Source organism: Tympanuchus pallidicinctus, unplaced genomic scaffold (assembly GCF_026119805.1).
Source record: "Tympanuchus pallidicinctus isolate F22 unplaced genomic scaffold, pur_lepc_1.0 scaffold6, whole genome shotgun sequence".
In the NCBI taxonomy this organism is placed as follows: Eukaryota; Metazoa; Chordata; class Aves; order Galliformes; family Phasianidae; genus Tympanuchus; species Tympanuchus pallidicinctus.
The window spans coordinates 43,658,057-43,946,414 of record NW_026294780.1 but is presented as its reverse complement, the minus strand read 5'-3'; the positions used below and the strand labels follow the sequence as shown (position 1 = coordinate 43,946,414).

Below are 288,358 nucleotides of genomic sequence, written 5' to 3'. Positions count from 1 at the left end.
TAATAAATGAGAATTAATGAATAACTGCAGAAACGCAGCAGGTTCTCTCCCTGTTGGGCAGCTTTGTTTTCACTATTATTAATTCCAATAAGTGCTCTGACTTCACAGGAATTGCTCTTGATTCAGACTGCTATAACTACAAAAAAAAAAAACAACTGTCCTGCTCTCTGGCGTCAGCAGGATCAGATTTTTCAAACTAAGATAGGAGTTCCCATTACTGTTTTCAAACAATCTTCAACATGATGCTGTGATCAGTCAGATGAAACAGTGTATCCTTATGGTAGTGGAGAACAGCACTGCTTAATTTTTCAACACAGACCTGCAAACGATTGGTTACTCTTATTTTGAGGATTTGAGCGAATAAAAAAAATGTGTTCTAAAGTGAGCAAGTAAATCAAATAGAAAATGACAGGTATAATTATTTCATATGTTTGGAAATGAATTCAAAATCTCCAAAGTGAAGAGTTCTGTAAACAGAACAGATGTTTTAAAAAGGGAAAAAAAAAAAAACCAACAAACGAATGAATTTACTTCTCAACATAGTAGCAGCTGTGCCCTGCAATTGCCCTCTGCACATTCAGTTATTTGAATGCTACAGTCTTCTTATTGATAGTCTTCTGGTTGTGAAATTTGCATGTAATATTCTAGCATATTTTTATTTTTATATACTGAAGACAAGATTTGGGCTCAGGCTGCACAACTAAGAGTTTGTGGTAGTGTGTGCAGGCACATGAGCATCAGAAAAAAAACCACTCCTCATCTATCTACTGGATATCCAGCTTATCTGAGGATTCAGGACTAAGATCCAGAAAACCTGAATGCAATTCCTTCAGTTTCCAGCATATTGTTGGGCCAAGATACCCCAAACAGAGATAGCTCCTGAGTGTTCTGATTTCAGTTAAAACTTGTCACTTGTAACTCTTTGCCATTTTTTTGTTTCATAGATGAGAATCAATCTGCCTTGACTAAACTGCTGACAGCATGAATGTTTGTTTCAGTCCAGGGTCCTCATCTCCACAAAAGATTGCTTCTTTAATGAAATATTCATTGCATTTTTTTCAGGTTTCAGAGAGCTGTTTGCAGTTGTATTTTTAAGTATCACTTAGTAGGAGTAAGGCTTTAAAAATTAGGCACTGAACTTTCTTTAAAATGCAGCTACCCAGCAAAGCACATTAAAGCAACAACCAGAGTTCTTGGTGTACACAATAGACAGAGGTAGTAACTTTGTGGCCCTTTGAAAGTATATCTACTATAGATTAATACATTTTTATTCTCAAATCTTCAAGGTTTGCATCAAAAGAGGTGTGGCCAGCAGGAAGAGAAGGGGATTGTCCTCCTCTATTCTGCCCTTATGAGGCCTCATCTGGAGTACAGTGTAAGGGCTGGGATTCCCCAAGAGAGATGAGGAGCTGTTGGAATTAGTCCACAGAAGGACACAAAGATGATCAGAGGGATGGAGCACCTCTCCAGTGAAGAAAGGTTGAGGGAACCAGGCTTGCTCAGCTTGGAGAAGAGAAGACTCCAGGGAGACCTCATTACGACCTTTCAGTACTCAAAGGGATCTTACAAGCAGAATAGTGACTGATGGTTTATGTGGTCTAATTAGTGACAGGACAGGAGGGAATAGCTTAAAACTAAAAGAAGGGAGATATAGATCTGATGTTAGGCAGACACTCTTTACTCAGAGGGTGGCAAGGCTCTGGCACATTCTGTGTTTCGTGATTCTATGTCACCTGCAATGGAGGCAATTGAAAAAATCGGTATTTTCTCAGGGAAAAAGTCTGCTTCTCTCCATTTTTTTATACACACTGAGACCTTAAACCAGAAAGACTGAATGACACCCCGTAACCGAAGCATGCTCAGCGGTAGGGGAGCACGCTCAGGCTTCTTCTTACAGAAAGCTGTCCCAGTTGAGTTTTTGTAGCCATTAAACTCAGTAGAACTCACTCTGGGGCTGAAGTACAACAATATCAAAATACCAACATAAAATACATATTCATTTCAGTTTCATTCTTCAACAGGGATAGATAAAAAGGAGTATAGGAAGGTTCCTGATAACTCTGAAATATAAATTTTAGCACTTGCAACACAGTGGTCGATGAAGAGTGCAGCAACAGCCTCGAAGGTAAGATCTGGTCAACAATATACCGCTATTGGCATTGCACGTGTTGATCATTCTTTTTCTTTTTAAAATAAATGGAAGACAAAAACTAAAGTGGCCTGTGATGCTGTCATGTCAGTACTGTGAACAGTGGTTCCTATATGATCCATTAAAATTTGTTTTGTTTATGAGATAGAAGAAGAACCGAACAGACTTTAGGAATATTTCTTCTTGGACAGAAAATGGAATCCTGAAACCTTCTGCAAGACTATGCCCAGATCATATTGTATTTCTTGTGCAAGAAGAGGAAAAACATTTGTCAGACTTTTGATTCAGTCATTTCAGCTCCCAAAATTGCACTCAGGCTCCTTAAACTTCCAAGCTTGCAGGACACCCAGATGAGTCTGATGGATATGACAGAGTCAACTGGAGATTTTTCCAGGCGCATCTGGGACTGGTACTTAAGAACTTGACAAAAGCCAGGAGTCCTTTACCCTACCTTTTTCTGATCACCATCATTCAGCATTTTCTCCCCATCAATGAAAAACAAACCCTGGAAGGTCCTGTCAACTCTATGAACTGTGAAGAACCCTTGTAGAAAAGGACTTAGAATGCGGTGGCTCTGGGGCTGCTGCTGAGCCAGGAGCTGGAGAAGCAGCCATTCAAGAGCATCCTTAGGAGGAAGGCTCTATTTTCTGAAAAAAAGGAACTATACTTTTCAGAAACAGTGTAAGTCTATGTCAGTGATGTTTATGTGCAGTTTAGACCTTTTGTGGCTTGCTTATTACACTGAAGAGTGAAATAATGTTGTTGTTGTTGTTGTTTTAATACAGGGCTATGTCTGAGGTTTGCTTAAATAATAATACTAAATTCATATAAAACTCTTGAAGTCTTTGTGTTTCCCACTGCTTTGACACTACCCACCCACCAAGAGTACTAATTAGAGGCAAAATATAACGCAGACCAATCATTTATTTTTATAGTGCACTCATCAACACACGCTTTCTAATGTCCTTTACTCTCATTAAAATCCAATCAACTAGAAGTATTCTTTATTAAGTGGCCCATGGAATAATTTTTTTAAATTTTAGAACAAAGGGATGCGAAGGCTATTGCCTGTTTAAAATACATTCTAACAGCATACTCAGGAGAAAGAAGAGATATATGTCACCTTCTCAAGATCTCAAAGGGAGATGTAGGCATCTCGAGGGAGTTCTTATGAAAAGAGCCCCCAGATATTAGGGCTGGCATTTCATTGCCTCAATTCGTGCTACTTCTCCTGCTCTGTTTTCACTATATTTTTGCTTACAACTTTGAAAGAGGAAAGTGCAAACAAAATACTAAGACAGCAACAAGGAGAAGTATATTAAGTATATTAAAAAAAAAAAAAAGTAGTAAAAAGAAAAAAAAGAAAAGAAATGAGTATTTGTTCATATCAGGAGCAAAGACAAAATAATATTTTCAGTGAATGCTCCCATGCTCCTGTCAAAAACACTTTTTGCCACAAAAGGAAAGAAGGGTGGGAACACACACTTCAAGAAGCATGTTGAGATGTTATGTTTCCAGTACCTTCAATGTTTAGATGGTTTGCCATTTTACTAATGTTTGTAATGTATTGTAATCAGAAAGTGAGATTCTAAATCAGTAAAATAAAATACTGGTGTTATTTACATGTTATGTCATGAGAGTTAGAAATATTCTACTTCATCTACAGAAGCATCAGACTCAACAAAAAGTTTTGTCTTGCTGGAAAGACCAATCTGGGAGAGGAGAGAAGGGGAGGGGCATGGAGCAGGGAGGTGGAGAGAGTAGGGGAGGGGAGGGGAGGGGAGGGGAGGGGAGGAAGAGAAGAGAAGTGAAGAGAAGAGAAGTGAAGAGAAGAGAAGAGAAGAGAAGAGAAGAGAAGAGAAGAGAAGAGAAGAGAAGAGAAGAGAAGAGAAGAGAAGAGAAGAGAAGAGAAGAGAAGAGAAGAGAAGAGAAGAGAAGAGAAGAGAAGAGAAGAGAAGAGTTGGAAGGGACCATCAAAGATTATGGATTCCAACTACCAGACCATTTCAAGATCGACCAAAATTTGAAGCACATTATTAAGGGCATTACCCAGATGTTTCTTGAACGCTGTATGCCTATAAGAACCTGCTGTCATCTCATGATGACAAACATGGAGAGAAAAAAAGAAGTAGGCACACACTTCAATTTAAATCCTAATTTATTTTTTTTTGTCACAAATATTTGAAGGCAAGAGCCTAAAGCCAAAGAGGGAATGAGTCACTACAATAGCTTCTCATTAAACTAATGGCAAGACATATAAACAGAGGGAGATCTCTTGGCTAATGTTCTTGTCATTCACAGCACTAAGCCACAGGAAATTAAAGCAAAGAAAAGTCAAATGGCGTGCTTTGGACAGGGTATTCAATTATCCTTAAATTTGAAATGTTAACATTTGATTAAAAAAAAAAAAACAAGCACAAAAAAAAGTTATGCATTTGCACCAAGTGCCCTGTAGCTGGATAGGATAAAAGAAGTAAAAACAAATATCAAGCTCTGTTGTCAGCACTTTTGAGTGAACCTATATTGGGTAGTATCACCTCAGATGAGATTAATTTTAAATTCTGATTGTTCTCTTAATGCCAAGTCACTTACCCAGACACCTGCTTGGGTTACATAGGTGCTAAGCAGTTCTGAAAAATGTCTGCTCAGTAAAGGCCATTGCTTGCCACTCTGACACCACATAATCAACTTGCTAGGAAAAAGCATTCTGAAGGACCCCATGTTAAACCTCACTTCAGAGAATACTCCAGGAATACTCTTGATTTTCAGTAGAGAAGTGGATATGAACGATCTTCAACTGATTCAAAAAGACTTAAAGAGGCAATCAGATGTTCATCTGTAGAAAACACAGCAAAACTCTACTCCGACACAGGAGAAAGTGAAAGTAGAAAGTCACAGGGAAAGTGAAATCTTTTGGTACTGAGAAAATACTCTTGAAATTGTTTTTAAGGTTATAACCACTCAGCAACGTTAACAATAGACCTAGCGTTCAGCGGTGCTTCCCAACTAATATTTACTGAATTTTAAATTGAAAATTTTAGTTGAAATGAATGAAAAGCATGATCATTATTTTGAATCATTCTGATAATATTTCATTTTAAATAGTGATTTTCTGTTTCTAATGTTCTTGATGCAAATGTGACCATAGTACTATTAATACCAGAGAGTTTTTAAACAAAGATTGAGTCTTTTCTGGAGATGCGTAATTTCATAATATCTCTCTGCCTGATTGTTTTAAATTTCAGAGCAACTTATGTTGAAGTATCTTGTTAGAGCTTTGGTAAAAAAAAGAAAAAACTTTTTGTCTGAAAGATGCCTTAAAAATAGGTGAAGCTTCTTCAGCTCCATAGCTAATGAAAAGGAAGTATGGAAACATATTCTCCTCATTCCCTCTCTTTTTCCTAAAGACCAAGCTTTAAGATAGAAAGAAGGATAATTTAGAATTTTAAATGTATTTGTAACAGACAATAAAGAAAACCTCTTCTCTACAAAGATCCTTGGCAACAGAAAAGGAGTGGACTGCAAAGAAAACATTAATAACTGTATAGAAATGTGAGGCTGACAGAAAAGCAGCCCAGCAAATTAAAATACAGAACTACTGTATGTGGCCTTTTCATTTAATTTATCCATTAAATATTGCACAACATTTCTTTATGACAGAATATCAGAACTGTGAAATCATTTGTTCCCAGCACTGCTCAGCATGCAGCAGAAATATGAGATTTATCCTGAGTAACTCTCAGTTACAATCTCAGGTACAAGCAAGGCCATTATCCTTGCAAAGAAAAAAATAATAAAAAAAGGTATAAATAGCTGAAGGTGGTTGGATGGCCAGGTAGGGGATGCAGATGGACTGCAACCCTGGAGGTACAAATCTACTAGTTTCTGGAGAGATCTATTTCAAGAGGCACCTAAAATAAAGGATAACACAATTACTGAACACTGTCAAGCTGACATCCATTTCTTTATTAAAATGCAAGTAAACTCTTCATGTCACAGATGATGACTGCTATATAAGACGCTATTTTCAGGTCATTGCCAGATTCGAATTTTTTGGGCCAACAGTTTTCACAAGTGAGTGGTTTATTTCAAACATGTTTGTTAATACTGTTTGATATAGTTCAACTATTTCTGACATGATACAAATATAGAAAAATACGTGGCTTTTTTTTACTCATCACAAGTCCTACAGTGCTTTTTAATTAGCAGGTTTTAGTACCTCTGACAATAACAACACTATATCTACGTGAATATGATTTACAGACTGATAAGAAAAGGAGAGTAGCAAGTTGCAGAGTGAAAGAAAAAATAAAGGAAGCTGGATGAAACGTGCAGGGTAAGGAAGTGGAAAAGGAAGGAGATAGTAGAAGAAGAGATGGTGTTTGAGCATGTATGACTATAAGTAGAGTGGACAGGATTAAGGGTTGAATGGGATCTGTAATACAATAACAATATAATTCTAAAACAAGACAGTGTTTTCCTAAATCTTTGTCTTGTTTCTCTGCCATACAATAATGATGATGTGCAAAAACAAAATTAGTTCAACCTTTTGTGTTTGCATTATAGTTCAGTAGGGGAGTAGTCATTAAAGACATAGAATGTGCATCACTATATATATATGCAAGGTTACATAAGAATCATAAATCTGTTATTTTTCAAATGCAGCAGGCTTCACATCACACTATTCTTCATTTTTATAATATCACTTTTGTAGTTTGGATTGATGAAGTCTTGCAGCAAGAGTTTGGCCTTTCCTAACTCCAAGAAAGATGTCCAAATGAAGAACGAATCTGCATGGAAAAGAGTATGCTTATCAGAAATTTTAAATATAATAAAGTTTAAGTATTAGTATTACGAAGATAAAACCAATCCTAAAGGAATTTTAGCTGCATCTGGTTTAATGCAAAAGAAATTATGCTGCTATTACTTAAAGCACACAACTTGGTTCTTTTAAATACCTCTTATCCTCAAAGAAGGAGTCAGGCTAACACTGAAGATACGTGCTGCTCAAAAAACACACCTCTCTTTTATGCAATAGGGAAGAACAAAAAGACGAAGTTGTAGAAAATAAATATGACCAAAAAAATTGACCTGAAGCCCCAAATGTGATTAATCTCAAATCCATACTATTCTGAATTCTGAATCCAAACGCATACATACACACTAGCTAAGACTGAACTTTGTCAGTGAACAAGTCTAACACGTGAAAGATGCTTATTAACAACATGCAAAAATAATTGATACTATGTACTGAGTAACACTGCTGTTTAATTACAGCTTTTCTCATTCAGCACAGAAGATATTATGAAATTAATCCATAAAAATGCAAATACTAAGGCAACTCCTGAACAATAAATGTATGATCAATAATCTCAAATACAGAAAGTAACTCAGGAAAAACCACTTCTTAAATTCTGAATTGAGGCAACAATGAAAATGACAGAAACTGAGAAAAGCTTCCTTCCAGCAGTGAATTGACTTAATGGCTGACATAAGCTGAATGGAATCATGGTTTAATATGACTAAAGACAATATGTTCTTCAGCTTTAGAATTATCTACTTATGCACTGTTGTGAAAGGACAGATTTGATTTGATTGAAAAGCTGTTTTTCAACGTGGGTAATATTTGTCTAAAAAGAAAAAGTCCCTAAGATCAATGTAGTACTAATTATTACATGTGGGTTAATCATCTGTAAAAGAATTCCACATAGGATTAGCATTTAAAGTACAACAACATTTAAAATTAAAATTCTGTGGCTGTTACTTAAGGTGAATCAGCAGATTAATTGAAAAGAAAAAAAAAGCAATTAACAAAAAATATTAAGTATGTTCTTTGGTTTTTTTTTTTTGTTTTCAAATAAAAAATTGTTATTTTCTCTTATTAGTAAGTGTGAACACTTGCTTTGAAGCAATTTGCTCAAGTACCTTGTACCTAAGGTCTTGTTATTTATGAACAATATTTCCCTTGAAGTTTTGCAGGAAATGGTGGTATTGAAATACTCCAGAATTGGACTGACAAAGAAAAAAAAAAAAGTAATCCAAATTCCATAAGAGACAGATTTCATCTGCTGTTATTTGGAATTTTTACACTGACTCTTCAGTCAAAATGAGTAAATCTGCTGACTTGTATGCCTGAAATGGCTCTTGATCAAACCTTACATAATACCTCTTCGCAGATGGATATAAATAAGTACAGTTAATTAATTACATATTTGTATAGTACTGGGTAAGAAAAAAGAACTAATGTAAGCAGATCTTGTGGGCAAATGTCCAGATGTAAATCCCAACAGAGATCACAGAAAAGCCAAGAGGTTACCAGCTGAGACAGCTTATCATTCAACATTCAGATATCACCATATTTGTACACAGATATGGACTTGATGTTAGAATAGGACCAGAAGCTGTTTTCTCATCCTCTGAAAGTCCTGGAATGTTTTAACTCCTCTTCCAACTGGGACAAAAAGCAAGAATCTCAAAGAGACAAAACAACCAATTCCCCTCCGCAATGAATATAGCCTCAGAGAAACAGAAAAGCTTGTTTTTGGTGATGATGATCTTTTTCATTAAAATCTTTATTTTCACTACAGCTACACATTTCTGAAGGAAAGTGTTTCTGTAATGAAAAAGCTGAACATTTCATTTTGAAGGTACCAAAACAAGATATTAAACAAATGTCAAATCCTTTTGACTTTAGAAAAAATACTGAAAGCAATACTTTGTCATGAAAAAAGGACTAACTTTAACAAGTCAGCGTTTTCAAATGAAAGAAAAAAGGATTTTTTCTTGTAAATCCCATCCAGCTCTACACAATCTAGAAGATGTATTGCAATGAACTTGTTCTTATGTGACTGTATATATATACATATTAGGAAAGAAACCAGCCACAGGCAGATAGATAGAGGGCTGAAAATGTTTTTATTCTTGATTCTGGCTAGAATAAAACAGAGATGAACACCAGAAAATGTTCTTGATTAACTAAATTGATTACCTTTGCTATTCCTGTTTATTTATATAAATTTATTTGCAGTTACTCATTAATACATGTATTTCATCTACAGAAGATGATACTACAGCTTGAAGAACTATGAACTGAGATTAATCAACTATCTAAATACTTGGGAATATAATTTGTAAGTATAATGAGTTAATTTTTGCTCCTCACTTACACCTTATTCCCCCACTAATTAGAATGTTCAAGTGGAAATGGGAGCTGCATGTGGTCCCCTGTCCCAACAGTAGTCACCAAGTCACATCTGATTGCACAAGTGCCTTTGTTAGTGATCTCAGAGTGAGCTGACTCCGGTCTTCTGCTGTTTGATAAAATATCTTAGAGAAATACTAACCAGCTTGCTCTCATCTCTGGAGATGTTCAAGAAACGTTTAGATAGTGTACTATGGGACATGATTTACTGGGGAACTGTTGGTAACAAGTGGTCAGTTGGACTCGAGGGTCTTGGAGGTCTTTTCCAACCTTGGTAATTCTATGATTCTATGAAACCTAGGGCTAAAAAATCCACCGTTTTTCCAACATTCTGACCTTGGATGACCAAGAAGGAGGCCAAAATATTCTGCAAATAAATTTAGAGCAGACTAAATATAATGTAGATGAAGTGGTTTTACAATGATGACTTCTTCGTTAGATCTTAGCAGTCTAGTCCTACTATACATGCAGTCCTTCTATATATGCAGTTTTTAGATTTCTCAGGAAAATTGTATGTCAGTAGCCATTGCACTATGTATTTCTTTCTTTCTGCAGATGGAAATTTCTTATCGGGCTGATGCACAACACTGCAGGAAGGGCAGCGTGCTATCAGAGTTGGCAGGCTTTGGGAGCTGAGGCTGTCTTGTATGCAGACAAAAGAGAAATGTTGCACAGTGGAGCAGTTTAAAGGTAATTTTCATGTAAAGAATTATGGAAAGGAAATTTGGCTGACAACAAACGATTTGAAGGCAGAAGGGAGTACCAGTCAGACAACACAGACACGTATTATCTTTAAGGAAAGCACACCAAAAAGGAGAAGGGGACGGAGGACCAGAGGTCGCTAAGAGCAGGTGGCCCAGGCAGTGCAGTGGAAATGTCATCTTGACACTAAGCGTGTGGCAGAAGGGGTGTTTACAAGGTATTTTTAAAGTATGCCCTTCTATTTATTTTTCCTGCATGTGTGATAAAATAAGAACAAACCTTCTTTTCTACTAATGCTTTGATGTCATTTATGTTCTCATACATCAAAGCTGACATGGCTCCATAAAGAACATTTGGGTTGTGACCAGCTACAGCAGTGCGGAAACTGAAAGTGTGTCTCAAAGCAACACATGGATGGTGCTTTTAAAATCAACAATTCTTTTCTGTTGAGTTAGAATTCAGAACAGATTTCTTCTCAGTATCATTGCTATTCTTACTATCATCTTTATAACTGATGACATACAGAGGTTATCACAGGATGAAAGATGGTCCTTGCCTCAGAAAAGGTCACAATTTAAACTTAAGGCAAGAGACTATTAAGAGCACAAGATAGATGAAAAGGGAAACAAGTATTAATTAGAAAGATGGGAGGGAATATTTTATTGTTGGAGAGGACAATACTTATTTATCTATCTATCTAACTATCTGTCTGTCTGTCTGTCTGTCTATCTATCTATCTATCTATCTATTTAGCAGATACTGTGGGAAAAACTTTGGGAAGATGATTCTGAATGATGAGATAGAGCAGAATATATTTATGGGATTATATCCCCATCTCTCCCCAGGTGAGAATGAAAGAGTTTGCAGTTCAGTTAGCAGGAGATTGAAAATGGTAGAGCAATCAAAGATAGCAGAGGTCTTTGGAGAACTGAATGATGGGTGACAGGCAGAGTAGGCATTGTCTATGAAAGGCTTATAAAATAGAGATGTCACTTAAATTCAGTGAGACAGAAAAGTAGGAAGAAAAGGCATAGATAATGATGGGTAAATGGTAGTACTGAATAGAAAGGGAGGAAATGTCTTTATCAAAGCCAAAGAAAAATATATTGCAACAACTATAGCAACAGCTAATGATGACTGCAATAAAAGGAAAATCTGTGTGGATGGATTGCAAGTATGACATTTATGTAATGGTGTTCATAGCAAACTTCAGGATGTCAGAAGGTACAGTGAATCTACAGATGAAGTTGATGACTAGACTCAGGAATGAGTGCTATCCAGAAAGGAGATTAAACACTCTTGTAAATACAGATGATAGCTGGACATCAGAAAAACAAGCTGAGATCTTAGTATGTAATGACAGAGGAAGGCTGGTTAGCATGGCCTGTCTGTTCATCAGTATTTAGAACTGATGTTTGTAGATGGGATAACACTGGAACGGGCTGCCCGGGCTGCCCAGGGAGGTGGTGGAGTCTCCTTTTCTGGAGATGTTCAAGTCCCACCTGGACACCTACTGGTGTAGGGAACCTGTTTTGGCAGGGGGGTTGGACTCGATGACCTCTGGAGGTCCCTTCCAACCCCTACGATTCTTTGATTCTGTAACACAGGGAGGAAGCTTAGAGAGGGCAGGTGACCAAGGAAAGAGATATACAGGGCTCACACAGAAACCTGGAGAAGAGAGCAGGAAAATCTTTCAAAATGTGCTCTGAATGACTGCAGTAGGGACTGGAAGATGAGTGCAGGGAAGATAATCACTGAAACCAGAAGAAGGCAATGTTTTCCAAATAACATGATTGATGTTGTCAAAACAGACAACAGATTGGAGAGGATTTTCCTATAGCACAGATGCCAGGCCTCTTTGTGGGGGGGTCTGCTGAAAGATTAGGAGAGAGAGCTTATGGGAACAGTATGAAAGATGGAAGTCAACATCAAAACAAGATGCAGTCAAAATGGAAAAGGGAAATTGCTGCCAAGGGAGTAGGGCAAGGATAAGTAGGCAGAAGAAGCAAGTGAACTTGCAAGGAAAGTTTTAAGATAAGATACAAGAGGTGGGAACTTTTCTGCATAATGAAGAAACAGGACCAGGAAAGAACAAGAAGACAGGAAAAAGTGTAAGTGAAAGAATAAGAATAGTTCTGGGGAAGCAGGGAAAGTCTTGCCAGGACAGGTGAATGTTAGCATTGTTTTTGCAACTCTATTTTTTCTCAATGTATTATTTATCATGAATTTGTGAGCTGGTCAATTCAATTTTTATCTAGTTTATCCCTGCAGAGCACAAAGAGTCATACAAGTTTAAAGGGAAAAGGAATTGATGATCTTCCGACCTCTTCATTCTGATTCAAAGAGAAGAACAGCAATGGAAGAAGATTGTAAAGGATAGTGGAATCAGTACATTAACTTGCTTGTCATAACTTAAAAATTGTCTGTGATGTTGGATGGCCACAAGATTAAATCCTGTACTGGAGGAACTGAAATGTTAAAGTGACACTTTTAACAGCACATTTGATGAAAATGGTGATGTCTTCTGCAAGATGCAATGCACAGTACTATCGTTCTGCTTTTGGCTTACAAGAACAAAATTTTTGGAGAAAGTAATTGAGTGCTCTCACTCTTGAAGACCTGGTGGAAGCATAATAAAGTCAATGGCTGATTTACCATTGACTTCAATAAAAATGTATCTCCTGTAATCTAAAGTCACGTCCATGAGTAAATGGGAGATTGCTGAAACAGTCCATCTGATCCTTTTAGCTGGCTTATAGCCAGGAAATTACAGAAACTGTTGGGTATAGGAGAACAGAAATTATCAGATCTAAATGTTTGGAGGCATTTACGTGCATTATTATTTGTTGTGAAGCACTCTTCATAGACACAACTCTGGGAAAGACACATAGTAAATCACAGAATCATAGGATCAGGGCATAATACAGATTTAAAAAGAACTCTGGGAGTCTTCCAGCCTCCATCTAGAATTAGCACTGAAGCCCACAGGAATTTTCCCATCAATGTCGACAAGAACAGGACTAATGTCATCTTCTCTGAATTGCTATAATCTACCGTGTTTTTCTACCTTACATAACTTCCAAATCTTTAAAGGCTTTTTTTTGAAAAGTACCTTAGAAGGTAACCTGCTGAGCATAAGCTGTAGAAGCAAAGCTGGTCAGAAATGGGTCAGACAGGTTGAGAAAGGGCAGAGACAACAGGCCCAAGGGATGTAGCTGTAAAGAAACAGGTCAGGAAGAGAAGACTGGGGATAAATGTTTATTAATGCCCCATGTTTAATCTTCACAGTAGTTGAATCAATTTTTTTGTGTGTTTTTTTAACAGATAATACATAGTGCAACTATATGATATGTGTGATAGTATACATGTCAACTCTGCCTCCTCTAGAGAGACTGAGATTAAAGAGGTGGAAACTGTAAATGCTCCGGGATCTCAGAATAATGTTATTTTCTACAGGAATGAAGTTTTCCCATTTAGGTTTTGCTGATTATTAATTTATGAGGAAGATAGCACAACATCTCACTACAGTTTATAAGAATATATAGGGGTGGAAAGAATGTTGAAGAGCTAAGTCAGTGTAGGATTTCAAAGAAAAAACTATAATTTCCTGGTTGAACTGAAGTAAAAGAAATCCAAGCGCAAAAGGAGGGATGAGTAAAATAATGAGACAAACAGGTTGGGAGTATATTTCATTTACTAAAAGGTAGGTGCAGAAAGAAGAGATAAAAACTAGGATACGTTGAAGTAGCTTTGTAAATACAGCTGTGAGGACTTTGGAAGAGTGAAAAATAGTATCTGAAAAGACTGAAAGATAGAGGGAGTGGGAGTAGAGGTGAGTCCAGCAAAACTGCTAGATGGAAGAATAGAGCCAGACAAAGCAGGGTGCACATGCAACTGAAACAGGCAGGTAACAGTATGCATTAATTTTTAGGGGTGAGACTTCTTTTGCCAAACTCTAGAAGAGTATGAAAAACACATCCGTCTCTGCATATAAACCTACCCCTTTGACTGTAAATTTAAACCTGCCATACTGACTCTTTCCTTATGGTTAGTGGAGGGAAGCATTCCAAAGGGGAAGAGGAAGGGGAAATACTAGGTAAAGTCAACGTTTTAGACGTCTGAATTAAAGCAGATATATCCTACACTGTGGATATGAGTACGTGTTACATCTGAAATGCTCTAAGTTATCCCCTTATTTGCACTGAGGGCACAGAGATCCCTTAGGTTCAGTGACATATCTGCCTGACATGATGGATATCACTGATACTGTGTGACATCTCAAATGTCTCTAGGCGTCTTTGTGTGGGCAACTAAGCAGAGTCCTTTCTGCCTACAGATGGAGGGGGTATCTGGACCTTTAAAAAAAAAACAAACACACGTTTTGAAATTTTGTTTCTTCTTTCTACCCAGCACCTTTTCTCTTAGCTGGAAAGACATTGGGGATTTCTTCTCTCTCAGGCAGTGGTGGTTTACTTTGAAGTAGAATGATTATCAGGCTATGGAGATAACGGTCAAAACAGAAAACCATCTGGTCATTTCAGCACTGTATTCTGCTTTATATTCCGACACTTAATTGGCATTACTAGGGTATGATGTCTGTCATGTCATCCTCAGACAAGCACATTAGCTGAGTAGCTCTCTGGTAGTACTTATTCTTCTCCATTTGGTCACTAGAGGAGACTATTGGACACTTATCCTATAGATGTCTGTTTTGAGACAGAACAATTATACCCTCAGGTGGGACTCTTCTTTTCCAGCTTTAGATATCAACAGCATAGATCTATACTTCTAAATTAAACAGATTAGGCTCTCTTTGTGCTCACTGGGGAGAAATAAGGGCACAATCCATTTGACCTATTTTTGTCTTAAGCTCATTTATACAAGATAAATCGTGTCCTAGAGGTGTTTATTAAGGAAGTTTATGGTGTCAAGAAAAGGTGTAAATGTCTGTATTCTGGACATCTTAGAACACCACCCTGTCAACAAATTCACCTTGCAGGCAGATTTCAGAGATTCATTAGGTTGTTAGCAACATCAACTACACTTTCATAGCCTGGGTCATCTAAAGGGCATTGTAATCATCCATGCATCCTTTACTCTGGGCTGGATTTGGTATTAGCTGCCTTCTCAACTTCTTTCCATTTCTCAGGATCACGGAATTGTTGAAGCTGAAGGGGCTTTCTGGAGCCATCTGCTCAATCCCCTGCCCCAGCAGAGACACCCAGAGCAGGGCGCCCAGGGTCACATCCAGGAGGCTCTGGGAGATCCCCAAGGAGGAGACCCCACAGCCTCTGTGCAGCCTGTGCCAGTGCTCTGTCACTGCACAGCACAAAAGGGCTCCTGGTGTTCAGAGGGAACCTCCTGTGCTCCAGTTTGTGCCCATGGCCTCTGGTCCTCGTGCTGGTCACCACTGACAGAGCTTGGCTCTGACCTCTGGCACCCTCCCTTCAGTTATTCATGACCACAACAAACCTGCTTCAGGAGACTCTTGTTCTGTCCTTGCTTCCTTCCTTTCCCACCACTGTGCTGGAGATGACACCTTTCAGCCATCTGGACTCCAATGTTACTGCAGCTGCTACAGAGGCAGAAGGCTCCAGCATGACAGCAGCAGGGATCTTCTCTTCCTGTTTGTTTAATTTTAAATCAGTTACCATTCATGCCTGCAAAGCAAAATTAACAGCTCCATATGCCAGTGGATGCAAGCTGGAGGAAATATTGAGCACACTGAACTTCTCAGACCTAAGGCTGAAACAGAGAATTAAAGCGAGACTTGGGAGACTCCTGTCTCACAGGAGACATAGGAATTGACCTGGATGTCCTTCCTATGTCATTATTCCTTGTTTAATTGTAGGGCTCCACATATCAGATAACTAAAGTGGCCTTGTTTGAAAGAACATGTCTGGATCAGAGGAAAAGTCACTGGGAAAACCACAGGTTTTAGAGAGGGGCAAAGTAGCATTTGTCATGGAACTTGTAGGGAACATCTTATCAGCAGAGGTAAACTGAAGTAAAGTACACACTCTGAATAGTGTATCTGTATAGTTAAACTACAAAAACTCCTACTTAATTACATTAATTTTTTTCTGCTGGATATAGTGGAAAAGTGTTTTAATGGAGTCACTAACTATGAGAGAAAGAGAGAAAAAAACACAGAACTTTTTACATTTTGAGAAAAGCCAACAGCAGAAATCTTTACGTACTTCTCACTATCTGTCACCCACCATCAAGGTATCCGTGCTAACGTGGGTTACAGCTCAAATACTAGCAATGGGGGACTGCATTGCCAAGTATCCTCTGTTTTCACAGGCTACATCAAATCCACACTGTTGCAGTCTGCTATTAGTAATTATAATTGGATGATTCTAATTTGTGTTTAGGCTTCAAAGAATTTTAAGTGTAAAAAAAAAAGGAAGACTACAGGAAAGGTTGGCAGGCATAGCTCGGAAAGGACTCAGGAACCACCTGACAGGAGAGGCTTGGTGGATTTTGCAACAGGCTTCTGTGAGCTCTTGTTTGGTTGTGTTATAAGGAGAGACAAAGAAAGGGGCTTGACTGCTTTTGAAAAGATAAACATGACTTTCAGCTCTCATTTTATTACCCAAAGAACATAAAAAGAAGAGCCTGAGGGTTAATGAGGAAACAGAAGGTGAAAAGAGAGATCACTCTCCTGTCACCAAGGCAAGTATGAGGCTGAAGGAACAAACTGGAAACCATTCAAATAAGTTCTCCCCATATGCTTGTCACTTAACAACAACCTTCAATTTCAGAGTTGTTATTATTTTTTGGCTTTCAAAATCCAGGAAAGTAAAGATCTGATTTTAAGCCCATTTTAAATAAGCCTATTTGAAAGTTGATGGAGCTTTTGTGAACCTGTATGTGACCTAATAGGAAAAGTTCTGCTCTAGAAGAATGAATGGCACAATGAACAGGGTGAAGAGTACTACCCAGGCAGGTATACAAACACTTTCAAGATCTACTTTATTGTCTCCTCCTACGAGGAACTTTCCTCCTCTCTTTGGTGGAAGAATATTTGCAGACATTTCACTAAAATAATCTTGTTTTCTGCTTTCACAGCTGGTATTGACCGAGATATTACCACACGTCACCAGCCAAGGAACAAAAGAAGAACCAGCAGCATTTCTGGAAGTCGTGTAGGTGTACAAGTAATGTGGGTAGCAGACGCTGGGGTCAAACATTCTAATTGAGATGGGAAAGTTAACATGAATACCAGGGAGAGGACAGAAGTGGTTTTAAGGAGGTAGAGATCCTCTCAACCTTCACGATGTTCTTGCAAGCTTTCCAGTTTGATGGGTAACTGTCATCCCACAAGATTTAAAGGCGCATGATGCCTTGAGGCATTTGCAGGACAAGTCAAGTTCATTTTTTTCTCAGCTAGTCTGCAAGAATAGGAGATGATCCTGTGGGAACAAAGCTGCAGAGGGGATGGTAGCAAATATTAATGGGAAATGGATAAGTTCAGTTGAGACTGGAGGTCAAGAGAGCTACAGGAGATGAGCTGTAGAGAAATTCTAATGAAAAATGAGTACAGATAATTGGATACTTGGAAAGACGCAGACAAAATAAGTTTAAGACTTGTTTTCTTTTGACTGAATCATTTCTGTGAGCTGGGAACAGTGGGTGTGTAAAACATTAGGATCCTGTGGCCAGTTTATTTCTGCCTTGGAAACTCAGCAGAGAAAATTCTGACTACATCTCTATTGGTACAACTGTGTTTTCTGTGGCTGATGAACACAGAATCACAGAATCACAGAAAGGTCACGGTTGGAAGGGACCTTAAGGATCATGAATCTCCAACCCCCCTGCCACAGGCAGGGCCACCAACCTCCCCATTTCATACTAGACCAAACACATAAATAAATTAATTGTAAAGCCACAAAAATTGTGAAATACTAACTTCAAAATAGTTCCTTAATAAATTTGGAGAAAACAGTAACTTTTAAGGAATACTGTGGGAAACAAATCTTGAAAATGAACTCACACAGTATGTTAATCTCTCCTGTCTCTCCATTTAAATTTAGGTCTATCTGCTGTCATCACAAAAATTGTCTGGGAAAAGAGTCTGCTAGGGACTTATAGAAAGATTGTTCTTATCCTTGCAGTTATGTCTTCTCCAGGTTTGCTCAGCAAGGAAATCATTGCACGATGGTCTTTTGCAAAGTTGGTTTTCACTCAAAACTGTAGAAGCACTGCTGCAGCTGCAGTGTGCCCACTCCTTGGGTCTTGCATTGCTGCTTTCCTAAATGCTCACCTCTGCTCTCTGGGCTCACATACACTCTACTGGGGGAGTACTGTTTGCTTCATACCATACCTGAACTGCTGCCATCCCCCTATGGTTTCTAAGCACACATTCAGGTTCCAGCCATGGTCAAAACCACCTTCCCTCACTCCTTGCTGCTTCCTGTCCATGCCTTGAGATACCCATATCTCATCACTCTGTGGTCTGTTTCAGTGACATTCCCAAACTCAAAGCATTTTAGCATTTTCTGACAGTTTTCTCTCTTATCACTGATGCTGTCACTGCCTTGCCTCAGGGCATGTGTGGCTCCTATTCACAAATTTTGACTTGGCACCTAAGCTGCAAAATAAATTGCAGTTCTCCCTTCCCTACAGAGGAAGGGCAGTAGGTAAAGAAAGTCAGAAGCTGAGGGGAATAAGATAAAAATCGAACAACTAAAGCAAAACACACACTCCTACAAGCAACAGAACAAATTAAATCTGAGCTTACCACGGATTTTCATTTTGAGGAAAGCATTCCTGTGTGGATGCTGTTGTTCCTAATCAAAGCTGATTTCACCCATCCTGAAAGCCTCAAAAAATGCACCTTCATTTAGCTGTCTATTTCCATGAAATATGGCAAAATTCACATTACTGTGAAATATGGTGAACTTCACTTCTCTATCCCAAATGGGTTTTTCCCAAATGGAAATTAGAGGATTCCTTCAAAAAAATATTACCAGGAAAAAACAGACATATGTAGAGAATGCTATTAAGCAAGTCACCCTTTTCTAAGAAATCAAACTAAGAATAAATTGCCCTCTACTCTACTTGGATATTTTCCTTTAGGGAGTCTGGCTTATGATGTTTCAAGTTCTCTTGCCCAAAGACAATGGTATACAAAGCAGTGTCAAAATTTTTTAAGTTTGACAGCATTTTTGGATCTTTGTATGTGTCCTGTGTGTATGTATGTGTGTTCAACAGGAGGGCAGACCTCACAAGGGAAATACAATACCTTCCATACCATTACCAGAACCATATCACAGATCCGCAACCACTGCTGTCACCAACAATCTTTGCTTTGCCCGTGGAAAACACACTCCAGCTGCAAGTATGAAGTCTTGATGCTGAATTTTGCCACGCTTAGTATGGGATTAGTATGATTTATCTGGTCTTTACAATGCCCTGTATGTTTATATGTTTATGCCCATATGTTTATGCTTGTCCTGGTTTCAGCTGAGACAGAATCATTTTCCTCTGTAATGTCTGGTATGATGTTATGGCTTTACAGAGAAAACTTACATTGATAACACACCAAGATTTTTAATTGTTTCTGAACAGTGCTATACAGAGCCAAAGATGCTTCAGTTTTCCAGTTTCTTTCCTGACAGTTAGAGGCTAGGGGGGCAGAAGATTTTGGCAGGTGAAAGAATTATAGAATCATGGACTCATAGAACCATAGAATGGCTTCGGTTGGAAGGGATCTTAAGGATCATCCAGTTCTGCCATAGACAGGGCTGCAACTCATAGTATCATGCTACACATGGCCCCATCCAACCTGGCCTTAAATGCCTCTGGGGAAGAGGCATCCATCGCTTCTCTGTGCAATATGTTCCAGTTCCTCACCACCCTCTGGGTAAAGAATTTTCTCCTAACATCTAACCTAAATTTCCCCCCTTTTAGTTTAAATGCATTCTTCCTTGTCCTATTACTATCAGACCATAGAAAGTCAATGTCCCTCCTGCCTGTAAGTTCCTTTCAAGTACTGGAAGGCCTCAATGAGGTCTTTACACAGCCTTCTCTTCTTCAAGCTGAGCAAGTCTAACTCCCTCAACTTTTCTTCGTAGGAGAGGTGCTCCAGCCCTCTGATCATCTTTGTGGTCCTTCCCTGGACCCAATTCAACACCTTTCCTGTGCTGGAGGCCCTTGCTAGAGGGGGTCTCATGAAGGCAGAATAGCAGGGGGCAATCCCCTTGCTCTCCCTGATGCCACCTCTCTTTTGATGCAGCCAAGGATACTGTTGGCCTTCTGGGCTGAAGCACACACTGCTGGCTGAAATTTCACTTTTTGTTCATCAGGACACCCAAGACCTTCTCCACAGTGCTGCTTTCTGAGAGTTCTTTTCCCAGTCTGAATCTGTATGGGATTGCCCCAACCCAAGTGCAACACCTTTCACTTGACCTTGTTGAATCTCATTAGGTTTTCTTGTGTCCACTACGTGAGCCTGTGCAGGGCTGTCTGGATGGCCTCCCTCCCTTCTGTTGTGTCAGCTGCACCGCTCCGCTTGGTGTCAGCAAACTTGAGGAGGCTGAATTCAATCCCACAATGTCACTGAAGACATCTCAAGATGGATGTCTGGGGAACACCAGGGCAGAACCAGGACAGGTGACCTAACCCAGCCAATGAGATATTCCATACCACATGAAGAGAAAACTGTAATGCTGAGAGGAGTTGTCTGGGGGAACAGCCACTGCTTGGAGGCTGGCTGGAGACTGATTGGTGGGTGGTGAGCAATTTTCTTGTGCCTCACTAGTTTGGTATATTTGTACATATAATATTATATACATAATTAAATATATGTTAATAATTTTTTTTTTTTTTCTGAATATTTGCAGGAAAAGCAAAAGGTTTTGTGGTGCTTAGGTGTTTGCCAGGTTAAACCTCAAAAATGCTTCCATGTATTTTATGCTTGTAGCTTTCCTGATTTAGTTCAGAACTGAGCTATTGACACAGAAATGGAAGAAATGACATACAATCAATTTTGAGCATTGATAGTGATTTTCTTCATGAGGGAAATTACTACAATAAAGTGCCACACAACATCCTCTTTGCCAGGCTTGAACCTGTAAAGCAGTTTTCCAGGAGTGTTGGCTGGAGTATGCTTTGTTTCATAAATGTCTGGGAGTTAAAATATTATAGGTGTATTTTGGACAACTTTTTGTTCTAAGAACTGGCTGAGAATTTATTCCAAGAATTCCAAAAGTTTATTCCAGGAATAAGTGCCTCAATAAGATCCAGCACCAAGCCATTGGTTTCTCCCTTTAGAGACTGTCATTATTACACAGGATAGAGAAAACCACTAAGATGCTTATGTCTGCATTAAAGCATTGACTGTGTTTAAACAACAGGATTCTGGTTCCTGTATTCTCAGAAATTACATCTTTTGCGACTCCTCCTTTGCCTTTAAGCACACAAACAGGAGTCTCCACAGAATTTTAATAAAAGTTTGGAGTAAAGTTTACACCTATTTTGTTGTATTTCATTGAGGATCCCATTTGTTACTAGAACAGTGTGTGCAGTAGTATGCATAATCTAGACTATGGTCTTGCTGTATGTGTTGGGCTAACATGAGGCAAGAATAATTGGAGAGAGACAGTGAGAATAACTAATGAGATGTTATTAGCCCACTAGTTCATAAAATCTTGGAAACTTACTGTCAAGAGGCAAACTGAATGGGAGAAGGATAATCAGGGAAAGCGAGGAGGAAGTGAGAAGAATCCTTGAATGTTTCTTTTAATTCTTTTCTGGGAAATACACCATTCCCATGCCCATGTTAATATGTAATCCAGGAATAAATAAACCATGTGCATTAGCAATAAGTATAGAGCAATTGTTGGGCATTTGTTTCAGGGCATATCAGTAATTAGTATTTCTAGTGACAGCACTATACCAAATTGCCATTTTAAAGCATGGTTGCTAACATTAGTCAAGCACATTCACATTCATCCTCACAGGAAATCACAGTGGATACAAGTTCAGAGCAGTGGAAACAAGACTAAGTAGCTGTATAAAGCTACTGTCATTTTGTCCAACCATGAACCCATGCTGACCATGCCTACTGACCACGTCCCTCAGTGCCATATCTACATTTTTCCTTGAACACCTCCAGGGAGGTAACAGGACAGTTACTATGCCTCCTCCCTGGGCAGCCTGTTCCAGTGCATCACCATTGTTCCTGAAAAGAAATGTTTCCTAATATCCAGACAGAACCTCCCCTGGTGCAACTTAAGGCCATTCCTTTCCTCACATCCTATTGTTAGTTACGTTGGAGAAGAAGCCAGCTGGGCATACCTACCCCAATCCTGTGGTGACTGAAACAGAAGCCAACCAGCCTGAGCTGGAAAGGAAAAAGATCCAAAGGTAAAGGCAGAATAATTTTAGGGTTGACTTTAACTTACTTAAATTGAGGCAACTAACAGCGCAGTTTCAGTGCAGTTGCATAAACGCATATAAATGCCATGTTGTACAGCCTGAGGCAGCCTGCCTGCAGCCACCTGTAGGGAACATGGATGATGAGTAGCATCATGTCTCCCAAGTTTGAGCAAATGCATTTGATGCCATCCCTCCTATTCCTCCAGTCAATGAAGGCAGAAAGATTTCTCCCAAGTGTGAATAATCCCACAGCAGAATAGATGTCAAAGCTATGAGTAAGGGATATGAACACAAACATCCTGTGATATTTGAGACCTGGAGAAAGACCATATCCTAATTGGGGTGACAGATATAAGACCTGATCCTGGAGTGGCAACTGTATGCCCAGGGCTAATGTAGGAAATCTCAACTTGCAGCAGGTACATCTACAGTACTGAACTGTGCCAGCAAGGGAAGAAATGAGGTGCTATCAACATGTGCCTGTACTCTGGGTCAAAGAAGGAAACTAAAAAGTGTCTTAGTGTTTTGGATGTCTGAAGTAAGATGAGATTAATTCCTGTGCAGATATTAAAGGACAGTAATATGAATGCCAGAAACTGTACTTAGCATGCATACAATCATGGCAAGCTGCATCCTCAGCACTGCAACAACCTCTAGCCTCTGATTCTTCATTTAGCACTAGATACTGTATCTACTTTGGCCAAAGAAGGTGCCCCAACTTACTAGTTAAACTTAAGGGACAACACTCGAGCTTTTGGTTGCATTCATGTAGAGACGACATGTAAAGATGAAAGAATACAGAAGGGGAGAAATGAGCTGAAAAAGATCAAGCCATTTCACTAATGAGGCTATTCCTCTAATGGCATGAAGTATTCTGAGGACTCAACCGTCAGAATCAGAATTGGAGCTGAGGGACAGTGTGTGCCAGAGACGCTGGCAGCAAGGCAATGAAATTAGTCAGACTCATTTGGGCTTTGAAGTTGTTTCCTTCCTGTCAGAGCATCCCATTAGCCAACCTACGGGAGACAACTTCACACACAAATAAGTGATGGCAATGAGTCATATAGGTCCTCTACTACAATTCTCAGGAGTGTATGCATTCTAATTGCTATTTTTTGTAATCACTCCGTTATTATTCTGGGCTGTTATCTCACCATCACCCTGAACTAAGTAAAATGATCCCTGCTGATCTCCTTGTGAAAGGTAGTCACTGACAGTGACCTATCCAGTAAAAACATCTCTAATTCAGTAATGGAACCAATGTCCTAATATGGCACTGCCCAGACAGAACTACTCTCTATAGTGAATATAGAGCATCATGAAGAATTTGCCCATATTTACTGCCCTTACTCCCTGCTCTTGAAATGAGAGCATTAGTGCTGTCCTAAGTGCTAGTCAGGAGTGAGATCTCAGCTTTGTTGAACACAAGATTATTCTTTGTTCGTTATTGTGACCATCTACAGTTTGGAGAGAGTTGAGGGTGGAGGGCCAGTATCTCACCTGGTAGAAGAAAACACCAACAACTCACATTTCCCACATCACCAGCAGGATAAAAATGAGGAGATGGAAATAAAGGAGAGACAAGGAGGGTTAGCATAAAGAAAATGCATGTTGCCATCTGAACTTTGGTTGGTCTGGTTAGTGTGTTGGACGTCAGGAGAGTACCAGCTACTAAAGGTGAGTTCGTTCAGATGAAGCAGGGATATCCCATCCCAAGTACTTGGGGTCACCTTTGCTTCTTAGAGGCTGTCTGTCAAAGTCAAAACTAGTGCTCTAGGTGAATTTTCATCACAGCAGTGACACTCTGTCCAGAGCCAAATCATTCTGCAATGTGAAGTGGATGTAGTAATTGCATTCATTCCCATTCTGAATGTTTTTTTTATATTTCAGTATGTTCATCCCTTTAGCACTTTTTCAGAAATGGAGATGGAACTCCTGCTTTTGACACTACTTGTCTGCAGATAGTCAAAGTCCTTTGGGATAAAAATTTTGCTGAAAGCCACCATCTTCTCATTATTTCGTTATACATTGATCCTACCCAGTTATCTACAGTGCCCTGATGTATGTCATAGCACTGCATGGTATGTCTCCATGATGCCACCTATCAGAAATACTCAGTTCAGAGCTGTCACATGGAATATGCCATCTGTTTAGCGAGCTGGGCACTGAGCTATACAAGATCAAAAGAAAGGGACAAAAAACACTCAGAATGCTCTGGGAGAGGTAGCTTGAGGGAATCTGTCTTCCTCTTCATATGTATGATGCAGAAATAAATAATTATATATATATATGTATTTCATCCTCTCCAAAAAAACTGCAGGTCACTCTTTCATATCTCAAAGTATTTCAGGTGTGCCCTTTATCCATCTTTCTTTAGTATTTTGTAGTCTACTCCAAGTGGTTCATTTACTCTTCCTGTCTGCATTTTTGGGACAGATTTAATCACAGGACTGCTGTAATTCATCCCTTCAGGAACAGGGCTGGAGCAGTGATACTGAAAGCCATCCTCAGGGAGAAGTTACCTGCTATTACCAGTTGTAACCAAAGGAAGAAAAATTATATCAGAGAGGAACTGTAAAATGCAGATTTCTCAAGGCTTTTGTTATAAGACATCCCTGGGAAGTGGTCAGCATAAGAGGTAGGTGACAACATATGGGCCACTTTCTGTGGCAGCCTGCTAATGGCAGACAGCAATAAACACCAAAACCGTACTGCTGCAATGCAGGATTTACATGGTGTGTTACACGTTGCTTGCTCCCAGTGCTTCTTATACCTTATAGGAGCTTGCGATGAGGGAACTCAAAGAGGCTTTTGCATGCAGATGAAGATCATAGAATAATGAAATCATAGAATCCTTAGAGCTCTAAGGATTCTTTAAAGACCATCTGGTCCAACTCCCCTGCAAGGAACAGAGACATCTACAGCTTGATCAGGTGCTCAGAGCCCCATCCAGCCTGACTTTAAATGTCTCCAGGATACGGCATCCACCTCCCTGGGCAACCTGTGCCACTGCCTCACCACCCTTATAATTAAAAACTTTATATCAAATCTAAATCTCCTCCTCTGCTAGATTGAAACCATTTCCCCTTGTCCCGTCACAGCAGACCCTGCTAAAGAGTCTGTGCCCTTCCCTCTTACTGCCCTCCTTTTGATACTGAAAAGCTGCTCTCAGATTCCCCGAGAGCCTTCCCTTCTCCATGCTGAACAGTCCCAGCTCTCTCAGCCTGTGCACAGGAGAGATGTTCCATCCCTTGGATCATTTTGGTGGCCCTCCTCTGGATACATCCCAACACATCGATGTCTCTCTTGTACTGAGGACTTATTTGTACATGTTTTTTAGGAAAAAGCTTAGCACTGAAAATGATTACTCTTTTCTGTCAGAAATTGGCATTTAAAAATAAGTTTAAAAAAAAAAAAAGAAAAAAAGAAAAAAATTCATGACATTAATTTTCAGATGAAATTGGCTTCATAATCATTAGTTATATCATAATTGCAATTAGCAGAGCTTCTGAAAAAAATAACCTTCTGAAATTTTTCCTTATTTGTATCAAAATCTGGAATTGGTTCTATGTAAAATCTTCTTTCAGAAAGATGAAATCATAGATATTTAACTTCTTTCTCAACAAATATTACTTCTACCAGTACACAATTTTCAAAAACAACAAAAAAATGGTTATTGGAATTTTTTCTAAGCATCTTTACAAGGAGCTTTTGAATAGCAGTCTGTATGGAAAAGAGACCCTCCACTTAACAAATCAGATGCATAAACTGGCACTGAAAAATGTCAAAATGTAGTCCACCTCTGGGGGAAAAGTGGCCATATGCAGAGATACATCTGACTGTATAAAGACATCTGTTATGTAAATCGATGTTATAAAGCTAGCTCTAGACCTGTTAATGGGTAAAATAAAAATTTAGCTGAAATGACAGGTGAGAAATAATTTAAGATTACTGACTTAATTAAAGGGAAGATAATGGGCTTTCCATCTGAGGAATTTATTAAAATCTAGGATCTAGTCAAAACAAAAGTGCAAACATATCAACAAAGAGGACTTTGTAGAAATAGCTAAATAGTAGAATAGTAGAATAGCTAAACAGTGAAATAAGCACTACTGATCCATAATACAGCTTGATATACACTATGATATTTGTCTAAAGCTTTGTGGACTAGGTCATATAGACGAGGGAGGCAATTGCTACATAAAATTCTTGTTGTCTAGCTATCTATCCAGATTTTGATAGTTGTAAATCTAAAATTGTAAAACACTGATAAAATTGTAAAAAACTGATAAATTGATAAAAATATGCTGTTAGATCACAGAAACACAGCCACAGAATCATAGAACTGTAGGCGTTGGAAGGGAGCTCTGAAGACCGTCAAGTCCAACTCCCCGCTAAAGAAGGTTCCCTACAGGGGGTCACACAGGAAATCATTTAGATGGGTCTGCAGGGAAGGAGACTCCACAGGATCTCTGGGCAGCCTGTTGCAGTGCTCTGTCTCCTTCACAATAAATAATTTTTTTCTTGTTTTTGTATGGAATTTCCTCTGATCCATTTTTGTCCATTGCCCCTTGTTCTGTTGCTAGGTACCACTGAAAAAGCCTGGCCCCATGCAATTGACTCCCACCCATTAGATATTTATAAGCATTAATAATATTCCCCCTCAGTCTTCTCCATGCTGAACTGTTCCAGTTCTCCCAGCCTTTCCTGATAAGGGAGATGCTCCAGGCCCTTAATCACTTTGCAGCCTTTCACTGGTCTCTTCCTAGTAGTAGATCACTTTTTTTCTTGAGTGGAGGAGCATTCTCTGCCTGTCTCTCCAGACTGTTGAGATCTATCTGAATGGCAGCACAGATTTCTGGTGTCAGCCACTGAAACCAATTTGGTATCATCAGCAAACTTGCTAAGGGAGGGCTCTACCCCTTCATCTAGGTTGATGAAGATGCTGAATGAGACTGGATTCAGCACCAACCCCTGTGGAACATCACTGTTTACCTGGACTCTAACCAGAATCTGTGCTGCTGACTAAAACTCTCTGAGCTCTTCCAGTCAGCTAGTTCTCAATCCCAGAATCACAGAACAGCCACGGTTGGAAAGGACCTCAAATATCATGAATCTCCAATCCCCCTGCCACATGCAAGGCCACCAACCTCCCCATTTAATACTCGACCAGGCTGCCCAGGGCCCCATCCAACCTGGCCTTGAACACCTCCAGGGATGGGGCATCCACAACCTCTCTGGGCAGCCTGTTCCAGCACCTCTCCACTCTCTTTGTAAAGAACTTCCTCCTGACATCTCACCTAAATCTTCCCTCCCTCTGCTTAAAACCATTTCCCCCTGTCATCCATCTCATGGTCCACATATCTATCTCACATTCCTGTATTTACCTCTAAGGGTGTACTGGGAGACAGTGTCAAAAGCCTCGCTGAAATCAAAGTAGGCAACATCTACTGCCCTCTTTTCATTTATATCCAGGTGGTCATGACAGTACACAAAGATACCAGATTGGTCAAACACTATTTTCCCTGGCAAATCCATGTTGACTATTACTGATAACCTTATTCTCTTCTACTTGCTTGGAGATCAACTTAAGAAAAAGATTGAAGGTGAGGGAATCACAATAGAAAGCACATGCTTGCTAAACAAAATAGGCTTGTTTATGCGGCTTATTCATCCTTGCTCTTATCAGTGAGAAACACAACAGGAGGCTTAATAAGAATGGATGTTCAAAATGGAAAATTACAACAGAGACAAAAAGAATTTGAGTTTAGTGTGCTGAAAATTATTGAGCAGGTTAATTCATAACCAATAAATACTAGCATGTGCAATCAAAAGTCCTGTAGCAAAGCTGTAAGGAACTTATTAATCTGTGACTAGTGTATTAGCACTTGGAACTAACAAAGATAACACTCATATTTTCAAAAGAAAAAAATGATCCAAGTGGATATATGACATTTTTTTCTTGTTTCCAGTATATGCAAAATTTTAGAACAAATTTCGAGAGAAAGATTACCTAACTAAGCATAGATAAGAAGAAACTGTGATAAAATGCAAGCAGAATTCACAAGAAATTTCATCTGATAAACTTGGTATTTTTCTGTGATATGTTGTTCTATGAAAGAATGTGATAAATGCAAAGTACCTGGCCTTCGGCTAAGCCTCACACACATTGTAACTACCAATTATTAATGCTTAAGGCAAAAAGAGGGGAAATTATTACAATTAGTTTAAGGGAAAGATCCAGCTCTAAGGTAGGTAACAGTAGCTAACACTGATGAAGTAAGTAGACAGCAAAAGGCAGATCCTGAGTGGAATATGGCCAGGACCAGACTTTACATCAGTTGTTTGTAACACCAAATAAATAATAATTAAAAAAAAGCAACAACATCACCAACGAAACAACAATGACAACAATAAACAAAACAAAACAAAATTCCACAAACCCAATAAAAATTGTTAGTGACACAAATCTGGGCTATAATGTCAATAGAGAGGTAAGGTTAGAATATGGTATAGGAGGAATCTGATAATCTTGAGCAATGAAGCAATAAAAATCAGATTAAATTTAATAGCCTGAAGTGCCAGGTCAGGCAAACAGAGACTAGTAAGAAGATTTGCTGTTTGCTGGGGTCTGAACCGTGATTATGTGAGACAAGGAGAAAGCCCAGGCTGAAAATAATCCTTCACAGTATAGCCATGAGTCATCAACATGATTCAGATACGCAAAGGTTGATGCAATTGTGGGATATATTAGGAATGAAATTTCCAGCAGACAGTGACAGATGAGGTTTATAAATCAAAGAGGATTGTACTTGGATTATGACAGAAACCAAATCACTTATACTTTGTATTCTCTGTATGGTCACTCACTATAAATATTCATGGGAAAAAGAATCTAAACAGAAAGACTACACTGGCCAAAGAAGAAAGAAGTAAAAAATGGAGTATAGAAATTCAGGCTGCAAGTGGACAGGGTTCAAAGATTATAAGATACTAAAAATCTGTGCAAAAAATCTGTTCCTACTGCCCAAGGTAAAAAAGAAGCTAAAAAGTGCTGCCTAGTAGCATGCAAACTTTTGAGGCCCTGGATAACAAAGGCGCAGGCAATGCAATCCCCTCACAAAGAATAACAATGTCCATACCCAAGGGGTCTTGTAATGTTGGTTACTTGGGGTAGCAGGAGATCTCAAAGATCTTTTAAACTCTTCTAAATTATTGACCTTTACTCATCTCTAAGTGGGAATACCTGGAAGGAAATTTTGTCAGAATAAGATTTTCAGCATCTTCATGAAAGGTGGAGAGGATCTGGAATGTGAATCTTTCAGACTCATTGCAGATACTCTCCAATGAGCATCCTCAGGGAAGGAACATCAGCTATTCATTCAGTCTTCATCTCAGTTAGACATAATGAGATCAAGAATCACAGCTCAAATAGGCTTTGTCACATGTGAATGAGTTTTATATTTTGCTGATCATCTCACTCCAAGAAAGCCAAGCATGACCCCTTCTAGTTAAGCTTTCCAGGGAGAAGATGCCAGCACTTAAATGGGAAATACAAGAAGAGGCCAATAGAGTCCTCTCTCTAGCATACAAAGCATCCACATAAAAGAAGCACAGCACTACAGTGCATACCAGGTAAGGAATAAACATTTCTCTTTACAACCTGTTTCAGCCCACAGAAAAACTCTTTAAACCAGAGGCAGGAACAAACAGAGGTTTAGGATTATTAGAGAAGCTTGTCCTAGATCAAAAAAGGTTTATACTCCCACTGGTGCCGTGCCCCTCTTCCTAAGTTCTCAATAGAAAGTTTGACAAGAAGTTGCCATCAAATTCCCAGTAATTAATTTTATGTTTTATTTCCTGGACTCATTATTACTAATTTTACTATTGCAAGGAGTACGTTTTCAGGCTGATGAGTGACAATTCCTGTCACAAGGAGAAGATCTCTGATTAATTCTTTCTGCTCTAGATTAATTTATGTGGCAATCATTTGTGACAAAGATTAATCCTTCAGAAAATTACCATGACAATCTTTCCTCCACAGGGACAAGCCATCACACTTTTGCTGCTTTACTCTAACCTTGTTTTGTGACTTTGGGAAAGTTATTTTTTTCTCAAGAGTCATTTTACCCACCTATTAAATCTATATAAAAATCATCTGCACTGAGTATTTACTGCATATCTGAGGGAAATGGAACCTAATAAACTGTGAAATTATTGATGGGAAAGAGTTGACTGGAAAATAATATGGGACTTTCAATAAAAGAAGGTAACAGCCATAGCTTTGCAAATATTCGCGAAGAGCCAACTGGAAGGTAGAAAAAAAATTGCATGTACTTTTCTGGAAGCTTTATTTGCTTGTTTATTTTCAAGAACTGAGGGAATTTTCATAAGTTGTTTCAAAATTTTTGATGGAACTGGTATCCAAAATTTCATTAAAGGAGTTACTGAGGTGATCAAAGCTCTATTTCTAGCAAGAAAATAATAACAATAACACTGAACAAAGTTAATCTGCTTTTTTTTTTTTTTTTTCTACAGGACTGTAATGTTGAGCCTGCAAACAGCATTTTGCAAAAATATTAAGCTTAAAAATATTCCTCTTTCATTGAGACGCTTTTGGCAACCTCTCATGAACATCTTCTACACAGTGACTTTTGAAGCACGAAGTCTCTTCTCCATATGAAAAATTCATAATGTAGAGACAGGGCTATTCTTAGAAAGATAAAGACAGAGTGTGAACAGCAACTTTTCTGGGGGGAAGACAACTTTTGCTGTTGAGAGACTCCTACTTTTTCATTTGTTTTTAACAGAAGAATACAACAGAAGAAAGACGTACCATGTAGATGCAATTCCTGTTCTTGCCTAGGGGGGTACCCCACCACCTTCCAGAAGAGTCAGCTCTGCAATATGCTACATAAAATAGCAAAGCATATGATATTCTTACTGAAATAACAAACCTTCTGGTGTTGTACCTCCCAAGGGTACAAAGTTCAGAGAGGTGTTCTCTCAGGAGCTAACTTGACAGGAAAGAACGTGATTTCTCTTTTTCCTTTGCAGAAGGTGTAGAATTGTATAATCATATAGTCATAGAATCATAGAGTCACAGAATCATGGAATCATAGAATCCTTAAATGATTTGGGTTGGAAGGGACCTTTAAAGATCATCTCTGAATTATGGACTTTGGACAATCATCAACTGTATGATGTTCAATAACAGGAAAAGCCGGTCCCAAAGATCTCAGCTCTCCCACACCCCAAAGAGGGTGCAGAAGTCTCTAATCTCAACCAGCAGTAAGGTGCCTGAACACAGGTGTTGTACATGTTTCTCTGTGGACGTATATCTGAGAATATAAGATGACCTCTCTTGAAATCTTCCATTGACAAAAGAAAGGAAATTGAGAAAGAAAAGAGGAGGCTCTCCTCTGGCTTTCTAGGATTACAGGTGAATGCTCCTTCTCTACAGACTTCTCTTCTGTTAGAACTACATTCATGTAGGTTTCTACTTATGTAGGAGTATTACTCCACTGCAATATAGCATCATAAAACCAGCCAGGTACAGTAATGAGTCCTACTTGGAATAGCTACAAAATTCACTGTCTGGTTATACAATCTCTTCCTGAGTCGTACAGAACCTTCCTGTGTTATATGCTCTCATGCAGCTAATGGGCCTGCAATGAAGTCAGAAAATCACTTCTGACCATGAAGTGTGCAAATGGTACACCATTAAGAGAAAACTGCACGATTTATGTGACAGAGATGACACATATATAAGAAAATGCTTTCGACAAACCAGAAAGAAAGCAATTTATATATTTGGGCTGAAAGTTAATGAACTTGGTGCGAAGTGTGGACAAAAGAAACAACATGGTAAGAAATTAAAATCTTTCAAGAGTCATTAGGTTCAGGCATCTGTGTTTTCTAAAATTCATTTGCACTAAAATTGATTTTCTAATGTAGATCTTCATCAACCTCTGTTTGGCTGTAAATTTGATCAATGAAATATTTGAGGCAATGCTGGTGATGTAGCAAAGGAATTCTAATTAAAAACTTATTTCACACAATGTTGCCTTAATCCCAATTTTAAAAGGGCAAGCAGTACATTTCCTGCATCTAGATTTTGGGAGAATGTTAGAAGTACTTCATCATTAAAGCACCTATTTCACCATAGCACAAATATCGTTTTTATACAAGGTTTAGTACATATGGGAAGTATGCTGGACTTTGGTTCTGACCAAAACCACATTCCCAGATGAATCTTGCAACATGTATCATATCACACATTGCGCTGGGGCCCATGGCTGACAACAGGTACATATGTCAATGATTTGCTTTCTAGTGCATTTTGAACTTATTTGTCATTAATTACAGAGAGTGTAAAACTTAGGTCAAGGAACGTTTTTTGTTTTTGCTATACTTGAAGCAGCATTTCTAAGCCTGGAACACTTTAATGTGCTAAACTTGATGAAACAAAGGCTTTTAAGGCTTTTTCCTTTATAAAGAGAATCTATAAATGTATTGGGAAAGCTCAGGCTGATCTGACCTCCTTTTCTACCAATAAATCTTATAAGATCTTTAGAGACCAGAAAAGAAGTATTTGATTTAACAGTTATCTAGGAAATGGTCAGAGCAAAAGTCATGCCTTTGTCATGCCATGCAGTCTCTCTTGCAGCCTGCCTGCTTTCACGTTGCAGGTGCACAAGATGTCCTTGTGTAGCTGTCAGTGTTTGCTCAGAGAAATAACCACAGTCCTGTTAAAGTCCTGAGATACTAGACTATCTTTAAAAATCAATTAAATTTTAAAAAATCTTAATTGAAAAATCTTTATTAAATTTTTAAAAATATCAATTAAAAATCTTAAAAAATCAACAACAGTGGCTCCTAAAAATACAGAATGAAGAGCATGCTACTTAAATAGGCAGAAGTTGCACCATGCCAGTTGCACATTCCTTTTGCTACGTGTCTGAGAGTACTGCTTCCTCAACTATTCTTCTCTCTGCTACTATTTGAAGATTTTCAAAGATATATGTCAAACACAGGAGAAATAATGGTATTTGCTACCTGGTTATCAAAACTGAATGATAATTCTAGATCACATCTTTGAAGAAGTTTCACCTTGGATGACCGTATCTCCAGTAAGCAAACACAGTTCCATTGAACAAGTCCTTATAGCAGTTTTCAGGTTGACCTTGAAGCAGCATCTAACGATTTTGTCAAGTTAATGGTGACCTTCAACGGTGCTCCTGTTCCTCCTCATGATGGAATTCCACCTCTACCCCATTGGCCATGTTAATTCTCTGAGGATCTGTAAATCAAACCAAGGAAATGTTCTGGTAGATAATTTTTTATTATTTAAGATAATGAAAGATATTTAATTAAGATAAAGCTCCTTTTTTCTTTAATCTCACCTGGGTTAAAACACAGCCCTCACACTCTACTGCTACAAGTAGTAGAGCATTACTTATCCATTATTGCTCACTATATACATTAGTGAGCAAATGTCAATGTAACTGTGCCTTGAAGTTCTCTAAGTGATTAACATAATTAAGATAAATTCAGAGCAGTCTCTACCTGCAAAGAATTTATCTTTTTTCCCTTTTTTAACCCTGAGAAAGATGCACTATACATAAAAGCTGGTATATTTCCCCATTCATACTGTTTACTGTATCCTACACTTTAGAAAACCTTTAAGCTTATTTCAGACATTTGTACCATGTTACTCTACTGGCTTTGCAAGAGATAACTGTGTGAGGGATCTTATGGAAGGAAAGATGATTTTGCAGTAAAAAAAACTCTAAAGAAGTCATTTTTACCTGCACCCTCTCATGCTTTCATAGAATTTGTTCACATACTTTCCTCTGCCTAATAAACTTACAAGAACCAAGAAAATCATGCCCGAGTTTTCTTAGAAACATGGAATCAGAGAATCATAGTATGTTCCACAGTGGAAGGGACGCCCAAGGATCATCAAGTCCAACTCCTGGCTCCACACAGCACCGTCTAAAATCAAACCCTATGTCTGAGAGCACTGTTCAAATTCTCCCTGCATTCCAGCAGCTTGAGGCCATGACCACTACTATGAGGAGTCTGTTCCAGGGTCTGACCAGTCTAACCACGCTCTCTCTGAAGACACTTTTCATAATACATAGTCTTGGCCCACTTGTATGCAATATGGACAAGGGACGTCACCATCTGATGATGCCTCATCATGCCTCTTGGATTTTGGAATGTCTTCTGGATGTAGATCAAAATCTTTAGCCTCGTGATTTTTATTCATCCCTTGTAATTGTTAGCCGGAATTCTCGAGTTTTACAACCTTTATTTTCCTTGGCTGATAAGCTCCAGTCCTGTTCTTCATCTCCCTGACATCTTTATCTCAGTTTGTTCTTTTATCTCATTGGAATGAAATAAAAAGATAGGGAGCTCTGTGGCAACTAACACATGCCTTTCCTTCTAACACTTCTTTTGCTGAAATCACTGATATTTTTTTTTCATATGCTTCTATGAATGCTATATGCTTTTATTTTATTTGTATCAATCTTCATGTTTTTATTACAAATTCTTGCAGTGCTAGCAGAGTGATTCCAAACTTGCGCCATTAGAACCAGCATCCCAATACAGTCCTGCCAGGAATCCTAAATTCATATAGTGAGAACAGAGCAGAACACCACTGCTTTTTTTAATTCAAGACTTAAAAAAAAAAAAAAAAAAAAAAAAAGAAAGAAAGACAAAGAATATATGAAAAATACACAAAAGAACCTCCTGAGTTAAATCTCACATCATACTCTGATTTTAAAGTGAGGTACAGCTGTATGGGTAATTTTCTATTGATTAGCTCAGAGTGCCACTATAGTCATTTTAAACGAATACTGCATCCATATTTTCTGAATGGGACCTTACAGATCAGCACGTATAGCCTTAGCAGAGGATGGTCACTGCTGATGCATTTCTCCTGTGCTCGGTTATTCAGCCCTCTTCTGAGTGATGTGCAACAAGGAGCCTCAAACAGCTCTTCTTAATCTCTGACAAAAATGCTTTCTCCTAACAGCAGGCTCATCAGCGAACAACAAGATGTCATCGACAAAATGGGATGACAGAATGGATCTCCATAGTAACAGGTAAATGGGGCAGCATCCTAGGAAGCCACCTGAGGTTTTTTTGTACATTCTCAGAGCAGAATGCACAGAGGCTTTGTCCTTCTTGGTCCTGGGAGAGGCAGAGAACCAGCAAATGCCTCTTGTGGCTTCTTACTATGAGCCTGAAAAGGGCTGTCAGGTATTGTCACAGCAGCAGCAGCTGATCTTCTTCAAAACTGAATCCCCAACAGCACAGACTTTTAAAGGAAGTAGCAGGATATAATAATTCCCTCCAAGAGCCCTCTCCTATTCATGCTCTGCAAAGTGCACTTACTCTACCTTTCTCTTTGCATGTGAAACATATTGAGAGTTGTTGTAGTCATGGAGCTTTTCCTATTTTCCTAACCACATATTTTATTAACATCAATTATTTATAAGTTACAAACATCCCATAATTCCTTGGTAGTGATGACTATCACTAATTGTCCTATTTGTTAATTCTCTGAAGACTGTGCAACGTGAGCAGGCCAAAGCTTCAGTCCCTAATTTAGATGAGGTTAGAATTCTGCTCTTTGTGTTGCTTTAATGCATTCCTTTCTGAGCAAGGCCAAATCCCCAGCTATTATAAACTGGAGAAGATTTTTGTGCCTCCATGCCACTTTCTCCCTCCAATTACCTATCTTACTCTCTGTCTTCTTAGCTTTCTCTCAAAGCTTCTGTATCTACAAATGTTTCTTGCAATTCCCATGACAAAGCTGAGAAATACATGCATGCATTAGGAGGAAATACATCCCTGATGTGCACAATTCTTCACTCTGAGCAGCACAACCAACCTCCCAGTTGATATTCTGATCTTAGCACAAATACAAGCTTCCCACAAATGTCACTGCGAGGAGCCTGACTCATCCCTCAGGCACAAAGCCACTCTTCCACAATAAAGCCAGGATGACATTCACGACCGGCACAAATTTTCTGCTAAGTACTTTTCTTTGTGCTTTTCTGTCATACATGAAATAAAGTTGTTGCTTTGAGACTTGATCCTCCAGCACTTTGGCAGATACACATCAGGGGTAATTCATCTGAGGTCATGGCATTATATATCTCGAAAGGAGGATTTGGTCAGGCCCCTCAGCCTTTCTGACTTTAATGGAGAATGTGTATAAAATGATTAATGGCAGCCAGTGAATCTTAACATAACTCACTTTCATCATTTACAACTCTCTTACATCACATTACTTCCTCCATTTCCATGCAGATTTTAAGACAGAGAAGCCATGTGGAGAAGTGACTTTACTTTAAGCAAGAGCTTTGTACGAATAAAAGCAAATTTTCTGTTCTATATTTGCATTCAGAAGTGTTTTCTGATATACACAGTCGAAAGTTACAAGAAAAAGAAATAGATCACAATAGGAAAACAGTTGCATATGTTGCCACAGAAATTAGTGATGTAACTGCTGACACCTAACTGAGTGATGCAGTTGATGCAAAAGAAGGAAGAGACACCATCCAAAGGGAACTGGACAGGCTCAGAAAGTGGACATAAGATAACCTAATGAGGTTCCACAAGGGCAAGTGCAAGACATTGTATTAGGATCAAGGTAATCCCAGATACGAGTACAGACTGGGAGAACAACTCACTGAGAACAGCCCCGCTGAGAAGGATTTAGGGGTACTGATGGATGAAAATCTGTACGTGAGCCAGCAGTGTGCTTGCGCCCAGGAAGATCAACTACTGTTGGAGTGCATCAAAAGAGGTGTGGCAGTAGGGAGAGGAGGGGATTGTCCCCCCCTTTGTCGTCATGAGGCTCCATCTGAAGAACTGCATTCAGACCTGGAGCCCTAATAAAGGAGAAATGTGGGGCTGTGGGAGTGGGTACAGAGGAAGGCTGGAGACCATCCAGATGTCCGGAAGGCTGGAGAATCTTTCCTAAGAAGAAAGGCTGAGGAAGCTGGGCTTGTTCAGCATGGGGAAGAGAAGGCTCTGGGGATACCTCACTGCAGCCTTCCAGTACTTGAGGGAGCTTATAAGCAGGAGTGAGTACCAACTTTTTGCATTACCTAATAGTGATAGAACAAGGGGGAATGAATTACAAGAAAAGAGGAAAAATAGGTTAGAATAGGGGGAAATTCTTTATCCAGAGGGTGGTGAGGCACTGGACACAGCTGTCTAGAGAAGCTGTGGGTACTCCATCCCTGGAGGCACTCAAGGCCAGGATGGATGGGGCCCTGGGCAGCCTGAGCTGCTGGGTGGCACTGCCCACAGCAAGGAGTTGGAACTGGGTAGGCTTTAAGGTCTCTTCTGACCCAAGGCATTCTATGATTCTGATAGATGCCTAATATTCCTTATCGGTGTTTAAAACAATGATATTCTAGAGGACCAAGAAAGGAGCAAACAAACATACATGTATTGATTATGTGCTTATCTGTAAATAGAAGTCTGGTTTATTTTGTAGAAGTAAAGTTTATTTAGTTTTCTCATTAGATTCACAGCCATTTTATGACTACCAATTTTGTGACTACAATTACGGACCAGTACTTCTTCTGAAAGTTGGATTAACAGATGTCCATTCCCTCACATTTTCTCAGCTCATTTTCATATGAAAAGCAGAACTTTTAGGTATGGATTCTTTTACATCTCCTTTACTTCAATTTCCTGACAATGACAGCATTCTTATCTTATCTCTCTTTGCTCTTTCTGCTAGTTTTCAATTACTAGCTTGAAGGTATGCAATAAATCCCTGAGGGTATAGTTAGAAAGAAGGTGGAGCATAGGAGAAATAGATGTATGTTTGGGGAAAAAAAAGAAAAAAAGAAAAAAAAGAGAAAAAAAGGAAAAAAAAAGAAAAACTAGAAATGAAAATGAACTCAATGTTCAACAAAAGAGATCAGAATATCTCTCAGAGGTACTGAAGGGGCCTGCTGGGAGTTTGAAATATGGGAACAAGCTCTATTACATTGGGTCCCATAGACTGTTTGGGGAAAATCAAGGTGGATTTATGGGGAGGAGCACTTATAAACTGAGTCTGGAAACCTTATTTCAGCTATGCTTCTAGTCTGATTCTTCCCTCAAGTCCGCTTATCCAGAAGGCAATGTTTTAAGATGTGTGGACAAAATACTGAAGATCATCTGAGAACCAGGGTCTCTGAAACACTTTCTTTTTTAGAGCTGTGTCTCAACTGCTGTGGAAGTGCAACATACTAAAGTTTGCTTTTCTGGATGGCGCAGAAATGCCAACTTTCACATAATCTTGATATTGAAGTGCTGCATAATACCACATACTTGCAAGTTGAGACAGAAAATTCTTGCTATTTTTGAATTGTCTGGATGAGGAGCTACAAGATTTGGTTTAGTAGCTTGTGGTAGTGGTGGTGATTTGTGAAAGCGTGAAGCATTCCCAGTGTAACACATCAGCTTTTTAGATGTTCTGAGAGATGACTCTACCTTATCATTTTGATAAACAAATGCATGCCAAGCTTTTTTGTTGACTTTGGAAAGAAAAAAAATGCTCCTCAGAAAAGTTCTGAACCATAAAGGCTGTGCATCATGTCAAAGATTATTAGAAATATTTAGTTGGAACTCTCAGTGTTAGGAAAAGCACCACAAGTAAACAGAACAGAATAGAATCAAATAATTGTTTGAGGTGGAAGGGACCCTTTAAGGCCACTTGGTCCAACTCCCCTGCAATGAACAGGGACACTTGCAGCTACATCAGGTGCTCAGAACCCCATTCAGCCTGACCTTGGGTGTCTCCAGGAATGGGGCATCCACCACATCTCTAGGCAACCTGTTTCATACTGAATACTGAAATGATAATTTAGAATGACAATAGACTGTCACATAAATTTTGTTTCACTGTATACTGACACAAAATTATTTGATGAACACTGTCTTTTTTTAATTTGAAGGTGAAATATAGTCACTCTTTCTGAATGAGTTTGTATTACTCCAAAGAAATTCAGATTAGCTTCAAATATGTAAAATTTGAAGAAAATGCCCTCACAAGAAGTATACCCATTTTTCTCAGGCATCTCCATGGGATATTTTTTGTCAGTGCCCTTTGGAAATTTTTAGACAGAACTGGAAGAATCCCAGCTCATTCCCTTCAGCCTCAGAAAGAGTCATCTTCCTAGAACTGTCCTTCCCAGCTCAGAAAGATGGATTGGATATCTGTGATCTTATCCCAGCTTTCTTGACAGGCTGGGAAAACAGAGGGCTCCCAGGCCTTGAGTGCTGCAGATTAAGGAGAAAAATATTTCTGGGTTTAGTTCGGTCTCCAAATGGCTTCCACATGTTTCTCAACTCTTGCCTTTGCCATTCCCCAGAACTCTGTCTATCTGCATCTGCCCTCATCTGACGTTAGGGGGCTGTGAGCCTCACATCCATCAGAATCTGCTGCACCTCACTAGGACTGCTAGTTATTGCTTCTTTGGGAGCCTTGGTGTTCATTTCCTACCTGAAGCTATTATTTTATTCTCAATTAAGAAGAGGAGAACTCACACACACCAGTTGGCGAGGGACTTTGAGGGAACAAAAGCTTGGTGCTGCTTCTCAGCACCAGGAAAGTTCACCCAGAGTGTTTCACTTCCCTGTCGCCTGCACACACAGCTCAGAGTGTCTTGGGAGAGGTCAGAAACATCTTCTGGATGAGAAAACAAGAAGTTTGATGCATGGCAGTGGAAAAAGTAACATCTCCATCTGTACCGTCTCTGTTTTGTATGTAATTCAAAATGATCAGCTTTGTGCCAAAGCTGGAACAGAAAGATAAATCGGCTGCTGCTGGCCCTTGTTCCCCTCCAGGGTTTGCACAGGTGGGAAGCTGGCATCAGCTCTGTTCTGCTTGAGCCTGTGAACCGCTGAGCTTCCTCCCTCCCTTCTCTTTTTTCAGCTCCTTCTCACTCATTTTTGTTCCACCAAGGAAAAGCTTTCCTTGTCACAGCAGGAATATACTGAGTAACAATCGCCAAATATTCACCCTGTGTATGTCCTGTAGAAAACGCTGAAGATGTTGTGCTTGAAGCCCTTTGATAGCATGTAATATTAAGCCAACATTGTTTTAGGAGTTTCTGTACACACATTATCCCTCTTTGCTTCTTCGTCTCTGAGCATGATCCAGAAAGGCTCAGAAGCAGCTGAACTTGGCTTCAGCGTTTGCTATTTATCATGGGACCCCTTAGAGCATGCACAGAGAGGATTTATTACCAGTGCACGCTCCTATGTTCTGCATTGCTCTGAAAAGCAAGCATTTAGAGCTTATTTCCTCTCCTAGACAGAAGAAAATGTGGATATTCTTCTAACCTAGAACTCACCTTCAGTGTGACAGCCACACTCCACGCAGCCGTTATGCTATTTTGACAAGGGGATGTAAGTTTGTCACTGCTCAGGCAGACTGCTGTGAAAAGTGACTCCCAGCCAGGAGCACAGGAGAGCTGCACTCGAGGCTGTGGTGTGTACACAATTAATGGTGTATGGAAAGTGAGAATCACTGATAATCCATTGCTGATTTGGGTTGCTTTTTGCATTTCTAGTAACCTCAGTCATGTATTGGTTTGTCAGAAAGGTGTTCATGGCAATGGATTGTCTCACTTGCACTGATACACATTACTGTGCAATAAAATCAAAAGAGTTAAAAGCATCTGGTTGTATGCCTTAGCAAATCTCAGCTCATCCTAGTTTCTGCAAGCTGGCTGATTGATGGGCTAGGTACCACCGTTTGTGCAGCAGTTTCAAATACAGCTCCTGAAATATCAGCAATTGAATAAAAGAGACGTTTATGGAGCATTAGAGGAGTTTCAAATCTAAAACAGGAAGGAAAGTCTATAAAATTCCTTTTTCACTGTAGGCTGTCTTTGGTATTCAGTACTGAAATGGGTAAGAGATCCTCACCATATGGTCCATTCTGGCATGGACCTTTGGAAAAAGATACACTTGCAGAAAGTGAGATACACTTTCAGGGATCAGGTATCTCTAACATGAAAGTCTTCTAGAATCATTAAGTTTGGAAAGACCACTAAGATCATCTAGTCCAGACATCAGTGCATCCCCACCAAGCTCTCTAACCATGTTTGTCAGTGCACATCTGCACATTTCTTTAATTCCTCCAGGAACAGTGATTCTACCACTTCCCTGAGCAGCCTGTGCCAGTGCATAATCACTGTTTCTGGGAATAATTTTTTCCTAGTATCTTTTAAATTCATAAATACTCTTTCCTAAGAAAACAAACAAACAGACAAACAAACAAATAAAAAACAATTGTAAGCCCTATCTTATTTTGTACTGAAGATTCACAGGGAGAGCTCTCATATATAATAAATATAAATCTTTTGACTAAAGGATATTGTAAATACTAAATACATTCACAGTAAAAGAAACAATGGAGACCCATCATAATAATCATCTATCAATCTTGATTGCTCACATACCTGAAGCTCTTGCTTTTATTTCTTTTGATGCTGACGTTCCTTTTTGAGTGAGCATTATTTGGAGTGACAGGGAAGTAATATAAATTAAAAAATAATTTATTATCTTTAAAGAGTAATGGTCATTTTCATTTTGAACAAACAAATGTCAAATAGTGGATGATATAAAGGATAATAATGCATGGGCAGACAGTCAGAAGAGATAGCTGTAATTAAATTCAAGTTCAGGATGACACTGAGCCAAGAGACAAAAAACTGGATGTTTTTAGGCAAGCTGTCAGAGTCCACTTTACTATAGGATATACTGTTATCTGATGCCTTAGTCCTGACTGTGTCCCAAGCTGATTTCATAAACAGAAAACAGACACACACAAAAACAGAAAGAAAAAAAAACCAAAAACAAAACAAAACAAAAAAACAGAACAAAACAGACAAAAAAAGAGAAAACATACAGGAGGAGGGGTCATAAAGAAGTCACTCTTACCTGAGAGCTCAGGCAGTGAACAGCCCAGTGCTGTATAAGGCACATGCTGTGCTTCATGCTCAGTAGAGCAGCAACACTAGCAGAGAAGTTGTTCAGTGTCTATGGAAGTAAATGAGATATGGAGAGAAGCATGAATTGCTAGTGGGGATGAGAGCTCTTCTCAGACTTTCACAAGACAAAACTTGCTGGATTCTATGGGACATACAGGCAGCTGTTTGTCTCCTCTTTTTGGCTCAGTTTTTAACTTTAAATACTTTTAACTTGGACATAGTTTAAGACACCAAACTGTAGTTTTGATAGGCAGACATCCAAGACCCAGTGGAGAGCAAAGCTTTGATGCATTTGACCCATTTTGAAACAAATTAGTTTCTGGAACTCACTGATGACATGTGGTCTCAGCTCACTAGACTAAATATACATGTTTTTAGTACCAATTGGGATGCCCTTGCATATCTGAGTCACCTGTGACAGAGATGACACAAGACTTTCTGAAGACCCACAGACATTCAAAACAGAAGGCTAGAAGCCCAGGGCATGCCAAATGGCCTTAAAAACTCCTGAGTTTTAGGAAACTTAATTGTTACTTGGATTTCCATTGACTGTAGATAAGGAGCCAGCACCTAGCTCACAATAACAGAATCACAGCTCTGCTAAGGTTGGAGGTAGTCAAGTCCAACCATCCCGCTCAGAGATGGGTCAGCTACAGCAGATCGCTTAGGGCCATGTCCTGACAGATATCGAGTATCTTGAAAAACAAAGAGGTCACAGCCTCTTTGGGGAGACCCATGCAATGAACAATCACAATAAAAAAGATTTTTCTCATGCTTAAGTGGAATTTTCTGTGTTTTGATTTGTTCCCACTGCCACTTGTCATGTTACTGAGCACTACTAAGAAGGGACTGGATTTGTTCTCTTCATTCTTTCATACCCTCCAAGGTATTTATATAAAATTCCCCCCATCCTTCTCTTCTCTGTCCTTACTCTCTCATTAATGTCTTATGTTCAGCTTGTCCACCAGAACTGCTTCCACCAGTCCTTCTTTGCAAAGCTGCTTTCCTGTCTGTTGGCCCCCAGTGTGTACTCGTACATGCTGTAATTCCTTTCCAGGCAAAGGTTCTGGCATTTCCCTTTGTTGAACTTCATGACATTTTTGTCAGTAAACTTCTCCAGCCTGTTAGATGCCCTTTGGCTGAGTACCCATCTGGTGCATCACCTGCTCTTCCTACTTTTGTATCATCTACAAAGTTCTGAGGCTACATTCTGTCCCATCATTTAGGATCATCTATGAAGTGACATGTAGTATTGACCCCAATATTGACCCCAGTATTGACCTCAGGAGTAAACCATGAGTGGCTGACCACCAGATGGACTTTGTGCTGCTCATCAAAACCTCTGAGCCCAGCACACCAACCAGTTTTCAGTCTACCACAATACCCCATTGCCTGATGTGTATGTCATTGGTATGTCTCTAAAGCTGTTATGGGAGTTGTCAGAGAGGCCCCTAAATCTAAACAGCAGAATGGGGCCCACTTCTTCACAGGTTGTAAGGGAGTCAAGACACAGAGCTGCCTACACGCCTAGGAACCTCCATGTTGGTGTCAGTCCCACATTTGTGGTCCCTGCCACTGCACCTGAGAGCTCAAATGCCAGTGCACTGCCCTGGGCAGGCATATTCTCAGAGTACCAATTGAAATAACTTTTATAAAGCATAGTTGAAGTCAGGAGATAAAATCTGGGTTTCCAGGGTATAGAAAGCACTTAACAAAGAATGGATTACCCCTGATGGACAGTTCATTCTTCCCCCCATTTTTTTCTCAGGCATCCAGTATATATCAATTCAACTGACAGCACCCAGAATGGGATAGATGATTTGTCCAATTCAAAATGGTAAATGTTACCTTGGATAGCCCCATTACTATGGCTGTAATAGATGTCTAAATCCTATTATTAGAGCTGTAAAGGGTCATGAACTGAAAAATGCAAGTTCAGATAGGGCTTGCTCAGGCATTTGGAAGCTTTGGAGCTGGAACAAAAAAAGCAGTTGTTTACTGTATTGCCTTACTTTACAAATGAATGGTGTTTGTGGAGCTCACATGTGTGTCCAGCATTTCTTGACATTTAAGGATGCTTTGATGTAGACTTTGATTCAGGCCCATTTATAGCCACAACTTAAGTAGCATCTGTCACCCAATTGATTTAAATAAGTAATTCACAGAAAAGAAACATAAGAAAACATGTGCTCATGCTATCACAGCAGATAATTCCTATCACACAAATATCTTCTCAGTAACTGTGATATGACAAACTCACTTCCCTACTGTTGAGGAAAATCATGAATTCTTAGCTCAAGTGAAGTAAAAAATATCTTTCAGAGCACTTAGTAGGATCAAGTTTTTTAATTTCTCCTTTGTTTAGGATCTGGGACAATAGTGTTATGTGCATGAGTAAGCAGGCAATTGCAAATTGCAAATCAGATGTTCTCTTGACCTTCTTCCACTGCAATTCACTAGCTGAACTGGTTTGGGTCATTCTCTTCTTCATCTGTCTATAAATCAGCAAAGAAAACTTTTAACTAAGCAGGCAGAAACATAATTTGGGCAGAAACATAATTTTAGTATTCCCAATGGTGTTGCTAACAACTGGCAATTAAAATGGAAGCATATGCATTGCAGAAGTATTGCAACTTAATCCTTACTAAATTCTGGCTAGTATTCATTATTGTCTTGCTGGCATTTAGCAGTTGGTATTATATTATTTGGGCTGAGAAATAACATCGGAGATAAAGTAGTTTGAATTCTGTTGTTTAATAATATATAATTGCCTAGACAGGACACAGAAAAAATGCAGGCAATAATTGTGAGTTCTTTACTCTGGCACTGCAAAAGAAATGGAAACTGCCTGAACATGATAATCCAGAAAATCCTTTTAATCCCTAAATCCTACAGTACTTTTGTCCAGTAAAACACTTGTAAATTAAACATATGTCTGAAAGTTGTGTTGGATGTGTTCCTACCTGATTCCAAGAGTATTCAGCACTGAGCCCAAGAACATTTCACAATATATCCTGTTTCTTTTCACTAATGCCCGACATTTCTCACAGTCTTATGGTTCTTTTTTACTACTTTGCAGTTCGTGCTGATTTGTGTGATAGAATTGATTCAGATCGTATTAGCATTAAATCTTTCAAATGTGCCCTGAGGTAAATAATCTTATTTGCATTGCATGTTAGTAGTATAGATTCAAAACTGTTAAATAATTGCTATGAAATGGAGCCACAGAGCTGCCATATTAAGACTCTGTGTTGCATAAGAAAGAGATTTTATAGTCTGAAGCAGTACTGATGAGAGTTTCTAAACATAAGGCAGTCCTGGGGATATAACACCTTGCACACAAGAAATCCTAAGAGGGCATTTTTAACAGGAATCGTATTTGCATACTTGCCAACTGTTGCCCTTTCCCTTCGCACACTGAGCTTTAGCTGACTTGGCACATCTGTTTTTCTCTTGCTGTAGGCACTTTTTCCACCAAGGTGTCAAAGCTCATACTGCTGTGAGAAAGACTCAGTGGAAATATTTTCAAAGGTGCTGGGATTTAATAAAACATTTCTGAGAGTAACATCTGTCAGATATTGATTTAGGGAGATATTTTTTTTTCTGAATAAACAGATCAGAAGTTGCTCAACAAAATCAAGACAACTTGCTCTTCCAGTGAGACACATTCCAGGCTGAGATTTTGTGTTGCATTGCAAAGCCACGTTCACAGTACTTGCTTTTTTTGAGGAAGGACATTATCCATTTCAAGAGGGCAAAAAATGTCCATGAAATCACAGTGCTTCCTCTCCTTCAGCCCAAGGAATTCCATTAAGAGAAGAGACAGAACTCTTATGGTAAGCAGAAAGGGAATTTCAAGGCTATGAAAGTGTCTTTAGAATCTGCTTTCTTGAAAATTTTTTATATTCTTCAACACTTCCATGTAAGAAATAGCCCAGGATAGCCCAAGCAGAGTTTTAAAGAAAGTGCTGCTATAATTACATGGAAGGTGTTGCATTATGCAAATATTTCCTTTCATTTTGTTGAATTATGTACAAAGGGAAGTACACTGAATACTGGTAGAAATGTTAGAACCTGACCTAGAATTAATTCCTTTATTATTGATCATAAGCTAATACAAAGAGCTCCAGAAGTCTTTTGCATTAAAGCACTAAATAACTGTCACAACATAATCTGTTCAGTGTTTTTTTCAAATCTACATGTTATATTTTATGTATATATCCCTCACTTTGGGCTTGCAAAACCTGTGTCCTGGGGTGTAGGAAGATGAAAAACAAAACAGTAAATAAAGAGGCAATAAACTCTCCTTACTAGGAGAAGAGTATTTTTGTATATCACTGAGCTACAGCATCTCTCAGAGACAGTGGTTCTTCTCCCCTTAGAACCAAGCTAAGAATTTAACTAGGAATTGTGGTTTAACTGTTGTACTGGTGAGCACTGTTAGGTAGACAGAACTCTACCTACTGGCTCTCTTCTTACCCTAGGAGGAATGTGTGGGTGAGTTGTTCCTCCTTCATTTCTTCCCCATAATCACTTGCCAGCTCTTTTCCCTGGGACATACATGTGAGCCCTAGACATCTGTTTCAGTAGTAGAATGTACCTCATCAACACTTACAGATGAAATAATGGAAAGATTAAGAGGAGGACTGGACTTGGTGCAGAAAGATGCACCCCCAAGATTTCTAGTAATCAAGGTTGAAGGACACCAGATGACCAACTAGCATGATTTGTATCCTAAGCAAGAAGAGCCAGATCTCTTGGATCTGATTAAACATGGGCTTTGAGAAGGACATGTATCCCTGGCTGCAAAAAAATGAGGTGACAGAATTCAATGTCTTCTTTATACCGGTGGCTAAACACATTCACTCTTAGAAGCTTGTCTAATTTCTCATTTGAATTTGGCTTCACTTCCAGCCACTAGTTCTTGATATGCCTTTCTCTGCTAGATTAAAGAGCCATTCAATAACTGGTATTTACTGCTCATGAAGGTTCTTACTATAATCAAGCTGTCTTTTGATCTGCTTGATAAGATAAACAGATTGAGCTCTCGTTGTTCCCTCTCTTTTTTTCCATCTTCCAGCAGTCAAAACATATTTGTGGCTTATATCTATATCATCTGTATTTCCATATCCTTTTAAAATGTTGACATCAAATCTGTATACATTATTTCACATCAGTCCCAATAATGTCACATGCAATGAAAAGTCACTTTCCTCCTACTCCTCACTATTCTGTTTAAGCTGACAACAGTTGAATTAGCACTTTTGCCTCTGTGTTGTATCAGAGCTTATATTAGTTCATTTTCCCTATACGCCAGTGTTACTTTCAGTCAGTGTCCTCTTTCCAAAATAACGGTCTGTGCTTCTTGTTTATAAATGGATAATTTTGCTTTTACCTAGGTTTTAGCCTATGACAAATGAGATTAACCTATCTCTTTTTTTGGCAGTCTTTTTAATTCTCTTGAGAGTATTGAATATGATCAAATTTCTTGCCATGCCCTACAAGAACTATTAGAAGTAACATTGTCTGATAAAGATCCCTTATGGCAATTTTTTTAAAAATATTTTTGAAATTGCAAGTACCAAGCTAAGCCATAAACAGTTAATTGATATCATAAGGAGCTCCTTTCTAAATCACAATGTTGTGATACTAAGCCTGCCACTTTGTAGAAATCTGAATAACACCACATCTTTGCAATTATTATTGTCATCAGAACTTGTAGTCATAACAAAAAAATGAAATCAGGGTTGTGTGATAGCAGCTGGTTCCTTCAGATACATTGTCTGTCCTCTATTACACTGCTATATCTTAATTCTACATGCACTTGTTCTTAAGTCCACTGCTCTGTAACTTTGCCTATAGCAGATGTACTTCAGTGGCTCTACAATTTTCAGGTCAGCCCATTGCACTGTTGAATATTAGCAAAGTAGAAACAGTTTAATGATCTTGCACATTCCACTGAGCTTGCAAGCTTTATTAGGAAATTACACTGCTGATGAACGTAAAATACAGTCACCGTCTCTTAATTGCAAGCAGTAGACAGTTTAGAAATATTTGTCAACCATCGTCAAGTAATGGAATACAACGTATCTCATCCACACACTTCATAATTCAAACACCTAACTCTATTTCATTCCATCTTAAGCCTGGAAAATATTTTTCAGCTTCTGTGCATTTCCAGCTTTACTATTAAAATTTCTGTTTATTATGTAATCTATATCAGCACTGGGATTACTTTTGCTCCAGAAATGGTAGTTCCCTCATACTGTCCTCTAATTCAGATCAAATAGGCTTCCCCCAGTTCTGATCACTTTCTACTGATTACCTAGACTTGCTGCAGAATGCATAGTTTGCTCATGGCACACAGATCTCATGACTGGACTTGTTCTTTCGATATACTGCTGGATGATGGCACATCGGGCTCACATACTTCCTGAAGTTATCAGATGAGCATTACAGTGTGCTACTTGTGTATGCCCTGTGTAATGAGTTTTAGCAAAAGCTGGGAATTTAATCTAGTTTACCACTTTGCAATAGGGATTTTACCTAACCTGCAACACATTGCCACACAATTTTTAGCTTACACATTATACTGTGATAATCTGATTATGGGTCCCACCTGAGCTAACTTCTAAAGTGAGATTAAATTTGAAAGTACGATACTGTAATTCATGCATCCATGTGGAACTGCCTGAATATGAGCTCTACTTACATCAGAGGCAGCCCATGCATCAACATCCAATGCCATTTTGTGTGCAGTAGCTGAGACATCTCCACAGAAAAGACACAGGGATTTGGGGATACTCAATCTCCCTGCACCATCAGCTGGAGGCTGATGCTTCTCACCAGCTGTCCCAGGTGTCTATTTGTGTGACTGCATGTAGACCACCTCCATTCAGACCTTCCACCAGCAAAGACAAGAACAAGATCAAACTCACACAGCAGGAGATCTTTCCTGGATGGACTCAGATGCTTAACAGAGGGGTCTAGTTGCCCTTGTATGTTCTGTACAGCCTCCATCTATCAGTCACAAGAGGCTTCCAAAAGCCAGGCTCATAGGATTATCCTAGATACCAAGGGACCTTGAACTACTGAAGGCAACTGAGTCCATGCTGGTATTTGGCCAGGTGAGTAACTCTCCAGGTTTCACTAACTGAAAAACTCTTACACTGACTACAGCAGGATCATGGGCATCTGATTTATTGGTAGAAGCCTAAATTTTGGCATTGGACAGCTAAATTAATTTTTTTTGGTTTTGCACTGATTTTTGTCTTTCTGTTTTCTTCCTGTTGGCCTGCAGCTGATGCTATTTTCTTATATTTATTTGAAAAGCTTGTCGTCTCCTACTGAGGTAATTGCCAAGATGGGCTAGTCCTCTGAGATAGAATTTATTCTTTTTAACTCAGTAGGCTGGATTTAAAAACTTTTGTTGACAGATCTCTCAGGTCTCTTGAAACCCATCCATTTCACACTGATCATAAGCTTTTTTCCTTTGGATAAGGCTTCTCATTCCCAATATACTTTAAAACATTTCAACTACTTTCTCTTACCCCAAAGATTAAAGCTGTGGTAAGGATTTTACCATTCTACAGCTTTACTCAGTCATGCAGTAGCACTTAAGAGGTCAAGGCAAAGTCCCGTGACTTTAAAAATTCAATTCAATATTTGTACCGTGACAGTGGATATAGGTCAAAAAGATAATTTCATTAAAGTGAAGTTCGATCTTCAGTCAATAAATCCACTGATTTAATGAAGATTTCTGCCATACTGACTTTCACAATTCTTCAGTTGTCAAGCCTTTATTTTCAACTTATCTCTTATGACAACATAAAGCATTTGAGGAAGCATGAAATGTAAGTGCATTTGATCTTATACAAGACATCAATCTCAGATGATTTACCCATAACCCTTTAGAAAGTGCACTTTCTTTTTTTCTTCTTGTCCTCTTTTTTGTTTGCTGTTCACATCAGTAAGACAAGCAAAGAATTGAATTTTGCACCCGAAACTGAGATGTCCCATGCAACTGGGTCTTCTTTACTTCATGCTTTTATCTCAGTGTCTTGAAACTGTCTTTACTCTTTCACTCAGAATTTCTACCTTCTGTACAATCAAAGATCTTGTTCTAAACCCAGAGGGGTTTAGATGACCCAGAGGGACCTCGACAGGCTGGAGGGCTGGGCTTGGGTGAACCTAATGAGGTTCAACACGGCAAAGTGCAAGGTTTTGCATTTGGGCCGGAAGAACCCCAGGCACCCGTACAGGCTGGGAGGAGTGGTCCTTGAGAGCAGCTCGGCAGAGAAGGACCTCGGGGTCCTGATGGACGAGAGACTGAACATGAGGCAGCAGTGCGCTCTGGCAGCTCGAAAGGCAAATGGGATCCTGGGCTCCATCAGGAGAGGGGTGGTCAGCAGGGAGAGGGAGGTGATTGTCCCTCTCTACTCGGCTCTTGTGAGGCCCCATCTGGAGTACTGTGTCCAGGTGTGGAGCCCTCAGTACAAGAAAGACATGGAGATTTTGGAATGGGTCCAGAGGAGGGAGACTAAGATGATCAGGGGGCTGGAGCACCTCCCCTATGAGGACAGGCTGAGGGAGTTGGGCTTGTTCAGCCTGGAGAAGAGAAGGCTGCGGGGTGACCTCATTGCAGCCTATCAATACCTGAAGGGAACCTACACCCAGGAGGGGAGTAAACTCTTCAAAAGGGCTGACAACAGCAAGACTAGGGGAAATGGATCCAAGTTGAGGGAGGGAAGATTTAGGTTGGATGTTAGGGGGAAGTTCTTTACAAGGAGAGTGGTTAGGCCCTGGAACGGGCTGCCCAGGGAGGTTGTGGATGCCCCGTCCTTGGACGTGTTCAAGGCCAGGTTGGACGGGGTCCTGGGCAACCTGATCTGAATGTGTATGTTTGGTGGCCCTGCTAGGCAGGGGGGTTGGAACTACATGATCCTTGAGGTCCCTTCCAACCCGGGTGATTCTGTGATTCTGTGATTCTGTGATTCTGTGATTCTAAACACACCCACTGAATCGTATGAGTGGAGATACCAATCAGTCTGTATCTGTTTTAGGGCATTTTGTTCTTGTGTCTATCTGGCTGAGGGTAATGAACTCCTGAAAGGTCAGAATGTGAGACTTTGAATGGAGCTGTGCAGAAAATAGTTATAGTGGGAGTATGGTAAGTCCTTCCACAGGCAAAATGCATTTCTGCATTTAGGATAATAACTGCTAGTGAGGGTTGAAAGTTTTGTAATCAACTGAAACATACAGCGATACTCAGATCACGTGTAATGCAGACATACATAAAAGGCAGATTGTCAACACTCAGTTGAAATTAGAAACCTATTATCTTACTGATACATATATTTTCTTTTTAAAGAAGGTGAAACATTGACTTTTCATTTACAGGCAGATTACTTGGTCATTTACACTGATTTTGTCACATGTACATGGAAGAAATTCCACTGTAAGACAGTGTTGACTGCAAGATGGTACCATTTTGTAACTCTCTCTTCCAAACTCTGTCCTTTTGAAAATATGCTTTGGCAGTATAACTTCTGTTTTGTTCTTGAAGAAAAAAAAACAAAACCCGAAGCTATTGGTATTGTCTAACCCCAAATCTGTCAGAATCAGTGCTAGAGGTAGGCAGAGTTTACTCCATAATTTTGTGTTCAGATTTCAGTATTGTAGCTCTGATATTATACTTTAACTCCACTCCAGATCCACTGAGTAACTTTGTAGGTAAATCACAATTCTGCCCTATGTTGCTCTTTGCAACAAAGAACTCTTCTGTATGATATATGACTCTAGACTGCAGAAGCCCCTATAATGTACAAAAGAGAAAATAATTATGTTTTGTATTGATTTACAAGTATAACAACTTAATCTACAACTGTTCTCCAGATATGAGAAATATGTGAAAGGAAAAAGCCCATTACAAATAATTTTAATGTGTAGAAAGTAATCCTCTCTACTTATATGAAATAAAAACTGCTGAGGACGATTTCTAGAGAACTTCACTAACCCCAACATTCATCCAGAAGGTTGTTCTTCTGGCTCTCAGGGAGAAGTCCCTGTTTGTCTCTGGGATGCAGAATTAAGGAGTAGAAGTCATAAAATATATTTTGTGAAATCACCTTTAATCGTGCATTTCATCAGCCTTACAGATGGCTGCCTCTTACAGAGATGACCGAAATGTCACCCTTACTCTTTTACATTTTGAGGTGCCTGACTTAAAATGTTTTTCTCATTTCTTTGTATGGTGGCAACTAAAGAAACTTATATCACACCAAGAAAAAAATGATCACAATCATGACATGATTTGTTAAACAGACATTTGACAACTCATTCTTAATCTCTTTTTCACAACCTCCACAGTCATTAAAAAGTTGCTATAAAATATAGCTATCTAATCTTCCCTTCTGCATTGACAAAAATGGGGATTCTGAGGCTTCATTTGACTCCACACTTGATTTTTGCCTCAAATGGCAAATCTATTTCATAATTAGCAGCACTTCAAAAAAACCCTCACCTTTATGATTGCAAACTAGGTGCTACATTCCTCATATAAGTGGATGCTAATTAGAAGAAATTTTAACCTCCCAATTACACAAAATCAAAGTTTACAGGCTTGCAGGAGGAAACATGCCCACATGAGAAGACACTGATTAACACAAACTCTGTGCCAAGCACTTTTTAATCTTTTATTCATTATTTGCAGGACGCTGGGGAGTCTGACCTTAGAATTTTTCCTTTAATTTTCAATGGTAAAACAGACTTCTCCATATTTCCCACAGAACATTAGATTAATAATGATTTTTTTTTTCCTCATTTTTGTCACAGCATTCATTCAGGATGTTAAGAAATGAAAGAAATTCTGCTCAGTAGCACTGATATGCGTATATAGGTGATCCTTGTATTTTTTTACAGATTCAAGGTTAATAATGTGTGGCTCAAATCTAGCCAGGCTGCCTAGGGAAGGAAAGGGACCATACCTACCTGTGTTCTACATATGTTCTACATATTCTTCACCTTTACTTCTCCAGTGCTGCTGGCAATTGCTTCTCTTTAGGACATCCCTTTCTTTCCTTGTATTGTTTGCCCTTACTTCACTCTTTACATCAATCCAGACCTACTGCTGTAATGTTTCTCGGGCAACATGATGCTGTGAAAATGGGTTCACGTTGTTTCACACCTGTTGGATTCATATTATTTCACACCTCTCAGTAGATTTTACACAACAGAAAATCAGAAAATCAAAACAAAAGCTGTTTTTTCAAATGAAAATTAGATAAGTAAAGTGGTTACATTTCTTTATCTTTTTACTACTTATGCAGTTGGTTCTTTCTATTCTCTTTCAACTCCCTCCCCTCAGTTTCCTCTATTTTTATTACCTTATATTCAACATGTAAGAGGACAAATCCCTCAAATTGTTTGTCTCATTTGTGACAATGACTTTTCTGAAATAAACTTATTTTCAGCCCTCTCAGAATTCAAGCCACATTTCAAGGCCTAGCCAAAAGCCAGCAGGATGTTTATCAGAAAGTCAGCTAGATCCTGCCTTCTAAGTAAATTCCAGCAGGAAAAAATCTGAAAAGGGGAATTTCCTCAGCATCTCCATCATCCTGCTTGAAATTGTTTCCTTACAACATTTCTTTCCCAGGGATTCTGTGGACAGAGAACCTTCACTTTGCAAACTCTTGAAGGAAATACTGAAAAAAAACCCATCTCTTGCCCTATGAGGATACTGTGTGAATCGCTGTAGAGTCATAAATGATTACAAACATAAGCAGCTTGTCACAGTCCATTGCTATGTTATAATATTTTCAAGCTATTCTTAGGTATCTTTGTTCTACTGAGGCACTTTATTGTAAACCATTTCTTTTTATAATTTGTACTGCACTTCTAGCTTGTATCATGATCAGGGACACATGGTGCCAGGCTCTGACCTTAAGGAATTTACAGCATAGGTTACATATTTCAGCTGTAAATTCTGTCCTGGCACCATCAGCCACCACAAAGACATATGGCTGTGTTTTCACCAGAACTGTGCTCAGAACTTTTTTTTTTTTTTTTTTTTTTTTTTTTGGGGGGGGGGGGGATAAAACCCTTTGAACAGAGCAGGGAGATGTCACAAGCCATGCTACCATGTGAGCAAATAGCTGGTCCTGTTGAATAGAATAAAATCTCTCTACTGTGCTTTATTTTCTTTGAGTTTTTTTTCAGGGAAATCTACAGCTTGTTAGAAATTGTATAGATTTGGCTTCAAGAAAATGACCTAAAAACCTGGCTTTCCTATTGGTTTCTTGAATAGCTAAATAACATATTGAGGAAATAGGCCTGGTGTAGGTCAACACTTTGCTGAACATGAGCCAGCAAAGTGCCCAGGTGGATAGTTAAACTGGACGATTTTAGAGGTTTTCTCCAGACTTGGTGATCCTATGATTAACGATTCCTTTCCTGTAGTGATAAAAATAATGTGTGAAAACCTGCCACACTCTCTGAGGAAATCCCTAAGTTGCTGAAGACTGGGACACTCCACAATCAAGAAAGCCACCCACAACCCTGCAGATGTTCCCAGGCAAAAAGCAAAGTAGTGGTAGGCATCCCCGTCCACTGCAGGGGATGGAGTAGCTGACATTTAAGGGTCCCTTAAAATTCAAATAGATTCTATAGTTTTATTTAATTCTGTGAAATAATGGCCAGTGAGCCACTTTGTGTTATCCCTTCACTCACAGCTTACATCAATAGCAGCCCATTTCCTTCTAAAGAGCTGACCCAGGATCTAAGAATCCTCTTCCCTGGTCCATTATGGAAATGACATCTGTAAAACAATTCAGTGGTTCAAGTCTATGACATAGTTCACCTATTTGGTCTCCAGTGTGTTGTGTCTTCCTCAACACATCTGAGAGAAGAGATGAGGTCTGATCTTTGCCAAAGAATAAAAAAATCTTTCAGTTATTTTGGGAATCTGCTATGCCTCTGAAATACGAGATTGATAAGGGAAGTTTTGAGTACAGAGCCTAAGCTGAAAAAGCCAAGCATAGTAGTCCTTTTCCTTTTGATCAAATGGGGAAGTACCACAGTACTTATGAAGTGAACATCTACTTTGCATTGTAATTAACAATGCCAGTAATTAACTCACTGGCTAATATGCTATAAGCTTAGCTGCAGCTAATGAATGCAAGATGAAACTTGTCCCTGATAAATTATTTGTTGATGTTTGATATACTTCTTCATGACATCAAATCTGAACTATTTTGCACACATGAATCTGTATTAAAATTCTACAAAAACGAAATATTACACGCACAGATATTTCGTCTTTTCATAAGCTCTGAAATCTTCTCACTGAAAAGTGAGTTTTTATGTCATATCTTTCAGTGAATATTATAGATCCTCTTTTCCTACTCCAGTTGAAAATATTGAGTGGCTTTGAAAATACAGAAAGGCAAGTCAGTCACTTCAAACAATACAGAATTTGTCTCCTGTTATTAAACAGTATAAATAGGTAGCAGAATGAATGTTAGAGGTGCGAGTAGGTCAGTGATATTCAGGGAATGGAAGGGGCTGGATGTACTAAACTTGCTCCCACTTTTCACAAGATGATATTTCGAATCATTGAATGGTTTGTGTTGGAAGGGACGTTTAAGATCATCTAGTTCCAACCCCCTGCTATAGGCAGGGACACCTCCCTCTAGACCAGGTTGCTCAAAGCCCCATCCAGCCTGACCTTGAATGCTTCCAGGGAGGGAGCATCCACAGCCTCTCTGGCCAACCTGTTCCAGTGTCTCACCTCCCTCACAGAAAAGAATTTCTTCCTAATATCCAGTCCTAAATCTACCCTCTTCCTGTTTAAAGCTATTTTGTCTTATCCTCTCACTACCTACTCTTATAAAAAGTCCCTCCCCAGCTTTCCTGTAGGCCCCCTTTAGGTACTGGAAGATCTCCTCAGAGCCTTCTCTTCTCCAGGCTGAACTGCCCCAGCTCTCTCAGCCTGTTCTCATAGGAGAGGTTCTCCATCCCTCTGATCATTTTTGCGGCCCTCCTCTGGCCCTGCTCCAACAGCTCCATGGCCTTCTTGTGTTTGGGGACCCAGACCTGGATGCAGTACTCCAGGTGGGGTCTCACAAGATCAGAATAGAGAGGCAGAATCACCTCCCTTGTCCTGCTGGTCACACTTCTCTTCACTCAACATGGAGTGCTGACATCCTTGTCTTTTCTGTACTGCCATCAAATTTTAAAATGAACCAAAGAATTTAAGCTGCATCAATTTCGCTTGAGGCCAGGAGGGTTGCAAAGAAGGATCTGAGTAGATTCTACAAGCATTATTCCTGACAATGGATGGAGTTTCAGATGATCTCAGGAAACTTAAAGAACAATTGCAATAAAGTGTTCCCTCCTATTGCAACAGCCAGCCATAAGTTTTCTCTCTAAATGCCAGTTGCTCACCTTAAAAGTTAATTAACAAAGAAGAGCTTGCTTGAACTTGATTTGTTCACTTCTTTATGTAAGTGACCTTAGAGGGTTGCATAACCCAATACAACACTGTGATTCACTGTAATACTCTACCATATTTAGTCTTATTAGCAGCTATTTGAGAATTGCTGCTGCTCACTCTGGAGAGATATCATTTATAGTGCTATATAAAGGTCTCTACATTTTTGCCTCATGAAAAGAATTGCTGCAGCTTTCTTATCTGTAATGCAACCCAGAATAGGAAACACTCATTGATTTTTGAAGAGGTGTTTCAGTGTGGTGACCTCTTCCATGTTTTCATTTTAAGTGCAACTACAGCACAGAATACTAGGAGAGGAGGTATGAGCTGCAAAGGAGAAATCATATACTTGTTTTTCTTTCCATTTAATGAGAGAAAATCTTCCCAGTTTTCTAAATATAATAAGCACACACAAGAACTCATACATTTCTTCACTGAGTTCAAATATCCACCATAGATAATCCAACAGCAAGGACAGTATTCGGAGAAGCAGAGTGACAGATGAATTTCCATCTGTAGTTTCAGCACTTCTAGAAGAGAAGAACAAGCAGAAAACAGATTCTTACTTCCAGCATTATGAAATTGAAATCAGGAAATAGATCCTTTGTCCGTCCTCCTGCACTATGGTATGACTGTCATTTTCTGAACTGTTGAAAGAGCCACCCCGTCTTGTACCTGTCTTGTACAAGTGACAGAGAAACATGATTGGTGCTAATGCCTATTTATCAAGAAAAAGCCATAATTTTTGCTGCTTTAACATGTATTTTTTTTAGTTATCTCAAAACCTGAGATAATTAAATTCACCAGTCTTGATGCTGTGCTAGTTTAATAGTAAAACATTTCTGTTTGAAAAAGTAAACCCTTCATCACAGTGATTGTTTTTATTATTATTATTTTTACACCTACCTTCCCCCTGGAGTCGGGGAATGCCATTTTCCTAACCCCTCAAAGCAAGCCTCAAGCAGGCTCTGCAGGCTTCTCCATAAATTGCATCATTTTCAATATGAGAAACATTAGAAAAACCTGAGGAGAGCTAATTTCATACAAGGCTAAAAGCTCCCATGAAAATCTACTGCCAGAAGTAATATTTGAGGGTGGTAAACACTTCCCAAGGAGAAATCAGCACCTTTGAACATTTTGGCCTGTTTTCTTTATAACTTCTTCTTTCTCCTGCAGAAAATGAAAAAAGGAAGTGTATAAACTGGAGAGATATCTATACTTGATGCTTTGAAAATGAATTTTTTTATTCTATACAATCAAGTTATATCTTCTCTTCTGCTATATACAATGTACATAAAACCCCAAAGCTACAGAAACTGCTTGGTAGCTCTTATGAAACTTTTAAAAGGCATTATTTATATTTTACAATTCTTACTGTACATTTTTAGTGGATTATTTGTACCACTTCCAGTGTCACAGGTGCTTTTTTTCAGTCTTGAGGAATAAAATTGAAGAAGCTATATGAACGGATCTGGGATATTTTGGTAGTAAAAAGAGGCTGATCAATTGCTAACTATTTCATCTCAGTATGAACTTGCAGTAAAAGACTATGGGAATTCCAGAGTAATGACCTTGACAGTACATTATGTGTCGTGGTGATCAATTATTCCACAATATGGAGTACTGTGTTCAGTCTTGAGCCCCTCACTACAAGAAAGACATTGAAGCCCTGGAGTGTGTTCAGAGAAGGGCAATGAAGTTGGTGAGGGATCTGAAGGGCAAGTCTTACGAGGAGTGACTGATGGAGCTGGGATTGTTCAATCTGGAGAAGAGGAAGCTCAGGGGAGACCTCTCTACAATTGTATGATCACAGAATCACAGAATTGTAGGGGTTGGAAGGGACCTTGGGATCATTGAGTCCAACCCCCCTGCCAAAGCAGGTTCCCTACACCAGGTCACACAAGTAGGCATCCATGCAGGTGAAGGGAAGTTGTGGTGAAAGGCAGAGGTCAGGCACTTCTCTCACATAACTAGCAATGGGACCAGAGGGAATGGTCTCAATTTGCACCAGGGATGATTCAGGTTGGACTTTAGGAAATACTACGTCTCTGAGAGAGTGTTCAGGCACTGGAATAGGCTGCCCAGGCAGGTGGGGGAGTCACCGACCCTGGAGGTTTTCAAGGGATGTTTAGGTGTTGTACTGAGGGACATGGTTTAGGGGGAAATATTAATGACAGCTGGATGGTTGAACTGGATGAGCTTAGAGGACTTATTCAGCATCAGTAATTCTGTGATTCTCTCGTAGAGAAATGTCAAATAATCCTGCAGGGTACGCATACAAATGTACTGTGGTTCTTAAAACCCTCTATTTTCAAGGTGGATTTTGCTTCTAGAAATTAGATTTGCCCAAATCAACAGGGAAACAAGTTTGTCATTGTTCTAAGAACATTACACTACAGCTAAGATGTAAGATGTAGATCTAAGATGTTGCTATGTGCTTTCACCCATCGGAAAACTTCCTAAATTCATCTTCATCATGTCATGAGTTTCCTGTAGTCAAAGATAACAATATGATAATGAGTATAGATGAGTCAGGCTAAAGGACTGAGGAGGTGATAGATAGTATGGAGTGATGTTCAATCACCACCTTTTATCAAAGACTTCTACAAACTAACTTGCCTCTGTTGTTACAGCTGCTCTTAACTCTTTGAGCCTACAAGTTCTCACCGTAAGTATGTTGCTTCTGTTCAGAGATCTTGCACTGCCTATCTGCGTATCTCCTTCAAGGAAGAAGTCAACATCACAGGATCAAAGCAAATGGGAAGCTTGAACAGGACATTAAGAAATACATTGCTACTAAGAAAGTAATGCAGCATCAGAAAAGCTCCCTGAAAGAGGTTGCATGACCTCTATCCTTGGAGGTCCCCAGAACCTAGATGGATGAGGCCAATACTTATTCTGCATAGGTATATGCCTGTAGGAAGCATGGGCTGTATGACTTCCAGAGGTCCCTTCTAACATTTCTATGTACTATTGTATGAAATATACATTTAGCATCTTATAACTAGACGACTCCTCAACACCTCCTCTTTCCACTCTTTTTTTTTTTTTTTTTTTTTTTTTAATGGAACAGAGGATACTCAAGTGCTCATTACACATTGTTCATCAAAACATCAGAATGCTAGGCTAACATCTGCAAGCAAAGAACAGTGACTTGATTAGATTGCTGTCTCCTTTTAGATTTCAGTGATGATCTCTGCCTAATGCTGTGGTTTTTTTACTTCCTTAAGGCTGTACAAACTTTTTCCTTGTTGAAGATATGCTTGTTTAGCAAGAATGCCTGTGGAATATAACTGCCCCTTCCTACAATCCTTTAGGCATGCATATGAGGCAGAGTATGTTTTTAATGGACTGTTATTTAACTGCAAATGCATATAAATTTGAAGATGACATGAAGCAGATAAGTGTGTAGGCACTCTGGAGAGCAGATTCAAATTTCAAATTAATCTTGAGAAACTGAAAAAAACCAGTCTGAAATACGCAAAGTAGAATTTTATGAAAGGGAGTGCAAAAAGGTCCATTAAGGAAGATAAGTGAGGGTGAAGTGGGGAATGAGATAGCAGGTACCAGTACTACTGGATGTAATACAACAGAAGGAAAATAAAAGTAAACAGTGAAACGCTGCCAAGTAAAAGAGACAACTCTAGATCATTGATATCATGAGAGTTATACACAAGACACAGGAAGTAATTATTCTGCTCTATTTGGTATAGATGCAGCGACAGCTGGAATAGAGGGTCCAGTTGTGATCCTTATATACTGAAGAAATGTAAAATTACTGGAGCTTACAAGAGAGATAAGAGACACTGAAAACATAATTTAAGAGGAAAGAACTAGGTTTGTTGAAGGTGTCTTTGATTATGCAAAAGACTGCTGTAGGGATGGTGATGATTCACTGTATTCTGCTATGTCTCTATGAAACTACTGCTGGAAAAGCTTTAAGAAGGTCTGTTTCCTTTCCATTGCAGATGGATGGACTGCATAGTCACTTCAGATGTCTTTCCTCTAGCTTTCTGACATACAATATGCACAGTGTTTCAGACATGACCACAGTACATTCTAAGTAGTTATCTTGCTTATTTTGCCACTTTTAAGGGTAATTGTTTGGGAACAGGTTGAATGAAGCGATTAAAACAGAGGGCCAGAGGGCAAAGAAACACTGCCAGAAAACCCCGCTCAGACTAATTCTGATGGCTCTATTTAAATCCTTCTTTTCTTGACACCTCATACCAACATACTGCATCAGCCCCAGGACATACTACTTATTTCTGAGAACCGCTTAATTCAGGCTGTCAAACTCCCTTCCACTCACAGAAGGAATACACAGTTCCCACTAGCCCTCTGATATCCCTTTTGCTGAATTCCTTTGCAGATCCTAAAGCAGCTCCAGAAATAGTGAATGTTCCTATGAAAAGATTTAGTATTTGCAGAATATACTTTAAAGCTTTAGGAACATGGTTTCCATCAAGTCTGAGAGTGCATAAATATACGTCTTATTGTTCCAGTTTATCAGCAATGAGTTATCAGCACAGAGAGAGGGAAACTTCTGGAAATAAAGTTCTTTGCATTAAAAGTGTAATCTAAACTCTTGCACAGGCTTCATTTCTATGGTATTGCATTGTGACAGATGATTTACTATATTTTATTCTTTCTGCATTCCGTCAACTGCTCCGTCCCATGAGGAAGGGAAGCATTATGTATAATAGATTGGAATTTGGGTTGGTAAGTTGAGCAATGCATAGGACTCAAATGATTGTGAGTCTGCCTGGTTGCAATGCTCTGCTAGAGTATACTAACTCACCAAACCTCACCAGCGATGAACACTGCTTTCATTATACTGTGAAAATCTGATGCTACTTTCTTCTTGACCTACTTTGTACTTAAATGGCACAATCTGTGGAAGCAGAGACACCTACAACAGATGATGAAACAAAAAATGTTCCCAAGCTTTTGCTTTTTTAAAAGAATTTATTTATATGGCAACATATTTATAGTACTCAAAAGGCAACCACCCAATTTCAGAACCCTTGTGCTATTTTCCTATTGCATCTTCTAATTACAAAACAAACACTTCTCAATGAAAAAATGAAATTTCTCACTGAAATTCTCTCAGCAGAAGAACACAAAGACAAACATAGTTTTTCCTTCTTCAGGTGAAATTTAGTCATCACTGATTTTTACTGATTCCCTGACAGGTTTTCATCCTTATGGCTAGTACTATTTTTGTTTTGGACAATTCTCTTGTGGGATGTCCTTCAGAGCACAGACATTTCATAAGCATCAGAGATGAGCATCCTTGCACTTACTTTTGCTTTTACCAATGGCTGTTGTTCAGTGTATGAAAAACAAGAAACTTACTACATCTTCAGGGTAGAAACCTCAGAAAACCACTGGGTCCTGTTACCTTTGTACAGCAGGCTGGGGTTGCCTCAATAGGTCCACAGCATTTACTTCTAGCTCAAGAAATCTTGTAATTTTGACCTTTCTTACCTTATTTTCTAATGCACAACAGAAACAACAGGTCGTCAGCTGTAGAAGGAGAGAAATATCATGAATTTTCAGATTATGGCTTGGCTATTGTACCTCCCAGCAGCTGCAATGCTCCCAGCAAATGAGACAGTTTATAGTATGATGCTGTGGAGTCACTAGAGAGAAACTGATTCCCATGATGGGATTTGAGGGAAAAAAGTAGAAGAAATGCAGATTGAGAAGAGGTAGAGGCTTTGGAAAGGTGACAGGCTCTGTGGTAAAAGGTTAAAATACTGTGGCTTCAAAACAAGCAGTAGCATAGAAGAGAAAACTGAGGCAAACATGAGAGACAGGAGATCAAGGAGATGTTTGGAGACATATGAATGGCAAGAGCAAGGAACTTCAGGTTGAAGTACCAGAAATTATGATGGACTATTGCAGGCCAAAGGCAGAAGCAGTATCACTGGAGGTACTGGGAAAAATGGTCTCCTCTTTTTGTTTTATCCTCACCCTTGTATGGGAACACAGTGGAAAAACCTGATTCACTATATCATCATGCTTCTATCACATACAGCAATGCTGTTCAGTTAGTAGAAAGCCCTGTCCTGGGTCACTACATCTAGCTGATGTGGAGATTTTCATCAGCAGAGCAGGGTATGACACGCTGAGAGCTTGTATATCTCTAGAACTGATGTCAAATAGCTGATTAATAGTAAAGTGCATTCTGTTCCATCGATAGAAAGCAACATTTCCTTCTGTTCACCTTGGTTTCTTTTCCTGATTGTTGTGATATATCTGCACACATTTTCTAGTTCATTAACTTGCATGAGGGCTTTGATATAGTTGGGCTAACAAAGAATTACAATTAAGAATTTGTGACTTTTTATTTTTCAAAATCACTGCTCCACCAACGTTGCAAAGTAGGGATTGGTAAAAGCAGAAGAAATTGTTAAAAACAGGCTTTGATTCTCAAATTCTTCAGTCTGGATAAGAGTATACACAACTCTTCATTATGGACATACCTTTCTTCATTTACTCATTCCTGCACGTTAGCCATAGCTACGCTACAGCTCTGTTCAACAGGAGGCATCCTGAGTTTTCCTCTTTCTAAGCACAGTTTCAGTATGCTACCACAGTGAACCAGAAATACCATGATCTCAGCACGTAGAAACCCCCTTCTCTTGCAGTCAGACAAGTAGCAATACACTTTTCAAGCAGACCAACCTCCTTTTACCAAGAACTCATCTTCCTTCCTACCTTACCCACTGTTCTCATGCACCCTCAGCACTTTCTGTAGTCCAAGTTAGTCCAGATAGAATGATATTTTTCCATGCTTTAAATGAGTTCGTTTGGAATGGCTCATAATAAGGAAAAATACACCAAGCTGCACTGACTGAGAGCCTTTAGGTGCTCTTTGTTCAAATTATGTCAGCAAAATGAATGAAAAGTTGATGTGATTTCCCCTCGCTTCAGCTGACTTCAATTCATCCCTGAATAGTGATAAATCATTGGCAGAAATTGGTTTAAGTATTAATATATCTGGAGGGCAAAGCTGGTTTGCAGTCCTGTCATACTGTAATTTGCAGGGGGAAGGGTGAATGAGTACGTCTGTCACAGGAGAGCATTCTGGTTCTTCATCTTGATCTGTAAGGTCCTCCCTTCATCCTCTTTCATATGACACAGAATTTGGCCTTACAACACTGTATGCTCTGGCACGTTAATTTAGGGCCCATCAGATCTCTTTCTCTCCCAGTTTGGTCTCCCTATGCAGCCACTGAGAGATGGTAATTGGAGCACCAAAGCACAGAACAGAGATTTGAATGTAGCTCCTACTTCTTCCCATTCCCTCCCTGTCAGAGGCCACAGCTTTGCAGCATTGGCGAAGAATGGCTTAATCAGTCTCTTGGACTTCAGTTTGGAAGGAAGTGTCTGTGCCTGTTGTCATCATTGCAGTTCTCAATGCAGTCACAAAATTGTTTCTTCAATGCAGACACAAATGGCCTCTTGTAAACCATGTATGAATGTAATACGGTCAAGTTTTACTCCATGCACCAGGGGAAAACTGGCAGGGGGACATCAGCAAAAAGAACAGTGTTTAAGAAGCCAATATTGAAAAGCTATCAGCACATACATTTGAGAAAAAAATGTCAGGTGAATGACAAATTATGTAACTATCTGAATTCTTGCTCAGACAGAGATTTCAGTCATACAGTTGAGCTCAGCTTTAATTTGCATAAGTATTTGTATTTAGAGGTAGCCATACCATCTTGATAGGGAATATAAATGATGTTTTCCATTCTTACAGCTTCCAATTTCACTCAAATTGCACTTAGCTGCCTGTTCACGTCTCACCAGATATAAATTTTGCTGGCAGGAATACACGCAGCTTTAAACTGTGTGATATAAATTTTGCTTCTGGTTCTTTTTACTCCTCGATTAAAAAAAAAAATAGAACAATATAGAGTGATTATTAAGCATATATCCACGCTGATTTTTACAGTCAGCTTTGAAGTTATCTGCAAGGACTCTCTGGCACATAACAAACCCATTACTTCACATTACAGCCATCTACACAATCCTCCTTATCAAATAAGAGTTTTAATAAGGTTTTATCTGCAGATGTCTTTTCTCTCCTTCTGGACTTGAGAGGAACCAAGAGGGGGCTGGAAAGGTGATGCTAGCAATCTACATGTGCTGAATCCTACCACAGAAAGGCAAGTCCAACACACTTGCCAGCAGATGTCATGGGACCCAAGGATGGCCTGTAACCCAGTCCTCAGTATGTGGATTCTCTGACATCAATCTGGATGGCTGATGATGATTACCGTGAACCCAAATCTCAGAGTGTGATCTATTCTAGCTCCAGGAATGAAGACAGTATCTCTTTCCCTGGTCAGAATAGGATTGTTAGTCAGATGAAGAAATGAGGGACCATTGTGTAGACAAACAAATTACATAAGATTCTGTCCAAGCAAGAAGTTCACCTTCCCCTTCTGATTGAGGGTAAATGCCTCTTAACAGAAGAAATTAATTGATGGGAGGAGAGGAGAATCAATTCTCAAAATAACTCTTATTTTTCCTTCATTGAATGATATTAGGCAATTCTTACAGCAGGGACTTTGAGCATATATCGCAGTGTTTACACTGTAGTGGCTGTTCTGGGGATGATTTGTGTCATTACTGTTCATTCAGTAATGGAGCCTTAATCTCTGTGATAAACCCAAGGTCATGGGTTTCTGGCATAGAAGCAAGATTTCTACAAGCTTAAGAACTGGCATTCATGAAGAAGACTATTTCCTAGTACTGGGTTGTGAAAATAGGCTTATTTCTCACCTCTGACTTTAGTAACTCAAGGAACTATTAAGGTTTATTTACTACTGCTGGATCTTTCTGAGAAAATTAGGTTATCAGTTCATATAGATTAATTCATTACTTTGTTTCACTTGCCAGATTGTATTACATTATCATACATTTCCCATCAGTGAATATGTGAGTGAGGAAAGTACCAAAGCTAACAGAGAAACAAAAATATAGTCAATGTACCTTAGTACTGTTCTGCCCAATACATGGGCTACTGATTAAAACTGAGTACTCAGATAAACTAAGCAGGAATTGTGCTGTGGTCTAGTGCTCAAACATGAAAACAAAGAGGAAGCCATTCACTTCAGTGTGATTGTTGTTCACCTTAATATTAGACCCAAATTTCTTGTACTTATCTTGTAAGGTAAATTAAATTCAAAACAATTAATAGTAGAATGGCAATAATACACATATACATATTTAATTCAACAGATTGTTTATGCATTTTGAAAAAAGAAATAGGAAGCAAGGATTTAAAGAATGTACCACAACCCCCTGCTGTAGGCAGGGACACCTCCCTCTAGACCAGATTGCTCAAAGCCCCATCCAGCCTGGCCTTGAATGTATCCAGGGAGGGAGCATCCACAGCCTCTCTGGCCAGCCTGTTCCAGTGTCTCACCTCCCTAACAGAAAAGAATTTCTTCCTAATATCTAGTCCTAAATCTACTCTCTTCCTGTTTAAAGCTATTTTGTCTTATCCTCTCACTACCTACTCTTATAAAAAGTCCCTCCCCAGCTTTCCTGTAGGCCCCTTTAGGTACTGGAAGGTCTCCTCAGAGCCTTCTCTTCTCCAGGCTGAACAGCCCCAGCTCTCTCAGCCTGTTCTCATAGGAGAGGTTCTCCATCCCTCTGATCATTTTTGCGGCCCTCCTCTGGCCCTACTCCAACAGCTCCATGGCCTTCTTGTGTTTGGGGACCCAGACTTGGATGCAGTACTCCAGGTGGGGTCTCACAAGATCAGAATAGAGAGGCAGAATCACCTCCCTTGTCCTGCTGGTCACGCTTCTCTTGATGCAGCCCAGGATATGGCTGGTCTTCTAGGCTGCAAGCACACTTTTCTGGCTCATGTTGAATCTTTCATCAACCAACACTCTCAAATCCACCTCAGGGCTGCTCTTATGCCATTAATCTCCCAGTCTATATCTGTACTTGGGATTGCCCCAATCCAAGTGCAGGACTTTGCACTTGGCCATGTTGAATTTCATGAGATTAGCATGGTCCCACCTCTCAAACCTGTGGATAGCATCCTTTCCCTTTAGCCTGTCAAATGCACCACTCAGCTTAGTGTCATCTGCAAACTTGATGAGCATGCACTTGATCCCACTGTCCATGTTTCCTACAAAGATGTTAAATAGCATTGATCCCAGTACTGATCCTTGAGGAATTCTACTAGTCATAAGTCTCCACTTGGACATTGAGCAGTTGACCACAACTCTCTGAGTGCAACCATCCAGTCAATTCCTTTTCCAGTGAGTGGTCCACCCATCATATCCTTTTTTCTCCAATTTATAGACCAGAATTTCATATGGTACACTGTTAAATGTTAAATTACACCAGCTTTGGACAGGATCACAGAAAGTACATAACATTTTGGTAAAGTATCTTTCTGGAACTGCTTTTTAACTGTTTGATTCTGAAGAAACATTGAATATGACTGGCAGTGTTGATCTCATGTCTTTCAAAAGGCAGTTACTGAAGTTGTCAAGCAAAAAAGGACCTAACTTTCTAAAGGTGCAGATAGAACACCAGCTTGTGAAGCTAGCACATACATGGAGCTGGACCAGTTCCAACTCATTTGTCCCACTTTGAGATTGCTGGCAAATATATCCAGCCCTTGAACAAGATGTGCAAGTGTATGTACGGGAATCCTTCCGGACTTCCTAGATCCTCCTAGAAATTTTGCACAGGCATCAGATAAGATTGGTTGCAAGCCCTGAGTTATGAGGTTGTATGCACCTTTTCATACTTCAACATATGCAACTACACATCAGCATGTGGAGCAGAAGATATTAACCACGCACAAAGACTACTGAGCATGGCAGAGTTTACTAAAGACTATCACAGCACCAAGCTGGAAATCACATGGAAAATTTCTTCCCAGATTCTCTCCAAACAACTAGTTGAGGGAACTCCAAATAATTATGTGATGGAATGGATACTGTTCAAAATATTTTGTTATGATCATTTCTTGACAAGGATGCTAAGCACAAGTGTGCTTGGATAAAACCTAAGAAATTTAAGCATCACAGAATTATAGAGACACTAAGATTGAAAAGCACCTCTGGAGATTACTGAGTGCAGCTCTCTGTTCAAAAGATGAGCTAGACCACACACAATTGGCTCAGTTCTGTTTGTGCTTTGAATATCTCCAGGATGGAGCCTTTTACAGCCTCCTTGATTAATATGCTGCTGTATTCAGTTGTCCTAACAATTCTATATTTCACTTCACGCCCATTGACTTTTGTTCCTTTCACTGGGTACCACAGGGAAGTGTCTGGCTCTGTCTACTTCATTCCTTCTGTTTAGGTACATATAGACACGGATAAGATTCCCCATAAGACTTCTCTTTTCCATGCTGAAAAGTCCCAGCTCTTTCATTCTCTCCTTGAATGTCAAATGCTCCAGGGAGTCCTTTGCTGGACTCTATTCACTATGTCCATACTCCTCTTGAACTGGAAAGTCTAGGAACTGGATCCAGCACTCCAGATGTGCCTCACCAACTCTGAGTAGAGCAGAACTAGTCTAAGATCACATATCTCATCTTAAAAATCTGGTTCATCAAAGCATTTCTGCAGTTCATAAAATTAGATGTTGCAACAAACATCTAAAACCCCACATATATAATTTTATATGATTAAACTCATAATAGCAACACTATGTTTGGAATATATATTTTGAGCTTACTTTTGTAAAAAAAAAAAAAAAAAAGTAAATCTTACACTTTATATTACATATCTATTACATGTCATTACATAATTATATTATCACGAAACAAAATGGTCAGTTTTGCACTGACTTCCTTTTTGTGTAAACAAAAATTAAGTTAAAATTTAGTAAAGAAAGATGACAACGAGGGAGAGAATGCAAGGGAAAGAAAAGAAGCTAAGTTTCTCCATGATTTCCTCAGTATTGCTAAATCTCTAAATTATATTTGTCTGAATCATGGTCAATCAATTTCACAGCAGATGGTCCCTGACAATTTACATCCTATTACCAACAGCATCTCCAAAAACATTTCATCTTTTTCATTCTGCAAAATCTACTACACAGAGATTGTTATTCCCAGATCCTTAGATATCTTCTCTTTTTTTGGCATGTATAATATCTTTGAAATCACCATGCAAAGGTTTACTACAGAAATCCATGATCTTTCTGTGCAATGGAACAAACCAGTTCCAGTAAAAGACTATGATCTACTGAAAGAAATGCCATAAATTACAGGAAACTGTAGGGAACCAAGAAATTACAGAAAACTGAAGGGAACCAAGTGTCAATAGGGTTCTTTTTTAACCAGGAGTAGATCAAAGTCATTAGTATCTGATCTTGATCAAAGGACAAGAAGGTACATCAGATTTCACTGGTTTTCACCATGTTAGAAGAGAAAAGAATTCAGATTAAGGGCCAGATAAAGAAGATATGCTTTTGTAGCACCGTAAATCATAGGAAGATACATAATGATCTCTGCTTCAGTACAGTTAGTATTCCTGAGCAGCTGTATAGTTAGACAGTTCACATCTTCCAGCAATGCAATCTACTGATACAGCTGTGAAACGCTCGGGTATCTTGCCAGCTACAATCCTTCTAAGCACAGGTTGAAGAGATCCTTCCAAAATTGTGTACCATCACCTTACAACAGAAGGCAGATAGGTAGGGATTGATCACTTAAATAAGTGATTCCTGTGCAACAGCTGGAATTTCTCTAGGCAGGAACTTTGGCTTATTAGTGCAAAGTCCTGATGTTCATCTTAATCCTAATATAAAAGAATCGCCAGATAAAAATGACCATGTGGAATGGACATAATAGTGTTAATTATTGTGATTTTCTGCAAAGAAGCTATTGATTAGATCTTTGAAGTATTATGAGACATTGTACCACACAACACTGAAAATGTTTTCGTATGTAATTGTTCAGAAAAGGGCATTCAAAGGTAAATGAGGGCCATCATAGCAAAGGCTACTCATTGTTGGAGATCTAGTGTCATTAATATCCTCTAAGTAAACAACATTAGAAGTCATTAAACCTTAAATTAAGTCCTGTCAGATATATTGCAATTATGTGGAAGAAATACCATGGAAGATGAAATGCTAATAGAAGCAGTAGATAATGAAATAGTGAGTATTATGAAATTACGTATGGTTCAGTAAGTAGTAATACACAATATATGAGAAAGGAGAGATAGAGGTTTCCTAAAAATATACTTATTTCTATCCTCCCCAGATAATGAAAGTAAAATGGCATAAGGACACAAGTGCCTAAATGTATTGTGTTTTGAATTGTTTTTTTCCTGATGTCTTCTTATGTATGATATTTAATTAATTGTACAAGAACATTAGGAAGTATATAAAAATAAAATGAGTTGAACTAAGATTTTTCTTGAAAATAAGTGTGTATTAGACATTTTTACTTTCTGATTCTTTTTCAGCTAATCTGACTGGAATATTGTTCGCTGTTTGTGATTAAACACAGTTTTAGGATCAACAGGCAACTTACAGGTATCCAAAAACAGACATTGTGGAAAGCTAGAAGTCTCAAATGGTAGAAACCAATGATATTCTAAAAAGAAAATTCTGCTAGAGATAGATTAGGACTTATGACAGATTTTGTGTTTCTATTACTTATGCATTCATTTTAAAAAATATATATTAATGTGAAAACAACTGCTTTAAATAAATCCCTGCATGTCATTACAGTCTGTCACAACAATCATAGCTGAATTATATACATAGCTCTTCCTGAGCTATTAAGCTAGTATTAGCCTCAGATCATTTAGTAATGCATTCTATCTGGCCATGGCACCAGTTAGTGATGCATTCCTTGGCTTTCCACTACTGGTACATTACACTGTGTCAAAGCTACACCTCCTAGCAACACCCTGAATCCCTGAGGAACAGAAAATTCAGGAACTTTCTCCAGTGGCAACTATTCAAGCATAAATATATGTAAGTAAAACCAGAAAAAAGTCCAACCAATTGATCTGGCAGAGGAGAAATTAAGTTATTCATTAGCTAGATATGAAGAGAAAAAGAGATTTGTACACAATAGCCTTAGATTAAAGTAATCCCCAGTTGGATACTCTGAAATCAAACTGACCTAACGTGGAGGAATAGTGATGATTTTGCAAGTATTTCTTCGACAGATGCACATTCAGCAAACAGCTGTGACTGTCACATGTAAGACTGCTTAGGATCTTTCCTCCAGCTGTCCATAACCCTTCTCCTGCTGTTTCACATCTGCCAGCAAAGCTGCTCCATAGCTCATGTGACCAGATCAGACAAAGGCACATATAAGATAGTGAGGAGACAGCAAAGAGGTAATAAGTTGATGGGACAGGTTCAAATTTTGGTACACACAACTCTAAAGTCTACCATGTTTGCCAGTCCTTTCTTGACGAGCCCCGGTCTTCACCCTTTCACAAGTGTGACAGCCCTTTGTCAGAGAGTGAGGCAAGATGACTAAATGGATCACTTTATTGAGAAGGGAGCCTAACAGTCAGGGTAGCTATCCAGCCCTTTCTTCTCAATGAAAATAACACACCAGAGGGAGCCAGCAGCCAGGATCTTTGCTGTGCAGAATATCCTGTGATTTTAAATCTTGCAGAAAAGTCAAAGAACTGAACTTTTTTTTGATTGCATCAAGAAACAGACATTCTGACATATTTAAGTTTTTCCATGGTTTCTGTCTTGTCAAAACATTCTCTAGGGCCCCAGTCAGTGTTCAAGGCAGCAGTCCAAAGAGTCTGAGGCTGAAGCAGTTCGAGCAAGGAAGAAAGTAGGTCTCAGGCCAGTGGCTTGGGAGGCAAATGGAAGCCCTTATGTTTCCATCTCAATGGGATGGGACAGATTTTCTGTTCCCAGTTCATTTCACTGTGGGCCATCTGGACTAATGTGGAGAGACACATCCATACATCTCATCTTAATTTGTGGTGGTTCATACCCTGGGGCAAATCCTCTGCTCTACTGTTGTTGTTCATTTTGTAGACGACCACTACAGAGCAGCTTCACACTTAATAATTAAGAGAGAAGTAGCATTGCCATGAGATAATTAATCTCAGTGTACAAGGGCACACTATGAGATGCATTGTGCCCTAAAGGTGCCTATTCCTGTTGACTTAAAGAGAAACTGGACTTTTCAGACATAATGTAGATGTGAAGTGAACCACTCATTTAACTAAAGGTAAAACTGCAGAAGGGACAAACCCACTGTGGTATTAACAAACTGTGGTATTAAGCAAATTTTCTTTTTTTCCAAAAAAATTAGACAAAATGCTTACTTCATCTCCTTCCCTAACCAGCCCATAGAGCTGAAACTCTTTTCTGGTAGGTGGCACAGCTTCTGGGAGGTGAATACAGAAGCTGGAAACCCAGGTTTTCCTTCTGCTTGAGAGTGATCTTTTAAAATATTCACTCTATACACGATGTTGCATTGCAATAACCACAGACAACAAGATGCCCTTAAAAAAATGACCACGAGGCTCTTTGCGAGTGAGCTGGTAGTGACCCCCATGAAAGAGGCTAAGACATCCCACTCTAGGAAAGTTCTTTTTATTTTTAAAGCTGATCTAATTTAACTCTGCAGTTTGCAGAAAAACTTTCAAAATTCAGCAGGGAGAAAGGCCTCAGGCTAAACAAATACCTTGTCCCATCAAATTGCATTTAACTTTGGCTGAGGTATAAGCTGTTGAAAATCACAAGCTCCTCACTAAAGTTTGAAATCCTCAGAAAAAAAATACTACTGTCAAAGTGCCAAAGCAAGTTAAAACATAGAAAAGAGCACTGACATGTTGCTTTACTAAACGGCAAAGCAACACCAGTGAGCTTTGGAAGGTCATAGGAGGTGGTAAGCTGAGCCAGGTCTTCATGATCTTGCCATAAAATAGATGCTCCCACCAGGTTGTCCACATAAAGTAGAATCTGGTCAATCCTATGGGGTCAGGATTAAGAGTACCCTTAACCAGCCTCTGTGACATCAGATACCACCCATCCACCTCCTGTCTGGAATGACAATCCTCTCTGACCAACTACTGTCACAGCACTGTGGCACTGGATCACTGGGCCAGCAAGACTGGAATTTTCATATGATAACCTATTCCCAAAGAGAAGATAACTAAGGTCATAAAGACAAAGATGTCTTTCATGCTTTTTCTTATTAAAAAAAAAAAAAAAAAAAAAAAAAAAAAAAAAAGTTAAATTTATAACCACTCAAACTGTCTTGGTTTTCTGAATAATTCTCCATATCCATCATGATACTGTCTACTTCTAATCCTATGTGCTATTTTTTCCCCTGTTGAGATCCAATTCATCCCACACAGTGTAATGATATTCCTTGCCGAGAAGAGCATAATGATTATACATGCAACCACAATATGACTTCTCCTTTTTTTGTGGCCTTATAATGCTTTTTGTCCACAGACAGCATAGATGAAATGTTGGTAAGGTAATGTGGATTTGATTGACAATTTTTCTTTACTTTCTGAACTTTCTTCCAACTTTCTGTTTTGATTGTGTCAGAGATAAATTTTGTTTAGTTTTGCTTACTGGAAAAAGTAATAAAAATCAGAGAATGTATTGCCATTTAATTAGTGCTCCTATTATTACTACATTTTACTTTCTACCAGCAGCAGTAAAATTGTTGCAGCTATCTTAAGCGATGAGGTAACAGAATGTGTGCTATGACATGACTCTCTTTCCTCAGATTTTACTGTTACAAACTTTTGCCTACTGCAAGTAGATTCTTTGATTTTGTTTTTGTGTCATTTATATATTTCACTTCACTTATAACTAAGACTGTGCACAAGGGAGAAAATTCTAGATAGGTGAAGAAATAGTTAGATAAAGAGCAACACTTAGTCTAGATAGATACTGGAATATTTTATTGCAAAGATTTTGTACACAGTGTGTGGAAGGTAGGGCACTGAACCAGGAATAAGGCTTCTTACTTAAGTGGAATCTAGAAGTCTTGGCAGATGTCTTACCAGAAATCCCTAGATATTTTCATCCAACCTCTTCAGTTTATGAGAACAACTTGAGTACAGCGAGGCTCTGTAGGATGAGTATCCTCAAATGAGGACGGCTCTATGCCAACGAGGAGCCTAGAGATAAGAAAAGAAATATGCTCCCTTCACATTCAAACTCAAGGAGGGGGTTTCAAAGAAAAAGGGTGAAAGATGCCATAAAGTAGAAAAAAGTTGGAAGTGGACTCAGAATCTGGCTGGCAAAGCCATCAAAGAGTTGGGAAGAGATAAGGAAAGTGCTGCACTGTAGGGACCTAGTACAACTGCAATGGAATTGTGCTTTCCTGAAGACAGCTCTAATTCCCCCAAGCCAATCTGGTGTCTGAGGGAAGGGCCCTTGGACAGGATCTCAGGCAACTGTTAACATTTGCTGAGCAAATTTAAAAAACAAAGGATGTAAAACTTCCTTTTAAAATGCTAACAGAAATTATTCCACCTGCCACAGTAAAGTAAGAACTGACAAACTGCAGCTGGAGTTGTACCCTGCATGGAATATCTTTATATCTAAAGAGGATTTTATTTAGAATGTTTATTGAGAATAGAGCTAGCTACTGACTCTATCACAAATAGCGTTTATTAGCCCAACGCCTTCTGTCTTCAGGCTAGAGTGACTGATTGCATTCAAGCAGGAATCTGAGCACTATTGGTCTGGGAGTTGTTGACCACAACTCATCTTCATGTTGCTGATGATTTAGTAGAGGTTATAATATCATTTTATCAACAAACCAAGACACAGTGCCTAAGATAAAACAGAGGACTGAGCATTCCTACAGTGAGCACAGAAATAACTTTTTGCGGTTCAACAGAGAAAGTAACAGTTCCCTTAAGACTTACTATACTTTACGGAGACATTTCCTTAGTTGCTTGTAAACATGTAAATGATCATAATAACTCAATGAGCATGACAGAGAGAAAGAAAAACCTTGAATATTTTTTCTCAGAAAAGAAAATGGCCTCTACAGCGCTCTTCCATAAATCGCACACGGCTTTTATGCAGGTTACTACTTTGACAGCAAAATGAGTAGTGTTATTATTCCAAGATTTATAATAGTTAAGATGTTTTGTCTTTTCAAAACAACAGCTTCAGGCATCAATCAAAAAATATTAATTTATCTTTCAAACGGGAAAGACTTTAAAGCCAATGCAGAAAATGAGACAGATTTCTGTGTGCCCACTGATGATACAAACAAGGTATAAGAATGCTTTTGGTAAACTGTTTGCTACTACATGATTGAAAAGGGAATAATCAATCAGTTATTTTCAAGACATCACTAAATCTGTAAGTAATGTGTATAAGATGCAAAGTGCATTCTGCAGTCAAGTAGCTTGATTTTGGCAATGTATCATTTGAAACAACAGAGCACTGTAGTGCTAATATTTACTTTGCGTTACACCATTCACAGATAAAGGAAAAAGAATGAACGAGTGCTCCTTGGTAATTGCCCTTGTCAATACAATACAGCAAAGGAAACAAAAGATAAATCAACAGATAATCTTGAGGAGTGTATAGCAATTTTCAGTTTTCTTTATCTTTCAGGTTTCATAACTACTGAAGATCCTATACTCAGAGAGTACTAAGATGGGAAATGCTGTAGGGTTGCTTGCCCCATGGCATTCTCGTATCTTGCAGCTGTAAGAAAATGATTTTTTGTTAGGAGAAGTTCCTACAGCTCACTTCAGAATCCCCTACTGAAATTTCAGCTCTTTATAAATTATAAACTTGGGGAAGAAGGAGAAATGCTTTTTTTCTGATTTTATTTTGCTCAAAAGCTGCAGAATTTTTACAACTCTCTTGAAACTGGAATGCTTTGTGTATTGTGAAGTTTTCAATCTTATGGAAAACTAGAATACAATCAAAACAGCAGCAGAATTGTCAAGAAAATAATTCTTATTCAAAGGTACAAGAAGGTAAAGCAGAAATAGAATTTTATTCAGGTAGACATATTATACCACATTACATGAGTTCATGTTTTAATTGAGGTAAAAAGCATCTTAATTTGATCTAGCCACCTTTTTGGAAGGGAAAAAATAATATAAGAATACACTGATGCGTTTAGGAAATCGTAAGTACTACTGCAAGATTTAAAGTTGACAAAGTGCTAGATCATAGAAACTATATATGTTCAAAATATGGTGTGCTAAGCAATTCTGTGAACTATTTATGCATATTACAGAAGATTTGTATGCAAATCTAAGCTTTGCAAACAAGAGTGATTTCCTTGCTTGGTTTAAGGATTTAGGTCTTTGCAGTGAAATTGAGTACAGCTATCCAAGAAAACCATGTTCCTGGCATGTGAAACAGGTGTGACATGATAGCCAAGGAAGCATTTTTTACCACGAGAATTAGTGCAATATACGGTACATATGTGCAAGGGATTAAACATGTACAGTTTAAATAGAGACTGTGTATATGATGTGAAGGATGGAGATGGAATGAAGGATGGAAAGAGCAGGTCCACCAAGTCACCAAGTGAAGGAGATGCTCTTTCTTTTTTTGAATAATTCTCTTTGGAACAGTTCTGAAGCATCTGCCTCTATGAGAATGAACTATCAGAATGAATGTCCCTGTATGCCTCTTTCTGGACGACCATATTTTCACTTTCATGATCATCTTTAGACAAATTAGGTTCAAATGAATGAATCAAGGAGTAAAGATACAAACACAACAACAAATTATGGTTAGCAGAGCTAGCTATCAGTATAGATGCAAATAAATTAGGTGTGCATGATTGTGTATCGTGTGGTATCAAGGTAGCCCTAAATGGTAGTTCTTAATGCAGTCTGCTCATCTGAGGAAGAGAACTCGACATAGAAGTATTTCCTTGTCCCAGAAAGATATGAAAATATTAATTCTAATGTTTCCCAGGCACTAAGATAATGAAGACCACATGAAAATAGTACAGATAGAACTGTCAGAGAACTGCTGTTAGCCCCTCAATTTAATTGCCACAATGCAACTATTCATTGTCACTCAAAGTACTCTGACACATCCAAGGCATCCACATAGGACTCCTTCAGTGGGTTAGTTTCACTTTGATTTTTAGGTATCCATTTGATAAAGTCTTCTGTTCAATTCTGGTTTTCATGATCAACAGTGGTAACTTTTTCACTTTTCTCAATTAAAATATTTTCAGTAAATTTAACAGTTTTTGTAAGAGAATCTATTTTTCCCTGAAGCATCCTCATTAGCTTGTCACTGCATATGGAGAAATAGAGGTTTTATGCTGACAAATTTCATACAATCTACTGACAACCAATGGCGTGTGAAATGTGCAGGCATAAAAACAAGTTAATATTAATTGGAAAGAGATCCTGAGCATGTGCACTTATTTTGCTAGCACATGGTTAGGAAAAAATGTACATACATTTGAACTGTGCACAGAATCACCTGTTTCTGAGCAACAACCTTTCAACCACTGTTTAGAGCAATTGGGATTTGTGTTTGTTAACAGCACCATCCCATTAGTACTGCAGGTACTATAATGCGACTTATCAAACTCCTTCCATCTGATTGTCATCTGATTGTCATACCCCATCCCCAAGTGCTCAGGACAGAGCAATGCTTTTTGTATGAGGCCCAGGGAGTCTTAACGAGCACTTCCACCTGCCCTCCTGCTAGTGACACAAGATTATAGCAGAATTGTCAAGAGTGTAGCATCCTTTAAGGGAGGCTTAGTTTGGTGACAATCTCACCGCAACAGCTTTTCCATCACACCTTTTTCCTAGTAGATCAGCTCTGTACTCCCCTACCTTTAACTGGGCTTCATTTTGTGAGGCCTCACACAGCTAGCAAGTCTTAATAGTGCAAGTTCCTCAAAGGGAGTTTGGGGTACACAGACTGACAGTAACCAGAGTCTGGATTTACACTGGTACCAAGAGGGGCAGAGTTTATTTCAAATTAAGGCTGGGCTCTGTTTAGCACACATCTTCCATTGCTCAGAGTGGTGTGGGCTGTGTGTGCCCTATCCCTGGAGGTGCTCAAGGACAGCTTGCTCTAAGCTGGTGGGTAGCACTGGAACTGGGTGGGCTTTAAGGTCCCTTCCAATCCAACTATTCTGTGATTCTTATGAAGCTATGGTTTAGAAAAGCAATACCTCCTAGGCCTTGGAAGGTATCTTCGTTGTTGCTGGGAGATATGTTGTTGTTTCTTGTGTATACTTACAGGAAACTCATTGGAAATGAAAGAATTGTTTACTTCAAAAGATTTTACGTAGTTGTATCCCTAAACTTACCTCATGATAACTTATGAAACACTGCCCAGCTGAAGAGCAACTGAGAGATTGAGATAAAGGATGAGACTCAAGAGAGCAAATTTTTTTCACTTTTTTGTTCCCAGTAAGCTTCTGTGTTAAACTACCTTTATCTTTGTGCCAATTGTCTGCTTGCTTGTTGACTGGGTTTATCCCCTCAGCTGCAGTTCTGGCAGTGAAACAGAGGAGATGTGGTGAGGAGCCAGGAGAGGAACAGCCTGGTGAGGGCACCTGAGTGAGTGCAGTTTCTTTCTGAGACAAACAGCAGTAGGTGAGGGAATATGAAGTTCAGTCACTGGAGCACAGTTTTAAGTACAAATTAAAACTCAGAAGAAAGTGTAACTCTGAAGGTGGGCTTGATGCCAGGCTTGATGCCAATTAAATATAAATGCAGCCTGAAACTGTCTTCCAGAGAAACAGCAACTCCACAGCTATGCCATAAAAGTCTGTTTCCTTCACTGGACGATGCCTTTCTCATTAAAAAAGCCACATTGCCTTTTCTTGTCCCAAAATAGCTCAGAATTTTCTTCCTTTGGTTATGACTGTTCAGTTCTTTGTGATGACAGGAAACTGAGTTTAACTGATGTGCTTCAGTTGTAATTTTCTGGAGTCAGTTTGAGGTTCATGCGCAATCATCAGGGGAAATACAGAGCTGCATACAGCAGACAGGGTTTTAGTGGTGCCTGTGTGCGTGATATCCCCCCTTCCCCACAACTACCCTGAAACACTGCAAAAAGAAGCCAAAAGCACTGCCAGCACCTACTATTATTGAACTGATCACTTCAACTGCTCAAGTAATTTACAGAGGTCTGAATTGTTTTTAACAGCTCCAAAATCCAGTCTCCAAGACAATTGCTGCAACTTTTGGTCATGTCTCCTAAGTGTAAATTGTTTTCTTCCAAGAGAAGAATGAGCAGAAGACTTGTTGAGCCTAGTACAAGGGTGGCTCTGAAAGTAATGCACCCAAAATTATGTCAGCCCATGATATCAGAGGCAGTGGTATCACAACAGAGGTTGGACCTTCCCATTAATATTCCATTACGTTTTGTTGCCATGTAATAGATGGCAGCAGAAGGCAGTCTGATAGAATGGACTTATTCAAGTTTCTTGCAGGATTAATTATTTTTGTAATTCATAGGTTCATGCTTGTGCACTCCTACACAGACAACTTACAGAGATTCCCACCAATATGGAAACAAACACGCCAAATGCAAATAATGTTACTGTCAACACCAGAACCTGTTAGATAGATTCCATTCATCAAATATCTTTTGCTATTAGCTGCCAAGTAGACAGCTGTCCTCATAGTGAAGTTTCCCTTTCATGAATTCTGTCCTTTTACTGCTAATGTTTCCTGCTAGCTTAGTAAAGATTGTGCATAATCATTTTTTTCTCGACACTTCTGCTTACTGCACTTTCTGTTTGCATGGAATTCAAGAACCCTTCATTTTATTTTATACTGCATATAGTATAAACATATAAACACTATAAACCATATGTTAAGCAGACTTTTACAGTGGAACAGCTGTCCTGGATTCAATGGTTCCTGAGAGCTCAAAGGGCTCTCAGGAGCACTCACTCTAAAACTGCTGGAGCAGACTCTCAGTTTTATCTGAGTCCCCAGAAAACACTCAGTGAGCACAAGCCTGCTCATGGTGTGATATGGTCCAGGTGTTAAGAGGAAAGCAGGATGGACTTCTGAATGGGAATGCACTGTTTCAGTGGCTGAGACTTTACTAAAAGGAAATGCTTTTTAGGCAGGAGATATTCATTGCTGCTTCAGTCCCATGATAGACTTTAACAAAAGGTGGGACACAAATTTCTATCACATATACTGTATTTTTTCTCTGTCCTAGGCCTAAGAATAAAAACAAGATGAAGTGGAAGAATAATGTGTGATGTACTGCTCGTGATTTATCCTGTCAAGCCTGTGCCAGAGCTCAGCTAAGATGAGTAGTTATGATCTGTAACCCCTTATCACCTATAGTGTTCAAGTATGAATTATATTCTTTCCAAAACCTCATAAATCCTAATTAGCCTCAACTCTGATGTCTTAGAGGCTCTGATTAAGGAGATCATAGTATCTCATCTCACTTTGCTGCAGAAGCAAAGTACAGTGTTTGAAGAACAGTCTGACATAAAGTTAATAACCTACAAGCATTATGTTTGGACCTGATATCTTTAATTATGAAAATGCTAGTAGTCCCACCTAGAAATTCATAAGAAGAAACAGAATGGATAAAAGAAAAGCTTTTGCATGAGGAAAGTGGCAATTCAGCAATACAGTTCTTGTGGCTGTCTCTAAAATTTTTTCATATCCACGAATGTATTTCATCTTGGTGTCATTTCCTGTAGGGCAATTTGTGAGCTTGCATCTAAATTATACTCTTACTGGCCTATAATTGAAGGAGTACTGAAGGGCTTATTGCACTGCTGGTAGGAAATGTTGCCTGAAACCTGGGGATTCCACTTTCCTTCAGGCCGCTCTTTTGTCTTCCTAAATCTAATGACTCTTTTAAAGACAAGGGGAAAAGAAAAGTTTGCTTCACGTACACTGTTATTATTTCCTTCAAAGATAATGGTCTCTCACACTCTGCTTCCTTCCCCTGTGTTCTAAACTTGTTCTCTATACCTCCAGTCTTTACAGTAAGGGTATCAATTTGCTATGTACTTCTTCCTTGCAAACCCACACTCCTTTTTGCTTTTCTTCATATATACAAACTTACTCCACTCCTCAAATAAGTTTTTGGAGTATTATTTTGAAAAAAGAAACAGTAGAAAGAATTAAAGAATTGTCCGAATTGTCCTCCTTTTAAAGAGTCTCAATTTTTATTTTCTGCCTCTCCCTCCCCTTTTCTCTCACTAGCATACTTTCTAAGTAGAAAGTAAATGAAACCCTGATACTTCTAAAACTATTCTTTTTATTTTAATCTTCTCTTTCCCTTCCCACTGGGAAGGGGAATAAGCCACCAAAGTGTGTGCCTGAAATGAAGGCATTCTTTTCAACTTTCAAGATAATCTATTTCAAAGCGTTTTTAAAGGAAATCAGTTATTCAGTTCTGATCATGGGTATATGTAAAGTGACAAGCTAAACAGTTTTGTCCTAGGGCACAGTGAGCAACTCATGATATACCTAACATTTTCCTTCGAATTTTCTGCTGGTTAAAACATCTTCCACTTCCAAAGGTGACAGCAAAACAGCAGCTGTGGGCAGTTTAACTACAGCTGAGTCTGCAGTAATGTCTTCTGCATAAATGCCTCCTCCTTACATATTCATGTAGCTTTTACCCTCTGTCTGTCTCTTCTTGACTTCAATTTCAGATCTTTGCATTGCTACACAGTTCCCCCAGGAGATGCTCTCTGTGCTTCAGAAGGATATTTGGCTTCCCTACATGCACATAAAAAGTATGCATTGTGCTGAGTGAGAAGATACTCGTATCTGTGTGAAAACTGTGTTTGCTCTGTATTCCGTGATTGCATTGTGAAAATATCTGAAGCCACAGAAAAGCAAGTGTTAGCAGTAGCCAATTTAATCCCATTGCCCCTACTTTTCCCTAAAAACCTTCCTCTCCACTCTGAACTCAATATATCAGACAAACACTGGGAGCACAAAACTACTGGACAATGAATTATAGAATCATAGAACCACTGAGGTTGTAAAAGACCTCTGAGATCACCTCGTCCAACCATCAGTCCATCCCCACCATGCACATTAACCACATCCCTCAGTGACAGATCCACACAGTTCTTGAAAACCTCCAGGGACGGTGACTCCACCACCTCCCTGGGCAGCCTGTGCCAATGCTTCACCACTCTTTCCAAGAATAACTTTTTCCTAATATCCAACCTGAACCTCTCCTGGTGCAATTTAAGGCCATTACTTCTTCTCCCCAGCTATGTATGTTCCTCACATCTTCAGCATTGAGCAATGCAGACATCAGGCATTAGGGATGGGGGCAGGGGAAGATTCATGCTGTCAGGCTGAAGGCAGAAGTACAGTTTGAGGTCATGTCTTCACTTTTCCCCCAGGCATCCCATAGGATGACATCTGCCATCCCCTACCGAAACACAGGCATATGGTCTCTTAGCCAGTGTCAGCAAACCGTGGTGATGAGCTTTATTTCTCCTTACATAAGTACATGACAACAGTTTTAAACTGAAAAAGTGTCATGAATTGATTCTGCTTCTCCAAAGTAGCCCTTAGTTTCCATTTATCTTCTAACTTGGAAAGAAGTTAGAAAACTAATGTTATTTCTTTATCTGAGTCACAACAGTGGTCTGAGAAAGAAAAAAAAAAAAAAAAAAGAAAGTTTAGAGGTTTTCATTTTCTCATAACAGTGCACTAAACCTTCTCAAACTAAAAAAGTTACAGGGAAAATATAAAGTACATGCTTCTGCTTCCATGTAATAAAGGACAGCAATTCCTCCCAGGAGAAGAACAACTGGCCTAGATACAACAGGATTTTAGCTATCTTTCTGGCACCAGAATCTTCCCTTCTGTGCTCAGAAGCAGGCAAGGAAAGAAAAGAACAGGCACTTACAGCTCCCATGAGCTGCTGGTAGCACTGCTGAGGATGAGGGAACACAGAATAGTATGGTCCCATGGCTTCTATGCTCCAGTTTGGTTCTGGTTTTCAGGAGCTGGTGGCTCTGCCTATCTGGAGGTATGGATTTTGATTCTCACATTTCTTTTCATTCTTTTCATTGCAAAAATGGCTTTCTTCTTCCCAATAAACACTGTCTGGTTCCAGACACTGGATGGGATTGGGATCTAAGGCTGAGCAGGCCAGAGAAGAACAACGGCCAAATAACCAGCCAGCAGTGCTGCTTTTCAACCCAGCTGATGTGTAAACAAGTGTTAAAAGTTAATGTTGCAAAAAGTGTGGAAGAATCAGATGCAGTGTAAGTGTGCTCTTAACTTGAAGAGGCATTGTTGCCCAGGATTATGCTAAATGTGAATCAGTATAAAGTAGGCAAAAATTATTCTTGTTTTCACCAACACTTAAAATTGTATTGATTGCATCCAATCATAGCTTAGTTCTTTGAACAAAGGACAACATATCAGTACACAGGAGCGCCACAATCAATTACCAGCTCTTGACATAGGTTTCAAAAGGCTATTTATAAAATGTTTACTATTATCTAATAGAAAAATATTACAAGTTCAAGACATTACTTCATTTATCGCGCTGGGAAGTTCTTATCACGTAGCATCTTCCTGTTGGTAGTCTTGACAGGATATCTTATGCTTGAGAGGAGGGAATGTCATCAGCAAAATCAGAACTCTTCATTATCTTTGATAAGAAACACAATACCTTAGCAAAGAGAGATCCAAAATTGGGATGTCCCTTGTTTCATTAGTCTGTGTACTGGAAGGACACGCATTCTGTGAGTGAAGAAAATGTGACTGCATCTTAATTTTATCTTTGTCTATCGAGCTGGGAAGGTGCCTGGAGAATTCTGATAAAGATTAAGTCATTTAATCTAGCTAGAATAACCAGAAACCTGGCAAGGTATTGGTAAAGAGGCAGTTGGAAAACAATTGCAGAGCAGAAAGTGTGAAAGTAGGTGGGCGTTTGACCCTTAAACAAGGTCAACCCACCACACTATTGCACAACTGAACCTGGAGATCTGGATCCATGGCCAACAAAAAGTCTGCTGGAAAGAGACTGTATCCTTTCATAAATGTGCAAGGTGATTATCAGTGTGCATCTGCTCAAAGCTGCTCACCCCTGTAAATCATGAGTAAGGTAGTAACACAAGTGTTTGCAAATAGAGATTAACCTATCAAGAGCTACATGGAAGTGGTCAAGATAACAATTTCATCTGAACTGAGCACTTTCCTGTTCACCAAGAGGCAGAAATACTTTTTCAGTCCATACTTCATTGCATAAAAGTTATTTTGATTTTCTGTCAAATGCATCAAAATGCCTCGATTTTAATTCAAGTGTGATTTAATCAATTCAGTTATTCTTCTAACTGCATTTGAGTGAATCAGTATTTCTGAAACCCAAGAAAGGGGTTTACTGACTTCATAGATGCTGTTCCAGCTTGTATTTAAGTTAGCCCTAGGAGTAATGTTATTCCTCTCTGAGGTTATCAGACTGATAAAGTGACATCCACTGCAATTTTATTATTGTGGTAGCATAAAATGCAAGAAATCTGGAAGCTACCAAAACAAAAAAACAAACAAACAACAACAACTAAGACTTATCACCTTTTTCACCCATTTTTAAATGATGAAACTATTAATTAGGTTGCCAACCATGCAACTGTGGCACTGGATCCATCTGAGCATGGTTTGGTAGCTGAGACAGCAGTGATGCCCACAGAACATTTATCCATTCCCTTTGCTCTCCTAAGTAAGAATACTCAATAAAACAGTAAAAAAAATCCAACCATACTAGTCTACACTTAAAAAACAGGAAGCTCCTCCTTTATTTCAGTAGGACTAAATCACTGAGATGACATTATAAAACCAGGCATGAAACAAGCAAAACCATCTTAATAATGACTTTATTTTAACCTAAAAACACCATTTCTCGAGATGCAAATAGCATTCTCTCAGCAAGACATGTAAAGGGAAGAGTTGTTCTTTACATTTTTTGTTTGCAGTGAGTTCTTGGGTCATTAGGAAGCAAATAACTGTGCCACTGCATTCACGACCTCATCTTCAAACGGAAGGAGCTTCTCAGTGTTGCCTTAGTGCAAATGATGCTCCTGCTTCCTCTCCTCTTTTGCAGACAGTGCATGGCCAGGAAGGAGTGGGAGTTACTGTTTGAGTTTGTGTACCACGCATACGCCTCGGGAGAGTCTGAAGCTGAGCCCATGGTCTCCTGACGATGCCAAGTATGGCTTAAATTCAACATGGGATGAAATTCGTGCCTCTTGAAATTTCTGAGTTCAATCAGACATGCAATTCTATAAAAAGAAAAAGAAACAACAGAAGGTGAAATGACTTGGCCCAGGATATCTGCCGTCAGAGCTGGGAACAGCCATGTACCAGAGGCCTGGCTTGGAGATAGAGCTTTTTTTGGAATCATATCTGTTGTTTTTGCACCTGCATCTTCAGGATCAGTAGTCAATGGTGTCAAAGAAAGTCCCTCTCAAGTGGGATATTCAGTGCTACTGAGAAATTTTTAGTAACTATTATAAGGTCCCAAGCCTCTGTGGATTACAATGATGGAGCCTTTCCTCTAAAACAAAGGGCAATCTAGATGTGAACTTGCACAAATGAAATGGCTTCAGAGGAGGCAAAAAGAGGAAAAAATAGATAAATGCTGTGTTAAGCCACACACATAAAAGCACATCTCTGGGGGTGAATGCTGTCCTCCTCGATGAGGGGCAATGTGTATGCTCTGCTGCACCTGAAGACCTCAGCCGTGATTTGCTCGTTGCCTGCGCCTGAGCAAAGACCCTGGAGAGAAGGGAACGCGTGGTTCTGCTTTTCTGCATCCTGCAGCAGTCTGATAAGGTCATCTACTCTCAAGCACTCTAGAATTTTCCATTCCTGCTTTGCAGCAATGGGAAAATTCAGGAGTTTATTAAACCAAGGCTTTCTGCAGCATGTTTTGCTTTCTTTCAAATTCTTCAATATTTGAGGAAAAACATTTTTCTTAGATAGTCCTTTTTTATCTAACAGTGGTTTTGGTTTTTTTTAAAGAGCATTTCCAAGCTGTTCTAGTAGATAGTTTATGTCAGTGACTACCTATGTAATTGGTTATCATTCCAGGTGAAGGTATGAGCTTGCATAACACAGCTTAATCCTGCTGTAGTCCAAAGTGGCCAGTCCAAGTACTGAATATTCCAGGATACTGTTAAGTTTTTAACACTTCACCACCACGTCCTCTCTCTGTCCATGCCAAGCAGTGATGATGCAATGATCAGTGCTCTGTCTGCCCAGGAAGATGTTGGAGTGACCATCCCTGGAGGTGTTCAAGGGACATGTAGATGTGACACTGAGGTACATGGTTACTGGGCATGGTGGGGATAGGTTGACAGTTAGACTAGATGATCTCAGTGGTCTTTTCCAACCTTAATGATTCTGTGATTCTATGATTCAATAATTTACACATTTTTTCCCACCATTCAGATCAGGGCTGCATTCTCCTCTGGCAATGGCATTAGATTCTGGATGAGAATGTAGTTGTCAGAGTAAATTTGTTGCAGTACTAAATTCCTTTAGCAGTACTAAATTCCTTCAAATTTTTCCTTTGTGCAAAGACCAAAACAGCTTAGGAGCTGCCCACTGTGGCTAGATGGGAAATTGTTTCCATCAATTTCCCACTCTGTGATGACGACATATACTGTAACTCCAGTGCCTGACTCCTACTGCTAATTTGGGTTAACACAAATGCGCATCTTCACAAAATCATTTGTCAACAGCAGTGTGAGGATGACAAGGCCGTCACCACGAGATGGAGATTAGTTCAGTCTTCTAAACAAGAGGATGACATCTTAGCTGGAAATGATACAAACTGAGAAAATAATACATTTTAATTTGAAAATGAGGTTATAGAGCTCTATAAAATACAGATGATTCAGGCAAACCAGGGTGATGTTACACTGACTCAACTGAAGTTCTTACAAATCATAGCTTAATATTGTAATTGGTAAATTATTTTGAATTCAGCATTGCATCTGATTTTGAAGAAAGAATAGTCAGAAATTGGCATTCTCTGTATTTCCTCAGAACAGTATTGTCCTGAACAAGTTTAATTGTGACTGTACAAGTAAAAATTACAGCAGGATTTAGGCTTTTGTTGAAAAAAGAAAAAAACATCAAGTCTAATTCAATATAAAACATTTGCTGCCGTCTCTGTATTTTCTAAAATCCTCATTCACAGGATTCCCTACTGTGGATTATTCCTGAAAAGGAAGGGGATAAGATAGTCGAAGAAAAATTGTCTCCTATCTTCAGCCTGCTTCTCTTCCATCCTTTTATACTTGCTTTGCTGTAGAATTCTACAATTACTTTCTGTCTATATCATTCCTTCTTGGATACCTACATAAATAATTAACTAGATCAGATCTCTCCTGTTAAGTTCCTACACTTATTTTTTTATCTTTTAGAACTCTTGACATGTTCTGTTCTCCCTTATTCAGTAACACCAAAGTAGAATATGTCTACAGAAAGATACCCTGCCCTCACTCTACACAGCTTCAACAAGTAGGAACAGAAACCAAACACAACCCACAATTGTTTAAACCAATCCAAGGTGAGAAAAATTCAGCCAAGCCATAATTTAACGCATGATTTCCACCCCGCTTTCCCTTTCAGCAGGAGGCTTTGGGGGAACCTGCCTTTTATACAGTTGAAAATGAAAGTTCTGTCCATGTACTGTGTCCCCAACATCACCATGCTGGATCTCCTTAACAAAAATATCTCACTGTGCCTTAGCATTCAGCAAATCAATTGGCACCTCTCCTCTGGTAAGTCCCTCTCATCCACTCTCACTGTCCTCCCTCAGAGTGTGTTCAGTGCTTTGTTGTTTATCAGTGCCTTGTCTCTTCATCAGCACTTCAACGCCACCCTTGTCATCCCTATGTGGCTTCTAGGGTGGACACCTTTTTGGCTAGTATCACTGGATGGGTGCTACCTATTTGTCTGTTGGTGATGAGTTGATGGACTAGATGATCTTAGTGCTCTTTTCCAACCCTAAAATTCTATGATTCTATTATTCTTATACCATCAATACTGCAAGCAAAATTGGTCAGAACTGAAGGTCTTCCCTCCACCTACCCTGTCTTCTGCCTCTGCTGACAGCAGCCACTCCACATCTGCTGTCCCTCAAATCAAGGTACACTCTAGAATGAAATGCTTGGGAGTTTTAAATCCTTAAGCAGACACCAGTTAAAGTGATTGCATCCCAAGTAAAACTTCAGGCATGAAAAATCCTCTTTGCTACTTATCAGAGCTCTGTAACTTGACCAGTTGCCATTACAGACAGAAGAATTACTCCTCTCCTTAAGTGAAAAATGAGTGTAGTTTTCTTTTTCAAATCAAAACAGGGTGGTGGTTTATTTTATTTTATTTTATTTTATTAAGAGAAAGGTTAAACTATTGAGCTCTTCCAGCGTGGCTTGTAAAATGTAGTACTGGATCCAATGCAATATCTTGTAAAGAAAGCTGTGAATTAGAAGCATAGGAATCCAAGCAATTTCAGCTCAGTTCTCAAAAGCAACTTCTCAAGACTTATCTATGGCAAGGAGCACAGGTGGTCAGAAAAGCAGCACACTGAGTGAATGAATGAAATCAAAGTTAATGTGGTCAAATGCAAAAAAAGAAAAAAAAAAAGTAACCAAAAACATTTAGTAAGTTATAAAAGATAATATCACCAAGTGCATCAAATATAGTTAAAAATATGTCACTGGCCAGGCAAAACCTGCCCTGAAAGTCTGCCCAAGCATAGATTCATTTGTTCTCCCACAAGGTGAGAACAATTCAATATTGCATGAGGGAGTGGGTACAAACAAATTGACACAGTAACACTCATGGGCAGTTCTGCTTGGTTTTGTTTGTTTTGCTCATTTGTATGTACAGAACAAGGTAAGCACCTATAAACGTTTTCCTGCCAGGAACAGGAAGGGGATATTTGCTGGTTTACAGCAATCACTCACAAAGCACATCAGCTTTGATTACTGAATTTCTTCACATGGAAGATCGGCCCAGCTCCTTGCTCATGTGCTCATGCAGGCCTGCAACTAATTCTGCCTGTCCATATACCATGGAAACTACCAGTTGGACCATGAACACACAACATCTTGCAAAATGTGATAGCTTGCATTGTCTGAAACCCTGCCCTAGCTCACTCTGTTGGAGCAAGGGGAGGTGGCACCACTAGGATTAGTCAATGAAGGCTGTGAAACAATGGATAAAGGCACTTTCTACATCAAAATTACCCTTACAGATTGAGGTCAATTTGCTTGACTAAAGGGTGTTTTATTATCAAGGGTTGTATCTCTCCTAATCTGCTTTGTTACAGCACCATAATATATCAACTGATGCACACACATGATAACAGAAGATTTTTCCGTATTAATGTCTCTGTCTTTCCAAGGCGCACCACCCTGTATCAAGACCAACTCTCAATTTAGAAGGCTTTCCTAGAACATCAGGTCTTTTTTGAGGTTACTAATCCAGTTTATCTCTCCATCACAATAGCCACCAGTGCCTTATCTGTTCCTCCTAGCAGCTGCTGCCTAATTGGTCTCCCTAGTTCAACCTCTTACTGTAATCCTCACTATACATCTCAACAAAAGTGCCTTTTTCCCACTCATACTCACCAGTTCTCCAGAGCATCTGCATTGCTTTCCCTGCAATCAACCTCCACCCATGCCTGACATTTCCCAAACCTTTTTAGCACTGACAGGGTTAATGATGGAACAAAGCAGCTAGGAAAAGGAAAGGGCAAAACACCTAATTCACTTTCTTTTTTTCCAACCCCTTTTTTCGTTTTCCCTGTTTCTAAGGGTAAGATCTGCAAACCCAATTTCAAGGACTGAATGAAGTTGAAATTGCACAGGAGGGGACAATCTGTTCCAGCCCAGAAGGCAGTGGGAAGACAGTCCAAGCAAAAACAAATTGTCTGTCCCCAGTTGTAAAATGGAAGAACAATAGGATTAATCATCTTACACTTAGGATGCAAGGGTTTGGCAAACCTATCCTGACTGCTCTATTACCACTAAAGATGAAGTACTGAGACTTACACACAATGAGAAACTGTAAAAGTAGAGCAGCAAAAAGGATGCGGGGGACGCAGGAAGAAAGATTTGAAAGGCAAAATATGCAAAAGTTGGGCTTGAACACATCTGCAAAAGCGGCATGGTGATTTTCTTATCAATATTTGAAGGGCTGAGCACCAAGGGGAGTTACCTCCTTCAGCAGAAGGGATGCAATTAGGAGCAGTGGATGAAATCACAAAGGAAATGCAAACTGCCCATTGTGGAGGGGAAAAATCAAAGTCTGCTCATATGAAGATGCATGAGGAAGTAGGTGTCCCATTGCTTGGTGGGCAGAGAACTAGACTCTTTCAATGGAAATATGATGCTAGCAGTTGTTCTGCTCTGCCAGGGACATTCATTAGGCCACCCAGTGGGTTTTTCTATCTGCAGCCGCAATGCTGTAGGTTAAGTGACCATGAGCTCAGGATTTATATGTGTTTATTAACATGGCACACAATTGCTTCTTTGCACTGTGTCCCACAGGCTGGCATTACTTTGCTTTCCTCTGCTGCCAGCACAAGCACTGCTTCAATTATTGCTGAAAGAATGTTTTTTTAAAGCTTTTCCCATCCAGATATGGCATATCTATCCTGGAGTTGTACTACTGTGTAATTAAGTTTAATGCATTTGAGTTGGAGGCACAAACAAGGTGGATGCTGTAGTAACAGGGCCATGATGGGATTTTTCTCCAGCTGATGACACACCGCAGAGCATTTCTAGTTCTCACATTTTGAAGCTAGTGGCTCATTTCTGTTTTTTAACAGAGAGGCTGCATATATGAGAGATGTGGAGTGAAAGCTCTTTGCTGCTTAGCTCATAAAAATCAGCTGGGTAGATGCAAAACAAGACCAACAGCTCATTCCAGAAGCCATGGGGGAGGCCCAGAAGGCAGAGTTCGGGCAGTAATTTGCTCGTTTGTTTGGACATTACAGGAATAACTGTTCTTGCTTACAGCACACATGGAAGCTGGAGATGTTACAGGGACTTGGCACAACATATCTAAACATCTCGGGTAACAACTGCCATCAGCTTGAAAGCCTGTGCCATTGATGGGTTGAGCACCAGGCTGATTTCTGGTTTGCATGACTCTCTGTAAAAATTAGTTTTTCATCTTCTGGGTAGTGAGGTGAATGGCACACATTTGTTTATTTTGGAGAACCACCTACCAGTGCCTGTAAGTATTTTGTGCTCGTGCCAGAAGGGACTTTAAAAAGTGATTTGGGCATCACTTCTCTTGTGGCCAAGGTAAATAGTATCCTGTAATGCATTAAAAAGAGCATGGCCAACAATTCAAGGGCAGTGGTCCTCCCCCTACACTGTGCCCAGTCCTGGGTTCCCCAGTTCAAAAGGACAGGGATCTCCTGGAAAGAATCCAGTGGAGAATCACAAAGGTGATAAAGGACCTGGAGTGTCTCACATACGAGGAAAGGCTAAGTATCATGGGTCTATTCAGCCTGAGGGAGGATCTGATAAATGTTTATAAGTAACTAAAGAGAAGAGGGAAGCAGATGGATGAAGTCAGACTCTTCTTGGTTGTGCATAGCAGTAGGACAAGGAGTAATGGCCTAAAAGCATAGGAAGATCCATACAAGCATGAGGAAAAACTTTATGGTAGGAGTAATGGAGCATTGGAACAGAGAGGTTGTGGAGTCTCCTTCTATGGAGATATTCAAGATCCAGCTGGACGTCTACCTGTGCAACCTATTGTAAGGAACCTGCTTTAGCAGGGTGGTAGAACTTGATGATATCTTGAGGTCCCTTCCAACCCCTGCGGTTCTGTGACTCTATGCATGATTCTCCTTACTGTTTAGATTATAATCCATGTATTTTGATGCTGGGGAATGCATTTCTGTCCTGCATTCCCCAGCATAAATGTTGTGGGTGCCAGGTTCTCCACTCCATTTATGTTACTGGAATCACTGTTGGTTTCAAGGAATTTGCTGTCAAGAAGCTGTGGTCGACTTGGATTGGACCTGGTAGCCTCAGATGTCCCTCCCATCCTCAGCACTCTGTGAAAGAGAACATCTTCCTTTAATGAAGCCTTCCTTTATTTTTCTCGGATCATGCTGACTTCTTTATTCTCCTATCACCAGCACAAGACAAATCAAGCTGAATGTGGCAGTTCTTTAGCCTGGTATTTAGGCACATATTTACAGGAAAAGGCATTCAATTCGTAGCCCTTAGCTCCAGATTCAGACTCTGCCCAGCTGGCATACCCTGTGAGTTTTGGCCACTAGAAAGTAATACAAGGCTCATCTCCTGTCAGACTTTGGGCTGCTGCCTGATTTGTGTTCAGAAGCAACTTTTTGGCTTCAATCTTGCATTTTAGTGCCAGGCTGTACACAGAGCATCGAAGCAGTGATTCCATGCAATGCTTGCAGCTCTGCTGTGTGATTTATTGATCCCACTTCGCATGCACCAGGTATGTCTCAGAGCTTTGAAATGTTCCAGCACCACAGAAGTGTTTGATTTCTGTTCCCCTTGCAGAATGCTTCTTGGGGACAGCTTCTCAAGCTGTTGCAGCTCTCCAAAGTCAATGTGTGGTAGCGATTGCTACCCTCACTTCCAAACTGCCCCGTGCACAACTCCTGACTGTGATAAAAAATCTGTTGGTGAACGAGTTGTATTCATGATAAATCTTTCCAACAAGACAACCATGAAAGGAGAAGCTCTCTTCCTGTTGCTTGTTCTGCAGATTGTGAAATCCATAAGCTCACTATAAATAAGCAGGCACACATAAACACGCAGTTTCTAACCCCTGCTAGCCTGTGGGACTTCCAGGAGCACCAGGAGCCTGCTGCTGCAAACAAAAGATCACAGATCTCTATTCTGAATTGTTTCCCCATTATTACCTATGCAACTAATTATGATTTCCCGCACAGACATATTTTCTACTGAAAGCAATCCTGCTTGTTCCAGGTTGTCCTTTATAGACAGGTTCTCTACTGTTTTCTCTCAGACTGATATTGCATTTCCTGTGTCAGAAGTATTAAGAGTTGGTCTCAAACAGGAAAGCTTATACATACACCACCTTCAGTAACAGCAGCAAGATCACCATGGGCCAGATTTTCTCCCCTGCAGCATCTGGATTGTACAAGTGGTTTTCCTACTGCAACTGACAATACACTAAAGTGAAAAAGGAGATTTTCCATGTCCATTGGGTTTACCATTGACTCAAATTGCATGACGCTTCATTCCTCTGCCAAGCTCTCATTGGTTCTAAGTTACTCAATTCTCAAAAAAAAAAAGTTTTTCTTTCTATAGTATGCCTGAAAACCATGGAGATAAAACAGAGTAAGAAATATTGAAGGATTAAAAGGACATTAAAATACAGGTTTGACAGTGTACAAAAGCCAAGAAATGATTAAAACTATAAAGAGAGCCTTCTAAGACCCTGAAGACTCTTTTGGACAGAGATATATACATCTTTTTGTTACTCTGTGAGTTTTTGCATTTGAAGTAACAAACTTCAAACCTTCAATGTGGGGAAGGATCATTCCTGGGTTTATAAAGGAATCCAGATGACCACAGCAGATAGAACAGAATTTCTGTTAAAAACTTGTATGAATCTGCTCATGTGACACCTGGCCGTATGAATCTTCATAGCAGCTGATATATCATCCTTCCCTTTCCTTTCTTCCTTTTATCCATTAAACAACAAAACCCTCTCAATCCTCCTATACATCCTTGTCTTTCTGTTACGCGGGTCCTGCCACTTTGCAGCAGCCCCTGGTCCTGCTATCTCTCCTCCTTATTACACAGAATCACAGAATCACAGAATAGCCAGGGTTGGAAGGGACCTCAAGGATCATGAATCTCCAACCCCCTGCCATATGCAGGGCCACCAATCTCCACATTTAATACCAGACCAGGCTGCCCAGGGCCCCATCCAACCTGGCCTTGAACACCTCCAGGGACGGGGCATCCACAACCTCTCTGGGCAGCCTTTTCCAGCACCTCACCACTCTCATTGTAAAGAACTTGCCCCTGACATCCAGTCTAAATCTTCCCTCCCTCAACTTAAAACCATTTCCCCTTGTCCTGCTGTTGTTTACCCTTTCAAAGAATTGACTATAAACAATAGGCTCCCTTTAGGTACTGAAAGGCTGCAATTAGGTCACCCCACAGCCTTCTCTTCTACAGGATGGACAAGCCCAGCTCCCTCAGCTTGTCTTCATAGGGGAGGTGTTCCAGCCCTCTGATCATCTTTGCATTCAAAGCTCCTTCCTTTCTGCCCATGCCTCTGCTCCCCACATTATAGCTGTGGTACAGCGTTGCAAATAGCACATTGGTGCTATCGTCATCCCATGCCGAGCTCTCACCCCAGCGATGATCGTGGACCCTCCCTGCCCTTGTTGAATAGCACTGACAAACTTCATGCAGTCCTTCCCTGATGATATCCTAAATGGATACATACCAGACAGCTGCCTGGGCTACACAATATGAGCAGCTGCTCCACGAGGGCAGTGCATGGTGTGAGAACAGCTCTCATCTGTCCAACTCTGGGACTCCTTAAACACGTAAGTCTACCAGTGAGTAATCCCTAAATGCCTCTGTGGACACTCCAATGGATGAGTGAAGCAGACTGGCTGCTAATTGGGAGCTATTGGTGTGAAAGGGGATGATCTATACATTATTTCAGTGATTCAGTGTGTGTACCACAAAAAGCTGCTGTGTTCTGTATTGCATTAATTGACCCTATAAAAATCACACAGTTGGAAGAAAGGCAATGACTCTTCCCATTTGACCCTAGTACTCTTAATGTTAATGACTCTTTCCTCAGCCCTGTCTCTCATCAACAGCTTCCAAGGAAGCATCATTAAGAAAGCATATTCCTGCAAGAGAGAGACATCAGGCTCAGTTCATTTAAAAGTAATAGTCCAATAAAACTAATTTAACATTCACATCAGAAGTGTCCTTGGAGATTCCCACCCTACCCAGCATGGCCCTGTTCAGTTGACATAGTATTAGTTTGTAAGCCATGGATGTGCTCAGTGTGTCCGTGTAGAACAGGCATGAGCTCTTGCTTGGCCAACAGCATGCGTTTTCCTAGAAGAAAATAAAACCACTCATTGAGCTTTTATTGGAGTCCACAAAACAGTGACTACCCATATATTAGATAGTGAGAGGTTATAATTGGCACTACGTAAAGTGATCGAGTTCTCCACTTGTACTCCAACTTACAGTACTTGGTAGAAGTTGACAGAAAATGTGCTGTTTAGATCCTTGATGGACTCAGAAATGAGTAGGAAGAAAATGAAAGCCAAAATGTTTACAAAGTTATCAAATTCCACTGAAAATATTTGAGCTTTCAGTAGTATTCCACTGGTTACTTAAGTGATCCAGTGCTTTAAATAAATAGTTTTGATTGCCTTAAGTGTCTAAAGAAGTATATTTGAATTCCAGTAATATTGAGGAACTGGAGCACAGATAAAGCAATGATTGTTGAGTTAAGTAAATAATAAAATCTTCTGTGAATCAAACTGTAAGTTTTTGTGATCTCCCCAAGATCTTCACAGCTGAATTTTATGGACTCTGAATATACAGATTCATGAATGTGTCTGAAAAAAAGAAGGTAGAAATGGATTGAACTACTAAGGAAAGGGAGTGACACATTTTCTCTGGAACACCTTGAATGGTGTTAAAATTATACCACAAGAAATGCAGCATTTAAAACACTGGGAGCAAGCAGCAAAGTTTCAGCTTAATCAGTTCAGCTGAGTCAACTAGTTCATAGAATCAATCATAGAATCATAGAATCATAGAATCATAGAATCATAGAATCATAGAGTCATAGAGTCATAGAGTCATGGGCAGGGTCACCAACCAGCAGACCAGGCTGCCCAGAGCCACATCCAGCCTGGCCTTGAATGCCTCCAGGGATGGGGTGTCCACAACCTCCTTGGGCAACCTGTTCCAGTGCCTCACCACCCTCTGGGTAAAAAACTTCCTCCTAATATCTAACCTGAACCTCCCATCTCAGTTTAAAACCATTCCCCCTTGTCCTATCACTGTCCACCCTCGTAAACAGTCATTTCCCCTCCTGTTTACATGCTCCCTTCAAGTACCGGAAGGCCACAATGAGGTCTCCCCAGAGCCTTCTCTTTTCCAAGCTAAATAAGCCCAGCTCCCTCAACTTTCTTCACAGGAGAGGTGCTCCAGCCCTCTGATCTTAGTGTCCCTCCTCTTATGGAGTTCAGACACTACTGCACCAACATGTAACACATATTTACCAATCTGGAGGTAACACAATTATTTAATCATATTTTGTTACAGCTTGTGATGTTTTAACAGCCAGATGCCAAGAACACACATTTTGCATTTAGATATGTGAATTGCCATCTTACATGAAGTGATTGAAGGATGAGATCCAGCACAGCAGCCCAGTGAATTAGTGCCCCTAAACTTAGTTACACAGAACACATCTGGAACTTTTTTCTGTTGACAGAAGGAGACTCAATTGCCTTTTCACAAAAGCAACTGTTTTTCTATGCATGTACAATTAAGTAGAAATTAATCTTAAATGAACAGGCACTGTTGATGAGGCAGAGACACAATGCCATGACCAATATTTAAGGACTCAATCAGCCCAATTATTTTTTTCTGTTACAAATCTGCACCTTCTTACCAGTCGTTACTGCCCCAAAGATCTTGATTTACTGCTGACCTGTGTTTGCCAAAACATAACAACACTGACAGAATTATTACATGCATCCATTAAAACTGTTCAAATTGGTCAAATTTAATTAAACAAAGCTGTTGGTAACAATCCTAGGTTTGCCAAGGACTAGCTATAAATGCATATTTCTAGAAATATAACATACATTCAATAACAGACATTTATACTGATCCTAATTCATTTGTTGCATAATGTTTTCTACCGTGATGATTATAAATTATGTATTATAAATTAACAAGTTTAAAAATGTACTATCCTAGAAGGAAGGAAGGAAGGAAGGAAGGAAGGAAGGAAGGAAGGAAGGAAGGAAGGAAGGAAGGAAGGAAGGAAGGAAGGAAGGAAGGAAGGAAGGAAGGAAGGAAGGAAGGAAGGGAAGAGAAGGGAAGGGGAAGGGAAGGGAAGGGGAAGGGAAGGGGAACGGAAAGGGAAGGGAAGGGAAGGGAAGGGAAGGCAAGGGAAGGGAAGGGAAGGGAAGGGAAGGGAAGGGAAGGGAAGGGAAGGGAAGGGAAGGGAAGGGAAGGGAAGGGAAGGGAAGGGAAGGGAAGGGAAGGGAAGGGAAGGGAAGGGAAGGGAAGGGAAGGGAAGGGAAGGGAAGGGAAGGGAACGGATGATGGGTGCAGTGTCTAGCACATGATGGAAGGATAAGGCAGCCTTTAATAGTCATGCAAGACCCTCCACAGCTTGACAGAAAGCTCACACATTGCCACTTCCGCAATATGGTGATGTTTTTGATCGCCCAATTACGAAGACATTTTTTCACTGGATAACAGCTGAGATGATTCAGGCTTTGGATGATGATCGATGTTATTTGGGGGAGCAGGAGAAGACAGCGCATCTTTGAGCAGGAGACTGAAGCAAATCAGTAGGAAAATGATCACTGCTTCTTGGCAGTTTAAACCGAGAAAAAAAATTGAATAGATTTTCATACTAAAGCTGAAGTACAGAGCTTTAAGCCACAGGACTTGCAGTGATGTTTGTCAGGATGAATTAAATTTTTACCTGTAGAGGAACTGCCCAGTTTACAAATCAGGTCATCTTAGAATCATAGAATCATAAAGGTTGGAAAAAGATTCCTAAGACCATCTAGTCCAAACGTCAGCCCATCCCTTCCATGTGCACTAATCCATGTCCCACAGAGCCACATCTACCCTCATCAGACCGAAGCATTACAATGACGCAGAACAAGTCAACCTGCCAGCTTCTTTCCAGTAATGCTGAAATGGAGATATCCAAAACCAAATGGGTTTTAGTAAACCAGAGACCTACAGAGGTCTCTGATCATATAAAAGCTATTGTCAGTTGTATAAATAGTCAACATTTACACCTGAGAGAAAGATTAGGAAGAAGAACTTTCAAGCCTTTCTGAAACAAAGCACAGATATTTATAGAGGTTTCTATAAATAAGGTTGCAGAGTTCATTCTTAAAGCATCACAGGCTGTTCACTGCTTCAGCACAAAAACTTAACGAATGCTTGCCAGTAACATGGCCTTTAGTGGAAAACTGCTTCCACAAAATCAACATTTTATGCAAGAAAAAATTAATTTTGCCCAAGGCATTCAGGTTTCCTTTGGGAATATCAAAGCAAAATATTTTCTCCACTACACTGACTTGACCGAAATCAAATGTTTCACTTTATTTTTTAACTGAACAAGAATATTTGATTTCAATTCAGTTCAATGTGAAACTGCCTCTGGGCTTGCTGCTACATTGGATATAAATCGTCCTGGAGAATAAGGGAATAAGATAATTTGCATCACAGCCAGGTAGCTGGCTCACAAGAAAACATTTTTAATTCAACAATATTAAAATGCTACATTTTGTTAAAAAATACTGAAAATATTTGTGTACCTTTAGAAACTGAAGCTCTTCAGAGATTTTCCTCCTGTGGAAAAAAAATGATATGAAGAAACTGTGTAAATAGTCAACATTTCACAAGACAGGTGTTTGGTTTGTTTTTTTTTCCCACTGTGATTTCCAGCCCACAAATCATTACACAAGTTTTGTGACACAACAACTTCACTGAGCTGCGCTGGTATCACATCAACATGGAAGTGATATCAGGTGTAGTGATACTGGTCCCAGTGGACATCTCTAGGCAGATATATGCCTTAGAGTGCTGCAGTTTCTTACACTTATCTCCTTGTTGGGACTGTAAGTATGCAGAATGGCCTGGGGATCCTGAAAGAATTACATGCAGTGAGGAAAGAGGATACTGCGTGTCGCCAGGAATGCCATACATCCATCCACACCTCATGGATACATGAGCCAGTGAGGCTTTTGAAAGCAGCACACGAGGACATGGTGCTGGTGCCACAGAATTCAGCTTGTTGGGATCTTCACCCATGGACTGCAAGCATGAAGGATGCTGGTCCTGCATGATTTTTGGAAAGGTGGTGACAGCTGTTTCTACAACAGAATGGGTTGAGAAGATCAAGAGATCCAGCCTGAGCTCAACCGTGGAGCATGTATCATAAAGAATCAGAGCAGCACCATTTAGTTATTTGTTCTGGTTTATAATAACTAGGCTCTGATTCATGTCTCCAGGCACCAGAATATGAACTGCTCCAGCAGCTCCAGTAAATGTAAACAGAGAAACCAGATAACTGCAAGTTCAACCATGACAAAAACTATTCATGTTCCCCTGGCCTGACTTCTAGATATCAGAGTGAATGATTAACCTTTGCAGTTTATACAGTTACTGATTACACAATCTACTGAAAACATCAAAGAAGGCAATAACAAACTCAGAGGCTTGTATACCTTGAATTATCCTAAGTTTGAGTTACGTAAATGAACTGATTTTTAAAAAACCTGTCCCCTATCGGAAGACATTGCTGAAAAGGAATACATTTTCAGGAAGCAGTAACACACCACGCCAATCATAAAAACCCTGCCCAAGTGGGCAGTTTAATGGCCTACAACGTTTTGAAGCAGGGCTGGGGAACAGAGGAGGGGCTCACATGAATGCCATACATTGATCTCTACCGGAAATTACAAAGCAGTATGTTCCAGTGCCTGCTTTGTTTCTGAAGAATGCTTAATGCCTAGCTGCAGACCACGTTATCACCACTTCAAGCTAAGATTTCACTTAATTTACATAGGCTGTAGCAGACTGCAGCTGTCTTTGTTTTCAGTACAGACACTGCCTGGGATTTCAGCTTTCCAGAGCTATTCACCTTTAGGAAAAACAATGGTCAGCATTGGCTTTAGACATTGAAAATAATGCAGGAGTTGTATTCAACTGTTGCTTCAATGCAGAACACTCTCAGTTCTGCGAGGAGGTGAAAGCACATGGGAAAGCCCAGGTACCCTCCTTTCACTGAGTTCAGCTTGGGAAGGTTGTATGTTTTGGGTTGCTTGACACCTGTAGTAACATTACATGGAAGAAAAGCCATTTTCAGGTTTTCAGAGGGTAGTAGTGTTAAATCTGGAGGTAAACAACAGAATATTTTTCACCCAGTAGAACACCCAGCACACTTTGCTAGAAGACATAGGATCATGAGCTTGTTTCTGACATACTGGGCTACACAGAATTGTTTTCTTGGCCATCCATGCTTCACATGCAAGGAAGGATTTTTGATGTGACTATGCCTCAGGCTCACATCTAACAAATGGGACAGAAGACTGCTCAGAAGACACTCAGACAAATGTGTCTATGGCAGACAAAAGGAGATGTTGCAATGCTTACCTGAAGATCTTATGACTGTATCTGTACAGGTCTCCATCATGGAGACATCCAACTTGTTAACATGTATTGTGTATATTTCTGTTGTCCAGAGTTACATTCTTAAAAGAGACTTTGGATCCAAGAAAGGTTTAAGTATCTGGGTGAGAGTTATACTACCAGAGCAAAGGGGAGGTGAAGTTACTCAGTGTGGACCAGGAAGGTAACAAATTCCTGCCTCTTTCTACACTTCAGGGATCTGCTTCAGGCCTACAAGGAGCTGCAGATGTGAATGTAGGGTTCACAAAACTTTTACACACAGCCTACACACACTATTACACACAGTGCATTCATGCAAGAAACTGGAAGACCTTGTTCCAAATCTCCTTTCTAGTCTTGGAGTGAGAAACAAGTGCACAGACCTGTCTGGTACAACTTTGCTGGTATAACCAGCCTCTGACCCACAGTTGGGGTATTTACCTCCCAGAAAGTATTTCCCATTGAAACTATTACATCAAAGAATCATTTGAGCTTGGAGGGAGCCCTATGAGAAAACAGCAGAGGATGTCTGGTCTCCTCAGAAAGAACTTACACTTACCCTTAGGCGAGGGGTCTTGGGTCCCTCTTTGCAAGTACAGAATCATAGATTAATGGAATCATCAAGGTCAGAAAAGACTTCTAAGATCATCCAGTCCTACCATCAGCCCATCTCCACCATGCCCACTGACCATGTCCCTCTGTGCCACGTCTACTCATTTCTTGAATACCTCCAGGGATCGTGACTCCATCACCTCCCTAAATGGACTGTTCCAGTGCCTCACCACCCTTTCTAATAATTTATTTTCTAATATTTAACCCGCATAGAATCATAGACTCATTAAAAGTTGGAAAAGACCTCTAAGACCACTAGGATTATTAAGCCCACTAAGTAGCCATGTTCAGCAATAGTGGAGCATATCTACAGCAGGTTTGCATTCTCACACCAAGGGCATCTTTATGGAGATAGCTGCTAAAATCTCTGGAGCCAAGATGTTGAATTCCCTTGTTAAATGTAGTAACCCAATTCGGTTATCATGTTAAAGGAGGGAGGGAAAGAGCTTATTTGGGATCTCACATGTCACTGTTAGGGTTAAAATGTTGCATGCTAAATTCAGCACTATCAGCCTTCTTTACCAGCTTATGCTGTCTGATAGTCTCCTGGGCTATTCTATGGGACTGGGAAACTTTAGTTTTGAGATGATTCATTTCTGATTTCCAAGTAGGAGCTGCTCTCTGGCTGCTCTGTCCTGCTCTGGTAACTGCTGGTGTGGGAGTAGATTGCAAAACTGATCCCAAAGTGACTTTACAGTAAAAAATGCTTCATAGACATGGAGCATGTGCCCTGGGACTTCCTTTGATAAGTCTTTGACCGCTGATGAGATCAGCACATAGCAGAAAAGTTGTGGCAAGTCTCCACGTACTTGCAGCCCCCTGAGATGTGCAGGAGAGTTAGAGATGCTGCATGCCAACCTGAGCTATGGGAGCACACACCCAACTCCTCTGCTTAGTTTTTGGCAAGAGTAAGTCTTGGGGAATTTCTGAGGAGCATTTCTGCTATGTGGAAAATTTAAGAGTTGCTTACTTCATGCGGCAGAATGGACTGTGAGGGGCAGATTTGTCAGAGAACACAAATCCCCCATCTGCTGTGTGCTACTTTGCTTTAGAGACCTGCTTCATCTGGGATGCTTCTTTGGGACAGGTTGCTGGGGTTCGCTGTAACATCCCCTCCTCACAAATGGGAGGGACGTCAGGCTGACTTCACATTTTTATAAATAGCCACTGCCAGTTTGATAAGCGTGCCAGCATAGACATGGAGTTAAAACTGAAGGGGACTGATCATTATTTCTTCCTTGTAAGGCTTGCATAATTTCCCCTGTAGATGGAAAAAGCTTTGCACTTATGTTTTTCACTACTATCTACCACTGCGAGCCTTAGATTTCATCTCTTTAAGCCTACATCCTGTGAAACGCTGTAATTGCATGCAGCTGTGTTTGCAAGGCATCCTCTGCAAATGCAACGTGTGCAAAGTGTGTGAAAAAGACCCAAGCTCAGGACCTCCAAAATATGCCATGAAAAACTGCTGGTTTGCCAAAAAAGAAAAAAAAAAAATCCCCTGCTTGGACTGCCCTCCTCTGCCGTCGCTACCTTGCAGTTTGTGACATCCAAATAGTGGGAGGTCTGACAAACCGAACGAGGCAGCGAGCAAGAAATTCCATTCCTGTCGAAATCTGTAATTCCTCCTTGCTGGCTGCTTTTCCTCGTGTGCGTGCTTTCTTCTGTGTCACTGTGTGCGAAGGGCTTTGCTATTATTATTATTTTAAATATAGCTTGCCCCGGGGCGGGGGAATCGCACAAGGAAAGAGCCGGCGAGCAGCCTATCTCTCAGAAGAAAACAGAGAGCCTCGCAGCACAGGAGCTGGCTTCACTCGAGTGTGCAGTTTAGAAGTCAAAACAAAACAAAACAAAACAAGCAAACCAAAAGATTTTTTCCAAGTGCCACCGTTTTGGAGGAGGCTGAAGAAAAAGAACCCCAAACTGGCTAAATGCTGAAGGATGCAGGCAGACAGGGGCACAGAGCGAACCCAAACGCAGTTTGAGTGTGGGCTCTAAAGTGCAATGTAAGTCTCTCTTAAATTGTCTTGTTTTGTTTTGTTTTTAAATCATAGTATCTGTTTTTTTCTTTCCCATTTTGAAACCAGGCTGGGCCAAAAGGTACAGTTAGTGACAAAAATCAGCGTGGAGCAGAAAGTGTAATCACTGATCTGGGGCTGAAAATGATCCTGAAATGCAACAGAAGTCAGAAATGCAGCAGAATATCAGGCGTATTATGGAAGATGCACTATAAATAAGAGCATATCTAATTATTTCAAGAGAAAGATGCCGGACAGAATCTTTAATCAACTTTCTTAACAGGGAAGCAAGAGCTCTGCTGCTTTGTATGGCAAGCTATTTTAATACTGCTGTGTTCAAAATTGTGTGATTACAGTTACCAATGGCAATAAGATGTAGCTCCAGAGGGGAGTCCTAGTGGCTGCAAAAGTTTTTTCTCTCTTATTTCTACAATATTTTTGCTCTCTCAAGCCTCAAGTCCACGGTCTCTATCCTCTAGTTTGGCTTTGCTTTTTACCTGGGTTTTCAGTGCCAACTCTGGACTTCCTATGGAACAGAAAACAAAACATTTCGGCATTTGGAGTAATTCTGGTATGTTTTTCTACATCGTGCTAATGGTAAAAATGCAGTTGACAAAGGATTGGGCTCCACCAACTTCTGCCACAGACAGCTGAGGAATGCAAAGCCTGATGGTGACAAAGGGTGACCATTTCCTATTTTTCACCATTTATCTCACCGATTTCAGACTTAGCAATGGATACCCTTTGTGATGAGGAAAGCTCTGCGAACCCAACTGCAAACTCCTTAATGCAAATAAATCATGAGAGGAGACTCTACAGAAACGTTTACGGACCAGGAGAGACTAATGTGTCACATTTCTGTAACTTGACTGCAGACTCTGAAAACCTGACCAATCTTTCATGTGAAAGTCCTCCGTGCTACTCTTCCCTCTTTCAGCTCTCAGAGAAAAACTGGCCAGCTCTGCTGACAGTGATAGTGATTGTTTTAACCATTGCTGGGAATATTCTTGTCATCATGGCTGTGTCACTGGAGAAAAAGCTGCAGAATGCCACTAACTATTTTCTCATGTCACTTGCAATAGCTGATATGCTGCTGGGTTTCCTTGTCATGCCCGTGTCAATGTTAACCATACTGTACGGTGAGTACGAGCTGTGGGATCTGCTGCATGTTGAGGGAAGCTTTAAACATTGCATGCACGTGTTGGCATTGTTCTTATTTCATTCTTACTGTAATGACTCCATGCGGGAAGCATGTAAGTGGTTAATGGACGTAAGAACAGATTGATAGATATTTACTCATTTGCTGATGGAATTGTCTCAAAACATGCATGAAGACGCTTTGTTCTCCTTATTCTTTCATTGTTTTCCCTGGCTTATAAATTTCAGTAATTCTGGTGGGAATATAGGGTCCTGCCAGTTACTCTGCTTTGCAAAAATGTGTGGAAGGACTAATGACTGCCTTTAGAGTAAAAGCTGGCAACCCCTTTAATTTTTTTAATGAAGTAATTCAAACTTTAAAATTCCCTTAACACCAACATCTTACTTAGACCTCCACTTACAGAGACAGGCTGCAATAAATACTGTGGGAGTTAAAAACTGGATGGGAATTAATTCTGCCTAATTTTTACTAACATTTACAGAAGCAAAGCTAAATATTAGCTACAATTCCATAAGATATTTAAGAATTAAGTGGATTATGACTCACAGTTCAGACCCTTGTAGGTGATTAATATAGCAGACCTTTCTTCTCATTTGTGCCGAAATCATTTGCAGCTCAGCTTGCGTAGGAAAAAGCAGCAGCCTATGTGTTCAGTGTCAATATTGTCAGGCTATTATCATCCCTAAACTTTGAAAAATGAGTTTTCCAGTACCACAAGCAAGTGGCTATATTTGAAAGAGAAGCGAGGAGGAAAGCGAGGTTGTTTGCAAAGCTTTCTATAGCCGCATGGTTTCAGGAGTAGAGCTCTTTGAGTGTGAGGCTGTAACTTACAAGAGGTTTCATCCAGCACACTAGAAGTTTATTTCCCAGTACCACATTTCTGCATGGTGCTGACACTGCTGAGGGTATGAGGCTGTGATTCATTGCAATAATTGTGCAATCACTCTGGCCGTTGGAGAAGCAGCGTAAAGCTGCAAAAACCGTCCATTGCGTAAGGTGAACAAAAACCCTTCCTGACACTGCCTGCTTCCCTGAGACAAGCAACAGGGACTCCTGCTGGCCAGGCTCTGCTGCCGACGAAACCCCAAAGTGCCCCAAACCCTAACGGCTGGGAGATATCTGGCTGGGAGATGAGGACTGGGATTCCTACAGGCAGCCCTGCAAATCCACAGGCAGCATCAGGCAGGTGGCATCACGTGGTAATAAGATGCAAGAGGATGGCCTTAAGGCATGCCAAGGGTGTTAAAATGGATATTAGGAAGAATTTCTTCATGGAGTGTGTGGTTGAGCATTGGAATGGGCTGCCTGGGGAAGTGGTGCTGTCCCCATTCCTGGATGTATTTAAGAGATGTGTGGACGTGGCACTAAAGGATGTTTAGTGATGGAAGATGGTTGGACTGGATGATCTCTTCAAGTCTAAATGATTCTATGATTCTATGCCACCCATAGTGGTAATCCCCAGTCAGAATTAGGGACCTTTGTAACAAGGGACTTGCAATGAGGTTGATCCTCCACTCACTCTTTGCAGGGAAATTTTGACAATTTTGCTCGAAACAGAGATGACTTCTTTCCCTACACCTTATCACTATTTTGTGCAATTCCCATTGGGATGCCTTGGCCAAATGTCCTGCACAACAGAAGCCAGGCAGGCTTTTCCGTCCACCCAGCAGCTCCAGCCTCCCATTGAAAAGACATTCTGCAACACTTTCACAGCATCCAGGAAAGGTGAATGTGCCCACAGATCAGAAAACACCCAGAGTTGAGCAGTACTTTTTCTCACTCAAACATGCACTTAGTTCTGAACATCTCTTGGAGATTTGCCCTATGGCAGCATGGAGATGTTGTTGGGTTTATTGGCAGATGCTTCTTCCCTGCTTCAGCAGAAGGATCAGGTGCTTCAAAGGGCTCCTGAGCAGCCCAGCACTAACTCTGAGGCCTCAGCTCAGGTGCTTCTGACAAGGTAGGACAGTAGACAAGGCCTTCTCAGCAACCATGCCTGCCTACAGACTCTCCTCTTTCCTTAGCCCTTCATCACTCAGTTTTCCCATATACCTTGTTACCAATCCTGGTCAGCTTCACTTCTCCACCTCCTCTCCTGAAAGGCCTTGGGAGGAAACACTTCTCTTCTTCATACTATCTAGGTACAACAGGAGAAAAATCTTGTCTCTGTGTTATCTGTTCTCCCTTTCAGCCTCACAACCTGACCATTCACAGATGTGCAAGCATTACTTGCCTCTTCTTCGGATGGGTCTCCCTCGTGTGAGCTCCTAGACATCAGGAGCTCTCATGAGCCATGTTTTGTTTTACTTTGTTTTGTTTTGCTTTGTTTCCCCTGGATAAGCAGAAGGGTGAATTAGGCAATGGTGAGAAGATGGCACAAGACCAAGGTGCCCCATCTGACATGTCACTTAACATGTCGTAAGGTCAGCCTGGAGGAGGCTGCATTCTTCTTGACTTGCACTGCATCTGCAGTTGGCTCCTCTCATCTATCTTCCATTTCATGGCCATGTAGTCTCCAAGGTGGTTTATTTGAAGAATGCTGCCTATCCCTGCCATATCCAGGTTTAGAGCAAGGACAAGAAGTCTAGAAGGGTGTGACAAATCTGTTCTGAAAGAGAACAGGCGCATGTTGTTGAGCGCAAAAGTAGTTTCTGCCTTTTCCCTGTGCAAACTGTCCTGGGCTGACATAGAGGCTGCGAGGAAGACATGCTTCAGAAATTCAGCCCTCATTTAGAGCTCTCCAGAGACTGGCTTCCTCTTTGGAAGAGCAGGAAAAAGATAAAACTTATCCATAAATACCGTATGGCTTATTAGAGTCAGTCACATTACAGCCATCCAAGAGCACCAGGAAATAGGTCTCTGCAGTGCTTAGAGAGAGTAAATGTAATTAGGCACAGACCTAATTCCTCTGCCTCTAATCCTTCTGTTGCAAACTAGGTTGTACTGTATTTCCAAAAGAGCCAGGCACACCCTGAAAAACTAATATCTTCTTACAACATCAGCTTTACCATTGTCCTATGCAACACATTCTTGGGCAGCTTGGGTAATTAACGTGGTAAATTAAATCACCAAAAGACAAGGGAAGGTTAACTGCAAAACTTGCCCCAAGAAGACTTACTGGTGGTTCCCTGCAGGACTAGAAGAACCTTGGTATGATGGTTTTGCAGGGCTCTGCTTAGCCTACGCCTGCTTAACAACTTGGATACACTATGAGCTTGCACGATTTTCCAAAAGCCCAAAGTGGGAGAGGCTACAAGCACTCAGATGCCCAGAATCAGAATCATCAACCCCAAAAGAGAAAGTCTAAAATGAACAAATGAAATTTAGTGAGGATAAAAGCAAAGTTATCCACTTAGGAAGAGATATCAAACCAACACCTGCTGGGGAAATTAGTCCAGGCTTCAGAATCTTGAAACAGATCTGACTGTCAAAATGAATCATAAGCTAAGTATGCAGCATAAGTATGATGCTTTCATACCAAAGGCCCTCTTCATTCCAGGTTAGATAAGTAAGAGCATTCCTGCAAGACCCACGAAGTAGGCTCGTATTTCACTTAGCAGTCAGGAGGCCTTTTCAGCAGCATCAAGAACAGGATCCAGCATTGGTCACTGCAGCAAGATAAATTAAATAGATTCTGGGGCAGAGAAACAAGAGGCATAAAAGTTCTGTAAACATCATCTGCAAGCAAAAGATAAAGGAACTGGCTTTGCTTAGTCTGGAAGAGAAAAAGATAGACAAGACATGATAGCCATCTTCCAATAGCTTTCAGAAAGGACAGTAATCAATTATTCTTCATTACCAGTGGAAAAAAACAAGGAAAAAGAAAGGCTTAGTTTGCAGCAAAGAACATGTAGGATTGATACTGATAAACTCTAATGTATTATCTTCGGATTGCTTTCTCTGGAGTAGCCTGACAATATACACTGATGATATTAGAATATTGTCCCTATCTAAATATGTGGAAATAAGTTATCTAAAGATAGGTGTCATAAACATCACTGATATGCAACTAAATATATTTCTTTCTCCAGCTGCCACCAAATCTGAAGTTTCAGTTTCAGATTTTAGAAGGCTTTGTAGATCAGCAGGTGTTAATAATACAGTAATCACACTGATGATAATTTCTAATGGAAAACTGAGAAATTTCACACGTGCAGTAACAATTTTTTTTCTCCTTCCATAGATGTTGATTACAACATCAAGCATTATTCACATAGAAAAGAAAAACACATACCCACACAGCAGCCTGGGAAAACTAAATAAATAAATAAATAAATAAATAAATAAATAAATAAATAACCCCAAAAAAACAAACAGAGCCTTTGCAAGCAAATGAAAGAAAAAAAAAAAAAAAAAAAGATTTCCTAAAAGAGAAATAGAGAAGCTATCAGACAGCTTCCTTACTACCAGCATTTCCTAGGAATACATGCGCAGTGAGAAAAATGCTTTGCAACAAAAGATGTGACTACGTCACATTATAGCTGACGTCAACTTTCTCTTGCTCAGAATACACGTGGCCTCTGCCTAAGGAGCTGTGTGCCATTTGGATCTACCTGGACGTGCTTTTCTCCACTGCCTCCATCATGCACCTCTGTGCCATCTCATTGGATCGTTACATTGCCATTCGAAATCCCATCTACCACAGCAGGTTTAACTCAAGAACAAAGGCTTTTGCAAAAATAATCGCTGTTTGGACCATATCAGTTGGTAAGTGAGCAATACTTCAGCATGTAATTGCAGATACACATTTCAGTCTAAAACTGTGTTTTCTGACTGCAATACTTTCCTTGCCACAGTCTAACAAGTGCTGTAATGTAGTAATTAAGCAATACACAATCAACAATGACAACATGAAATGGAGGTGAAGCTGAGCAGCACAGTTATAGAAGGAATACACATTAGCACTAAGACTGTTAGGTTCAGTTTTGTCTTAAAAATGTGTTTATTTCCCATATTGATTATCCACCATTACCGTAACATCTGAAAACAAAAAAATAAAGATATTGACAAAGATATTGACTGAAAAGATTTTCCTGTAAGTCAATTGTTCCAGCTTCTCATTAGGGTAGTTTACTTAGAGATGTTCCACATGGTCAGATATTTTCTGTTTTTTCCTGATATCAGGACAGGGTGAGGTTTGTACAATATCCCATTTAGGAGGCATTAGATGCTCTGCCTATACCATAGACGAGAAGTGTTTCCCAATGGAGAGCCCAGAGCTGCAGCCTTAAGGAGGTGCCCCGAATGATTCACCTGAAAAATCTCTCTCTGCATTGGTGTAATTAACCCAGAGACTTGCAACCACATAGCAGTGTCATGTGTTACTACACATGGTAACAGCACCTTTGGTCCAGAGCTGCTTCATGATGTGGGAGATGGAAAGTGTTTGGTATCTGATGCTATCAAGGTTTTCTTCACAAACTTTAAGCGTTGGTTCCAAGCATACTGAAAGCACCACTCCCTTTGACTCATCCATTTTTTCAGAGCACCCGTGCATTGGCAGCTCACTTATTCATTCACTGACCTCATTGCAGCCTTCCAGTACCTAAAGGGAGCCTACGAACAGGAGGGGAGTCAACTCTTTGAAAGGGTAGATAACAGCAGGACAAGGAGAAATGGTTCTAAGTTGAAGGAGGGAAGATTTAGGTTGGATATCAGGGGAAAGTTCTTTTTTTATGAGTAATGAAGTGCTGGAACAGGCTGCCAGAGAGGTTGAGATGCCCTGTCCCTGGAGGTGTTCAAGACCAGGTTGGATGGGGCCCTGAGCAATCTAATCTAGTATTAGATAGGGAAGTTGGTGGCCCTGCCTGCAGTAGGGGGGTTGGAGCTTAATGGTCCTTGTTATTCCTGGCATCCCCCTTTCAGCCCAGTCTGCACTCCAGCATATTTGTGGCTTAGAATAGCTGAATCTTCTGCAAAACATCAAGTGATAGTGGTAGCTCTCTCTCTCATCAGAGGGGCAGCTGTGCACTCTCCAAAGTACCCCATACCTAGCAAGGTGCAACAGCATCACTTACATGGGGCTCATAGTGACCAGATGTAGATGTCCAGCTGACCAGATGTAGATGTCTAGCACAGGGCATGTGAACTCCACCCTAAAAACACCTAGCTCTCTATAAACTATTCAAAAAACCTAGGCCAACTCATTTTGGTGCAGATGTTCCCCTTTAGATGACATGAATCATACCTTATATCTCTATAGCTATAGAATCATAGAATCACAGAACTGCGTACACCACAGTCCCTTTGCTTATTAATCCAGTACAAAACACATTATTTTGTCTTTTCATTTTTTTCCCCAGTCTCAGGCGCTGCTAAGTGTAAGCATTTTCTCTGCATGACATAAAAAAGTGAAGTATTCATTAAATTTGTCTGTACTGCATTTGTTGGTATTAGTGCGTGGTGCCTGCGCTAACAAACTCATAGAAAGATCAGAATGAGCAAATCAAGGGTCTGTGCACCTCAGCAGCTTTCTGTAGACAGTGACTTGCTAGCAGAGCTTCCAAATAAGATCACTATTCAAATAAATTTAGAAAAAGAACCCTATTATTTAAGCTCTTCTGGTTAGAATATGGTTTATGTTCTACAGAAGGAGGAGTTTGCTCTCTGATATCTTGAGTCACAGATTTTATTTGTTATCACTGTGGCAAGTGACAGAAGACAGACCTATTTAAATCTGAAAAACACAACTCCTTGCTTTACTGGAAGCCACACAAGTGTGGCATAAGTGAAGATGGCATCCACTTTTCTGCAGATGGATAAGGACATATGTAAGGCAGTGGTGGATGTTTGAAAGATAGTTGGGCTGATTGGATAAAGCTCCATTTCGTTCACAAATAGCACATCATCAGTAGAACATGTAGGTTAAATAGATACAAATGAAATCAAAAAAGGACCCTGAGGTATGCATGAATAAAGCACTGCTCAGCTGCTGTTAGTGCCATGGAAGCAAAGGGCATGAGAAGATGAGCTGAAGGAAGACAGTATCAGTTCCCTGCCTGGGAACCGGGTCAGGAATGATCTATGGAGAATATGATGTGCTATAAAACAAGCTATAAAGGAGTTTCTGAGCTGCCCATTGCCAGTCTGGACTGAGATTGCAGCATGGCATGTTGCTATATTGAGTAAAAAACAATAAACTATGAGGAAACTTGGTAGATCCCAGATCTTCCATGCAACTTACTGGCAGTTGGTCACTGATCCTGATCCTGTCTTTAGTCATCACAACATGACTCAAAATAGATTGGAAATGATTTCTGAAGAATGAGGTCATTTATAGATCATTTACTAATAGAAAAGGGTTTCTGAACAGAGGTCTCTATGTATCATTTACCAATCTTCAGGCTCTCAGTGCTACTTAAGAGTGGCAGTGCTATAAATTATTTAACATCTTGCATGTTCACATAGGAACAGCTAACACAGGCAAAAACAGTGCCAGGCACAGCACACTTTCCCCAGCTCACAGTGTGGCTGAAATTTCAGTGACAAATTCAGAGGGACGGGAGTTTCTCAAGGTTTTGCCCTCCAGCCTCAGTTCAGATAACCTTTGGCTCCCCTTGCCTCTACAGTTTGCAGCTCAGCTGGTGACCTGTGAACTAGCATGATGCATGAGATTGAGAGTAAGAAGGCAAAGAAAGAAATGAAATGCCCCATGTTCCCCTGCACAGAGGCTCATTTCACCCGGAGTAAGCGGGGGAACCTTTCAATCAAAGAGCTTAAATAGCTTCCTCACTGTCAACATTCTTAGTTAACTCTCTTGCATAGCCCTCTCTAATAATTTATTTACCAGGCTGAGTCTCAATTCATTTTGGATCTTTTTGCACGGAAGCATCCCATGTCCAGGTCATCTTTGTATCCCTCTCTGAATCTCTTCTAGCACTTCTAACATTTTCTTTGAGACAGGTGGCCAGACTGTAATATTCAAACCATGAACACATCACAAATTCATCCAATACTACGTTTTCTGTCTTGTTCTCACTTCCCACCTTAATAAGTACTACCATGCTGCTATCCTTTAGGACACACTAAGCTGAATGATTCCAAAGTCTCTTTCCTGAATAATGCACATATGGGAAGTATTCCCCTCCAACTAACGTACAACACTTTTCTTCCTGATGTTGCCTTGCTGCCTGTTGGATGAGACTTATGAGGATCCTCTACCAGTTCTATCCAGCCAATGGCTGCCAGTGTAAACCAGTAAACACTCTGATCCAGTGTCCACACAAACAGGTCACAGATGAGCTGACTGGCACTGGCCAACACAGAGGGCTGCTGCATGCTAATTTCCACTGCCATCATGGTGGGAATCATTCACCAAATCCTACCACTTGTTTTCTGTGGTTCAACTCATCCTTTACCCGTGAGAAGATCCTTTTTCCTCTGCAGTCATAGCTTAATTTCCTAAGCAGTTTTGGATCAAGCAGTGTTGTCAGAGCTTTCTGGAAATTCAGAAATGTTATACCAGCTGGGTCACTGTCATACACCTACTTGCTCCTACTTGCTAACTCCCGTGAATGATTCTGTCTGATCTGTGGGTCATGGCTTTCTCTCTCTGCAGAAGTTCTCCTCATATTTCCCAATCTACCCATATCTCTTTCATTATGACTTCTAAGTTATGTAAGTAATGAATTTTCCATTCACTAAATTTTTAATTTTCCCTTTATTTTCTAAAAGTACAAATTTGTCCAGTGAATCTCATCCAAAGCCCAGTTGATCTGTGGTCATCCTTCTGTTAGCTGTTAGCTTCAATGAAGTGTGACATATTTAAAGAGCAAATTGCATAAAAAGGGACAGGCAATTTGATTGACTTGACTTCTGAAATCTCAGTTTTCTTAGTAAAAAAAAAATACTGTGCTAACGTTTATTTTTTGCATTAGTAGAAGAGCATTTAGCCAGCAGCCTTTCTTTCACTAGACCATGTAATGCCACAGGCAATTGGTTTAAAATGGATTCTAATTACTGTAACAGATTCTAATCGTGTCTTTAATTCTTAAATCATCCAGTACCCAGGGTGGCTAGATAATTAGATTATTTGTAGCTGTTGAAGGCAAAAGCCCATTAAACCCTGAAAATTATTCCATTTGTTTTAAAGCACAGAGGTCATTAGTGAGAACAGGTGTAAAATGCCCAAGTGTTTTCTATTCCTAGAAAAAAAAAAAAAAAAAGTGAAATGTATTCAAATCTATAGAACTGCAAATAGAGCCTACACTGAAAAAGACAGGTAAAGGACCTTCTAGTCCTAGGTGAGCCTAGGAAATGTGCTATGCAAGAGGTCAAAGTCAGCATCCTCTCCTTTGAAAATTCTTGACAGGGCCACAGGAAAGAAATCATGACTGTTAAGCCCTTATAGATCTCATTCCTCTGTCCTTATTTCTCTCTATCCTTCTGTTAATGATGAAGTTTGATGAAGCTCAAATCCTCTTAGTCTGAGTTTTCTCTTTGCTTATAATTTCTCACTCAGCCTACACATCTGCTCACTGCCTTCAGGCAGTCTCTGCTCTCCCCAGTCATCACAGCTTGGATTTATTCTGTGCTTCTCAGGCAGAAAAAAAAAAAAAGCATAAAGTTGAGTTGGACAAAGTTGGAGAAATAACCCTCATATATCTCCCTCTTAAAGTTTTCTGCTTTGTTCAAGTCTAGTTTGGGGATGACTTGATATAGGAAAAGACTGCTTGTTATTACATGGAACATACTCATCCCCTCATATGGATTTTCTTTGTTATATTTTATAGACACACCATGAAGCTTAGAAGTCAGCAACAGTTATGCCAGTAGAGAATTCCTCACCTTAGTAATGACCTCACCAGCAGTGATATCTAACAAATAAATGAGTTCTTCATGTGCATGCTGTCTGAGAAAATCTAACATCAAATGCTGTGATGCCCATTTCTGAGTTGGCTAGCACATATATTCTGGTTATGAGGCACTACTTAAGATGGTTTTGAGATACATAAATATTGTATTTCCCTATTGATGTAAATTATTTTACCTTGTGACAGAATCCTTTGATTTATTCCTCCCAGAAAAGTGAACACTTCTCATCCACCAGACCAACACCTTACCTGGTATCTGTCTCTCATAACTGTGTACGTTAGAAAAGATTGCGTTTCAAGTTCCTGCATCTTTTTACATTATTTGGCAAGGAGGTTTTACTAACCCTTTACTTGAAAAAAAAAAAAAAAAACAAATTTGAATAGAGTAGTGTAGAGCAGCATAGAGTAGAGAAGAGTAGAGTAGAGTAGAGTAGAGTAGAGTAGGATAGGATAGGATAGGATAGGATAGGATAGGATAGGATAGGATTGGATAGGATAGGATAGGATAGGATAGGATAGGATAGGATAGGAGTAGCTCAGTCAGAAGGAACCATCAAAGACCATCTAGTCCAACTGCCTGACTACTTCAGAACTAACCAAAAGTTAAGGTATGCTGCTGAAGACTTTGTCCAAATCCCTCTTGACCATGGCCAGGCATGGGACATCAACCACCTCTCTAGGAAGTCTATTCTAGTGCTTGACCTCTCATACAGGAAAGAAGTGTTTCCCAATGCCAAATCTGAGCCTCCTCTGGTGCAGCTTTGTGCCGTTCCTGCCCTGTAGTTGTTCCCAGGTGCAGAGCCCAGCACCTCTCTCTCTGCTTCCCATCCTCAGAGAGCTGCACAGAGCAATGAGGTTGCCTCTAGGCTTTCTCTTCTCCAGACTGGACAACCAAATATCCTCAGCCTCTTCTCACAGGATGCACTCTCCAACATTTTTGCAAGTTTTGTTGCAATCCCCTGGATGTTCTCGAGGACCTTGATACCCTTTTTATATTGCGGAGCCCAGAATTGCACAAAGCATTTAAAGTGAGGCCACAATAAAGCTAAATACAGTTGGAAAATCACCTCGTTTGACTGGCTGTCCATGCTGTGTTCATATTAATGTATGTCTTTTTTTTCTGCTTTGGTTTTATTGCTAAGGGCAACTTTTACACAACAGATGTGTATTTTTAATAGCATAGCTATGTGGAAGGAACAGGGTTAATCAGTGTACTGATGACATAATTTGTTAATTGTCCTTTTCTTTATTTTTGTAAACTTTCTTCACTTAGAACATCATGACTACAGTGTTCTTGTCATTGAAGCTACAGGCAAAAAAAAATCCCCATTAAGTTCAATTGGTCCAAGCTGGTCCTATTATCAGGTTTCTTTGGATGAATAAGTAACTGTTCTTGGTTTGCAATAAGCCCTATAATCAGACAGTCTCTCTTCTATAGGACATTTCAGAGTAATTGGAATGTTTTAAGAAAAAGGGCAGTAACATTACAGCTCCTATTATAAGTTATTCCTCCTTCTCTGAAAGGCTATATTTTTCAGCCAGTTGTGTACCCAGCACAGTGAGTAATGCATGGAAGAATCTAGAAAGGATGGAGAGGGAAGAATGGATTTATGTCCTTCCCCAGGCCAACATTTCTGCATGTGGTGCTATGTGAGGTGTTGCAAAATGCAAAAGGGACATGTACAAAGGCTTCTTTGATGGATCTGGTAGATCTCTACAACTGCATACAGCTAAGAGAGGATCCTGGGTTGACCAAAAAATTATTTGAGCCTGTCTAAGCAGAAGAACTGGGATTTTTGCATAGCAGAAGCCACTTGCAATATAAATGAGCAGGAGAGAAGTGCGGAAGAAATCATGTCAGGATTTATAAACTCTGTCATCTGTACCCTGTAATTGTATTTAATGACCTTATAAATTAAAAAATGGTGTTCAAGTAACACTCAATAGCATAAAGAGAAAATATCAATAAAAAGAAATTTTAAGTCCTTTTCAAATTGCAGAGCCATTTCACAGCACTTTTTATGCATTTTTAAGAATGAAAATTTATTAAAACCGGATTTTGCATTTTATAATGTTAGGAAAGATAAATGTGTCACAGAATTGTGCTTTAAAATGAAATCTATACATTTACCTCACTTAGCACAAACATCACAAACTACCGCAGACTTGGGCTTCAATTAACCTTCCCCAGCCTGTTCCATTGGCACCATTTCTTAGCAGAAGCCCAGCTAATACATGTCAAGTCAGAGCTGAGACAACATATTCCTGATTTCCTGCAACAAAGTTTGAGATTGATTATTCCCAGTGTAAAACAAGCCCTGCTCTTTATGCTACTGCAGGACATGAGGAGGTCCCTCCAGCAAGCAGAGTAGATGTTTTTTGCTACAAGAGTAGTTCATAATTATCTTTTTTTCATTATCAAGGTGGTTTGTGACATTTACCAGAAAGATAAGCCTAGGGATTTTTCTCCAACACATACATTGCAACCTGTAGGTGGGAAATATGGGCAGATACCATCTACCACTTTTCTTCTAGTCTCTAACTCTGGTATTTTCCAGATATGAGGAAAGCACTGCCTGAACTGAGAAAAGAGCAATTCAGTCAGTGTGAAGGGCATTATCCATCAGGTGGGCAGTGAAGTGTGAAGTAGAGTATCCTGAATCACTATGTTCAGACCAGTATGTGTTGGTAAGCTGCTTTATGCCCCATTTTTCTTTCCAAATTATACACTGTGGTTGGGACAGCTATCCAATAAAGAGTCATTGGTGCAGCCTCTCTGTATAACTAATCGAAAGCCGATCATTTGCTTGGTGAAAAGTCTCTGCAAGAAGCCACAGGAGGCTCAAAGAGACGAGACAAAGATTTGTGTTACAGTGGAACCTTGGCACAACAGCTCAGCCAGAACCAGGGCAGTGAGGTACAGACCATGGTCTTAAGGAGGCTGCAGGCAGCAAAAATAAAGTGCCCAAGGCCTAGAAATTTCAGACGAACTACAGGGGTAGTTTTCTATCTCACTGCAAAAATGCCATTAAAGAAAATAAAATATTAAACAACTTATTTGCCATTCAGTAGCCTGCTAAACTACACGAGATCAAGCCAAAGTGCAGGGGAAATCTCAGGTAGATACCAGCAGAAAGTCTCCAGTCCATTGGAGGGTTAAGCCAGTTAAGCAAATTACCAGCATTTAACAAATTGTACGAAGTAATAATTAAAAGCCCAGAAGTATAAAAACTGGGATAGTGGAGGATCTTGTCACTTAGGCTGCTCCAGGAGCCATCTTATTAGTTGCTTATGATAGTGGAATATCTGAGATCTGACTGTAATTTCTAGCTTATTGCTCCTATATTTTATAAAGCATTACTGCACGCTTAGCATGTAGAGTATAATAAGTTAGCCCTGAGGAGCCTTCAGGAGCTTCACAGCTGAACAGCAGATTGATAACACGTGAGCAGGGAAGGTCTTGATAAAAATGTATTGTGTGTCTTTCATTCCTGAAGTACAATTATACCCAAATCTGTTCTCCTGGGGGGCTGAATAGCAAACATGGCAGGAAGCCACCTGACATGGAAGAAAAAAAAGTGATTTGCTAAACAAGAGGAATACCACAAGCAGATTGATTTGATCCCACTTGGAGCCTTTTGTTTTTCAAAGAGTAATGTTCACTAAGCCAGTGAAAACTACAAATTTGTAACTTCTTCCAAGTGAAATTAAGCCATTGCTACAGGGAACTTCAAAACATCAATGTGATTTAAAGAACATTAGATATGCACACAAAAAGAGAAAAGCAGGTTTGACCTGCTCTGCTGCATTTTTCTGGGATAGTCACAATCTCACCCAGAAACTGTTATTGCAAATAATACTGCAGATAAATTACAGGTGGAAGGTCTGAAAAATGTGTTATTGTTAAGAGTCGAATCATAGAATCATAGAATCACAGAATCATAGAATCATACAATCATGTAATCATACAATCATACAATCATAGAATGGCTTGGTACGGAAGGGAGTACAAAGATTCCAACCCTGGAAGGGAGTACAAAGTTCCAACCCTACTGCAGGCAGGGTTGCCAGTCACTAAACCAGGCACTAGATCAGATTGCCTAAGGCCCCATCCATCCTGGCCTTGAACACCTTCATGGATGGGACAACCACAAGATAAACTCTCCCAACCCATAGATTTTTGGAGCTGCAGTGTGATTTCCCTTAGGCCTTGTGTAATGTGGCAAAGCACTCTCTTTCCCTCCTGGGAAGTTCACGTTGGTTGGAGGCAGGGGCTGAAGCACAGACAGATGTGCAGAGCAAACCAAAGTTCATGTAGGAGAACTCACACATGGGACCACATGCCCTGCCTACCTCACCTGAAATGCAATGCTACTGGAAAGGACAATGGGGCAAGAAGACTCCAAGAGACCTCACCAAACCCATACAAAAATATAGGGGCACCACTCCCAGTGGTGTGGAGGGGATTTAGATGATCTTTGAGGTCCCTTGCATCCCTCTAGTTCAGGCACTAGATCAGGTTGCCCACTGGTTGCGGTGTTTGTAACTACCTACACACAGAGCTGTCAAAACAAGTCTGATGCAAGTAATAAAAAGCTTTGGATCATGAAAACACAGCTCGTAGCTCAGTCACTTAGAAAATTCGGCACGCTTGTTCAGCAGGTGTGTGTTCATCTGTAGATGTGTGTGTATCCATGTGAAATTAATGCTTATTTTCAGCCCTACTTCATTTAATGTGATATATTATGGTATCCACATGCCTCTGAGATAAGTGGGAGGTAAAGAATCATCAGCTTTCCACTCCAAGAGATTTGAAAATGCACCTGAGGTCATAGGCAGGTCTCTCTGTCCTCCCCTCCCTCAGGCACTTCCCAGTTATAGAGCAGAAGGAAAAAGTAGGTTTAGAGAGAGCTAATGAGAAAGAAAGCCCATTTCCATATGCAAATCTAGGCTGGCCCTGCCCAAAGTCTGCCGAGAGAGGCTGTGGGGTTTTCTCCTTGTGGCTCTTGTAGTGTCACCTGGATGTGACCCTGGGCACACTGATCTGGGTGTCCCCATTGGTGCAGGGGCTGCTACAGAGGGACACAGAGGGCCCTTCCAGCCTCAGCTGGGCTGGGGTTCTTTCCACGAGTTCTCAATGTCTGGGAAGATGGGACTGAGCATGGAAAAGTAAGTGTTACTTCATCTGAGATGTGACGTAGTAACAGGGTGCCAGAACCTCGTGAATCATAAATATTTCTTGTAGACATGGAGTGGGTTCCTGTAAGGATGAGCTAAGGTGTCATCCTGTGAGCAAAGGGATGGTTCTTGTTGAGGTGAACACATCAATGCTATGTGCCACCATAGAATCATAGAATATCCCAAGTTGGAAGGGACCCAGAAGGATCACAGAGCCATGAACACCCCTTATTGGAGATCGGGTTGAGTAGGTTCCTATGAATCAGTAAAGAAGAATACAATGTTCAGGATCTTTCTAGTGCTGGTTTTTAAACTCCTATATATCCCTGGAGCCTTCTGCTTCAAAAGCAAAACTCAGATGCATTCTTGCGTCCACCTTCTTCTCTGCAGATGCATTTATAAATACTTGCATTTGCACAGTCATCTGCACAAAACAATGAGATCTACTTTTTATCTAAACATTGTCTCATTCTCTAGTCTAGTCTTGGAGCCTTTGACAACTTTTCCATGACTTAACATCACTAAAATATTCAAAATAACCGTGAGATCTGGCTGAGCGTGGTGAAAGGAGTATCCATCAAATCCATGGGAGACCTGAGGAAGAATCCAGCATGTGGTACATGTTATTCCATTCTTTTGCTGTGTACAAAAATTTACTTACCAGGCAATTTGGCCTTTCCTATTAAGTTATGAAAATTCTGTGCTTGAACTGATATAAATGTTATGCTAAACAAGGAGCTGCAATTCAAGTATATCTGTCATCTAAAAAGGAAATTTTTATATAAATTGATAAATTATCTCAATCTTCTGAGCTTTCCACTGCTCAAGGAGAACATTATTCTCTTTGCTGTCTCTAGAACTTTACACGTAGGTGCCCAGTGCTACAAGTCACCAGTGTGCTAACTCCATGGAGAAGGGCTTTTACTCTACAAGGACCAGAGATTCAGTTAAAATGGGCCCGAGAGAAGTGAAAAGTGATGGCCTTAAGTTGAACCAGAGGATGCTCAGGTTGGATATTAGGAAAAATTTCTTCTCAGGATGAGTGGTGAGGCATTGGAACAGGCTGCCCAGGGAGGTGGTGGAGTCCCTGACCCTGGAGGTGTTCAAGACTGTGTGTATGTGGCACTGAGGGAGGTGATTAGTGGGCATGGTGGGGATGGGCTGGCAGTTAGGACTAGAAGATCTTAGTGGTCTTTTCTAAATGTATGATTTGCAAGCAAGGACCAAAGAAAGACTAGGAAATAACTAAAAAAAAAAAAAAGTAATTCTGAAATTAGATACCAGGAGTAGCTCTGGGAGACTCCTTGCTTATGATGAGGCAGCACAGGTTACTCCATCATTTCCTTTTGCCTTGGAGGCCTCCTTTCTGGCCATCATAGTGAACAGAAAGGGAAGGCCATCCATGCATACCCACCAAGGTAACACGGTTTGGTTGCAACAGTAAGGATCTCTATTTCAACTTGGTCAATCAAACTGGGGTTTGTTCCTCATTGCTCCTTGTTGCATGCATGAATGGAATCTGAATCTGAAATCCTCAATCCCTTAATCCTTTCTCACATAGGTTTCTTTAGGACGTTTATAATTCTTTATTTCTTTCTAGTCATTTGACGAGCGTAGGCTTCTGTTAGTCCCCTTAGTGAGTGGATAATCATATTACACAGAAGGATAACAACTTCTCTTTATCTGAGATAGCTGCCGGGAGCCAGTCAGCACCCTGGCAGAAGCTTCTGCCCAAAGCAAAGATAATGTCACTAGATGAAGAGCAAAGAGGACCGGCAAAAGTGGAGAAGCTCAACTGGAAATTATAATGCAAAAATGTGTATCTTTGCCTTATATGCTCAAAAGGATGAGAAAATACAGCAAGGAAATGAGAATGACCAGACATGAAGGACACACAGTTGTCCTGCCACACAGATAGCAAGTGGGTGTGTATGGGGTGTGTAGGGCAGAAATAGCACTTGGAATTGAAAGCAAGGAAAGTGCTTCCCACTGTTTGATTCCTGCTGCATCTAGGAAATAGGACAGCACGTACATTTTGTAAGGGAACAGGATTATATCAAAGCAGTAAGCAACTCCATCAACAGTTTCCTCTCATAACTCAGCCTACCCTGGAGCCCTTGATTTCTAATCACTGGGGTGATAAAGAGGCAGCTGGCCTTCAATTCTTGTTCTGTACTGCTCTACTAATTCTGTTTCTATTTAAATCATTATCACACTCCTGCAAATGAACTTGGACAGACAGAACTCTGCACTTTAAGAAATAGACTTCTTTAAGAAATAGGCTTCAAGATCAAAAATACCAACGACAAATATACCAGGAGGACATCGCTACTTTTCTGATTTTATTTTTCTAAAGTGAAATAGACCAGTTATGGCATTATATTATTATGAATGATGATTTACAATAATTTTTTTTCACATGAAAAGAATTGAATATATCTCCTACTAGGCTAAATAATATGCTTTCCAAAAGATTTTCTGAGCTCCCATCAGCAAAGCCATTTCAAAATATATAGAATAATCCAGGTATTAGCTGTTGCCCAACTAGATGAAGTTAAATGTAGCATAGCTTTACTTTTGGTTGTATTAAAGAGAACACGTTACCAAAGACAGTGTTCCAATGGAAAGCTACAGGAAGCCCTCTGCATGTGTCCTCTAACAAAAAACTAGGCTTGACCTATGGACAAAGATAAGGGAAATGTCTGGACCTGCTCTAATTCCAGCCCTTTGAGGTTGATGTCTCTGGGATGCAGAAAGGAGATGCCCCACCAGCACTGTGAATTGCTTACCTCTCATGGAAATCCATCTGAAAGGATTACAGTATGGGGGTTTGTGAGAGAAAGCTCCTCACCCATCCCCATCCCCACCACCATGTGTATCTGCCAAGGAGAAGTTCCTGCTGGAGATTCTGGGAACCCTGACTAAGAAAGGAAGAATTTTCATGCTGAGTTACATGGAGACTCACATGGCGATTCCCAAAATACCCACAGCTTTTCAACATATTCTTTCCCTGGCGAAAATTTCTGCTTCTGTATTGCCACCCACCAGCAAACTGCACAACCATGCTATCAGCAATATGTCTGGGACAATTTGGGCAGCAATGACACTGCAACAGTGAAAGGTTTGTCATGACTTCAGATGAGTCATTTGGGAAACAGCACTTTCAGATGCATGCAGAAATCAGCTAAGTGTTTGCAGGTCTAGGGAAACAATTACCTCCTTGGGTGCCACGTGTCAAGCAGAGACATTAAGCCAGGCTGCGTGGCTCTCCTGTGAATGTGTAAATGGAAGTGCACAGGTAGCTGATATAAGATCCAGACACATTTTCATCCTTGATGTGCAGAGGAAGACATGGTTCCCCTACAGTCCCCCCATGAAGTCATTCCCTGGGGTCTGTTCCTGGAGCAAGCAGATACATCCACGCGTAAATCAAAGAAATAAATCTTATTTTGTGTGACTGTTCTGGTCCCAAATATTAAAAGTAATGTGATGACCACATTGCCCCAAAGCAGTGCTGCAGGATTTGGCCCTTGATACATCTGAATCAATGCAACTGCTAAAGTTTGAGCTGGGAAGGTTTCGTATCTTTTTCATGCAGGGGTGAACAAAGGTACTGACTTTTGTTGAGGTCCTGTAGTGACATTTCTAAAGGTATTTCCTACTCCTTGGACAGTTGTTAGGGTGCGTAATAATGCTCATTTATATTCAAATCAATCAAAATGAGACACGCAGCATGACTTACAGTTTCTGCTTGAAGGAGACTTTATGAATGGAACCTTGACACTGTATGTTCACTACCCCTCCTTCTCTTCACCCTAGGTAGCCCAGGTTTGTCAGTTTTCTGGGCATGTTGTATATTCTGGCTTTGATTCATTTATAATCTCAGCAGCTCAAGGCAGTGTCAAACCTAGTTTAGCTGTCCACTTAAAGAGGTTTTATGGCTGCTGTGCACCTCTGAAGATTTGCAAGCCAGCAGTGTGTACCACTAAATCAACTTTTGTCAGTTTTACCAGGCTTTTGGAGAGAACAACAGGAAGGATGCTATTGCTTTACTTCTCAACCTTTGGTGTTCTTAAGAGCCTTTTGTCATTCTGAAGTTGTGCCCAAATGGTGGAGTTTTAATACAGGATTTATTACCCTTCTTCACTGTTTTTGTTCTGTCTTGTGGTTTATTAAAGTCTATCGAGTTTGAAACAGCCACCTCTGTATAAATCAAGTTGTATAAATAAATCATCTTATACTGGAGGTACATAATATTTAGGGTTTGTCCACAAAGGAAAATGTTCTGATTTAAGTGGGAGTATTAACTGGAAATGCAGTAGCTAACGTACCTCCAGAGCTTGAATGGATGCTCCCATTCTGTACCAAGAGCTTCCTTGTGCCTTTTATTATGAAGTTAACTGGTGAATCAGCATAAATTTTTCACTTATCAATGAATGCGTGAATAAAGCATAGGCTGGGAGCTTTTATTATCTCTGTCTGCACTATGAGTTCAATCTTGTCCAGACCTCAGTAGTATGTGGCTGACATTCATGGTCACATATGATACCTCTTAAAAACCCCCTCAGATTGGTGAACTTGGAATGCACATGGAAGTTTCTTTTTATTTACACTTTAAGAACAATTGCCATTGAATTTTTTTGTCCTCACTGGGGCATATTTGCCATTTTCATGCCACTCATCAAAAAGGCACAAACTCTATTTCATTTAGGAAAGAAGAAGCTTAGTCCCCAAAGACATGAAAAAAGTCGGGCTGGAAATTAATGTATTCCACACAAGAATGTCACAATATCACTTGTAGGATCCCTCATCTGGACTAGTAAGTACACAAAAAACAGCTTACAACTGTCAGTGCTCCCTGCTACCAAGTTGTGGTGTCTCTGGTATTTTCAGATTTCACAGTGGCCAACTACCTGTGGCTGTAGGGCTGTAGGGCTATCAGCAACTGCTACAGCTCTGCTGTGAACATCTCTTTTGCACCTGAAGGAATCACAAGGAGACATGAAAACTCCAGCTACAAGCTGAAGCTCATTTCCAATCAGTCGCATTTTTAAGACAGAAATCTGGATGTGAGATTCTAGCTCTTCAGAACATGCTCACAGCAAAACAAAGCAGATGGAGAATTGCTGCCCTAGTGTTTTGGGTGAGGAGTTGTAACTGACTTTGGCCTTTTCCTTGAAAAAACTTTCAATTACACTAAAATATTCCTCTTTCTAGTGCTGCTGACTCTTCTCCCATGAGTCTTGATTCAGCTGAACCATACGGTTCGTAGTAATGAAAGGCATCTTTTTACTCTGCCAATATCATTGCTTATTTTATCTCTGCAGCTCACACTAGGTCCTTGAATGAACTGTAAAAAAAAAACAAAAAAACCAGCCCTGCTGTTATCTGTGTTGGGCAGAAATGGAAGGAAAACCTGTGGTATTGCTCTGAGTAGCATTATATTTCCACACAGCTGAGATGTACTGCTAGGAACATGGTGCTTTCAGTATCCCTTCATCTCCTCCCATAAAATAAATGGGGGATTTGCAGCTTGCCTCAGTTCCTGAGGGGTGTTCATCACCTTCAACTATTTGGGCAGCGTGGCACCTGCAGGTGACCTCTCCCTTGGTGCCATCAGCCAAAGGGCAACTAATGTAGGGAACCCGCTTTAGCAGGGGTGTTGGACTTGATGATCTCCAGAGGTTCCTTCTAACTGCTACAATTCTGTGTTTCTGTGATTTTGAGACTTCAGCTTTTCTAAGCAAGATGCTTCCCAGAGCTGCTGAAGCTTTCCTCGCCCTGGGAGTGCAAGTTTGCATCTCACATGTTGCCTTCTCAAAGCTCAAGTTCAAGCATGTAGGCTTGTGCAGCCTTGAAACAGAAATAGAAAAAGCAATACCGCAGGCTCTTCGTTGGTTTCTGCCCTGGGCAGATAAGGAGGGTACTCCTGTAAAATGGCCAAAGGCACTGCCATGACTCAGTGCAAAACTGTGCAGATAAAATAAGCTACACTGCTTAGAAAAAGAGTGAGCCTTACAGAAGCCCCAGAAGAATGGAACATTTGAACAGAACAATAGCTTAATATTATTACTATAATTATTGTTTTGTGTTGTGCCTGAACTGCAGAGCCTTCCTGCAGGATTGGAGATCTGTTGGCACTGTTAATGCATGAAATGAAGAGACAGCTCATGCTTTCACAGGACTCTCAGTTTGTGCACTGGGGTTGGAAGAAGAAGAGGAAGGGACGTAGAAGGCAGGTGCCATTTAAGAGCTGGTGGTGTGAAGATGAATGTCAGGACTCATCTGGGAAACAGAAAGGACATTCTTGGACACATAAGGGACAAGGGAGGGCACAGTATCATGCTGTCATGTCAGTCAGATCACAAAATATTTAATTCATTTTTTCCCTAAAAGCCAAACACCCAGGGTTTCTCATGAAGATGCAGAGGGGCTCCTGAATGACACTGACTTTCCACAGGATTTGGACTCCCAGCTGCTTTTGTCCAAGCAGGGCTGTACGATCACAACTTCACTTTTGCTGTCTTCATGTCACATCATCCTTTTGCTGGCTGAATATTGCCTCTCTTGAAGAGACAGCATCCATCTGGGGGGAGGGGAGGAAAGAAAAACACAACCACAAAACAGATGCACAACAAACAGCAGCTGTTCAATTTCAGATGGGCACTAGCAGCATATGCAGAAGTCCCCAAGGAAATGTTTGAGTGGACTTGAGTGAGGAGAAAGGACTTCATCACCTGGCTTTGCTGTTCCTTACAGAGCAAGAACACAGCAAAAACTCCAGGGAAAGATGAGGTTCATGCTGCTGTCGATGCCCCTGGGGCTGTGTTTTCAGAGGGCAGCCTGCGGTAGATGGCTGGCAGTACCCAAGAGGGATCCTGACACTCTGCAGGGTGCACTGCTTCTCAGGCTGTCTCATATCCATGTCTCTCAGTGCTTAATTTGTCCCCATCTTTCCTCTGGCTGTTGCCATGGAAAGTTTTTTTAGCATTTAGACTGTCAACTGTATGGAGATTACAGGGAGGGAAGAAAATAACCCAGCAGATGATTACATTCAGACCTGCTAAAAATATATATATATCTTTCCTCCTAAAATCAGCATTTCATAGTACTAAGGACACTTCTAATCCTCATTCAATAATAATAATAATAATAACAATAAAACAGTCCGAGATAAGACAACTCTTAACTCTGACTCTGGAAAAGAAAGACAGGATACCACCTTGATCACAGCTGAGAGAAGCCTTTGCCAAGGCAGTAGGACCAAAGGTCAAGCGTGGAGATTTTTGCAAGGGGACAAGACCAAAGAATAAGAATTTATGCTTTTATTGCCACCAGGTGTTACGTGACAGTCTGGTGGAAGAGATGTATCCTACTAGTGAATGAGCTTAGGTGTACAGGAGAGGGAATGGAGATTAGAGTAACTGCAGTATCCTGTGTAATGCCATTACTGCTTTTCACCTGCTCCTCTTTGCTGGGGTCCTCGAATGCACAAACCACCAGATTCAGAATCCACAAGATCAACATTTCACACTGCATCCTTTCTTAGCATGGCCCCATTAAAAGTGGCCCAAGGATGGGAGTTGTATCGTGCTGCTACCAAAACTTAAAATACAAAATTTTCCCTGCCCCTGTTTAAAATGAGTTTGCCTTGGGATGTCTGCCAATCATGGTTCTACCTGCTAGCAATCATTTACGCTCTGTAACTACTATTTCTTTAACATTATCACTATTACTCTAAGAAATAATCTGTGCACAGTTAAGGTTGTTTTGTTTAATTTTTCTTAAAGATTGGAAAATGGTATTTTTTTGTTTCTGTGTTTAACCTTCCCTTTCTCTAACCCACCTTCAGGTATCTCCATGCCTATCCCTGTCTTTGGACTACAAGATGACTCCAAAGTGTTTAAGAAAGGCCACTGCCTTCTTGCAGATGAGAATTTTGTGCTAATAGGCTCCTTTGCGGCATTCTTCATCCCTCTAACCATCATGGTGGTCACTTATTTTTTAACTATCAAGTCACTGCAGAAAGAAGCCATGCTGTGCGTGAATGACGTTGGCCCAAAGACCAAGTTTGCTTCTTTTAGTTTCCTCCCTCAGAGCTCCCTTTCTTCAGAGAAACTCTTCCAGCGCTCTTTGAACAGGGACATGGGGACCTCTGGGAGGAGAACCATGCAATCCATCAGCAATGAGCAGAAGGCTTCCAAGGTCCTTGGCATTGTCTTTTTTCTGTTTGTTGTGATGTGGTGCCCGTTTTTCATCACCAATGTGATGGCTGTAATCTGTAAGGAGTCGTGCAGTGAAGAAGTCATTGATGGGCTACTTAACATATTTGTTTGGATTGGGTACCTTTCTTCAGCCGTCAACCCACTCGTGTATACGTTGTTCAATAAGACCTACCGCTCAGCTTTCTCTCGTTACATTCAGTGTCGCTACAAGGAGGAGAAGAAACCTTTCCAGCTGATTTTAGTGAATACTATCCCAGCGCTTGCGTATAATTCTAGCCAGCTCCACCTGGCTCAAATGAAGAGTTTGAAAAAAGAGGCAAAATTGATGACCAAGGATTATTCGATGGTCAAGATCGGAATACGCCATATGGATGGTACCTCAAAGGGAAGCATCAGTCCAGGGAATGAAAAGGTCAGCGGCGTGTGACTCTACCAGCTGTTGGCAGCTGCCATGACAACCCCAAGCATACACTGAGAATTTCATCTCGTGGTGAGATGCTCTGAGAGTGCAAGAAAATCAGCCATGTCTGAGAGACCCTCCAGTAACATCACATACGCCTCATGTTATCCTGTTGATGAAAAGCAGGGTGGAATGGTATTAAATGTGCAATTTTTTTTCATACAGTACTTTGGCTGTTTTAAGCACAGGCTTTATTAAAATTATTTTTTTAATAATATAAGGGATATATTTCTTAAAGAAAAAAAAAATGCAATTTCTGGTATTATAATTATGGGCTGCAAAGAAACCTACGCATTTCTCCTCTCTTTGCAAATGAAAGCTAAGCTGTCCTTTGATTTCCTTGCAGGGTAGGCTCCAGCTAGTTCATCTTCCTGCAGTGGGATTTTCTTATCATTAACTGAACGAGCACTTTATGAAACTTTAAATAAAATGATGGTTAACTTACTAATATATATTTAAAATATGTTTTAAAGCATTAAAGAAAAATCTATTAAAACCTGTATAGATGAATTATATAGAAATTTTGGTAACTGTTTTTATGGCTATTTTTTTCTTCCAAGTGACCATTCTGAAATGTTAATGGACATTTCCGCCACTTGTTCTGAGTTCAAATTTGCAGTCTTCAGAAGTAAATTATACTTGAATGATCCCTTGTTTCTATCACCATTCGTAATCTTCTATTTCACATCTTGCACTTTATTTCCATTCTAAAAAATTCATCTGTTCTAACATAAAACTTGAAAGTAATTTTTTCAAAAGTCATTATTGGACTTGATTCTCTGCTCCTTCCCACTGCTGTTGACAGGGAAGTGAAGTGAGAGAAGAGTGGAAAATCAAGCACAGGACTGCTAAGTAATTTCAAGAATAATTCCATGCCTCTGCTTGATTCCAGCAGAGCTTGATTTAAATAATGTCAGTGAAAGTTTTGCATGAGAAAATCCTTTAGTGAAAGGTTTCAGCAGATTCTCTCCCACCATTTCTCTTTGGTTAAAAAGGCCATTATGAAGGTGTCCTTCTGGATTTCTTTTTTGTGCTCATAGAGTCAGAATTATTCAAAATCTTTTACTTGTTCAAATTTTTTTTCCCTGGTTTCGCTGTTTTGCTGTTATGGTAGATTGCTCAGGAATGATAGGTAGCTTGCACTACTAGGACTCAGCCTTAATGAAATACGTTTGGGCAAATTGGGCCCACTTTAAAATACCAGGACTTATCAACAGCATCATATTTCACCCACACAGCTCCAAGGGCAGAACGCAAAAAGAACATCAAATACATTTTCTGGAATAATGCTGTGTGACGACTTTCAGGCATCGTGGACATTTTAATTAAAGTTAGTGGGACTGTGCTGGAGAGCAGAAGCACAAACTTTGCATCAAAACTTCAGTCCAAGCATTTGATTCATTACATGAATTTTACGGTCATAAGTAGGATGCATTCCAGTTTCAGATCCTGTCCAATCTGTAAAAATAGTACTACCTATCCAGAAGCCAAACTCCAATGCCTTCATCATTTAACAAGTCCTTCTCTTGAAGCTCATCAGTTTCTGTAGAAGAATTAAATATCCACCAGGGTAAAGAAGGGAAGATAAACGAATCTTATTCATCCGGCAGGGTTTGGCTCAGAAAAGAAAGAACTTCAATTTAAAATATTGAATTCTGTGGTAAAAGAAGGCTTAGACCTTGAGTGGTTGTTCGGCTGATTTCCAAGCAGCCACTTTTATTATTTTTCTACCTGTTACCAGTAAGTTAACTAAATCTGATGGGGTTTGGGGACAGTTTCCTCCATAGAATATGGATAGGATGGGATAGGTCACAGCATGTCATTCATGGGCATGTGGCCATTAATGGTTACTACCCAAAAACTGGGACCTTTGGATCGCGTGACATATCAACTGGTACACCATATATTGTGCTCACCAAGATGATTGATGCAAACATTTGGACACCAGAATCAAAGCAAAAGAGCTTTAGCAAAAGGAAAAATCAGCTCACTGTTTCTCCCTCTCTATACCCTCCCAGTTCCTTCATAGCACAACAAGAGGAGTGCAAGCTCACAGCTCCACACAGGCAGAGAAGGGATTTCATGGGGAATCTGCAAAACATAGCTGAGCACAAGGACAGCTACGAATCAGGTGGGAACAGTGGGTTAAGTTAACCCACTTAACAGTATTTGTTAAGGAGTTTGATACAGACCCTAAATCAGCAGGTTTGAGCCAAGGCCAACCACCAGCTCTTATTACACAATCCAGCCAGCATCACTCCAGGGTACCCCACAGAACACGGTGTTCAGAACCTCCTGGTGCCCAGACATCTCCTCTCTGCAAATGGAAGATGGTTTTGAGAATTCACCCTTGAGAACTCCAGGGGAAAGGTGGGGAGCAATAAAACCTAAGTCCTGTGAGTAGGAAGCTCCGGATCTGGCACTAAACCAGATTGCCTTCAAATGAGGAATACTGATCAAAATACCCCGAGAAGGAGGGGAAAGGAAACACAGGTGCTAGTAAAAGTGGAGGGAAATGCTACCTTTTGTACAATTTTGTTGCATTTCTTTCAAGTCCTTTCAAGAGAAATGAGGGTAAGGGACAGAGAGCCCTTGTCCTATTGACCATCTGTGTCAGGGAGCAGAGCTGACCTGTGTACCATAAAATGTATACGGGCACCCTGCACTTTTCCACAGCTCAGTTCTTCCATATCTCCTGTTGCTGCTCAGCACAGTCTCCCCTACTCAGCTGCTTTTAATAAGCTGCTGCTGAACATTACACATCCACTGCCGATGCTCTCTGCTTACCATCTGCATTTCACCCACATGGCAGTGTAAATCAGCCTGCCGTCTCTCTTTCCTTTCACCTTCTGTTCCTCTTTCACAATGTGAAATTGCTCAGGTTGCAAATACTGACAGGGAATGTTTCAATGCAAACAGAAAGGGTTTCAATTACTTGCTTGATGTTTCATTAGAACTCTGAACATGAAATCCTTTCCCACTTATTAAAACAAAACCTGTGTTTGGGGCCTAAGAGACTTGACAGTTTTTCTTTAATTAACAGCTGGAGGCAACATAACATTTATTTTTGGTTAGAAGCGGGGATATCTGATGCCAGAGATTATAACACTGCTAGCACTCGGATAGATGGCTTTATTGAGAGAGCAGCAGCTTCTGCCCAAGAAACCTCTCTAAGGAGGTGCAGCAAATAAGGAATGTGCAGCAAATGAAAACCACAATCTCCAGCTCCTTATGAAGATATCTGACAGTTTTGGAAGGACCGATTCTGCCACTTCGCACCAAAATTTTAATAGATTTTTTCTCTGTGGTTTGCCTTAGGGATGATGACAGAGTCAAGTCTGAATTTGTAGCACCCACCGTGCCAGTTCTGCAGGAGGCTGTTAATCAGGAGATGGCAATGATAAGTCATGATACTGCTGCCAGATCTCAAAGTTCAGCCATTTTCAACCAGAATTTGTTGACAGGCTTGGGACGAACACTACTGTTTGATATGACCAGCTTCAGAGCAACAACTCCATCTTGTAAAAAAAAAAGTGAGTGTTTTCATTATGCATCAGACCAGAATGGAAATTGTGAAAATTTCCAGGAAAAAAAAAAGAAGAAGAAAAGAAAAGAAAAGAGACATTCACACTGACTAGATCAGAGGTCAGGGCCTTCCCCTGCTGTACAGGAAAAGCATGACGAGTGAGTCTGTCACATCCACATCTAACAGAACTGCTGCATCTGAAAAATGCTTTAACTGACAATTTTTCGAGCAGTTCTACATTTTATTACTGCTGAGACTGCATCTGAGAAATGCCCAAAGACATGAAGCTCACCATGTATCTCCTAAGCTGGTGTGCATACTTTATACACTTCAGGGTAAAGCATCCTAAGTATCGATCCCATCCAGCTGATCATGCACTGTACTTATGTAATTATTGGCAAATGGTGAGATGCATTCTATTTTGAATACTTGTATCTTTGCTTATGTAAATACATAGAGAAAAATGTTTGCTGTATTTTGTAAATGCTAATGTAAAACGGTGTTCTAAAGCTTTATTGTTTTGCCAGATCCCACTGCTCATAAAGCAGATTAAAATATTCAAATTCCATCAGTTGTTTTATAAACTGGAGGTTTGTCTGAAATAGCAATTTTCATAAAATCATAGTATGGGTTGAAAAGGACCACAATGATCATCAAGTTTCAACCTCCCTGCTATGTGCAGGGTTGCCAACTACTACACCAGGCTGCTTAGAGCCACATCCAGCCTGGAATTTTAGTTGGGTTTAATCACCCCATGTATGTACATAGTATAATATCTGCTGAAAGTGAAGGTCATGTTAAAGCACTCACTGAACTGGCAAAGACAAAAAACATGTTGTGAAATTTAATTCCATCCCTGTAGTAGTCTGCAGCCCACAATGAGCCATTGCAATCATTCTTTCTTTTTTTTCTAAAATAGCACTCCTGATGACAAAGGATGCATTTTTTGGACAAATACATATAGCTTAAAATGTTGAGTCTCAGAAACAGCGTAATAGTAATAAACCAATTATATAAATTTCCCCAAAATGTCACACAGTGAGATTAAAATTAATAAGCATCGTATACAAATAGCATTACGACACTTTGCAAACATAAATAACACCTGAGTCATAGAATCACAGTGCCATCTATTGGTAATATTTCCTTTCTCATAGAGAGTATTACAACAAGAACTCAAATTGGACTTTACTGCTACGTGATTTTTTCCATGGTAATCCCAAAAGAAATGTATTCCTCCAACCTGATCTTATGGCACACATGCCCTTGTTTACAACTGCAACATATATCAGACTAGCAAGGCTGGTAATAAAAAGTCTCCTTCAAACCCAGATTAGTCCTAATGATTCATCAAGCTTTAAAATGTGTAAAAGAGAGCATAGAAAGACATCTTTTTTTTTTTTTTTTCCAGAAGTTATCTAACAGAGGTAAACACTATTTTTGTTATAAACCTGTGAGGCACCATAGAGTGAAATGCGCCTGGTAAATCCCTGGCACATTACCACTCATTTGTCTCTGTAATGCTAATCTACTGGACACAGGCTCCAAGATACGATTATTACTCATATTAATTGGAAAACTCACTGCCACATTTACCTGTTCTGACAACACTTTGCACTGATCCCTGAAATAGAACAAATCCACCTTACCCATCTGACACTCCAAGCCCCAAAAGCAAAGAAGATATTTGGAAAAGAGAATATTTGGCTTTCACATTTACAGTGTGATCATCTGAGGCTGCTTGAAATATAGAAAAAAGCTATTTGTAAATTTTATATCATGCAGTGACATTCCTTGATTTGATCGTATTCTGTTCAGTATTGGTATTTGCAATTTGTACAAAGACGTGCCATGTTATCTGACCCTGAAATAGCTCTAGCAGTGGTTCTGCAAACCACAGTGACTTCCACTGAGCATTATTTAACCACACACATTCACAGTTTTTCAGTTCGACTGCAGTCCAATTTTTAGGATGGAGAAAATCTGTCAAATTCAAAGGTTTCATTCAAATTCTGTGCACCATTTTACATGCATCGAGTTACTCAGTCTTCACAGGACATAAATTGGAATTAACTCCATCAAAATTGCTTGGATTACATTCCTATGTTTCCAGTACAAAGCAAGGCAAAATGGGTGATGGCTCTGCAGGAAAATTAAATACTAAAACAAAGAATTTTAGGTGGCTGTGGAGAAAAACAGGAATGGCCAGGCACTGTGGTTTTACAAGTGTTGGACTTGTTCAAGCTTTATTTAAAACATGTAAGGTAATGTTTTACCAGTCTTGGTGTGAAATAAGTATGTCAAATCAGACCTAAGATCTTTAATTAAGAGATCCTCATACTTTAATAGAAAAATCTTCCTTTTTTTTATTAACATCTGTTTTCATGGTGGGGACACTTGGGAAGGATCCTATGCCAGCAGGCTTCCTTATGGCCCTATGCCAAAAGATTTCCTTTGAATCAAATCATTAGCAAAGAGATAATGAAGTAGAAGAGCACAGAGTTTATGTAAAGGATGTACATTAATCTATGGACCTATGTACCAAAAAGAGTTGATGTGAATCAACACAGTCCCTCATCTAAAGCTCTTAAATCATCAGTGTTCTCCACAGTGGCAGGACACCAGTCAGTCCTACAGGGGACTAAATTGGGCCTGTGGTATTTTGCCTGTAGAAATCTAAAAACATATGTGTAAAAAGGGAGACTATATGTAGTGGAGAAATTATTGCAAAGATAGTGCAAAGAGGTCATAACGGCTCTGGAAATGGCAGATGGAATTTTAAATAGATAAACCTAAGGTGGTACAACTTAAGGTGATTACTTGAAGGGGAAAAATCAGTTCTAGCTTTACATACAGAATGTTATGCCCCAAACTCATCAGTCTGGAATGAGATTTTTGTGTTATGGAACTGTGTAAAAATTGAGTACAGCTTTAAAAAATGAGAGAAAAGCAACATGGACAATCAATATTAGAGGAGGCGTCCATATTTATTACCCAATTTAACAGGGATTCTTCAAGGATTGTGTGAATTCATGAAGGAAAAATCTAAAGAGGGCTCTTTATCATACAGGTTATACATACCTCCAGCCAGAGACCTCAATGTCAGCAGGGTGCTCTCTGAAGCTGCCTGCCAAACGCTTGAGCACATCCTTCTACCAGGTTACAGTACAAAAAAATGAAGTGTTGAGCTGAATGTACCTTTAGTTTTCACCACTACAGTTGCTCACGTTCAGACTTCAAACAAAAAAGGTGATCTGTGTACATATATAATGAAGCAATTACCATTTTTCTATTCCTGCTCTTCCATAAATGCTTGTGCATGCGCCTAAAAGATGTCAAGGAGTCAATTCACAAATTCTTAAATCACAATTTGCTGACAACATAAGTATTAGTAGTTCATGAGTTCACTTTTGTTTTTCCTGTTGTATGATGAATGTTCTGCAGTGGCAGAAAGATTGCCAGCTTGACTATCCTTAGACACTTTTTCACTCTTTCCAGGAACCCAGAAATAAAATGCATCCAAACAACTGCAGCAGGAAATTGACACAACAAAACAGAAATTACAATGATGGTTGCTGAGCTTCAGAGCAACTTTCAGGCTGGAAAGTCTGGAGAAAAGAAGGCCCTGGGGAGATATATGATAGTAGTTTTTCAGCATCTAAATGGGGGCTATGAGAAAGCAGAGGACAGAGTCTTCAGCAGGGTCTGCTGTGATAGGAGAAGGGGAAACAGTTTCAAACTAAAAGAGATGAGATTTAGATTGAATATAAGGTGAAAGTTTTTTACAATAAGGGTGGTGAGACACTGGAACAGGTTGTCAGAGAGCAGTGGATGCTCCATCCCCAGAGACATTCGAGGTGAGGCTGGTTGGTTCTCTGAGCACCTGATTGAGCTGTTGGTGTCTCTTTTCATTGCAAGGGAGTTGAACCAGATGGCCTTTAAGTGTCCCTTCCAACTCAAATGGTTCTATAATTCTATGATTCTAACTTTACAAAAATCCTGCTGTGTAAAGTCATTAAAGTCAGTCATTGAGGCTGGGAACTGCTGGGAGTCTGCTAGTTAAGGGTCCATGTCTAAGCTAGCTGACACAGCTCTGAAATGAAATGGGGAAAGGGAGGGAGTCTAAATTGACTATTTACAGCAAATGGAAAGTATCTCCGATTGGAATTGCCAAGAGAAAATCCTTCCCTTCAAATCCAACCAGTATGAAACAGCTCAATTCACAACAGCTTTGTTGTTTGGTTTTCAGTATTAAATAGCTGTGGCTGATGGGCCTAAGGACAAGCCTGGAGGTGTAGTAGAGGGGATAATTTTCCCGTTGCAAGGGAATGATTAACAGCCACACTTAGGGTCCCCAAGAGAGAACACAGACTATTTCCTGAATCTGTCTACTTAGCAACAGTCACCCAGGAAAGGATGAAAAAATTGAACTGTGCCCTATTCTAATGTATCTAAGTAGAAGGTGGATAATGCAGGTGGGTCAGATGAAGGCAGAAAATCTCAGAATTTGGAAGCAGTGTTGTCCAATAGATACTCCACCAGAATATTTTGAATGGTTTCATGTAACTTTGTACAGTGTCACTGACAAAGTTCTCATGTGAGCAAAAGTCCCTGTGGCTGGACTCAGGAAATCTGTCGCTCAGTTCTTCACGTTCTCCTTTTAGTCTTACAGTCAGTGAACTCTTCAAGTCAGAAGGCTAGGCTTTGAACATGGTTTTGCAATTTTGACCTGATCACTGTAACCACAATAAATTCTTTCCTTTTTTTTTTTTCCATTTTAAATAGTCTATATCATCAGTAGTTCAGAAGAGCATCGCCCTTGTTTACTGCAGCTTCAATTTTGTTATTTACTCCAAAATCAATTTCTAAACAAAAGCCTCTTCTTTATACAAAGGCCTATTATCCTTGTCTCTGTATATTTCCTATTGCAGGAAATACAATAATCTTTTTTTTTCTTTTTTTTTTTTTCCCCTTAGCTGTATATTTCAAACTGCACTTCAACCCATCACCCAGGTCATTAATAAAGCCATTAAACAGTCCTGGCTTTCATATCGATCCCTGAGAGGTGTCTCTGCCACCTGGACTCTGATCAATACACGGAGCCCAGCAAGCCAGCCAAGCTTCCACCCACTGACTGAGCCTGTATCTCACCAGTCTGACTTAAAAAAGACCAAGAGAAGTTGTCGCAAAGTCCTTGCTGAAGGCAAAGTATTCATCAGACATCACTCTTGCTTTGTTTACTGAGGGAGACTTCTCATCACAAAATGTAATTAGACAAGTCAGATATGCGATGCTCTTGGTAGATCCATGCTGGCTGTTCCCAGTCATCTTCTTCATGTACTCAGGAATGGCTTCTGTGAGGATTTGTTCCATAACATTGCAATGGACAGTGGTAAGGATGACGAGTTTTTAGTCCTTTAGTTTGCTGGATTTTCCTTCTTAGAATCATAAAATGATTAAGGCTGGCAAAGGCCTCTATGACTGTCTAGTCCAACTGTCCGCCTACTACAAATATTGTCCACAAAACCATGTTCCTTAATACCACATCTACATGTTCCTTGACCACTTGCAGGGATAGCAGCTCAACCACCTCCCTGGGCAGCCTATTCCAGTGCCTGATCATTCTTTTGGATCAAAAGTTTTTCCTAATATCCAACCTGAACTTCTCCTGGAGCAACTAGAAGCCATTCCCTCTAGTCCTATCACTAGTTACTTGAGAGAAGAGGCCAACCCCACCTCACTACAATCTCCTTTCAGGTAGTTGTAGAGGGCAATAATATCTCCCCTGGGTCTCATCTAGACTAAATAATCCCACTTCACTACTCCTCATAAGACTCGCGCTCCAGTCCTCTCACTAGCTTTGGTTCCCTTCTCTGGACACACTCCAGGGCCTCAGTGTCTTCCTGGTAGTGAGGAGCCCAAAACTGAACACAGTACAAGAGGTCTGGCCTCACCAGAGCTGAGCACAGGGAGACGATCACCTCCCTGCTCCTGCTGGCTGCGTTATTTGTGATACAAGCCAGGATGCCATTGGCCTTCTTGGCTTCCTGAGCACACTGCTGTCTCATGTTCAGCTGACCACTGACCAACACCCCCAGGTCCATTTCTTCTACACTGTTTGCCAGTCACTCTGCTCCAAACCTGTAGATTTGCCTGGAATTGTGACTGAAGTACAGGACCTGGCACTTGGTCTTGTTGAACTTCATCCCTTTGGCCTCAGCCTAGTGATCCAGCCTATCCAGATCCCTCTGCCATCTTATCCCCATGCAGATCAACACTTTCTGCCAACTTGGCATCATCTATAAATTTACTGAAAGTGCATTTAATCCCCTTATCCAGGTCATCAATAAAAACACTGAACAGGGAAGGCCCCAATACCAACCCAACACCACTCGTGACCAGTTGCCAGCTGGATCTAACTTCATTCACAACCATTATCCATTCTAAGCCCTCCAGCCAGTTCTTTATCTAGCAAAGAGTGTACCTTCTCAGGACAGGTCTGTCAACTTCCCCAGGTGAATACTGTGGGAGACAGTGTCAAAGGCTTTGCTGAAGTCTAGGTAGACTACATCAATATCTTTTCCCTCATCCACCAGGCTGGTCACCCAGTAACAGAAAGACATCAGGTTGGTCAAGCAGGACCTGTCTTTCACACATCCATGCTGGCTGGGCCTGATCCTGATTTTCTCCCTCCACATCCTAATGACTTCTTTGTGTTCTCCTTCCAAGTTTCCCATCCCTTCTTCCACAGGAGGTAGACCCTCTTTTTCTCCTGGAGCCTCAGGAAAAGCTCCCTGTTCATCCATATTGGCCTGTGGCAGGGGGGGGCAGCCTCCTCCTACGACTCCCTTCTTGAGGAGCACCCAGCCTTCCCAGGCACCTTTACTCTTCAGGACTGACTCTGGATGAATTCCCCCTAGCAGTACCCTGAATAGTTCCAAGTCCTCTGTCTGGACTACCCACATCACATACTTCTAAGAACCTGCACCCACCCTGCTTGCTCCGAAGGGACCCAACAACTCTTCTGGAGATGTTTTGCCACATTTTTACCTCTGCTAAGGGTTCATACGACATCTTTGTTGAAAGGCCTTATTGAAGATTTGGAGTCACGTTTCCCTTCTCTCTCTCAAGAATAAAACTTAAAAATAAAATTTATTTTAAAATAAATATTAATAATAACAATAAACCCGGACTGTTCTGACCTTTTAAACATGATATGAGATGGCTTTGCAGTGACACTGCCAGATCTCCGAGCTCCACACAAGGCATTTATTTGCTCTTTTCTGTAATTCCACTTAGTCATCCTGAATCAAATGGAATGAGGACATTCAGAAGACCAGTCTCTTCTGCCCTAATTTTTCTTGGGACAACACAAGCATCTTATTCCACTTTTTTGTCTTAAAACATGGTTGGAATTTTCTAACTCTCTTCATTATCTATAACTTTCCTTATGACCCATGCGTGGTATTAAAATTAATTTATTCCTGCTGGGGATTCTGTTAGTTGTTCCAAAGCCATGTAGGCATGTTACCATACCCAGTCTTTGATGGCAGTAAAATACTGCTTTTTCCTGAACATTTTTAAAAGCTGTGCACTTCAAAATGACCAATCAGACCAGAGGCAAAGAGTTAAAAAAAAAAAAACACTACATTTTTCCAACTGCTTAACACAATTGGCTTATTTCTGCAACTGCAAATGTTCTGTCTATGCATTTCCTGCAGCCACTCTGCAAAATGATTCATGAATATGCCCAGCTTTACAACAGTTCAGAGCTATAGAAGGGCATTTCAGCTCAACAGTGCAGCACTATAGAAACACCAATACAAAATACGGCTAAATTAGAGAAGTGGGGGGTTACACTGTTATCGGAGTGACAAAACACAATTGCCAATCTTGAAATCGTCTGTGAAAACAGAAGAGATTGCGTAACTTGATCAAAGGCAGATAACAAAGCTGTCCAGTGGAACTCCTCCGTTTGCTAATCTGTTTAATCAAACATGGTTCCTTCCAAAGACTGGATGTGTTTTGGCTTTTTTCTTATAGAATGAGGGAACTTATAAAGAACACAGAAAGAGGAGACAGCACTTACAACACTGTGTGCATTACACTGCAAGCAAGACCAAAAGACTTATGGACTCAACTGCCTTACTAAGTCTCTAATGAGCAAAAAAGAAGCGATACAAGCAAGAAATGGAGAAAAGAAGAAAAAAACTGTAATAGAAGCAGACAAAATAACTGAGGGTGTTTAGTCTCCAGCCTCTGCAATGGGCTTTGGTGGAGAAGAAACAGCTTGGGCAAGTTAAATAACATCACAAGTTACACCAATGTGAAATCTTGACAGTAAGGAAGGAAAGAGAAGGAAATACGCTTTAGGAGATCTCACTTCTATTTTAGACAAAAAGTAAGATAGATGGATATGATAAAGAGGGGGAAATTGGAAAATAAATCAATAATAATGAAGTGGCAGATAAATTCTCCCTGTGTAAAGCTTCTGCCTTGAAAAGCTGAATACTTGAAGCAATACTTGAATACGTCAGTACAATCAGCTTGAAATACACTGAGGAATAATACTGTTAACATCCATATATGCTGCTTCAAAATGACCAATAGGATAATATTAATTCAAGGCAATTTAGAAAGTATGGCACTACTATCATAAATTACTAAATTATGAACAACTGCTATATGAGATTGCTATATCTGTGTTGTTGCATGTTTTCATGGCAGCTATATGCCACAAAAACAGCTCTCTGGAGGGTGTAACACAGCCCTCACACAAAGAGATAATGAGATCACATGCAAAAAAGCTAAGAAAAAAAATATATATATATGAGAAGCCCTAGCAGGAGATGGAATTGACAGCTATTAGGTAAAAGAGATTAGCAAGTAACATCTTTAATCCAAACTACCACTACAAAAGCCTCAGAAAAGTATGTACTCAGGTACATGGCAGAGGGAATGGCCGTGTGTACTGAAATGAAGATGGAAGAATTGAATTTGGTACTACACACTTATGGCATACGAGTTGCTTGCCTACAATGTATAAGTTTCTTGCTGCAATCTTTATTGCAAATTACTTTGATTGGGATGAAGCTGGTGGTAGATTTCATAATAACAGGTACCAAAAGTATGTTTAAAATGTGGTGAAAAGTCAAAATGTGGTGAAAAGTCAGAATTAATCAGTGATTAAATGGTTGAAAGTGCTGAAAGAGGGAACATACAGCAAATATGTTAAAGTATGTCTTATGCTTGGAATACAGTTGTAACACATAAGGCAAGAATACACGATCCATGAGAATCTCAACAGCAAATTTCTGACCATCTTTTTAATATTTTTCCTTCTACTATTTGCCATGCTGCACCATATGAAGAAATGATTTATGTGGTTTCACCATTTGACGATGGACAGGATGCCCATTTCACATCTTTTATAGATAGTCTGAAATGAAACACAGAACAATACCAAAATCAGTTGAGTGGTGACAGCTGCAGGCACTGTCAGGCACAGTCTCTAAAGATACAGAAACTGCATTGGGGTTAAACAAATGTGCATAACCTAGGGTACTAACAAGATCTATACAAAGAGCACAGAACAGACTGCACCAGCTTGGCAGCTCTGTTCACCAAATTATCCTGGTGTGTTTTCCACTTTACGAGTTCTCAGACCCAGCACACACTCAGCTGCATGTCATGAAAACGGTCCTCTGGAGGGCTGCAACACATTATTGGCCTAGGGGGTTATTTCTGTCTGAAAAGACATACAAAATAATAAAGTCCTGACGTCAGGGGGATGGGAGAGGTCGGGTAAGCTCATCAGTGGGCTGCCAGTTGGATGCTTCTGAATATATCACTCTGAAATGGGAACAAATTGAATGGAGGTTATCTAAGAGGTTTGGATAGGAAATCAAAATCTTATCAGCATCAGTGCTGAAATAGGCAGGTTTTATACTGCCAAGAGAGAAATAGCTAAAAACAACTGCAGATACCATCCAAAATGAGATGTATGTAATGACTGCTGACTATATGTATGGGAAAGAAAATAGCCTGGCTGAAGTTTGGATCAAGTAACAAACTAACTGGGCAATACCTTGGTAACAAGACGAGGGCATTAAAAAACTAACAAAACATGCATAGATAGAGAAGGAAGAAGAAAAGGGGAGAGTGTTGTAGAAAAGCTAATGAAGAACTGTTAATTTCCTTAAAGGCAAGTTAAGTCCAGCTTGCAAAAGAAAAACTGAGAAGGAAGTTCAGACAGTCCAGATACAGATTTGGATGAGATATATCAATGTACAAAGACAGGACTGGAAAAGCAATTGTGAATGCGGAATGAGTAGCCAAGGTCCAAGGTCCAGCAGCTGCAATACAGATGGATTTATCAGCTCTGCTGAGAAGAGCAAAAAGTAATGGGAGGACAAAGTTGGCAGTACCCTGTGTTGTTAAAATGAGGGATTATAAATAGAGAAGAATTGTCACATCGACAAAGTAACAGATGATCAGACTTCAAAGTGCCATGGGCAAAAATAATCACTGCTAATAAAGTCTGTGCTAGAAGACTAAATAGAGCAAGAAGGCTTTCCTGAGGACCTTGTTTTTTAGTATCTGACGTGCATGTTTAATTGCAAATTAAAAAAAAATAATAATAACATGACCTATGAACGGTAAGAGGTGGGAATAATTTAGAATAATTTGAAATATGAACAGATAAAAGTAATGTCAAATACCCTCTGTGTGTGTGTGTGTGCGTGTGATCTCCAAGCGGACAGAAAGTACGACAGAGGTAAAATATTTCAGACTTAATGAAGTTATCTGAGAGATCGAACCCCCCTCCTGCGAGGACAGGCGGAGAGCCGGGGCCGTTCAGCCTGGAGAAGGCTCTGAGATGACCTGAGAGCAGCTTCTCAGAATCTAAAGGGGAGCTACAGGAAAGAAGGGGACAGACAGCGTCTGTAGTGACAGAACAAGGGGGAATGGCTTCAACCTCAAAGAGGACAGATTTAGCTCGGACATAGGAAACATCTTACAGCGAAGGCGGTGAAGGACCGGAACGCGAAGCCACATGAGGGGCGTGAACCGGCGTGCAGGCGGGGCAACGGGAGGTCGCGCCCGCCCAGGAGCCGCCCCTTCCTTCGCTGCTGCGCCTCTCGGCCCCCCGCTCCTCTGAGGTAAGGGAGGGGGGCGCGGGGCCGCCAGGGCGGGGGAAGGGATAGAGGGGGCCGCGGCGGCGCCGTGCGGGCTTTCCAGCTCGGCTGCGGAGGGACAGAAGGGAGCGAGTGCTGCCTGCGGCTGTGCTCGTCGGCGGGCCTTGCGGTTTCCTTCAGGAAGTCCAGCCCCTCGGGGCTGGAAAGGAAAACACACGGGCCTGGCGGGACGGATCTCCTGTCGTGGCGCGTTCTGGGGCTGAGCGCTGCCCTTTGGACTCTGAGGACGCGCTCTGGCGTTGCTCAGTTTGTGGTTGCTTTTTTTTTTGTGGGGCGGTGGGAGCGACCCTCAGTGTAAATAAATAACACGAAAAAAAGGTAAATAAAGCTGGAAATAGGAAGTTATGAGAGGTCAGGAAAGGGTTTGTGAGAGAATCTTCGGAAGAGACCGTGGTACTAAAGATGGTTTAAATTCATGGAAGGATCATAGAATGGCCTGGGTGGAAAAGGACCGCAATAATCATCGAGTTCCAACCCCCTGCTACATGCAGGGTCACCAACCAGCAGACCAGGCTGCCCAGAGCCGCATCCAGCCTGGCCTTGAATGCCTCCAGGGATGGGGGATTATATTCGTTTACTCAGCTCCTGTAACTTTAGTATGAGCCAAGGCCTGGAATGCTTTATTTTCAGATTTAACTTGCTCCTTTTTCTTTTAACAGTTAAGACCATGGCACTGAAACAGGTTTCTAGCAACAAATGCTTTGAGGGTTTCCAGAAGGTGTTTGAACACGACAGGTAAACATTACAGAAGTAAACCAAGGTGTTCATTAGGGCAGTGAATGGATCTCATTGCTGCCCATGTCCTTGGTCTGCAGGCAAACTGTGTGTTCTCACTAACAGCTGTATTTCAGCAGGGGATGTTGCCTATAGTTTTGTCTGCCTTCCTGTATTCCTCTGCTAATGTTTAATGTCTTTACTGTACTGAAATGCTGCCGACCTGAGAAGGGAAATCAGTATATGAAAAACATAATTGCAAAGCCAATGACGTCTTTGACACAGTGAGACATGGTTGTGAACAACTGACTCATCTTCTGTTGAAGTTAACAAACTTGAAAAGCTGAATCCAGACAAAAAACACAGTGACTGCAGCAACATTGGTGAATTGTATTTGCCAATATGCCAAGGGTTCAAAATTGGGGAGTGAATCCTGATCTTCTAGTAGCTCCTTCAGGAGCATATCGACAGTTGACGTCCTGTAGATGCTCATTCCTATCGCTGCCGTGGAGAGCACGATTATAAGGATATCCTGACAATTCCAGAGACTTCTGAAGTAGTGCAGCCTATGAATGTGAATTTCTAAGATCTCTTCCACCATGTAGTACAGAACAAAAAGGCAAAACACCATTTCACAGGCTGCCAGGAAGAAATCCAAAGTTTGAGCTCCATTACTGGAGTTGTCACTGTCTGTACAAAGTTCAGTTCCCTCTACTGGGTATTTTCCTTCCATGCACTCTTACAGAGTGCTGTGAGCAGAGAGGCAAAAGGGATGCGTTCTCACTGTTTGATGGAGATGAACAGAGAGGCATTCGTTTTTTCATGTCTGTCTTTGAATGAAATGCACTGATTCTGCTTTCTTGATGTTATCAACCTTGCTAATGGCATACTGCTGGTAATAAGGACTGTTTTATTGCTACAGCACAGAGCTAAAATGCAAAATGAGATTTGGAATCTACTTGCCTCCAAAAGCAGAAACTGGAAAGTGTCCTGTGCTGTATTGGCTCTCAGGTAAGTAACATTAGGATTTTAGAGAGATAACCTTCAACATATTTAAGCTACTGTGGCCTGCATGTTTATGGCAATAGGAATCCCTTCTATTTTTTAGAAACTTTTCTGAAGTCAGAAGGATTTTGGAAATTGAAATGCTATGGGCAATGTGTAACAAAACATATATTTTCTTTCTTCTAGGGTTAACTTGCACAGAGCAGAATTTTATAACAAAAGCAGGTTTTCAGCAAGCTGCAGCTGAGCATGGCCTTATTGTAGTTGCACCAGACACAAGCCCACGTAAGTTTTCACGAGTTATAGAAGATAATTCAGCCCTCAGATTGAAGTCTGCTGTCTTTATTGTCAAAAGAGTGAAGCACTGCTGTTTGCTACAAAGTTTGTTGCCCACCTGAATGGCAGTTTGATTTCCATTAGCTGGATTGAGTCATCAGTGTTCTTAATAGCATGGGTGTCCAGCTGTTTGGTTTGCTTGAGCTGCACTGAGTGAAGAGTTGCCTAGGACTGCATCTGTGAAGGCTGCTCAACATGAATGAGGTGTGACTGTGAAGGGAGGGGTATTTCTCTCTGCTAAGGTAGGGCTTATGAAAGTCTGGTAAGGAGATGTGATCAGATTTTTGATTGCAAGTCATTATATTCCATATGAAAATTCAGAAATAATGTATTTATGTGGACTGCAAATGGGGCCACAAATAAACCAGAAAAATGGTGATTTTTTTTGGCTATCTTGAAACCTGTTCTCAAATTCCTTTATCACTGTGGAAAGCGTGGCTGCATGGTTTTCTCTGTTCACAGAACTGTGTTCAGCCAATGTCTCAGAACCCTTAAGCTTATCTGCCATGCCTTGAGCTAGCACCATGCTGCACCCGAGCCCTGGTTCCAGCCTAGATGGGGTTAATACATGCCTGCTTAATAGCATGCTGCTAAAAGCTTTGCATTTGAAACTCTTTTAATTGTTGGCACTACAACTAGAACAAAGGGGCCATTGAACTGAGCAAAAATGAAGAGAGGGAAAAATAGACAGCAAAGAGGCATGTGTTACCAGAAGTGCTTGTACTTTGTGGCTTGCTGGGGCTTAAAGAACCAAACAAATGAGAAAACCTACCTGTACTGTCACACAAAGCTATCATATTTACTTGTCATTGTATACTGTCTTCTGTAGGCTATTAAGTAAATGTCTCCTGAGGGTTTTGCTGTCTAGAAAAGTTAAAAGCAAAGCAGAGCTTGCTTCTGTGCACCTGCAAGACTGCTCGTGAAATGGCTTTTTGAAACGATGTGCTGTTGTCTGTGTAAGGTTGAGCTTGTGTGTGCTATGGGAGACATGTGGTGGATCTGCAGTTACTTGAAATCCAGTCTTGTGGGGACACAGCGTGCAACGTTCAGTGTTTATCAGGTTCTGCTCAAGTCTCAGGAGTGCTGTATCAGAAAAGTGCCGCCTTTGTTGTCTCCCCAGAGTTAGCATGTCAGATCTCAACGCAGGTGTTAGGGGAAGAGAGTGATGTGCTTTCCAGAGTACATTTTGTACCTTAGTTTTGAAGTTGTGTCAGATCAGAGAAAGCTTTCCAATACAAAAACCTGAGCTACCTGTAGTTACAGCCCCTCTGCCCTGCTCTGTTAGAATGTACCTTCCTTTCTTTGTAGCAATTTGTTTTTCCAGACAGATTTGCTGAACCAAATGGGCTTTGGTTCCTTTTCTAATTTATTTTTCCAGGGTTTCTCCTAAGTTTCTTTTAGCAGAATCACTGTTGCCTTCATTGAGTGGCAGGACTTGGAATTTCTGACTATTCCTGAGGGACTGAAGATAAGACTTCATATCCAGCAAGTTGTTTGAGCACCCACAGTCCCTGCCACTGCTGGGCTTTTAATTTAGAAAATCACTTGGTGTTCAAAGGCACTTCTCTGCAGCAAACTCAGCTTTGATCCTTGCAAAAATGTGCATGCTGTGGGGAGGTGGCAGGTATCTGCACAAATTGGCAAGGATTGTCACAGGGATTACACGTGGGTTTGTAGTGTGATCTGACAGTGGTAAAAGCCCACATAATGTTGAATTGCAAAAACTGGGAACATCTTTGAGAAAGGGAGGTCATTATTTCCTGTCACATATAGCTTGAAATATTACATTCTGTTCTGAAAACTAGGCTCGAAAATCACAGCTAATCAAAGGGAGAGTTTGAGATGGGGTGTACTGACTTTCAAGGAGACATCTGCAAATTCAGTTTGAAAGTGTAACTTTGGAAAAGAGGATACAGAATCACAGAATGGCTTGGATTGAAAGGGACCTCAAGGATCATGAATCTCCAACCCCCTGCCACATGCAGGGCCACCAGCCTCCACATTTAATACCAGACCAGGCTGCCCAGGGCCCCATCCAACCTGGCCTTGAACACCTCCAGGGATGGGGCATCCACAGCCTCTCTGGGCAGCCTGTGCCAGCACCTCACCACTCTCTCTGTAAAGAACTTCCCCCTGACATCCAACCTCAATCTCTCCTCCCTCAACTTAAAACCATTTCCCCTTGTCCTGCAGTTATCTATCCTTTCAAAGACTCCCCTAACACAATCCTGCAGTTATTCAGGGGAGTGACAGAAGTTTGATGGGCAGTTACAGTGTGCAGGGCACTGAAAAAAAGGGGAGTTGTGTGCTTGGGGGGAAAAAAAAAGGGAGGGTGGGGGAATGGCCAGTGTTGTTATGCTGCAGTCTTAAAAGAGGAGGTGTGCATGCTTCAAAATACTGTATTAATGAGTGAAAATCTGAGTTGTCCCACTGGTTGGAGGGGTAGAGATACATTGATTGAAAAACTACTGTCCAGGGTTTCTGACTTGGGTGACAGATTCTCTTACTCTGAACATCTGATAGTGGTGACATATTAAGGATAGAATCCGTTTTCGTGGTAGGTGGCTGCAATATTGAAGGAGAAGATGAAAGCTGGGATTTTGGTACCGGTGCTGGTTTTTATGTGGATGCTACTGAAGATCCTTGGAAAACAAACTATAGGATGTACTCCTACGTGAGAGATGAGGTAACTCTGTTGCCGGGTTGTAGTGGTATTGTTGGTGAAGCTGCAGGAAAAAATGCTGGTAGATGAAATGTTTCCTTTTGGTTTTACAGTCTGTCAGACTTGCTTTCAGACCATGATCGTAGATGTTAGACTAGAACCAAAGATGTGCCTTTGGTTTCAGTGTCTTCCTGGCATTAAAATGTGTCAGTTCATCAGATGCTTCTCTGTCTAAAGATACAGAAGTTGCTTTAATGTTTTTATTCCACTCTTCCTTTACAGTTACCTAAGCTGATAAATGCCAATTTTCCAACCAACCCTGAACGGATGTCTGTTTTTGGGCATTCCATGGGAGGTCATGGAGCTCTCATTCTTGCTCTGAAGAATCCTGGAAAGTACAAAGTAAGATATCATACATGCTATACTAGGAATGCTCAGGCTAATGCAGATTCTCTACAGGAGTAAAGAAATAAAACGTAACACCAAGTTCTGTAACAGTGTTAAACATATACACTCCTTTAGCTGTAGAAGTTCACTGATACCTACTATGAGAATATAGAAGATTGCCAGAAACACTGCTCTGGAATTTGTATTTGATAGCAAAATTAAAAAAGAATGTTTTAAAAGGTAGGAAAAGTTTGGTTTCTATTTGAAAATGCTCAGATTTTCCAATAAGTAAATATAAACAGGTTCTTTTTAGTCTGCAGTTAATTCCTGCTGCTAATATTGTCTAGAAATCTGATGTGCAATTTGCCATATCTTTTCAAATCCTGTCTTTGGGCATACAGACATCATCAGTGAGTCATCAGCAAAATATATTTATAAAGCTATAATTTCATATGCACAGAATCATAGAATGGCCTGGGTTGAAAAGGCCCACAGTGCTCATCCAGTTTCAACCCCCTGCTGTGTGCAGGGTCACCAACCAGCAGACCAGGCTGCCCAGAGCCACATCCAGCCTGGCCTTGAATGCCTCCAGGGATGGGGCATCCACAACCTCTCTGAGCAACATCTCTCTTAAAGATTGATTTTATTTATTTATTTTCAAGTGGACGAGGTATCTGAAGTTGCATTCCTCTTCTACTGTAAGGTAAATCAAATAGACAGGAACATATTTGCCTTTTATACCCGTGAGGGAAACTTCATTGCTCTCTTTGGAGATATGCTTACCTCGGGTGTTTCTGAAGGAGAATCAGGCATTGCTGTTTGCTGGCTCTGTCTTTATCTTGTGGAGCCAGTAGTTCAGAAATTTGTTTTCACTGTTGGCACTCAAATACTCGTTGTGTTATCGAAAAGAAATAAACACTACTGAAAATGCCAGAATTCAAGAAACTGCCCATGGCTCAAATAGTTGGTTGCTATTTCTTGCAGGGCATAAGAGTTGAAATATTGATGGGCCCAGGGACAGATCTGAAAGAAGGATGTAAAAAATAGAGGTTGGACTTTTCTCCCTGGCACCTGTGCTCTGAAATGCGTGTTTCCCGACTCCTAATCCTTCAGTTAAGTTAGCTAAATTCAGGAGACGCTGCTGCAGGCTCAGACAGGCTGAGCTCCATGCCTCAGGCCTTTCCTATGTTCCAGAATGGAGTTGGAGGTGAGATAGTTCCGTGCTCTCACCATGCACAACAGGCTTATCAGCTGCTTAAGGAATTCAAGACAACGTCCAACATCCAGCATACAATGGAATGGGGTGGCTAACCCTTCATTCTGAAGGTTGGCTCGTGTGCAAAAAGGAAAGTGAACATTGTGGCTCGAGGGAGAGCAAATAACAGAATCATAGAATGGCCTGGGTTGAAAAGGACCACAGTGATCTGGTTTCAAGCCCCTGCTATGTGCAGGGTCTCCAACCACCAGACCAGGCTGCCCAGAATAGGGAAACAGGGTAATAGTTATGGCACTTAGATTAAAGGGCTGGTGGCAGAGTCAGAGTTCTGGCAGTGCTTTCTAAAGCTGTTTTGAAACACTGTCAGTTTGATTGTTATCAGAAATTGCTTTTGGTAATTCCTGTTGTGTTTTGTTTTTTCGTGCTCTCTTTCCACACAGTCTGTGTCGGCTTTTTCTCCTATCTGCAACCCTATGCAGTGCCAGTGGGGCAAGAAAGCCCTTGGTGGATATCTGGGATCAGATGTAAGCAAATGGGAGGTATGTGCTGCAACTTGCAGGCCTTCACTAATGCGTGAATGAGTGATCTGTGCTTACATTGCTGCAGATGTCTGGAACAAAACTCTTGAGTTGCCCAGGAGCTGATGGTGTTGTTTTATATCCATGCTTAAGAGAATGCACAGCACATTGCACAGTTCTGCTGGGTGTGTCTTGCTGTTGCCTGGTGGTGCTTGTGACAAACGAGACAGAAAGCTCTCATCAAACTGACTGAATGTTTTATGAAGGTCTTAGAATACAGGCTAAGAAGAATTACGGGCAGTCTGAGACTTTCTATAATGCATGGAAGTAATGAGAATATTTAACGAGTTTAAGAATTTTAAATGACCCTCTATGGTCTGTCACTCCAAAACAGAGTTTTCAGTGTTCAGACTGTGGTAGCCTGAAAAGAAAGACAGTGCTACAGCGTGGTCAGAGTCTCATGAGCCTCGTGGTATCTGCAGGAGCAGCCTGGCAGAGGCAGTTGCAGAGAAGCCCTTTGGTACTTGGAAATTGATATCCCACAGAACATGATTAAACCAGGAGTTTGGTTTTTAGCTTTAGGTCCCTAATTTAGAAATAAAAACAGTCTTATAAGAATTGCTAGGCTACAAGCACACAAATATATTTGTTGCTGCGTTATTTGGGCGTACATCGTTGTGCTGTCCTGCTGCAGGACCACATGTTGTAAATCAGGTGCCTAGTTCAGAGGATCTGCTGAAAACACTTCTGTAGTTAGCATAAGCCATAGAATGGACCCATACTACCACTCTGGCTTGTTCTGTCATTGAACACACGTTTTTTGTTTTTGTTCCACCACTGTATAGTGACAGGGTAGTGCATGAGGGCCTGATTGCTCTTCCAAGTTGTAGTTTGATGTCTTGATCAGTGTAACACAGCACTCTGCACTTACCATTGTTTTCTCACAGTGAATTCAGTCCATTCTAACACGCATACATGAGCATTGCCTCCCTTTTACTTCTGCAGGCATACGATGCTACACAGCTTGTGAAGTCCTACCCAGACTCTCGCCTGGACATCCTGATTGATCAAGGCAAAGAAGATCAGTTCCTATCAGCAGGCCAGCTACTGCCAGATAACTTCATCGCCGCCTGCACAGAGAGGAAAATCCCAGTAGTCTTCAGACTGCAGCAGGCAAGTTGCTTCTGCAGACCCTGCTGTTGGGTAGATGCTGTGTGAGTTGGGTGTGTGCACAGCAGGTAGTTTGTCACTGGGCGTGCATTTATTGACCTGTCTGCCCCTGGCTGAGGAAAAGGCGTTGCAGTTTCTGCTGCCTTGTACCACTAGGTGGGGTCATAAGCGCACTCTTCTCAAACGGATCTGGTGCTGGTATCGCTGGCTGCGCTTAAACCTGCCAGTGATAAGCTGCAGAGGCAGCATTAATGACTGTACCAAGCACAGTCACTGTAAAAGCAACGCGACAGCTGTGTTTTTGCAGGATTCCTTATTTGTGCTGTGGGTGTTGCGTTCAGCTTTGTGATTTAGCTGCGAGTGTTAGTGTACAACAGGAGAGGTATGGAATTGCTTGAAATATCAAATTCACTTGAAGACCTACAGTGCAGTGACCCAAAACAGCAACGCACTGAGAGCAATGGAGTCTTTGTAAGCATGCCGCCCCACAGCTTGAAGATTGTCCTCTTTGGTTTATCACTAGGGCTTTTGTACAGCCCTGTGCCACAAGGTCTATTTGGTGCTGACAGAAAGGGAACAGTTCAGAGGTTTCTTTATTATTTTAACATAGCAAAAGAGCTATGTTAGCTCTTCAGACTTAAGATGTGAGGTCACAGCCCGTATTTAGCACTAGGACAATACCAGTGAGGGGAACTGTTCTCTCATATTGCATCCTGCTCTGTAGCTGATGCTGCTGTTCACAGAATGCCTCAGGTTGGAGGGGACCTTAAAGCCCACCCAGTCCCAACCCCTGCCCTGGGCAGTGCCACCCAGCAGCTCAGGCTGCCCAGGGCCCCATCCAACCTGACCTTGAGTGCCTCCAGGGATGGAGCACCCACAGCTTCTCTGGGCAAACGTACATTTTCAGCCTCATGAGGCGGTCTCAGTTTTGTTCCCCTAACCCTACCTAGAGGTTCAGGGATGCAGGAGGTGTGGGAAGCCTGTCAGTGACATGTGGGGCAAAGAACGCATTGAATACTTCAGCAGTTTCCATGTCCGTTGTTGCCAGCTGTCCCTTCTCACTTACCAGAGGAGGTAGACTCTCCTGGGCCTTCCTCAGCTGGCCATTATACCTGTAGCAGCCCTTCTTGTTATTTTTCACATCCCTCACCAAATTCACTTTAGTCTGTGCCTGGGCTTTCCTGATCCTATCCTTACGTATCCAGATGGCATCCCTGTGTTTTTCCCAGGCCCACCCATCCTGGCTTTCATTGCCTGTAATTTTCCTTCTTTTCCCTCAGCAGTGCCCATTTCCTTCATCGTCTGCTTGGTTTTCAGGGATGGAAAGCTCCTGCACTCTCAGAAAGGTGTCCCTCAGGAGCTGACAGCTCTGTGCCATTCCTCCATCCCTAAGGACAGTCTCCCATGGAATTCCATCCAGTAATTCCGTAAACAAACAGAATTGCACTCTTCTGAAGTTCAGAGTCCTCGCTCTTATTTTTGCCAGGCCCACGTTCCTTAAGATCACAAACCCAACCCACCTCTAACTTGCACACCCAGATGAGGGCAGGTGAAGGTGCACACAGTTTGCTCATCTTCCTAGAGCTCTTCTATACTTGACTTGTTAGGTGTGCTTTGCAGAATCACAGAATGGCCAGGGTTGGAAGGGACCTCAAGGATCGTGAAGCTCCAACTCCTGTGCCACACGCAGGGCACCAACCTCCACCTTTAATACCAGACCAGGCTGCCCAGGGCCCCATCCAACCTGGCCTTGAACACCTCCAGGGACTGGGCATCCAGAGTCTCTCTGGGCAGCCTGTGCCAGCACCTCACCACTCTCTCTGTAAAGAACTTCCCCCTGACAATTTTACATTTTTCCACCTTTACAGTTTTACATTTATGTCTTTTTGATTTCTTAAAACAGATGAAAACACAAGAGATACTAACTTCTTGACAAGACAGCGTAGCATGATTGCTTTGTCGTGAGCTATACGCATTTGCTGATTTCTTCATTGTTGTTCTTCTAGGGCTATGATCACAGCTATTTTTTCATTGCTACCTTTATCAATGACCACATCAAGCACCATGCAAAGTTCCTTAATGCTTGAACTACAGAAATGGGAGTGCTGTCTGACCAGCGGGAGGCAAAGGATCCAGCTGAACAGTACAGAAATCATGTATTGAAGCAGCATCTGTAGAATACAGCTCTTCTGATTACACTGCTAATAAAATACAAGTCCCACTTAATTTGATGTTCAAAGTATCTTGAATATTCTTGCATGCTTGAAAGTTTAACACCATGTAGGTGAATGTGCATTGTTGGTCAGGAAGAAGATTAGCAGGTGAGTTAATTAGATCTTAATAATACGAACGTAAGTATTTGGGACTCAGGCCTGTTTCTAGCACACCTTAGACAAAGGCAGTGAATAACGGTATGCCTCTTCCACTAACGGAAAACCTGCGTTCATTTCATCAATTAGTGCCACAACCAGTCAAGGTGCTTAATTAAGCTGCAGACTGTGGTTTCCTGTTCTGTACGCTAACAAACACCACAAGGGCTGATGCTCTAAGAAAGGAAGCAGTCTGTGCTGAAGGAGGTGGTTTGTCTTCCACTCCTTTCTTAGTAAGAAAAAGGCTTACAGTGTGTTTATAGGTTTCTTAGGTTTAATAGGACTATTCCTATTCTGGAACAGGATCCTATTCCTAGTTGAGCTCTACAGTGCCTTTATTTGGCTCACGCAGTCACCTCCTCCATCACCCACACTGTTCAGCTCTCAGCATCATCTCTTTTACAACAAACTGCCAGCCAGGGGGTAGCCAGTAAGTGGTTTCTACAAATGATAGAGTTTAATTGTAACTACAGTAAGGATTTTCTATATACATTATGTTCACTGCTTAGGGTATGATAGATCCACCATGCATGTTTTATTGCACGTACAAATAGTGTACAAAGACTCATGAAGATCCTCTTTTTAGCCATACAGGTTAAGACTGCATAGAAAAGCCGTATGACAAAATACGTAGAGCTATTTACAGCCAACTTTGAGCAAATACTGAAAGACACTGTCAGGAGGAAAAACAAAATTTTAATTATGAAAAACCAAGATTTGTCAAAATAATAATTACAAAGCTTCATGGTGCCATATATACATTGTAAAAAAATACTCAGGAAACCTGCATTTTATCCCTCGAGATGCAGAAATCAATATTCCTATTTTATAATCAATCTTTGAATGCTTTTTAAAATGTGATAAACTCTACCTCGAAAACGTATTTCTCTTTACATTGCTCGTGCTTTTTGACAAAACAGATATTTGTGCAGCTCTGTAAAATATTAAAATACATTTTAATTTAGCGGTAAAGTGCACAGTACATTTGATAGGAAACAACATGCTATAGCTGCCAATCCAAATTGCCATTTTAAGTCGCCGTTCCCTCTATAAAATAAATGCTTCTGCTTTGGTTGAAGTAACTGCTATCCTGGGCATACTGTGTGTCTGCAGGCCCACTCTGACAAGCTGCTCTCAGTACAGACGTTGGCAGTCCGTGGCGTTACAGGGCACAGCCTGCATTCAAATACTGCGCAATAGACTGAAAGTCTGCGATTGGAGCACAGCTGTTTTGAACTGCAGCACCTGTGCAAACACGCAGGTAACTCAGCCTAGATGTGCAGCAGCGACAAGTATGCGTCGTGCCTTCAGAAAGTCCTTGCACAACAGTTTTCTCCACAGCTTTCTTCCTGTTTGTTCTCCCACCGCATCGCCTCATTCCCATCATGGTGCCTATTTCCAACCACAGCCCCCGTGCAGCACGGAGCTGGCGGCTCAGCTCAACTTCCCCCACACGCAGCTCTCCCACCCTGCCCACCCAACTCACACCTGCAGCCTCCATCCAAGCTACAGAAAGTGGAAGTTCCAGACACTGTGATAATGGCTGCGCTGGGACTCGTGGATCTAAAGATGATGTTTTCATAATAAATGATGCTCCTGAAAAGTCTTTTCAAAAGACGTAAAGTAGTAATAAGAAAGAGAAGCTTCTATCCTATTGCTGACATGAATGCTTGTAGGATCGGACCTCCAGTCCCACTACAGAACGCTGTGCTCGATTCAGGGGGAACCCAATGACTTCAGTGAACGGGGAGAAGCACTGCAGCCAGCAGCTGGAAGGTCAGATGTAAGACTGCCCTCGGCAGTATTAACGATTTTATCACCTCTTGAAGGAATTAATGAGGAAAAACATTTTGGCTACCTGTTAGCGTTCTTGTGCTCTGCTCTATTCGTTCCGTAGTGCCGTAGTCTTTAAAAGAAAATCAAGTTACAGTGCAAAAATCCTATTTCAAGACACACGATCCTAATGCACATCATTCATTTTGTTGTGGCAAAAGTTAAATGTCTTGTGCATAGTAAAATAAGCAATCAAAAATATTCACATTTATTTTTTCAAGTTTACGTCTTTCCTATTTTAAACATCTATATACAAGTCATGGGTGTGCTCTGCTTCAGCCAATTGAATCAAGTGTGTGTGTGTGTGTGTGTGTGTGTGGGTTGGGGGGAAAAGTGCTGCTGGAATGTAGGAAAGAAACGGAATGCAGACAAACTTTCATCGATGTTCCACACATTGAAAATTAAAGAATGCCATTCCAGCGAGCTGTTCTTCGAACTGAAGCACCTACTTGGTTTGCTTTTGCTCTTAGGAGTTAGAAAATACAATGTATGGAGATCTAGAGCTACCGCACCCCTAGTAGAATAAAAAATAACTAAACATTTATATTAAAATAAAGTGTTTAACCACAAAAAAAGCAGTAATAAAATACAGTTTCCTAATTTACATTTTGCATCCAAAGGATGAATAACAACTCACTAATAAATAACATTTATATAAATATTTTTGTGTCTGGATATTTTTAAAAGGCAATAGCCCGAAGCAACTGCAGAAAAACCTGATGTGGCACAAGTCTGACTTACTCTCCCTCCCTCCAAAAATGATTATGAGGATTCTTAGTTTAATAATACGAAGGTATCTTGCTGCAAGACAGCTGTGTACTCCACACATTTTTACGTGGCAGAGGTGGCTGTTTCAGTAAGTACTGTACAAAGCGAGCTAGAAAAGCAGTGAGGCCCCAATGTGCTCTATAAAATGTTTTCTTTTAGTCTCTGGTTTGTAGTTGGATGCACGTGTACGGTCTCAAAGATGATTTTAAAATCAGAAGTATCAGAATACTCTTGGAGCACTGTTTTTTTTCAATGCAGTCTGTAAAGACGGGCAGTGATTTGATTCTTTGATGGCACAGTGGAGCTGGTAACAGCAGAGAGAGTAGTTTCACGTGAATAAAGCTTGTTTCACTGTGGTTACATCTAGCAATGCTTGAACTGTTATGCTCACTTTTACCAAGCCCTTTTCTTCTAGGATGTGATGTGGTAGGCAGAGCTTCTCCTAGAAAAAGACAAACAAAGGATAAAGATCAGGTTACTCAGCACTCATTGCAAACCCTCGCTTCACACCAACACCCAACAAGCAGGAACCTTTTTCTGTCTGCAGTTCAAAAGAACTTTCCCAGGTTTTGATAAAGTCTCTCAATTTGGCTCTTATTAGATCTATAAACTAGCGTGAAATCTGTTCGTGGTCTGGGCCTACCAGGAAAGCAGCATGTTTGGTGGTCATTACAGTACGTCAGCATCTTAACTGAGAGTGAAGGCTGCCAGGTACACGCTGAGCTTTTGCCTATGAAGTGAGATAATGAAGCATCTGGCCATTATTTGGGGATGGAAGGCTGGATTTTATCAGTCCAAAAAAGTTTTGCTGTTGAGCTCTAGGAGGGTGGGTCTTGGTCCCAGGACGTGCACCTTGAAGTCATCCATTAGCATTTACAGCAAAGGGCGTGTAATGGTGTGCGTGCGACAGATGGAGCATTTTGTTCCGAGTAATCAGATGTTTATTTTGAAATGCCCAGGAAACAACTTCATTTACCATCAGGACACAGCAGTTGTGACCAGGATAAAACCTACTAGCTGTCCACACAGGCTATTCTATCAGCAGGCAGCCAAATAATAAATACTTTATCTCCTACACGTAAAAGGAAATCCCACAGTGAATAACTGCAGAAAGGCTTGCGTGGAGAGGCAGCTTTGTCATGACTGGCTCCATCGTAAAGTTTCTAACGTAACTGGGTGTTCATGTTAATGAAATATACGAGACTGTGAAATCAGGCACCAGGTTCGTAATAAATGACTACACCACAAACCATAACTACAACTGTGAGACTCACTGTCACAACATGGAAGCCAAAAGTGTAAATGGGATGACAAAAACACAGAGAAAAATAAAATAGTATTAAACACAAACATGTGGATACAGCATCTGCCTCATGAAGCCCCTCCCTGAGCCACGTTAGGCCACTTTAATTTTGAAAAACCAACACGTATGCGATCTACTCTGTTCTTTCTCTAGCATCAACACATGACCATCAGCAGAGTCGTATACTGAATTTTTGTTTTTACAAATGTAGGGTTATTTTGATATTCTCAGTACCTAATCTTTCAGCTGTTAATAAACTTCTAGTTCCTAAAATTACGGATCCATCTGAGATCACGTTGTGATTGCTTGCCTGTCTTCTACTGAGTATTCTCACTTCTGGTGACATGAAAGATGTCAGCTAGAGTCTCTTATTTTATCTCCATATAATCCATGATCATCTGTTCCATTTCCTTACATGCACACTCTACAGATATCACCAATGTAGACGTCGCTCATCTCTTCAACATCTCTTCTCATGATCTCCTTCATGCACAACCAACACTTGGCTTTCTTAACCTTTTGTCAGTTTCACTGCAACCCATTCAACAGAGAATCTGAAAATATTACCAACTCACTTTTCTCTTCCATTCCAAGACACAACACGGTAACTATGACGACGTGTGAGGCACCCAACTGATGACCATTCTGAGGTGAGGAACACTGATCACCCTCTACCACAATATCAGCCCAACTCCATTTCACAGCAGTTCTTCATCTCATACTGAACTGAAACCACTTTGCCCTGGACTGTGACCATAACAAAATCTCAAAGGGAGATCCATCAACAAAGATTTTTCTTCCTCTACGAGGAAAATTTTCACAGTAATTGCTAATAAAACCTTCATCAAGAAGAGGGTTTCATTTAAGCCCTATCCAAACTGCATCCATGTTTAGGTTAAGACAGATCTGTTCCAACTCCTGGATGTTGGACAGCTTAAGACAGACAGCCTACTTAATAGACAAAACTGCAAAATTTATTAACTACAGTACCTGAAAAGAAAGAGTCATTTTTTTCCCCACAACTATGGCATCTGCTACTAATAACTAATTTATTTGTATTTTATGCTCATTTTTAAAATGTTTTCTGTATGTTCCAGGTTTTGGGGTTTTTTTTTAATGTTCAAAATCCATCTTTTTTGGTTGCTGGGTTTTTCTTCTTTTTTTTTTTTTTTTTTTTTTTTCTCCCTTAAAAAAGTTCATGGGTTAAGGTTCATTGTATCTTGGGGCACATCAAAAGAAGCGTGGCAAGCAGGCTGAAGGGTTGGCCCCTTCTCTCATGAGGATCTGCCTGCAGTACTACAATAAGCTCCAGGGCCCTCAACATAAGAAGGACATGGAGCTGTTGGAGCAGGTCCAGAGGAGGCCCACAAAGATAATGAGAGGGTTGGAGCACCTCTCCTATGCAGATAGGGTAAGGAAGTTGGGCTTGCTCAGCTTGGGGAAGAGAAGGCTCTGGGGAGACCTCATAGTGGCCTTCCAGTAGCTAATGGGGGTGTACAGGAAAGATGAGGAACAACTTTTTATAAGGGTATGTAGAGATGGAACAAGGAGTAGTGGCTTTAAAACTGAAGGTGGGTAGATTTAGATTGGATATAAGGAAGAATTTTTTTATGATAAGGGCAGCAAGGCAGTGGCACAGCTGCCCAGAGAAGCTGTGTGTGCTCCATCCTTGGAGGTGCTCAAGGCCAAGTTCGATGGGGCCCTGGGCAGCTTCAGCTGCTGGGTGGCATTGCCCATGGCAGGGTGTTGGGACCAGATGGTCTTTAAGGCTTCTTCTACCAAAATCACTTTGTGATTCTACGATGATAGCCTAAAATAGCAAGCAAATACTTTCTGCACATACAGACCAAAAAAACAATGTCAGAGAGGTTAATTTTATAAGAGTTTGACTAAGTAGGCCTGCAACAGACAGACAAAATTCATTTATCTACATGGAAGATGCAGCACTGTTCTGGGGCTAAACTTCCTAAATGTGCTGGGTTAACACATACATTGATTAGGTTGAGCTTTTGGATTTGGACTTAAATTACCAACCTTCTGTTACCATGCTCCTCTTTGATGGAGCTATTTGTCCTGTCAGCACAAAGGAATGCTCCTGTCATGCACTCATTTGTCTCATTAATCACTCAGATTCCAAACTTTCACTAAATTGATCACTTAAATCAAGAAACTGATTCTGCAGTTCATTTATGCTCACTCTTCTGTGACTGAGATACTGCAAGCTTGCAAACTCTCAGAGAAGGTTCTTGCCTTCTATTCCTCTGGAAGAAGGTATTTTGTCTGGAGAACTACATAAAGACATTTTAAGACAATATTTTCAGTATGCAAACTCCTAAACTGAAACCTAGCTGGAGTAACTACAGAAGAAGGTAGAAATAATGGTATCAAATAAAAGGTAAAATAGATTTCTACTTCAACTGTATAAATTTACTAAAAATATTTTGCCAATCTAATGTCTCAGGGTAAAGTTCTAAGAAAAGCCTAAGATACTCTGGCTCTGATAATTTTCAAAAAATATTTATCATTTATTGAGAATACAAATGACATGTGGAATAAAAAGTTATTCTGTCTACTTCTAGACTTCTTTCTGGTGTGCCTGAGCACACCAGAGTCGTATTTCACAGATTTGGTGGCACGCAGCATGCCAGTATTTCATTAGCTTTCCTCTCTAGATAAAAGGCATTAATATTTAATATCTGCTGAATCAAGCAACAGTTTAGCATTGCAAGGCTGAAGGACAGGGATTTAATCCAAAAACTCAGGACTAATACAACTTACCTTGCTAGTTATTTATGTTTGAGAATATTCTACATTTTTCTACTGAAGTCAATTTTGCTGTAAAGAACAGAATTAAGGACGTTTCCTTCAGAAAGAAAGAAATTCTAAATTTGCCATTTTTTGATACCTTACAGCATCCTAAGAGCTATTCTTTCATCTGTCATTCTTTCGCATCAGGAACAGACTTCTTTTTTTTGTAATCAATTATATACGTATTTTAACTAAAAGCATGAAAGGAGTTCATGCCTCACTTCATATTAAAAACGACCACAAAAACCCCACAACCAAATCCAACACAGGTGTTCCTTCTTTAACAGAGATTGCATTAACCGTGTCTTTTAAATACACTGTAGTAATCCAGTTTGCATAAACACAACCTACCTCCCTCTGCCGTATTTACAAGACGTACACTCAAGGGAAACTACTCATAAAGGTCTACAAACAACTAGAACTGCACGACTATGCAGTACGAGTCAGAATATTCAGGACATGTTACTTCTTACATGATCCATCATTCTGCATTAGTTCTTGAAAGATGTACAAATGACAGCCTTTCCTTTTCTAGGAAGAAGATGAAGTTCAATTTATACTGTATAATTCTGCAGCTATTTAAGCATGTTGCTATGATGAGCTTTCCAAACCTCGCAGTGAAAACCTGTACCATCCACTTCTGAAGAACTACATCTTAGCGTGTCATTAATTAGTTTGCTTGTCTAAGCACTAACCACTATCTTCAAAACTTTGCAAACAGCTTTCACCAACTCTGCCTCGCTTATCATTTAAATCATCAGCTTATTATATTTAACTTTTCTCACAGAAGAATCAGATCTTACCAAGGATGAAATTCAGGTAATGAATTCAACTTTCTGCATAACAACGACACTGGGTCAAGATCCCAGTTGTCTGAGACCCTGTATTCAACCACTGTCCCTGTGATGTGGGATGATTCCCATGCTTTCTTCTCTCTTACCCTCCACAGTGATACCTTCAACCACTGGAAGCCACTGATGACAGAACTCTCAAATCTTGTCATTCTGAGAAAATAAACCAGCAAAACCAACCCATGTCTCCAAGGATTTCACATGACTCATCTTCACTCATCTCCCACTACCTTTGAAAAGATTTCAGCCTATTTTACAGTAGCACTGAACACATAATTTCAATACAGAAAATGAATCAACTTTCCTAAAAATACCCTCGTTGAAACCATTCCTGAACAAAGCCAGAAGGAAAAGAATTTGCTACTAATCCTCAGTTTAGAAATGCTTAGAAATGATCACAGAGGGAAAGGCTCACAGCCAATCCACTCTCTTCTGTCTAGTATAAAATGTAGACCCAAATTTTTGGTACAAATTTTCTCACTACAAGCACAGAAGAGCTTCATTATTTTCTACAGATACATAACCACTTTAAACAGACACTTTCAAACTCCTAAGTAGCAAAAGAGCAAGCTCATCAAAAGATGGAAAAACAACAAACCATCCAAACACAAAAGGAGGCAGCAGTCAGGTTGAGGCACAAAGCAACACCAAAAGACAGCACAACAAGCATACCCACAACCATACCAGTGTATGTGTGCTGCCAAGGGAATTTTCTACTCTTGGAACAAAACTTCTGATTTAAGTAGTGTAAAATTGAAAGGGAATATGCAAAGAATACACCACAGGGTACGTGACTCTTTACACATACCCATCTATTTTCTTTGACATCAGATGCCTTGAAAGTCAAGCAACCGTCTGCATTGGATTATGCTAGGGCAAACAGTTGACAACTCAGAGCAGTTCATTATCAAGAAAGTAACTGCTGCCATTATGTCAGAAGGGCAAGTAGTGAGCTGTTTATACTATGATAACAAATATTCTTGGGCCCTGATGTTAGCAAAAACAGAAATAGAGAAATGGAATCCTACAAATTTGGCAAGAGACATTCTGTTCTTCCTCAGATGTGTAGAATATGTAATTCAGACCAACAGTTAAAAATAAAACATTCATAAAATAATGAAATACTGGAATGTGCAGTTTCTCCAAGTACACTTTTGTCTTTTTAAATAAAAATAACTCCGTGCAATGCTCACTGTTTAATGCTTGAAGCCAACTGCTCTGAAATGGAAAGTCACTGAAAGCCTTACATTTAAGCAAACCTGTCAAACACATAAGTCTTGAATTTCTGTTAGATGAAGGCATATGGATGCCCCATCCCTGGAGGCATTCAAGGCCAGGCTGGATGTGGCTCTGGGCAGCCTGGTCTGCTGGTTGGCAACCCTGCACGGAGCAGGGGGTTGAAACTTAATGATTACTGTGGTCCTTTTCAACCCAGGCCATTCTACGATTCTATGGTTCTATAAGTATGAAATCACATCTTTGTAAATATATTTTCGTTAATGTCTCACTGATGATGTCTGCATATGCCCAAATGTCCTGAAGTTATCATTTGAAACACAACAGAAAAGACCAGGAGATCAAAAAGCACAGTAATCCAGGCTGCAGGTATATTTCATCAAGGTTTTCTTTTAATTTCCAAAGGAAAGATTAGGACGTTTTGTTGAATCGTACACTTGTGACCAGATTCAGAAACGCAAATGAACCAACAACCCGGAACTTCATTACTATAGCTGCAATTCTGTACTTAGAATTACAGCCAATGAGATATCTAAATATGTGCATCTTCTGAACATGCATTAAATTGCAAATATTTACAAAACTGCACTTGCAGATGATGGCTTTGGACCCTTTTACAAATTCTGTCCTTCAGCCACACCAGTTTAAGGTAGACATAATATTTTGCCAAAATGCCTCATAGCTTTGTTCTAACACATTAAGAAAACATCGACCTGAATCTGGAGGAAACAGAAAGCTCTAGAAGTTTACTAAAGACAGACACACATTAAACAGTAAGAGAAAATGTATACTCACAGGGGAGATGCCAGTTATATCATAACCATATACATTAAAATCTAAGAGATGAAGTGAAGAAATGAGAATGTTTTGTATCATCTGAGTAGAATGGATCATTACCTGATTGTTTTTTTTTATATTGCTCTTTTCTGCATTACGCAGATTATGACAATGCGTGACGCTGGAAATGACAATGGAGCACAAAGCCTGGTCTACCACTGTTTCTAAACCTGTAGATAAGAGTGCTTTAATTTTCTGTAGTAACAGGGGTAAGATTATAAAAAGTAGTTCTTTATGTCAAAAAACAATTACACAGCAATTAGAAAACTTACTTATGGCTATGGAATAGAAGACTGGACTGAATATGTATTTACTTGGGTCTAGTCAAATTCCCACTCACATTAAGTGCAGACTTCCACTGAACTTGTTAGGAACATGGTAGGATCTACAAACAGATCACAGCTGTAAAAGCTTGTTAATAAGTGAAGAAAAAAGGCATTTGAACATCTACTCCACTGCACTTTAACATATTTATCTTTTTTTCTGGATCAAGGAAAAACAAAGCCAAATCCTCACATCAAAATCCCAGCCGTAATCCAGTGCAAACATATTTTACCTGCATGCATATTAATTTTATATATATATATAAATTATATATTATAAAATTACTCCATTATTGTTTGTATTTATTACTTTATTGCACTAAGGACGTGATGATCTCCAGATCAATATTACTCAAAAAGTAATTAATACAGTGGGCACAGTACAAATCTGAGCAGATAAACTTAAGATAAAATCACAGTTTGAAAATTTCTGATGACCGTGCTGACTCTGCAAGGAGAAAAAAACCAAACAAACACAACAGAATGGGGAAAACACAAGGTGGAATGTAATTCATGTCAGTGGTGAACGAACGTGACGTTGAACAACAGCCTAGGTTGTTTTAAAGCCCAAAGTTATCCCCTTAGTCATGTGACTGACTGTAAACATCAGCTCTATATAACAACATTTCGATACTGGGATCTCCTAAGAGGTGAAGAATCACCAGCCAGCAGAACTCTTGGTTTCCTGAATGTAACAGCACAGGAAGAATAGCACAGAAGTAGGACTCTGACTTTATCAAAGAGTCCACTAGACTAGATACCTGCTGTAGCTTCCACCTCCCTGTTTAATACAATTACTGTCTTCAGGGAGGAAAAGACTGGTATTTTTCATACCTTTACTACACTTTAAAATTGTTTTGAGAAATAATACTATATTCACTCTTAATGAAATGTGAGGATATATTTTACTGCCTCTTTCCCTTAAAGATCTGTGTATTTTGAAGCGTTATCAAAAATGACTAGAAAAAAACACAGAAAACAGATAACCTTCATGTACAGTATGTATGGCTGTGCTTGTCACAGAGCAATGGACATCTTTTCAAGTCAGGTTCAAGATGGCTTCAACTCTGTAACTCCAAATATTGCTTGTAATGATACACTTCAATTGCTGTACATAGTTAAGGCTGAGAAAAGTGAGAAAATGTACTCCAAGTTAAAGACAACTGTCTGCATGGTAAGCATACATATAGTTCAGACTTTGGATAAGTTTGAGAATCATGCATCACAAGCACACAAGCAGTTGACTACGCTGACACACCTCCACAAGACTGATCTGTTATTTTTCTCACCAATCTCCTGAGCACTGTGAATGACCACGTAATACTAGACAGAGACACAGATACGAACCACAGGACAGTAGCAAAAACTTTTGCCACTTTCTCATTCCAAAAAATGTTAAAATATACTCATACATATGGATTGGTTCTATGTAGGAAATGCACAACGCAAAGCATTTACAGGAGACCTGTTTACCACACAGGGCACAGGTAAAAATCCAGCCCTACAGAAGACATTGAATTTGCCTCAAATACATACACTGGGTTATAAGTAGTCATACATTAATAGCCTCTGAAGTGATTTATGTCACTTTCTCAGTTTCATGAAAAGCAACACTGTTGGAACAAGACAAAACCAAGATCTTCAGAAAGAGGAATTTTAAACATTAATCTCAGACTCTTAACTTAGTGAGTGTCTGCTATTGGAACCACTGAAACTAAGTGCACAGTTAGAAGACAGGTCTGCACAGGATGAGGGCACAAGTCCACAGCTATGCACTCAAAACAACTAGCAAAATTCCTGAAGGAATTAAGAACCTACAGGAATTAACTGAATTTGTGCCAAGTCACAGAAGCCACTAATGGAATCGCTATACGTATGCACTGAAGCTGCTAGAACTGATTTTATAAAGGGCTTAGTGTCTATCTGTTGTCTGAAAGTAATTTTTCCAACCTACAGAACCTAACTACTTCACCTTTCACACGTGCACACACACACTCTCGTATTAAAGCCAAGAACACTGGAATAGAACTGCATTTAGAAGCTTTTTAATACATTTTTACAAACATCTAAGGAATTAGAGTATTTATAATGTAGCCTTAAATCATAATCATATTATCAGAATAATCTGTAGCATATCATTTCTTATGCTAATTACCTCCTAAAGGTGAGGTGGTAATTTTTGAATATAATATCCAGTGAGAAATAAATGTATTTATTTCACAGCCACAAAACTGAGATGCTTTGGTTAGCTAGCTTGACACTGAACTCAGAATTTCATCAGTAGCATCTAGCAGTAGTAAATATGGGTCTACACTTGAGGCTTTACAATTTTCAAGTCTCCCTGTGCCTATACTAGCTTTCCATTTGTGTATTTCATGTTGATACAAAATAAAATTAGTACTTGTCTTATTCAAGTTTTACAAACAAATTAACAGAAAACAGAACTGGAAGGGAAATGGAAGTCATTCAGTCCAGTGCTCTAACCATAGGCAGAGTTCAAAGATACCAAAAGGCTTCCTGACCAGCGTGTCTAACCTCATTCTTTAAAATCTCCTAGAAGGAAAATCTAAACTCTTCCTAGGCAATCAATTTCCCTATGTACATTGTGTTTACTACACTTGTCAGACAAACAAACATTACCAGCAGGTGATGAAACAGAGACAAGATAAGTGACAAAACTTGCTTGATGTCACACATAAGAATGACAGATAAAGGAATCTAACAGTTTATTCTCCATCATATTGTATCACACCGTCTTTTGCGATCTTCATTCTAAAATATTGTAAAGTGCCTTGCATATGAGGTGTTCCTCATGCCCAGTACTAATTTACAGTCATCTTCAAGTGTTTTAAAGCAGATAAATTCTGCTTTGTGAGACAGAGGAAGAAGATTATTCCATGGAATCTGGAGGAAAACAAAATATAAGTAGGAAAATAACTACTCCAGTATGGAATTCAATCAGAACAATAGAGATGACCAATCATCTTTAAAATTACAGTACTCTTTGTTAAGCGAAAGGATTTAAAATAGAGAACTATTATTCAAATTACCGTTAAGTGCTCTTTAATATAATGCATGTTTAGATAATTGGCAGCAGCTCAGAAAATACTATCATCTGCTGAGCTGCCACCTCAGTTGCTTCAGTATCTGTAGCATTCTTGGATTTTCACAAATTCTTCTGAACGCCTTTCACAAAAGCGTACCTGTCTTTTCCTAGAAAGGGTTGGCTCTGTTTAGCTTGATATACACCTATTCAAAAGTGGAATGAGATTTGTTTCAATGCTTTACCACATTCAGTGTACAGTCTAGGCAACATGAACTACGAAGAGGTATGTAAGTTCTTAAACTTGAGCTGGAGTGGGGGAAAGAGATAGCACTTGCCTTCAGATCAGTTCATGATGCTAATCCCTCTCTCCCCTATTTCAAGAGATTAACAGAGATATTACAAGGAAGGGAAGCGAAGGAAAAAGGAGAATTTCGTAAGACAAAGGAAGGAAATTAAGTACCTGTAATTTGTCAGAGACAAAGCAGAAAGTTTGTGTGCACATGCGAACAGGTTATGCTGTTAGCACATTCCAGTGATAAGTTATAAACATCAAGACTACAAAAAGTATGTGGAAAAGACAAAAGCCTAATAGATCCCAGGAGCGAAAGGTAGAAGTTGATTGTGGGGGTTTCTCCCCGAGGGCGAGCAGAGTGTCAACAGTCTTTCGAATGTGACGAATATCCGACTGCAGGATGTCATACGGAGAGCAGAGGTCAGCCTATCCCGAAGGGCAGCCATTAGAACAGAAAAAAACAGTGCATAAAATTAAAAATACAAAAATATAAAGATATTGATAAATTATCACAATATTCTAGCATAAACATGTAGGAATAGTTTCTTCCTAATATTGCCTTAGTTGCTAGGCACCCCAGCTTTCTTTGGCTTCTCTATATAATGATGCTACTGTACAATATCAGAAAGTCAAGTTAGAAGAGCTCTGCCCTTCAGGCTCTTCCAAAGTTATGCCCAGAGGTATGGGAGGGTTTATGCCATCCATTTATTCCAATGGGATCTACAACACCTTTCGCTGTATGCCTTAAATGCTTACATGGAATCAGCTGTAAAATCTCACTTGTACAATAGCAGACAGTGGGTTAGAAAGCTGTTAAAAGAACAAGCAGCAGCAGCAGCATGAAATCTCAGGGGAAAAAAAATACTTAACTGTTAGAAGTATGTAACATTCTCTAACATAACATACAACCTAGAATCTGGTATTCAAATACCACTTTAAAATGATACCCTGGAATGAAAACTGAGAACATCATCGACTGACTATCATTAACTTTACTAAAGTTTTTAAGCTGAAGAATTAGACACTACGTTCTTTAACTAGCACTTAGAAAACGTATTAGCAGGTTAAACTTCTATATTCTTTTTGCAAAGTACCGTTGACTTCATGAAGTATCTTAAGCTGGCTATACAAAATGAAGCATTATATGCAAAAATAATACTGATACACAAAATACTTAATATTACACCAACCCAAACCACAACTTGTACTTTCAAATGCAGCAATCTATAATATTATACCATTTTCCAATGCAAAGGAGAATTTACTATCAATGAAGGTCAGTATTTATGAAAGATAATACACAGGTAAGGAAAAAGATTATGTTTAGGAGGAGTGTTGTGTTTCTGAAGTAGTTTCTCAGTTTCACTTGCTTAATGAACCAACAGTGCATCCAATAAACAAAGGCAGACGTTCCAGTTCAGATGCCTGTTTTCTGTTACTGTGATGTTTCAATGTCTAGCCAGGAAGAAATTAACCTTTAAAATATCTAAAAAGCTTTCTATCCTGAAAAGTGATTAGTGAAAGTGCAAAACTTTAATATTACTTAGGCCAGCTGACACATGGAAGGGGACAAAGACTGCCTAGCACAAGGTTGGCATTTCTTAACAGTAATATTATTTAGAGCAATACTAAATGCTGATGCAGTTATATTTGGCTTTTGCTTTGTTTTTTAAGGGTGAAGCCTCAAAGATAGAAGAAAACACGCCCATCTTGTTTAAAAGTGAGAGAGGTCTAATACTGCATTCAACATCTATGTCTGTAAGCTGCTTACCAGAAAAACTAATTTTAGCTTAAACAAGCAGCTCATTGACCATGTAATAATTGCATTGCACTCCCACTAAAGGCACTAATAAGCCCAGTAAATGCTGCTTTCATCCAAAATGACATATGAGACTTATTTCATACTTGCCACAAAGAAGTACCTACTTTAAATTCTTACTTCTGTAAAACCTTCACAAACTTTAAAATGAGGGGCTTTTTTGAGTTTTTGTCAGGAAGGAAAATCAAAAAACCCAACCATATCTGAAAACAGTCTCTACTGCAGTCAAATGAAGTAATTCTGGAGTTAGGGAATGAGAGCTCGTAATGAGTTGATTTTTTATTTTTTAAAACAAAGAGCTAAGAACTTGCTACCCAGAAATTAACACTCTGAGAAATATACAGGAGATGCCAAAGCATAGGAAAACAGCCAACAGGTGGTGAAAAAACTTCCTATGAAACTGTCATGCGGTGCTTTCGTGAAATTCAATGGCATCTGTGAAAGCCTTAGAAATTTCTGATCATTGTTGCTTATATTTGTGTCCTGCAACAATTAATAATTTGCTGTCACACTCTCACCAAAGCTAAAACATACATGCATTTTAAACTTCTGTAATGCAACTCTAGAAGTTACCACAATTTTACACACATAGTGAAATGAGAATTACCAAACTAAAATAGATATCAAGAGATAGTGAAAAAATATGCAATATTTACTTCAGTGCAACCCCCACCCAAAGGCAAACAAATAAGCAACCATCCACCCACCTCAAGCATTGTCCTTCTCATTTAAGAGACTGAAATCAACTAGTAAGAACTAAAAAGATTTGTATCACTTATCACCATTACATTTATGGACCGACTTGTCAAGTCCAAGATGCTACATGGTTATAACAGACAGCTGCCAAAATCATGCATGCAGAATAAACACAGAAAGAAAGGAGTGAACAACAAAAGCACAGCCAGCTGTTTGTGTGCAGAAACCACTCTCATTCTACATGCTCCTGCAGTGACTGTGATAACAGATATGCACATTTCAAATCCAACCCCCCAAGATTTTGATCCTAAAAAATAAAAAAAGGGTAAGTTTTCAGAACTAGATGAAAGAACGAAGTCTGTAGTGCCTACACAAAACAGAAAAGAAGGAATCTCATAATTAGGATTTAAATATTGCAACTGGAATACTGAGCCACTTAAGTCCATAGTGTAGGGCAAATAGCATTCATTACTGAGCAAAGAATGAAAGGGTGGAGAAAGGTGTCCTACCTGATAAAACTTACTGTACCACCATGGATGTCTCATGATGAAACTATGGAAAAGTAACTGATTATGTGGATTGATCAGAAGAGAAACATAAGCAGCAATGAGAACATACCTTGCATTAAAACGAGAGATGTGATTACTCGATGAACTACTAATAGACGAGCAGAAAATAAAGCTCTAGACATTCTGGCTGATTTTTTTACTTTGCTTTGCCAATTTTAGCAAACAAAACAAGCCACTGTAGTTTCCCTGACTGTTTTACTTAATTAGTAATTTCTACACTGACACAAATTGGTCATCTCGAGAAAAATTTTGGCTGACGTAGCAAAGTGGAATTGGTTTTCAGAGGAGGTGAGATGCAGTAATAACCTCATCTGCAGGATTCTGAAGTCCCAAAAATGGTCACACTGAAGTCTTTTGTAACTTGAGTATTCATGAGGTTCTTTTATATCAAAAAAAGCAATTTCTTACCATCCCTCCTATCTGTTCAATATGTGTAGTCCAAATAGCTGACTGAAAACTTGGGAAACATTGCAGAAGACTCCTATTTCCACCTAAGAAATAACTGTATGACTTACTAAATGTTGCTCACCACTATTAACATGCTGGAACACAGGAGCTCAGTAAATCTGCTGTAAAAGCCAGCTGTGAAAGAATTTATCACCATCTTTTATCAAGAGAAATTACCATTGTAACATTAATCATGATAACCCATGCCTACCTTTGTTTCAAACGACATAAGATTCACCAGCTGCGTATGTGTAAGGAAAGCCTGTCTTACCTTTTCTCAAAAGTAACTCCTCTACTTAATTTCTTTGAAGTGGTCCCATAAAGCATTAAAAGAATCTCAAGTGTCCACACTGTTAAAATATTACACTGGTGTAAACTGCTGATTGTAAGAAATAATCTGTGTCTACGTAGAAAGATAGCTTCTGCTGCTGGTTCACAAACATTGAAAGTAATTTGTTGAATTTCTTTTTTGACAAGATGTTTAGAAAGTCCTACTTCTGAAATGCCATACTTGTTCACTAACTGACAATTAGTAAAAATGCGTACCAAAACTTGCACAATTTTTGCCTTTCAAATAAGACTTTGCATTTACAGCTTTGTTTTTGTCTATGTTTCACTTGTAGTAAAGCAGTATTCAGCCCACCATAGCTCAGCTCCTCTTTTGCTTTTCATACAAACTTTTGTTAACATCAATGAAAGTGCCTAAGAAAATGGATTAGTATGAATGACATCGAGGAGGAATGAAAACTAATGCTAAACTATATTAATGATATGAAAATTAAAATAGTCTACTTTGCTATCAAAATAAATACAGATTCTAATGTGGAGATGGTCAAAAATGGCACTATATTTTCAGACTGTGTGTGAACTACTAGGTGAGAATTTCTTCTTCTAACCAATGTATATTAATATTGTCATATCGTTGTGACTGTTGCTAGTTTTATATTACAGTAGTATTCTCCCAAATAGAGACCTAAATATTTTCATAACATTACATATATACTCATGTTACAGTAATTCAGACTCTCCTGATCACTTTTAATGCCTCCAAGATAAGGTCTCAGCAAGAACAGAACTGCATTAGAATTGGGACTTTTGAAACTTCAGAGACCACGCTTATAAATGTGCAAAGATATAAATAGAGCTAAAAAATAGCTTTATTTTTGAACCCCAGAAAGTATGAGATGGTAGGTGCAGTACAGGTGGTCGTAGTAAGCAATACAGTTGGTGTCAATAGTGAGTTCACATGACACTAACAATCCATTCCCAGCACATACAGCACATCATTCTGAAAGGACAGGCACTCCTAATTGCTACATTGCTTCCAATTGCTTATGTAATCAGTATCAGCCAAAAATCAGGAATCTGCCATTCTACGGTTGCTAAATAAGAGATTAGGCAATTCCACAGTTTTTAGTCAGCAGTGTAAAATATAGTTTTCTTTCATACTTTTCTTAGTAAGTAAGCTTGTAGCTCATGGGCACTGCATAATATATTGTCTTCAGGATTTCAGATGCTTATCTGCCACCACCACTTCCTCATATCAAGAACAATTTTTTTGTTTCCAAAAATGGTAGCTTACAAAGATGTATGATACCTTGGAAATCAAAAAGACCCTACAGGAAAAAAGTGGCAAAGTTGGACATATTCTGCTTGTCCTACTTGCTATTCTCACTCTTGGCTGAATTGTGCAGTGAGAGCCATGCTATTTAGTTGCTTATTAAAGGGTCAGTCATACCCTTAAAACATGCCTCTGCATACAATCAGGAGCATCAGATGGTCACTAACAAAGTGATCTTAATGGCCCACTGTACTGAAATTCTCCTCTGGTAATTAACAGATTTGCTGTATCAGCTGGTACAAGTAATTCCAGAATCATCTACATATGAGGTCATTATACAGAGAAGCTCTCATTCCTTTATTCTGTTTTTGTGACTTTGGTCAAGATGTCAAGCCCTGAGGCTCATCTGACACACCCGGATCTAAGGTAAGACACCATGCACATCAGCACAGTAACTACGATTTCTGGTTTGCTTTTTACATGATTTGATAGTATATTATTTTAAAGCTGCAGAGTCCATGAAACTGTGTGCTTTACTCCAATTCCATAGGTAAACAACTGGATCTATGACAATTTTAAATCTTCAAAAAGCAAACAAAAAGTCCAGCAGTATTTTCAAGCTAATTCTCAAGAATTAAACCTCATTAGAATTAAATAAGTATTACAAAAACAAAAACAAAACAAAACAAAACAAAAAAACCAAACCTGTCTGTATTAGGATCCATCAGCAAAGCATCTCTCCAATTAAGATACTTTCCAAAAAAGGGGAAGGGTTCGCTAATTCCTTTCGCTGCATTGTTCATAGGTAGTTAGGTGAAGCAGCAGTAAACACACCATCAGCAGCTCTTCAAAAACTTCCTGCCATCTGGCATACAACTTTATATTCCTTATTCCCTTCCTTCCAGCACACAGAAACATTCTGTTATCTACCAGCTAGGTCTGGAACACAGTGGATTTTCACATGTGGCAAACTTATATTTGCCAATTACCAGCACTGAATCAAATACGTCCTCAGAGTACTTACACAACTATCATAAATCTACAATTGCAAGCAGTTCACTTAGCATTTAAGTGAATTAGCTTTTCCCTCAAGAGAAGGTAATGCTTCTTTAGATTCATAAGAATTGATAGTTTATAAATCATATTGATAAGGTCTGATCCTTTACTTAAGGTTCTGTGCAACAAAATACTTCCCCAAAATTTCAAAAATTCTACATTAATTTTAATGCAAGTTTTAAAATAGAGCAATAAATACATGAAAAATGCCTATTTACAGAAAACAAAGGTACATTTCCAAAAAGTTTACTTATAGAGATCCAGAACTGTTAACAAGAGTGAATAGTGACAGGACAAGGGGGAATGGTTTTAAACTGAGACAGGGGAGGTTTAGGTTAGATAGTAGGAGGAAGTTTTTCACCCAGAGGGTGGTGATGCACTGGAACAGGTTGCCCAAGGAGGCTGTGGATGCCCCATCCCTGGAGGCATTCAAGGCCAGGCTGGATGTGGCTCTGGGCAGCCTGGTCTGCTGGTTGGTGACCCTGCACATAGCAGGGGGTTGAAACTGGATGAGCATTGTGGTCCTTTTCAGCCTAGGCCATTTTATGATTCTATGAACTAATTTAAAAAGAAATTATTGGTGTAGTTGGCTTACTTTTCTATGATACAGGGTGCAAAGATTTTAAAATGTTCTGTTTTACTTCTGTTTTTGAAAGAACTCTTCGCAACAACTGCTCTCGGCCTTTTCTTTCCCAGGAAAAGAACCTGACATGAATTCTAACTCACTGAGTAATTTGTAACGTATCACAAGACAATAGGGCTGATTAAAAAACACTCCATACCTACTTCGTCCATAAGCCCACAGCACTGAGATTTTGAACTTATTATTCTTCATCTTCTTCGAAACGAAATTTTAGTGAAATTTTAAATAGTTCTAACATCACAAATTACCTAATGACAGCTTAGAGGCCAGTCCGTAACACTGAATTCATCACACTGATTATGAATCATTCCCTAGAGTTGTAAGGTTAAGTCTCCCCCTCAAAATTCCTACAAATAGCAAAAACGAGCTGTTACTTCTGATTTCCTCCAAACGAAGTGCTGAAATGTAGATAAAATATAAATAAAACTGGAATTCTTTTCCAGTGTGAAATCTTTGCAGTATCATCTGTTCCCAAAGAGATGGTGGGGGAGGAAGACAGACAGAATGTCCTTCTATTCCAGCATTCTTGAAATATAAGCTAAAAAGCATTCAGTCTTAATCATAGTGCCATACGTATGCAAAAAAACAAAGGAACTACATCATGCAATTTTCATATTTTCAATTAAAAAGACGTCATAAGACACTTCTACATTATTTTCAGGATCCAATATTTTAAATCCAAGTTTTTTTAAAGCATGCTTCTAGACCATAAAAGAATCTTCGAACAATTCCCAATGAAACCCATAATTCACTACATTATTTAGAAGGGCATTTTTCCTTATTAATTTGAGAACAGATTACACAATGAATGCTACTATCCTTGAATGGAAAAGCAGAAAACACCATGCTCTGCAATTTCCTTATTTCCACAACTTATATACAAATAGGACAACCTTACTCACAGGTCCATCCCATCCTTAACACACAGAATGGTTTTCTTCCCATCACTGCAGAAGTATTTCAGTACACGAGTGTATTATTAGTCACTTTCACAATACATACTATTGAGTATGTCACATGGTAAAAAAGGAAAAGTCATCAATTAAAAAAAATGAAGCCCATCTTCTAAAAGCAGTAGGTAAAAATGTAGCTACAGCTGTATACAGAAAAATCAGTAAACTTGTGCTTAATTACAGCCATCTTATTACTCATTTACCATATTCCTTAGTGCAAACATAAGGCTGTGCTGGGGATAATACTAAATTACAAATTCAAGACAAAATTTGCATTCTTAAATGCTGTAGCATCAGTTAAATGCACTAAAGCAGCATTAAATCATACAGTTTAAAAATTGAAATCAAGCAAGATGTCTTTATTGTTGAAAATTGCTATTTCATAAAGCTATCCCTCAACTTTAAGAAATTCACGCTTTACATTTTCTATCATCTGAAAATGGTAGACAGTTAAATTACCTCTGGTATCCCCAGCTTTCTACATGCATCCAGGAAATTTTCAACATTTCTCCTGCATTTGGCCATGCTAAGTTTAGGCTGCAGAAACAGGAAAAAAAAAATACATTATGACAAAAGAAGTCAATACATTCATTCAGTCAATAAATTTATCTTTTTTGTTACTGTATTGATGCACCATTTCCATTATATTTCTCCTCATAACAAAGTATATAATTCTATTCAGCCTTTTTTTTTTTTTCCTCCCCCTCCAACTTTATAAAAAAATACAAATACAATCACAGTATGAAAGCTGTGGATACTATGTGCTTTTATTTAATAAAGTCATCAACGCATTTAAGTCTCTATTTACTTATCTCCAGCTTGTGAGGTTCTAAAACCTCATGCTCTGTGATAGAACACATTTATTCTTCTGGATAGCAATTAAACTCATGACACATTTCAGTGTACATTAAGGGGAACAGATTTCAATGTAATATAGCTTTTACATTCTTTTGTGTTTTACGTACTCACAAATATAAAGTAGCTATACACAGTTTTCATGTCTGAAGAAGAAACTTCCTGTTACCATTTAAAATTTCTCTCTCTAGGGACTATCTTCCCAATACTTACAGAAACATCATGTTAGTAAAAAAAAAAAAAAAAGGAAAACACCACCCAAATCATTATTTTACTTGTTCAATAGAAGACATGAAACAAGAGTAACTACTAAATACCCATTTAAACCTAGAATTCACAATAACATCAGGGATTTTAAAGGACTAATTTCCAAGGCTCAGGTCATTTGAAAGCTGTTTCTAGCAAGAGAATATCATCAATATAAAGCTGAAAAAGAATGAAAATGGCTTTAAAATATTTACTATTACAGATAATAACTCAAGTCAGCAACAGAACTTCAAGATTTTACACCAGGAACTCAGTTTTGTGTATTTTTGCAGTATCATACCTTCACCAAAGACTCAGCAGAAGTAATTTAAACCAAGTGACAGTAAAAGAAACTTGATGAGACCATCTCAGAAAATGTTTTTTTTTAACATCTGTCTTCTTAGAAACTCTCATTTTGTGTTACAATTTATGTAACCAAATATCATTTCACATTAAACGAGTAAGCTTTGTGAGGGATTGTGTTTTTTTGTTGTTGTTGTTCTTAGTTTGTTTTCAAAACAACTCTCCCCTACAGAAGCAAAGTAAAACACAAGAAACATTCAACTTACTACTGCTGGTGAAGGTACATGAATACTTCCTACTGACCGAGGTCGAATGTGATTTACTAAATGGCACAGAACTACACCATCCATGAGAGCAGACCCCAAGTCCTCAGGCAAACATATCTTTAGCCTTGTTTCAATGTTCTGCAAATAAAGAACATGTACAAACTTCAACAGAGAAACAAATAAAGAAAGAAAAAGCACATATCTTCTCCTAATCTCCCATGCTGCTAGGTAAGTACGCCGTTTCAGTTTACTGGTAATCCCATTTGTTATGTAATTAATTATTAAACAACTACAAAGCCCCTCTAGCCTATGTTGGTTGCTGAAGTATGTAAACTGCTTTAAAGCAGTCTACATTTCCAATGCTGCTATCATAATTTGCATTTATTTTTATATACATGCATATAAGAACATACATGTACCCAAATAATTAGTAGTGTGATCGCACTATATGTAGGTGCTTTCTTCCACCAGGACTTCCACCTAACCATCACAAATTTTATCAGCAGTACTTTGAATTAGAATTACATTGTGAGCAGAGAGCACAAGATAGTTATTCCCCAGTAGTCTGAAAACTACTTACAAAGAGTTAGAGAGATGAAACAATACATAATACAAGACAAAACATTCAGATATAACACATATCCAAGAATTCCTTTTCAAGTCCAAGTCCCATTAAAAACAATCTGATATTGCAAAGTAAAGTAATTTGCAGCAGATTTAGAAAAACTTTTTAAATTTTTTTATGTGCAACTTTCTGCATATTTCCCATGTACCAAAGATGGTTTCTAAATCCAAAGTCAAACCAAAAGCTATGATTCAACATGACACGTTCCCCTGTCTGGCATTTATGAGAGAACAGGCAAAGCTGCTACAAACAGTTTTATACACATTAATAAATTAAAAATTTCTTCTCTTAAAACACTAATTTGCTTGTTGGGAGACTGCTCCATGAAGTTTAGGGTGCATTTTTATGATGAGTACAGCCCATCTACAACAATTCTATTGCCAGTTTCTAGTTGAAAGAAGCCGTGCCTGAAAGTTTTCTAATAGTGAAAAGGTCTTCTTTGCCATCACTGAAAAATACATGTTTCTGTTGAATGGAATTTATGTTTTTTTTTATTAGAATTAATTAATTTGAGACTCTGTTAGCACACCAATTCTATCCTGTTTTTTGTCATCATTGAAATTGCACTTGTCCAAAATCAGCTGTACCACAGCAGCAGCCTTTTTTCACTTTGCACATCAAAACTGTTGAGTGTGCACCCTTCAAGTGACAAAAACCAACCCTATTTCAAGCATTCGTTATCTGATTCAAAAAAATGCCTGTATTTGCCCAATTTTCATTACGCCTTTTACTTGCCAGATTGAAGACTTCTCCAGTTGTTAAGAAATGCTTTATAGATATCATTCTCTCTCAAGTGATCGCTTCATCTTTTCTGAGGAAGTTACATAAGCTGTTAATTCTACCAGCACATGGAAAGCTCTTTAACTGTATGTCACTCAGGCAACACACACAATAATTTCCCATTTACAAAAACCTTTTCTTAAGTACAAATATCAAACCGGAATCAAGCACTTCAAGAATGGCCTCACCCACATTATTTACAAAAGTAATATTGTCTCATCTGTTGGGGTTTTTGTTTTTGTTCTGTTTTTTAATGTTTTCCTAATTATGCATCTTTCCCAAAGAAAACAAAAACATGAGATCAGCACAGTTCTACCAACACTCACGTACCTCACGCAGCTGTTCAACAAGCTCTCTCTCTTCTCTCATCTGCTCCATTTTCCTCCGAATTGTAAACTGTGGGTCTATTGATTCCAAATTTCTTTGTGGTCTTAAGAACACTGTGATTTTTAAAATGACAGATTTTAGTTTAAAACCCAACACTTTGAGTTGTTTCTAAATGAAGTAAAAGCCTTCAGAACCATCTCTGATAAAAATTTTCTCTGCCATGAGGTGAACAGTTCCGAAGAGCACCAAATATTATCAATGGAGTTGTTAATTTTTTAACCAAATCCTAATACTGACAGGCAGCTTCTGTCAGACAGTTAAGCACTAGCATTGTACCTCAGACATTCTGATCTAATTTGACAGGGAGCATTTCATTTAAGCAGAACTCTCCTACAGCATGGTAAGCTGTGTAACAAATTGTGACAAGCATCCTCCTAGACTGGACACAACTGCTTACTGGATAAGGTTATATTTAAACAATCTGCCAAACAAAATAATGTGCTAGATTTCTAGAAACTTAACAGTCGTTCAGTAAGTCTGCCTACATTAAGAAGTCATATTGTGAACATAACATTGCATAAACATTCCTCAGTGTCCCTTCCATCAACCCTATGTCTGTGGACTGTATGACTTTCACAATTTAACCTATAGTTCCCTGGAATAATTACATGGAAGTTCTGGATGTACACGCTTGCATACGTTGTCTTTTGATGAAGGACTTTTTGAATGGGTCTGAAGAACAAGATGTATGCTCAATTACAGTTTCACAAAACGCAACTGTCACTGCTCAGACAATTTATGTGCCAGCCTGATTATTACAGCAAATGACAGTGCTTGAGAAGGATTCTGTATTAGTAATTTCCTGCCTCTCTCCTGAATGCAACATCATAGCCTGGGTACCAGTGCAAAGCCCATAAACCTTTTTTCACCTGTTTTACACACAGCCACCATTCAATCTTAATTTTATCAATTTAAGACAGCTAAAGATTCAGATTTCTATCCCACTGAGCCCTTATTAGAGAAGATATACCCACTAAATATAACAGCCAGGTTAGAGAAATTTCTCACAGACTTTGAAGTGGCCTTGGTTTTTGTGAGCTGGCTAAATTTCCTGCAAACAGTGGGTATCAGCACAGACTCTTGCATCAATTTCAGTAACAAGCTTCTCTATTCTCTAAGGAAGTTAACTCACTGAGGACTAAACACATTACAAGCAGTTTTTCCACAATATTATTTTAATGGAATATTATCCCAAGCTCAAAATAATAAGCTCCTTTGCTTTAGCTATATGGCTGTTAAGATTGCACTTAGCAAAACTGATTGCCAGAAGCTAAGGAGAACACAGCCTTCCCCTGATTAGTCTCTTCCTCCTCTATTATGTAGTCAACAAGAGGATGGAAAGGAAGGAAGCCGCATCTGGGATGACTGCAGCTTGCTGAATTTGCAGAAGAAAAGAGAGGATAATCACTGAGTCAATCAGTAACACAATAGAACAGTCTTTTATTTCCCTAAAGGGCAAATCAGCAAATTTTACCCCTACAGTAAGAAAAAAGATGAATTAGTCAAACTGTAGGGTAGGTGCTCATAAGTGTAACCACAGTAATTCCACTGAAAACTATGGCATCTCAATTTTTATTTTGGTTGCAGTTCAATTGATAGTTTTCAAAATCAGTCCCTAAAATATGTAATGAAATAAGAAATTGAGATCTTGATAGAGGGAAATTTCACCTACATTGTGACAAAGAAAAATGTTAATGAAGTCCCAAACTCAGTAAAGAGACAACACATGAAATTGCATTCTCTAGCACCTAGGACTCCTGATACACAAAACAAAGTTTGTGTGCAAGAAATATTTTGAAATCCCAGATAAATTCGCTGACCTGACATCTCATCTAATTTTAGGCAAGTGAAATAAGTAAAAATAATCTAAGCTACTTCTCTAGCCAAAGGGAAACAGACACCATCTAAGGTAGCTCAGCAAACAGGAAGCAATTGTTGCTTGCTTATTAAAGATGAGCTGCTGACATAGCCATATTTACTAAAGGCACCAAGACACAGTAAGTTACCATACTTGATTTCTTCCATTACTGGACTTGCAGAGTCTTTATTTAACTTTATCTTTTTAAAGGGCAACTGAAATCTGTTATTCTACTGTTAAATCAGTGACTATAGGAAATGCCATATTGCAGGCCATTTGCTAAATAAAACTGCTTTTAATCTGAGCACATTACAGAGTTACTAATCTTTATCCTTAATCCCACAAGCGTAGTGAAGGAGTTTCCTGGGAGAAGATGCAGGACAGAAGGACAGATAATGCCTACAGCGTGCTACATAGCTTCACCAACCTCACCACCAAATAGCATCTGTGCACTGGCACATGAACGTGTCAACTAAAATCATTTCTTGTGCTGACCTCTCAGAAATAATGTGAATAACATAACCATGCCTTGAGATGCAGCATTTTCACAACTGTAGTGGCATTTAATCCACGCCTTTCCATAAGGGCAAACTGCCACCTTGGAATAGACTTCTGTTTACAAAGCACTCTGTGCCAGATACATGCTTCCTAACATTTTGTAGAGGTATATGTACAGCTATGACTTCTGTATATATACGTATCCAAAAACAGGCTGTTAAAAATAACTGCTGTAGCAACTGTTGTCATGAAGCATAACAATCTATAGACTTAACTAAGACATTTCAAAAGCATTACCTATTAATTTAGATAACTTTAAACACTAGCAGTTAGCAGATACATGAAAGCATGCATGGTGAAAATTCAACCTTTAGAAATAACTTAAATGTTATTTAATGAAGAATATGATTTTTTTATCAGTCCTAAAGTAACTCCCGGGTTCTCAATGTGCAGAAACTCTTGCCACATTTATTAAAAAAAGCAGCAATTTTAAGTAAAGACTTTCATGTTAGAAATAGTCCACTACACAAGTCTAAAAATTCTTTCTCCCACATATTATATACTTAAACAAATGCTCAAAGAGTAATACCATATTTTAAAGGTATTTGAATACCACTGTAGTTTTAGTAGCAGCAGCAGCATGTCAGATTCTCTATTAAAGCATCATTTAATATTTATGTCCAATTTTGAAAGTCAAATGGCATTTTAATATGGTCTTCATTTAGTTTGGCTCTAGCTGTCCTTTGTTCAGGCCTTTGCTAAGTCAGTATGAATGTCCCAAACATAGTTCAGATTTCAGACTACAAACATCTGCTAATGAAATGCAAATATCAAACTTAGTTATTCAATACTCTTCATGAATGCACTAAGAGGAAAACTGAAGGCTAATCTCCTGGCTATGAGAAACTGCAATTAGAAGAAGTTTATGAATAAAAGGAAATAAGATTAACTAATTTATATTAAAAAAAAAATTGAAAGTATTAGTTATAAAAGTTTCAGCTACTTACTGAATTTAAAGAAAAATTATTCTAATATAGGAGGTTTCGGCAGTCTTAAGTATTGCTTGCTTCTCTGCATTACACGTGTTTTCCAGCAAGGGGAGCCCATACATCACAACATGCCTGAGGATCTATTTCTTTCTCTTTTAGATAGCAAAACAGAATTTTTGCTTTCTGAATCCATAGTTAAGTAGTTACGAAGTTATATGTTATGTAGTTTCAGCAAGCTCAAGGTTAATAAATGCAAAGTATGTATTTTGTGTATTACAGTAAAGGAGAAATTTCCTTGTGAAAATTTTCATTTTTGTACTTTGCAATGCATGTAAGTATATTTAATGTCCTTAAAGCTCATCAAGGATTGAGTATCCTAAATACTTAGCAGACAACATTATCCATCAGAAAAGCACCTTAACAATTTAACCTGCCTCTACTAATATATCTGACAAGAAGGGGTTAGACTGACTAGTGACAGGAAAAGCTGAAGTAAAGCTGAAAGTTTACAATCAGATACATCTTTGCTTGTTTTATTCAGTCCAAATTTGTTTAACTAACAGTGAAGTTATTACACTATTTATATATATTTATTATTATTTATTAATATATATAAATATATATTATTATATATATTTGCTATATTAAAAACACCCCAGTGTTATGGATATTGGTTTTATGAGACCTGTCTGTTGCATGCATAATCTGCCAGAAATTCTGAACTCCTCCTCCTCCTCCATTACAGATCAGTAGCTAGAAACTACACCACAGAAGAAATTACACTGAGTAAAGTATTAAGATGCTACTGTGATGGCATTTCTATATCAAATGCTACATCTAGTATTACACTATACATGTTACTCTATATACATCTAGTATTAGATATGGAAGTTGGCAGCCCTGCCTGCAGCTGGGGGTTTGGAGCTAGATGATCCTTGAGGACCCTTTCAACCCAAGCCATTCTATGACTCTATGATCTGTACTAGCAAGCTGCACAGCAATGGTGAACGGGTCTGAGGACTGGCCTATGAACATCCAATGCCATTAAGTTACTGCTTCTTGGCACAGCTTTGGTCTGTGCAATCCCAGCTCTCTCCTACGTCACATGTCTTGGTAGAGTTGGGAATATCCTTTGCACAGGCAAAGGTAGCAAAAGGTAAATTGAATGAAGCCATCCTGTTTTGGAAAGCGAAAGTGTTTGTTTTGGTATGGATTTGAATCATGCTGTGCCAATTATCCTCAGTGCTGCAGAACGATTTCTGGTTCATTTTACTTCCTAGCAGAGTAAGATATACCCAAGACAATAAACAGCCTTTGAAAAACTCTAAATAGAAAGGCAACAGTCCTGATTTTAAAATAACACGAAAGACTGCAAAAACAGTTTTCTGTTGTAACTGCCAAAGGTAATAAAAACTAATATTTGCATTTGTCTTCAGATTTGGATAATACAAGAAATGTACCTCCCCTAAACATATATGCACAAAGTAGTCTATACTGCTCACATCATTCTAAAGAATAAAACAAAAACAAATCTAGATTAATATAGATTATATTATTTACTGAACTCTTAAAAATATCAACAAGATTAAGACTGAATCATAACTGGTAGAAACTGGTAAATGACAACTGGAATTTATAGTACTTTATGTCAACATACAGAAGTAAGAAGTGAGCGTAAAAGCTCAGATTTCACTGGGATATATTATACCACCATACTCTGCAAATGTAAAATGACTACACAACCTGCAAGTCATGCAGAGGAAACTCTTCATGTTACCGAGTCCTTAGCCACTGCCAGCCTGCCATGACAGAAAATTCTTTAGCATACATAGAGATATATATAATCTTGAAGAGGTGTAACACATTTATTTTCTATAATAAACCTAAGCAACACTAAGAAAAAATAATCTGATGGAGATTGTTATCTTGTTAATTAAAGTTTACTTCAAAAACGGCTTTCCAGCACAATTTTCCATCTGTGTGCCCTTAATTTGCTTATAACAAAAGCTCCACTAATACAATTCCTTATCTCTTAACCAGTTTTTAAAACTGTATCATTTGTAGTATTGTCAAAGCTTCCTAACTGATGAAAGTATATTATTGATATAAGATTTTTCTTGCAAAAACTAAGTGTGTGAACAACATAATGAAGTTTAGCAGCTTAATGTTATAGAATTTTATTTCCAATCACTTCCAATCACAAAGACTTCTGCATGTGACACCGAAACTGAAGTTAGCAGTAGTAATTACAAAACAAAGAATTTGAGTAGTTGAGTATTGGGTTAGCAAGGGCAAATATTGTTTATTTCCTGAAAAACAAAGCATTCTGGAAAAAAAAAGAAATCTAAGATTTACTTATTAAACAGAAAAGTAACTCAAGAAAGTTATTTCTGAATTAAAAGCAGTTCATAAGGAGGGAATAATACAGCTTAGAAGGTGTAGCATGCCTGAAGAGACAATATTACAAAGAAGAATCAACTGGGGAAAAAATGCTTATTGTAAGAAATCATTTACTATAGCAATAACCTTGTTTATCTTTGGTAACAAACAGCTGGAGATTCCACCCTGACTAGGTTTCTGTTGGATGGATGTCAGTGGTCTCTTGCTTGTCTGACTCTTTGTTTCTTCTTGGATTCCTTCTCTAATTAAGTTAGTTACACACCTGCATCAACAACTGCAGATGGGAACTAGATATTTTTAAGTCAGCTTTTACTTACAAAGTCATAAACCCAGAAAAGACAGCAGCAAAACTAATTGCTGCTTGAATGCAACTTTTATAAACTTGAAAATAGAAGTATATTCCAACCTGTACTGGAAATAGCTCTGGGAATAGGTATCACAGGAAAAGTTGGTTTGCCAGACTTGAACACAGTGACACTCTCCACTCATTTCCTTTTGATACCACATATTTTACAGAAAGTTAATGCATCCCCTGAGGCATTTGGTGTTATAAACATTTGCTTAACAGTACTAGCTTTCATCCTTAGCCACATGGGACATTTGCTGCATACTGAGTTTTCTGAAAGCATAAAATCAAGTAAATGATGTATGGAACACCTACCATTGTCACTGTCTCCTTCAGATGGTATACTGTAGCTAAAGCTGTCCCATGTTTGTGCCTGTGTAAGTGTGTTGAAGGAGACAGGAGGAAGACTGAGGGATGGGTCTGCTGAAGGGGAGTGACAGCCAGTCCATGGTGGTGTAAGGACCGGGGTGGGGAAGGAGGGCAGGCAGCAGCATTGCATATATGGCGTTAGGGTTGCATGGCAATGAAGATGCAATTCAAAGGTGATTAATACAAAATGCGTAATTTTTGAAGAAAAGAATGAAAGAAAGGTGGTGCAGAATAAAAAGAACGAAAGGTTATATGTTAGTACTTGCAAATCAGACATTATATGTGCAGTTAAAGCTGTTAAGCTTAACAAGATCATTGTAACCATAGCATTTCACAGAAATTGTTTACAATCACGTTTTAAGAAAAAGTACCCATAGATTTTATGTTACAGTCTGACAAAAGCCTTGAGCCTGTGAATCAAATGGTAAATGCATCTCTGTGAAGTTTCAGCGTTCTAAATTAAGTAGTTTGGAAAAGAAGAACTCAGTTATTTTTGCAACTGTTAAATGTATATGTACATATAAATAAATTGTTACACTAACTTCCCAGCTAATTTCAAGAGGTAGCAAATACAGGAATTCTCATTTACTCCCCTGAATTCTCGTCCTGTTGAAATATTCTTGTAAGAACGTGCAGTAGAGATGTTTTCCTTTTGCTTTAATCACTTCATAGTTTATGCAGCACTACTTATATTTCTTGCTAATTCCCACAACGTTAAGACCAAGTTTACAACAGGCTCTAGGAAAGTTCTGGCAGACTTTCCAGTAGTAGAGATGTGCAACACCTCCAAAGGAGGATCCAGAGTCTGTACCACAAACCCTGGCAGACCTGCTCTGTATACAGCATTATAACAAGCACAAAATCACTGATAATTCAACTGGGCTCGCTACAGCACACCAGACTTCATCTGTCCAGAGAGGCTGCAACAACACAGCCTCTCCATCCTTTCTGCCTTCTGTCTTCCTACTAGTCATGACAACACCTCCTTTTCTCCCCTCAAATCCTCCAGTGGACCTTCTCATTCTTTCCCTCCCATATCTTACTTCATGCTTGTCTTCTGATCTGATTGTGGAAAAGCTTTCCTCAAATCTCCACTCCATGGTGTTTCAGAAATGAACAATGACATCCTTAAAATATCTCATCCCTGTTTATCTTTTCCACACCATTCATCCTTTCAAAGCTTTCTACCGGCTTGCAACCTTTCATCGCGTAATTTGCATCTCACCTTCCTTACCCTTCACGAAGATGTCACTCCTTAAAGAGTTCTTCCTGTATCTGATCCCAGTTCTCTACCATTTCTACCATCAAAATGAGATCTTTCCTCACTTCTTGCTTTTCTGTGTATATACTTCCATGTCTCATTTACTTTACTGCACGCACAAGTCACATCCATTCTCCTCAAACTAAACTGGAGATTACATGCTACCTCTGCTCTGAATGCTAAACTCTAAGCCTGAATCAACTGAAAACCACTACATAGATCAAAAAACTGCAAAAACTCATAACAGAAGATAGTCCAAGGTAAAGCCCAGTTCTCAATTTATGTAATTCCAAATTAGCAACAGGGAACTTAATTGCGTACTTTCTCCTTCTCTCAAAACTCCGGAATCCGCATTAACAAGATGATAATTGAGACAATGTTGTATAAAATTTCACCTTAGACTTTCCTCCACATTTACCTGTTCAAGAGTTCTCCCTTTTCAGATATGCACTTTTTAAAAGCCTCTTTATTGCTTCTGACTACAGAGACAATAGGTCAGCCAAACCTGAATAACCACAGCACCGCTCAAACTCCAAGCAGAATTCAACATGAGGTAACAAAACACTGATCTCAGGAAAATAATAAGCAGCCTTTAATTATACTGGCAACTAGGATTCAGATGATTTTCCAAAGTACACAGATAATGTATTAGGAGCAAGATGTTTATATCTCATTTTAATGATTACAGCAAGGACTTTGCAAAACTCCATTTCTACAATTGGTATCACTTGATATTTTAATTAATTCATGAATCAAGTGCAGAAGATTTAAGTTTAGTAGCTACTTTGAGTGGCTCCATTTCAGAGCAAAAGCACATCCCAAGAACAAAACTTCTTATTGAACTTATAATTATTTATTCCTTTCAAGAATGATTTTTAAGGTTTTCAACTGAATATGAATTTGAGAAGCCCATTCACTATAAAATATTTATAAGGATAAAATTATCTGATTTTTTTTTTTTTTTTTAAGATCTTATTACTTTCTGAGTAAACAACCGATCCTTAAAAAGACTCCATCAAGAAGTCAAATACTATTATCTTTCAAAACATTTTCTTTGGATACCAAGTCAACCATCAGATATGAATTTTCCCAATATTTTGGCTAGCTTTGAAATGAGAGATCTTCAGTCCTGTAAACATGCCAGAATGTACTAGTGTAGCACATACTAACATAGAAGCTTAAGCCACAGTGGTTTATCTTCTGGAAGCACTTTACTTTGTGTGTGTGATTCTATTTTTATTTTAATTTTTTTTTTTTAAGCATAACCAGAAATCTAGAATATTTTACTTTCAGATTTGGAAGAGACATAAGTCAAGTCACTAAGAAACAATGAGGGGAACAAAATCAAATAGAAAGCAACATTCATTAAAAATAGATGAAAGCAAACTGAAAATAAGCTCTCCAATTTCAGAAAGGTATGTTTGCATACATTTTCATGGAAAAACTGTTTCCAATGAGCTCTACTAAATTTTTCCCTAAGGTAATGAAGAACTTGAATGAAAAAGTTATAAAGTTAAACTATACACTAAGCTGAAAAACTTTTCTGGATCACAGAACTGCTGGACCTCAGCTCAGCTTTGGGGCACTGAAGCAGTATGTAGTTCAGAAGCGCGAATTAAGACAGTGAGAGAATGGTTCAAACTCACTCAAGACTTGTACAAAAAGCTGTAACAGAAGGACAGTGAAGGAACTAGTTGTAGCAAACTGGAAGGAAAGATGTGCAGGATTCACAAATGTGCCAGTATCTTGAGCTACAAACTACTTCTATCTGTATTTTTTTCTTAGGTGCTGGCAAAACAAATTTAAATACTATTTCTACTGCGGTTACAGAGCAGGAAGATGGAAGGAAACAATATGCAGCATCCCTGCTCCATTGTAAGGTTTTATTTTGTCACACTGTGTTACATAGCTAATATACTGCTGTTTTACCTGATGCTGGACTTCAGGTTTTGCTATTATCAAATTCAACTGCCTTACTGCAGTATAAAACTAAGGCAACACCACTGAAACTGCAAGCAATGAGGTAAAAGACTGCAGAAATGGCTCTCAGTTGGTGGTTCTGTAGTGTACGATAATGGAAAGGAAAACAAATTCAGATAAATGGGTTTTCTATATCCCACAGCTGTGACCAAACAACATTGTAGTATTGGCATAGTCAGTGATTCAAATATATACATTTGTATTGGTACAAAGCAGCAAAACAGCAGATTATAATCAACTGACATTAGTATTCAATGAGGTTACACTATTTCAGTATACATGGGGGAACTGGAGGAGTTGTGCAGGTCTGGGTCTCTCATCACTAGTCTTGTAGGAACGTTGCAGAACACTGCAATCCCTGCAATCCAATCCTTCTGGAAACTCTCTAAGAAAGATTAGCTATGCTAATTAGCTATGCTTTTGGAAAGTGTCTTTTTCTCTTTATGTATTACTGTCATTGGATATAGAATGTCTTGAGACAACTGGTATGCCAAGACTAGGAAACGTGTGTTAAACTAACTTGAATCCAAAATCACAGTCTTGCATTCATTCAGTTCTCCTATAATATTGCTTCCAGTTCCTGGCAGCAGATTTCACTGGCAGTTCAGCAGAGCACAGCCTACCTCCTATGAAAGTCTGTATTCTGACATTGTCTTTGCATGTCTCTCTCCTAGCAGTTGCCACTGGACTGAACAACATTACTCAAATTATGTTTTTGCAAATCCTGAAAGGTCCCATTTGCTCATCATTTGATCCATTACTTTGTACCTTAAGAAATAATTCTTCTTCTGAAGCATCAGGAACAAAATAATAGAGTCAGAGTTTAGCAACAAACTATGAAATTGAAATGAACAGATCTGCCCAACTTCTATATATCATAACATTGCAGGAAATTTAAAACGCTTTCTTTATGAGACAAGGTTTGTTCAATAACACTTTCTTTGCTCTGCAAACCTTCTTAAAAACAAATCTATGGGTACAATTTCCTAAAATACATTCAAATATGAAACTGCTGCCATTATTGCCAAGATATTTTGTTATGGAAGCTACGAGCTTATAGTGGTTTACCAGCAATTGACTAAAAGCATTTGTGGTAAATGTGAGAAAACAGAATTACAGTCGTCGAATGCTGAAGCATATCTAAAATATTAAGGTTATTCTTTAGAAGTGATGTGACTTAACAGCACTGACAATCAATGCTGACCACCAGTCCAGAGAAGATAAGAACAGAGTTTACCTGTAACTTATCCTGCTTTCAAGGTAAGCCCTCAAATACATTACAGTTTATTTTGTTGACTTCCTCCCACTTTTTTCCCTCCCCTCCAATAAAGTGCTGCATGTTAATGATGGTAATACAGATTTGGCACATTGCAAATTCGTTAAACTCAGTTGCAGGCTGAAGAAAACATATCTTCCCCAAACCACTTCTCCTTGCACAATTATAACTACTGAGACTCATGCATAAGCATTTTCTAAACAAATCTGATTATTCACATATTATTTACCAACACATTCTATCATCCTGTATACTTACACATGTATATTACTTATATGTATATTATACATGTGTATTAGCATGTGCTTATTTTTAAATGTGTGTGTGTGTATAATTAATAAAACACCTGATTTATCAGTAAGGGGTAAAAACTAATGCACATAAAATACACTAAACAGAGTTAATACAAATTTGATCTCAAGTCAAGCATTTAGACAATGTTCTAGCCTTTGGAATACAGAAAGTGTTTTCATCACTGAATTGTAAGAGAAAATGAAAATACAAATATCTATTAATAGCACGGATGTGAAAAAGTACAAAAATTGATTGATTTTCTTTCCTACAATACCTGATCGTGGCTTCAGGCCAAAAGGGATTGTGTTGTTTGTAGTAGGAGACAGCGTTGGACTTTTATCTTTGTTCTGTATAATTTAAGAACATAAATTCAAATAAGAGCAGCGTCCAGAATATCACAGGGAAACTGACTGAATAAAATACAAAAATTAGCAATACTGCATGCTACAACTATTTCACCACAATCTCATCACATAGCTTTGAACCTGTAACAATCTCTCGGTTTTATTCAATACCACTCCTTTACTGGAAAAGAACTTTCTGACTGAAGTCTGCAGCATATTGGCCCTAGTTATAAATAAGTGTGATTATTTCTCAGTTTTCTCCCACAGAACCATTTGGTTCCGTTCAACATACACTTTTGTGGCAGAGTACGTTTAGAAGAACAAAACAATTTTTTTTTCCTTAGATGTGTTTCTTACACTGAATCAGAATTACCATTCTGCTTAACTATTTCTCCTGAATTCTGCCTAAAATGCAGAAAGGTGGAAGTTAATCATAGACCTCACAGTAGAACCATGATGGTTATACCATGATAAGAAAGGAGAAATCTTATAACCAACTTCCAGAAAACAAATCCTATTTAAAAAACGATTCATGACAATGGAATCTATGGGAGTACCATCACCAACACAGGGTGCTCACGAGTCTGTGAGGTGCTCATATACAGTGTAAAGCAGAGGAAGAAACACTGGTTTTGCACGGAAAATAGGAAGATTCCATAAAGAGCCCACTGACCATCCACATGCTGAAGACAAAATGCACCATCATCTTACCTCATTGTGAGAGGGTTGGCCACTTGTATTCCAAACAATTACATCATGCTGCACAATTGACAGAAAGAAAAAAGAAAGATCTTTTCAGCAAATGCATTGGTCATACACAGTCATACAGTATCCTAATCACAACAGTCAGAGACTCATTAATATTCAATACTTTTCATCTTTACATTTTTCAGCATTGTATTGGTTTTGTTTTCTTTACCACAACAACTTTCACGACTTATATAAATTTTGATGCTAGACTAACTGAAATACCACTTAAAAATTCTCCCGTGGAAATTATTTGCACAAATTTGTCTTTAATTTCTTATCTGCAGGCTCTCAACTGATTCATAAGTGTGTTTGTAAGACTTGAATCTTTGTTCATTCAAGTGCATTATCTAACCTTGTTTCACAAATTTTAACTGTTACCAGGAGTTTAATAGGGGAGTAAAAATTTTAAATATAGCTTTGAAGAGAGAAGCATTCTGCAAGCAATTCCTTTTGTAATTGCCATATAACACACCTTTTGTTACCATTTTTGCTATAGCTAACCTGGAAACACGGAAATCATGTCAATAAAATATCAAACGATTGTTAATTCTGTATAAGTCATAACTCAGTAGAAATAGGATTGACATAGGTAAAATGGATTATAAATTCATTTAAAACCCTTTCATTAGGGCAAATTTTTTAATGGAGAAAAAGTAGAGATTAAAAATACAGCCCTCAAAATATTGGTCCCAGCACCCTAAGAATTTTCTGGAAGTTACTAAGATGGGAAGGAAGATTACACACGCATTTTGATAAATGACCTTTCCTGGCCACTACTTTAGCTTGAAAAATAAAATATGATCCTCAGCTACCAACTTCTTTCATAATCTTACCTCATCAACTGTATTACCTAGAATTAATAGAAGGAAATTTTAGTAATCTCATCCCTGCCAATTTCTACCTGGAGATTAGCATGTTTAAGCACTCCTATGCTCAGCGGTTGTCCTTGTGACAGACAAGCTAGTTAAATCTACACTGCAGGTCAAAACTCTCTCACAACACACAAGTCAACAGTCAGAGCTCCAAATTTACATTCAACCTGAAAACTACAAGTGCTTACTGCACTTGCAGAATGATTAAATTTGCTCTTGCAAGACACATTTCTACTGTTTTTAGGAAATTTCCTCATTTAAAAGGTTCTTAAAATGAATCAGCAGCATTCTTGTTGAAGAGATTTGTTAAAATACAGAATGTGCACGTTGTGCATTCTGACATCAAATTAACTTGTAACACATTAGCAATGCAGTTAAGAATCAATCCCAAATAAAGTATGTTAACTCCCATGTACAATACAAGAAAACTGTGGAGATACAAACTTTCCTTCTTTAAAAAAAAAAAAAAAAAAAAAAAAAAAAAGATAAAATTGAGTCACAAAGAGATCACAGGAGTATTTGCTAGTAATGATATTTGAAAAGCATCAAGATATACCAGGAGGTTTATATCTGCATGAGATACACTGTACTAAAGTATTGTGAATGCAGGCAGAACTTTCACAGGTCATTTTGTTCTCAGAATTCTCTTGCAAGAACATTCACAAACAGCTAAGTCCTGAGGTAAGAAAGTATGATATTTAAGCTTGAATTTTTCACAGTTCTTCATTTCTGGATCACTGAAATACAAAACTGACAATATTTTTGATACTTTAGAAGTATCACCTCAACACACAGAGTCTTCTTTGTAATACAAAGCACGTTAAATTCATTGCTGCATACAAAACCTTAACCGCATGAGCTGCGGTATTTGGATTAAGGGTGGGAAGAGAAACCAGATCATTGAAGATCCAACTCTGATAATACTTATTTTTTGCTAATAATGTTTATTAGAAAAAAATACATCAATTTCAGCCTTTTCTTTGATAGGTCTTAATTAACATCCCATTTATATTCAGGTAAGGGAAAAACATAAATAAACAAAAAAAAGAAATACCACCACCAAAAATCTGAAAGGGCTTTAACTTCCCTACCAGTGAATGGAAGACAGTGACTCATTCCAAATGTTTCCATATTTATTGTATCTAGACACCTACGTACCTGATTCAATGACCATTTTTCACCCTGTTCACATGTTTTCATTTCATTCTTGGCTTTCTCCATAATTAATTCCCTCCTCCTATGAAATTCTAGTTCCTCTTCAGCATTTTCCTTCTGAAAGATACATTACTCTTTAGACTGTGAATCACTGGGAATAGAATTGTATCTTTTTTTACATAACATTTTTATATCAGAAGTATTTCTGACAAGTACTGTGATGAAAAGCAAACTGTACAGTAAGCAGACACTACATCATTGCAGTTCCAGTGCTAAAAGATGGTCATTATGTCAATCTAAATAAACTTGGAGTATACTGAAAGGATTTAAAGAACAAAGCTAATATGAGGCATACTCAACATGGTCTCATGAAGGGGAAGTCCTGCCTTGACAATTTGATCTCCTTCCATAAGATCACCTGCTAGGTGAACAAAGGGAAGGCAGCAGATGTAGTCTCCCTGTATTTCACTAAGGCTTTTGATACCACTCCTGACAGTGCATCCTTCTGGACATGTTGACCAACTTTGAGATAAAGAGGTTCATGCTACGCTAGGCAATGAAATGGCTCAGAGGGTTGTAGTAAGTGGAGGGCTACAACTGGATAGCAGACAATCACTGGTGGTGTTTTCTAGGGCTCAATCCTAGGGCCATTCCTGTTCAATGTTTTTACCAACGATCTGAATGCAGGATTGGAATGCATCCTCATTGAGATGATTAGTGATGCTGTACTGGGAGGTGCTGTTGTCCAAGATAGATATGAGGCCTTGCAGTGATTTAGATGGATCAGACCATTGGGCAATCATCAACGCCATGAAGTTCAACAAAGTTAAATGCCAGTTTCTGCACCTGGGACAGAGCAATGTTAGACACAAATGTCTCCCAGTACAGACTGGGAGACATATGGCTGGAAAGCAGCCCTGCAGAAAGGATCTGGGACTGGTGGCAACAGCAGGCTCACCTTGAGCCACCAGTGTGCCCTGGAAGCCAAGTGGGCTCTGTAATATGGAAAGGATGCTAAGATTCTTGAGAGCATCTGGAGGAGGGTGACAAAGCTAGTAAAGAGCTAGAGGGTTTGTCCTATTACAAGGAATTGAGGTCACGTTGTCCAGTCTGGAGAATAGAAGACCAAGAAGTGATCTCATTGCACTGTGCAGTTCTCTGAGGAGGGGAACTGGAGAAGTGGTGCCAGGCTCTGCTCTTGTGAACCTATGGCAGGAGCCATGGAACAGCACAAAGCTGTGCTAGGGAGCTTCAGACTGGATATTAGAAAAAATCATTTACTTATGAGAAACATCAAAAACTGGAACCGGCTTCCAAGAGAGGTAGTTGATGTCCCACGCTTGGCCTCGGTCAAGAGACATTTGGACAATGCTTCGTTCATATGCTTTAACTTTTGGGTAGCCTCAAAAGAAAAGGCAGTTTGACTAGATGATATTTCTAGGTCCCTTCCAACTGAACTACTGTATTCTATAAAGAATACTAATTCGCCAGTCAAGATACATTTCAAATAACAAGCAATACATAACATACTATAAATTCCAAATCATACTTCATATACTCCTTCCATAACTGGTGACAGCGCATTAGGAAAAGTGTAATCATTAATTTACAAAATATTTTGGAGTTATCCTTAATGAATACTGTTTCCTTACACTAGAATAGGGATATTGGAAGAGAACAAGAATACACATAGCTGAGCTGCGAACAGTAGCAATTGATTCTCATAGCCAACACAACACATGAAAAAGATGGCTGTATGGAAAGATGACTATCTTTCTACAAACTGAGTGGAAAAAAAGGAAAAAAATAACATGCAAAAGTAACTGATAAACCCAGAAAATAAAGTTATTTGTGCGTGTGTGTGTATGTATGTCTATAAACATACATATATTATATACATAAATATATATATATATATATATATATAGTTTCTCTCTATATACACATACATAAACAACAATTACATTTAAATTTTGAAGAACTAGTTGTGTCCTCCAGTCTACCATAGTTTTCCTTTACTTACTCGGTAGATTAAAAATGGATGAAATTATTGGCTCATTTCCTGTCTTACCCCTCAAATACCTTATAATATGTTCATTAACATACCTGGCCAAGGGAGGACATCTCCATCTGCATTTGACTGCTATGTATAAAGAAACAAATGTGAATATGTAATTTATTTTGTAGAAACTCAAGATTCTAACAAATGCTTTTTTTTTTTTTTTAGAAAAAAAAAAGTAGATAAACACACTTTACTGTAGATTCCTGAAATTCTAAAGCTGTTGCTGGTTCCATGGGATACAGATTCACATCACTGCTTTCTGAAATATCCATGCTTAATCTGTAAGGTTTGAAATAAAAACATGGCACTGGGGTATAGAGTTGATAATCATTACGTTCAGTATTCAGTTTCATACAAATGGATATATAAAATATTTTTAATCGTGGTATCAATCTGCTCTATTTTATTTCTCATAGAAGTGTCACCAACTTGGTCAAACCAACATTAACATCTGCAAAGTACCACTCTAAGCAATAAGTCGTATCAAAACAAAGGGATCTGTTTACTATTAACAGTCACATGACATTATATATAACACTGAAGACATCTATATTCAACCTCTAGCATTCTGTGTTTTAACAAGATCCAAAACCCTGGTTAAATATCCAAATTTAATTTACAATGTATGAAAATAAAGCAGATCAGCAACACACTCCCAGTAGCCAACAATTTGAAATTAAGCTATGAAGACAGGAAAGAGAGTAAAGCAAGAAAATACTGGAATAGATTGAGCCTGAAATCCTTTTCCATTCCTGAACTGAATTGCTGTTAACGTGCACAGAAGATGTGCAGAACATTAAATTGTCAAGTCATTGTGGTCCTATTCCACAATTTAGTCATGTTTGTAAATGATAATAACACTAATTGATATATTCTACATGGAGCTCTAATCAGTGTGTGCAAGGTATGCTTCGGCATCACCTCATGCTTCAGCCTGTTGCTGCAAGCAACGATGAGGCATCCACAACAGAATGCAAAATCAAGCTTCATTTGATATGTGCTAGACACCCAGGAGTGTCATGCTGGACAAGTCTGCTTGTTAGCATAAAACAAACAGACATTTGAATGGCCTGTTTAGCACTCAACAAAGCAAAAATAAATACATGCATGACATATTTATAGTCATCTTTAAAAGCTGTATTTCATATAGTATTGTGCTATTGAAAACACAACTGAACATGCATGGAGAAATGGAGACTGTCTGTATTTCACTGCCTTTTGAAATTTCGTAAGCAAAAAAACTGTAGGAAATGTCAAAGCATTATCTGACTAACAAAAAAGCAACAAGTTTTATAAGGCTGAGAGATTTTTTACTGCCACTTTCCTTCTAACCAGACTATTTTTCAATCTTATCTGCAACACTTCTGCTAACTAATAAGTTACAGATGAGATACAGAAGCAACAGAATTTTATCTCACAGAAACCACAGGACTGTTCTTCATTTATATGTTTGTGGTTTTTTTTGTTAACTATTTAGTACTCAGTTCAAGAATTCAACTATTCTCTGTATGATTCAAAATAAAGCCAGATATTTCCTTTGCCAGAAAAAGTGATAGGAGTGAACTTCAGTCCTAAAAAGCAGAAAGATAAGCTAAGTGAAAAAGCAATATCAAAACAGACTTTTAAGCTACAGAACAGTGTAGTCATAAGAAGAAATGGCTATATGAACTGGCCAAGGAAGGAGAAACAAGGACGTTTTAGACTGGGAATGATAAGGAGGTGTCTACTGTTCAGAGAATTAAAGCTCCAGAAAGCTCTACATCATAGAATCAATGATGAAAAATTAGCTTCTTAGTTTTTAAATGAGCTTAATTTTTGAAAGGGATTACACAACGAAAAGCAATAGCAAGCACAGGGACAGAAGTACCTGCAACACCCATCAGATCTTTCAAGCATGACAAGCTTCTGTTTGTTTTCCTTTTATATATTTAATCCTTTGTTTATTCACAGACCCAGAGTAATTCCACCTGACTTCAGACACTTAAAAGATGCATATAAATTAGACAGCCTTGCCTTCTATAGCCAGGAGAAACACCTTCACTAGTAGCATCTTTCCTTTTCTCCTTTTGACCTCAGAGAAAGACTACCAGAACTTCAGCACTACTTCAAGTATCTTCTTTATGCATCCCAGAAAGATGGGATGAAGCACAGAGAAAACCTTCTCCAATTCCAATTCAAGTATTAACAAGAAGAGGAGTTTGTACAGACTAAAAGAGATAAGACTATTCTACAGGAAACTCAACAGAAGTTATAAATACATAAGACACCTGCTATTTTAAGCATACCTGTTGGGATCTTGTAACAAATCTACTGCTTCTCTTAGTTGTTCTATCATTGCTATATCAATAGTTTGTTCTTCTGACATATTTATTCTATAATAGAAAACAAAAGCATTCAAAAAAAGAAAAAAAAAAGAGGTAAAACAGCAATTATCAGGGGTTGTCTCAATTTCAATTTGTGAACTCTACCTTCTAACTAAGCATGCAGCTAATACAGATGGAAGGTAAAAACAGCCTCTGTGCAAACTAATAAGTGCTGAAATTTATGTAAAGAGTGTCTTCAGAAAAAAATCACCAGCACCTTGCCTTCAACAAAACTTCCCAAACTAATACACACATACGAAAAAAAATGTAATGAACTAAGAAACTAGGATCTTTGCATATCCATTAAACAGACCAACTTCAAAAGCTGACTCCTGTTAACCACATTCACCACATACATTATTACAGAATGTGACAATTCTTTTTAATGGACCACAGCATTCTTTTGCTTTTCAAGATTTGGTTGTTGTTGCTGTTGGTTGTTTTTTCTTTTTTTTCTTTTTTAATTTATTAAAAAAATCATCTGGTAGTTCTGCCAACAGTGTTCTTTTGGAACATGCTTATTTTTCCCTCCTTTCAATTTTTATTTCTAATCACATAGGACTCCACTGTTCTGAGGTGAGAACTTCACAGTACACTGTCATGCTAGAGCTGTTTTTTCTTATGAACACTCTTCACTGACTGAGGTTCACTGACACTGCACTTGAGCTAATACCTATGAACTATTGATTGTTTCAGGGTTAAAATTATGACAAAGCAAGAAAAAAATTTTGAAAAGAAATCCTGTGCATTAGATTTTACAAGTTAAATTTAATTTTTAAAAACAATAGCATAAGCAGACTACATATGAAAATACCTCATTTTAAAACCCGGGCTCTACATTGGCTAAAAAATGCCAAATTACAGCTTTATTAGCACATACACATTAGTTGCAAGCTAAGACCCACTTGATTAATCAATAACATACAACACACCACATTCACGCACAGAAAGTTGCACTGCTGTATGCTTTTAAGTCTACAAAATTCTTAACTGAGAAGAAAACACCAGATTTGGTCATCTAATGAAATGATACAGTTAATTACTTACAGACAAAGCAATACTTACATTTCTTCTGTTTGCCATTGTGCGTCCTCTTCAATTCTCAGTAATTCATCACACTCTGCTGCTCTGCTCTGTAAGCAGACAAGGTGATATTAAGAATTGAACTTTGCAATTAAGCAAGCAGATAAGTTTTCCTTTCAGACTCAGCAGTGTCCTATTTTATTTAACAGTTTAGGGTGGCTAGTTGAAGCAATCCAACACTTCTGCTTCACATCTCACTCTATCCCCTTTTAAGATACTCATTACATGATCTTATTTTCATTGTTGAGATTTTATTGAGGTCAGCAGTCCTTACCCTCCTTTAACTGTAAAAAGAAAGTCAAGTAGCATGAGAATTCTTCATTCTATGCCCCAGATTTCATTTGTGCCTTTCTCGTGTACGCCAACAATGGTTCAATTGAGTGCGACTCTAGCTCTTATCTTATTTACTCTCCTCCCACATAAAGCTACATTTACAGAGCAAGGAAATTCCAAATAGACAAACTAACAATTATGTATTTAATCCATAACTATTAATAGGATTCCTACTTGGTAATTTTAACAGCTCTGTTTAAAAAAATAAAATAAAATCAAAACAAAATTGACATGCTACAGTTCAAATCAGCTGGCCTGTTATTTGGGATTCAGTGTAGGAATAAATCACAGCCTCCATTCCATCTGTAACTATGAAATGCTACATGTTAGAAAATTGAAGTCCCTTACTTATGGTTTCATTTACAATCTTAACAAGAAAGAAACTTTGAAAATTTCTCTTTCTTGGATGAATTACTGAAATAATTCAGCTGTCACTAAAGACAGAAGCTCTATGAGTAGAAGTGTAGTAGTTATAGAAATAGAGAATAAACAGCAGAAAACAAGCCTATCCTTTTTTTGTGTCATGGGCTTGGCACATCTGTCGCATCACCCTGTACCAATAAACACTATCCAGTTCTGTCAGATGTGTCACTGAAGGGTATACCAGCTCCTTTAACATTCCCCAAGGATGACACATTTTCCAGTAACAATCCTTAGTAGAACAAATAAAGCCATTCTTCACTCTTTTTTTTCAAGTTACTGATACAGAAATGAATCATATGATTTTTCCCATAACAAGGACACATTAAAAAAAACTAGCAATTGTTCTAGAAGGCAAATCTCAGCCTCTGGCATATTTATATAAATAGATATTGCCTTACAAATCAGGAATAACTTACGAAAACTACAGATTTACCAAGTCTGAACTCTTCTCCACTGCCTCTGGTATTGATTTAACGTATTCACAGAATCACAGAATGGTCAGGGTTGGAAGGGACCTCAAAGATCATGAAGCTCCAACCACCTGCCACATGCAGGGCACCAACCTCCACCTTTAATACCAGACCAGGCTGCCCAGGGCCCCATCCAACCTGGCCTTGAACACCTCCAGGGATGGGGCATCCACAGCTTCTCTGGGCAGCCTGTGCCAGCACCTCACCACTCTCTCTGTAAAGAACTTCCCCCTGACATCCAACCTCAATCTTCCCTCCCTCAACTTAAAACCATTTCCCTTTGTCCTGCTGTTATCTACCCTTTCAAAGAGTTGATTCCCCTCCTGTCTGTAGGCTCCCTTTAGGTACTGAAAGGCTGCAATGAGGTCACCCTGCAGCCTTCTCCTCTCCAGGCTGAACAAGCCCAGCTCCCTCAGCCTGTCTTCACAGGGGAGGTGGTCCAGTCGCCTGATCACCTTCGTGGCTCTCCTGTGGACACTCTCCATCCGCTCCCTGTCTTTCTTGTACTGGAGGCTCCAGTCCTGGACACAGTACTCCAGATGGGGCCTCACAAGAGCAGAGTAGAGGGACAATCGCCTCCCTCCCCCTGCTGGCCACCCCTCTTCTGATGGAGCCCAGGATACCATTTGCTTTGCTATTTTTTTGTTAACCAGAAATTCAGTTTCAGAAGTCTCAAAATGCATGCTAGTACATGAGCACATATAAACCAAAGAATACAATTGACTCAAATCTCCAAAAGAAAATGCCTGAGGTTCAAAATCCTCTGGAAAAAAAAAAAAAGATGCACTTATCTGTTCAAGTCATCAACTACTGCTCTCAACTGCCATAATGTTAAGAAGATAACAGAAAAAATCCAAGAGCTTGCTTTGGCAATATTGTCATACTGACATTCAATACAGTAGCTTCCCTTACTGAACAACTGTCCGCCACACGTTATTTCATATCATACTATTTTATTACATGACAGAGGTTATTCCCAAGGGAATAGTATTTGCTAAGGAAAATCAAGATGATGAATGTACAAGAACAAGCAAATAACAAGCACATACAGAATATAATCAGTCAACTTCGGATGTCTGTACTTCTACCTTTGCAAAAGAAGATAAAAACATTCTAATCCCCTTCTGTCTAGTTTATTCACCTCAAATGTGTACATTTGTTGAAAATCTTTATGCAGGTCTACAATGTGTTAACCTTTTTACAGCAAGCTTTTAGTAAAGAAATCACTAAAGAACAAGCCAATAGAAGGTAACTCATTATGTCCTAAACACTCAGCATAAATAATTCTTACAGCCAGTGAAGTTTTAGGCAATAAATCATTTGTGACCTTTAATGCTGTTGAGTTCAGATCTGTACTTGTAAGTAATAGAAATAACAAGCAACGTGTATGCACTGAGTAAATAAAGTTTCCTGATAACTAACAGAGGAGGCTGTCACCTCAGAGGCTAGAAACAGTAAAACAGGATCTGTGAAGTTTTGTTGCTAGAAAAAATAGAAGTTGCACAAATTGAGATTTTTTTTTTTCAGAACCAACAGACTGTTTTTTTTTTCTATTTCCAAGAAGCTGAAAGGTAATAAGTTTTCTCTTTCCAAGTATTACCTTTCAGCACACATTTTTCAGTAAGGGATACAACGCAAAGATAGTACAGAGCCTCTTCACATTCCTCAAAACTATCCACAAAAGAAGAAAACTGGTCCAAAAATATATATATTAAAAATCTTTTCTGGTCTATAAATCCAGTAGAGACCTCACTTCCACAAGAATGCTACAAAACACTACTTTCTTAAATATCTTCTTGCATTACAACATTTTGAGCAAAAATATCCAGCAAATAAATGTCAGGATAAAAAGTACTCACTTGAAACTTCATTACAGTCTTTCAAAACTCAGCTTACCTAATTATGTTTTTAAAAATAAATAAATCATTTGGCAGTTCTTGCTACATAATAAAGTATATTTCTTGAGTTCCCACACAGTGGTAATCACTACTGATTCACTGTTCATTTCTATGGGTCTTATTCTAGCTTTGCATTACATCAATTATAATTTTAAATCTATTTTTACATTCTGCATCTTTTATGACAATGAATATTAACTGTGGTGTTTTATACATTAAAATGTCTGCAGTTCCTCACTCCTGATTGCTCTACGCTTAGGAAAGCAGTGAAAATATTTTCTGCCACTAAGAACTGAACACACACTTGCCTTAATGTAGCTCATAAATTCTGTAGTAAGAGCATCTGATTCATCAAGCCGGATTCCTGTCTCTCTTGATTTATCATTGACAATCAAGTGAGAAGATCCCTGATGGAATTCCACTGAAAACAACAACAAAAGAAGACAAAATTATTTCCAGTTCAGCTGAAAATTTGCTACTCACGAGAACACTAAAATTATGAGCTGAAAACCAAATGAACTCAAGTTTAAGTTCAAATCATATTTAAAAACCTCAAAAAAGTGCAGACTGCTGCATTCAAGGGAGAGATGTCCATTCATTGCAAAGTTTTAATAAATCAATATCCTTGGCTCAATACAGCTGTATATCAAAAACAGCACAACAAGCACTGATTGCATCAGTTTTTAACTACATGAAACATGCCTTGCCAGTACTGGTACGAGAACACAGTTGGAAAGCTACAGAATTATTTCAGGACAGTCGTGTCTCAGTCACTGACTAGCAGTTTTTTATGCAACTTAGAAGTTATGATGTGCAACAAACATCCAAAACTCTCAGCAGAACTCAGTCACAATGATTCAGCCTTGCAAACAAGGCAAATCTACTGTTTAACTACACTGTTTCTAGGAATGTATACGCCTTTAATTCTCCTGCTTGAAACAGTTTGATCCCTTAAGCTCTCTGATGGGGTGATAAACATTGCAGGATGCAAGTCTTACTATATCAGTTGCATATTACTACATTCTGATGAGAATCTCAACTGAAATTCTTTTAATCCAGCATGAAGCATTCATGAAATGCTGATTTCTATTTACATGGTGTCCAGCTCACTGATATTATCCTGCAACTTATCATTAGTATGTGCAGATCATGAGGAATCACCTTTCATCAGTACGTAAGTAACATTAATGAAGGTGTAACTTCAATAAAATATAACTACACACACTGTCACTCCACTGTTATACACTGCTAATTCAGAATCTGAGCTGGTACTTGACAAAGTTATTAGACACTGAGATTACTGACTTGGAAACATGTTTTAAAATCACAGAATGATTTGAGTTGAAAGGGACCTTTAAGATCATCTAGTTCCAACCCCCTACTATAGGCAGGGACACCTCCCTCTAGACCAGATTGATTCTCACTTTTTTTCCCCTGATGAGAAACAGAATTTATTAACCCTTGAGACAAGGTGCAAGAAGTTCATTGAAACCATCACCAAAAATGACTATACTCAATTCAGTATAGTTTAAAACTGGTGTAAGTAAAGCCTTTTTCTGTTTTAAATGACTGCATAGGCATACTTGAAAGCCTCTTGGATAAGAAGGCATTTACTACGAAGAAATTAATTGTAAAAATTCTTATTGATTGATTATAATATCAGCAAGAAAAGCAACTTAAGGTATTTATCCAGAGCAAAATCAAACACTGAATATTCCAGTGAAAAACAGTGGTAACCACAATGGTTCTAAGTTAAAGTTCCTGTTTTTAGACAGAAGACTAGAAAAACTAATCAGTACTCGCTGTGCTGTGACATTTTCAGACTCCATTTACAGTCTTATACAGTTATCAACAGAAATTTCCTGTTTTTAACCTCCACAGTTTTGACATTCCAACCTTTTCTTGAGTTAGCATGGTGACCTGAATCTTCCTTTACAACGTGATCTTCTTCCACGATGTCTGACATTGGAACATTAAAGCTGATAGTATCTTCATCAGACGGCTAAGAAGTCAGAGAAACAACATTTTCACACTAAATCCAAGGTTGATTAAAATACGTGCTTCCACTAAACAGCTAACAACTTCAGGAAATGCAATAACAGCAGAATAGTTTCTAAGCCTCTTTGAATGGACTGCATGTTCGTACAGTTATGTAAAGGCTTTCCCAAATAATTGGCAACCACTGTGTTTATATGTGTTCCTGTATTTAACAGAGTATAACTGGATTCATTTTCTATTTGCTTTGGCAGTATTGCTAATTCAGTATCTAAGCTTGATTCTTTCCAAACAAGTGTCAAAAGCAACAGACTTTTCCTCAAAGAAAGAGAAAAATACATGAAAATTATTGCTTTTTTTTCTTTTTTTTCTTTTTTTAAAGTAGGAAGAAAACTATTCTTTTATACTCATTGAGTCAGACCACAAATTCTTTTAATTATACATTTCAGAAAGATTCTTACTGAAGTACAAGTTACTTACTTATTTATAATTATTATGAAGTCTAACTAACTGCTCATTTGAATACCTAAGAAAAGACTTCCCAGGAATTAGTGCTCTGTTCAGCTGAGTAGAGCCTCAGAAATAAATTCTAGGAAACGTGTAACTGTAGCTGTAACTGCTTAGTACAACATCACTCTCAGGAAGTCAATCTTTTTCTTTGCCCACTCACACAAAATAGCTCAAGAAAAATTCAGAAGGCTTATTTCCAGCACTCCCTAACTGCCAGAGAACGGAAAGACACAGCATAGATGCACATGAAGATGTGCAAAAATTCTGAAGCTCTTGCTCTCCAGAAAACTTCCATAACCACGACACCACAGAACATATCAGGACTGAGAATACAAACTCAAGTTAATCTCCCACATGAAAAATTCGGAAGAGGAAACTAGGAGCCAGACGTATAACATTTGTATAACATTTATTTGGTTGGAACGAGTAGACAGCATTCTGGTTTGGACTCCATTTTCTAGATTATCACCTAAAACTGGCTGAAAATTGTACTGAATTTTTTCTACTGGTGTTAGTAATTTGTGATTAAGTATCTCACTGCCATCTCCCAAAAAAATGGATACAAAACTGGAAAAAAATCCCAATCTTCTTTTATCTTTATTTTAAAGTTTTATAAGTGATAAATTCATGCCATGGACGTGGTTGCACAGTTTTCATAGCTAAAAATGTAGCTATACATATTAAGAAATAAGAGTGTGGAGAAAGGGGCAACTTACCTCTGTTGCTGACAAACGCTTATCACCGTTGTCACTACCAACACCTGAATCCGAGTCCTTTTTACTTGGGTAGAGGTCATCAATGCTAGATGTGAACAGAAAACAACTGAAAGGTATCACAGCATGTACAGTTAGAATTCTGTCCCATTTTCACTTCGAGAAAAATTCCAACAATTATCAATGTCAGTGAAGAAATCATAGAATCATAGAATCCTTTGAGTCGGAAGAGACCTCTGAAGGATGTCTAGTCCAATTCCCCTACAGTGAACAGGAACACCACCACTAGATCAGTTTGCCCAGGGCCTGATCTAGCCTCACCTTGAAAGTCTTCAGGGATGGGGCATCAACCACATCACTGGGCAACCTGTTCCGGTGCCTCACCACCCTCACTTTAACAGACTTTTTCCTTATGTTCAACCTAAATCTGCCCTCTTTAAGCTTGAAGCCATTTCCACTTGTTCTAACACCACAGACCCTGCTAAAGAGTCTGTCCCCTTCTTTACTGTAGCTCCCCTTTAGATACTGAAAGGCCGCACTCAGGTCACCTCAGAGCCTTCTCTTCTCCATGCTGAACAGCCCCAGCTCTCTCAGCCTGTCCTCATAAGAGAGGTGTTCCATCCCTTCAATCATTTTTGTGGCCCTCCTCTGGACACACTCCAATAGGTCCATGTCCCTCCTGTGCTGAGGACTCCACATTTGGATGCAGTACTCCAGGTGAGGTCTAACCAGTGCAGAGCAGAGGGGCAGGATCACCTCCCTCATCCTGCTTGGCCACACTGCTTTTGGATGCAGTCCAGGACACGATTGGCCTTCTAGGCTGTGAGAGCATATTGCTGTCTCACGTCCAGCTAACCATCTACCACTACCCCCAGGTCTTTTTCGGCAGGGCTGCACTCAATCCTTTCTTTCCCTGTTTTGTATTGGTAGCAGAGGACGCCTTGAGGCAGGTGCAAGATCTTGCAATTGGCTTTGTTGAACCTCATGAGATTCACCCGGGCTCACTGTTCAAAGCTCTCCATGTCCCTGTGGATGACATCTCATCCCTCTGGTGTATTGACTGCATCGCACAGCTTGGTGTCATCTGCAAACTTGCTGAGTGTGCACGTGGCCCCACTGTCAAAGTCACTGATGAAGACACTAAAGAGTATTGGTCCCAGCACTGACTCCTGCAGGACACTACTCATCACTGATCTCCATCCAGACATTCAGCAATTGACCGCCACTCTCTGGACTTGATCCACTGCAAGCAAGTTCTTTGTCCGTCAAACAGTCTACCCATCAAATCCACACATTCCCAATCTGGAGAGCTGAACGTTGTGGGGTGCCATTTCAAAGGCCTTACTGAAGTTGAGATAGATGATATCAAGGGCTCCAACCTTGTCCACTGATGCAGTGACACCATTGTAAAAAGCCTCTAGGTTGGTCAAACAGAATTTGCCCTCGGTGAAGACATGCTGGTTTTCTTGTATCACCTCCCTGCCTTTCATGTGCCTTAGCACAGCTTCCAGGAGGATCTACTCCATGATCTTTCCAGGCAGAGGTGAGACTGACAGGTCTGTAGTTCCCAGAGTCATCCTTTTTCCCTTCTTAAAAATGAATGTGATGCTGCCTTTTTTCCAGTCACCATCAGGGTCTTCACCTGATTGCCATAACTTTTCAAATATCATGGAGAGTGGCTCGGCAACTACATCAGCTAATTCCCTCAGGACTCTAGAATGCATTTCATCAGGACCCACAAACTAGCTTAGTATGGATACAAACTACACATCTGCAGTCTGCTGGTAGTAAAGTAGGATGATGGAATGGTTCATTAGCTTATGGATTAATGAAAACAACAGAACAATCCATCATAAAGGTCATTGCTTTTGTCTGTGCGCTGGACAAAAATATTTAGCTAATAGCCAAGTAGCACAGGATTCTGACTGAAGTAATTTAGCCATGTCACAGAAAACTACACTAGCTGAACTCAAACTGGAGTCAACTAATTTAAAAGTAACCATCAATCCATTAAAAACGAACTGTTAACTCCCTAGAGCTTGGAGTAATTATTAACATAGAAACCTCCTTTGGAGGCTTTAAAATAGATTTTGAAATTTAATATTTCCAGAAAATGACTATAATAATTGCAACTGCCATTTCTTCAGGATTTTTATTATTGCCCAATACGACCTCCGCTCATTTTAAAGTACACCAACAGATGAATACACTCATCAGTTAACTATTTTTTTTCCTTTACTTCCTTCTCATTTGCAATTCTGAATGTTGCAAACCTAAATTGAGATTAACACAGCGATTTTGAGAAGTACTTTAACGATCTTCACATGAAGAAGATATTTGATTCAGCTTAATCTCCGATTATCTGTTATTAGTAAACTCAAAAGATTGGAGACATTCAATGGCCATCTGGATGTAAGCCTCCAGCTGTTCTCGCTTGGGGCAGGGTAGGTGGGCAGACAGATATAGGGGGAAGGGTGATGTGTTAGATTATTTGAATCTAAGTATACTGTGATTTTTATCAGTACTATGGAAATCTTAACCAGGTTGTTTTTTTCCTTTTGAAGTGTGAAATAATTCTCTAAAGCAAAGGATCATATTTTCCAACTAAACAAAATATACACACATTCAAATCATTAACTGAATAAAATACATCATAAGAAAATTAAAGGTTAAACAGTAAGAATACATCCTCAAGCATCTATTTTAGCTTCAGTACTTTCTCTGTGACAGAACACTGAACTGCTAGTTATCAGCTGGTATCCTTTCTGTACTAGCCCTTTACCAGAATATTGACAGGGAGACTCTAAAACAGCTTTTTTTTTTATCCCTCAGAGTGCTAGCAACATCTCTGTTTGTATTTTCATCAACATTTTGTTTTTACTGGGCATCCCCATAATTTTTCCATGGTTGTTTAATATAAACTTCTCACACTGGCAAAGAAAGAGCTGGCTATGATTTGGTTTCCAATTAGCTTCAAAGATTCCCATAAAAAGGATCTCCCTCTCTTGGTCTAAGAAATTGAAGACACTGTCTTTCATTTTGCCAAATAAATTATTAATAAAATTTAATTTCACTTCAAAAGAATATCAACACCCACTCAATTCTCTTTGTTGGATGAATTAGATTAGATGTTAGGAGGAATTTATTTACCCAGAGGTGAGTGAGGCACTGGCACAGCTGCCCAGAGAAGCTGTGGGTGCCTCACCCCTGGAGGCATTCAAGGCCAGGTTGGATGGAGCTTTGGGCAACCCCATCTAGTGGGTGGTAACCATACCCACTGTGGAGGGGGTTGGAATTGGATGGCTAAGATCCCTTCTAACTCAAGACATTCTGTGATTCTATGAAGAAAAAACGCTTAACAGAATTACACAACTCTAATAACACATAAATCACAAAATGAAGCAAGAAGTGAATTTCTTTTTAGTATATTAATAGATTTACAGTGAAGATCCAACACCAGGTTATACTACCTTCTTAATTACTTTCAATATATTCCAGTAGTATACTAGCAGAAGGTTAAATTTAAGCAAAGGCTTACTTCCAAGCTCTTTCCTAACATGCTGCTGACATTAATCAGAATCAGTTGTTAAAAATACTTTATTTTATTCTAAATCCTTCTAAGGGTTTCATAAGAATAAAATAAAGCAAAAGAAAGTTCTGCTTGGAAAAGAGCTGTCTAAATGGAACCTAAACAATGAAAACCGTAGAAGCTAAGGATAAAACCATTTTTCACTTTGTTCCAAGATAATAAATATTACACGCAAAAAATAAGATTGATCTTTATTCATACCTTTCTTCCACAGGTTGTGGCAAATGTGGCTGTTCTATGGCATTAAGATACAGTGAGTCTGCTGTTTTAATCTGACAGGCCTGTACTGTCAGATATTTGAATATATGCACCTTCCCCTTTGTACAAATCTGTTAGGAAAAAAAGATGGGTTTATATGTAGAAAAAAGGAAACGTATTCCAAATTTCGCTTAGTGTAAAACTACTTGAAAACCAACTCATGAAGTCACAATAGAAATAACGTCAAGGAAAACAGGATTGTATTTTTAAAGAAACGATTAAGAACAACTTGAGTGCATCAGTGGATACTCTAAGAGAGAAAACAGCAAAAGAATGTATTATATTTTAGAAAATCCAAATTCTCTCATAAAGGATTATGATTAATAAAACATATTTAGGCCTATTGCCAACTGTAAACTAAGTCATTATTTTACAAAATTAGTCAGCAGTAACATTTAATTAACCAATACATCCTTTACACACTGTCATACTGGTTTCATGGTGTTCAAGCATCTTTATGATGCATTTCACTTGCCTTTACATTCTTTTCTTTGACTGCACTCTAACTCACATGCTTCCTGGGTGACAGGACGAGGGGAAATCACGTCAAGTTGCACAAGGGAAAGTTTAGGTTGGATATCAGGAAACAATTCTTTACAGAAAGGATTGTTAAGCACTGGAATGGGCTCACCAGGGAGGTGGTTGATTCACCATCCCTAGATGTGTTTGGATGTGGTGCTCAGGGACACGATTTAGTGGAGGGTTGTTAGAGTTAGGTTAGTATGATTAGGTTGTGGTTGGACTTGATCCTTAAGGTCTTTTCCAACCTGAGCAATTCTATGATTCCATGTTTTGAGCTTAGTAATTGCATCACCACGATTAGTTAAAGAAAGGAGCTTCTCTAATGTAATAAAAACTCTCAAATACTTCAACAGCTACTGATCTAAAACAAGTGTACTTGATAAAGTTTGAATCTAGGGTCCAGTAAGTCAACAAAGTTGTCCTTAAGCAGCAAACAGAAGTTCCATTTATGATCATTTCTCAGCATGGTCTACATTCATAACAGGATCTGAATTTCCTCTACTGTAAATTTATTGTCATACATAGAGTAAAAAAAAAAAAATTAGTCATGTAGATTATGTTCTAGGCTGTCAGAATATGTATATATTATGTATAGTAAATAAAAGCAAAAAACTTTCTAGAAATGGGCTTTTATTAACCCAGAACCACAAGTTGGAAGACCATGACCAGGGAAACAAAATCCCAGGCAGCTCTGAACACCTGCAGGATTTGCTGCTTCAGCTGGTCTTCAGGGCCCAACGAAATTTTTCTCCTTCAAGGACAAAGAGGCCACCCAGAGAGATCTTGATAAACTGGGCTGGGCAATCACTAACCACATGAAATTTAACAAGAGCAATTCTATATCTGGGACAAGACAGTCCTGGATATGTATAGAGAGCGGGAAACAAGAAGTTGGAGAGCAGTCCCACAGAAAGGGATCTTGAGGTTCTGGTTGTTGGAAACCAGAATCAGCAGTGTGCACTGGCAATCAAAAGAGCCAACCGAGTCATGGACTGCTAGGCAGGTGATGGAACGGACCACACCACTCTGCTCTCTGTCCGTGCAGCCTCACCTCAAGTCCTGTGCACAGTTTAGGGCACAAAAAAGAAGAACATAAAACTGTTTTAAAGTGTCCAAAGGAGGGCTATGAAGATGGTGAAGGGTTTAGAGAGGAAGACCTATGAGAAGCTGCTGAAATCCTATGGTTTGTTCAGCTTAGAGAAGAGGGACTGAAAAGAGGCCTCATGGAAGCCTACAACTTCCTCACTACAGAAAGGGAAAGGCAGGAGCTGATCTCTTCTCTCTGGTGACAGTAGCAGGACCCACAGAAAAGGCATGGAGCTGCATCAGAGGATGCTCATGCTGGATTATCAGGAAAACTTTCTTCACCAGAGGGTGGGCTGGGCATTGGAACAGGCTTCCCAGGGCAGAGGGTACAATCCCAATCTGCCAGAGTTCAAGTACTGACTGTAAATGCTCTCAGGTTTGAATTTTGGGTGGTCCTGCATGGAGACAGTAGTTAGACCTTGTGGATCCCTTCCAACCTGTGATACTCTATGATTCCATGATTTATCAAGGAAGTTTCCCAAAAACCTTCTTTTTTGAAATTATACACATATACATTAAGCTTCAGATGGAGATAGGAGCAACAAAATGAATAGGTAGCTAACAGTGGAAATCTTCCAAAACAGCATTGGTTCAAGTAGTGTACAGACACAGAGAATATAGGACACTTTGTCTTGTTTATATAGTCACAACTAATGTCTGTCATTACTCAAATTCAGATACCTGCAATTGCAGAAGCTGACATTTTATAGACTAAGTCATCATCCACCCAATATTAAGGCACAATTTAAATGACATATGTTACTTACTTGTGCTGGTGGAGATTGCAAAGGATTGTTCTCAAGCAGCAGTACTTGTAACTGTGCCATCTTTCTAAAACAAATGGGAATCACAAGCACCTTATTGCAGGAAAAGTCAAACTTCACCAAGGGAAGCTGTACTAGTTCTAAAAACAATAGAAAAGACAAAAGGTATTATAGCTGTAGTGATTTTTTGTAATTAAATAATTTTTCTAAATAAACTTTTTTATTTGTGTCATCAGAAAAGAAAAAGAAGGACTATTATTCCTCAGGTAATAAAATACAGGACATAATATCCTCTTTCCTCCCCTCCCCCCTCTTTCTAAGAAATACAAATTCTGACAGGAATGTTTTGTTTTTCTGTATAGAACAGAGGAAAAGAATGTTAATGAAACACAAGTGACAACAGATTTTAAAACACTTAGAAGCAGCTGACAGTTATCTGCATTCACAGGTAAGCATCTGCGCAGCTTAAGATACCTAGAATCATAAAGATAATTAATTGAAGTCTTCAATGCTATTGTTTCCAGACACACAGTGAACTCAAATAGAAAACATTTCAACAGCAGGTAGTTATTTTCTATTATTGCTTGCTCACACGATTAAAGACTTCCAAAATACCAAAAATCCTAATGCCTTTATTATAGATTTTTCAAAACTCATACCTTGGGGTAAAACTTCGAGGTAATTTCTTCTGACATTCAGTTCTTTTAAAGATTTCAGCAGGCCTATCTGTTGTGGCAAAGTTGTGATTTCATTGCAGCTGACATCCTACAGCAAAAGAAACAGAAATAATGAACTTTTGTCTGCAAAGTGAGAAATTGTAGCTAGTATGTTATTATCAGGGTAACATTTTATTGAACTGAAAACACACAACTATAAGCATCTTGCCTTCAGTGGGCAAAGTGAGACGTGAGAAAATATTTACATGTTATTCACAGCCCAGAGCAAATATTTATTCAGAAGTGAATTTTGAAAGTTAATTCTGTACAAACATTCAGAACAATTTGTTTAACACATTCTACCTCTTTGCTCACATATGTATTTCAGCAACATGATTATATAAACTAAAAACCTTTCGGATGATGTATAAAACTGTTACTGTGTGAATTTGAGTTTTAAAAAGATTCTTATAGAGAAAATACTAAAACAAAAGTTAAAAATAAATAGAAAACAGAAAAATGTCCAGAGAAGGCGTGTATTCAATCAAATAGAAGGCCACACTAAAATAGAGCAGGCCTTGCTTGTAATTACAAGGTATTTAACATATTACTGTAACAGCTCATTCTTACAAGCCTAGACAGGTTCTAAGCAGGTCTGATTTTGAGGTCTAAATTCAGCTGGTTTTAGAGTGCTCTAACCAGTGGTCATTTTAGCATTTCCAAAGGAATAACCACTGTAAAGTTGAGCTAAGCTTAAGGTGTTGAATGTTGCTAAGCAAGTGAATATTATTTTAAGGAAGCAACTCCTATACACCAGCATTACTGTGAAGTATGATATTTTTATGATACTATCGCTATTAAGTTATCACAAAAAACTGCCATTAATCGGTTCTAAAAAAATAAAAATCAACTTATTGGATTAAGTCAGTCTAAAGCAAGATAGTTATCACATATTAGCTATCACTTGTACTGCCAAACTGTCTAAACCCAGTATGGAATCAGAAGGGCATTGAAACCTGTGGCTAAATGCCAGGTAATCTGTCAGTTTCAGTCACGTTACTTTCTGAATAGAAAATAGAGAAAGCCCTGTATCTTATGAGAGCCAAGCGGGGTGTAATGCCAAATTTTCCCCAACAGATTAAGGGTAAAATCCTTATAAACCCCTTTCAGAGGGTTCATGGCCATTCTTGATTGTTTCAGATGATGGATTTGTACAGCACATGGGAGCTCTTCAACTACAGAATTCCTCAAAGTCAGTCAGACTTCCAAGTCATCTCCTTGAAGATGGCTGCTTCAATACTAGTGAAAAGCATTACATTAACTCTGTACCTTCGATTCTAAAAATTAGTTAATGCAAAACAACAGTAATAGCAAGATCTGATCTGGCAGTGTCATTCTTTTTATCAGATGTGTTTCTTCTCATCATCTCACTGTTGCCAAAATTTCCTTCCCTTGTCAAAACAGAGTCAGGGAATTTTAACTTTAAGACAAGGAAATTAAAAACACCAGTTAACGAGTGCTTCTTTTATCCAAACTGTGGTGCTGTTAATTGCAATGTCCCCAGATCATTTATTTTTAAAGCTTTACTGTCCTATTTTCAATTTACGAACTTTAAGTGAGTTTATTATTAGACACTCATCTTTAGAGCAAAAAATTGAAATTCAAAGTCACCTTGTGGTAGAGAAACTCTAGATCAAGTACACTTACATGCACATCAGAACAAGTAAGGGAAAAAGAGTTTTAAAGGAAGTGCAAAAGGAATGTCTGACAGTGCGGAGCCTCAAAGTATCCACTAAAAGACTGATCTCTTATGACAGCCATGTCAGTATTCACCAGAGCTCTGCAGACAGCTGTATCCTACTAATCTAACTTCAGATATATATTTTTTACTACTATGCATAACTAGAGAGACCTACTATGTTATTTCCAGTTATACTTACTATACTTTATGAGTATATATGTGACAGTGTTTACCTTAAACTTTCCAATTACTTTGGTTATATTGCTTTCATTATTGCCAAAGTCAAATGCCTGTGTCTTTCAAGCCAATTACATTTTTGGAGAAATGTGGCAACTAGCAGTTTGGAACTTCACTTGATGGGCATCCACAGACAGTTGAAATCAAGTCCAAACTACTATTCAGGTTACAGGGTTAATCTTTGCTGAAGGTCAGACTTCTTGCATTAACATCATTATGTCCTCATTGGTTATTTGCTAGCATGACAACATGGATAATTTCTCACAATTAGAGAAAAGTAAGGCTCCCTGAAATTTAACAACAACTTCTGTGGCACGCAGCTCAATGCCTTTAAGACAACTATCGGACTGCACAGAAGAACCCTACCCTACAATTTAAAAGAAAATGTAAAAATTATCATTACTTAATGTACCAGTCATTCAATGTCACAGCTACTAAATGCTTCTAAACATCAAAATGTAATAAAAAAAGAGAAGGAAGAAAACAATTATTTGGGAAGACCTGACTTAACCTGCAGCATGACTGCTGTTACCTTTCTAGAGTGACCACAGAAGTAAAACCTGTTTCAGAAGTTAGATTGAAAAAGAAAAACCATTTGCTATGTACATTCAGATTTATTGCAAGCAGCCCAGGAAAAGCTGTAAAACACTGAAAATCTGATGCTTGCCAAAGTGCTGGTAAACCAAGAACCGAATGCAGGCAGTTGGTGTCTGCCACCTCTCAGGACTGATCCCTTGGGCCAGGCCAGCATCAGCATTGTGTGTATGTCCCAAAACAAGAGCATGCCCTGCCAAGGAGCTGCCTGGTAGTGTCACCTGCATGTTATTCAGGCTGGCATTGCTCTCACACAGATGAACATTTCATGCAACAACAACTGCAGCATGATCTAATCTTTTTTTTCCCCTCTATTCGTTCTAGAATAACAACCACTTTATTATCTAAGCTGCATGATGGTAAATACAACTATCCAGATACAGCTCTCAATTCAGTGCTTCATCCCAGTCATTTCGAGCTCAATAATGCAACTTATTTCATTGGAAATGTTCAAAGTACTCATGGTAGAACCAACCTAAGTAATGAGGGCATCTGAACAGAGGTATGCCCAATCTACCAAGAATTATTACTCACTCCTTCAGTTTAACAGTTCTGTCCAGTCATTCTATCCCCTAAGTTAGGATGTGTTTAGTACTGCTCAGCCATAAATAAGACTGGACCTATAATTTCTTACTGAATCTACTTTAAGCACAATAGAAGCAATACTACAGCCTGACATGTTTTTGAAGGTAATTCAATCAAAACAATTTCAGTAACCTGATTAAATCCCTTAAGAAAAGTACTCCAAACTGCTAGATAAATTATTAATACTTCCTAAGAATCAGTAAACAGTAATAGAACAAAACTGGCAGTGTTTAACTTGGGTATAAAAGGTAACTTCTTCCCTCCCCAAACCAGATTCATTACAATAAACAGTATAAGCCTGATACAACAGTGTTGTACAGGAAAAAATGGAAGAAAGGAGAAAGCCCCATAGTTGTTGCTTCCCGTATGAGGACTCAGGACCAGCACTGGCTCCTAAAGCAAGGTTAGCTCAAAAGAATTCAGTGGAGAAACTATTATTATAAAAACGTCAATATGATAAGCAGGTACTTTCTGATAGCAACAAGATGCACAAGACAAGCCAATGGTGATATCAGCAGCTGGGAGAAAGTTCACATTTCATTGTTTTGCTCTGCATAAACTGGCAGTTCGTTTATGAGAAATTGTTTGTTTTCCAACTGAGAGGTCAAGGTGAACAGAAACAATCACAAGGCATTACACATGTGCCAGAGAGAGTTCAGGAAGCATACAACATAAAAAGATGTAGATAAAAGGAGGAGGAAAGGGAAGCACTCATATACATAATTTCATACACATAATTTTAGAAACCATATATAACTAAATAAATTTTAAGTTATGTCTCAAATAATTTCTGCACTTCCTGATTCTCATTTGTTTGACAATGTATTGTAGATGCAAAACTACTGCATGCAGAAATAGTAGTCATCCAGTCAGCTTTGAAAAACTGAGAGGAATATAGCCTGTAAATCTGTTTAGACAGATGTTTGAGCAAAGTTGCATGACAAAAATAGTGAAACAAAATGCAAACAGACTGCTAAGATCAGTTTCATTAGCAGAATGCAGCGTGGTAAGCAGACAGCACTGGGAGAAGGGAAGAAGAGAGGTGATATTGGATGACAGTACAGCTTTGCAGAACCTGATGCCAGAACCAGAAACACAGCAAAACAAGGTGCCAGAGCATGTATTCAGTACAACAGGTAAAGAAATTAAACATACAAGCTGAGTTTTGAATGAACAAAGGCAACAATGTTACTTAGAATAGTCCTGAAGAGCAAAAAAAGGGAATTACTGTTACTACTCAATACATTTCAGAAGTCAAATTATATTATATGGCATTATAGGAGGCATTTGTTCCAACATCTTTGCAAAGAGTATTTTATTGATTCTAGTTAGATACAAATAAAAACAAAATAGCAAAATTAGTAACATACCAGTTCCATTAACTGCTTTAGCTGACCTATCTCTTCTGGAAGGGAACCTAGCTTATTGTTGCTTGCAATTAAGACTTTCAGAGGAAGACCACACAGGCAAGCTGGCAAAGAAGAAAGTTGATTTCGACTGCAACAAAATAAAGAAAGAAAACAACCATTAAGAACACCAATGACATTCTACTGCACACTTGCATGAAGTTCTAGTTGTATGACTCCTACATTCTGATGGGTCAGACTTCTTGCAGATAACATGCAAGTTTTGGAATTGCAATCTTTAGGAAAACATTTCTAGATCATAAATACCTGCAATTACTGACTAAACAGTCAATGGAGAATCACCACTCTGGAAAAAAAAATATATATCACTTTAACAACAATTTAAAAGTGATTTTCATCTACAATAGCTGCTTCCCCTCCTAACGAACACCAGAAACTCAGTTGAGGCAGTACTTAGCAGGTATTTCAATATTTCTATGTTTTCTCTACAGTCTACTCTATATGGCTTTTGGTTAAACTGAAAATGAACAAAAAAGAATTCCAGATTAACTGGCTATTTTCCCAATTCCTTTTATAGTACATTCAGAGTTGAAGACCACTTTGCACTTGTTGCTATTCCTCCAACCTCACAGACATCCCAAACTTAGTGGTGAACATTTTTGTAAGGAATCAAAGTCTGGAGGAAAAAAAAATATACTCCTTTTAAATGCATCCTTTTTGCTCCTGATCTGCTTCCTGTTCACTGGTTAATGAATATAAGCCACAACATTATTCCTCTCTTAATTTGATAGAAGGCAGCCGGGCAACAATTCAATTTAGCATCAATTCATAAAAATTGCTATTACACATCACCGTATTCTGACTGTCTAACAAACATTTCACTCTATAGGGAACAACTTTATTTTTCATCTTGAAAAAGTGAAAACCACAGAACAAGAACAACGTACATTTTTGTATCTCACAAAGTTCATTGAAGTGTTAAAAGAGCAAGTAAAAACACCTATTTCCCAGCCCTGTAACCTATAGACAACATACTCCAAAATATTTTCCTTCATCATTTGAAAAAAACAAACAAAAAAAATAGGGCAGATTGCAACAATCTTACGCTACAAGACAGTTCTGTATTATGGTGCAAAAGAACTTCTTCATGGTAAAGGTGACAGAGCACTGGAATAAGTTGCCCAGAGAGGTTGTAGAGCCTCCTCCTATGGAGATATTCAAGAAATGTAGGGATGCCTACCTGTGTGACCTATTGTATGGTACCTGCTTTAGCAGGAGGGTCAGACTCTATGATTTCTTGAGGTCACTTCCAACCCTTGCATTTCTATGATTCTGTGACACTAAAAATGATTTGTTTTAACTGCATGGGAAAACATTTCAGATGATTACTCCCAGATGTTGATTAAGTCATACAACAAAAATAAGACTTTCATAGGGAGCATTTTCATCAGCGATGTTTTGGGACTCACAGGAGAGTATGAGGAACAGCATTCTTTAACAAGGAGAATATAGGACCTAATCTCTAAGAAAAAGTATTACTTGTCATGCCATATATTTCTTTATTCAAATTAGAGCCTAGCAAAACAAGATCAGCTCCAAATCACCCACAGGCTTTTCTGAACGCCAGTGAGACACCTCTGCCAAGCACATTGCTTAAAAACAATTTCCTTAAATAAAACTCGTATATAGTTTTGGTGCTTTTGTGGATACCACTCATCTCTTGGCATTACTTTCTAACTCGGTTTAACATCTGGGCTTTCCTGGTACGAGACACAAAAATATTCATTTTAGATTGGCTGCCTTTTTCTTGCCAGGAAGAAACATGGCTACAAAATCAATCTCTCTTCTACAGATTGCTTGCTGTGTTCAACTTGTATTGAGGAAGGTCATATCCAAGCAAAGATAAAATTATTTCAGGAGATTTTAAGCTGAGGGAAATATCTTTAATTAGTAAAACTTGTAAATTTTCCATTTGTTTAGAATGCCCAACCTTAATGTGATATCTGATAGCAACTTTTGAGTATTCTGGGTTTGCGATGACTCACATTCCATCACTACACTGAAATAATTCATTCTAACTCATAAATTTATGAAGATGTTCTATGCAAATTTGATTTCACCCCATCTTAATTTCTTTATGCAGATCTAACTGTAACACTACTTCAAATTTACAAGTCCTACTCTTGACGTGTGTGCATGTAGCAGGGTAGTATGTGTAGGGTAGTATGGTTAGGTCGTGGTTGGACAGAATGACCTTTAAGGTCTTTTCCAACCTGAGTGATTCTGTGATTCTACGTACTCAGGACACACTATTCTGTTTCAGTTTTTAAAACCAAAATTAGAATTCCATGGTACATGAACCTCATTCTTAAATCCCATATTATTATATCTTCATCATTACAGTTTCTACATATACTCAACTGCAAATACACCTCCATGCCTTGTCCCAGATGAAAAAGTGCTGACATATATCCTCTCAAAAGCAAAAAAAAAAAACAACATTCAGTTGCACTTTAACCAATAGACATTCTCAATATTGATTAGTATTCATGAACAGTTTTCCTGGAAAAGAGACAGAGGTGTCTAATTCTCTGTCACTTCTTCCTAAAAAAGGTAGCAATTACAAGTGTGTCATAAGAGGAGGATATCAGTGATAAAAATCACACTTTTCCTGTCCATCTCCCTTGAGGAAAGCATTGATCTTCTGTCCCTACAATAAGCACACCTAACTTCACAAAATTTATTATTAAGTGGGAATGAAAAGAATCCAACCATGCTGTTTCAATTAGCATTCTTAATTTGTTCAAAGAATAAGCAAAAGGATGCATGTTACTTAGTCCATCCTTAAATAACTAAGTTTTTCATTTTAGCCTTTACAATGTCTTCATATAGAGAGCTACAAGCAATGACTTTTTTTGCATTACAGTTTGCAATGAAAAGAAAAATGTAGTCAACTGTGCCAAGAACACAAAGTACAGACAAAAACTCCTGACACGTTTGCAATTAAACAGAAAACATAGTCGACAAACTTACCTCAAATTTAAGTAAGTTAGCATTCGTAAATTCACTATGGCATCTGGAATAATTTTAATACAGTTGTGGTATAGATTTAGTGTTTCCAGTGACACAAAATGGCACAACTCCGTAGGAATCTCTGTTAATCTGTTCTTTGATAGATCTGAAAAGAGAAAGAGAGAAAACACATTTTTTTAACCATCAGAAATACACATATTGAAAAACCATGCTTATTTATTAATATAAGGAAATAAATATAATCCTAAAGCCAGACAACAAATAAAGCCAATATTTTATTAAACAAAATAAAACTAGCCCTAACCTTTAGAACTTTGAAATGGAACACAGCGTATATAAAAGAGCAAACATTCAATTAAAATTTATTTGGTCTAATACAAGGTAATTATTTGCAGGATTCAATATGCTGAGAAAATGCTTGAAACCACAACCCAGTAAATACTGCACAGCTCAAATATTATGTCTCAAGACTGATGCACAAATTTGCAAGAACCACCATGTTCTATCATCAGAAACAACACAAAAGTCATTCATACAATCAGACTGATAACGCGATCTGGAGAATGATCATCTCTTTAAGTGGAAGGAACAGGAATATGCCTGAGCAAAGCAAACAAACAACTACAACAACAACAAAAGGTGTCTGATAGAAAGGATACAAGGAAAATGGATCTTGTTGATCCCCTCGTATCTTGCCACTAGCTCAAGCTTCCTCCCTGCTCCTTCAGTGCTTCTTCTGAAGATTACTTTCTTTAACTGCAAGAAGGTGAAGGATCCAAAGTTTAGCAGACACACCTCTAGAGCATCTCATCTTTTCAGGATCATAAAAATAATTTTGCTTTTGTGAACAAACTGGCAGAAGCTCAAAAATCTTCTTAATAATTTTGCCATGTTGGGCTCAGTTTGCTGTACAAAGGTACAGTTTCAGCTCAAAACTATTGCCACTAGGTAAGTCTTGCCACTTTTGGTGTTGTTCCTGTTTCCTGCAACACAAGCTGCAATTCATCACTCTTCATTGCCCCTGTCAGCCTCCACTTTGCTTCACTTCCATCAATAACCAGTCTCACTACTCCAAACTTGACCAAGATAACAGCAACGGCCAACAAGTGCATAAAGGGAGAGCGGTCCTGCTAACTCAAATGGTAAACGGATGAATTGAGCACCTCTGTCAAAATTATTCATCTGTAAGTTCCTGTACAACAGCAATGCTTGAAATGCTCTGCTTTGCCTTAGGAGACTTTGATGGTGGTTAGATGCAGCATTACCTCTGTTTCTACTTTCCTTCACTGCTGCAATCAAAGAGATAGGAAATCTGTGAATGCCATCCTTTCTTTAAAGTGGAAGAAAGGTCTTCAGTGATCCTCTGTTTCAGTGCTTAATCCTCTCGTGTTGTCCGTTTGCCATGTAGCATGGCATTCCAAAAAGAAACTGAACGCAGGTTCCCTACCCTGCTGCCATAATAGCTGATAATAAATACAGCTAACAACAGAAGACTGACATGCTATGACTAAGAATTGTGCAACAGATCTTCCTACTGTACAATCTGGTCTCAAAGAAAATCTTCCCCGTTTTTAAGCCACACTTTCTGTAGTGACATCCCCACACCATCGCTATCATTTCATCCAGAGCAGGGATGGAGCAGGATGGTTCTGAAGAGTAAACTGGAACTCAGCCCTAGGCTGAAGAGTACCTCCAGGAATCTGGGTGGTACGCGAGGAGTGGCCTCTCACCTTTGCTTTGATCCTCTGGAAGCAATACACACAGCTAAGACTGGGAACACAACAGTGTTACTTCTCTCTGTGCTACTAAAGCTGCAGCCTACCATCCAGGCCCCAGCTTCAATTCTGTTCTCATTTCCTTTCACATCAGATAAAATGATCTGTTGACACTACTTTTCCCTTATCCCAGAAAAAATCTTGGACTTACAAGAAATGGGAGAGTATCTAGATTGATCCCATTCCCCTGACAGACATTAAAGAGCACAGTATTATTATTTTTATTACAATTTTTACATTTTAATAATTGTTCTTAATGCTACCCTTTGTTCTCAAGGGCTTCAAGACTGTTAATGTGAAGAAGGACAAAACAAAATACCCACAGACGATAGCAAACAAAATCCTCCCTGTTATCCCTCAGGACACTAGGGTGTTGGACACAATGTGTATACAACAAAGGAATTCAATTAACTTACAACAAAGGAAGTCCATTATTTATTATTGTCAAGTTATCACAGGTTTTAGTTCATTTCAACAGTATTATATCTCCTGTTGCTTCCTAAACAATAATAAGAAAAGAATTATATTTGCTGAGTAAGGTGGAGAGGTTGTGGTCTCCTCTGGAGAGATGCAAAACCTGCCTGTGTGATTTCCTGTGGAACATACTGTAGGAAACATGGGGCTGGATTCTCTGATTTCCAGAGGTCATTTCCAAGCCCTACGACTCCGACTCTGTGAAAAGCTGTATGTTTTATTTATTACTCTTAATACTCGGTTAGCTTTATTCAATCAAAAGCGGAGCCTCTGTACATGATAAAGGTGAGAAGAAAGCCTGGCAGCTTCTAGGTGCCTTTAAAAATTCCAAGAAGAAAAGCACTTCTTTTCAATGCTGAAAAGTAAAGGAAACATTCTGCAAATAAACTCGATACTGTATCTCAGCATTAACATATGTATACATTTACACAAACTTCTGAAAGTTACATAATCAGTTTGATGTTACTTACACCAAGGTACTTCTGATTCTTTTGGATAGTAATAGGACAAGGGGGAATCATAGAATCATGAGGTTGGAAAGGACCTACAAGATCATCTGGTCCAACCATCCTCCCATCACCTCTGCTACCACAAGCACTAAACCAAATCTCGCAGCTCCTCATCCAGACGCCTCTTGTTCAAGAGGACGGGGACGAGGACGGCGCCTCCACCACCTCCCTGGGCAGCCATTGCAGTGCCTGACCACTCTGAGAGAAAAAGTTCTTCTTTATGTCTAAGAATGGTTTTAAGCTGAGACGGGAGATTTGGTTAGATATTAGAAGGAAGTTCTTCACACAGAAGGTGGTGATGCACTGGAACAGGTTGCCCAAGGAGGCTGTGGATGCCCCATCCCTGGAGGCATTCAAGGCCAGGCTGGATGTGGCTCTGGGCAGCCTGGTCTGCTGGTTGGTGACCCTGCACATAGCAGGGGGTTGAAACTGGATGATTACTGTGGTCCTTTTCAACCCAGGCCATTCTGTGATTCTATGATTCTCTAAGTATTGCACCTGATAGTTAGCCTTAACGTATTTCAGGTATATTCTGATACTTAAGATTTAAATTATAATACAAACGATTTGTCATTGCTGAGCCTGAACAAAACTGCACAGTCCTTGGAACTGTATGAGAAAAAACAGTGTTTGCATTTTCTTTCTGTCACAATTCAAAACATTTTCAGAAAGTTTTTGAAAATGTTTTATTGGGTTCATTAACTCCAGGAAAGAGAAGAATGCAGAAACTATTATACAACAGCTTTTGAAAACATTTTTAAAATACAGAAGTAGTTGGCAAATCTGTGTTTTTGGGTTTTTTTACTGTATTTTTTTTTCAACTGCATATTTCCAAATCACGAAGCTGCACAACACCCTTGCTTCATTAATTAAAAAACCACCTCAGGGCAACTAAAAATAATGCCATTATTGCAGAGACTTGCTTTTGCTACAGAAATAGAATGAAACAGACAAATAGGACTTGGGAGACCTTAAAGGAGTTTTGACTAAGCTGATTCCAGCTTCTAATCCACAAAGTAATGAATCCATTGTGGTACATTAATGGTCACTAAAACTACACATGGGTTTAACTCGAGGTGACTACTTCCTGTTATTCCAGTATGGAACAGGCAACACAAACACAGACAAATAGCCCAGCAGTGGTGAGGGCACCAGAGCAAGCTTTGTGTGTTTTACATGGAATACACTATTCATTCAGTATTTTATTTCAAACACCATTTGGCTTTATTTCATCTCTTCCTGCCAAAAACAAGTTTGTTAAAACTCTCAAATAAAAGAATGGAACACAAAAAAATAAGCAAATCAGCTAAGAAAAATATCAAACGGATTCGTGATCTTTAAAAAAAAAAATCACTCCAATTTTGGAGCAACGACACTGCTTTTGTACAAAGAAATGTTACTATGTTGGAAGCTGGACAGGAACTACACGAAACGAGCACTTCCTCAGCTGGGAGTGAACAATGAAAAGCAAAATTTGAGGCCAGTAAGGAGCAACTCACAGCTGGCTCCAAGCCATGTTTGGGGACTGGGCACGAGGCTCCAGGCTGTCAGCAGAGCAGAGATTGCTGAGCCCACCCTCAGGACATAAGCTTGCAGTTCTTGGAGCCCCAGTGAAATCCCACTGCTGGCCACAACCTTTGCAACTGATTTGTTGAGTAGCTCGTAGATCATACAGAGCTATAAGGCTAGTTATCCATTAAATAAATATGCCTGTGCACTTCTACGTCACAAATCTTTGCTAAGTTTTTTAAAGAATGCGGTTTCTTAAAAAGCAGTGATTTAAAATGTTCAGATTATAGAAAAATATATTATAAAATTGTATTTATTAAAAACACAAAAAAACAAAAAAACAACCTTCCAAAAGCCCAAGTTGGAATTGAGAATCTGTCCACAACTGAGCACGAAGAAAATAATAGACATATATTTGAAATAGAAGAAGACATTTAGATATGGAGTTTTAAAATTGAGAAATTGAATGGTAAAAAATAAAAATAAAAAAAAATCACCCAAACAACCTTTACTACAGCCCACCAAGTTCCTTTTTTTTATAGTCTTCAGCTCTTGCCAAACAAACAACAGGAATTATTTTGAAGAAGGTATTTGCATTTGTACTAAGATGCCATTCAAGGTATTCGAATGAGATGTCTGAATTGGATTGACAAAAAAAAAAAAAAATTGACAAAAAATGTAAGTAATACATTGCATGAGCTTTATAAAAAACACCAACACAGTAAATTCAACTCCAACTTCAGAGGAAAGTTATGCAAGAAAAAACACTGAGAAATGCATTTTAAAAAGGCATATATAACACACAATACAACCATATGGAGCTTTATCATTTTTACCATTCCCATGTTTTCAGCTGTGTTTTAGGAGGCCTGCATTTCCATATGAGCCAAGTGCACCTTCACTGATAATTAAAGCCACAAACTGATGGTACTGCATCTCAGACAACTGAAATCAGTACTTAAATGCACTTTAGGCCTTCAGCAAGTTGGCATCCCACCCATACTTGCTTTGGCAAAGGCAAATGGTCTATTATTAGAAAAACTGTGCCTATTTTCCACCTAAATGGCAGGAGAATGCATTATTCTGTAGACAAATGCCATATCATATGTTAACTGTGAAAACACTGCAGCATGACTATAAGATGTTGCAGGCTTCTGAGATACACTCTAAAACTTGGTGTTATTGAGCAGAGCAGCACATCTTATCCCCACTACTTCCCATTCCTCGCTGGCAGTGTCACTGAGTAATGCCCTGGAGATGCACCAGCTCCTACTGTCACCAGCCACTTCTACTGCCAGAGATGCTATACACACAACAAAGTGAGTGCAAACACCTCCGCCAAGCCTTGTGTCCAATGCACTCTGGTGGAAAAATACTCTGAACAGATTAGGAAGTGACACTGCTGTTTCACACACAAAACCTAAGCATTACTTTGCAGAGCTCTATGAATTCTATGCATTACTGCCAACTGCCATAGCAGTCATACATTGGCCGCAGTTATCAGAAAGGCTCTTAATTCAGGAGTTCAGAGGGAGAACTGAGGGGGGCTGTAGGAAAGCAACACCAGAGCAGCACAGTGCAAAGCCTGGTGGAGATGTTACCACAAGAGGGAGTCCCACCCTCACAGACCCGGCCAACCCTTGCAGCAGCGCTGCCCAGACCATCTGTAAGGAACGGAAAGCACAGAAATAGCAAGGCAAACCTACGCAAAAACAAGTGCCTCCTCCAGTCTTCTTTCAGGTGTAACATCAAAACCTCTCTCATCTGTCTGCAGTTGCAGCCAAAGCAGTGCTAAGCCTAGGGAAGCCAGAAGTAGCATGAGATGATGCACTTGATAAAGACCTTGCATACAAATTCGCCCCTCCCCAGAGACCTTCACTTGTTTTGCTATATTTCATTTCCCACTCCATTAGAGAATATGTGGTTTACTTTTCCAGAGTGCAATGTAACCTTCCAATAGTCTATTCATTGCTGGTGTAAACAATGTGCAACCCACATTTATTCTCAAGTAGGGCTCTAACTATCCTGAAGCAACCCAAAGTCGTAAACCATCTCTCTGAAGCTACAACTGAGCGAACTTCAAGGGTGAGCAAGAGGAGAGAGAATAAGGGAAGTGCTAACTCACTAATGGTTACATGGAAACATTCTCATGGTTAACTCAAGCACACTCCAGCTCCTCAGAGACAAAGGAAGGGTCCCTGCAAGTAACATACTCAACCTAAGGTCACAAGCCTGGACAAAGAAAGGGGATGCTAATGCAGCAGTTTGCCTCTACTGCTCCATCCTACTGCCTAGCTGTAGGTGGTGACATAAAACATTTACGTTTTCTCCTTCACCCGCCATCTATTCCTAGGACAACAGCAGTTTGGGGTTAAGGCTAGCAGAAAATAAGGCTTTTGACACACCCTTGTTTCCATAAAAAAAAAAAAAGAAAGAACAGCCTAGTGTGGAAGGTTGTGGAGCTCCCTAAAAACACACTGAAAACCACTGCAATTCTTCCTGCAGAACACTATGGAGGTATTAAGAGTTTTGGAAGCCAAACACCTATATATTGAGATAGAAAAAAATACTGGAAAGCAAACACCTTTCATCACCAGAATCTTTAATATGTGATATGAAACACTGTTCACACACCATGAAGCGTTCCTCCCTCTCCCATGCCTTCTGCATTAACTTTCACACTCCTGCCAGACCTGAGAAGCATCATTGGATTGCAGTTTTGTTCTAATTAGCATCAGTTGGACTAAACCTTCAAGGGTTTTCTCTAACAGTAGCAGTAATAGGAAATATTCTCTCAGTTCAAATACTAGAAACTTGCTCTTTGTTGTTTTCAGCCTTCAAAGTAGGTTGGTTCATGGAGAGTAATTGACTAAGTGTTAAAATTACACACTGGCCAGCTGATCACCTTTATTGTACCAAAATATCTTAGTTGTCTGCCTAAACTGTTAGCAATGGCACATATAAGAAAATTTAATAGTGAACAGGCAACTGCTACAGAAGCCGGATCTTCCCTGATTCCTCTACAGAAACAAAAAGAAAAAGGATAACTTGATCCTGAAAAGTCCTCCACATTTGCTTCAGCCATCAAGGGCACTTCAGTTATTAGCACAGAACACTGAAATCATAGTTTGCCCGCACAGTTTACCTAAAGGGACTTTCAGGTACCTTACAGTCTTCTCAAATGAATAACACATGAATTAAGAAGCTCTTTCCTAAAAGAAGAATGACCACAGCTTTCACTAAGTTCAAAAGAAAAGTTCAAAAGCTGTAAACTGTATGCAAACACACAACCCATTACAGACAAGCCGCTTACTGCAGGGAAGAGGGAAAGATCAAGTAAAAACATGCATTACATTCTATCCTAAGGATGGTAGTAGATCCCTGCAAGGATACACTCTGTTGCTTTCTGTTAAGCATCTCTTGTCTCAGCCGTAGAGATCTCCTTTCTTTGGGTGGTGTCCTTTGGAAACTAACACTTTCCACTGGGGAATTCTCAATGATGCACTCATACACAGCAAAGATCCAACCTAGTGGTCTACAACCTTTCCAGCCCACAGACAGAATGCTACAGAAACAACAAGCTGAATACAATGCCACAGATTTCATTCTCAGCTGTAAAGCCTATTACTATTTTTCCTCAAGCTGTAAAGAGAGGTTATCATTTATGTTCTGCATTATCTGCCTTGGTGACCATTCAAAGAAGGGTTACCTCATATTTCCCACTTTGTAGAAGCTAGAACATAACTGATTTCTGAGAAGAAACTCACCTGCCCACACTATGAAGATGGTTATTTTTCATACCTGACTGACTAAAATACAGATATGCTCATTTTTAATTCATCTTTACACTTGAACTGTGTCACATTCTGTAACAGATTCTCCTACAAACAAGGAAATTAACAGAAGTTATTTGATCTTTGAGCACATCAAAGGCGTGTAGACAAATATACGGTCAAGCGATCTGATGCCAATTTACAGCAACAGGGGAAGTAGAGATTTCTCATTTAATTACTTCCTTTTCTGCCTGTATGTCTCACACAGATGCTGGGGTTAATCAACCTTACTTGCATTATTCACATACTCCCCCCCACAGCCATTCTTGAAACTTAACAGTGACATTTTACCAACACAAAGCTGCTCTGTACTATGAAAGTTTACTTACTCTATTTTGCACACCCTTAAACAATGAGCTAATTATGTGACTATTAGAAAGGAGGTATATTTGAAAACTCTGAAAGATAAAGCTGAGAAATGCTTCAGCTACCGAATCCAAGCAGGAATCGACAGAGACATTACCAGAGATTGAAGTTCCAAGAAAGAAAATCCTGAAATAAACAAAGAATTCAACTATAATAACTAACCAAGATCAGGTGGTTGCTCCTAGATTAAAAAAAGAAAAAGAAAAAAAGGAAGAATAATAAGTATAGTCCATAATGTCTCTACCCGTAAGCAAACTATTAATCTGGAATCACTAAACCTGTCAATTTTGTACCAAGAGCCCCATTCCATTTAACTGCTTCCATGGTTCTTTTAACATTTATTACACACAGTTTATACACACACAGTTTATAACAGAAATGTAACCAAATCTCTAATCCAACATCAGACACACAGATGCAAAAAGACTGTAAAGGAAGAAAAAACACATACACAATCTCTTTCTAGTTATAAACAATTTGATGCCTGTAAGAGGGTAGGCAATTTATGCACATTATGCTTGCCACTGTATTTACTTGGGTACCTAGGTAGAAATAAGCCAGCAAAAATTAATACTAGCTGTAGGCCTGTTTCCAGCCACAGTAAGTATCAGTGTTCTTGGCACATAACAACTGCATGGCAGTGTATGTCCCATACCATCCAGCATCAGGCTCACCAATTAAAGCCGGGGTAAAGGAGGAGGAGTGATAGCATTTGTCTTCCAAATAAACACATGATGAACCTTGCTTGCCTGGACGTGGCTGAACACCTGCCTGCTGATGGCAAGCAGTGAATTAACTCACTGTTCTGCTTTGCTTGCTTTATTCAGAAACCCGTCTTCATGAGTTCTCACACTTCTACCTTCCTGATTCTGTCCACCGTTCCACCTGGGGAGTGTAAGCAAGTGACTTTGTGGTACTGAGCTGCCCCTGGGTTAACTCACAATACAGGGGGATAATAAGGTCCTAAGAAGGGCAGATGGAGAGCATTATTTCCCTACAGCTACCATAACCCAGAAGGGAGGAGAAAAGCATAAGCTAAGATCTGCCTACTCTAGCTTTCAGAAGTCCAGTAACTGCAGTGTACACTGCTGTTACTTAAAATAAGACATTTGATTATTCATCCTGCTTTCTTCCTGCTGATTTGATTATGTGCCATGAAATAGCTGGGGTTAAATTATTTTGAGAAAACAAAAGCCTTTGCTGCATAAGCTGTGAACCTGGTCAAACCTCCATGTCAGTCAGGTTCTGTGCAAAGAGGAAATGGACTAAAAACTTCATGACTGCAACTTGGACATCTGGGGACCTCATTATCAACTGTGGCAGCAGAAAGTGAAAAGATTTGAAGCACAGAACTTGTTGGCTTCTTTATTCAGGATATACATTTTAAAATCATTACCATCATAGAATCATGGAACGACTTGGGTTGAAAAGGACCACAATGATCATCTAGTTTCAACCCCCTGCTATGTGCAGGGTTGCCATCACTAAACCAGGCTGAACTATGAGAGGAACTGCCCATTTTCAGCAGTTCTCCCATCAGTGAGGAAGCAGACAGTAGTTATATCATCACTGCCACTACTTGGGGTCTATTTTCCCATTCAGATCTTGAACTTTACATCCACAGTTGTGCATTGATTCAATTTTGGAGTCATTAATGCACACCAACATTGAATAACTGATACTTTCCACCGTAACCCTACAACAAGATGACTCAACAAGTAGTATTTTTGTCCCCCTAAATCAGGGAGCTGATTAATATAAAGGCAGATAAGAATGATCCACAGGTGATTAAGTTATTTTGTCACCTTTCAGACAGCATAATTACTCCTACAAGCTCATTGCTTTTATACGCTTTCTCCTGGTTCAGTATTTAAGTGTCAAGCCATTTAGTCATGCCCCCTAAGAATAGGATGTAACAAATGAGAGAACAAGTCTTTTTTTTTTTTTTTTTTTTAAAGCTATTCAAGGCACTACATCCAGATTACAATTTTCTGAATAACAAAAGCACTCCATATAGCTTACTCCCAACCTGCCACTGTTTTTTACTCTAAGAAAATAAATGCCTAAAAGTTTACAAGGACTCTCTCAAATTTTAATCAGTATTTACTCCAAAACAAGGTACTTCTCAACTTGAGTACATAGCTGTCTGGGACTGAACAGTGCACACATTCACAGAATCACAGAATGGCCAGGGTTGGAAGGGACCTCAAGGATCATGAAGTTCCAACCCCCCTGCCACATGCAGGGCCACCAACCCCCACATTTAATACAGGACCAGGCTGCCCAGAGCCCCATCCAACCCAGCCTTCAACACCTCCAGGGACGGGGCATCCACAACCTCTCTGCACAGCCTGTTCCAGCACCTCACCACTCTCTCTGCAAAGAACTTCCCCCTGACATCCAACCTAAGTCTCCCCTCCCTCAACTTAAAACCATTTTCCCTTGTCCTGCTGTTATCTACCCTTTCAAAGAGTTGATTTCCCCCCTGCTGATATAGATAGCAGAAAATGAACTGGAACGTAAACAGCTCCTAACGTGCCTTGTGCTGAGCCCTCTGCTAGCATCACCTGCAGATACACTGAAGCCTTACTCAAAAGGCTACATTATCACAAGGTATATGGGCAATCTAAGATCCTACACAGCTGCAGTGCTATAAATTATCTGCGTTTGATCTGTTTTCTGCATGCAACAGTGTTTGATTTCACAGAAAGCTAATTTTAGCCATTGACTGAGTACAGAAAAGCCTATTATATGTTACGCTTTTTAACTAACAGAGAATGTTAAAAGGTTGGTAAAACTCTGGTACAGCATTAGCTGAGGCTTGTGAGACAAGCATCCCAATATTCAAAAATGCCAGAATTAAATATATTTAAGAAACTCAAGAAGCTACCACAGCCAAGCATACGATGCACCTGAAACCTTCTGCCAGAATCATTTGAAGATACCAAATCCTTCTACACTCTCTCCTGTGCCTTACATGCAGGAGGCGTTTACAGTGTAACTGTTTGGGAATAAGCAAGATCAAGGGCATACCATGGGACTCCCTTAGAAAGTAAATCAAGTGAATACACATTACCTGATCATGGAATTAAGGTGGGAAAAGACCACTGAGGCCATCTCATCCAATCGCCAGCCCTTCCCTCCCCACACCAACTAACCACAGCCGTCCTCTTGCAAATGTTCCCAAATTAACAAGCATCATTACAGCATGCCTGGCATTTTTCAAAGGGAATATTAAATCACACTAACTTCCTGCAACAATTACCAACAGTACATAGACTAAAAAATAAAAATAAAAAATGAGGAGGACAAGTGTAGGAGCAGAAAAGGCTGATAAGAGACCTGGAACAAACTTCGGGGCTTGTTTAGCTTGGAGAAGAGAAGGCTCCAGGGAGACCTCATTGTGGCCTTCCAGTACTTGAAGGAACCATATAAACAAGAAAGGGGAACAGCTGTTTACGAGGGCAGATTGAGACAGGACAAGGAGGAATGATTTTGAACTGACAGGGGAGGTTCAGGTTAGATATTAGATGGAATTTTTTCACACAGAGGGTGGTGATGCACTGGAACAGGTTGCCCAAGGAGGCTGTGGATGCCCCATGCCTGCAGGCATTCAAGGCCAGGCTGGATGTGGCTCTGGGCAGCCTGGTCTGCTGGTTGGTGACCCTGCACATAGCAGGGGGTTGAAACTACATGATCATTGTGGTCCTTTTCAACCCTGGCAATTCTACGATTCTATGAATCCCTCTGCCATGCAATTGCACAGCTTGCTGCACAACACAGCACATAATAGCAAAAAAATACAGTGAAGTCCTGCTGCAATTTCACACTTAACCGTTTCAAAGACAGAAGTAGGAAAAGGGAATAATACCTCTTACTGAGCACTGGAAAACCTGCTTAGTGACTAACATCATTAATGACCTCCAGTAGGATATGTGACATAACACTTCCAACCTTAAAGATACTGAAGGGAAAACAACTGAGAATCACCCTGTCCATCCATATTCTGAATGCTGATAGAGTCTCAAAACTAGAAGTAGTATTTTCTTCTAACGGATTATTAGTATGGTTGCTTAGGATCACACCCATGATTGTTTTAAGGAAAACCTGATCAAATAAAGTTTACAATATACAGATATGCTTTAGCAAAAACAGAACTCCTACAAATAAGGAAATATTATCTTTAATAGCAATAAAAGAAGAAAACGCCAAACATTAATGTTTAAGAACTTATACATACAGTACAACAAAGAATTGATAGTGTACTAATATCAGTCATTCCAAGCTGATCTTTTTAAAGTCACTTTATTATATTTTCCCATGTCTCTAAGTGCACATGCATCCAAAACGCTTTGGTTTTCCTTAAAAGAAAATTAATTTCAATTCAAATGTGTGTTTATGCAGTCATGTATGAATGTTGTAACAGTTCTTCACTAAAAAGAACCAAAGAGGGGAAGAAATTCCCAGTCCTTGCTTATAAGCACAGAGGCAAAAAAAGCCCTGAAAATCACCAGTGTTGCTAACGTACTATTATTTTTAACACACTAAAGAACCTTATTACACATGGAATATTAAAAGCATTGAAATGATTGCATGAAGACATTGTTTAAACAGAAATAATTCCTTGATATCTACACTGATATCAATTTCATTTATTTTTCTTCTGGCACTTGAACATAAATCAACTGATAAAACGCTTATCACTGAGCCGCCTCACGCTGCTTTTAGTTGGAAACAAGAGAATTTATTGCCAGCAGGAACAGTCCACATTTTCAGAATTGTTTCTGCATTCTCTGTGTACAGACGATCACATTATTTGCACGTGCTGTACTCATGGCATTTCCAGCTGTTCTGTGGGCCTGTTTTGCACCAATTCACAACAGCTTTCAGTGCAGCCTGATACTCGGCCACTGAGCAGTGTCTTCCAAAAGCACAACTGAACACAAAAATGCAATCTCCCTGTCATTAAAAGGTGGAAGAAATAAGCATAGCTTCTCCTTGGCAGCCAAAAAACACAAACAACTCCTTAGCCTTCATTCATTGCTCAGCAGCAAAGTCCCATTTAAAGCTTTTAAGTGCAATTTAGCTAATTGAGCAGTATCATCATGTGGCTTTGACATAACTCTTATGAATTCTTCATATATTTTAATCGTATTACATACAGATTTTAAGAACTCATAAGCAAAAAAATTGAAACTGATTAGACAAAATCTAGTGCTTGCTGTACAGGCAGCTGGTGAAAGTACTGCAGACACCTTCAATATTTATCTCTACATTTTACATAAACTTTTAGGTTTTCTAGAAGCTTTTGAGTGTTAAGTGCTTCCAAGAAAATCCAGCTGAAGAATGACCTACTTATAACCTTTGCTTTCACATGGGTTTCCAACATTCACTTTTCAACAAGAACTCTTGCTCTGAACTGTGAAAATAATGTTTGAGTCACTTGCATTTAGCTTAGAAATCATAGAATGGTTTGGGTTGGAAGGGACTTTTAAGTCCCAACCCCCTGCTATACACAGGAACACCTCTCTGGCCTTGAATGCTTCCAGGGAGGGGGCATCCACAACATCTCTGAGCAACCTGTTCAAAGTAAAGAATTTCTTCCTAATATCTAGTCTAAATCTATCCTCTCCGTGTTTAAATCCATTTCCCCTTATCCTGTCGATGCATTCCCTTAAAAAAAAGTCCCTCTCCAGCTTTCCTGTAGGCCCCCTTCAGGTACTGGAAGGCCACTATCAGGTTCCCCCTGGAGCCTTCTCTTCACCAGACTGAACAGCCCCAGCTCTCTCAGCCTGTCCTTGTAGGAGAGGTGCTCCAGCCTTCTGATCATCTTCGTGGTCCTCCTCTGGCCCTGCTCCAACAGCTCCATGCCCTTCTTCTGTTGGGAGCCCAGATATGGACTCAGTACTCCAGGTGGGGTCTGATGAGAGCTGAGTAGAGGGCAGAATCACCTTCCTTGACCTGCTGGTCACATTTCTTTTGTTGCAACTCAGGATATGGTCAGCATTTGGGGCTGCAAGTGCACACTGCCAGCTCATGTGGAGTGTTTCATCCACTGACACCCCCCAAAATCCTTCTCCCTGGGGCTATTCTCAAGCCATTCTCCATCCAACCTGAATCTGTGTTTGGGATTGCCCAAACCCAGGAGCAAGTCTTTGCAGAACTTCATGAGGTTGGCATTGGCCTGCCTTCCAAACCTGTCCAGGTCCCTCTGGACAGCATCCCTTCCCTCTAGCAAAAAATAAATTTCTGTTGCCCAAAGTTTAACGATCTACACAGTCCACTAACACCATAATGAAGCTTAGTAAACTGGAAGTGCATTAAAACATCTGTCAAATCACCAACTGAGCAGCCTGAATCTGGAAAGGATCTCAGAGGTTAAGCTGTAGCCCACATAATACTTAGACTAATAGTTTAAATCAAAAACCCATGAAGCATAAGGAAAAAATACTCTCCCAGTTAACTTTGTAGAGTCACAGAATGGCCTGTGTTGGAAAGGACCTCAAGGATCATGAATCTCCAAACCCGCTGCCACATGCAGGGCCACCAACCTCCCCATTCAATACTGGACCAGGCTGCCAGGGCCCCATCCAACCTGGCCTTGAACACCTCCAGGGAGGAGACATCCACAAACCTCTCTGGGCAGCCTGTGCCAGCACCTCACCACTCTCTCTGTAAAGAACTTGCAGACAGGACTCTAAATTGTTATTCTTTTCAGGAAACGCAGATGAAGTTAAGAAACACAAGAATCCAGAACAGTTTCAGAAGTTGGAGAAACTGCTGTGACTCTGCACTTTCAGAATTAAAAAAAGGCTTCTTCCCAAATTCAGTTGCACTGTCCAGACATCCACTCATACACATTTCCAGCACAAATTCTCTCCAGTTTGCTTTGGCTACGTTTCTTGGCTGCACCCTCTTGACTGAGGTTACGTGACCCCTGCCATAGCAACTTCCAAATATGCTAAGCCAGAGACTTCTAATTCCCTAGGTTTTTCTTACCAGTTACCATGCTGTTATTAATACTATGAATGAATTCAGATCAAATTCCTTTTGCCCTCTTTTCTGAGAATTAATATTTTTATTACTTATATGATGGATATACATGTCGCTTTAGTGAACAAGAGATTGAAGGATTGAAGGATTATTTGTTTTTAAACTTCTTAAAGGAAGTTTTAAGGATGCATGTTAACTTCAACAACAACAACAATACAACCACAGTCATTCACAGAGTCCTCTGGTACGAAGTGATTATAAAGATGCATGTAACATCAAGCCCAGTATGTAAGGCTTTCAGGGTTTACTTCTCACACTTGCTTTGTTATTTGGTTGGCAACCCCGATATCCCAATAATGCAGAGATACAGAGGCCAGGGCAAGAGGTTAAGGGATTTTAGTTCCACTCTGAGCCTAAGCAAGACCTTCATTTAGATATATACGTGACTGCAAACTACAGCACTGTTTTCCATTTCATCCCAAAACTCAAGTACATCCAGCACAGTGACCCATTCATTTACAGAATGGATTTCTAATTCACCAGCAATCACTCAAGTATTTTCAGTAGAGTAAAAGAATTCATTAACACAATTCTCAAAGCATCGTAAACTACTCTAAGCCTGAAGACTGTGGAAATTGCCTAAAATTCAAGCCTTCTTCACTGTAGATCAGAATGAGAAGCTCTGATGTACAAGAAGGAGAATAAGACTGTTGTCATATACAGTTGTCAACTATAAAATTCCTGAACTTCCTGTGCAATCCATTCAAAGCAGTGAGTTTGTGAGGAAAAAGAAGTTAACAATGCTATTATTAGTAATATTGTGAATAAAGGTATTTACAGGCAACAGAATTATCTCAGATGTTGTTTCAAATGTTCAAGCTCGTAACCCATAGGAAACATGGAAAATCAAATACTCAAGAAGCCTCAAGAAGTCCTGACACTACAATTCAGTTTGTTACTCCAAATATAAACAAAAATGATGTCTGGAGCTCAGGAACGTACCAGATGCAACAGAGGTTTAAATTCACTTTTATACCACTGTTTGCACTGTTTGCAAGTTCACCGACTGAAGTGTATTGTGTAGATGCACAACGTACTGCTTTTCCACACTGAACACACAACTTTCTAAATAAAACCTGTTAACCACTACGTATTTCCTACAGAGAATGAACTTGAGTGTCTCTATGCTTACTGGCAAGAGGTATGAAATCATTTAGCCATAGTACACGTTACCAGTGATCCCAGTACTGTGAATCCAAACTATTGGCATCAAATGTGTTCAACCATCTAAAAAATTGTTTTAATTGAGAGTTCCAAAATTAATATTTGCATTACTGCATGTAAAACTGAAACTATTTATACAGTGTTAAAATTAAAAATATTACAGATCTAATACAAACTACTCTGTAGACATTTTAAAATTCAACAAAACACAAGAAGAAACTGCATGTAAAATTGCTTTGGCACATCAATCCAGCTCACTCTAATCTTATAATGGACAGGTTCCCAGCTCCATCATTTACAGCTACTTTTTTATCACTAGATGAGAAAGACTGTGTTTACCCACCTTGAATTTAGATCTTTCACAAGAGTGAGAGGTTAGGGCTATCTCAACACTCCACTTATTTGAAACCGTTCAACATGGTGCAAGGATTTTATGTGCAAATATGTGTGCATGAACACGAGTCAGCAGGAGAGCAGGTTATAAGGCTGTCTGCTTTACTGCTCTGGAAATAAAAGCTCATAACAGGTAGCAGATGAATGAGAAAGTATGATAAAGTTACCACTATATGATTGAAAAGTCTTTAGAAAACTTCACCTTTCAAAATGAGCTCTGGTTTAATGTTTATCTTGTAAGCTATTAAGTAATTCTATCCTCATCAAAGGAAGAACTTAAAAGCAGCTGTTCAACTGTACCTATATATATAGCCTTGGTAAGTCAATAACATTGTCTGCATTCTTCAAGTCAAATAGTGGCCTGCTAGATCAGGACCCAGTAAAGCATTACAACCCTATAGTTGATAATATTACACTTCTTATGGCTGTGGAAACAAAGGCCAGTGTAACTGTTGTCAACTGACCCCGCGACACTGAGCAGCTACTGCTACATGGAAGATGAATGAAGTATTAAAATAATGCATAAGGTGGATGAGAATGTGAATTGACATGTCAAATATTGGGTTCTAAAACACTGACATTAAAAGTTTTCATCTAACAAAAAAGGAGACAAGAGTGGAATATGAAGTTCCCAGAGAAATAAAATGTATTTGCACAGTTTGCAGTGTGCCTGGTGCTTTATACTGTCACCTAAAGAGAGGCATTCTGTAAACCAAAATTAGAGGATGCACAGCCCTTCTGAACTCTCAATTATTGCAGAAGATAAGGACTTTTAGGTTATACTAGACAGGTTTATGAAAAAGACACCACAGTGCTCAATGTCAATCATAAGAGTAAAAAAGATTTAGAACATACAACACGGGATGGAGCATTAACACGCCACAACAGAAACACTTATACCATCATGTAAGTCCCTACAGCATCCTATTTTGAAGACAGCATGTATTGTTAGCAGTTCTGCTACAAAAAGGATGCTCAACATAAAAAGACGAACTAAGAGTAAAAATAATAAAAGCTTTGCAACAATTTTTATGCAAAGCAAGTTCAAATAGATTTTCTTCAGGCTTTAGATAACCTGATAGAAGGGATATGAGAACAAAAGTCAAGAGTGAATCACAGAATGGCCTGGGTTGAAAAGGACCACAATGCTCATCCAGTTTCAAACCCCTGCTATGTGCAGGGTTGCCAACCAGCAGACCAGGCTGCCCAGAGCCACATCCAGCCTGGCCTTGAATGCCTCCAGGGATGGGGCATCCACAGCCTGAATGTGATGCAGCCAGCAAGGAAAGGTAACTTGACTGTCTTTTACAATACAGGGAAAAAAGAACACATGGAACTCCTTAAAAGAGCATACGGGGATTCAAGAGAAGTTGAACAGATTTCATGGAAGAAATACTAAGCCAGGCTACTGGAGTATGCAGTAGTTACCATTAAAATCTTCTCACACAAGGACTCTGAGATTAAGCCTACAACAATTCAGAGCACTGGCTCCATTGAAACTGCCAATAGATAGCAGTAAATTACAACTACTGAACAAAGTTCATTTAGTTACCATAGTCCTTTAGCCACACACCAATAGAAAGCTAAACAACGGCTTGCCTATTCATTATGCAGATCATTTTTACCTATTCTCCATGCACTTGCACATCAAAGCTGGGATACAGCATTTAATTCAAAGTCAGAATGATTTTTGAGACTAAAGTAGATATTTAATATACCACAAAACAGTTCTTCAAGACTTAACAAAGTAACTTTCATGTGCATGACAGCCTGGTATTTTAAGATGATGGATAAATTAAAAGAAACAGAACTAATCACAGAAAATGGTTGCAGTCACTCTGTCAATGTCATGATAACTTTGGGTTTGGACTGAATACAGAATTGAACATATCTGCAGTCTCCTAAGAAGAGATCAGAAAGAGCTTCTTTATCACCATCAATATGCTCATTTAATTAGATAATAAAGAGTATTGTTTTGAAGCACAACAGCATAAAAAGGCTTGACCCACATATATATGAACTGATAGCTTGCTATGAAAAGCCAATGTTTGTGTTTTGCAAAACAAAAAACTGTCTCTTCTCTGAAAAATCCTTTCAATTTAGAGATGAGCAATGCAGATGTACAGCATGCAGAACTCTGCAGGCATCATTCTCTAGCCTGAACTTCTGCACAAGGGTTGTTGAGGTACCCTCTCTGAAGGTCTTTTATTTTTCATGCAGAAGTAAACACGTTTTATTCAATTAAACCAGGAGCTGTAGCTATGAAGATGAGGAACCTGCATCTCCTAATTCAGGGAAGACAGGATTTCAAGCAAATTGCTGGAGAAAAGAAAAAAGAAGAAAAAAAAAAAACCAGAAGATCTGGGTTTCTATGAAGATAGAAAAGTGCACTGATTTCATTACATCGGGGATTTGACACTCAATGACTACATTTCACTGGGACCACTTGACTACTTACATTCACCATTCTGCAGAAACGACAAGAGCTCAACAATAACCACTGACATTTGCTTCCTCCTTTGGATCTAATGTTATGGTAATTTAGTCACACAGTGCTTTGCTGTCAGAGGGAATCATGACCTAGGGAGAAGAAATTGGCTTGACAGAGGATTATTCCCTTGGCAAATTTCAGCACAGTCAATCAATTCCCTGCAGCAACTTTTTCTGCAACAAGAGACAAAACCAAACCTTACAATAGCCTTGTGAGGGCTGATGAATTCTAGAGGAAAAGAACATTACAGGTAAAGCGTTGGTAAAACTTTAAAACATTAAAATCAGAAACAGTTTTCAGCAACATCACTTGCTGATAAGGGCTCAAATAACTTAAGTTCTGTTGTTCTCAAATCCATTTTTAGGTGAAATGGTGCTTACTGTATTAGTATGTACACATACTAATATTTTTAAAACACAACAACTTCATTACAGATTAACAGAAGCCATCAATTAATAGAGTAAAACTCAGGCTACCTGGCATGCAATTTGGTCAACCTGCAAAAGAAACAGTAACTATAGGCCAGATGCCAATTGCCTCTCCACTCACGAAACACATGGTGCTCATTACAAGTTGTCAAAAGACAACATATCACAAATGAAGACAGTAAAAATATATTTATTTTTATAACAATAAGTAAACTAGGGGCTTAGATGAAATACAACCTTTTCAAACTCACTTAAATGTGGCCTAGTTTATACAGAAACAGACTTTGTGTCTGTCACACCCATGTGTTGCATGAAATCATGGACTGATTTCCATTGGAAAGGATCTCTAGAGTCTGGGCTCCAAGTTCCAGCTTAAAGCAAAGCAAGCTGTGCCACACTGCCCAGGGCCCTGAACCAGCCTTGCATCTTCAAGGATGGAGATGTGCAGTACCACTGGGCTGCCTGCTCCAACAACTGACTGTCCTCATAGCTGCTCTTTTCTCTTCCCCTCCTCCCCCCCCCCCCCCCCCCATACACTTCTGAAAAGAGCATGGTTCCATCCTCTTCTCTCGTGTAACTGGTATAGGACTAAAGAGAATGGCTTCAAGCTGCACCAGGGGAGATTCAGGCTGGACATTAGGAAATAACATTTCTCTAGAAGAGTGGCCAGGCACTGGAATGGGCTGCCCAGGGAGGTGGTGGAGTCACTGACCCTGGAGGTGTTCAAGGAACGTTTGGATTTTGTGTTGAGGGACATGGCTTAGTGAGAACTGTGAGAGCTGCTGGTGATGGGTGGATGGTCAGACTGAGGGATTCTGCAGATTTTTTCCAACCCTTGGTGATTCTATGATTCTTTGTGGCCATTAGGTAGGTAAAGACAGCAGCAAGACTTCCCCACACCAACCTTCTCTTGTCTGCTGCCTGTTCTACCATGCATGGACTCAAGCCCCTCAACCATTCTGGTAGTCCTCAAAACTCTTTATACTCACCCAAATTGAATAAGGCAAGAAGCAGCCTCCTGTGTGCCAAATACGAACATGTCCCAAGTGTCTGTCTGGTACTTGGTGGCAAGGAGCCTCATCACTGGCCTTCATCAGGGATTAACAGACTGCAGAGAATGGCCTTGGTATGAAGCTGAAGCATTTACATCTCCAATAGATGGGTGCTACAAATTAGGGAACTCGCTCAGAGCCCATCCTTCCCTCCATGCAGGTGGGAAGGGGAGGGATTAGAACTTTCTATGTTTAGTTATGAAGAGCATTTAGATATTTGTAGATGTTAAACCTTTTTTTATTATTGTTATTATCATCATCACCCAGGACTCTGGCTTAACTGTAACATGGCTGCTATCACTCCCGAGCAGTTCCCTAATTCTCACTTAATTACATCACATTAATAAATTAATAAACTCTGTGGTTTTGTTTTTTTGTTTGTTTCAGAAGTTGCATGAAATGAACTGCTTTCCATGCAACAGACAACAATATGAGCCTTTGAATATATCAGTGTTCACATTCAATTCTAACAATCCTTAACAGATTTGTACAGATAATACAGAACAACCTTTTTTTTTTTGTCCCTTAGAAAGAAAAAAAACATAAATGGAACATTTTCTTGGAGAAGATTCACTCTTCAGTTGCATCCAGTTAACTCAAAAACATACACCTTTCAACAAGACTTTGACTGAGGAATATTCACCTAAAGAGTCACCCTGTGCCTTCACAAAATCCAAATGCCTTCATTGCTAGTCACACTCAAAGCAATCTATCTCTCACAATCAATCACACTCAAACTTTCTATCCTCCATGCTTTAAAAATCTTACACTAGCCTGCTTTCATGGGATCTGCCATTATATCCAGCATAATCACAAATCCCACGCACATGCATTTTAATTAAAAGCAGATCTAAAAAGAAAGAATTAACATTGACATTAACTAGACAATAGCTGTATAGCTTTGCTTAACACAGCAGTTCATAGATACAAATGAAGAAAGAGGCACAGATAAAACTCTTGCATACGAACGAGTTCTAATCTCCTTTTACAGCTGCAAATGTTCAGGTTTGTTGTGCACTAATGAGTAAGGTATAAGAATTTTTACCTCTAGGGAAACCAAACCTAAAGTTAGTTCCAGGCAGACAGACATACAGGTCTTGCCTGAGCAAGTTTACCTCAGCAAAACCAAAATACCTCATCTATGCTGTGTTTTGCCAGCACTGCCCACGCACAGTTACCATGGTTAAAGAAATCCAAACGCATGCAACTCCTGCTACTATTTTCTTCCTTAATTGTGAAAATGCCTCAGCCTGGCCAGATGACTTCAGGTCTTCTGAATCAACATTTCTCTTCCTTGAAGAGCTTCTCTACAGACATAAAGGCAGAAGAAAACCAAGCATGAAAAATGCTTAATTATGTTGAAAAATGTTACATGATTCCTAACATCATCTTGACCCAATGAGTGCCTTCAAAAATGGAAACTTGGCTGGGTGAGCAAGGCAGACCTTGAACACCACTCACACCCCAAAACCTCCCAGGGATTTGCTTCTGTCTGCTGCCTCTTCCAGAAATGCCTGGCAGGAACAGCCAGAGTTCTGAGTTGCACCAAAATTACAGGAGAGAAAAAAAAATATAACCTCACTTGAAGAAAAAACATTGCGAGTTACCCTACTGTTACTGAAGCACTGATCAATATTCTCCGTAATCTGCACTACGCGATCCATCTTAAAAGAAAAATCAGATTCAAACGCCATACTCCATTAACAAGAAGCTCTCAATTTCTCTGCTAGAAAAAGTACTTGAGTTTCATGCACTTAATAGGCCCAACTTCCTTCTGAATTCCTCTCAGGATTCCCCCTTGGTACTTCTAACACTACAATCCTACAGACTCAGTTTCAAAATCCTCTCAGAGGAAGAAAAGGCACTTTTAGACTTTTTAGACTTTAATTTCTAGCATGAAGACTGGAAGGAGAGATGGAATGAAATCATTCAAGGCAAAAGAATGTACTTGAGAGCTCTATCGTAGATTGGTTAAACTAAAGAAACAAGAGAAAGCTAGCAGCGTTAAGCTATTAACAGATTACAGAATCAGATTGTAAAGCAATTCCTGGAATAAGCAATTGAGAGAAAACACGAAGTCAATACAAATTACACACAAAGTACAATATTTGATTTGGCAACATGCTACCACTTCGCAAATCTGAAAGAAAGACATCAAAACTAGGCACATAATCCTTTAAAACACACATCACATAAACACAGAATGGCCTGGGTTGAAAAGGACCACAGTGATCATCCAGTTTCCACCCCCTGCTATGTGCAGGGTCACCAACCAGCAGACCAGGCTGCCCAGAGCCACATCCAGCCTGGCCTCGAATGCCTCCAGGGATGGGGCATCCACAGCCTCCTTGGGCAACCTGTTCCAGTGCATCACCACCCTCTGAGTGAAAAACTTCCTCCTGATATCTAACCTAAACCTCCCCTGTCTCAGTTTAAAACCATTCCCCCTTGTCCTATTACTGTGCACACTTGTAAACAGCTGTTCCCCCTCCTGTTTATAAGCTCTCTTTGGAGAACAACTTGAACACTTGAAAATCTTGTCTTTGTCCTCCAACTGGTACAACTGGCTCCCTGCAAATTCGGTCAGAGCATAAACCAACCTCAGTGCTACTTCAAAACAAACAAAAAAAACATCCAAACACACACATTAAGCAAAAATTGAAGAAACATACCTTTGTGTTCAACAAAACACAAAACAAGCACAACAAACAAGTACAACAAACATATTTAAAGCAGTGGAATTCTAGGATTTGTGTAAGAAAAAGGACAAAATTGATGAACGTCAAGACTTCATACTTACAACGAGGTCAGATACAAAAGAACCAGATTTCCTGAGGAATGCAATTAAGTTGTGGAATTCTCTAGCATAGCAGAATAACTTTAGTTAAGAGAACTATTAACAAAAATTGAATACATGATACATATATAAATACACACATACATACATACATGTGTGTGTAGCACTTTAAATATTCACAGGTATATTTTCAAATAGGTTAAAAACATCTGAGGCAAATACAAAAATGGGTGTCATATTCAGTAGTAGTATCCATTTGAGGCTTTGAAGCTGATGACAAACTGCATTTGTCAGTTGCAGAAGATACAGATCCTGGAGTTTCCATAGGGAAAAAATAAACACAAAAAAGCAGAAACAAAACCCAGATTTACTGTACGAGGGGCTCTTAACAACCACTATACATTACAAAGCAGTCCTGAAGGCTGAAACTTTGTGTATGGTACGAATAAACTTCTTCAAAACAAATTTCATAAGATCTGAGATGATTTTCAGAGAGAAAAGTCACAAAGAATCTGTGGTATGCTACAGAAATGTACTATTTACATAGCATAAAAAAGACAAGCCTGTTCTTTCCAGAATGCCCTATGGACTGTGAATGACCTTTTCTTCTAATGAAAAAGTCTTTTGTTCAAATTAAAACAAAATTTTCAAGTTATGGGGCATGCAAAAGTAAAAAGTTATATTCCAGCTCAATGAAATCTATATTTTCTTGCCACTAAATTCTGACTCTGAATGAAAACAGACTTCTATTTTGCAAGGTAAAAAAGACATAACATGCTAACAACATCACTATTCCAAAACTGTGGGGGAATATCACACAAGAGCAGCACTGGCTCAAAGGCAGAGCTACTCATTCATCAAAAGTTTATGTGGTTCCAGAGGACAACTAAACAAGCTAACACTAAAACCACAACATTTATTTCAGAGGTCCACAGCGCTGTTCCTTCTATTACCGATTGTCTTCACTAAGTAGTCAATAAAGAAAATGCAGAGAAGCCATTAATTGTATGCAGCAGGTAATAACACCCCAACATTTGTGCCCAGAATACCCAAGCAAAACTAATTGCCTTTTGTATTTTGCAAATGTAACGTCACTCAGAGGCAAACATACAGAAAGGTTCATGAAATCAACACTCAATCTCCCTCAGTTACCTTCACAGACTTGCATTTCACTTCTTTGTAATAGCTTGTAATCACTGCACCCATAATTTAGCTGTACTGTATTTGCTAATCTTGTAAAAGAAGCAGCAATACTTAGCTAAGGATACCCAGACTTTGACATACGGTGTTCATTTGTTATGCTGTCTTTCATCTGGTAAAACACTCATTTACGTTCTAGAAATGTCTTTTTTCTTCCTGTTTTACAATTCTTAAAACCTTAGGAAGATCTGACACAGGGCCTTAAAGCAATGTTGACATTCAGCACTGGACTTCAAGAAAAACCCAAATAAAAAACAGGAATGCATTAAAAAGTAACCAATTATTTTTGAACTTGTTTGCTCATGAACACACAAGCATCATCTGTGTCTCTCCATTTATCTGTAGTGTTGTATGAACGCCTAATTCCTTTCACCATCTCAAAATGAGGCACTAATGGGAGAAAACATTCTGAAAAATGTCCAGCCTTCGCCTCAGTGGCATAACAAAGTAATGAATAAAAACAAACACCACCTTCCTTTGAAGCAGCAGCACATGTGGTGCTTCTGATATGCCAAAATTATTTTGTTTGTTGGCTGCGATTCCAACAAACCACCAAACAGAATTACCTTGTGTCTGGATGGCTAAATCTAACACCTCACTCTTACACATCAACCATTCTGAAACCACCAGAGATCATGCAGTTGAATGTAGAAGCATTATGAAAAACTCATCCCATTATGAACGACTGTAATTATTTTCCTTAAGGTAAATTCATTAACTTGCATTCTCAACTCAAACAAAAGCTAAAAGAAAGGGGAGGCGGGGAGAAAAGACCACTAGTATTAAATAAGAAAGGACAGCTCACTAAAAATCATCTCTGAAAGTGCAAAAGCAAAAAAATGAGAAACAGTATTTTGCCTAAATTCACAAATGCAGGTCAGAAAATAACTTGGGATACCCATAAGGAGAAGCTTGTCATAGTACTGAGACATTAAAACCGTAGTAGTGATAAAGCTACATAATAATCACACACACATACAGAAAACACCTGCTGTCTCATAAGGAGTCTGTCAAACTCTTTCCTGGCACTGGATATCCCAAGCACAGGCTGGGAGGAGAATGGCATGGAAGCAGCCCTAGGGGAAAAGGATTTAGGGATATCAGTGGATGAAACACTCCACATGAGCTGGCAGTGTGCACTTGCAGCCCCGAATGCCTACCGTATCCTGAATTGCAACAAAAGAAATGTGACCAGCAGGTCAAGGAAGGTGATTCTGCCCCTCTACTCTGCTCTCATCAGACCCCACCTGGAGTACTGCATCCAGATCTGGGCTCCCAACACAAGAAGGGCATGGAACTGTTGGAGCAGGGCCAGAGGAGGACCACGAAGATGATCAGAGGGCTGGAGCACCTCCACTATGAGGACAGGCTGAGAGAGCTGGGGCTGTTCAGTCTGGTGAAGAGAAGGCTCCAGGGGGAACCTGATAGTGGCCTTCCAGTACCTGAAGGGGGCCTACAGGAAAGCTGGAGAGGGACTTTTTTTAAGGGCACGCAGCAAGAGGATAAGGGAAAATGGATTTAAACAGGAAGAGGATTTGTTTAGACTAGATATTAGAAGAAATTCTTTACTGTGAGGGTGGTGAGACACTGGAACAGGTTGCCCAATGAGGTTGTGGATATCTTCCCCAACCTAGAAGCATTCAAGGCCAGGCTGGATGGGGCTTTGAGCAACCTGGTCTAGAGGGAGGTGTCCCTGCCTATAGCAGGGGGTTGGAACTACATGATCTCCAAGGTCCCTTCCAACCCAAACCATTCTATGATTCTATGATAACATACCTTTAATTTCACATAAGAGTCAAGGAAGTACAGAAGATAAGTCTATGTAAATGCTTATTACTAGTGCACAGTACCCAAGTAGTGAAGCTACACCTCACAACTGTAGCAACACAGGTAAGTTCAATTTCCTTGATACTAACAGCAAGAATTTATTGTTCATAAAAAATATCCACAACAAAAACTTACTACTGCTTCAAGACTACAGGATACTCCCAGGGATACAAAGCAGAGCACAAAAGCCAATCATGAGTGGCTCCAAAAAAGTTTTGGAAAGCCTTAGCTTTGCTGTAAAATATGCCATCCCTGTTATAAGGAGTTGCCTTAAATCAGTAAGGTACAAGGACAAGATTATGTATTTTGGCAGTGAGATACTCCTGTAATGTTTATAGTTCATTTTTATGGTCTGTGTCAAAATCATAACAAACTATGCTTTATGTCTTAACTAGAGCTGGTAAAACTCACGTAACTCGCAATATTACTTGGCAAACATTCCATCACTGTTTATTATGGAGTCCCTAAACTAGAGGAAGCACTCTGATAGTGTCCATATTACGCAATTACACAATACAAAAAAAAACGTTACTTAACAAATCTGGTAGTGACAAATAGAAGCTAATCTCCCTCCATTGAAGCGTGATAACCCAACACTCAATCAATACAGAAAAAGTAAACAGAAAAACAAAGCAGGAGAGCATTACATTTTAAGCCAGAGAAGAAGCAGATGACTATGAAGCATGTCATCTAGGAATTGAAAACCAGCCTTCTAAGAATACTGATTTACATAAAGAATAAAACAAACCATCTGTGCTTCTGAGATAGAAATCACGGTACAGAGCTCCCCACTTCAGTTGCTGCCTTTACTAGCAAAACTAATTACGATCTTAATCAACCACATAAGCTTTATTAAAACAAAATCAGAAAATAATAAGCATCAATGCCTTCTGAAATTCACATCACATATAATTACAACTTCCATTCTGGAGGCAGCTTCTCTCACACAAAGAATTTCTCATGTTTTCAATGTTTACAATGACATAAACTTAACAATCGCTGCTACTTCCTCCTCAGAGGAAACTGGATTCTTCAGGGGCAATGCTGAAAACCAACTAATTATAGAACCATTAAAAAAACCTCACATCCAATTACATCTTGCAGATTTCTCTTTTCTCCTCATATACACAGTGCTTCATACATCAGCTGCACAACAGCTTGGTCCCTTTGGATAGCTGAGTTCATGAGCTGGCCTCTTTACAGTGAGGAGACAACAGAAGTGGGATGATAAGAAAGCCAGACACACCTTGACTCACCTACACTTTCCAAATAAAATTTTGTGTTAACAGCACTTGTGGAAGCAGTATGGCAATAAGGCCTAGGAAAAGGAGAAACCTGAAGGCACACTTCTTACCTAGTTCTAAATGTTTATACGTTTACCACGGTTTGTTTTAAATCACTTTTGCAAAAGCTTCTCATGCTTATACCTAGAAATCACTTGACCTCTCTCCCCTTCCATTTTCAGTTTATTGAGCAATTTTAAGGCAAAAAAATAAATAAATAAATTAATACCTATGCTACAGTAAATGTACACTTAAATCAGTAACACTGTTTATTGTCTGTTATAGAGAGAAAGTTATTAGGACTCTGAAAGCATTAAAATCCAAAAGTGAAAGCAGTTTTAACTCCCAGAGGTGATGATCACCAGAAGCACATATCAGCTTCCAACAGAGCTAAGGGTGTCAACCTTTTTTTGAATATCAGGCCTTTTAAAGAGTAAATTTTGTTCTGTACAATCTTGATACAGAAAAGCTCACAGGCAGCATCCAGCACCAAGCAAAAGTAGTAAACTGGTCACAGAATCAAAGATGGGGGAAGCAAAGAGTTTATTTCCAATGGAGAGCCAAAAATGATGCACCAAGGGACTCAGGGATTCTCTCCTAGCAGGAGCAGCTGCTTCCTAGCAACTTCCCAAGTCCAAGACATCAGTCGCACAGCAGAACGGTATTTCCAAAGGGACAAACGCACACGGTAGGAAATACTGCTCCCTGCAGGGAGATGCACAGAGGGAACAGTCCTGCTACAAACACCCACAGCAGCACAGACAGCCCTGTTTCCAAAGAGCAACACTCAGAAAGCAAAAAAGTAGAAGAGTTCAGTAAGATAGGCTAAGCCTTGTTGATCAGGTACAGGGCACAACCAGCCCTTTTCATGACATTCCTTTCATTCTTTTTCCCATTCCCCCCCCCAACCCACTTGGATTTCTATTCTGCTGTGTAAAAGTTTAACTTAATAAAAAACATTTAAGGATGATTAAATACAATTTCAGTATATTATTGTCATTAAGGAGCTAAGAAGAAGAATTTTATGACAGATGAATGCAGCTGCAAATTATACTGAACTCTTAAGACAACTGTGGGCTCAGAGCAGTGCTACTCTCCTACCACAGCACAACTCTTCTTTCCTCCACTCCCATCCTTTTTCTATTCATTCCAGCATTTGTTCACATACTGTGCTGACATTTTCACGTGTCTTGAGATGTCAGTGTGTCCTCCTTTATCTTGATCTCATCATACTTCTAGCAACAAGCGTCTGCTCTGTGTATTCTACAGACAGGGACTGAATGCACAGCAGTGAGGACTGAGCCAAGCCCACACAGGATACCTGTGACAGGAAGAGGAGCTAAGATGGTCTCTTCAGTAACTCAGGCTAATGTCACAATTGCAAGACTATTCCTTTCAACTCCATAGAAACACAGAGCTAGTAAACAGCACTCAAGCTTCCTTCTTCTACATGCATCACTACATCACAGCATTACAATGAAAAGGCCACAAGTAAGACGCAGTTGAAAAAAGGAACAGCTGGCTCTCTGTTTCCAATCCTGTAATTGGAAAGCTTTTCCCAAAAGAACTATTTTATCTGAAATGGATATTTCTTTTTAATTTCAAGTGATGAAATCAATGGTTCAGCATGCTATGGAATGCCCCTAACTATCAAGCAATTGAGTTTATAAGCAGTATCAGCTCATTTAAAACAGTAGAAAAGTATCTTTGATACTTTATATGGTGTGCCACTACATTGTTTTAAAGACAATCAAGATAAAGTCTCAAGTTATATGTATTCATCGATTACATCATCTAAAACAAAATCAAGTTCTCTGTAGCTTTTATCTGTGCTGATTTCTATGGTACTTCTACACAGCTCCTGGCAGGTGTTACAACTCTCTACTACAATTAACAAAAAGCTGCTCTGTGAAGAAAACAACAGTTTTCTGAGGCCAAGACTCAATCGGTATTATTTACTCCTCCTAAAATCCTTCAGTATTTTTCGATTTTAGGATAGATACTTGGCATCCCACAGCACACAAAAGTCTGACCTTGAGGTGAAATTTTATGGGTTTGTTCAGCCAAAAGTACTTGGGATTAGTTTTTCAAAGATACCACACTTTTGATTATTTGCTTCAAGTGCAGAAAACGTTCTGTTACCCATATTCAATTCGTAACGCAGGGCCAAGAAGGCTAGATTTATAGGGGAAAGACTGATTTGTCTGGCTCATCCCAGATGCCTGCTCTCTGATGACATTATTTTCCTAAGGGAGGGTTATCAAGTAAAGAGACTAAAAAAGGAATCAGAAAAGGAAAAAAGTGCATGGCAATGCTACTGAAAGTGGCAGGGAAGGGATAAAGAAAAGAGAGAGACAGAGAATCACTCCCTTCTTTATCGTAGACATGCACCATTCCAAAAACCAGGACAGGAAGCCAGCTTCAGTGTGAGGAATCCAACACACTCTGTTTATTTTTGGTTTTGCTGCAGTCTGAAAAATAACATTGCCCAACACTTATAAAACCTAAGAGCAAAAGCTAAAATTCAGAAAACATGCCTACACTGGCAGAGCTCAGACTCTCAGACACTCTTCACTGGTGGAGGTCTTCTGTAAGTGAAGTGTGGACCACAGGCTGGTACCAGCACACTTTTGCTGTATCTGATCACACACAAAGTTTACTTAGCTTCCACTATTAGTCCAAACAGACAATTCTCACCTCAGTCCAAAATGTCTTAAGGCAACTATCTTTTACTTAAAACTTCTTTCACAATTAAAAAGTGATTGCTCTGTTTACAAGTAAAGGCTGGGCTTTCATTTCATTAGTCAAAGCATCTATTCCCTGCATTCCCGATGTGCTTACAGACAGGATCCATATCTAGTAATGAAAGAGGCTCAAGTCTGCTGAGAATTTGGAGATCACCAAAAATAATGCTGTGCCCAAAAAATGGGTTTACTTCAGCCTTGGCAATCAACATCATCCAGAAACTGTTTCTATACTGTGGTTAAGTCTATTCATTATGGCCAGCCACAGGATACTAATTTGCTATGTTGTTCGAACGTTTTGTTGCCTTTTTTAATGTAGACCTCTATTTGCTTTTTCCTCTCTCCCCAGTGTCCCATCCTCATTCTCATTCATTTCACAAACAGTCCCACAAGGAAACCACAAGCACTGCCACAGCCATAGCCTCAGCATAACCCCTATGAACCTGCCTTTTCTACCTCACAAGCTTTGGAAACTAAGCATCTCAACTATCAAGGCACGGACCCATTTCCAATTCCCAAATTAAAAGGCCATCAGGAATATTCCCAAACGTATTTATAAATATACTCTCCATCTAAGTTAAGAGTTAGTTTGGAACTTGACTGTAAGCCAGATAAGTAAATCAACTGCCTCTTGGGGGAGACTAAAACATTCATATCATGAGTTAAAGAATTACCCACATGGATAAAAGCTATCACTGCCACCAAGACACTCCTCTCTTCATACACTGTCACTCTAAATGCAAAGATCTCCAGTAATACAAATAAAGCCTTTTAGGTGAATATTCTACTCAGATCAATGTGCTTTATTAATATCACCAGCCATAAATCCAACACCTTACTTAGGTTTTGAATTAAGCGTATTTATCTACCGTTACCTCTTTAAAAATGTAAATAAAAAAATACAAAAACAGTTTACTGCTCAACTTACAGAGCATTACAAAAAAACCTCTCTGGTGACAACAAGATGAAAGATCACTTACGTATTTCAGAAACATCTCACAGTCCTGGCTAGCCTGTTCCATTTGCTTATCTCCCCCTTCAAAAGATAATGCATGTTGCTCTGCTTAACAGATATCCTTGCTTAAACCACTCTGGTTATGTCCAGCTTCCAAGTTCCTTTTGGGTCTCTCACAAGAGCCACGAGCCTTCCTCAATCTTCTTTGTCCCCTCAAGCTTGCCTGCTGCTATGTAAACAATTCTGAGAAAGTTACTATTAGAGTTATCCACTGACGTTATTGGGAATAATTATAAACAAGCTACATGTGAGTCCAGAGATTAATGGAAAGTTCTCTCAACTCTCAGGCCCAGCTAAGACCCAACTGTCATCATACATAGAAGTGTAGATAACGACAGGACAAGCAGAAATGGTTTTAAAGTTGAATGAGGGAGGGAGGGAAGGAAGATTTAGGTCGGATATCAGGGGAAGTTCCTTGCTATGAGAGTGGTGAGGTGCTGGAACAGGCTGCCCAGAGAGGCTGAGGATGCCCTGTCCCTGGAGGTGTTCAAGGCCAGGTTGGATGGGGCCCTGGGCAGCCTGATCCAGTATTAAATGGGGAGGTTGGTGGCCCTGCATGTGGCACAGGGTTGGAGATTTGTGATCCTGGGAGTCCCTTCCAACCCTGGCCATTCTATGATTGTCTGACTCTGCTGATTTTTAGCCATTTATTAGGAACTGTAAGGAAGCAACAACATTCTAACATTAGCAAAACTTTATCTGTAGTATCCCAAACAAAAATCCACCCAACATTTATCATTTACCACTACACACAAAGTACATCAGTTATTGGTGTGGTAGCAGACCACAAAGCCACTGCAGCAAAACAAGCTCCAGATTTTCTAAAGTTGCCACCACCAGAGACTGGAAGCATTTTCAGGCAGGTTCAACCACCATCACTGTTTGGAGCAAGTTTCAAAACCAAATCTTCACAGGACTTTTCTTTTTGTGAGCAACACAACACACAGCCTCGTGTCATGTTCCTCATCTGTGGAACACAGTGGGCCCACAGTGCTACCCCTCACCTTCCAATTGATAACTGCCTCACACTTCCTACAACATTTGCTTATTACCTTTCCCCACGTTCATGCCTTCCACAGGCTTACTGAATTATAATAATTCAGTGCATTCAGTTTGATTTCTGTCCTTCTTTGATGTTTCTTTCAATCATTTTTTTTCTAATATAGTTTTGATTTTGACACTGAATTTCCCAAATGGAAAGAAGTGTGGTTTTTTAATCAATCCGGGGAGGGGAGGGGAGGGGAGGGGAGGGGAGGGGAGGGGAGGGGAGGATCCGTTGCAATTCTGAGAGAAGCAAGTCTTGCAGAGCCCCACAGCAATAACCAGTAAGAAAGAAAAGTGCAATTCTAGATACGTACAGAGAAGTTTTCCTGCTCAGCTGGCCTCACTTCAGCTAGAAGTGATACATCTTTGTTGCTTGCTGTGGAGAGTCAAGGAGTGACGTTTTTCAGCCATTCTAAAACAAGCACAAGTTTCCTGAACATGATATGCATATTTAAGCAGTAGTCTGCAGAGTTCTTACCAAACCTTTTCTTGAAAAACAGCGGAGTTGACATCCTTACTGTTTGCCTGTGTAACTTTCACAACAGCATCGTCCTTCTACATCTTTTCAATTCTGTCAGGATAAATTTAACCCTTCTCTGCCCAGGGCTTACATTCATCTGTGAAGATCATCTGAAACTGGCAGGACTGAAAACAGAAGTCTTATTCTTAACCAGTTTTCATCTTCGAATGCCTGTATCAATCAGTCCAGCCCTCCTTTTAAGAGCTGCTTAACATTCAGTTTGGTTTTGTTTCTGGCTATTGCTTGTATTTTTAGTAGTTATAAAGGAAAGAGGATGTTCTTCCAGGAAATCCTCAGTTTCGTGTCACAGTTTTGTAAACAGTTTGATTGGAATAGCATTCCCAAGCTTTTAAGCAATTAGTATTTTTCAGTTTGGAAGTTGTTGTGTTGATTTTTCACTTGAGAGAGTTTCTCTAGAACAACATTTCTTGTACCTTCAATTGCAATGGATCTAAAACACGGCAAGTCCCTCCAATACAGAAGGCCCAGCAACACAAGTTCAGTGAGAAAGGTTTCCTACCCCTTTGTTTTAATACAAGCTTATAAGGAATACTTGAGCAAAATCTCAAATGGAGATACATATAAATAATATTAACACATGTTAAAATATTTTGCCTAACACTAAAATGCACCAAAGTTTTTCTTTCAAGATGTATTGTGTACACATATTTTGACTATATAAAGCCACTACTGATTACTGCAGTGGTCCTCATCCCCACAGCTCCTTTAGGCTGTCTAAGGAGACTTTCAAGCACGTATATCCAGCACAGCCAGGCATACACTCACTTATGTGACCATTACATTACTCTGATTTTAAGTAAATAAATGATTTGCAGGACAAGGGGAAATGGTTTTAAGTTGTGGGAGGGAAGATTTAGGTTGGATGTTGAGGAAGTTCTTTACAGAGAGAGTGGTGAGGTGCTGGCACAGGCTGCCCAGAGACGTTGTGGATGCTCATTCCTAAAGGTGTTCAAGGCCAGGTTGGATGGGGCCCTGGGCAGCCTGGTCTGGTATTAAATGGGGAGGTTGGTGGCCCTGCATGTGGCAGGGGGGTTGGAGATTCATGACTCTTGAGGTCCCTTCCAACCCTGGCCATTCTGTGATTCTGTAAAGTACCCAATATTATACTCTGTGAAATGAGGCTTAAGAAAAACCTGTAAGTTACATAACTAAGGAACAGCCCTGGAATGGCAGAACTTTTCCTCAGGAATACCGCTTTGCAAACAAACAACCCAATTTTTAAAACATCGTGGTGCTGATGGAAAGGATGTCACATTTGAGTAGCACTGTTTTTTCTCCAGCTTCACAACACAGCAGTGAATTCATGCTGATGCTCCCTGCTCACTCAAAGGAAAACTGTGCCATGTAACTGCAGACTGAACGCCGTTTTTTTTGTTAATAAATTAAATAACTTCAAAATGAATAGGTAGCAAGTCAGAAAAATGAAATCAATTGACACTAATCCATTGGAATTCAAGAGCAAAACATCTGATTTCTACATAGCGAAGACTTAAGGACTTAGTATTCCCCATCACATACAGGCATAGGATATAATCAAATATCCAAAATACAAAGACACTTCCTTTGTTTAAGAAAGGGAAAACATTATGACGATCATTAAGAAGGAATCAGCAACTAGCTAACAGGATGGTCATAAATACCTTGGCACCCTCTGTTGGATTCTAAACTGTTTTGGAAATATCTCTTTACCTAACATTAAAGCATACATGGAAATGCTGATAGATTTCATAAAATTGTAAGTGGAGGGGAAAAAAAAAAAATCAGTGTTTTTTGCTATTCTTTAGCTAGAATACTTATCCAACTGCACATGGATGCATACAAGATCTAAAAGATTAGGTTGGGATTTTGAGACTCTCATTCCCTCAGTTTTTACTTTTCCTGTGAAAAGAAATAATAGGGATTTTAACTGAGTTGCCAGCGGCCTACTTCAAGTAAGACTGCTATGTAACAAAACATACTACACCATTACACAACTACATGAAACCGTGGCCATGTAGAAGTTGCTGCAAAAATAGCATACTTCCTTAAGTGTGTGCTCCAAGTAGCAACCAAGCTCAAAATGAAATCTGCACAACTGCTTTGAATAAACTGCACATCAATCACAAAATCTTTGCTCTTAGAATTGATTCTGAAAACCTCCCATGACTGCACTAGGAAGACCTCCAATTTAGATTACTGATGTGACAACTCTTTTTTTTTCCTTCCAGCTACAAGAAAATCCAAATTTCAAACCCACGTGACCAAAGTGTGTGTGCACAGTTCTCTCAAATGCCTACATACAGGTGTTTGCAAACCCTTGCAAATGAGAGAATGCAACGCACAGTGACTGAGGAAGCTCTTTATACAAGAGCATTCTTGTTTGAGAAGCTGCTTTACACAAGACTCTGGTAAACAGTAATTTCAACAGTCAGTACAGTTTGAAATATTTTGCCTGCATATAATTGTAAAACTAAAAACAAATGTGTTTTTTTCATGTGAATAGTTACCCCAGGGAGCATCTGTTAAGGCAATGCATTCTCATGGCTTGACTGAGGCTTCATCTGGCACATCAGCACACCACCACACTACACACACTTAAGAGAGGCCTGTGCTCAAATAAAATATAGATACACAACCAAGGATAAAAAGTAACAGTGTTCCCTACATTATTTCTTCTCAAAGCCTTACAACGATTATGATGCATGTCTATTGGCCAGGCAATCTCACCAAAACAGGGGAAGCTGATCTGGCAACGTCACGACACACAAGTAAATTCTGGGCTGTCAGATGATAACATACACGCTGAATTAATTTTTTTTTGATGTTGTAGAACATTGATCAGGTTGATAGGAGCTCTCTCTCTACTTGTATTTACTTTGTTAACTTACATATAAAAATCTAAGATGAACTAATTCATCTCATTCACTTGAAACGTACCAGTGAGGCAATTAGACATTGTTTGGCTCCCTTAATATAAATAAGGCACATACAAGCAGCAAAAGATTTTTCCACACAGCCATAAATTACTAAACTCGGTTACAAACAAGAAGGTACTTCCAAGTGCAGTGCCCTTCTATTAGAAGCTGAAAGCTACTGTTTGCTATTAGAAAAATCTTTTTTGCCAAGTTAAATGTCTAACTACTTAAAAAGAAAGTGGCAAAAAAACTTAATCATGCATTCATTTTCATAACCTTTCTCTCACTAAACAGAACATCCTAGATTACAGAACCATTTTCCTGCACAGCTAGAAAAGAAAGCAGAATATCTAGAGAAGCTTTTCACCTTTAAAACAGTTCCCTTTTCAAAGGGTTATGCCCCAGAATTTCTTTTTCTCCAAATAGATCATATGAGTTCATAATACTCAATTTCTCTTCATTTTTCCTTACTGCCAGAGGAAGGCTATCAGATATTCACATCAATACTCAACAGTTCTGTTAATTAATTGGTTTCCTTGCTGTAAAAAGAAGATTAAAGCAAAAGAGAAGAGGAACATATTCCCAACAGGTGCCCTAAGATTTAGCCTTGGCATCTGACTCCTGATTCACTTACAGTACAGATACACTCATTAAGCTGTCCCAAGTTAACTGCTAAAACACTGCACAAAGCAAATTCCTGCTATGTAAATGACAAACTGTGCTGCAGGTTAGTAAACTGCAGTAAAACCAGATAGGAGTACACCAGTAAAACAGTGTTTACATTGTAGTGTTCTGAAAGACCAAGAAGACAAAGCTTCTTTAATAAAAGACATAAGTTTTACCACAGTGGAAATCCAGTGGAAAGTCCCTAAAAACATTTCAGATAATGCAGTGAAAGGCTATTTAAGTACTGACTTTCTCCAGTTAATTCACCGCCAGCTACATGGACTGACAAATATTTTAAATGAAAATTAAGGAACGCAGAGTAATCATAGAGTCACAGAACCCTTAGATATGCAAGGGACCTCTGAAAGCCATCTAGTCCAAATGCCCTGCAGTGAACAGGGACAGCACAGCTACACCAAGTTGCCCAAGGCCTGATCCAGACTCACCTTGATAGTCTCCAGGGACGAGGCACCCACCACAGCTCTGGATAACCAGAGGTCTCACAGCACAGAGCAGAGGGGCAGGATCATCTCCCTTGCCCTGTTGGCAATACTGCTTTTGATGCAGTCCAGTTGGCTTTCTGGGCTGTGAGGGCACAATGCTGGCTCATGTCCAGCCTCCCATCCACCAGTACCCTCAGGTCAAGCAGGAATGGTTTTAAACTGAGACAGGGGAGGTTTAGATTAAATATTATTAGGAAGAAGTTTTTCACCCAGAGGGTGGTGAGGCACTGGAACAGGTTGCCCAAGGAGGCTGTGGATGCCCCATGCCTGCAGGCATTCAAGGCCAGGCTGGATGTGGCTCTGGGCAGCCTGGTCTGCTGGTTGGCAACCCTGCACATAGCAGGGGGTTGAAACTGGATGAGCATTGTGGTCCTTTTCAGCCTAGGCCATTTTATGATTCTGTGATGACTCTGTAATTCTAAATGGCCCATTACCCATCATTTGCATGATTTCATGATATGCAGGAGTGGCTAAGGTAAATTAGATGTGCTTCAGCCAGTAAAACTACATTAAGCAGGCTCACATTTGAACTCCCTTTGCACAGGTGGTTGCAGCAGATGACCCCTGGGAATCCTTCTTAATCCAGGTTATCCTATGATCCCATGAAAGTCAGACCAAGTCAGAATAAGCCTGTAATACACTTTACTACATGTTTGTTTGTTTGTTTTTAATTTGATACTTGCCTTCTGATTTACAAAGCTTATTTTTAAAGGAGCTGATTTTGTGAAGATGGAACTAGATTTTAATCAAAAGTTTCCAAAGAGAAAAGTTACTGCTAACAACAAATGCCAAAATTATCACAAGTGGGAGAACACTAAAGATAAGAGATGCAGATGAAAAGAAGGAAGCACAGCTCTGCCACACAAGAAAGGCAATAGGAGAGGTATGTTTTTAAGATCACACAGTGATCTATAGTGAAACTAGAGCAACAACACAATAACAAGGCACCTTTCATAACCTATATACCTTTTCTGACACAGATGTTTGGACCCTTTTCCTTTTGCCCTCAATCCTTCCTTAACTAATCATCCAGTCCTATTTTAATTGCTGTAGGTAAGACCACCTGGACACCCATAACACCAATTCACCTTAAAAAGCAAGGCTGCTTAGCATTCAATTCATTTTATGTCTCTAACATTTCTAAACCTGTCTTTATGTACAGGCTGGAGCACCAGCACATAAAAAAAACTGATGTCATCTGCATTCCACCAAGGGTGGAGGTAAACAAACACTTTCTTAAATCGAGTTCCCAAGAAATCCACATTTCATGAAACCAAAACATCCTGTTTCTATAAACAGAATTGTCAAGCAATAACGTTCTAGAAGAGATGCTCAAAAAGGAATTTTTAATTTAATTAAATAACTTCTAGTGTATTTAAGGTGTTTTTAGCAGTAGAAAAAAAATCCCTCGGTTTTATGTCCCTAAAAACAATCACCAAGGTTGGAAACAGGATCACCCAGTCCAACCATCCACCCATCACCAACAGTTCTCACTAAGCCATGTCCCTCAACACAACATCCAAATGTTCCTTGAACACCTCCAGGGTCGGTGACTCCACCACCTCCCTGGGCAGCCCATTCAGTGCCTGGCCACTCTTTCAGAGAAGTAGTATTTCATAACGTCCAGCCTGAATCGCCCCTGGCGCAGCTTGAAGCCATTCCCTCTGGTCCTATCACCAGTTACATGAGAGTAGAGCTGACCCCCAGCCCACTACAATCTTCCTTCAGGCAGTTATAGAGAGCAATAAGGTCTTCTCCCCAAGCCTCCTCTTCTCCAGACTGAAAATAATTGATATAACAAAGCACCAAACGGATATACAAATGGTTGCTGAAGCAAGGAGAACTCCTCAAATCACAGCACTCAAAGAAACAAACCACGGACTACATTTGTTCTAACACAAATGGTTCTTTGAATCAGGTGGTCCACCAAGTTTTAACCAAGAAACAAAGGGAGTTAAGGTCTTGGCACCAACTATGGTCTCATTTATCTTATCAGATGATTTTGAAATAATGGATCGTATGGAGTTCAGCAAATTAAATTACACTGTAATTACTAGATGGGTTCATGCACTGCATCAGATACCCATCCTGGAAGTCCTTTGCACCTTAGAGTCAGTGGGAGCTGTGACCATCATCATTCCAAGCTTGCACTGCCATTTTCCAAGCCTATGATTGCATGCTTCATGTTGTATTATTCAGTTTTCTTCTGACAGGGTTACCATGTGAGTTTGTATCTAACCTGCTACACAGTCCTCAGATATCTAGAACTTGGTCCTAGAATTTCTTACTGTACCATTAACATCTGTCACTGCAGATTTTATCAAAAATAATTTTGAATTCTAGGGGAAAATGCCTAGAAAATCCTGAATGATGTTGGATTGAGAAGAAATACATCTAAAAAATTGTTATTATAAGCTAAATTGTTTTCTTGATGAAATTGTTCACTTCTTCTGACTGGTGGCAGATGGACACTGCAACCAAACCTATACAATTGGTGTTCTGGTAGGAACAAATCAGAAAGGCTCTTCTTGAAGACTGTATGCTCAGGTAAAATTAGTGGTGTTTTTTATATATCCAACCTTGTTGTTTTTTTTTTCATGCAATAGTTTTACATCCTTACTTTAAATTAGTGCATGTACCCATCTTGTAGTAGAATAAAAACAACAAATGATTGTAAGTTGAAGCTAAAATAAAAAATAGTCTTATTTCTCTTATTTACTTCTAAATAAACTATTAACCTTACTATTACCACTAGTGTACTTTAGGATCAACACTGTATACAGAAGCCATACATTTTTGGTCTAGACACAAAGATGCAATCTTGGTAATTTATGGCCAGCATTAGGCAGAGGGTCAAACTGCATCAACATAAATGTCTCTTAGTATTAAGACACGTCAGTTACTCCATTCTTCAACAAATATGACCCCGCTGACCCCAGAATGAAAACAGCAGCAGGTGAAATAATGCAAAGAACGACAAATGATGAAATATGAATGCAGTATTATATTTATTTATTTAAAGAAGGCAAAAAAACTTTACCAATTTATTGTCGCCTGCCATTTTCTTCTACAAAAAAAGTGCTTCCTGTGGAATTAATCACACTGCTCTATGGTAAAGAGAGCACTCAGGCTTGCATATCCTTCGCTGAATAACTACCAAATAGGAAGCATGAAAGAACTTGAGACATAAGGAAAAATACATTCATCATCCTATCCTCAAACTGTACGTATTTAATGAATCAATCATGTATTTAGACATGACAAAATAGAACTGTATCACGCCTGAAGTAGAGCAGACAAAAACTTATAGTTTTAATGTAACACATTTAATACACACACGCGGTAAAAGGACTAAGCTTGTGAGTTATCACAGAATCATAGCATGGCTTGGGTTGAAAGGGACCTCCAGGATCACCCAGCTCCAACACCCCTGCCACAGGCAGGCCTGCCAACCTCCATATTTAATACTAGACCAGGCTATCTCTACAGTAAACCCGAGCTTTTTTTTTCAACCCTTTCACTGATGTCAGATTTCTCAGATTTAAATAGCTGGCCTCTCATCATTCTCCTGACTATTCCAAACTCTTAGTGATACAATCACCCAAAGTCTCCAGCAAACATTCAGAACACTGCATGTAATATATGCACACATACGTATACTGTAACTGCTTCGGTTTGGGCTTGTTTTGATTTTCTAGTTAAATCCTATTATACTGGATAGAAGCACAGGGAAACTTCAAAGATTAATCCAATTCCCCACACACAGAGTCTGAAATGCAATGCTTGTGTTTCACCATTCCCATAGCAACAGCATTTCAATTCTTTATTTTAGAGCCTTTCCCTGTAGGAGCTAAACCATACATTCATTCCTACTCTCCTTTAAAGTGTACTTGTAGAAAAGTCTCTCTTTCTTCAGGCTACCGTTGCTTCCCAGACAAACACGACTTACATTTTTGTGATAAACTTGTTGTTGGAGGTATCACGTGGCCACCTCTCCCACAGCTTAACATTTAAGTGCATAACTGAAATGCTTCTGTGGGACTACCAATTACTGCAGTTCTTTTACTACCACACAAAACTGTTCAACACCAAACTGAGCTACAAGATTCCAGAATCCATTTTTAGCCTGGGGCTCTAGGCCAAGAATAACCTTTTCAGTTCTCTAGGAAGCCAAACACACAAAGATACAAAAACCAACAGAGGGAATACAGCACTTCTTGCCAAAACAGTTATTATTGTAAAATATCTTTTTAAAGATCATACTCTTTCATATTACCTGATTCTTAGCCTAGAGCAAATCTACAATGACGCCCTTTTAGAGACCAAATAGCTCTGAACCATACTTCCATCTTTCTGTAAGAAATGCTACTATAGAACAACCTCTCCATTCTTACACTGCATTAATATATTTAAAGTCACACCCAGGGCTCAGGATCATAATGAAAGCTTCAAAGTTTCAACCTTTACTACAACACCTTCCAGAAGACCTCAAGTACAATGACTCAACACCCATTCTCACAATAGCTTATATTGTGTTCACTGAGCTGTAAAAACAGAAGCCGGGATACCAAAACTGGTTTTCTTTTTAGAGTTTTGTTTGTTTCTGCTCCTCATTCTCCCTATTGGTGTAAACACAGATAAGCTGCATCTTTACAGAACATTGCTTCTGTAAGAGCAAAGTTTGCAAGGTAATTTTTAAACAGAAACACAGCACAAGGTCTATGCTAGGGCCAACTGAAACCAACTAAAATCATCTCTTAAAAGATCATTAAATTAGCACTTCATGTAATTACATAAAAGGCTTTTAAAATGTATCAATACACAAGACATTCAACATACTTTGTCCACCCTTAAGAAGGTCCTGATTGGTTAGAAGTTTAATTCAGCACACTTTAACATGCCAGTATATTGATATACAATAAGAAATACACAGAGTAGCTGTCTTGTCTCTAAAATCCCTTATTACAATTTTAACAAGCTGAAGTTCATTTCGGATATGTTATCCTATAGCACTTGCATAAAATATTTTCTTTGAAGAGCTAGCAAAAGATCTCCAGTTTTCATGTTGCATTGAATAAAAATATGGAGAAGAAAAAGAAAGAAAAGATGTGGAAGAAATATGCCATTTTTCTTTAAAGAAAAAAGAACAGGACTAAAGGAAATCAAGCCTTTACCATGATAGTTTTCCACTTCATTTTTAAGTCCAGCTGAGTAGAGAGACACATTACAGTACAGTCACAATTCAGCAGCTTCTGCATATTATGACTAAGAAAATGCATCACCTGCTCAGAAGACATTTAAAAAAGAAATCAAGAACTACAAGCAATCACAGAATCACTCAGGTTGGAAAAGACCTTAAAGATCATCAAGTCCAATCATGACCTGACCATACTATCCTAACTCTAACAACCCTCTGCTAAATCATGTCCCTGAGCACCACATCCAAACGGATTTTAAACACACCCAGGGATGGAGACTCAACCATCTCCCTGGGCAGCCTATTCCAGTGCTTAACAGCCCTTTCTGTAAAGAAGTTTTTACCTGATATCCAACCTAAATTTACCATGATTCAACTTGAGGCCATTTCCCCTCATCCTGTCACCTGTCAGCAGTAAGAGACCAACCCCACTCTTGCTGTAAGCACTTTTCAGGTATTGGAAGAGAGCAATAAGGTCTCCCCTCAGCCTCTTTTTCCCCAGACTGGACAGCCCCCATTCCTTCAGTCTCTACTTGTAGGCCATATTCTATGCACAAATTCTGTGGCATATTCAATAATGAACTATGTTGAAGCTGCACAGAACTTTGGTATCAGTACCCATAGGTCTTCAAGTAAGTTGCAGTGAGGCAACACAATATTTTATAGAGATTTCACAAGCAAATTCTTGTACATATACCTTTCTGCAAAAACACTAAAGAGGAAAAAATAGCACCTCTGCTATAATGACTGAGTGACACAAAGAGCATAAGCATGAAATGAAGACATTAGTATAGAGCTGTCCGAACCGCCTGGTAAATGGAACACAGGCAAAGAGCAGGCATTCAGCCAGGCCAAAATTTACATCTTGGAACAGGGATGACAGGCGACACCGAGTAGGAGAACAACACCATACATAGTGGGAGGCAGTAGGACAGTTTTCTTGAACTTGGATGAACTCAGTAAATAAATAAATAAGACTCAGAATCACAACATCCAGCAAACATGGGAAACCTGAGAGTAAGTTCCTTCCCCTAAGCTATCACAGCAGCTGCTTAACAACCAGGGCAGCCTTCAACCCCAGCTGCTGAGAAGGCTTCTTTCATCTTTGATCAGAAATCCCATCCCAGAAGTCTTCATCCCAGCCAGTATTTTGTATTTATAAAACATGTGTATGACACAGTGCTCCTCTTTTCCCACTGAATAAGTAGACAGCATTTTTGTTACTACATCTGCTGCGTCTTAAAGTGGTTAAATTGAATAAACTCAGTGAGGCTTTGCTGTATACAGAATCATAGAATCGTAGAATGGCCAGGGTTGGAAGGGACCTCAAGGATCACGAAGCTCCAACTCCCTGCCACATGCAGGGCCACCAACCTCCCCATTTAGCACCAGACCAGGCTGCCCAGGGCCCCATCCAACCTGGCCTTGAACACCTCCATGGATGGGGCATCCACAGCCTCTCTGGGCAGCCTGTTCCAGCACCTCACCACTCTCTCTGTAAAGAACTTCCCTGATATCCAACCTCAATCTTCCCTCCCTCAACTTAAAACCATTTCCCCTTGTCCTGCTGTTATCAACTCTTTCAAAGAGTTGACTCCCCTTCTGTTTGTAGGCTCCCTTTAGGTACTGAAAGGCTGCAATGAGGTCACCCCACAGCCTTCTCCTCTCCAGGCTGAACAAGCCCAGCTCCCTCAGCCTGTCTTTGCAGGGGAGGTCCTCCAGCCCCCTGATCATCTTTGTGGCTCTACTCTGGACCCTCTCCAACAGCTCCCTCTCTTTCTTGTACTGTGATCTCCAGACCTGGACACAGTACTCCAGAAAAAAGGGTTACAGCAAGAGCAATACACATCAAGCATGAATTGTTTTATCTACCATTTCTCCTATCGTGATATTTATAAACAACTGAAGTTTAAAAATAAAAAAAAACCACGTCATTTTAATAATTCTGCTTGTCATTGCAACAATTTCACTACCTTTAAATCTTCAGACAAGGCTAGAAATGAACTGCCATGTTTATATTTTTGGTATCTTGCCTCACTTCCAGTAAACCTCATCTGAGTGCATGTTCTGCTCCACTTCTTTCCTTAAAAGATTCATCTCCAATTCAGTTTTCTTTTTCTATCATATTTCTTGCCAGTTTTCCACAACTCCTCCACCAGTTTCAGTGATTACCAGCGTATTTCTGCGTACACGTTTTATGAACCTGTTCCTCATCATCAACAACAGATCCAACTTGGCACTTGTACTTTTCACGTTGAATGCCTTGCATTTCACAGCACTGCAATTTAAAAACAGAAGTTTGATTTCATCCCTGAAGCAGGAGTCTCAAGCCCACCTTGCTGTTTGGATGCGGTGTTCAGGGACACGATTTAGCAGAGGGTTGTTAGTTAGGGTAGTGTGGTCAGGTTGTGGTTGGACTCTGTGATCTTTAAGGTCTTTTCCAACCTGAGCAATTCTATGGTTCTATGATCTGAAAATGATTTCAGAAAGGAAGGGTTATCAAAGAAGGTAAGTATGGTAACAGATAATAGGCACCTTCTGACATACTTCCCTGTTTGTTCAGTACAAATAATTCCCTCCATTCAACCAGGAGTACAAGTTTTCAGGCTCCAGCCTCAATATGTAACTACTGCAACTTGCACAAAGGAATGAAATCATCCATCTACAGAAAGCCAACAGAAACACCTTATCCATTCAGCAGCACAAGTCACTTAAGAGTGCTCTACTTTCATATTCAAAACCCCCAGCTACTTTTAGTGACTTCTCTACCCATACCCAGAAAAAGCTACCTTACAGCAGCACCATAAAATTCTCAGCAAGCTTCTAACTAAGAGGGTCGGAATTCCCACAAGTTCAGCAGAACATGAAACATTTTGTGCATCTCCAGAAGTGAGTGCAAATCTCAAGCTTCAAATTAAATGCAGAACTAACCCTCACTTGGCTCTGCCAAGATCATCTTCTCACTCTTAAGTTTTGACTCCTTTCTTCTTCTTTAAAAACTATTTCTCATACGGAGTAGGACAGAAGGAAGAGAGACTGTTATTGTTATTTCTATTTTTAAATAGTTAGGAGGTTTACAGATATTATGGTGCTCTGTACCATACAAGGAAAAAAAGGGATAAAACAGCAAGCTGGCCAGCAAGATGCCCTTGGGGAAAAAGGGTGGGGAGAAGCACTGGCATTTTAGAACTGTTCCCACAGCGATGCATCTCCCCACAAATTTAGTAGAAAGCAATTATTCCTTCAGAAGCTTAACTCTCCAGTACCTTTGCAAAGATCACTTTACAGGGACTGGAACTACTCTGTTGCATGGGTTTTCTGTCTAACAAAATACAGTCTGTAGAGTGCCATCAGAAATCAGGAGACAGACCATCCATCTCCACTTTGCTACTGATCTGCACTCTGGCTTCAGTGAAGGCACTTCTGGCTCTTTCAATTTTGCATATTATTAAATTAAAAAATAAACAGGTATGTTGTTTTCATAATTCTGGTCTCACAAGAAAACAGTAACGATACTTCTCTCTCCTGTTTCAGAAGCGCCATTTAAATTCTTAAGTCATACTGATTTTAGCTGTGGTTTTGGTATCTAACCAGTCTGGGAATTTTCTCCAATCTGGCAGATGCCTCACAAGCAGAGCCAGCACAACTCGCTGCCAGAGGAAGCTGCTCATCCCATCCTTCCCAGAATGGTCATTCTGACATGCAACACACAAGTACCAAAGCCTTGGCTGCTCTTGCAACATTGTAGGCAGTGCCACTGCTGAAAGCCACTGGCCTTCTCTCCTGCAGGCAAATGAATGTTAAGCTTTCTAAATTTAAATTCAACAGTTAGCCTTTTAAAGTATGAATTTTCAACTATTACTTGCAGCACAAGATCTGTAAATGTCATCTATTTGTCAAATCATTTCCTCCACGCTTTTCTAATCTCTGTTCACAAAATTCTGATGGCTAACTTAACTGCTCAGAAAATCTGTTTTTCCTCAATTTTGCCAACACAAAGTATTCAAAGCTACTTCATTCAGTCAAGAATGTACAGCTCACCTGCTTGCTTGCAGTCCCATTCCACTTGCAGTCCAGAAGGCCAACCATATCCTACCTGGCAACAAAAGAAGTGTGACCAGCAGGGAGAGGGAGGTGTTTCTGCCCCTCTACTCTGCTCTCATGAGATCCCACCTGGAGTACTGCATCCAGCTCTGGGGCTGCCAGCACAGGAAGGACATGGAGCTGTTGGAGCAGGGCCAAAGGAGAGCCACAAAGATGATCAGAGGGCTGGAGCACCTCCACTATGAGGACAGGCTGAAAGAGCTGCGGATGTTCAGCCTGGAGAAGAGAAGGCTCCAGGAGAACCTTATAGCGGCCTTTTAGTACCTGAAGGGGGTCCACAGGAAAGTTGGGGATGGACTTTTTATAAGCGAGTGCTGCGACAAGATGAGGGGAAATGGTTTTAAACAGGAAGAGGGTGTATTTAAAGTAGATACTAGGAAGAACTGCTTTACTGTGAGGGTGGTGAGGTTGTTCAGTGAGGTTGTGGATTCAAGGCCAGGATGGGGCTTTGAATAATCTGTTCTATAGGAAGGTGTCCCTGCCTATAGCAGGGGGTTGGAACTGTGTGATATTAAAGGTCCCTTCCAACCCAAACCACTTAATGATTCTTTCACTTCCACCACTTCATACAATTCCACTCAGTATTTCACACATTTTTTCCCCTCATTTCTTACCTTCTGCCTCTGAATAATATCCTCTTCACACCCTTTTTTCCTAGTATTTTCTGATATTCATTCTACTTTGGCCCAGTTGATTCTGCCCTGGTCTCTTCCTCTCACTCAAGTATTTCATATCTTCAAAACTCTTACATAGTAACTGTAGTCAGATTCACACTGCCTTTCCTGCTGTACAGATGTCTAAACCAAAACATCTTTTGCATGAAAGACACAAAAGAAACAGACCAGAGGAATGAGGAAGAGGAGACACACAAACCACACAGGGCTACTCTGCCTCTACCTCCCAACAAGGCTTGTGACCACATGAACGTCTTTCATTAAAAACACAGCAGTTCCACTAAAAGCACACGAGAAGTGTAGCACTTCTACCACCACAACAGCACTTTTGGAGCTCCGAGTCAGTCATCTCCAAGGCAAATGGGCCAAGGACACACAGTGACAACTCCATAAGAGCAATCAGTTTTCATCCACGAGCATGCAGAGTATGGTCACGCACACTTTGCCAGTTCTAAGTAGGGCTGTTTAAAAAACAGCCACCCTAAACTGAAAGTTAACATTAAGGGCAAGGGTTTGATGAAGAGCTAGCTGAGCTTGCTGCAGCTGGAATTCAGATGTCCCACTCTCCTTCCAGCTGTGATTTCTACACTGTCAATATCTTCTACTCTCAGCTGTTGTACGTTTGGAGCTTCCCTGATGACAAAGGAAGTCAGACAAAAATTTTAAAAATAATAATAATTATTTAAAAAAAAAAAAACAAAAAAAAAAAAAAAAAAAAAAAAAAAAAAAAAAAACAACTCCACTCTGGGGAAGAAGGTGAATACACAGCCCCTGCAGAGTCACCGGTGGAAAGCCATTAATCTGCCCAAGCCGCATTCTGAAAGGGTAACCAGGCAATTGAGTACTTCTAATTTGCTTTCATGTAACAAAAGCCACCCCGAGCTACTTCACTTTATTCAGTGCTGAGAAATGCCTACCGGCACCTGCAAAGTCACTGACCGCAGTTCAGCCGTGAATATAAATCTCCTGTCAAAGGAGGTAACTTCCAGAAGCACAACTCGCTACATTCTACACAGCAAAAGAGCTAACGGACTCTTTTCAACAGGAGTCAATAGTCTTAATGCTTACATGATCCACAAACCAAGCGGACACACACTGCCTTGGGGAAGTAAAAACAGAACCAAATGGCTTCAGAGTGGCACACAGCAGCTCTAAGTGCCTATGTTTATGGTCCTTCAAATCCATTTAATTTGATAAAGCTTCTTCACTTCTTCACTTCCATTTAATTTGATTCAGCTTCTTGCCCAGGGAGGTGGTGGAGTCACTGAGCCTGGGGGTGTTCAAGGAAAGGCTGGATGTTGTGTTGAGGGACTGGGTGATCTTTTAGGTCTTTTCTAACCTTGGTGATTCTATGATTCTATGATTCACGAAGGGAGCATATAAACAGCTGTTTATGAGGGTGGATAGTGATAGGACAAGGGGGAATGGTTTCAAACTGAGACAGGGGAGGTTTAGGTTAGATATTAGGAGGAAGCATTTCCACTTCCTCTGGAACAGGTTGCCCAAGGAGGCTGTGGATGCCCCATGCCTGCAGGCATTCAAGGCCAGGCTGGATGTGGCTCTGGGCAGCCTGGTCTGCTGGTTGGTGACCCTGCACATAGCAGGGGGTTGAAACTGGATGAGCATTGTGGTCCTTTTCAACCCAGGCCATTCCATGAAATATCTCAGCATTAACCTTATGAAATATCTAGGGAGCACTAGATGGTTAAAACAGATGTCCAGACAGACCACGTTATGAAGATAAAGTCTGAAAACTGCATTTATGCTGCTAGATAAATAGTATCAAAATTATGCTCAGTTTTTAGCCTTGATATAAACACAATAATCTCAAAAGAGAATTGCATCCCATAAGTTCTGGCTGCAGAGTAACATTCAACTCACTTGTGAGAATAAAGAAGCACACTGCCTCCTCTTCACTTAATACACAAATAACATCTTAAGTGTAAGGGAATAAGTAAAAATAAAAATCTTCAAATAAATACAGGAAGGTTGTAGAAAGGGACCGGCTGTTGAATATAAGAAGAAATAACTTTGGGGGCTTTTTTTTTTTCCAGCTGCCTAGTTAGTTTTACAGTGTTGTTTTATTGACAGGAATTTTGGATAAGATAATCAAAATATAAAATCCAGCTACCCTTTTAAGGAAAGCGACATATTCGAACCTCATATCCAAATAATAACCAAATACTAGGTTCTGTTTGATAGCTACTGTGGGCTCATGAAAGTGTCCAGTAGCACAAATGAACAGGTCTGCATTGTGACATCCTTCCCAGTGCAAAGAAGCCAAAGAACATTTAGAGGAGTCGCAAGCTTCTCTCCTTTATGTGCCTAACCCTGCAAAGGATGGAACAGGGACCTGGGAGAAAAAGTTCAGCGGATCTATCCTCAAACAAGCTGCCAAAGCCTACAGACAGAGGTTGGAGTGATACAGGCAGCCCTGGATACACGTTTAAATATCAACTTTGAGGCTTTTTCTTCTTCTTTTATAAACTAACATGCTTATAGCATTCCCAGTGGTTCTGAGGAATATAATTGCATACTATTACTTAAGAACTATGTGATTATTGCGCCGCGGTCTTCTGTACAAGCTACCCTGTAATAAAAGTGATAAGAATAGCATTTATTGTTTTTGAAATGTTTTTTTGCAATGCATCCACACTGATGTGGTTTAAAACATCTGACTACACTCAAGATCCTCTACAGAAAGGATGTACTTTCTTCTAACCATATTGCACACCACGCAAACTCTCTCCTGCATTCACGATACTGCCAGATGATTCAGCAGAGTGGGTCGTGCTCAGCTCTTGAGAAAAACTTTCAGAAACAAGAAGGAAGAAAATCTGAAGCATGGAGAAGGCTCCAGGGAAATCTCATTGCGGCTTTCAAGTACTTGAAAGGAGCATGTAAACTGGGGGGAGGGGGGGGGGGAATGGATTGCTGTTTATGAGAGTGGACAGTGATAGGACAAGTGGGAATGGTTTTAAACTGAGACAGGGGAGGTTTAGGTTAGATATTAGGAGGAAGTTTTTCACACAGAGGGTGGTGATGCACTGGAACAGGTTGTCCAAGGAGGTTGTGGATGCCCTGGAGGCATTCAAGGCCAGGCTGGATGTGGCTCTGGGCAGCCTGGTCTGCTGGTTGGCAACCCTGCACATAGCAGGGGGTTGAAACAGGATGAGCATTGTGGTCCTTTTCAACCCAGGCCATTCTATGATTAGAAAGCCACATACACAATCACAGCAAGACGTATTCAATGCAAAGGAAAGTTACAGAAGAAAAAGACATTCCAAAAAACTGCATTAACAGAAACTGACAAGTGACAAGCCTCTGCAGTTGCTGCAGAATGTAACTACTGTAAGAACTAGAAAAGTCAAGTGAATCGCTCCCAGCTATTAAAGCAAACAGCATAAATTCCTTTTGCAAATTTACCAGTTGCTACATAAAGTCTGACTCCTAACCTCAAGAAAACAAAAACAACATTAACAGAGAATTTCAAGTTTAAGACTTCAATCTTCCTCAGACTTTTTTTAAAGCACTAAAAACATTTGCAGAAGACAAGCTTGATAACATTTTATTAAAGTCTGGAGACCATCATTTTCTCAACCCATGAACTCTCTGAGTACCTAAGGCTAAGACACTGTCAAGATGCAGACAGGCTTTCATTCTTTTCAAAATCCCCTTCTCCTCAGAGAACTCAATCCCCTATGCTTGTCTTCTCTCAATCTTGGATTGGCTTCATTTTTCTGTGAGATTGGCCCTCTTTAGCAATCAGAATGACTATTCCCACCCCAAACATGACTTCAGAGACTTAACAGTACATCAAATCCAAAAGTAAAAGTCACTCACTGTAGGGACATATCGCAAGTAGTACAAGAAAGCACCGTTTTTGTATCATGCACATTTATGGAGAGGAAGTGAGAGAGAAAATTCCCATCAAGAGTTTGTCCTGAGAGTTACAGAAAGCTGGACTTAAGCCAAGCGTCTCCTCTGTTTATATATTCTACTTATGTAATGTAACAAGCGAAAAGGAACACAGATTTTTTCAGAAGGTTTCAACACAGGACTGAACTGACAAGGCAAACAATTCCCACTAATCAGTAACAACATGCTGTTACAAACAGAAACATAAAGTAACCATAGATTAGCACGTGGCTTTCCTAAACGGGAACAAGGAATGAAGGACAGCTGTTACAGAACTGAGCCATGGGCCACTTCACACGGCCACTTCCACAAAGCAAAAAGAAAAGGAAACACCCATTTGACATTCAGTTACGTATTCAGTATTGTTTGTGTAAATTCTGATGAAAGCACATTCATGCTTGAAGGCAAAAACTACTTTTCTGAGAATAAAACTCTATCCTCAACAGAAAACAGAATACAGAAGTATGTAACAGACATGTGCTACCTACACACACAACACACAGCTCACACTTGCAAAGAACATACCTGTGCAATATGCAAACATGCATTCATTACCAATCAAAACTTTTTTTCAGTAAGTAATTTGTTCTACCAACAACTTGGCTTGAGGTAGCGCTGACCCAAACAAGCTTACCTTTCTGAATTTCCAAACTACTTATCTTATATCACAGCATGCTTTCACTAGACCACAGCTTTAAGAACAACAGAGATAAAACGTCTTGTTTTGGGAGACAAGCTGATGGTCATTTTTTTCTGCCTGTATGCAGTTCTATTACCGTGCATCTTACCGCTTTAACTACTGCATTTGTCATCGAGTTACTTGTCAGTATGGCAATTAATGCTACCAATTAATAAGTTTCATTGATAAATGAAATTTCCCTCATGTTTCTCTTTTCTCTATAAGAGTGCTCACACAAACTGTGAAATCCATTCAGCAACAAGTGACAGAGCTGAAGAAGAACTAAATGTGAAGTACTGGAGACACTACTCTGCTCCCTACAGCTGAGATAAACACCAGCAGGCATTAAGCAGCTGTTTCCACAGAGAGAAACACACAGACATCCTCATGTGCAGGGGTGAGAGCTGAGGTTCATGTTATCACATGCCTGCATGCAGGTATAGCACCTGCTATTCTGTGGGACAGGAACAAGTGATTACTTGCCTGCTCCTTTACTGTTACAACACAACTATCTTCAGCAGGCAAATGGGGACACAAAAGGGCACGTGGAGGTGGTACAGTAAATATCTTCAGAGCATACCAACATTCTTCTAGTGTGGGTTTGTACAGCTCTACCAAGTGACGCTATGCAAAGAACGAATTAGGTTCCAGCCCCTTGCACAAACAGGGGCAGAAAACCAGATTATGGTCCTCTGTTGGGAACTGCTCCTAGAGATGTGAAACAAGTGGGCATTTTCCACATTGGAAGGAGGCACAAGGACAAGGTGAACACAGACAGCAAACGCTTCCCCTCCTTACACCTTTCTGCAAGGCTATTAGGCCTATCTCTTCTGGGAATGTATGTAATGATGGTGTCCCCCACTGTAAAATGAGTACATCTAAAGATGATGATTTTTGCCTTGAAAGGCAGCATTACATACAGAGGTGGAAATACTGCTACCTGACTTTGTATAATTCTACTTACACAGTCGGATAGTAATAGGATAAGAAGGGATGGCTTTAAATGAAGAGGGGAAAATTTAGGTGAGATGTTAGGTGGAAATTCTGTACTCAGAGTGGTGAGGCACCGGAACATGCTGCTCAGTGAAGCTGTGAGTGTCCCATCCCTAGAGATGCTCAGGGCCAGGTTGGCTGTGAATCCAGGCAGCCTGATCTCATAGATGTCAACCCTGCCACAGCAAGTGGTTGGTGTTAGATGACCTTTAGGGTCTTTTCCAACCCAAGCCATTCTATGACTTTAAGCATACAAGACTGGCTATCAACCCCGCTGCCTGACAAGAACCATTTGTGGAAGGCAGCTCCCTGAAGAGCAAAAGTGCTCCTATTGCCACCTCCACGTGTAGCGGAACATATTAAGAAGCATTCGAATGCATCTTCGCGTGGTTACACACAGACTTGTGCCCCTCCACGACAGGTGAGACACGGTGAGAAAGTATCCAACCAAACACAAACGTGTTCATCGCACAGTCACATCCAAAGGCGGGCTCTGGGGAGGCACGGAGACCTGCAGTCCTCAAGGTTAGTGCAGAAACCAGGCGTGAGCCTGAACCTCACCCCCCCCCCCCCCCCCACACACACACACACACACACAATCTCACAGCTCTGCCTCGCTCGATGCAAAAGCAGCCTACAAGTACATGAGTGTGCGTGTGGGGAGGTGGGGGGTGGCTGCAGCCATCTGGGAGCCGACACCTCCCTCAGGCAGCGAGCTGAGCTGGGGGCGAAGATAAGGGATAAGCTCCACGCACAGCGATAAGGTCCACGCAGAGCTGTTCGCCCCAGAGGTCGAGGTGGGAATGGAAGCAATGCGCCCGAGGGGGCGAGGGCGGGGAGAGAGGGATCCCCGCAGAGATTTAATCTCCTTTCCTCGCCTCCTGAAGGTGAGACCCCGGCCGCCCCATCCCCTCGGGTCTCACCTGCCCGCACCGTGTCGGAGAGGTCGTGAGTGAGGGCGGAGGCGCTGCGCGGGAACTCCTTCAGTTTCCTGCCGCTCAGGTTGAGCCCCCCGGAGTGAGCCGCTTCCTCCAATGCCCGCTCCAGACCGCGGTTCAGAGGCTGCAGACCCAACGCACCGCCGCCGCCACAGCCGCCGCCGCCCACCCCGCCCGCTGCCACCGCCAGGGCAGCGGCGGGGAAGGGCTGCGGCTCGCTTCCCAGCGTCGCCATCTTTCCCCTCGCCGAGGGGAACGCCAGGGGCCGCCGGAGCTGCCTCTCTCTCCCTGTTTCCTCCTCCTCCTCCTCCTCCTCCCGCTCGCTCCCCGTGGTAGTGAGGAGGGGGGGGGGGAGCGGCGGCGAGAGCAGAAGGCGGAGGCGAACGGGGCGGGCGAGGCGCACGCACTACGCATGCTCCGCCTCGCCCCCTCCGCTTTCCCTTTCCCCAAAGGCGACGCGCAGGGCGGGGCACTGTGGCGCCACCTGCCGGCTGTGCGCGGAGCAGTCCGTAGTGAAAGCGCTGTGCAGACGCCGTGAGTGTGCTGAGGCGGGGAGCCTCATTTGAAAATTAAAAGCTGTGGAGGCTCCTGCTGCTGCACCTGGTAGGCCCTGCGGAGCTCCTGCCCTGAAGAAGGACTTTCTGAGGTTCGCTCCAGCCACAGGCACAGCCTTGTACGTGTGCATGGCTCCTGGGTTCTGGTCTGTCACCACTGTGGGTGACAGATCTGCTGATCTCTTCAGCTCAGCTTTCAGTGGAATGACTTTTCTGAGACTGTTCGGTGGTTGTTTTTTTTTCAGCTTTGCAAGAGTGGGAGAGCAGTGAGTCCTCATGCTTTCACAGCACTTGAAGATCTCAGTGCGAAGAGGGAGCCTGGACACCATCATGCATGACTTGTGCTTTGCAGCTGCTACGCTTCCCTCAGTTCCCTGCACTGTGATGAAGGATCAGTGTTAAACCAAAGCCTCCTGGCTCCAGGAAGTTCAACAGCAAGAGCTACGGGACAAAAGGAGGCAGGACTGCCACAAGAAAACTCCTCTGGAAAACAGAGATCACCACAAGCTTGACAACAACAGCAAGAAACAGCCCTGGTTAAATGAGGGAGAATGGGTGCTGGGGGTGGACCTGTTCAAATAGCAGCGTTAAAATGCCCATCAAAAATTGTGCCTTACAACCACTTAGCTCTGAGCGTCAGCATTTTTCTTTTATATTGGGTGTACGTTACAGAAGTGCTTCAGGCTTTTTCAAATAGGGTAGTCTCACAGTAAGGAAAGAGCTGTAAGGTTAGATGGGTAGGATTATTTTACTGTGAATACTTTTACACTGCACATATATTAGCAGCCCCTCACTAAATTCAAGTCCGAACTGCCCTCACTGCAATTCTTTGGGTGTGATAAAGAGATTTTGGGTTACAGAATAACAAATGCAGTCTCCTGCTAGTTCAAGGAAGTTTTGGGTGCACCAGAGATCAGTTCTTAACATTGTTACTTGCAACAGCCTCTAGCTGAAGAAGAGACCTTCCCCAAGGAGCACAACTGTCACCTCATCCACAGTTGTGTCCGGATATCACATTACTTTTGACAAAGCTTGGTGGTGGCTTATTAAGATAACATTTCCCACAGATTTCCATTAGTCACAGCATATTTTGGCTTTGTTCCAGCTTTGCGTTGCTACTGGAAGAAATAAGGAAGCAGATGAATAGCTACATCTTCTCAGTGATTTGAAGAGAAGTGTTGAAGAATAGTAGATTGAGCTGAATAAGCTGTGAATAAAAGCAACTGCCAGGCTTCCTCTATAATGGATTTTTTTTTTTTTTTAATTTAAATTTAACAAACTAGGTAGTGAATTCTTTTACAGTTAGAGATGCAGATCATAGAATCATAGAATCACCAAGGTCAGAAACAACCTCCAAGACCATCCAGTCCAACCGTCCACCTATCACCAACATTTCCCACTAAACCACATCCTGTAGTACAACATCTAAATGTTTCTTAAATACAAATGACCTTGTACAGGAGACTTCCTGTATATTAAATCCCCCAACACACACAACTTGCTTTTAAAATTAGTAATATGAAGCTATGCAGTCAGCTACATTTCCTGGAGGTGTTCAGTGCCAGGCTGGATGGGGTCCTGGACAACCTGGTCTAGTGAGTGGTTGGAACTGGATGGTCTTTAAGGTCTCTTCCACCCAAGCCATAGTATGATTCTATAATTATCAATGTAATGGTGGAAAATAATATAGCACTGAAACTTCTATATCTGTTTCTGACTGTTGTGTCAAATCTCAGTCCATTCCTGCAGATGAAAAGCATCAGAAATAGCAAAAAAAAGGTCAGTCACAGCAGCACTGATTTCCTGTCCCCATACAGATGTCCATGTAAACTCTGTGTATTGCCTTGGGTTGGACTGCAACGTCAGCGCAGTCTGACATGGCAACAAAGCTGAACTGGTGGTAACTGCCATTGTAGGCAGCCCTTACATCCCTTACCCCCCGCTGTGTGATCTTGCCATTTCCTATATGACAATGTTTGTGTTTGTCTAACCCTTCAGTGAGCAAACCTGGAGACTGAGAGCAGCTTAAAAATTCAGTCTAGAAGAACAAGAAAGCAATGAGTGCCCTTCAACGAACATTGCAAATGTAGCAGAGGACAGAAAGATTCAGAAGAAAGACTACATGAGTGTAGCAGAGGAAGCTGACTTCAGAGGGTGACTGTTCTTCTAACTGGGTCACACATGATGGCTGTGATAGGAAAAATCCAACTGGAGATGAGCAGAAAGTACTGTAGCTGAGGAAGGCCATGTGCCACGAATCTTTGAATTTTTTCTGCCTAGACTCCTAAATTGGCAGAAAGAAACAAAGGTCCATGTGGCTAAAGAAGATCAGAGATGCCTCACAAAGTAATGTGTGAACTCAGTAACTTCAGCATACACATGTCCCACTCACAATGTTATTTAGAGGTGTTAACATGAGGTAGCTCACAAACAGTCGGGTTAGAAGGCTTTCTTCAGGTGAATATCCCAGGCAGACAGTTTGCCTGGAGCACAGGCAGCAGCAGCACATAAACATGAGGCCAAGCAGAGAATGGGCATCACTCAAAACATGAGGCCGCGTCAGTTTGGAGAGACACAGAAGTCATAGCTAAGAAAACCCCATTTATACATCCTTGACAGCATAACTGAAATGGCACTGGGACTAAGAAAATGATCATTTGAATCCCGAAAGAAAGAGAATGCAGGCTGACACTTCGAGTGCCACAGGTAAAAATGCGCCTTTCAACTGAAGCACAAGTACTGATCCTGCTTACAGTATGCCTAAGGCAATTGCTTCACAGCAGACACACCAGCAAAATGAATAGCTAACCCAGAGCACACCGTGCATGGCAGTTTCCTTGCAACAAAGCTGCTAAAGAGAGTTGGAAGGGCGAAGAAACTGTGCCAGGAGACAGCTCAGACAGATCCATCTCTACAGCACATGCCTCACAGAACATTCAGAGTAAAAAAAAAAGGAGGGGAGGGAAGGAAAGAGTGCAATGAATTGACAGACATAAGAGATAAAGGCAATGGTATTGATGCTGCTATACATCTATGGGTACAACAGGGAAGAAAGGTGGGAGAAATCACAAAATCACCAAAAGCTCTGCTCTCAGCTATGAGGTCATGCAAACAGACCTAAGGGTAAAATAAAACCAAGATGAAACTGTCTTAGTATCCCTGAAATATCTGATTTGAATAAACATTTAAAGGCAACACAATACATGCCCACACCTGAAGTATTAATTTAGTTCAAAGACTAATAGCAGCTGTAAACTAGCAGAGTTTCTTCCAAGTTTCCCAGATGACTTTGAAACATGCAGTGTGATAGAGAGGTAATGTGTCCACAGTTACGTTGAATACACTGCAGAAACACAACTTCAGCAGAGATTCAGTATAGAGTGATTTTGATGCAGGGGATTTTATTGATGCACAGGATTGTAACCCGGGTGGGAGGCTTCCAAACAGGAAGAGCCATCACACTGTTGCACCACAATCAAAAGACACACCTAAGATGGGAAAGGAACACCTTGCAGGAGATTGCCTTCACAGAAAAATTTGAAACAGTGTCTGGTAGGAGTGGAAGCCATCCAAGTAAGAAATAACCTGTCTTCTAATAAAAACAGAGGAGATAATTAGTTATTGTCATTTGACAATGAGACAGCATTCACAGGAAGGCTCTGTTGGCAGTTTCACAATGCCTTCAGTGTGTGTTGTTGAAACACGCAGTTTATATATCTGTTGCAAGAAAACTATGCAAACCTGATTTCCTACCCAGAACAGCTTGTTAGCACAGATACATGGAATTAAAACAGAAATACAGACTTCAGTCTTCTGCAAAATCTAGAAAATGCAAGGAGACAGAAAATGCCAGCTGAACTCTGGTTTCCAGGTAGAATCTAGGAAGTGTCAGGGGCACATAAGGCAGGGATTCTGTAAGATCCATGTTCACAGCTGTCGGCAAGACAGAAGGTAAAGTGCTTTGTGAGACCCTCATAAGAGCAGAAACATGGAAATCAAAGATTGCTAGGTAGGAATTGTGATATACATGGGGGAAGCAAAGGCCTAAAAGACAAAAGCAGCAATACAAATGAAAAAATGACTACTTGAACATCAGCTCAAGTCATATAATCGTATAATCATTAAGTTTGGAAAAGATCTCTAAGAGCGTCCAGTCCAACCATCCACCTACCACCAGCACTGCCTACCAAACCACATCCCTAAATACTACATCTACCCTTTCCTTAAACACCTCCACATGCGGTGACTCCACCACTCCCTGGGCATCCTGTTCCAGTGCCTCACCACTCTTTCTGGGAAGGAACTTTTCCTAATTCCTCCCCTGGTGCATCCTGAGGCCATTCCCTCTTGTCCTATCACTGTCACCTGAGAGAAGAGGCCAACCTCCACCTCATCACAACGTTCTTTCAGAGTGTTGTAGAGAGCAATGAGGTCTCCTCAAGCGTCCTTTTCTCCAGACTAAACAATCCCAATTCCCTCAGCTGCTCCCCATAAGACTTGTGCTTCAGATCCTTTACAACTTCCTTGCTATTCCCTGGACACAGCCTCAAAGCTTTTTCCCTGCAAACCACAAAAACCAACTCACTGGTATAAACAAGTTCTTCAGACACCTGGGAGCTCAGTAAGAGCCATGCACTAATACCAGCCCAATGGTTGCAAACCACTCACCTGACTTGGGTCAGGTAACTAGTTTTATTTTATTTTTGATGCTGTATTTGTGCATTTTCACTACTCAGCCCAACCATGTTGCTGATACCACTCAACTGGCCACAGTAAGGTAAATTTGCAGAAAGGGTGTTCAAATATCTGCCATTGAGAGGAAAAGCAAGCATGCATGAAAGTCCTGAACGGGAAATTTCCTGTTCCCTGAACAGGACACTGGGCTCTCTGTTTTAATCAATCAATTTTTTAATTGCTTTTCATGCTTGTGCATCACTTGTTATATTCATTCATATATAGATATATATATATAGTCAAGCTGTATGGTGTAATACAGAAGAAGATTTTAGCCCATGGGGAAATGCTGCTTTTGTTCACAGTCAAGGAAGGTGCTGGGTGAAGGAGAGGATACCCAGTATACTCTATTTCAAGAACTATAGGCTGCATTACACTTGAAGAACATGCATGTCTAAGAGTAGCCTCAAAATATTCCCTAATTTACATGATGCTAAAGTAGTCTTGCAGACTCTGGAGCACTCAAAAGTAACTTCAACCCATATTTGCCCCGTGTCTGCTCTCCTGTAGGTGTTACGGGATAGCTTTTGGAAAACAGCAGCAAGGAATCAAGATTAAATTTTCCAATTTTAACTGCAATTTCTGTCCACAGCCCTTCTATAAAAATCAAGGCATCGAGCAATTCATGCTGAACATCCCAATGGCAATAGTTTTGACATAACTACAAAGAAACATAATATCTTTTTGTAGTTTAACCTGGCAGGTGTCTGAGCACCATGCAGTCATTCACTCACTCCCTCTGTCCCAGGGGAATAGGGAAGAGAACTGGGGAAAAGAAAAAAAAAAAAAAGTAGAATTAATGGGCTGAGATGCAACTATTCACTAAGATAGAGAAAAGGAAAGGATAACAGTTCTGACCATATATATATATATGAATGTATGTAACAAGTGATTCACAAGCTCACCACCTCCTGACCAATGCCCAGCTCTCCCCCAAGCAGTGGAAGAGAGATGAACTCCTATCTCCTTCAAGACTCCTTCTGCTTGATGTCATACGGTATGGAATATCCCTTTAAGGCAGATGTCCTAATTCTGCTCCTTCCCAGCTCCCTTTGCTGAGAATGGCCCTGGCTCCGTAAAACACTTCTTACCAGCAAACACCCATGTGTGATCACTGATTTTTCTCCTAGAACCAAAAACATCGTACAAGACACTGAAGAAAAATTGCATCCCAGATGAAACTGGGTAGGTGTGTCTTAACACCTACTAGTCTGAAAGAAACAAAGACTCAGCTTGTTTCAGTGAAAACCACTAATACATCTAAACTATAATAACCCTATACCTACTAAGCATATAAGAAACCTTTAAAGGCATTTAATCCCATTTAGCTGGAGAATACAACACATTATTTAGAGAAATCTTCTCTTCTTCAAGAGCGTAAAAAACTGTCCATCCTGACAACAGTCACTTAGCTTTGGACATTATCAGTGAAAGTGAGACCAGAAACCCAAATATTCCCTGTGCTGACACAGAATTACAGAATCTTCAAGACTGGAAAAGACCTCAGAGATCATACAGTCCAACTGTCCACATAACACCAATATTTTCCCACTAAACCCCGTCCCTTAATACAACATCTGAACATTTCTTAAACACCTCAACATGGTGCCTGTCTGCTGAACAGGCCAGGATCTGAGTAGACTTCCAACTATAGAAAGGATGTTGTCCAATTATTGAGCGTCTCTGTGCCTGCTCTTCATGTTGTCCCACCAGCACAGCTTCTCCTATGATGGCGTTGCACATCCCACCACCTCACACCAGGTGCTGCCCCCATGAAATCCCCAGCAGCTGCTCAGCAATGTGTTTCCCACAGCCCCTGCCCCAGCTAGTGCACTGGAGCCCTGGAGACTGTCTACTCAGGCTGGAGAGCAGAGGATAACCTGAGGGTGTCTGAGAAGAGGAGGTGAGACCTCATTAAACAAAGACCTCATTGCACTACATGGTGCAAAAAGGCAGCTACTGGCCAGAATATCTTGAATTGTTAGTATTGAATTGTTTTTAATCCACACTGGCTTACATGTTTGGTTTCTGAGTGCATACATGGAATAGGCATAATATCAAGGAGCACAATGGAAATATTAAGTTCTTCTTGGGAGAAAATATCATGCAGTTCACCTACTGACTGCAAAAGACAGCTCAAAATTTGTTTACATGGAATAAATCCAGGCTCTTGCTGGGCAGGCAGCACTCCTTCCTTTAACTTCTCCTCTTTCTTCAGATAAACACTGTACGACTGGGCAATGCACACCCAGCAGGAGAGTTTTCCTTCCTGGCAGATGGAGTTACAGCTTGCTTTTTGGCATGGTGAAATAAAAGTGATCCAGCTAGCTGCAGAGCTTCATTAACCTGCATGTGACGGAGGCCAGGATGGCCTCCAGGGTGGACATCAGTTGCCTGTAATGAGTGCTCTGCCATCTCCTCCTCTTTGTGTCTTCAGGTGTTTCCTTCAAATCAATGTCTTACACTTTTAACAATAGGAGCTGAAAGCTGAAATGGAATAGCTTAGTGAAGCGTACAAGGAGAGAAGGAGAGAATTTTCTACCTATCCCTCAATCTGTGATCTGTACATCTCTGTTAATATGTGAAACACAGAGCAGCCTGTATTGTCTACATTAGATGTAGCAGTTAGAATAGAGATGTTTTTACCATGTGTTGCTTATAGCCCTGAAAATATTTACTAAAAAACACCAAAGTAGTAATGCACACTGACAGTCTTCAGTGATTCTAGCAGATGAAAGAGAAACAGATTAAATCCCTGAGATAAAGCTTTCAGGGGTCTTGCTGTTCTTCCCTGAGTTAATCTGCGCATGGGAAGAGTACACTGTTCATCTGTTTCACAAGAGCCTGTAGAGCTGCTCAGAAATGATGAAAACAGCTAGAAAACAAACTGAAAATAAGAAGTAAGACTATGCTAGTAGAGTAAAATAAGAAGTAAGAATATGGAAGTAGAATTAGAGATTGTAATCAACGTTTTACTGATTGTTTTTTTTCCCAAAACACCTTGTGTTCTCATTGCTTGCAAAGAAGCAACTGATTGTTCTAACACATTACACTGGGAAATTGTTAGAGTGATTGCAACTGTAATGCAAATACCTTCTGCTCTGCAGACATTCCCTTCTCTTTAATTAGAGTTAATATTAATGTGGCATGGTTTAATAAACCATTACAGAAGTTTTGTTTTGAAGTCATAAACCACATTTCTTTGTTTCTATACAATACAAAGCAATGGCAAGCTACTTGCTTTTCCTCTATGGCACCTTAATAGGTGCCTTCAGTCCAGTAAGTCCTTAAAGCTGTTTGCTTTCAAAGCCTTGTTCTGCTTTTGAGCCAGAGTACTCCATCTCTGAGAGTGTACCTTCCTAGGGCGCGTGGGCAGTGGAGACCAGAGGAACATCATCCACCTGAGCTGATCCAGCTGTCACCTTATGTGACATTATAGAATCATAGAGTGTTTTAAGTTGGAAGGGACCTTTAAGATCGTCTATTTCCAAACCCCTGCTGTAGGCAGGGACACCTTCCTCTAGACCATGTTATTCACAGCCACATCCAGCCTGGCCTTGAATGCTACCAGGGAGGGGCATCCACAGCCTCTCTGGGCAACCTGTTCCAGTGTCTCACCACCCTCACAGTAAAGAATTTCTTCCTAATATCTAGTCTAAATCCGTCCTCTTCCAGTTCAATGCCATCTCTCCTCATTCTGTCTCTACCTGCCCTTATAAAAAGTTCCTCCCCATCTTTCCTGTAGGTCCCCTTCAGGTACTGGAAGGCCACTATCAGGTCCCTCTGGAGCCTTCTCTTCTCCAGCCTGAAGCTCTCTCAGTTTGTCCTCTCAGCCTGTCTTCATAGAAGAGGTGCTCCAGCCCTCTGATAATCTTCGTGGTCCTCCTCTGAGACCCACTCCAACAGCTCTGCATTTCTCTCAGCATGTCCCTGTTAGCACTGGGTGTGCTTGGCTTGTATTGGGCAAACATTACACCCCCACAGAACATCTTTGGGATGCATATGAACGGCTACACCAAGAGCATGCCTGCTTTCAGGCACTTCAATTTGGTAAAACTGAGATTCAGAAAGGATGAAAAATACAAAGAAAATTTTAAAAATCTATTTCCTGATCTGTATTTACTTATCTACGTATGTTAGGAACTTTTTGACAGCAATGCTTCTTGTTTTACCTACAGCACCTCCAAATGACCCAGTGCCTCTCACACACACACTAACTTCTGTCAGGCCACAGCTATCTAATCAAATAAATGAGTAAGACTGATTTCAAAACAAGCATGTTTTTAAAGTCTAATTATCAGATGTGCATCACGTTTGCAACTCCACAGCAATAAAACCTTTGCAAATTGGCTGCTACTCATGTCTTCAACAGAGCACCACCTAGTATTAAGTCAAAAGTCTTAACAAATCTAAAGACATTGCAGCACTTTTATAAGCCATATATATAATCCTCCAAAGTGGAAGGCAGGCTTGATTTACAAGAATTCATTTTCATTAATCTGCACTGATGGGTGATAATTATATGCATATATCAGCTCCTTTGAAACTTCATGACATTTTTCTGTCATTTTGCCTACAACTTATATGGGGCTAAAAACTCTATAATTAAGGAATCGCTGAATCTGAATTATGGCATGGCTTCAGTGTCTTTCCAGTCTTCTGGAATTTATTTTCACTGTTAAGGCTTTTTCTTAATAACTTTAATTGTGAATGTGTTGTAATTTCTATATTATTCTCCTGTGATGCAAATGCAAATCCTGCTCCATTCTAAATAAAAATGCACATTTGAAATATATTTTTCCTATATGGTATCACTGACATCAGTTTTGCTCCCTGTTTCCAGTGATGAGACTGGAAAACATTGCCATTGCTCCTAATAACTGAATGCTTTCACATTATCCTTAGCTGTGATTTGCAAGTTTTGTTTTTTTTTCTGAAATCTTTACTGACTCTTTTAAACGCTTAATAATTTCCTGCCTGTATGAATTTCTCTTTCCCTTTTTTTTTGTTCATGTAAAAATGATGTCTTTCCAACAGCTGATTTCCTTCTGCCACTGAATCAGGATTAATGTTTAGCCAAGCAGTCCTTCCCTGAATAAGAAGGAAATTGGATTTTTTTTTTCCATTTAAATAAAATTCTCTGAAATGCACTCATGGATTTATTATCATTTTTCTACCTATCTGTGTTTTATACCCCCATTCAATTTTCTTGTAATTTACCCATGCTTCAGGAAATTAGTTTTCAGAATAACCAATACATGCACTATTGGTGGCCACTGTTCAGCACTTGCCCTACTGAATATAATCAGATAGTGATCATTGTCCCTGAGGCAACTGAAGCTTTCCAGTGTAGCCATTAATTTTTTTAATTTTAATAAACAGAGACTGTAATATCATGCCTGAGCCAACAGCTAAATTAAAGCCACATAGATGACATTAACTCCAGAAGTTCCTACCTTTGGATTTCACAACAGAAAAGAGTGCTAAAATAAGGCTTGAGGGAGGAGGTTGGAGAGCATAGAAATTGTTTCTCTACTTATCCTTTGTTCAAAAACCCTGGGCATCCTTCTTCCCTGCCCCTTATTTTGCTTTCCAAGGCAAGGCTCAGCACCAGGACTGGAGCCAATAGACTCACCAAGTGACAGAGGTCTGCAGGACACTGGGAGTGTTTGGCAGACGGCCTTCTTCTCAGTGACCCTGTGGTCCTGGAGAGGAAGAGCACCTTTCAGTGCCAAAAGTCTAAAGAATTTGTGGACTGCACAGAAACTTTACAAAATCTCTTGGATTTCTTTTGATCCAGGAGAGCAGCCACACGTTTGCCTCCCCAGCTCTCCTCAGATGTGCGATCTCTTCTGCTCCCAGCCTTCCCACCCAGCTTCACTTCTTCATGCTCGTGGCTCTTTGTCCAGTACCAGCCTCCTACAGTTCCTCACCCAGCCCAAAGCCATTTCCCTCATTTTTCCCCTTCCTCTCTCATAGTCCCAAATTGCTCACACGTGTCCTCAAGAGCAGTCTTGTATCTTTCCTGTACTTAAACCTCATTGCCATAAAAAGAGAGACATGGAGAGGCAGGGAAAGACAGGATCTGAGGCCATGGTAGCATGGAGCTATCATAACAGCAATGTCCAGAATGAATTGTGTCCAGGCAGATAGACTCCCTAAGGTATTCAGCTCACAGCTGCAGCAGAGATCTACAGAGCATATGCTAACTGCATTCTTTCCACTGAAAGGCCTATAACTTGGCCATATTTGGGTTCATTTTTCTGGAGAATACACAAAAGTTGTCTACTGTTCAGTTTCATGTTTCTCTTTTAAATCACAGGGGCCAACTAGAGTTCCCAAATGAAAGACAGAAATTAACACCATCAGAACAATACATTTTTTCTACCCACATTCTTGGAAGTGACTGAACTGTTTTATTTATGCACTTAAATTTCAGCTAAATGAGCAGATGCCCAGCAGGGAAATCCTCATTTCCAATTGTTACAGTTTGGCAAAGTTATAAGCAGAAGAGAACAGGAGCTCATCATGAAATGAACAACAGTAGACAGTGCCATTATTAACACAGATCTTTTTATTTTTAGATTTCATAGAAAATATTAAATATGCAGAGAATTTGTTTTACTTCCAGTTTCCACTGCGTTTACATGGAACCTCTGAAAGCTCTGGGGAATCAGTGGGAGCTAAAGCACCAATGAAAGTGCAAACCAATTTCTGAGATGAATACAAGCTGAGTAACTTTTGGAGCTAGCTTTATTTATAATAACAAAGAGGATGTTGTGAAATTAGATGTACTGGTTAAAAATATTTTAAGAAAATATAAAATGCACCAGAAAGCTAAGGGAACTAAAACCTCAGCATCTTCTAGTTGAGCCTATATAACAGTACCCACCATGGTAACAGCGAATCTATTTTAATGCTTAGAAGAAAATGAATAACAATGAGAATACTGTAAGAATATGAATAAAAGAAGAGCAATCGGGGAATAGGCAATTAGAAGAAAAACCCATAGAAATGAGCAACTTAGGACAAAGCATGATACCCTCAGATTTATATCAATTACACTGATAGACAGAAATCCAACAGTGAGGAATAGGAATATGAAGTTCACATTCTCTGTTTCAGTAATCAATAAATAATAGAATATTAAGTCCTAGTGGATGTGCACCAATGCAGTTCTTAAGCAGTTGGGGTCCTCCAGCCAACTGAGACTTGCAAAAAAAAAAAAAAAAAAAAAAAACACCAAAAACCTCTCATACAATGTTCTTAATTTTTTTTCCATCTCTATGGTAACATTTTTTACTTCTTTCAAACCTTCTCTTCCCTTAAAGGCTCAGTTACCTTTCCAGAAAAACATTGGCAATTTTAGCAGCTTCTTTCAACAGTCTGAAAGTGAACTATTGATCAAGCTCTCTTGCATTTTTTTTCTTTCTGAAAATGTCTGGATAAACCTATGGAAATGAAATCCACCAATAGTTAGGAAATATATATATATATTTTTAAATTCTATTGTGCATAAAATACATCAAACTTCTGTCTCAGGAAGTCTCTGAAGGGGAAATAGCCAAAAGGTGAGAAGTATCCTTTATGTTTGCCTGGTTCTTACTTTCTCTTCCAGGCATCTGCTGGTAAACATTGGTGGAGACATGGCAGTGACCCAGAAGGACCTCAGGTATAATCCAGTAAGGCCAGTCTTCTGTTCTGGTCAGAACTGGGAAACAAGAAACTCTTGCTAAGCAGCAGCCTTGTAACAAGAGTGTCTCCTCTGCTTCTCAGAAACAAGGAACAAGCAATGTGCCTCGTCCTTGTATGTATGAAGAACCTTGGTCTCCTAAGCAAGGATTTGTAAAGATTTCAGGAATATTTCACAGAATCACAGAATCACAGAATCACAGAAACACCGAGGTTGGAAAAGTCCCACAGGATCACCCAGTCCAACCATTCACCCATCACCAACAGTTCTCACTAAGCCATGTCCCTCAACACAAAATCCAAACGCTCCCTGAACACCTCCAGGGTCGGTGACTCCACCACCTCCCTGGGCAGCCCATTCAGTGCCTGGCCACTCTTTCAGAGAAGTAGTATTTCCTAATGTTCAGCCTGAATCTCCCCTGGCACAGCTTGAAGCCATTCCCTCTAGTTCTATCACCAGTTACACGAGAGAAGAAGCCAACCCCCAGCTCACTACAACCTCCGTTCGGGCAGTTACAGAGAGCAATAAGGTCTCCTCTGAACCTCCTCTTCTCCAGACTGAGAAGGGTGCATAGTCATATTTCCACTAAGTTGTACATGGGACTGTAGGTTGATTCTGCTGTTTGTTTTTATTGTAGTTTCCCCAAAAAAAGCATCAATCAATGCTCCCTGTTTCCTTCCATGTTCAGAACCATCAGTGAGTACGGATCTACACTGGCTGCTCAAAAGTATCAGATTCTGTACATGCTGCTGTGTATCCCTTGTAAAATTACTTCCTAGATGAAATACGAACCCAGGTTTAGCATTGAAGTGTCTTCCCAGGCAGCCACAATCTGAATAATACTTATCAGGTTCCTCTTGTCCTGATTTTGCTTACTATATTTACATACCTTAGGAAGGTAAATACACCTACCTATGAGCTACTTTTCTGCCTTCACCTCACACCATAACATTCAAGTTCTTGACACCAGCCCAGTGAAGATGGAATATCTCATTTTACAGAGTAGAATCTGAAGGAGCAAGACCAAAATACTGCAATCTGAGGCCTTAAACAGGGATAAGACAGGGATTGTGCACCTGGGATGTGGCAACCCTAGATTCAGGTATAGACTGGAAGAAAAGAAGCTGGAGAACAGCCCTGCAGAAAGGGAATTAGGGGTACTGGCTGGTGGTGAAGGGCCTGGAGAGGAAGATGTATGAGGAACAGCTAAGGCCCCCTGATTTGCTCAGCTTAGAGCAGAGATGTGGGGAGGCCTCATGGCAGCCTGCATGGACCTCACACATCAAGGTAATTTGGCTTTGCCTGCTACTGTCACCGGATGACCGCAGGCATCTACACTATTCTTAGCACTTCAGCACTTCTATTCAAGGTCAATGCAGTGCATTTGCATTGCACGCATGGCTCTGAATGTAGTGGAGGAATATGCTTCAAAAGTGGGTCAGATTAAGATGTTGAGAGCTAAATCAAACTGCAGTTATGCTTATAGCTAACCTGTCGAGCTAAGAGTCTCCGTGTACTTTGAATATTTAAGCTCTAATAGGAGGCATTCAAGTATAATAGCAAAGACTAATTTGAAAATATTTCTGCAGGTGTCTTTGTTTGAGTGGGGGTTGGACCAGGTGACCTCCAGAGGCTCCTTCCAACCTCAGTCACTCTGTGATTCTATGCTGAGTAGTTCCAGAGCAGCTACGTTTAGACAAAACTTTAAGAAACCATTAAATCAAGCTATTAACAAAGGTATTGTTGGTAAGTACACTTTGATGGTAAATGTCTAGTTTGAAAAATAAAAATAGGGGACAAGTCTGCAGTGATGGCTTGTTTTGCTGAAGCCATCTCTAAAGAGATCAGGCTTCTTGCAAAGCCAACTTGTTAACAGCATAACAAATATCACCTGGTCTTGGGCAATGCTGTTAATACAACAATGTAGGGATGTGATGATCCATATCAACCCTCCCTGCAACAGCAACTCCATTTTCATTGCATTTTCACTTTCTGCCTTCTGGAGGTCTGGAAGCATTTCAGCAGCACTGATGTCCATGAGCAGAATCCTTCTGCAGAGCACAGAGGTTGGAGAGCAGCACATTTAACACAGCAGAACTACATGGCACAGTTTATAGGATATAAGCAGGCAGGCATCTACTGATAACATTTTTGCTCTGAGTCACTACAGCCAAACGCATGCAAACAGTGTTTAACATTTGCATTCCCATAATATTTATTTCCACCGTCTGGGCCTTTTATCAGTAATGTAGATTATGAATACAGATAGATTCAGAACAATAGAGGTGTGAGACTGAATACTGATAATCTCTTGTTAATTTTTAACAGGAAAGGCAACGTAGCATTTCATTCCAATGAACTCAGAACCCATTTGTTTCCAGTGAGGCAGCTTAAAAGATCTAATAGAAATAGATGTTCCATTGCTCAGCATCTTGCAAAAGCTGGATTATGTACATGCTTGGTTATAGCTGAATGCAGTAGAATTCGCAGACAATGGCAGAAATTTGGCAGTTTAAAAGCAGTCATCTCCTATCATCCTTCAAGTTTTTGGATCTGCATATTTTTAGTATGTTATTGCAAAGAGATGTGACGTGACAGATAAAGCTTTTCTTTAGACATTGCTACTGATAAAAATTTCCTTCGAGTCCTAGCTGCCAGGTGCTTGGAGAGGATACTCCAGGTTTTTTTTTTTCTCCAGTGGTAGATACAGGCAAGTAAATGGAGAAAATAACATCATAGAATGGGTTGAAAAGTCAAAGATGATCTTGTTCCAACCCCCCTGCCTGGGTAGGGTCACCAACCACTAGACCAGCCTGCCCAGACAACACTGCCCAGATGCAACATCAATGTTGTTGGCTGGAATCAACACCTCTAACATTGAGCCTTAGAACATCGTTTCATATTCCTTTCTGTTAAGAAAGTTACAGTGGTTTGAGAACTATCAACGAGAAAGAATACATTTCCATTTTTACTTTTTTTATATGGCAGCCTGTAGGATGAGAGAAGGCCAGAAAAGGGTCATTTCTATTATTGCTCAGCACATTTTTCAAGGTCCAGGATAGCAATAAACTTGCTTTTTGTAATGATATCCATATTGCACACACACACACAAAAGGATTAGCTTGAAACTTAAGCTAAAGGCATCCCAGAAGGAATAGTTTCAGTAGTATGGGGACTTTCAAAACCTTAAGCTTAGCAGACAC

At 39.7% G+C, this 288,358-nt stretch overlaps 3 protein-coding genes and 1 long non-coding RNA gene across 22 annotated transcripts; 3 read left to right on the top strand and 1 right to left on the bottom strand.

Annotated features, from left to right (window-relative positions):
- The first annotated feature begins 102,552 nt into the window (after positions 1 to 102,552).
- On the top strand, positions 102,553 to 134,693 carry HTR2A (5-hydroxytryptamine receptor 2A). Of its 5 annotated transcripts, none has more exons than XR_008201932.1 (4): positions 102,553 to 104,137; positions 108,664 to 108,864; positions 127,000 to 127,862; positions 131,151 to 134,693. XR_008201932.1 is itself a non-coding variant. In XM_052664592.1 (4 exons), exons 2-4 carry the CDS (start codon positions 103,732 to 103,734, stop codon positions 127,797 to 127,799), a joined length of 1,407 nt encoding a protein of 468 aa, XP_052520552.1. In that variant the 5' UTR covers positions 102,553 to 102,986; positions 103,068 to 103,731; the 3' UTR covers positions 127,800 to 134,688. The 5 variants fall into 5 exon arrangements, 3 of the variants coding, with proteins under 3 accessions (XP_052520552.1, XP_052520551.1, XP_052520549.1); XR_008201931.1 differs by having other exon boundaries at positions 127,000 to 127,967; positions 131,151 to 134,692; XM_052664592.1 differs by having other exon boundaries at positions 102,553 to 102,986; positions 103,068 to 104,137; positions 127,000 to 134,688.
- Positions 134,694 to 142,401: 7,708 nt separating this feature from the next.
- On the top strand, positions 142,402 to 152,795 carry ESD (esterase D). Its single transcript, XM_052664613.1, has 9 exons — positions 142,402 to 142,520; positions 143,216 to 143,291; positions 144,193 to 144,281; positions 144,462 to 144,560; positions 147,173 to 147,297; positions 147,556 to 147,675; positions 149,317 to 149,415; positions 150,400 to 150,567; positions 152,571 to 152,795. The coding sequence occupies exons 2-9, from the start codon at positions 143,224 to 143,226 to the stop codon at positions 152,649 to 152,651; spliced, it is 849 nt and encodes a 282-aa protein (XP_052520573.1). The 5' UTR covers positions 142,402 to 142,520; positions 143,216 to 143,223; the 3' UTR covers positions 152,652 to 152,795.
- A 649-nt stretch (positions 152,796 to 153,444) lies between these two features.
- LRCH1 (leucine rich repeats and calponin homology domain containing 1) lies at positions 153,445 to 272,569 on the bottom strand. 15 transcript variants are annotated; one of them, XR_008201929.1, is made up of 22 exons: positions 272,160 to 272,568; positions 218,111 to 218,255; positions 215,081 to 215,207; positions 210,557 to 210,662; positions 209,901 to 210,037; positions 207,469 to 207,596; positions 203,682 to 203,787; positions 202,357 to 202,462; positions 200,769 to 200,881; positions 197,319 to 197,386; positions 196,176 to 196,262; positions 194,080 to 194,169; positions 193,935 to 193,971; positions 191,832 to 191,945; positions 189,763 to 189,810; positions 188,982 to 189,054; positions 183,843 to 183,950; positions 177,380 to 177,489; positions 175,645 to 175,782; positions 174,434 to 174,511; positions 166,399 to 166,656; positions 155,864 to 155,976 (listed from the first exon to the last, which is right to left on the bottom strand). XR_008201929.1 is itself a non-coding variant. In XM_052664546.1 (21 exons), the coding sequence occupies exons 1-21, from the start codon at positions 272,407 to 272,409 to the stop codon at positions 155,863 to 155,865; spliced, it is 2,283 nt and encodes a 760-aa protein (XP_052520506.1). In that variant the 5' UTR covers positions 272,410 to 272,564; the 3' UTR covers positions 153,445 to 155,862. The 15 variants fall into 15 exon arrangements, 14 of the variants coding, with proteins under 14 accessions (XP_052520506.1, XP_052520512.1, XP_052520513.1 ...); XM_052664546.1 differs by lacking the exon at positions 166,399 to 166,656 and having other exon boundaries at positions 153,445 to 155,976; positions 272,160 to 272,564; XM_052664540.1 differs by lacking the exon at positions 155,864 to 155,976 and having other exon boundaries at positions 193,935 to 193,968; positions 272,160 to 272,569.
- Positions 272,570 to 272,644: 75 nt separating this feature from the next.
- On the top strand, positions 272,645 to 273,354 carry LOC128071678 (uncharacterized). Its single transcript, XR_008201976.1, has 2 exons — positions 272,645 to 272,847; positions 272,974 to 273,354. It is a non-coding gene; the product is annotated as an uncharacterized LOC128071678 (long non-coding RNA).
- Positions 273,355 to 288,358: the final 15,004 nt, after the last annotated feature.

Bases quoted from the DNA above. Each gene is read 5' to 3' on its own strand.
- HTR2A (XM_052664592.1), top strand. From the start codon at position 103,732: ATGGATACCCTTTGTGATGAGGAAAGCTCTGCGAACCCAACTGCAAAC. The intron at 104,138-108,663 runs GTGAGTACGAGC...TCTCTTGCTCAG, and splicing joins AATGTTAACCATACTGTACG to AATACACGTGGCCTCTGCCT. The intron at 108,865-126,999 runs GTAAGTGAGCAA...ACCCACCTTCAG, and splicing joins TGTTTGGACCATATCAGTTG to GTATCTCCATGCCTATCCCT.
- ESD (XM_052664613.1), top strand. From the start codon at position 143,224: ATGGCACTGAAACAGGTTTCTAGCAACAAATGCTTTGAGGGTTTCCAG. The intron at 143,292-144,192 runs GTAAACATTACA...TTATTGCTACAG, and splicing joins AAGGTGTTTGAACACGACAG to CACAGAGCTAAAATGCAAAA. The intron at 144,282-144,461 runs GTAAGTAACATT...TCTTTCTTCTAG, and splicing joins TGTGCTGTATTGGCTCTCAG to GGTTAACTTGCACAGAGCAG.
- LRCH1 (XM_052664540.1), bottom strand. From the start codon at position 272,409: ATGGCGACGCTGGGAAGCGAGCCGCAGCCCTTCCCCGCCGCTGCCCTG. The intron at 210,038-210,556 runs GTATGAGTTTTG...TATTGTTTTTAG, and splicing joins CCTCGAAGTTTTACCCCAAG to AACTAGTACAGCTTCCCTTG. The intron at 166,657-174,433 runs GTAATTTAACTG...CCTTCGGGATAG, and splicing joins GAAAGCTGGGGATACCAGAG to GCTGACCTCTGCTCTCCGTA.